Source organism: Polyodon spathula, chromosome 4, assembly GCF_017654505.1.
Source record: "Polyodon spathula isolate WHYD16114869_AA chromosome 4, ASM1765450v1, whole genome shotgun sequence".
NCBI lineage: Eukaryota > Metazoa > Chordata > Actinopteri > Acipenseriformes > Polyodontidae > Polyodon > Polyodon spathula.
The window spans coordinates 74,505,603-74,790,581 of record NC_054537.1 but is presented as its reverse complement, the minus strand read 5'-3'; the positions used below and the strand labels follow the sequence as shown (position 1 = coordinate 74,790,581).

Below are 284,979 nucleotides of genomic sequence, written 5' to 3'. Positions count from 1 at the left end.
CACCCTACGCTCTACATTCGATTGTTAAACAAAATAAAACACACACACACACACACACACACACACACACACAGGTAATTTTTGTCTGTCCAGCTTCTTAATTTCAAGTCTTCACGTCTGTTTTTTTTTTTTTTTTTTTTTTTTTTTTTTTTTTGTTTTGTTTTGTTTTTTGTTTTTTCTTATTTACTGCTATTTGTTCTTCAGGGTGGATACGACTGATCTAAATGTACTGAAACTAACAAGAGACCGAATACGTTTGTTACTCATTATATCACAAGTGAACGCCTAGCTTATATGACAACACAAGAAAGATTAAAAATACAAAAGGGACGCATGGAAACATTGAGTTCCATCTGTGGTAAACGATATGCACTAATTTAAATAGAAATTCCTGCTAAAGGTCGCTGCATGTTTCTGCCTAACTGGGTGAGTGGGATAGGAAGGGAGCAAAATGCACATTTTCACTGTTTATATATAGAGTGAATATAAAGCCCGTGTTTGCTGTGCAGCTGTTCAAATGTCATTGTCAAGGTTTAGTTCTTACCCTAAATTATTTTCTTACAAAAGAAAATCTCACTTGTGTGTGGAAGGAACCTTCAGGACTAACATGATTAATTCGTGTTTGTGGAGAAGCAGGGCACCAATGCCGGTGATTTTGAAGGAAGGCATCCCTTTTAACATAAATAGATCCTTCCGTGTATGCTATACGCACTATATGGATTTTTTTTTTTTTTTTTTTTTTTACAGTTGCATACAAGAATAACATATCTCCAGTGCTTACACTAAACAGGCTGTAAGTTTTAGCACAGAATGGCCAGCTATGGTGGCAAAATATGTTCTGGTAATGTATTATAATGTATACTGTATTTCTAAGTAAATGGCCTCAGGTTATGATAATTCATTACACAACATATTTCATATTTCCCAGTCCCTAAATTAATACTTTATTTGATTAAATTCACTTCTGTTTTGCATTGAATGAAAACTCAGTGACATCTTATTCTTTAATTTTAATATAACCTTCTGAATAATAAATGTTTTTTTTTCTTCCATGGTGGATCCAAATGCTGCCAGTTCAAGCACATTTTAGAAATTAGTGGCATATGCATAGTAAAAATGGATAAATATCTATTATTTGATTAAGATAATACATGAAAAATGCAAATGCAAAAAATTACTTTGCTTTGGTGCTTCCTATAGTTCAGACTTGATTTACAGTCTGGTTTGTTTACATTCAAGCTTAAGAAGAGCTAGCCTTTTTTGTAATAGAAAAACATTTATACATTTAAGCACCAAGTAAAGCTGCTATTATAACAGTGTTGCAAGCTAACAGACTTCTATTGTGTGCAGAGCTTTAATTCTACCCGTAATGCATTATTTTAAATTTTAATGATAGTTGTTTTTTTTTTCTGTTTCTGTGTTCATCAGCTAAATTCAATTTAGTGAAGCAGATAAATACACCCATATGCTTTGGTAATGGGGGTGGAAGAGGACATTATCAAGACAGCCATTTTCTCAGTCAAGTTTGTTTTTCAATTACATTTGATGAAATTCTCTGTTGAGATAAACAATACAATTAAGTTTTATTAGGAAATAATTACTATTTCAGGGACATGCAGTTCTGTTTTTCAACTCCAGAGTTGGCAGTTTCTGAGTCGGAATCATGGCAGCTTGCACCATTTCTCCACTGGTCTTTGCCATGGCAATTTAAGTCACTACTAGAGCTTCGTAATGGATAGTGGGTGGAGAATGGCTGGCTTCTGGCATTTGACTGCCACCACTTAGAGTATAAATGGATGACATTACCACCATGACTACAATGGTAGCCTAATATCAGATGAGCAGGTATGCAGTTCAAGCCAGCCAAGTCGAAGAGCATCTCCATAATGATAAGGTGATAAGGATAAGGTGTTCCATATTAATGGTGAGGCCATTCCAACAGTGCCAGAAAAGCCCTAAAGTCTTGGGAGGAAGTACCTTGGGGATTTAAAGGACACAGTCCAAGTGGGAGAGGTAGACAACAGGCAGTGCAAGAGCTGAAGAGGAGCGACAGTTGTGCACTGCACAGTTTGGTCTCCTTCCAAGGTTGCTGTGGCCACTTACTCTGTATGAGGTTTCCCTGTAAAGAGTAGACTGAAGGCCTTGATTAATTCATACATAAGGAAATACCTGGCAAGTTCCATGATGCCTTAGCAGGGTAGCACGGCCCATAGGAGGGGTCATATGCAAAAAAACACTCATTATCATATAACAGACGTACCCCACCCCCCCCCAACTCAACACAACACGACCCTCATGACAGTAAAAATATATATAATGAAGCGTTCTTACCTTTGTATAAGTAAGTGATCAGCAGATGTGTCAGCCAAACGAAGAGCACAGCGTGTGGTTTTCACTAACTCTACTGTGCAGAATAAATGATTTTTTTTCTATGGGTAAATATCGGGACTTTCTTCCTATGCATCGGGATGCAGGACATTTGCTAGGAAATCGGGACTGTCCCGACCATATCTTGAAAAGCAGGGAACTACAGCCTATTACACAGCAATCTAACATGGCATGCTTTTTTTTTTTTTTTTTAATAGCGATTCAGCTGTAAATCCTAGCAAAGAAAATTCTTCATAATATGTACAGTATATATTCAAGAAACACAACTCAAAGCACGTCAGTCATTAGGGCAAGCAGCTGGTTACTGACCAGAAAGAAGGCTTTCAAGGAGTTGGGACAATTTCGCTCTCTAGGTAAACCTAGGAAGTGCAGGACATATGTGTCAGATGTATGGAATTATTTCATAAGCTATAACCCCCTGTATGGGTAGTTAAAAAGTTTTAAAAAATGGTACAGTAAGTATTGCTTTTGGCTATTCACACTACCTTATATTGCCGAAATGCCATGATTTTATGCTTTTAGCTGTAGCTATGAGTGTTCACTTTTGGTAGTCAATAATCTGATATTTTGATATTTTCCTCTTGGATGAAACAATCCGCAGTTGGTTGGTAGCTTAATATAATATACCTGATGTTTGTTCTTGTTCCTATTATTGTTATTAACAGAATGAGCAATTCTGATATGGGGTACAGCTATAATCAAGCAAAGCTCATTTTAATATAGGAACTGGTGAATGTTAAGTAAATATAGACACATTTTACTAATAGATACAGTATGATTGAATCAGTAATGAACATGTAAACACTTAACTAGTCTTACAAAAAAGACCCCTACCAAGGGTCCACAAAAAAGGAGCCTTTCTGTACAGAAAATCATCCTAATAGTCTTGTCATCAATACTGTGACCTGCTGTTACACAAACTCACGGCTGATTGACTCACTCCAAACTAAAAACCGCCATACAGTCATAATATTCTACTAAGTAGTGTCGTGCCTTCTGTTAAAATACTGTAAAGTTAGTAGGTAGCCACTGTAGTGTTGCTTCAGACACAGCAAATGCACTTCTAATCCAGGGTAATTAAATAATCCCTGAACAATGACAATCAATAATACTCCAGCTGTAATATGCTTCCGTGACCAGTTAACCAAGATCAGACTGATGAGGGGAAGGCAGGCATCTGAAATACTGTGAACCTGGGCTACATTTCTTAAATATTTATGAAACATTAACTTACTCTCTTGAAAAACTGTCAGATAAACCCTTTTTCTATACCCTATATCTTCTTTTTTGTTAATCAAATTGTGTTCACTGAGGTCTTTTACTATTGATGCACCCAGACAGCCTGTCATTTTAGATGTGTCCTCACTGTTCTAAATACAGTTGATATCTTGTCTTTATAAGGCAATAATATGGAATAGAAACCACATTGCAACATTTTTTTTTTTTTTTTTAGCAGTAGTCTATGGTCTTGATAATAATAATAATAATAATAATAATAATAATAATAATAATAATAATAATAATAATCTTTATTTATATAGCGCAATTCATACAGCACATCTCAAAGCGCTTTACAGTTTAAAACAATACACAGTGATATTAAAAATGGACACGAAGCAGGTTACACATTAAAACAAGGACACACAACAAGTTTAGCCCAGAAGCAAAGGACACACAGCACCAGTACTGTACAACACATAAACAGCCAGCCCTACACAGACTCAAATGCCATTTAGTTGCTTTTTAAAAATATCAGCAGTATTTGAATCTTTTATTTTCTGTGGGAGAGCATTCCAGAGCTTGGGTGTATAGCAACTGAAGGCCCTCTCCCATAGACCGAAGCCTAGATTATGGCACTGTTAAGAGCCCAGCATCTGCAGATTTCAGGTTTCACACAGGAGAATATATAGTTAACAAATCAGAGATATAACTAGGAGCCAAACCATTCAAGGCTTTATATGTTAACAGTAGTAATTTAAACTCAATCATGAACTTAACAGGAAGCCAATGTAGAGATGCCAGGACAGGTGTAATATGTACAAAATATTTAGACCTAGATAGGACTCAAGTAACCGAGCTCTGAATATATTGTAGCCTATTAATAACAAGTTTAGAGGCTCCAGCAAACAATGCATTACAATAGTTGAGTTGGGAGGTGATGAAGTTTCTCTGCATCAGGTAAAGAGAGAAGAGGTTTTAAGCAGGCTATGTTACGCAGATGGAAAAAAGACACCATTGTAACATTTCGATTTGTAATTGTGTTGATGCAAGTGCAGCATTACAAATCATAGTTGGATTTATTCCATCCATAAATATCTAATATATGAATAACAACTACTACCCATAGATAAACAAAAAAACAAGCATATCATTTTTCAGGTGTCAGCATCAATAGTTTACTGAAAGCCTCCACTAGTGTTTTCTACTATTACAACAACCTTGACTTGCATGAAGAAGGAAATAGCTCACATCACTCCATTTTCAAAGTGTGGTATCTGAAGCACAATCAACAACTACAGAAAAAGATCATCTGTAATTGACAAACCCAGGACTGGAAGACCCAAAAAGGTGTCTAACAAGGAAGAACAATACTCGAAGATAATATCCTTAAGGAACAGAAAGAAGACAAGCGTTGAATTGAAAACAGAACTGGCAGGGGGCACAGGTGTCATTGGCCATCAAATCAACAGTAGTAATTTGTAGTGGTCATGTTCTTCTAAATTATATGATGCGTGTGCAACCAAGACATCTCTGGACTGATGAGTCAAAATTTGAAATATTTAGCTGTAGCAGAAGGCAGTTTGTTCGCTGCAGGGCTGGAGAGTGGTACATGAATGAGTGTCTGCAGGCAACAGTGAAGCATGGTGGTGGTTCCTTGCAAGTTTGGGGCTGCATTTCTGCAAATGGAGTTGGGGATTTGGTCAGAATTAATGGTCTCCTCAATGCTGAGAAGTACAGGCAGATACTTATCCATCATGCAATACCATCAGGGAGGCATTTGATTGACCCCAAATTTATTCTGCAGCCTGACAATGACCCCAAACACACAGTGAAAGTCATTAAGAACTATCTTCAGCATAAAGAAGAACAAGGAGTCCTGGAAGTGGCCCCCACAGAGCCCTGATCTCAACATCATCGAGTCTGTTTGGGATTATATTAAGACAGAGAAGCAACTGAAGCTGCCTAAAACCACAGAGGAACTGTGGTTAGTTCTCCAAGATGTTTGGGCCAACCTACCTGTCGAGTTCCTTCAAAAACTGTGTGCAAGTGTGCCTAGAAGAATTGATGCTGTTTTGAAGGCAAAGGGTGGTCACGCCAAATATTGATCGATGTAGATTTTTCTTCTGTTCACTCACTTTGCATTTGCTTAATTGATAATTATAAACTATTAACATGTCTATTTTTGAAAGCATTCTTACGTTACAGCATTTTTTCACACCCGCCTAAAACTATATATATACACACACACACACACACAGTGCCTATAGAAAGCCTACACCACATTGAACTTTTTCACATTTTGTTGTGTCAGTGCCTCAGAGTTTCATGTATTTAAATGATGATTTTTTTCCACTTATTTACACACCATACTCCACACTGTTAAGGGGAAAAAAAAAATTGTTATGGAAATTCTAATAAAAGGCAGAGAGACTATGAGTTCCAAACACACAAGCCTTTATTTCTTAAGTATGCAAACTGAAAACACTCTCAACACACAGGGTGCTAGATAATCAAGTAGTGTTCCAACATATAGAGTTAGATCAGTTTCTTATATACCTTAAAACTGTCAACAAGGCAGTGGGTTAGCCAATGTTGATTCAGACATTAGCATATAAGGGAAACAATTTATAACTATGCACATGTGGCATACAGCTAAGCAAGCAGATAACAGAAAGGCTGCTTTGCGTGTATGTGCAAAGAGACACGTCTGGCTCATCCTATTATCCATTGTCTCACAGCTGCAGCTGCAGTGTAGGCAAAACTTTTTATCTTAAGCAAAGCATACAAGGTTATGTGAGCAAGGTTATAGGAGTGCAAGATGCCAGTACTTTTCCATGTCGAGCAAATCCTATTTTCTATAACATTTCTATTACAATATATATATATATATATATATATATATATATATATTAAAAATACAAAACTGAAAGATCATAAATAGATAAGTCTCCACCCCCCTGAGTTAATACTTTGTGGAAGCCCTTTGGCAGCACGTCTGTTGGGATAGGACTCTACCAACTTTGCATACCTAGATTTGGCAATATTTGACCATCTTCTTTACAAAACTGTTCAAGTTCTGTTAAGTTTCTTGGGGAGCATTGATGGACAACAATCTTCAAGTCATGCCATAAATATTCGATTGGATTTAGATCGGGTCTCTGACTGGGCCACGCAAGGACATTTACATTTTCGTTCCTTAGCCACTCCAGTGTAGTTTTGGCTGTGCACTTTGGGTCATTCTAATGCAGAAAGGTGAACCTCCTTTCCAGTTTCAGGTTTTGTGCAGAGGGCAGCAGGTTTTCCTCAAGGACTTCTCTGTACTTTGCTCCATTCATTTTCCCTTCTATTCGACAAGTGCTCCAGTCCCTGCTGATGAGAAACATCCCCATAACCTAATGCTTCCACCACCATGCTTCACAGTAGGGATGGTGTTCTTTTGGTGATGCGCTCTGCTGGATTTGCACCAAACATAACACTTTGCATTTAGGCCAAAAAGTTCCATTTTAGTTTCATCAGCCACAAAACCTTTTGCCACATGGCTACAGAATCTCCTGAGTGTTTTTTTGCGTACTTCAAATGGGATTCAAGGTGGCCTTTCTTGAATAATGGCTTCCTTCTTGCCACCGTACCATACAGGCCAGATTATTGGAGTGCTTGGGATATTGTTGTCACTTTGATCAGTCTTGGCCATAAAAGCCTGTAGCACTTGCAAAATTGCCATTGGACTCTTAGTAGCCTCTCTGATTAGTCTCCTTCTTGCTCTGTCATCCAGTTTGGAGGGACAGCCTGATCTAGGCAGGGTCTTGATGGTGCCATAGACCTTTCACTTTTTAATCAATGTCTTAACCATGCTTCAAGGGATATTCAAGGCCTTTGATATTTTTTAATACCCATCCCCTGATCTGGGCCTTTCAACAACTTTGTCTTTTGAAAGCATCTTGGTGCTCATGGTTGAGTCTTTACTTTGAAATGCACTACCCAGCATATATATATATATATATATATATATATATATATATATATATATATATATACATACACAGTGCCTTGCAAAAGTATTCAGACCCCTGACCAATTCTTTCATATTACCGAATTACAAATGGTACATTGAAATTTCGTTCTGTTTGATATTTTATTTTTAAACACTGAAACTAAGAATCAATTATTGTAAGGTGACATTGGTTTTATGTTGGGAAATATTTTTAAGAAAAATAAAAAACTGAAATATCTTACTTGCATAAGTATTCAACCCCCACACATTAATATTTGGTAGAGCCACCTTCCACTGCAATAACAGCTTTAAGTCTATTGGGGTAAGTATGTACCAGCTTTGCACACAGTGTCGGAGTGATTTTGGCCCATTCTTCAAAGTCAACACCCCCTTTCATAATTTTAACCTTTTGTTGCCTTATACCCTGGAATTAAAATGCATTATTTTTTTTTTTCATTTATATACACATCCTACCCCACAACTTCAAGTGAAGAAAATATTCTAGAAATGTGTAGATATTTAATTAAAAATAAAAACTGAAATAGCTTGGTTAGACAAGTGTCCACCCACCTTGTAACAGCAATCCTAAATTAGTTCATATGTAACCGATCTCCTTCAAAATCATACACCAAGTTAAGTGGCCTCCACCTCTGTTAAATTGTAGCGATTCACATGATTTCATGATAAATCTGTTCCCTCTGTTGGGTAGTGCATTTCAAAACAAAGACTCAACCATGAGCACCAAGGCGTTTTCAAAAGAACTCCGGGACAAAGTTGTTGAAAGGCACAGATAAAAAAATATCCTTTTATCCCCTTAAGGCCTTGAATACCCCTGGGAGCACGTTCAAGATGATTATTAAGAAGTGAAAGGTGTATGGCACCACCAAGACCCTGCCTAGATCAGGCCGTCCCTCCAAACTGGATGACCGAGCAAGAATGAGACTGATCAGAGACACTACCAAGAGGCCAATTGCAACTTTGTAAGAGCTGCAGGCTTTAATGACCAAGACTGGTCAAAGTGTGCATGTGACAACAATAATATAAGCTGAAACTGGTACTGAAGTTCACCTTTCAGCATGACAATGACCCAAAGCCTACAGCCAAAGCTACACAGGAGTGGCTAAGGAACAAAAAGGTTAATGTCCTTGAGTGGCCCAGTCAGAGCCCCGACCTAAATCCAATCAAAAATTTGTGGCATGACTTGAAGATTGCTGTCCATCAATGCTCCCCAAGGAACTTGACAATGCTTGAACAGTTTTGTAAAAAAGAATGGTCAAATATTACCAATCTAGGTGTGTAAACTTTGTAGAGATCTATCCCAACAGACTCACAGCTGTAACTGCTGCCAAAGGTGCTTCCACCAAGTATTAACTCGAGGGGGGGTGGGGGGGTGGAGACTTATCCAATTATGTTCTTTCAGCTTTGTATTTTTTTTTTTTCAATAAAAACTTTTTTCCCTTAACAATGGAGTGAAATGAAAAAAAAAAATCCTCATTTAAATGCATGAAACTCTGAGGCACTGACACAACAAAATGTGTAAAAAGTTCAAGGTGGTGTAGACTTTCTATAGGCACCGTGTGTGTATATATGTGTGTGTGTGTATATATATATATATATATATATATATATCAATTTTGAATGAGCTATATATATTATATATATATATATATATATATATATATATGATACACCTATTTGTAAATGTACATTCTATTTCATTTTAACTGCAATTTATTTTAAACAGCAGGCTGAACAATGCAGTTCTTATACAAATATCCTGTTTTTAAACCCTTAGGCAGGAAGTGAGCTCTGTGAGCTGTTAAATACAGTAGGTTAATGTTACCAATATGTAGACGCTTTTATTATTTTCTCCTTGAAATCTGTCAAAAACAGGGGTTATTTCAATTTATATAAAATATAGCCTTATATAAACATAAAAATAGCATTATGGTAACAATTAAGTTTATTAGTTTGCCTGTGATAAAGGGGAAGGAGCTTCAGCAGCTGTAGGCAAAAACTAATCTACAGACTTTCTGTAACATGTCAAGTTAAAGCACAGTAACTGTTCACCAGTGGAGAGGAAGCTGTTTTGGTTTCTGCTTTTGGTTTTGGATGCGAAACAACAAGGATTAATTCATTAAAAGTGTTAAAATTACTTTTGAGCCATTAAGGACATTTTCTGTATCACAATAAAATGGTCTGTGTTAAACATACATTAAGCATGAATGGTTGCTTAAAACAGGTGGGGTAATATTTGCAAAACATTTACTTCAATTTGTAAATTAAATAAATGTGTTATGTTACAAATAGTTTGGAAATGCATGAAATGCATTTATTTGTATTAAGTAGCTGTTGTAGTTTTAGTTTTGTAAATCAAACAACAAAAAAAAAAAAAAAAAAAACCAAAAAACATTTTCCTTTAAAAAAAAGAAACATGAATTTCACAGATGTTTATTCAAGGTACCTCTGTATGTAATTTATTTTGTATTAAACAAAAGAAATATGTTTTGAATTTGCTGTGACCATTTTCGTTTCTAAAAGTAGAGAAACACAAAGCTAAAAATGTAATGTAAACTTTGTAGTGACAGCTTAAAAACCAACCCATTTTTTTTTTAAATTTTGTTTTGTTTTTTACCTGTAGTTGTTTAAATAACTCAGATGATCATTTTCAGTATAAAGAAAGCAGAGGTACAACTGATTTCTAAAGGCTTGGATCCATAGATATTTTTTTCTGTATTCAATTATCATACTCTAAAAAGAAGAGTCATCTAGTTTAATGATACAGTGTCCCGATCAGGTTGAAATTAACCCTATTGTTGTTAGTTATGTGCACTCAATTTGAAAAAGGAAAGAGTATGCACAGGAACTATTCATGTTACAGAATTAATTGCAAACTAGACACAGTTCTATATATTTTAACAGCACAAAAATCGATATTACCATATTTGGGAACCAAAAATATTTCAAGACCATAAAGAAATATTTTCAGAGCATTAAAATATTTCAAGAGCACAAAATTATTTCCACAGCTTTAAAAAAATACTTTGCAACCACAAAAAATATCCTGTGACCATATTTTTTATTGCAGATAAAAAAGTTGCAGATGTTCCCATAACCCTTTACAGTGGATGAATCAATAACCTGTAGCTTCTTATTCTTTGGTCAGCTGCTGATTTGTGTCATTTTCAGCATACTTTAAAGTGTTTTTCTATGGAAGAAAGACCCCCTTTAAAATATGTCTGATTCATTACTATTGAGTATGAATTTGCAAAGGATACTACGTTCCTGGTGAGGGTAATCGATCAACACACATGCTTCATGAATCAAGTGGAATGACATATTTCAATATACCTCTGTGTTATAATAACATAAACGCTGACCGTCATGAACACTTCCATTAATGTACGCACACCGATTCTGTGATGTTAACTGAAGTCAATTTCTTGGTGCAAGACATGGTATGAATTAAAATCTCCACTTGACCTACGTACTCTTCATTGCTAAAACGTGAATTTGCTTATTAATAAATTACATTCATTCACTGCTAAATTACATTAACTCGCTGTACCAGGTTTGCAAGCTGCTAATAAATGTCTCTGGTCTGTTAAAATATACTTTAACTTATAAGAGATTGAAGTTCTGATTAAGGTGCTGGTAGTCCTATCGGAAATTACTATGAAACTGCTGGCAAATATGTTTTAAAAATATTTTTTCATGGCTCCATGTGACAGAAAGATAATGAGTTCTGGTGATAAATCTCCCTCCCGACCTGTGAGGCGCTAAAGAACAGGAGGAGAAGTATATGGAAGGGCTGGCCTGACAGTTTGTTTCCGGGACCGGGAAGTCGGTCAGCCTGGAAAGAAGCGAGACTCTGTTATAAGACCGTATTGACCTGAAAGGTAAATGAGGGGCAGCTGCAAGTAATAAGGCAGCTGCAACCGTTTACCTAGATGTCATGCGGGATTACATATAGGGGCCAGGGTAACGCTGATCTTTTCCTTCGCTTGGGTAAACGTTTGGAGAGAGAAGGATCGAGAGATGAGCTCTTGTTGTGAAAAGAATTACGTGTTGTGTATTGTTGTGTCTATATTGTTAATTGTCTGTGTTTTCACTTCTAGACAGTTAAAGCACACCTCCGGAGCTGTCGCCAAAGGTCAGCACTGTCCGGAGCACCACTGCACATCACGCTACCTGTGTTTGCACTGACCACCAGCACGACTGCACTCGCCCAGGACTGGTGACCGTGTGTTTGTTTTTGTTCGGGACTGTGCCCTGTTTTTGTTATCCTTGCGTTTTACACATTGTTGTTTATTGCCGGGGATTTATTATTTTATGGTTACCAGACCTGGAGTATAAATATAATACTTTTTTCACTGGATGACCATTGTCTGCCTGTCATTCCTGCATCGCATCACCGCTAAACCTGTTCCCCTTCACCAGCCACTTTGCCACACTCCAAAATAGATTTTTTTTACGCTGCCTCAACATTTTTTTCAAGTAAAAGATATTAAATATGTTTTGCTCTTCTCATGGCAGTCTTACTAAATACAGTATGTATGCTCCTATTATTAATGAAATCATAAACTTATTTTGTATCTGAGTGAGCGAAACACTGAGGGGGGGGACCCATGTCTTCAAATAAGATGCCATTTAGATTGTATGGTTCCATTAATCTTACCACCTAACAACACCAATACTGTTGCATAGTCATTATTAAACAAGCTGGTTAATGATTCGCATTGCAGTTCCACGGTGTGTCCACTCAAGTCTGTTAATATCTAAAGCGAAACCAATTTTATAATTTTACAGTTACCATATAAAAAAAAAGCTACAATATAATCATTTGAATCACTTTTCCTGTGTTATGACTGATTCACATATTTTCTTCTGTGGTTAAGAAAGTGTGTCACTGTTCTTTTGTAAATCATCAAAGAACAAAGTATACCTGTATTTCAACGAGTTTAGTTACAAACCAGACCCAGAATGCAAATGCAAAGCAAGCTGCTCAATTACACTGTTCCTCAGAAATGTTTTCTGTTTGGGTATTTGTAGTTCAAATTAAACTGGCAAAAAAAAACGTATCTCCCTTTAATATGTTGGCATAAATGTTTGTGTTGAGAAATACTTGTACTGTTGTGTTTGCTTCTTATGAAAATGTATTGGATACCGTTCTGTAATTTCCACTTATTTTAAATCTACTAAAAAAATAAAAATGTCCCTCATTCTAACACTGCCATGGGACTATGGTACTGCAGCAATATTGGGATCAAATGACAAAACTTATGAGGGTTTAGTAGTCAAGAAAATGTTCTAGACCGGCAGTAGACAACCTTTGGCACTTCCAATCCATTCCATTGCAGGACTATATTTCAAACAGTTTCTAAATTATTTAATTTGCACTTTTATTGTTAGCTTTTATTAACACTAGCAACATTTCCTTTATTTTGCATTAAGTTCTTTGTACTTCAATTTAGAATGCTGGTATGCAGTTATTTCAAAGACAACAAACACCACATGATGCTGTTGCTTTCCTACTATCTAATTCACTTCATTTTGCTGTAGTTCCTACTCACTAGTTTAGTCTAGTGACCTAAGTCTAGACAACCTTGTACTTGGCTTGATTCATGCGTCCTTCACAAAGACAAATCTGCCCGATTCCAGCCTTGCCGAAGCACCCCCAGATGAGTCCAGTTTTCAGCTTTGCCCAACACCTGGTCGTCTAATGGTTAGACGGAGACCTGGAGAGGCCTACAAACCACAGTGTCTCGCACCCACTGTGAAATGTGGTGGAGGATCGGTGATGATCTGGGGGTGCTTCAGCAAGGCTGGAATCGGGCAGCTTTGGCATGAATCAAGCCAAGTACAAGGTTGTCCTGGAAGAAAACTTGCTTCCTTCTGCTCTGACAATGTTCCCCAACTCTGAGGATTGGTTTCTTCAGCAGGACAATGCTCCATGCCACACAGCCAGGTCAGTCAATGTGTGGATGGAGGACCACCAGATCAAGACCCTGTCATGGCCAGGCCAATCTCCAGACCTGAACCCCATTGAAAACCTCTGGAATGTGATCAAGAGGAAGATGGATGGTCACAAGCCATCAAACAAAGCCGAGCTGCTTGAATTTTTGCGCCAGGAGTGGCCTAAAGTCACCCAACATCAATGTGAAAGACTGGTGGAGAGCATGCCAAGACGCATGAAAGCTGTGATTGAAAATCAGGGTTATTCCACCAAATATTGATTTCTGAGCTCTTCCTAAGTTAAAACATTAGTATTGTGTTGTTCAAAAATGAATCTGAACTTATTTTCTTTGCATTATTTGAGGTCTGATAACACTGCACCTTTTTTGTTATTTTGACCAGTTGTCATTTTCTGCAAATAAATGCTCTAAATGACAATATTTTAATTTGGAATTTGGGAGAAATGTTGTCAGTAGTTTATAGAATAAAACAAAAATGTTCATTTTACCCAAACACATACCTATAAATAGTAAAACCAGAGAAACTGATAATTTTGCAGTGGTCTTAATTTTTTCCAGAGCTGTATATATTTGTGTGTGTGTGTGTAACACTATGTGTTTTTGTTGTTTCCCTCACTATTTTATTTGTTTGGTTCCATGTTTTAATATTCATTTGGTCATTTTCATTTTGGAGGAGAATTTCTCTCCCTAAATGAAAACTACCTGTAAACCCATATTTCCCAAAAGGTACTGCTACCAAAATAGATTGACAGAAAACCTGAGAACTTTTTTTGTTCTTTGCATGTAAACCAACCCTATGATATGATGGTAAAGTGCACTTCTGAATGGCAGGAATATTGTTTGTACAAAAAGTTTCCACCCTTAGGAGATCTACAATGAGTCCCATTTTAACTTTAACACAGTTCAAGTGCTATTACTGCTAGTGCAGCTGTTCTACTTCTGCTACATGGTTTAATGAATGTAACACATGATGTAGTCTCTGTTAGGAGGGCTATGAACTTTTCCACTTATGTTATTACATTTTCCAGCTCATGTTAAAGATGTTGACTTTGTTGCTATTTTCTGTATGTGTGTGTATATATATATATATATATATATATATATATATATATATATATATATATATATATATATATATATATATATATATATATTATATACAACAAAGCCTTGTGACTTGACAAACAAATGTGTCAGATACATGTCCATATTAAATCATTACAAGCTTGTGTTTCCTTTTGTGAACCACAAACTGCAATGCATTCTGGACCGGTGGTTTATTGTTGTTGATGGCAGCAAACTGAGTGGGAGTGGATTTGTGTGTGTACATTTAGTTTGAAAGGAAATATTTGACAACAAACAATCTATTAGACAAATTGCTGACGCTGCATTTGGCAATTGGAATGACATGTTAGTGGGAATGTGCCTTTTTAATTCAGACTGCTATTGTCAGGGTTGTGTAATAATTATCATTTTGGATTCAAAAGCCTTCATTGGGAGAGTACACAGTATTAGGAGTATAGAGAAAAGGGACAGTGCAGCTGTTTAATCTTCCTTAAAAGCCTCAGTCACATTTCTCTCTCTCACTTTCTGTGTACCCTTTATAAAGGTCAATACGTAAAGCCTACAATTTAAGTATGTAGTCACCACATTTTAAACAAAGTGTAACTAATACAAACAACTCTTTCAAGGGGGTGGAAGCCTGTGTTCCTGCAACTAAAATTACCTTGAGGGAATATTACACTGGACTGCTTAAATTCCAGATGAAGTTAAGTTACAAAATATGCTACATTGTGCAATAGTATACTGACACTACATATTTCAGTGCAAAACTTAACATGGTTGTGCGACACTGTACGTTGCAGTGCCTATAGTTGAGTAAAAAAGAAGAAAAAAAAGGTGACACATGATGTATTTATTCCATTAGCATTTCTGCGTAAAGGTTTTTAATTCCACATGGTCTAGTTTGTAAATATGCATGATCATGCTGTTTAATGAACGCTTCAGTTTTACAAATGTGTCTCTAAAAGAACTGTAACCCTATTCCCTAATCTCCAGTTACTCCTCTGTAACTATAATCCCCCAGTTACTTAGACTAAATCCATTGTGTTGTTGTATAAACTGTATTTTTTTTATTTACTGGAAGCAAATATGTGTTTATTTGTATATCTATACCTTAACAGTATACAATGTTTAAAGGATACATATTCAAATATACATACACAAAAAATACTGTGCGTGCAAATATACACACACTCCAAATAGGAATGACACAGTATTGGGACACAATATTGAAGGATAGTGTACACACTTACAGTAAACACATTTTATAGTGTCGTTTTATCTTGGGAGTCCCTTTCTGCTGACTGATATTTATTTATGTGTGTGTGTGTGTGTGTGACAGTCTTGCCCCAATGTTTGTTATTCTTTTGAACAAATTGAGTGAATATATAATTTAGTAGATTCTAAACTGCCCTATGAGAATTTCAGACATGCAGATACATACATACATATACAGTACATCTAAATACTCAATCATAAGACATATTGGGCCATATTTTCAAAGTGTTATCTCCAGTCTTTAATTAACTCCTATTTGTTTAAAGGTGAAAAAATCATGTAAATGTTACAAAATGATAAACAAATACCTGGAAAGTGTTTAAGAGAACTTGGATTTTATTACTTATTTGTTTGGTTTTAAGTTTGTTAAATTAACAGGTGTTTTGCCTCTTTAAAAAATATGGTTCATAGAAGTACTTTAAAAGAATTAATCATACATAAGTACAACCAACACAGTTAAACAAAAACAAGTGTGTGGTTAGTTTAACACATATTCTCTGCTGTGTCGCGAACAAAACACAATATGTGTGAAACATACAAGAAAAAGTTTATGTCTCCAGAGCCGGTAAAGGTGATTTCCCAACTAGTAGGATATTACGTAACAGTGACATGAGCAGGAAGGAGTGCTGATGTCTCCAGAGCCGGAAGGAGAAGCAGCACTGTCTCCAGAGCTGGAAGGAGAAGCAGCACTGTCTCCAGAGCTGGAAGGAGAAGCAGCACTGTCTCCAGAGCAGGAAGGAGTGCTGATGTCTCCAGAGCTGGAAGGAGAAGCAGCACTGTCTCCAGAGCTGGAAGGAGAAGCAGCACTGTCTCCAGAGCAGGAAGGAGTCTCCAGAGCGGAAGATGTCTCCAGAGCCGGAAGGAGAAGCAGCACTGTCTCCAGAGCCGGAAGGAGAAGCACCACTATCTCCAGAGCACAAGGGAGAAGTGCTGCTTTCCTCACAGCAAGGAAAAAAGGAGCCACCAGCTACAGAGAAGGGGAGGAGGTGAAGAGACCACCTTAACCACAGCCCCGACCACCGCCCTTGTGCCACAGTCTGGCGGCGGTAGGTAAGGCCCCTTGTCCCGTGTTCCTAGACATCCTGCCATGGTGTCTGGACCTCGTGTCGCTGGGCATAGTTACAGGTCGATGCACCATCAGGCACAGTCTTTCACCTGGTCACCTACTTTACTCTCTCTGATGCCCCAGATGTCACTGATGTTCCCCCTGCCTCCTTCTCTCTTCCCAATGGTGAATCAGACGTTGCTGCGCCAGATCCAGGGCTCTCACCTGTGCCTGCTGTTGCACCCGCCCAGTCGCCGGCCTGTGCTGTAGTCTCCCCTGGCACCCTGTTTGGGTCCCCTGTCTCCGGTTCTCTGTCCCTTCCCGGATGCAGCAGAATGTGGACCAACCCGCCCTTCAACTTGCACGCAAGAAGGCTAAGGCTGGAAAATTTGGGACTTGTGGGGAAGGGAGGGAGGGAATTGGTAGTATGTGCTGCGCACAGGGGTATGGATATGTGGCAGAGTGGGAGGAGGAAAGATGTAGTCCAGGGGTTTGTTGCAGGATTACATCTCCCAGAATGCAACAGGGTTGTAGTAGATTCAGAAGTGGAAGCAGACAGTCATTATTTAATTTAATTCAATTAAGTACAATCTAGTGCAAGCCAACAGACAGTAACATACTCTCTTAGCCTGGCAGACTGAATATGAAGAGCAGTTATGACAATTAAAGACCAAGATCAGTGACATTTTTAAACCAGTTCTCTCTGCCTCTGAACAAAGCTGATTACGTACAGTATATATTTGACTGTTGCTGGGACATTATATTATATTTTATTTGTATTATTGCATTTTTCGAGTTTTAAATTAATAGCGCAGGGATTTCCCGAACATTAAACTTTATTTCGGATAATCTGTGTTTTTCACTAATTCAGGCTCATGTCGGTCCGAATCTGCACAGATTAACGGGGGTCTACTGTACTTGAAAAATATGTACATTGCAGACAAAAGTATTTGGGCAGTTTAAAAAAATTAGAAAAATCACAAAGTGATTTCTACAATTTCTAATTTTTCTAACTCTACTGCATTTTGAGCCTAACAACGCACCAAGAAGTGACAATATACAGCATAACCTATGCCCTCTCGTGCCTTATTGCTTAATTATAGAATAAATAAATACATAATCATCAAGCGCTGAAATAAATGGGAAATTTGTGATTAAAAAAAGCAATAAAATGGTTAAAACTAAAGAGTACAGCAACGACCTACAAATGGCAGGAATACAACTAAACAAAAAAGGAGAAACTACCAGAAAAATAGCAGAAAGACGGTATACCAAAAAGCACTGTGTGGGCTATTACTGACAAACACAGGAGAACAGCAAAAGATTTGACACAATAATTGAGAGAAGATGGTCAAGAAATTCACGAGCGAACAATTCAACAATACTTTAACTAGAAGATTGTCCGTGGGTGAAAACCAAGATGCAAACCTTTGTTAAAAACAATACACAAAAAAAATTACTGGATGATGATTTCTTCACCTAAATTTTATGGTCAGACGAATCCAAAATTTTTCACCAAGAAAGCAAAAATATGTTTGGAGGATGAGAGGACAAGAATTTAAAGAAAAGTTAATCAGTGTTAAACATGGTGGAGGTTCTGTGATGGTATAGGCTTGTTTTTCTTCCTCAGGCACTGGTAACCTTTGTGTTGTAGAAGGATCAATAAATGCTGCAAAATATCAAGACATTTTGCACTCATTTGTTGCCAAGTGCTAGAAGGCTTATTGGACGGAAGTCTGATTCCAGCAGGATAATGACCCCAAGCATTCTGAGAAGTGTACAAAGAAATTTCTAAAAGAAAAAAGGAAGATCTCAGTTCCCAGACTTGAATCCCATCAGATTTTGTAGATTGACTTCAATGCTGCTTTTTGCAAAAACTAAACCAAAGTCAATTGCAGAACTCAAAGCTGTATTTGTTGAAGAATGGGCCAAAAAATATCTCTGGAAAGATGCCAGGAACTGGTTTCAAAATACTAAAAACACTGCAAGCTGTAAAGGAAGTTGTGCATGCTATGTTTCATTTTGTACATGTTATGTAATAACTTGTTTTATTATAAAGCTGAATCTCTACTATAATTTATATCTTTCAATAGAAGAATTAGAAATGATAGAAATCACTTTCTTTGTGGTTTTTCTCTTTTTTTCTCTTTAACTGCCCAACTACTTTTGTCTCCGACTGTATGTGTTTTGGTACTGGTAAACGGCATAGCTGTCTAGTTTATAGTTAAGGACTTACAAAGTTTAGTTTAGCACTCCTGGAAGGAGTTAGGCTTTTGTTTTGTTTTTGCGTATAAATAAAAATACAGGGCTGCCCTGTGTTTAAACACTATCTGTGGTCCAGTGTTTCTGTTTAAACAAGAAGGCAAGTGTGAAAGGTCATGAAAAGTGGCAAGACAAACTCTACTTTTCCACATAAGATATTGGTCATATGGGATTAATTTTCCACTGCATGATACTTTTGCATTTGTAAATTAAAGAGTTAAATTAAATGTTATTATTATTATTATTATTATTATTATTATTATTATTATTATTATTATTATTATTATAATAATAATAATAATAATAATAATAATAATAGCTTGTGTGTGAACTGTTTTCCTTCTTGCTGTTTTAATAATTTTGCTGTTCACAGCAACACAAAAGGGAAAATCAATTACTATCACACAGAGCCACCTTTGCACAGTCATTTGTGTACAATATTTGTATGCAAGTGTTAAAATGGTTGCTCAGCAGAGCTATTCCACTACAGTAATGGTTGGGGTTGAAGGAATAGAATTTGAAGGTTTGGAATTGTGTAATGAGTTAATCATTGGCTTTTTTTTTTTTCTTCATGGTTGGAAATGGCTCAACTCCTTTCACAAGGAATTAGCAGATCCCAGCATTTAAACCCTTTAATGAAAGATGAGGCTCAGCAGGAAGTCCTATTACAAACTACAACCATGGACAAAGACTGGTTTGTTTGTTTTGTTAGGCGACATTTTGGCCAACTACTGCCTTTATCAGTTTAAATGTAGAGCAATTACACCTCAACAGGAAACACCAAGAAATAAAAATAAAATCCTTAATATTCAGTATTAAAAAATGCATTTGAGGAATTATATAGACACTAAACAAAAATATAAATGCAACATTTAAAGTGTTGGTCCCACGTTTCATGAGCTGAAATAAGATCCCAGAAATTTTCCATATGCACAGAAAGCTTATTTTTTGCCAAGATAATCAATTGCCAAGATAATCCATCCACCTGACAGGTGTGGCATATCAAGAAGTTGATTAACAGCATGATCATTACACAGGTGCACCTTGTGCTGGGGATAATAAAAGGCCACTCTAAAATGTGCTGTTTTGTCACACACCACAATGCCACAGATGTCTCAAGTTTTGAGGGAGTGTGCAATTGGCATGCTGACTGCAGGAATGTCCACCAGAGCTGTTGCCAGAGAATTGAATGTTCATTGCTCTACCATAAGCCGCCTCCAACATTGTTTTAGAGAATTTGGCAGTATGTCCAACTGGCCTCAAAACCGCAGACCACATATAACCATGCCAGCTCAGGACCTCCACATCCGGCTTCTTCACCTGCGGGAACGTCTGAGACTAGCTGCTCGGACAGTTGATGAAACTGTGGGTTTGCACAACCGAAGAATTTCTGCACAAACCTTCAGAAACTGTCTCAGGTAAGCTCATCTGCGTGCTCGTCGTCCTCACCAGGGTTTTGACCTGACTGCATTTCGGCGTCGTAACTGACTTCAGTGGGCAAATGCTCACCTTCGATGGCCACTGGCACGCTGGAGAAGTGTGCTCTTCACGGATGAATCCCGGTTTCAACTGTACCAGATAGATTGCAGATAGCACGTATGGTGTCGTGTGGGCGAGCAGTTTGCTGATGTCAATGTTGTGAACAGAGTGCCCCATGGTGGCGATGGGGTTATGGTATGGGCAGGCATAAGCTACGGACAACGAACACAATTGCGTTTTATCGATGGCAATTTAAATACACAGAGATACCGTGACAAGATCCTGAGGCCCATTGTCGTGCCATTCATCCGCCGCCATCACCTCATGTTTCAGCATGATAATGCACGGCCCCATGTCGCAAGGATCTGTACACAATTCCTGGAAGCTGAAAATGTCCCAGTTCTTCCATGGCCTGCATACTCACCAGACATGTCACCCACTGAGCATGTTTGGGATGCTCTGGATCGACGTGTACGACAGCGTGTTCCAGTTCCTGCCAATATCCAGCAACTTCGCACAGCCATTGAAGAGGAGTGGGACAACTTTCCACAGGCCACAATCAACAGCCTGATCAATGCTATGCGAATGAGATGTGTCGCACTGCATGGGGCAAATGGTGGTCACACCAGATACTGACTGGTTTTCTGATCCACGCCCCTACTTTTTTTTTTTAAGGTATCTGTGACCAACAAATGCATATCTGTATTCCCAGTCATGTGAAATCCATAGATTAGGGCCTAATGAATTTATTTAAATTGACTGATTTCCTTATATGAACTGTAACTCAGTAAAATCTTTGAAATTGTTGCATGTTTTGTTTATATTTTTGTTCAGTGTATATATAAAATGTATGGATGAAGGCTATATTTGCATCCTGAGCCATTCTATAAAAAAGGCATAATAACACAGTAGCGACGTCAAAAAGTGATAATTCCTCTAGAGGAAAATATACTTGAACTTTGTCCCATTCGATTCCTCGAGACCATCACTTTCAATTCAAACATAAAATGTCTTGTTTTCAATCACTCGACAACACCCATAGTACAGAAATGTTCATTAATGATCAACAAAATGAGAATAAGTTTAAAAAAAAAAAAAAAAAAAAATGTAAAGCTGGTACATTCGTATCTCAGAGAAACTGGAAAAACAGATAACGACAGAACATCTGTACAGCACTGAAACACTAAGTTTAAAAAAAAATCAAACTACTGCTGAACCTCGTCTTCTTTAATATTAATATCACAAGGGTATCCATATATTATAAAAAAAAAATAATAGATGGGCCTCTTCAGTGAGTTACAGGAAAACAATTCCATCTCGGGTTTCTGTGACAGTTTATAAATTACTTGTAATTTATGATGTCACAGAAACCCTAGATGGAATTATTTACCTGTAACTCACTGAAGCCCATATATATATATATATATATATATATATATATATATATATATATATATATATATATATATATATATATATATATATATATGTGCCATTTTTAAATTCTTAACTACTGGCTGCACATCATTATAGACCAATTTACAGAAAATTATTTAGTTTTGATAGTCTGCCAAAAGGTATGAACAAAACATGTATAAATATCACACTACGCAGTTAGTTGAAACCAACCAGGCCTGGCTGTTGAATTTCTATTTATAGGAAAGCCACTCCAGTTTAAAACAGGATTAGAGATCAGCTTTGAGTGTGCAAATTAAGCATTCTCCCTCCCTCTCTATCTCTCTCTTTAGAAGAACCTAATTTTATACAAAATGGATTAATAAAGCAGGAAGCGCAAGAGGTATTCATTTGTAACCATTAGACATCATCACTTTATAATGACAAAATGGCACCTTTTTATATGTACACTGAAACATTTCTCAACTTAATATGATCCAGAAGATATGTCCACTATAATTGCAATGTGCTTTTTAGTAACACAAAGAACAATACATTTGTGATACAGGTATTTTATTTGGCTATTTTAAAATAGGTGTTTACAAGTTTACCATGGCAAAAAGCATTGCACCGTTAAGAAACCAGCTTGGAAAACCACAGAACAGTATGGTAATGAATAGTAAAAAACATCTGTAAACTATGCAGTGCATAAGCACGATTAAACTGCATTATTACAGTGCAAATGTACCATGCTAACTAAAATAGTAGTCAAACAAAAAATGTATAGATAGGTGTGAAATTAGTCATTAATAGATGTTATTGCTTAGGGACTCTTGAGTGAACAAATAACACAACATTTCATGACTTATTTCATTTATTAAAGAAAGTTATGCAACACCCAATGCTCCCTTAGACTCAATAACTGGTTACATCACCTTTTAGCAGCAATAACTGCAACCAAACATGTAGTTATTGCAGCGTCATGGAGGAATTTTGGCCCACTCCTTCATGCAGAACTGCTTCAACTCAGTGACGTTTGTGGGTTTTCGAGCATAAACTGCTCATTTCAGGTCCCGCATCACATCTCAATGGGGTTTAGGTCTGGGCTTTGACTAGGCCATTCCAAAACTTTAAATTTCTTGTTCTTCAACCATTCTGATGTAGACTTGATTGTTGTTTCGGATCATTGTCTTGCTGCATGATCCAGCTGTGCTTCAGCTTCAGCTCACGGACGGATGGCCTGACATTCTCCTGTAGAATTCTCTGATACAGAGCAGAATTCATGGTTCCATCAATGATGGCAAGTCGTCCAGGTCCTGATGCAGCAAAGCATCCCCAAATCTTGACACTACTACCACCATGCTTGACCGTTGGTATGAGGTTCTTACTGTGGAATTCAGTGTTTGGTTTTTACCAGACATAACGGGGCCCATGTTGGCCAAAAAGTTCCACTTTCGACTCATCTGTCCATAGAACATTGTTCCAGAACTCTTGAGGATCATCCAGGTGCTTTTTGGCAAACTTGAGATGAGAATTCATATTCTTCTTAGTGAGCAGTGGTTTCCACCTTGCTACTCTGCCATGAATCCCATTTTTGCCCAGTGTCTTTCTGATGGTGGAGTCATGAACACTGACCTTAGCTGAGGCGAGAGAGGCCTGCAGATCCCTGAATGTTGTTCTAGGGTTCTTTGCGACTCCTGGACGATTTTACGCCTTGCTCTTAAAGCGATTTTGGCAGGACGGCCACTCCTGGGAAGAGTCACTACTGACCCAAACTTTCTCCATTTGGACAATATGGCTCTGACTGTGGTTTGGTGGATTCCCAGAGCCTTAGAAATGGCTTTGTAACCCTTTCCAGACTGATAGGCATCAACAACTTTTTTTCCCGGAGGTCTTCAGGAATTTCTTTTAATCGTGGCATGATGTGCCTCTGGAACCCGTGTGCTGACAACTTGACTCTGATGGTAAGGGCCAAAGTTAGTCCGATTTATATTGGGCATGTCTGGCCCAAATCAGGCCTGATTGGGGGGCGGGGGGGCAATAACTTACTCACACCTGAAGATTGCATGTTTGATTACTTTGCACACCAAACAGATGAAAGAAGCACTAAACTTTGGTGTCATTTTTTTCTCTCAGACTACCTCCTATATACTAATACAATCCACAAAAAGATCTGATCAAATTCATATGTGAAAAATGTGCAAAAAGCTCACAGCCAACTGAGACCTCCAGGCTGGACTTAAAGGTGAGTCTAAAAGCGCAGTCCTGAATTTTAATTGAACTCTGTGGTTGCTTTTAAAATTTTTCTTATTCCTTATTTTGCAGGTTTCCAAAGGCGGCCGCCAGGGGAGTGCCACTGCATCGAGACACACCCAGGTGAGTAACTGTAATTCCAGCAAGAGAGAGGAACATACAAGGTCGAAACAAGTTGTTCTACACTTCTTAAAACAAATGGATATAAAGATTGGTTTTAATGGGATACCAAGTGCTTCACCTCATTGAACTGTTCATAATTTAAAGGACCTACAGGAGTGTGCTGCCATACCGGTTTCTGTTACCGGGGACAAGTGGATATACAACCAGCTTTAGTAAACAATTCTTTCAGTTCTGGTTACCTTGCTACAAAAAGGATATTGCTTCTCTAGAAAGAGTGCAAAGAAGAGCAACCAGAAGTATTCAAGGTCATATGCAGACAGACAAAGAATTTAATCTATTCAGTCTTGAACAAAGACTACGCAGCAACCTAATTCAAGCATTCAAAATTCTAAAAGGTATTGACAATGTCGACCCAAGGGACTTTTTCGAACTGAAAAAAGAAACAAGGTCACAAATGGAGATTTAACAAAGGGGCATTCAGAACAGAAAATAGGAGGCACTTTTTTACACAGAGAATCGTGAGGGTCTGGAATCAATTCCCCAGTAATGTTGTTGAAGCTGACACCCTGGGATCCTTCAAGAAGCTGCTTGATGAGATTCTGGGATCAGTAAGCTACTAACAACCAAACGAGCGAGATGGGCCGAATGGCCTCCTCTCATTTGTAAACTTTCTTATATATATATATATATATATATATATATATATATATATATATATATATATATATATATATATATATATATATATATATATTAGTGATAAGGCAGGGAGGGGATTAAAATCCTCCCTGCCAAAATATATTTGTTTATTGTTTAATTACATTTGTTAATTGTTTTATTAGTTAAGTATCACCTGCACCTGGCTACTACTGTAAATTAGAGCCAGGTGCAGGGTGTATAAGAAAGGAAGTAGTCTGCTTGAGGTTGCTGTGTGGATAAGCCCGGCTGTGTGTGTGTGTGTGTACAGCCGTAGTGAAAAGAAAGTGCAAAACCTTTTGATTTGTGAAAAATTGTGTGTTTTTGTTTGTTTGTTTTGTTAAACAGGTAAACAGCTTAGATGTCCTGTTTTCTAGTTTAGGTTCCTGCTCTTGTGTTTGAGTTATTGCTCGAGTAGTGTTTGTTTTAATTTTAATTTTTATTTTGTATTATTAAAAAATAGTGCGTCCGTGCTTTCAAAACTTGAAGTTCAATGTCTGGGTCTGCTTTTAAAAGGACAAAGAACCACGGAAAGGAAGCTCCGGTTCACAATATATAAATATTGAGGGTTTTGTGTGTAAATATTGTAAATATTGTTGTGTAAAATGTGTGTACATTTATTGTAATTATTTTATTGTAAGTAATTAATGGAGTACCTGACGCTCATGGGAGAGCCTGCCTGGCACAGTGTCTATCCAGGTGTGGAATCTAATCAGCAGGTAGGTGTGTTCCAGCCACAGACGTATATAGAACTAGACCCGCCAACAGCTGACTTCTCGGTGCAGTCGAACAAGATTTCGGTCTGCCATCTTGGATGCTTACAGGTCTGCCACTGAGAGCGATGTAACCAATGTGAACAGGCAGATAAGTGCAGCGTTTTTAGGGGTTTAATTTATTTAGCTTCAATAAAATTGTATTTTTAAACTTTGATTTTAAACTATGAAATTATTCACCAGCTCTCGCAATGTCTAATTAATTTATCTATTTAGTTGCAAAAGCAAAAATCAAGATATACACATAGCCTACAAGACATAGCCCCCCCCCCCCCCCCCCCCACACACCTCTCGCACTAAAGCATAGCGCTGATACTGCTGTACAAAAGAGCTGGCTCCTTTGCAAGGAGTGTTGCATCGGTGTGACAGGGTCTTCCTCGGGTCACACGCGTGGGTAGCCGCAGTTCAAGCATACAGAGAGACAGAGGTTGGTGTTGAAACGCCGGCACAAGCGCGCAGGATTTATTAACAACAAAACAGAAAACAAAAGTAAAATAAAGGCGGTCATGTGACGTTACCAGCGATGGTAACGCACAGAGGACAAATACAGAAAACCGTACAAAAAGTGCAAAATAAAACACAATACCCCAAACTATAACTCAAAAGGTGCCGTGAAAACGGCAGGCCTTGCAGCAGCCCCGAGCAATCTCCCGCAGATGTTTTTAAACTGACGGACACTCGGTCGAGACCCGCCCACCTGCTGATTGAGGACCAGCACAGCCAATCACTTGCTGCCCTTCCCTCAATCAAGCATAGCAGGCAGCAAGTCTCAATCGAGCGCCCGTCTGTAAACAATAATACAATCAAACTAATCAAGTACCAAAACGTCACAAAATAAACCCATTCCCACATATAAACCACACCAACACTAATTTACCACTGTGCAGGGCAATCGCACTGCCACAATCGGGCTTATGTCTTTGTATGTGATTACATTATCTACCAGCCCTGCTGCTGCCTTCCCCCGTGCATGCTATACTATTATATAATATACATAACATATATAATACAAATACTGTAATACATCATATATTTTGTTGTCAAATATCCGCGATTTCCGTCTTCCCCCTCACAGCAGGGCCCTGATAGGGCAGCTTTTGTATATTTGCTCAGAGATTGACAGTCAGAGAGGCTCTTTCCCATTCTGTAATGGTTGTCATTCGAATTGAAAGGGAACCTGTTTGTCTGCGGGGTGTATCAACTATAACCTTAGTCTCAATCTCCTGCCTGTAACTCTGCAGCGAATGTACACCTGTCACAGGCATCAATATCGATATGATAATTATATTGTTTGATATTGATAGGAAATTTCCATATTGCGATATTGTGGGATTTTAAAAATATTTGTTTCATCAAGAATTTTTTCAATGAAACATGAGAGCTTTTGATGAAACACAGTGTATCTAAACATCAGTTTTCTTGAAGTTTTAACAATGATATCAATTTGTTATCTGCTATAATGGATTTATTTTTAAATAGAAGACCAGGTTCATTTTTCAGCATAGCTTAACCGGAAATATCATTCATTGCACAGACTCTCCACAAAGAGATGTACAGAAATCTCACAGATATACTTTTTATTGCTACTGCTAACATACAAATGCAGTGTAATCAAGTTTAGTTTATACTGAGATACACTAAACCCTATAAAAAACCAATCACTGTCAGCCTTGTTCGCAAATAAACACCACACACTACAGTATTGTATTTAAGCATTGTATTTAATTGATTAGCATTTAGGTAACAAACACTATTTGCATTCTGTGTTTTGGAAAAATGTGATATTATCAATATCAAAACACATGGACGATATTGATGTCAAATTTTTAAATCATTACCCACTGCTGGACAAGCATAGATTGGCCGAATTGCCTCTCGTTTGTAAATGTTCTTATGTTCTTACATGCTTATATGAATTTAATAAGAATTCAATAGGAAATGATGATACATAGAACATTTGACTTGCAGGCACTATTATTGTTATCTGACTTGCTTTTGGTGTCGAAGGCGTGATTTAAAAGAAATGACCATGAACATTGGTAACAGAATAATTTGTCTTTGCGGTGGGAAAAAAAGAACAATAAGGCTTTCTTTTGTCTGTCAGGCTTTTTATTTGAAAGCTGGTTGTCTGCTGCCATGCAAATTAAAACCTGGTTTGGAAATGTTTTGTAATTGAGAGTGTATTTAAAAAGGATAAAACATTTGTGATAACTGAAATACATATACAACAGGCGTAGCTGTTTCAGGAAACAAACTCATTAACCATTTTGAAAACAATGAAGACAATTTACTGAAAAATAAAGCATTACAAATATTTATTAAAAACATAGAACATTTAATGACAACATTATTACAGTAAGCTCCTTGAACAACACAAGCTGAAACTAAAAAACAAAAAAACCTTAGCACTGTGGTGCTTTGTTAATATTTCTCCAATACTCTATCTCCCTTAACAATCTATTTCAAAATGGCTTCCGGGGGGGGGGGGGGGGGGGGGGGGGGTAGTCTTTTGTTTTGTTAATACCATGTAAAACTTGAAAGAGAATCTCTGCGATTCTCCCACAGCCCCTGTGAAGGTCTATTGTTTGGATATGCTCTGGGAAATCACAGCTAACAAAACTTTTTTTTTTTTTTTTTTTTTTTAAAGAGCAAAAACAATTATATTTTATGAATAGTGGGCATTATATAATTAAATAATGAATGCCATTTATAGTTTTGCTACTAGTACAGTGTCATTTTAAAAGCACTGTAACGACTGATTGTTTGAGAGACAGGTATTTTCGCTTGAGTCACAGTGTGGTGAGGAAGGGCACCCAAAGGTCAAATTGTTGTTTTTCAGTATTGTATGCTTAAGACAGTGTAATTTGAATGAATTAGCATAAAACACTGACAGACTTATTTTTCCAATCTCAGGAGATTTAAATGTTACAGACAGGTGTCACAGTTACTATATATAGCTAGGCACAATAGTAATAAAAAAAGGCTTACTGTCAGTCATGAAACGACCAGATGCTATTAAGTACAAGATTAGGTAGCATTTCAGTTCCTTAATATGTGGCCTGCATTGAAATGTTTCCATATGTTACTTTCAGAGCACTTAATCCAGTCATCCTGGAACAGACTGGCTTGTGCTTGTCTGCATGGACTTCCCCTAATGATTCAAAAACAGCTTTGAGCAGCGTCAATATTTTTGATTGCCTTGTTTCTTATAGCTTTACACCTAACTTAACAACATTTTAAAACAATAGTGGACTAAATAAACTTAGCTTCATAACTTTCATTTTTTTTATTGCTTAATCATAAGTGCAAATACAATAGATCAGTTATCTCCTATTTCTATATTCCAATCTAATCGCACTTAATGTCCTGTTTCAATACCACAGGTAGGCTAGCTAAAGCTACCTCCATTCTACATGCCCTACACAACATAAGGAAAACATGTATTTAGAATGGTCATGGAAATTGCTCTTGTGTATCTATATCAGAGATGGAAACTACAGAGTCTATTTGCACCTGGACTCAACTGGTGGGTCGGGCATTTTCTATTTGGAACTGTACACAGTATTCTGTTACATAGACTAATAAAAATGTACTTAGTAGTGCTAATTTAATATTTAATTAAATAACACTATGTAACACAATTTTTGTTCCTGGGCAGTAAGTGTTATTTCCTAATTGCTTATGCCTCAAAAGTATAGAAAATGGCTATTATTCCCTACAAACTTTGCTCTTGTGACTAGGACAGTGATATTTTGAAATGTACCTATTTCCAATGAGAAAACGGTCTTTTCATTCACATAGTCAGAAAAAAATAACATATGAATCCAAATTAACATGTATTTATACTAAAGTAATACAAAAATGACTACAAAAGATTTAGAAGTGAGTAGTTTTTCGAGATTTACGATTATACTGTAAATTTACACAAAAGCGACCGTTTTCTCATTGGAAATAGTGATATTTTGAAATTTACCTGTCCTGGTCACAAAAGCAAAGTTTGTGGGGAATAATAGCCATTTTCTATACTTTTGAGGCATAAGCAATTAGGAAATAACACTTACTACCCAGGAACAAAAAAAAAAATAAATAAATAAATAAATTGTTACACAGTGTAATTATCAGATCTGTTAGAACAAATGCAACACATTTAAAAACAATCTATAATGGTAAATTGTGGGTTGTGTTAGGAGACAATTCTGACGAGAATATAATTATGGCATCTTCCCAAACAACAACAAAAATAATGCATAATAGTCACTTACACATAGTAGAAGTAGAATTGAATAAAGACAATATGAGCCAATGCCCTCTGCTGCATAATAGTCTCTGTCTTAAAACCATATCATGAATTGCATAGCCAATAAGGGAAATTACTTTAATTTACCTCATTGTCTTATTTATAGGGCAGGTAATATGAGAGGTAAGTAAGTGTTGGTAGAATATGACAGGTAATACAATCAAGTAGTGTGATAAACATTATATAGAAATGCTACTTCTATAGTATATTCTGCTCCTGACATTATACTCACTTGATAGGACATTGGTATACAGAAACAAGCACCAGCTCTTTCACCTCCGGTGAAAAGAAGGAACCTTGTTGGCTATGCATTTTACTGTTGCCTGATGGGAGTGAAATAAGAGTGGACTTGCCCTATATGAAGTGAAAGTCACTTAGCCACTTGGCACTGCTACTGTGGTAAAAACAATACATGTCGCCACATAGAGCCAGTCTATGCCACATGGTGGAGAAACTACCGGCACCATGTCCTGGTAAAATATAGGAGGGAAAACTACTTCTGACACTTCAGGTACTTCAGGATTCTTAACAATTACCATTAATCTTTTCCTTTTCCTTTCAGGTTCGTCTATCTAGGTCCACACCATGGGCTTTGAACAGGCGAAACAACACAGGTATGTATCTTATAAAAACAGTATTTTTATTAAATATAAAAACAGGTAATTAGACTTTAAAAAATGGTAAAAGTGGTAAACTGTAGAGTAGGAAAGCGGTGTCAATACTAGTAGACTGGTGTTCCCAGCATACCTGCCTGGCACAAGTGCGCTGGAAGATGAAAACAACAACAACAACAACAACAACAACACCCACAGCAAAATAATCCAAAGTGTTTGTAATATAAAAAAATCCACAGTAAAATAATCCAAAAGAACCGGTCGGTGTACCACAAAAAAAAAAAAAAAATTCAAAACAAACAAAAAACCGTAAAAACAGTCACAATCCTGCAACAATAGTTCAGTCTTCTAATAACAGCACTCTTGCTGCTTTCAGGTTATCAGGTTCAATCTGCTTTCCAATAATTTAAATAGCACATCCACTTGTTCCCTGTTTTCTTCTTACCCTGTTCTTCTATTTCATTCAGTCTCTCGTTCTTTCTTTTGTTATGTTGCGTTCTGCCTTAGCTCTGTCGGGTTCTCTGCATTCCAACTCAGTCCATATCCCACTGGTCTGTCTTTCTCTCTGTCCGTTTTTTGCCTGTTGCATGCTCTCTCTGCTTCCTAATCTCCCCACTCAGACAAATTCTAATTACTTGTGTCCTGTGTCAGTACTATAGAAGGTAATAATTAGATAACAATTGAGCACACTAAATTGGGGAGAAAACGGGGGGGGGGGGACCGTGGGCCCCCCCCCGTTTTTTTTATACGCTCTACTGATTTTTTTTTAACTGTCTACCATCGGTTAAATCTAATTTACAGTGGTAGCCAGGTGCATGGGATAATTAACAATAAAACAATTAACACAAATACAATTAAATTAACCAAATTAAACAAAAGCAATTCAATTAAACAGTGTGTGCATTTTCACATGTTTTTAGGCAGGGAGGAATCTGACCCTCCCCCTGCCACCTTACTATATATATATATATATATATATTATTATATTTATTTTTTTAAGTTTGTGTGAATACAATCCGTATTTTGTTCCTGGGTATTTATTTAATCCGGCTCACATGAAAGATTGTCATAGCTCATTTGTGACTTGAACGCTTAAGAGCTTTTCCTTACTCATGGAATACATTCTCACATCCCATGGGAACCTAGTGCATATTATCTAGACATATGACTTTGGCATAGTTCTATCACCATAACATTAGGTAATGATCAGCTGTTTCTGTGGCTCTTTTCATACACTGTGTGGCGAGAACACTAATTCTCAAACAGCTTTTCAGTTTTTCTTATCCTCTGGTACAGTTTATCAAAAAAAATAAAAATAAAAAAAAGAAATGTTTGACTATTTATTTGTGGTTATGTTACCTAGAATTTAACTTTGGGAGGATTATCTGTCAAACAAACAGGAGGATTCCAAAATGTTTGCCTTTGTGCAAAGCACACCCTCATTTTCATGCGAATTATCTTTTTACTGTGCGTCATCTATCATAGGACATATCTGCTTTCATCCCAGCCCATACTCGCATGTATCTTTAATCAGATTAGAAGAATGGAATAGGAATTGTAAAACCACAAAAACATGCCATAAATTATCATTTTGTTTGCCCAACGAAAATGTGGTGAACATGCTATAGCATTTAATTGATGTATATATTTGCAGCAACTGGATAGCCAGGCAGTGTGCAGGAAAGGGAGGGAAGGCATGTTGTCAGAAGAGATAGGGGTGGCTAATTTATTTGTAGGGCAACAAGAGGCAGTTCTGACCCTACAGCAAAGCAGAAAAAAAATCATGCATTTTCACTGACTTCCAGTTATTAGCTCATTGAGCTCTTGACAATCTATTATTTATTATGCACAGTATATATACTGTACATAGACAGATATCTAGATATAAAATGGTCTATTTTAAAAATCTCAACATAATAGTGGCATCATAAGATTTATTACAGAGTTCATATTCAGATTAGTAAAACAGAGCACACAGATTTACATACATATTGTCCATACATACACAATGAGTAATATACAGTGTAATATTGAAAATAATAGATGACAGATTGGGTAGTGTAGTGCTATAAACCCATCAAGGGGCTCAAGTAAAGAAATAAATAACAACAAGAGTGTAGCTGAAATCCCCAAGACAAAATTACATTAAACACATCTTGTCATTGGTGTCATATATAACAAATCGCCTTAATTTGAACTACAGGGGGGAATTCAATAAAAAAAAAAAGCACAGCAACCATGTTATTTCCTGTTCAATAGTTACATTCAATCAAGTGTTCCAGGGGAGGTGTATATGGGTGTTAAAGTGAAGGCCTATAGAATGTTAAGCTGTGTTTTTTTTACTCTTTAAGCAAGTTCAGGGGGGGTATGTCTCAAAATGTAATTGAACAGTCTCACAAAACTGGGAAACAAAGGTGGTCATAAATCAGCATTTTACTTGATTGAATCTACCCCTAAGTAGGGAGAATTAGATGTTTGGGGTTTTATTCTTGAATTGTCTGCTGTCTGAATGTTGTTGTTTATTTATTTATTTATTTATTTATTTATTTTTAAACATAGTAAAGAGAAGGATATCAGTTATTGATATAGCTACAAAGGGTGTTACCAATACAAATTATGTAGTAGACAGCATATTATAAATACAATGATAACTGTTTACTATGCTGCACTATCCAGTAATTTGTTACCATGTCTTCTGTTCAGTTTACTTTCCCATCCTGGTTGTTCATGGTAGTTAACCACTAAAAAAGAAATTAAGGAATGGGCTGAATGTAAACACGGAATGTTAATCTTTCAGAATAATGGAATTACACACATCTATGTTTTGTTTCACAAGGGAATTATGACAGTAGTTCAGCTGAAGACTACCATTTCCTGACTTGTTGGATAAGCTTCTAAGTAGACAAACATTTCAACTTTCTTCCTTATTTAGTATAACACAATAAGCCGATTATGCAAATCAAAACAGCCTTAAACTTAAATATTGATTTATGGTTTATTGACATATTAAATTTAATTGTTATCACAGTTCATTTCTAAGGTTAAAGAGTTAAAGTTAATCATATTCCGAAACAAAGCTCCAATTATTAACAGGCTCTTTACGTGGTGTCAGTTCTTCATCCTTGAATTTTATAAAAAATGTAACCGAATTACTACACTTTCAAAAAGCTGCTTGCACTGTGTAAGTCATAGTGATTTATTGTGTGACCACTAATGGACAAAAATGTTACTAAAAGCAATCTATTGGTTCATCTTAGACTTTGCTGATTATGCTAACACTAGGCACCTTTTTTTCTGTATAGCTGTCACAAAGACGGCCGGAGTGGGTGGCGTCAGACCACAGCCAGGAAGTAAACAACAAGAGAGGTAGAGTTTGGTGGAGCTGAGCGAATGGTCTCGCTCAGAATTTAATAAGTGAACAGACAGTCAGGAAATAAAAAGGTTGCAACAAACAAAAACACAGGACACGGCACTTTAGCCAAAATAAATATGCAAACAAAACGGACTACACAGACAAACACGGTGAGCTTCTATTTTTCTTACAATTATCACAATTACCTCCATCTCCAATCCTGTTCTCCACTCACCGAACACACAACAGAGTGGGTGAAAGCATGTAGCTTTTATGCAGCTGTACCGAGACTCGATTAGCAATCAATCATTCAATAGGAGTCGCGGTACAACTGCACGTGAATTAATAAAGTGCAATTCCCCGTGCTCACATATTATTACATTTGACCTGCATGTGAAGTGCTGTGCAATCCTCGTGCCTAAATACAAATATACATTTTAAACACTTGTGTTACACAGCCCCGTTTATATCCCGTGTACCAATGACTGTACACCAACATTAACACAAAACATATTAATACACACAGGGTCGGGCACTTTGCCACAATAGTTAACAGCTTTTGTGCTTTTTTGTAATAGGATTACATAGGGTGCTTTAGTTTCAGATTACTTTTACGTTAATGCCAGAAGTAAATGGTTAATGTTTAAAAATGATCAAGAAACAACCTTAGCATAAACATGTGTGGTTGGTTCACAGACCCTGATTAGCAGTGTTACTACTGTTACCACGGGTAGGTTGTCCATGAATCCAGCCCTCAGAATTTTTTACTTCTAGCTCTGGGTTTGTTGTGGGTTTGTGCAGGGGCTCCAGACTGGGAGGAAGAACAGCTGCCTTGATGTCCTGGAGGCCTCTGCCAGCCTTACCGTCTCTTCCAGGGTTTTTCGGCTGGTGACGATGTGCCCATTGCTGCAGTTCAGTGACACTGAGCTCGGTGGCTTCATAAACTGTGTGGTGTTAGATATCCACCAGCGGTGGCACAGTCTGGGCTGCCACCCTAGGGTCAGTTTCCAGGTGGTATCTGGTTGCCCGGAAATGCAGGCGGTACATTTCTGGGGAAATCTCTAGGCGATGTAAAATGGCCAACTTTACCTGGTCATAATCCTTTACACTGGTGGCATCCAAGGCACATTAGGCTGCCTAAGCCTGCCAGCCATGCATGGAGCAAACTTAGTGGTCCAATGCTCCTTAGGCCACTACGGTTTTGGCCACACATTTAAACAAGACCATGTAAGCCTCGGGATCATCCTCTGCAGTCAACTTGATTAGCTTCTGCTGTACTGCAAAAATCCTGGCTACTGTTGCTTCTGGGGTTTGAGGGGTGGTCACTTTAATCAGCAGCCAGACGTAGCATAAGCTGGTTCCTCATGTAAATCCACCCACCCCTCACAGGCCCCCTTGTTACAAGGAGAAACAATCATCCTTTAGCCCCTGGTCACAGAGAGAAATAAATCAATGTCCATATAAAGGTTAGTGTTACTTCTTCTGGCTGTGTGCTCACTCTCTCGCATTCCCCAACAGAACTAACTTCCCCTCCTCTCACAGTCCCCTATATGCTATAGGCCCTGTCCTGTCAATCCAGCAATAGCCAATCATGATCTGATTGGATTATTGCTTAATCCCTGTATTGATAAAGTGGAACCATGATAACCTGTGTGGCTGCCCTTATCAAGATGTTCACCGCAACCCAGCCCTAGACTTGTGTCCGATCCACCTTGGTAAGGGGAGGGAAATTAGTCTCAATAGCACCACTTCTGTCAGGAGGTCAGACTTCACTCCTAATAACCCTCACCCTGCCACATTAATATACCATGCTATATTTACATTATTCTATGTAGCCAGTAGCTCGCTTTCCAAGGGCCATACTGGTTTTATACTTCAAGTGAAAGTCTTTTAAAAATGGCATTCACTTGTCATTATCCCCTTTTCTTGTTTCTGGCTACAAAATGTGTCTTTTAATGTGGTCCTTGGAATGCTTACCATCTGCATAGACTACATAACAAAGCCTTACCAAATATGTATATTCATTTCTGTGTTAAGGATTATCAATAACATATAGCAGCTTTACAAGTATTCCACCCTAGCTCTAATATCTAATAACTACTATAGGGTCGCTAACTATATTTCTCTGATGTAAAAGCTTTGTAAACACTCCAGGAATAGAGTTAGCTACATTGCAGTAGTTATTCAGTTGAGCTGGGGTGGGATGAGATTAAGGCTGTCACATGCTATTGATTAGTTTTCCTGTACTGCCTTCCATTTTGCCGTCCCATGTGTCTTCAGACATCTGTGAGTGTTCAGCTGTAACGGCAAACTTCCTTTAAGACAAAACAACTACCCAAGTCAAAATTCGTTTTACAGTATTATTTCATTATTTCACAATTCAACAATTCTTAAATGTGGTTAATTCACTAAAAAGTCTAGTATATTACCGTATATTATATTGTACTATACTTTATAGTGTAAGGGCCTTTCACAAATTCACTGACCTATATTTTAGACACTTTTAGCACTAATACAGGATACTGTTAACGTATTATTAATAAAATGAAGACATAGGTAAATAATATGAAGACGCAGATAAATTGTACAGTAATGGAAATTACAATACAACATGAATCTAGTGGTGTGTGATTAACACACATTATAATAAACAAGTAACCTTTGTTACTAATAGTCAACACATGTTTATAGATTTTTAAAAAAAGTAGATAATCTCATTGGAAACTATTACAAACTATTGAACCACATACATATATTAGTTTCAAAATATTTTAAAGGTTGTATAATGTAGGTTTTCATTTTTGAGCCCACATTATTTGAGTGTTTATAGTGAGTGCCCCACACAAGCTTACAATAGTATAGCTACGGCCCTGTACATTTTGTACAATACACATGTGATAAGAAAATGCCACTTACACATTGATCTTGAACAAATCCATTGCAAATCCGGCTATGCAGGATGTAAAAAACTGATCCCTAAAAGTAATTAAGTCTTATTAGTCAGAGAAGGAATGTTCTTTATTCGTTACAGTATATTATACGTGCACTCATGTGTCAAGGCAATGCAAATGACAATGCCTGAAGCATTCTGTACTGCAAATATACTTTACTTTTATCAAGGTGAAAGGGCTATGAAATATATACAGTGCCTTGCAAAAGTATTCAGACCCCTGACCAAGTCTCTAATATTACTGAATTACAAATGGTACATTGAAATTTCGTTCTGTTCGATATATATATATATTTTTTTTAAAAACACTTAAACTGAAAATCAATTATTGTAAGGTGACATTGGTTTTATGATGGGAAATATTTTTAAGAAAAATAAACTGAAATATCTTGCTTGCATAAGTATTCAACCCCCACACATTAATATTTGGTAGAGCCACCTTTCGTTGCTATAACAGCATTAAGTCTTTTGGGGTAAGTATGTACCAGCTTTGCACGCAGTGTGGGAGTAATTTTGGCCCATTCTTGGCAGATTTGCTCCAGGTTGTTCATGTTGGTTGGACGACGCTTGTGGACCGCAATTTTCAAATAGTGCCAGAGATTCTCAGTGGGATTGAGATCAGGACTTTGACTGGGCCACTGTAGGACATTCACCTTTTTGTTCTTGAGCCACTCCAATGTTGCTTTGGCCTTGTGCTTGGGATCATTGTCCTGCTGAAAGGTGAATTTCCTCCCAAGCTTCAGTTTTTTAGCGGACTGAAGCAGATTCTCTTGCAGTATTTTCCTGTATTTTGCTCCATCCATTCTTCCTTTAATTGTAACAAGATGCCCAGTCCCTGCTGATGAGAAGCATCCCACAGCATGATGCTGCCACCACCATACTTCACTGTAGGGATGGTGTGTCTTGAGGCATGGGCACATGCGCCACACATAGCGCTTTGAGTTTTGGCCAAAAAGCTCTATCTTGGTCTCACCTGACCACAAAACCTTTTCCCACATTGCAGCTGGATCACTCTCATGCTTTCTGGCAAACTCCAGCCGTGCTTTCAGATGGTACTTTTTGAGTAATGGCTTCTTTCTTGCCACCCTCCCATACAGGCCACTGTTATGCAGAGCTCTTTATATGGTTGACTGGTGCACCATTACTCCACTCCCAGCCACTGAACTCTGTAGCTCCTTCAAAGTGATTGTTGGCCTCTCTGTAGCTTCTCTCACAAGTCTCCTTCTTGTTTGAGCGTTGAGTTTTGAGGGACAGCCTTTTCTTGGCAGTGCCTGGGTGGTGTGATGCAGCTTTCACTTCCTGATTATTGATCCAAACACTTGGATATTATTTTGTACCCTTTCCCTAATCTATACATTTGTATTGCTTTATCTCTAACTTCTGTATAATGCTCTTTGATCTTCATTTTCCTTCAGATTCATAGCCTTACCAATGATCCTTCAACAGTGGGGTTTTTATCCAGAAAATGTGACAGGAACTTTAATGGTTCACAGGTGGAGGCCAATGGTAAGGTAATTGTGTCCTCGTTAGGGCAATTTCTTTCATCGGTGCAAACTGGGAGCTTCCACAGCACAGGGGTTGAATACTTATGCAAGCAAGGCTTGGCCACGCAAGGGGTTGCATACTTCCCATGTGCAATAGATATTCAGTGCTTGTGTTATATTTTTCTTAACAATATTCTGCAACAAATGTCAGAACAAATTGTTTTAAAGTTACATGTAAACAGTGAAGTCATTCAGTATACTGAGTAAATTAGTCACAATCCCCAGACTTATGAAAGGTCACAGTGTCCCCTGAACACATATAGTATGATGATATCAACTATATATATATATATATATACTATATAATATATATATATATACTATAATATAACTTATATATATTATAATATCAAAGCCTCAATATGAATAATAATTATATACACTTTGGTGTGGCAATACTGGTAAATATGAATTATATGTGAATAATTATATATAATTGTGGCAATGTGGTTTGCAGTATGCAGGTGTAGAGGTGCTGCAGTGCTCAACATAAAGGACAAACAACAAAGTACTGGTGAAATGATGGTTTATTTTGTAATCCCAAGTCTGATGACATTACGGGTAGTGGTTGTACTCAGCTGCCCCGTGATACTGGAGCGGCGGTGAGTAGGCAGGTCCTGGCGGAGACCAGGGAGTCTTCAGATTCCTTGACCAGTTTCACGGAAGCTTCCAGATTGTGGCCCCCCTATCCACGCTTGAGTTTCGGCGCTGACCACATGGCAAAATTGTTCAACCACCATCACCTGCTGGGCTGTAGGCTCGTCGTCTTGGTGGGGTTCAGCCAGTGTACCATGTGGTCATACAACTTCTACACGGCCATCCTGGGGTGTGCATCCGGAGAGCTTTGGTACTCCCTGAACCGTATGCAATGTGTTTCCCCTGTGATGTTGAGACGGCGGAGGAAAGTTAGCTTTACCAGGTCGTACTGTGCAGCTTCGTGACTGTCATGGCCTGGTATGCTGCTTGAGCCTCCCGGATCAGGCAGGCTCCCAACTGGCTTGCCCAGAACTCCTGTGGCCCTGACACGGTGGTAGCCAGCCGCTCAAAAGTGACTTGGTAAGCTTCCTGGTCATCCTCTGCCATCATTTTGCCAGACTGACCCTCTTGATCAGTGCCGTGTACCTTTCCTCTCTTCTTGTCACTCCTCGATCTTCCGTCTGCCATACAGCACTGACAATGAAGTTTGATCCATCCCACTGTGTCACCACATGTGGCAAAGTTGTTTGCAGTGCTCAACACAAAGGACAAACAACAAAGTGCTGGTGAAATGATGGTTTATTTTGTAATCCCAAGTCTGATGGCAACAGTAAACAATAATGTTAACAGGCAATACAGCATTGCTTATTGCTCCATTTAATCCATGGGTTGGTCCCTAAATAGTCCCAATATTTTAAACACCCACACATAACCAAAGATGATCACAAGTCCACAGTGAGTGTTATAGTACTTCTGATGCAAATATAGTTAATCACGACACAAGTGCAATGTTGTTCGGATTTGGTGCTGGTCTTTAGCGATAACTCTGGATCATGTTAGCAATCTAATAACAAACAAGTATATATTTAGATACGACAAAACAAAGAAAACACGGTTCTCCTTCTGGTTCAGCATTAACCAAAGCAAAGGAACAGATCATCTCGCTACGTTCCCTTATATACCGTCAATCACGCTCCCTTTGTTACCGATTGCAACCGCTCCAATCCACGGCTACTACATTGTTTCCCTTCCGGGTCAATGATTTAGTGTACCGTAACTCCCCCCTTTTTAGATGGCTGACTTCTGCCTAGCCCTGGAATAAATTGTCTGGCCATCCAGTCCAGGGCGCTCTGTTCCCTTTACACAGCGCCCTCACAGGTCAGGAGGGAGAATAATTTTGTATATGTCACAATTATATTGTCACAAACAAATATACAGTGCCTTGCAAAAGTATTCAGACCCCTGACCAATTCTTTCATATTACTGAATTACAAATGGTACATTGAAATTTTGTTCTGTTCGATATTTTATTTTAAAACATGTAAACTCAAAATCACACATACACACACACACACACACACTATAGCACGATAAATGCCATGTTAAACTACACAGACAGGTTTTACTACGGTACTAAAATGACTGGTTGTAACAAATAACAAAGTATATCATATAGTAGCCAAAAGCACAGCTGGTACTGTGGGTGTGTTCACTAAAAAAAAAAAAAAAAACAACGTTAAAAAGATGAACAAAGACTAAATGAACAGAAGAGGTGCCACACCAATCAGCTTTGTGAATACAGAATAACAGTGGAATAACTGTTGAATTGTCATTCCAGAAGAATTGTAACACCCGGTCGTAGCCCTGTTATGGTATTTCTATTGGTGTTTCAGCAAGTCTTTTTCAGTGTTGCTGAAAACACAAATCATTAGTTTGTTCTGTGCATAATGAAATAAAGTATACTTAATATTCAACACATGCTCGCATCTAAATAAATTGCGTTGTGGGATTCCTCTTTGTCTAATACACATGCATACTCTATTTACATGAAAACAACAATATGGACATTTGTTTTGTTCCATTCTTTCTGTTTTAGTAATTTTATTTCCTGTCAAGAACAACAAAAAAAACCTATTAAAAACAAAGGTAGCTAATGCATCTTAGAGAGGGTCAATATATTTTTTGTAGTTGATGGTTTTGCTTATCCCTAGTGACTGATTTGGCCAGCCAAGTAATGCATTTAATCTGTTTCCAGGAGCTGTGTGAATGCCTTATTTTACATGTTACCTGCCAAAAACCTCACTGTCATATTTGACTTTTTAAATCTGTATAACAATCACTATTAAAAGGTGATTTTGTGACAGGATTGGGTAAAAGAGCTGCAATTAAAGGTTTTCATGATAGGAGTTCCTGGCATCTTACAGGTTTGTGGTGAAAGAATACAGTACATTGTTATATTCTATTAGCTTTACACTTTAGATTTGTGTTCACAAGGATAGCTAACATTTTCATGATGGTTTCAGGGTTCAGAGAGTACACAATCAACTGCCCAAAGACAACACCAACATTAAAAAGTTTACCACTGCATATTTGCATTGTTATATTTTGTGCACTTACGGTAGTTTACCATAGTTGACCAAAGTTTTTCTCTTTTATCATACTTAAATCTCTATGAGTCACCATGAATACCTATGCTTTGTCAGACTTTCACTATGGTTTTACAATGCTTTACTACACTTTGATTTTACTGTAGTTTACCTCATTAAAGTGACTAAAATATTAAACCTATCAAAAATAATATGATTGTGGATAATAACAGATGTATTAGCAGGTTTAATCACTGAAGTTCCTTGAAGTAAATAATCATTTTTAATAACTTAGTGTGGTTAGTGTATGAAAATGTGGAAAGCAGTCATCTTGCTACCCAAAAATTAAGAGCATACAGTATAATTACAGTTGACAGAAAACAAAAGAAATATCTATTTATAGTAAACTAAACTAGTGGTATCTCTATTACATTAATGGATTCTGCCACATCATGTTTTAATTTGCTATATTTTAAAAAAAGACCAGACACTAAATTGTTTGTATTTATGCTGTGCAGTCTCTTCAAGCTTCTCAAATCCATGTCTGTTCTTTTAAAATAGCCATCACACCATGCTGGAAATTCCAACAACTACTTGATAGCCAGTAATGAAGTTGGTAATTGAAACACACATTTTTAGACATGGTGCCTTCCCCAGAAAAAGGGTTATGTTTAAGTGTGCTCCTCCCTCACAAGATTCTTTTTCATGAAAAACAAGTTAGTGATAAAGCATATTGTAGTGTTGCGGTATGTCTCAAATTGAGTTCCCCTTTTACGTTTTGTTAATAATGATCAGATAACTATTTCTCAGTTAACGCTCTGAGAGCTTTCTATTGCTGTAATAATAACACAGGGTCCCTATGGGCTGAGATCACCCCATAACACACCTTTATCTTAGTTATCTCCCTATGCACAGTCTTGCCCTTCCCTCTCACTCTGCTTTACTGTCCGCCACTCGAAGTCCTGCAACCCGGCACTATCAAGCTATCAGTCTTAAACCTCAGAATTGTACACACACACAGCACATTGTGTTTCCACTCCTAACGTAAAACTCTCCTCCATCACGTGAACCCCCCCACCCCCCCTTGCTTTTATATGCCAACCGGTGGGGTCCACCCCCCCACTCTCTACCCCAATCAGCTGCCCGCTGTCTTTTCCACTGTCACCCTATCCTTGGTGGGTGTGGACCCACTTCTACCCCAGAAGGGTGACCTAGTTACAAGCAAAACTATGTAGATGTATCCTCCCCCCCCCACTTGTTCCTCACACACACACACACTTCACTGCCGCTGTGCTCTGCTCTGCACTCCCGCTACCCCTCACACCCTTCCCCTACCATAACTCCCCACTCCCTATTCCTTTCTCCCCACGCCTGAAAGCCCCCTGACGTGGTATCCTTCCCTTACAACACATGCACCTATTAACGGACAAACTCATAACAGACAACAGATAAACAGACTAAGGCAATGCCGCCCTCCACAGGCCCCAGGTCGCTACAATATGTTTTCACTCTTTTACGTTTACGCCAATGTTGATTTAGTTTTAAAATGACATCTATAATAAATAGAATTACAATTTCCACATAATAGCATTAATTAACTCAAGGCAATCAATGGACATATTGACCATTTGTAAAAGCAAAAACTTTATAAACAAAGGAAGCTGTAGTCTGAACAATATATATGATAGGATGGTTTTTACCAGGAAGCAAATACCTAGAATTGCACATATATGGGTGTAGGGGATGCCACATGCATCTTTCCTGTCAGATGGCATCTTATAGGCCTGGAATAGTCATTGGGGCTGCTCACTATACCCACTTGTGGTAATTTCTGGTATTTGCTTCCCACAGTGTCATCACATGAATATGTTTGATACTACTGCTTGAGGAGCTGCCCGAACCTTTTTATTTATTACTCCATACATCTAAATATTATGTGCTGAGTACAAAGAATAAATGAGCACTTGTTTTCCACAGTTACATTTCTGACAACCAGTCTGAACAGTGACGGTGCTGTTAAAGACATCCATAATATAGCAAATAAATACAAACATATAACAATGACTATATTGTATTGGTTATGAAATAATAAGTGTTATTTCACTTTTTGAAACTCAATGTAAAGTAGAGTAAAACCTTCTTTCATTTTTTAATCTCAATCTGCTATTTAAGAAGCCACTCCAAGATCGCTGTTGTTAAGATAATGAACCTTGCAGAGCCCAATGTGTTATAAAGGTGAATTACTTGACTGTTGAAGCTATTTTGATCTTACCTGGCAGCACTCATTCTTTACTTCCTTCCATGACTTCCATTTTATTCATGAGTACCCTCTGCTGTCAGATTTGCCTTAGTGCTCTCAAAGAGCACCACTGCCAAAAAATAAATCACGCTCCAGTTAAAACCATCCTTAAGTTTAATTCATTCAGACTGAAACTAAGCCTGCAACTCTAACTGAAGATAACGTTAGGTTACGGATATAACCCTGGTTCCCACCAACAATACTTTTGGGATACGCCTGCCACAGGTCAGGTATGAACTAAGCATTTTATGTCAGCTGCTGCTAGGCCTCTCCAGGGAGTGACGTCCTCGGTCCCGCCTCCCGAGGGAACAAACAGTCACTCCACAGAGCTCACTTCCTCTTTTGCATCGAAACTGCGAAGGCGACCGATGCGAGGTTGGTGGTCGTCTTCTCTTTTAGGGAACCAGGGTTACATCCGTAACCTAACTTTGCCTTTCAATTTGAAGACAACCACCAACAATACTTCTGGGAAAAGTATACCAAAGCTGTCGTGAGGGAGCGTGAGTTGAGACAGCAGACGGGGGACATCTCAAGACTGTAAAACCTATGGTTAGCGGTGTGAGCGTGCAACCTCATGGACCCTTGTACCTCATGAAGGCATAGAGGGATTTACCACATTAAGTCAGTAGAACCTGGTGAAAGTATGCAGGGTAGCCCAGCTAGCCGCAGTACATATGTCGGATAGTGAGACTCCTCTAAAGAGGGCCCACGATGTAGCCACCCCTCCAGTTCGGGGTAGGCCAGCATTAGTATATGCAGTCGTAATGTGTCCACAATCCAGTAAGACAGCCGCTGCTTTAAGAGGGCCTGACCCAGGGTCCTTCTACCATGACAGACAAAGAGCTGGTCACAGTGACGCAGAGCTCTGGCTCTGCCAACATAACATCTCAATGCCCGAATCAGGCAGAAGGAGTTTAGTCTTCAGTCCCCCTCCGAAGAAAAAGGAGGGGGATGGAAAGCCTCTAGTTCCACTGACTTGTTTGAGTGGAAAGCTGTAGCCACCTTAGAGAGGAAAGTAGGGTTTGTACGTAACAATACCATTTCCGTCATCCCAAACGCGCATTCAGGAACTGTGCATCAACAGAGCCTGCACATATCTACAGAGAAGGTGATGGCTAACAAAAAGGCTGTCTTTATAGAGAGGTATTTCAACTCTATTGAATGTAAAGCTCAAATGGGACCTTAGTGAGAGTCTCCAATAACATGTCTAGACTACACTCAGGGAGGACGTCCCTTTCTAAGAGGTGTAACTACCGAGCGCCCTTTAGAAAACGGGTCGCCAGGAAATGAGCTCCTGGGGAAACCAAGACATTTCCGTTCAGGGGTTAGATCCATAGTTGGAGTCTGCCCGGTTCTGAGTGTCAGAGAGTGCCTCTCATTTGACTGTGGAGATCCAGGCGTAGCAGATTCTCCCAGGGATGGCCTTGCTATAGCTGGCAAATGGTTGAAAACCAGATTCTCCTGGGCCATCTGGGGACCACCAGAAGAACTGTCGCCTTCTATCTCCGGACCTTCTCTAAGAAGGCTGGGAGCAACAGTATTGGCAGGAATGTGTATAAGAGTGTCCTGGGCAAGGACATCAACCCCTAGTGGACCATCACCGTGGTGGAGGGAGAACCATAGGATGCAGCGAGTCGTCTCCACCGTGGCGAAGAGATTGACTCGGGCCTTCTTAAAACGTTCCCAAATGGCCATTCTGATAGATGAGTATCCTCCCTCAAGAGGAGGTCTGCCACCCGATTCACCATTCCGGGAAGATGAACAGCCTGGAGGGATAACAAGTTTCATTGTGCCAAAGTTAGTAATCTGAATGCTATGTGATGTAACCCCAGGGATTGAAGTCCTCCCTGACGGTTGACATATGCCACTACCAACATGTTTATGTTGTGGCAGGCAAAAATCCTGCCTATCCCTTTAAAAAAATAAAGTAAAAACTTAGCATAAAAGGTGCATTTACCAGTCGGCCAACATATTGCTTAGGTGGGGACACGCAGAATTTAAAGACGAAAAGAATTCCAAACTTACTTACCTGCCTGGAGTTATAAACAAACTTGCAAAGAAGGAAAAGGCACTGAAGGACTACAGAAACAATATCAGATAATTCTGTTGTTTAAGTTTGTGTTGCTTTGATCCCAAGTTAGTTTTGTGTTTGGTGGGACATTGTAAGTGAATCCAGCTGGAGTCCTGAGAAAAACGTATTTTGTACCGGAAATTTTGGCATCTTTGAGGGTGACCCTCCACAGATGCTCCATCACTATTGCCGTGTGGGCCACTGCTCCTTCCTGTGACTGGGAACAGATCAACCAGTCATCCAGGTAGTTCAACGCCCTGATCCCTTGCAGCTGCAAGGGGGCCAGGATGGGATCCACGCACTTTGAGAACGTATGAGGGGCTAAGGAGAGGCTGAATGGCAGTACAGAAAACTAGAAAATGTTTCTCTGAAAAGTGAAGCAGATATTTTCTGTGCGTGGGATGAATAGGGACGTGAAAATACGTGTCCTTTAAGTACACAGTAGTAAACCAGAGAATGTGACAGTGTGTGACAATTTGGAACCTCCTCTCCCTCAAGAACCAGTTGAGGTGTCTAAATGGGGTGAAGGCCGCCATCCTTTTTCGGCATCAGAAAGTACCTCAAGTAGAACCCCTCCTCTTGGAAGGTGGTTTCTATGAGGCGGATGGCTTGCTTGAGAAGTAATGCAGCTACTTGTTTGAGGACCGAGACCTGGAGAGGGTTGCTCACGGATGTAACCATGATCCCTCAAAAGTGAGGAGGACCTGCGTGGAACTGAAGCACGTAACCTGTGTGTACAGTGGTGTTACCCTGCATTGACCATTAGGGCATGCAGGATCTTTAGGTAAACTCCTGCACCAGTGCCGCAATGGTCGAGTCCACTGGTGGGAATTCCGCCAGGCCCAGCACCTCTGTGCCTTTTAACCCTTAGCAGTCCATTTATTCAGCGCTTGTCAGGTTCGTCAGGTCCAATTTATTTTCACACGTGCTGTTAATTTTACATATGCTGTTTATTTATTTTTTCTGTGTAAAACAGTTTTAAAAGGCCCTACATAGCAAAATGATATCAGTACTGCATCTCCAGCCAAGCCCCACCCCTTGTTCACTGTATTTTTCACATACCTCTTTATAGACGTGTATACTGATAAATCCTCTCCTGATCACTCGTTTTATCACCAAACACCTCAAAAATGCAATCAAAGTCATTATTTTATTACTCTAACATCTCAAAAAGCTCTGCAAATGTCTGTAATATTCTTTGAGAGTTGGATGCAGAAGCAGCTAGCTCCTTTGTTTGTGTCTGTGTTATCTTTGTAGTTCAGGGGCTATCTGTATTGTTCAGATATGCCCCCCCACCCACCCACCCACCCCTTTTTTGGCTTGATTCGGCTCCTATCAGTCTCACTCTGCCATTGAAAGGTTTTCTCGGCTTTTTCCAGAGAAAAAAATGACTAGAGACCTGTGGTTTAAGTCTTTTTGATGATGTCAGGGTCCGACAGACTGGAAAGAGAAAATTGTAGGACCGCAAAGGGTTAAGGAAGCCAGTGGGGTTGCTCGTTTTAGAATACTCGTTGCTGAGGGCCGGGTGGTTCCAAGTGGACCATACCTCTTCCAAGAAGTCGGAACACTGGGAAGGGCTTGGGGGGGGGGGGAACAGTAGCCTATATCTTAAAGACAGATCTCAGTGGTTCGTGCGCTGCCATCATAGGTACCTGTATGAACTTGGAGGCCCACTCCATAAGCGCCGTGATCGAGCTTGGGAGAGGGAAAAGTCCAGCGTCCGAGGTTATCTCAGCGCTGGGACCCATCCCAAAAGTCAGCTCCTGGACCTGTCCCTCCTCCTCTTCCTGATGGAAGGAGCCACCTTCCCAGGAGGCCAAGATTGAGAAAGCATCCTTGTCCTCCTCAGCTATAATGATGTCTGGCTCTAAAACATCCTGGGTGACCACCAGTGATGGCGGGATCAGCTCAGGGCCAGGTGTTATTGGTGGAGCCGGGGCCGGAGCAGGGGTTTGAGCCTGCTGCTTGGACAAATACTCTAGGACTTGGGCCATTTGGTCCTTTAAGTCTGAGATGTCCTGTGCCTGTCTCGAATGCTTGGCCCTCTTAGCAATCCTGAATGCAGGAAATGCTCTGCGACGGGCTCAGTGACAGAATGAGAAGGAGGGAGGTCGGGGCTCCCAGTGCCACGGACAGCTCAACTGAGCTAGCTGGACAAGATGCACCTGTAAACTTGAGGAGTCTGCTGGGTAGAACCCGTGGTTGGAACTCTCGCAGAACGTCTCGTCTCCTAAGGCAGAGGAGGCGTGCTGCATGACTAGGTACCAGATGCAGAGGTGCTTGTCCCCTGGAAGAAGCTTCCCTCTGCAGGACATGCAAGAATGAAACTTAGACATGCTTATTGTCTCTAAGGCCCCGGGGGCATTGAAAACACTGGAGGGCATTAACCAGTGGAGCACTGGGGTATCAAGGTGCCGAAGCAGCAAGGGCACAGAAGCACTGAGGGTGACTAAACCCTGGAGCACTCAGGTACCAAGGGTGCAGAAGCACAGAGGACACTGAGTGCAGGTAGGCTGCAAGGCTCCAAAAGGGAAGAAGCACCAAGGAATGTCTCGAAGCATCGATGCACTGAAGTATCAGGAGCACAGAGTATGCCAAGGCTTCGAGTCGCTGAGGGAGCTGAAGCACTGAAGGCGCCTAAACTCTGGAGCGCTGAAGCACCTAGGGCACTGCATGCATCGAGGCTCTGAGGCCCCGAGGACACACGTAGCACAGAAGGCCGACGAGCACAGAGTGCGCTTAAACTCTGGAGCACCGGGGCACCGAGGCACAGAGCATCTAAGCACCGAGGGCGCTGAAGCACTGAGGACAGGTAACCTAGCCTTAACCGTGTGTAGTCAACACAGCCCTAAATAAAGCAGTACAGGGAAGTGCACGGCGATAGCCTGGCCTGGACCGCATGCAGTCACTCAAGCGGGGCAGTGTGTAGCATACACCGAAATGGAGCACAGGCTCAAGAGCTGTGGTAGGAGCGGGCTGAACTGCTAATTTATAAAGTTTTTTTTAGCAATAGCAGGAGAAAAAACAAAAAACAGCAGACAGCCCTTAGTCACCCAGTCTCAGCTGAATCGCTACTTCCATTTATTCCCCCAACACCCCCACTCAAGCCCCAGTTCCCTCCAGCACAAGTAAAATGTGAGATGGTCAAATATGTGGGCTGGTCTCTCTGTAGCATCCGTACTAGATGGTGGCTTAGCAACACTGTACTTAACTGAAGGGGGGAGCAGGGTCAGCCTTGTTGGGGTCAGCCTGGGTGGTGCTGATCTCCACTGTTCAGGCTTCCCTTCTTTCTCTTTCTCCTCCTCCTCTGGCTGGTTTCCCTCTGTCCTAGGGACTCTGCTGTCAGGAGGGTGTAGGATCCCCCACTGCCTATCACAAAGTGCAATCAAGAGAACATCAGGCGTTAATATTTCCTCGGTGTCTCCAATGATATTAATGGTGTATTTCACTAAAAGCATTCCTAAAAATAGTTTTCCTTCCCTGTAAAATACTCAGATCTCTCCCTCAGATCTCCTTGCTGTATCATTCCTCAGTCTTCTCATTCCTTTGGCCTGTGGCCTGTTCTTCCTCCCAGTAACTGCCTTTCTTTTAGGTTCCTAGCAGTTCTTATAGTCCAGGTTTGATGTCAAGGCAAATAGGTGGCAGGTGTGTAATCAACACGCTGCTGCAAAATAATTATGGGCTCATTGGAATGGATGACCTCATTCTTTCCAATAAATCTCCTAGTGACAAAAGTAATTATACTAAACACACCAAACCATACTGATACAAATTCAAGTGTACCACTACTACTAATAATAACAATGACAAAAACAATAATCCTGTGAAGTACTTAACAGATTAATTATACACAATTAACAAAGTGACTTGTGACACCTACTGCACAAACTAGAGCGGTAAGGTAAGGCTTTACTTGGTGCACAGTGTTAATTGGGGAATGACTACATGTATATAATTGATTTTAAAATCCTTTGTTTGCAGAAGAGGAGTTTAGGGGAGTTTGTGTACTATGAACTATTTTAGAATTATATAGTGAAGGTGAATGCCCAGCCTGTTTTGTTTGAGTTGTTTATTTTGGCCCCTGTCCATTTGTTTTTGTGTCTTGTTTAATAAAATGTGTGCAACAGGGCTTTTACTGCAGTTTAAGCATCCTGATGCTATCCTGCTACAGTATATTTTTGCATTAATTCTGTTTTTGTAAAGGTTGTTATTGTCATTCCCCACAAGGCTAAAAAATAAATAGCCTATTAAATGTCAGAAGCAAAATAGAAGTCGCATTACCTCACGTTTACCAAAATTCATCATTGGCCAATGTTTATCATATTAACACTTAAACAGACAATGATTACAGCAATGCAATATTCATATGTCAGTATTTCATTTGTTTATGTAGCTATTAATATTTAAAGTGACCTCACAGTACACAAAGCCTAGCCATGACTAATGCTTCAGATATAAGGCACTGTTTAATGACTACTTGTATTGCGGGTAACTGGTGTATGTTGTAGAAAACAGACCATGATTAGCACTTCTTGGACTACCTAATCTTAAGTAAGATAGTCCAACATTACATCATATTTTCTGGTTTCATAACACACACATGCATATAAACCTAAATCTACTTTAACGAGCAATCTCATTTTACCCCTTTCCTCTCGTCTTACAGGGGAGCAGGATCTGAGCTAATACTTACCCAAGCACCTGTTGTCTTCAACTGAGCTGAACTGCACAGCTAATCCAGAATAAATCAAAAGGCACGTTTACCATAATTCAGTTTGTAACCATAAACCACACTGTAGTCAGTAAGGCCTGAAACACCTCAGGCAATTAAGTATCTGGGTCAGACACATACAAAAGGAGACCATTCACATATAAAGAGTTTGTATTCTGTTGGACCATACATTATACCGCTGATTTGTGGGTTGGATCGAATTGCAACCGCAAGAGGCTCAATAGCCAGAGCGAACAGGAGTGGGGAGAGGAGGCACCCCTGCCTTGTGCCCCTTGCCTGGTAAAAAAGGTTCAGAGATAATACCATTTGTTAGATTTGGGCTTTGGTGGCAGCTATGCAGAGCTTTAATATCCTGAATAAAGGTTTGGCCAAAATTTCATTCCTGCTTTCTAAATAATGTTATTAACTTATTAATGTACATAACATTCTCACAACTGTTGTGCAAGTGGGGCTACAAATACACAGAACATGATCTGTTTCCTAATGATAAGTTTGGCAATATGGTTTTGATGTTTTTTGTTCTAGATTGTGTAAAATCAATGTTTGAAGTTTTCTACGCACTGGTGCCTCACTGCCCATTTATAAAGATGCACCCCTTCCCTCAAGAACCTCTACACTGTCACATACCTATACTTTATAGTGAAAATGTATGTATAATGGGTCCCGCTTTTCTTTTTTTTTTTTTTTTTTTTTGCAAGTGGCCCCAAAAATTTTAACATTCATAACGATACAAAAAGGCTTTTCTAAATTGGAGCGAGACTCGGTAGGCCTGCATACGTTATCAATAATTGCAGCTCTTATTTACATACAGTCACACAGTTTTTGAGCAAGATACTGTAAGTGCGCACTGCGTACTAGAAGCTATTCTCATCTGTTCACACTAGATGTCTCTCTCTTCTACTAGTGCAACTGAACCTCATGGCCTCGTTTCTAACTAAGCACCGTCTCCGCCGACAATGCTCTGGGAGGCCGCCATTTTGAAATACAAGTCGTTCACAGTACACCCGCCCCAAAACCTGGAACTATGCCGCGGGGCCGACCTCGCAAACAGAGGAACAAAATCAACGCCGAAACAGGTAAACAGTACCAAACTGCCTCGAATAAATAAAGCGCTGTATAATCACTTAAACCACGTTAGCATGGCTCTGACAAGTGGCGAGTTTCCGAGAAACAAATATTTAAATGTTGTGTATATAGTCCCCGGATACACCAGTACTGTCGGTGGCCATTTCTTTTGTGCTCCCAAGTAATGATTGAGGCGGAATGATATTAATAACGTTTATCTGGCTCTACTTATTCATTCTTATGTACACCCTTCGCCAAATGTCCCTTTAAAACTGACTTGATGAGTGCAAATAAGCTGATTGTAAACGGTCAAACTAGTATTTAAAATTATTTATATGTTCAATGTCGTGCGGGGCTGCTGCTTACGTTATCTCAGATCTGTTGTTTTGTGTATGTGCAGATGTTTTGCAGAAGTATATGGTACGATACTGCAAGATTTAGTTAAACTTGGGGTTGGATTTCTTTTTTTTAAGTGAATTTATTACTGGAATTTAAGTAGATTATTTCATATTTTTAATATGAAACGACGTAACTACTGTGTGTACATAAATATAGAAATTGGAACGAGCTGATGATACAGTATGTTTTGTGTTCGAAAAAAAAAGCCATGCATTTTAGAAACAACCATAAGGCAAAATATTAAGTTACTATACTCCGTAGTCCAGAAAAAAAGTGATTTTGCAAAGTGAATCAATCGGAAGCAGTTTGCATAAGCGGTACTACGATTTGTTTCTATATTTTCTATTTTGAATGGTTTCTGACGAGATTAACGTAGTAATAAAATAACGACAAAGGCAGTACTGTAATGTGTAGTAGCTTGTTTTTATTAATTGAAATATTGTGTTTGTCAGCAACCTTATCATGTGTGAGTGTCTCTTTTTAATGACAAACCACATCTGTCACAAATTTAAATGCACATTTTACCTTAATTTCCCTTCATTCCACGTCGTTTCCAATAAATAATTAACCTATAAAGAATTTTAGGAAGTTATCAACATACCTTGTAAGCTGTACAGTATAATACAAATCATAATAAAAACATATCCCCACACCCACCCTTATTTAACTTTCACCCAAACGCCATAATTTTAATAATTATATAATAATAAAAATAAGCTGCTTGACTGACTACATTTGAATCCAAACTACCTTGTGAAAGTGAATTGCAGAAAACCCACTGGTCTTATAAATAAAGTGATAAGAGGGCACAAGACATTTGTCTGATGTCAGATGCATCCGATTAAACCAGTGGTCTTTTAATTATTTTTTATTTTTTAATATATAAAAAAAAAAAAAAAAAAAAATCAGTTACATGTCTACTGCAGACTAAGTTTGACTTCAATTTAATCAGTGCTTCTGCCACAGTTTATTACTGTATGCTACTGTATGCTGTCCATGGAAGCCTTTATGTTGTCTCTCATGTATTAAAAGTAAAATTTTACTTCATGTTTACAGACCATTTGATCTGATATTAGGCCATTCCCCTTAGATTATGCAATCTGATGTTTTGGAGTTGTTCACAACAGCTCACAATTCTATTGAGTTGTCTTTTTAAAAGTTTAATAAATAAATACAACAATCAATAAATAAACCCGAATTTTCAATAAGTTTAGGCTATATTAGAAATGTTTTTACTGTGACCACTTTAAAAGTGTTGAAATAAACCACAGCTCCCAACGCCACTCAAATCAAAGTGTTTTTCGTCACCAATTTAACACGTACTGTTTGCCTTCTACATTAAACTCTTCCACATACACTTATTGCTATTTCACATACACAATACTGAATGTTGCTTACTTCCTTTGGCAAGGTGAGAACAAGGTATTTCTAATCTTTCATGCCAAATTTCAGATTTTCCTCCCATTATCCAAAGCTTCTGCTAGTCGTATTATAAACAGCAGTTCATAAACTCTTCCTAACTTATTTTAAACAGTTTCACTTAAATGTTTTGATAAATACCCTCTAAATAACAATTAAAAAAAAAAAAAAAAAATCATATGTTGGACCATTATTGTAAGCTATGGTTAATACAATTATAAAGATGTTGTTCACCAATGCTTAAACTACTGCATATTTCTACAGACGTGTTTGTTGTTACAACCTTCCAGAAAAAGGTGTTGGTAGATTTTGTTTATTAAATGCAACACAGGTATGTTATAATAATAATAATAATAATAATAATAATAATAATAATAATAATAATAATAATAATAATAATAATAATAATAATACATATAGGCTTACTTGCTCCCACATTGATGTTATGAGGTGTCAAACATTTAACAGTACAAATGTTCCACACTTTCCAAATTAAATATAATATATGCATTTCATTTTTAATATTTTAGGATAGTACATTATATACTACCCATCTCATTAATGTATGACTTGATTGCTAGCCCTTTAATGTAATAATAATGATTTCTGATCTCCATTTTCCACAGGTGGACAACAAGAGCCAGATGCAGAAAACTCTGGTTACAGCAACGTGGAGCCCAAAGACTTCAAGTGTTTGGTGTGCTCTCAGACTTTCACCAAAGATAGCCTGCTGCAGCGCCATCTGCGGGATCATGGGCAAAATGACAAGGTTAGTACACAGTGAAGAAACTGAGTGCAATGTAAGGGTATTTACGGTGTCTTGTTTTAAATGATCATTTAAAATGTTTTTGTTGATTAGCAAGCTATACACATATAGGACATTGCTAACATTGTGTTTATTCAAATGCATTCTCTGTACATCAAAAAAAAAAAAAAGTTGCGCTCCAACTTTAAAGACTTATAAATCACAAGTTTAGAAATAAAGATAAAACCTTCAGCTAATGCCTTCACCAGTGCATAATAGTTGAGAAAGTTAAACCCACCCTAAGTTTTACAAATCCAGGTATAGTAATAAAACTATGTGCAGTGTAAAAACGTGTTTTTTTTTTTCCTGGATATATTTGCTCAGACATGTTAAAAAGACCAGAAAAGACAATTCGGACAATCATCTTTTAAGGCAAGTTTTAAAAGACACAAGTTTCTGCGGGGGCAATTTACTTTTCTTTCTTGGTGTAGTAAGTTTAATTACAGTATATTAAATGGCGCCACCTGCTGGTCAGCACTAAAATAAGGTTCATTCTACCTAGTTTTTTCAACACTGTGTTTAAGATAACAACTTCCTATTATTTTGAAAACAGCCGCACCGGTGTGACCTGTGTCCAAAGTCTTTCAACGTGGAATTCAACATGACCCTCCACAGGTCTACACATGCTTCAGTGGACCCCACCTGTCCAGTGTGTCACAAGAAGTTTTCAAGAGTGGCCAGTCTGAAAGCTCACATCATGCTGCATGAAAAAGAGGAGGTGAGAAACCAGCGCTGTGGTTGTGAGTTAATCTTTCACATGGGAGTTGTTTGTACTCTGCATATTCCAGATTAGGAGACCAGTGCCTCTACGTAGTACTATGATAAGCCACAAGTGCAGTGGTACCCCAACTATGATCCTCTTACTACCTCTTACTGTAGAATGACTGTGTAGGACATTTTATCTTGATTTTACCTGCAATAATAGGTTTTTGTCTAAGGACTGCCAAGAAAACACTACATTGAATGTTTTACCACTTGGCAGTCACCACTCAGTGATTTATCCCACACATAGTGATGTCTTCTGCTGTGTTGTCATTTGTGTTGAAATGACTGGCAACAGGAGGTGTAGGGTTTTAATTCTTATATTTTGTAGATGTTCCACAAAGCGATCAGCAAAACGCCCTTTTGTTTCTCCAATATACAGTTTGTTACACTCAGTGCAGTATACTTTTAATTTGCAGGGGAAAGTAAAAGTCTCGTGAATAGTAAATGGAGATTTTGCCCCTTTGATTACTGCCTTGTTGTGGATTAATTTAAAGGTAGTGCAGTGCGACCTGTTGCAGGTTTCCATGCAACAGGTAGTTTAAAAAAAAACAAAAAACAAAAACAAACACTTTTTATTTTTTTATGAAAACCCAGACTTGTTGTTCACATGTTTCTGGCAGTTCCCAGCCAGGCTACAACTAGGTGTCCTGGCATCATTATGAGCCATTCCCTACCTACCACATGCAATATATTCACAATTGACCATTGAGAGGCCGGGAACCATCAAAGTACAAGAAGCTTGATAACATGTAATGTGCAGCAAACTTGCTATACATATTCTTTATGCATTACATTTAAATATCAAACATAATAAATATTTTTTTTTCAACACCCAGGATTCTTTTTCTCTGGAGCGATGTGTGTAACTATGTGGTAAATGAAAATTCTTCATCCACAAAAGCAAAACTTTTGCTACAAAATATATTTCTTGTAATTATCTGTTTTCGAGAAATTTCTAGAAATGATACATTTCCATTGGGGTATGTAAACTTTTGACAGTGATAGTCAGTGGTTAGAAACCCCATCACAGGAGCAAAAATAGATTGAACTATTGCCTTAACATCCTTACACTCCATCTGTCTTGTGACTGGTTCACATCACTCAGTCCTGGATTATGCAGCAGTCGCAAACCAGACGGAGAAAAACTTTTCTAACATTTTCTGTTATTTATGTTATTTATTTATGCTGTATCAGCTATATTTAAACAAATTAGATGTCAATATATATTTACGTATGCAGTATCCGCTTTATTTAAACAAAATATACAATGTATTTACTATCCAACCTTGCCTCTTTATTTTCATGATTGATTCATATGTTAAAGGTGTACTGCAGACTCGGCCATAGTGGAAAATTAAATGCCCCTCAGCATGCGGCTTCGGGCATTATAGCCCAATGTCGGTAACAATAGTCTTCCCTCGGGTCAATAATGTTCTACTATAGCCCTCCTCTCCAGTCCATGTGGGTCAGAATATATTACCACACAATAATATGTCCTTAGTTAGTTTTGAGCCAAATGCACAAGTAGCCAAAACTCAGTTTATCTAAATACCGTATCTAAATAGTCATACTTTAAAACAAAATGACTGACAAAAGCTGTATCTCTAATAGTGTCTCTTCAATGTATTTTTGTCTTAAAATGTAAAATCTCAGGTTTTGTCCGAATTTAATATTTAAACAGTGGTGATGTTTAGATCAGTACAATAAACAACTTTTCACTTTTGATATAACAAAACTTTTTGATAATAATAATTAATAATAATAATAATAATAATAATAATAATAATAATAATAATAATAATAATAATCTTTATTTTTATATAGCACTTTTCATAGTGGACCACCATCACAAAGCGCTTTACAAGATACAAGACTAGGGTGTGTGAACTGTGCATCAGTTGCAGAGTCACAACAATGTTTCACCTGAAAGATGGAGCACAAGGACGTTAAGTGACTTGCTCAGGGTCACACAATGAGTCAGTGGCTAAGCTGGGATTTGAACCGTGGACCTCCTGGTTACAAGCCTGTTTCTATAATCCTATGTGAATATTCAGCCTTTAACAAAATTAATTTAAACAGACTTAAAGTAATGTTAAATAACAGTTACAGCTTTGCGAATATAAGCACAGCTCGGGTATCTATTGAATAGGCTTTCTTTTATGCAATAAATATTTCAGATTATCTTTCCTTTGATGTAGTTTGATAGAAATACTGAACCAGGAATAATTGAAGTTGTCGGAATGTTTCCTTTTTTTTTTTTTTTTTTAAATATACAGAATCTCATCTGCTCAGAGTGTGGAGACGAGTTCATACTGCAGAGCCAACTGTCCATGCACTTGGAAGACCACAGAAAGGAGTTGTCAGGAAGTAAGGCCTATGACTGCAAACTGTGCCACAAGGAGTTTAAGCTGTCTTCCCTTCTAAAGGAACACACGAAATTGCATTACAAGATGAGGTAAATACCAGGGAAACCCCACTCTCCTTACAAGGGAGCAGCTGATACATAGAAGTAGGGGCAACTGAATAACTGGCACAAACAGTTTTTCTCATGCTGCAAGTTTGTAATGGAAATTCATTCACCTTGACAAACAGAATTGTTTGCGTAACCAGACAGATTCTGATGTAGTTCTTGCCGCAAAGTAATTACTGGGGTTCTCAAGGCCCATTCCATTGCAGACTTTATAGATTATCATTAAACATAAACTGATTTAAGACCTGGATAGAGGTGAAATTTGGTATGGCGGAAATAAATTGCTGGATCAATGTGTTTTCCCCTCTCACACTCAAACCTGTCATGAAATTTGTGTCTTTAGTGTCCAAACCTAATATTACACAGTTTTAAGACTTCATCCATTCATTTTGAGGTTGAGGTGAATTGGTCGAGACAGTCATTCATACATACAACTTTCTTTGAGCAAAAGGTGTACAAATGTGGTCTGGGGGATTAACATTAAATAATAAACTGATTATGACCTTGGAAGCAGGTTAAATTGGTTCAGTATTTTTGGGCTTAGTTGGAATCATGACCAGGAGGGCTCTTAACATTGGAAGACTAGATCTCTTATTGAGTGGATCAGAATCTGGCGATATAACAATGCGCTTCCTGTCTGCCTGTTTGTTTGTTTCTACGTGAGTACATTCTTTGCTTACTTACAAACTTCCTCAAACAGTGTACATCGTGTCACAAGCATTGGAGCATAGAACAACATTTCACAGTGCTGAAATAAAGAAACAAATGAATTTTCACTGTTTTTGCTTTAACTTTAGGCCAGTTATCGGGAGTACAAGAAATTACAAGAGAAGCATTGATAGGAGTGGGTTCACAAACAGATGCCAACACTGTGAAAAGACATTCAAAAAACCTAGTCAGCTTGTGCGTCACATTAGGATACATACAGGTAAGTAACAAAACAATATTACCGGTATATAGTGCAAATGAACTACATCATATGCCTTAAACAATTAATACAATTATTTTTGGAAATTATAATTCTGGGATATTTGATGCATTTGTTTGTTTTTATTTCCATGTGAATCTAGCATGGATAGATATCCTAGAGTGGTTTAGTATTTGTTTTCTATTTGTCTTTGCCACAGTGTTTAGTGTTAAGGTAATGTTTACTAAAAGTAAAACAACAGAAAGTGAACAAATGTGCTAGAGTTTAGGAAATACAGTTTTACTTAATTCATTTTGTCCATCCATCGTACAAATAGCAAGATTACATTTTTTCAATTGTGAATGAAATGTTTTTTTTGTAATTATTTAACTATTTAAATATCAACGTTGTGGTAAGATAAACAGTTTTTGAGAAAGACAGCATTATTACTGCTGTATGGAGCACCAAAATCAACATTTGGAAGAGTTGTATTGCTTTTTTTTTTGTAAGTAAAGTTTAGGAACTTCAGAATCATTAAGAATATAGCTGACATTAAAAGGTTTGAGGTTGAGTAGTACAACATTTAGATATATTTTTGGTATATTAAAATGTAATTATTATTATTATTATTATTATTATTATTATTATTATTATTATTATTATATTAGGAACCGGGAAACATCCATAACTATTTTCATAAAATTCCTGGCTATTTTCATGAGATGTTACCGGGAAAGCAAACACTTCTATTCTGTCTTCTGTTTCTATGTCGAAGACAAGCAAATTAGCAGTTCATTGATTGGCTGCTTGAGACTAGGTGGATTTAATTGGCTATCTCTGTTACCAGTTACTGTTCTGCAAGTTTCAGTGACGACAAGAATGGTATCAACGTGTCATTAAACAAAAAATGAGAATGGTGTGCTTTTTTTTTTTTTTTAAACCCTGTTTAATTTGGAGTATTTTAATATAGCTAATGGTGCATCATGTAAAATGCTGACTTTTTACAACTAAACTATTTGGTACCTGCATTTTGATACTGGTAGCTATGTACACAATCTGTAAATGTAGGGCTGAGGGGTTTTGATTTAAAATATATATATTTTTTTACAACTTTAACAAAAAAAAAAAAAAATGATTGAGTAAAATCTGCACATTAAAGAACATTTAAAACTGCAATTTCTAGATTCCCCTCACGTCTGAAATGGTTTTGCTGATCTGCGGTACAGAACACCTCCACACACATACTTCCTGTACAATGGCAATAACACAGGAATATTTACTGTGAGACAGACATATGCTGAAAATAAATTAACAGATTAGTTAAATGTGGTGTTGTGAGCAATTGCTACAGTCCCTGGGATGGTTGCAGTGAGATCAGCATTTAAAAAGAATATTTTATTTGAATGAAGTGTAAGAAAAAAATATTTATCGTTGGTTTTCTTCATCATACAACACTGGTTCACACTCATTTTGGTGGTGCTGCTGCATGCATTATATACAGAACTGAATCAGCAGGGAGGGACTATAGCTAAGGCTGTATTTTTTTCAGGATTTATCACGGATTTCACGATATGTAGCCAATGCTTTGGTTCTTCACCTTTTCATTAGCCTTAAATTCGTAAGCACCAATATTGTTGGACGAGAATTTGTCTGCAAATTCAACATCCAGCAATGTGAGAAAAATATTAAAATCAGTTTACTTGAACAGTTGGTTAGAGATGGTTGTTATAAAAGTACAGTCTAAATTTACAGGAAGTACATTCAACAAAATGCAAGCATGCCTGTAAAATCTAAACAACAGTACTGTATGGCAAGATAGGAGGGGTCAAAACACTCACAGAACAGCACATTAATTGCACAACACTCACAGTTAAGGTGCTTCATTCCTGATTGTCTGAAGCTAATTTATTGCATAGACATTGATGAAAATTTGATTGAAAATTAACGGTTATTTACCCCAGTGATCTTGTTTCAAGGAAAGGTTCCCTGTAACCACCTTGATAAACATAGACTGATTTAAAATCAAGGCAGTAATTTGCAGGGTACAATCTTATGTTACTGTCTTTTATTTCAGGTGAAAGACCGTATAAATGCACACACTGTGGGAAAGCTTTTAACCAGAAGGTGGTGCTGCAGACCCATATGATTCGGCACACAGGAGAAAAGCCCCACTTCTGCAGTTTCTGCCCAGCATCGTTTTCACAGAAGGGAAACCTTCATTCTCACATACAAAGGGTCCATTCAGAGGTAGGTTTAAACTTCTGTTTACCAACTGGAATCAGTCTTAATGTTAAAGTGTTACTGTGATTTAGAATGTGTGTAGGGGTAATTAAGGAGTGTGTTGGTGTAATTAAGTATATGGTGTGTATAATCAATACTATTATATATATATACGATATATATATATATATTAATATATAAATATACACCAAATATATATAAAATATATTTCATTTAAGCAAATGTGGTAAATATATATTAGTAAAGACCTAGCCTTCTAGAGCAGGACTCAGTGCTCAGTTATTACATAACTCCAGCGCTGCCATCATTGCCCCAATTCCAAATACACATACAAAACTGATGTTATAAAACTAATGTCATTTTACAAGTACTGTAATCATATTGTATTCTAATGGTACACAAACAATGCTTCGAAAGGTCATATTGCCTTTATTAACAATACAGAAGCTAGATTGAAACTATAAATTCAGTGACACTGACTCGTCTCCTGACCGAAGGTTTCCATTATGAAGGTAATTTATTCAGGAACCAGGCGAAGTTGTGAACGTGTATACGGGTTAGCTCATCAGAACTAGTACCTAATGTTTGTTTGGTTATTTTTTGTTTTGTTATGCTGTACGAATAAATCATTATTGTTTAGACAAAATTTGAATAGACCCCATTGTAATCTTGCTTCAATATCAATCTCATGCCAGAACTTAAATCAGAACTATTTATTATATAGCATAGAAATTTGGTGTTATTATTTATTTTCAAAGGATGACATCACAAAGGATTTATGTACTGTAATGAATGCTAATTGTTCATTTCCTTAATAATTAGAATATACATACATCTTAATTACATTTAGATTTGCAGAAACAGTTAAGTTATCCAACCTTAAGTGAAAATAATTTTAAGGTGGTTGACTGAATTTGTGAATAGTAAGAGGATGTCACCTGCTGGGCCTAAAACAAATTATTTAATAAACCGCTGGGCTTTTATAAATGTCCCCAGTGTCTAAACTGGTGGCACTGTCAGACAGTATATTAACAGATTAAAGCGCAAGATTAGGCAGTGACCTATTGGGCTGTTGTAACACATTTCCATTGTCACAGAAATGTGTTATAGAAAGGCCAAATGTTGGTAATAGAGAAGCTTCCAAATGTCACTTTATAAAACATCCCGTTTATTACTGTAATGGAAACATGCATTCAGCATTGTTGGTGTGGGTTGCAACCTAGCTGCACAAGGTGTTGCTCCCGTATACTGTTTATGGTTTCTACATATTTATGTGCACTCGATTGTAGGGAATGTTGGGCTATATCCTCAAAGCTAATTACTTCAGCCCTCAACACAATTTTATGAGAAACAAAAAAATCTTACATCTATTGTTATTGCTGGGGTTCTTCTTCTTCTTCTTCTTCTTCTTCTTCTTCTTCTTCTTCTTCTTCTTCTTCTTCTTCTTCTTCTTCCTGCCAAAAGTTGCTTGAAAACTGATGAAATTCTGTAGGATGGTAAATACTTATGGAAAGTTATTAAATGTTAATTGAACATATGTCGTAGGTCACATGGTTTGGGCAACATATTGGATTGAAAAAAACATTTTGCCTAAATGTAAAAGTACGTCTTTCGAAAACCACTTATTGCAGAGTGCTGAAGGCTGGTAAACTTGTTGAGGGACAGTCCAAGATTAACTGATGTTCATAAGAAGCTGAGGTAGTGTGGTATGGCGGCAATGCTACATGACATCAAAATCACACTGTACAGACGTCATAATCACAAACTGCTAGACCGATTGAACCAAAAATTGGCACACATGATCGTAGTGTGGTCGTCTTTAAACATTGTTCAAGAGAAGTTGCGACAATAAAAAACATGGCAGCCACATTGCATGACATCATCAACTTCCAAAATTGGCTAATAACTCCTTGTAGAGAGCAGATAGGGCCATGATTACTGTGGAACACATATAGTAACCCATATATGCGCTATAAAAAAAAAATGACAAAAGATTGTCATTAAAAATGCACTCTGCTAAACATTTTGACTGGGTATTTTTACATCATAAACGAAAGTGCTGGATTTTAGCATATATTTGTGTATAATATGTATATAAATATATATGCAGTGAAAGGGTGTGTAGCAAATATTACATGGTATTTGTTGGCCAAGTAAAGCTGCAGGATATCAGTAGTTGCGCAAGGCCAAATCAGAAACACTGAAAGAAACATTTAAATATACCCTCCCATATTTTAATATTAATTAGGTAATTTCAATTTTGAAGGAGAATTTCTCTTCTAAAAGAAAACTAAATGTAAACCCAAATTGGCTGAAAGGTACTAACAAAATAGCATGACAAAATGGTGGGAATTTTTTTCTGTATGTAAACCAAGCCAATGTATGCTTCTTTTTATCGGTAACGTTAATACTGATACTAATACTGTTTTTGATATTCTTCTTTTTAAAGTTAAAGGGAGTTCCATTGTTCCGATGCTCTGATTGCAGCTGTGTGTTCAAGAAACTTGGCAGCCTAAATGCACACATAAGCAAAATGCACATCTCCCTCATAGACCCTCCACAAAATTGTCAGGTAATTTTAACTTCATATACTGAATCATATTTCTGTGTCTGAGGGTTCTCTTTTAACTGTATATACACACACACACACACACACACACACACACACACACGCAGTGCCTGTAGGAAGTATTCATCCCCCTTGGACGTTTTCACACTTTGTTGTGTTACAACCTGAACCAGATGCATTTAAATGGGATTTTTTTCCTTTGACTTGCACAACCTAGACAACACTTTTAATGTGTGAAAAAATGGTGGGGTGAAAAAACAACTCAATGAAAAATAAACTTGAAAAGTCTTCATTAGAGAAGTATTCACCCCCTTTGCTATGACAGTCTAAAACAATAAAAGTGGTTCACATGATTTCAGATTAAATACACCTGTGTCTGTAAGGTCCCACAGTTTGGTAGAGCATTCAAAGCAAAGATATTGCCATGAAGAGTAAGGTGCTTTCAAAACAAATCTAGAATAAAGTTGTGGAAAGGCACAGATCAGGGGAGGGGTATAGAAAGATTTCAGAGGCATTGAATGTCCCTTGGAGTACAGTCAAGTCGATCATTAAGAAGTGGAAGGTATACGGCACCACCCAGAATCTGCTTAGAGCAGGCCATCCTCCCAACCTGAGCAGCTGGGTAAGAAAGTCATTGTTCAGAGAAGCCACCAAGAGGCCAATGACAACTCTGAAAGACCTACAGTGTTCCATGGCTAGGATGGGAGAAACTATCCATGTGTCAACAATAGCTGAGGTACTCCACAAATCTGGCCTGTATGGCAGAGTGGCAAGAAGGAAGCTATTTCTGAAAAAAGCCCATGTAAAATCATGCTTGGAATTTGCAAAAAGGCATGTGGGAGACTCTGAAAAGATGTGGCAAAAGATTCCATGTTCCGATTAAACAAAAATTGAAATTCTGTGGTCAGATGAAACAAAAATTGAAGTATTTTGCCTAAATGCAAAGCGTTATGTCTAGCGCAAACCCAACACAGCACATCACCCAGGTAACACCATCCCTACTGTGAAACATGTTGGTGGCAGCATTATACTATGGGGATGCTTTTCATCGGCAGGGACTGGGAAGCTTGTCAGGGTAGAGGGCAAAATGGATAGAGCTAAATACAGGCAAATCCTTGAGGAAAACCTGCTTCAGTCTGCAAAAGACCTAAGACTGGGACAGAGATTTATGACAGTGACAATGACCCCAAGCACACAGCCAAAGCGACGCTGGAATGGCTTAAAAACAAGAAAGCTAATGTCCTAGAGTGGCAGAGTCAAAGCCCAGACTTGAATCCGATTGAGAATCTGTGGCAAGACTTGAAGATTGCTGTCCACCAACGATCCCCATCCAACTTGACAGAGCTTGAACAATTATGCCAAGAAGAATGGGTGAATATTGCACGATCCAGATGTGCAAACCTGGTAGAGACTTACCCCAAAAGACTCACAGCTGTAATTGCTGCCAAAGGTGGTTCTACCAAGTATTGACTCAGGGGGGTGAATACTTATCTAACCAAGACATCAGTTTTGTTTGTTTTTTTTTTGTTTCTTTTCATTAACTGTTGTCTCACAATAAAAATTATCTTGCCTCATCAAAGTGTTGAGTAGGTTGTGAAAATCAATGGAAAAAAAACTGAAATACATCAAGATTTCAGGTTGAAACACAACAAACTGTGAAAATGTGTGTGTGTGTGTGTGTGTGAATACTTCCTATAGGCACTGTGTGTAATATATATATATATATATATATATATATAGTATATATATATATAGTATAGATATATATATTTTTAAAAGTCAGTTAACCCAAATGTTATGAATATGTTAAGAGATTTTTATTTCAAAGCAGCAAAGGTTTGATATCAGATTAACAATTTTCATTTAAGGGTACTGAGAAAAGGCGTTTGAACTGTAGAAATTGACAGCTATCTCTGATCTATAGTTTGCAGTTTCAAAGAAGAATAAACATGAGGCAGTGTTAAAGAGATAGTCAGGAGCTTTTTTGTGCAAATTGATGCAGTTTCATTCTCACACTTCTAGATTTTGCTGTTAGAACACCCAGATTCTTACTACTTTGTTTCTGTTTCTGCAGCAACAGCAGGATGGGGTGGTCGCTGGGCACCCGACTCCTGGTGTGGAGGGTTCTGAAGCTGTGACAGATGTCATCCAGCAGCTGCTCGAGTTGTCAGAGCAGGTGACAGGGGAGAACACCCAGACTCAGCAACCTGTGCAGTCCATTAGCATGGAGACCGGGATTAATCAGGACATCCTACAGGTGGGGCAAATTATTCTACTAAATTACTTTAAATGATCTTTATTACAAGCTTGCTGTTTTCAACCTTAATCCTTTACAGCCAAACTTTTGTTGTCATAACCCTGACCCTAACCCCCACAACCAAGCAGACAACTGTGAAAAATAACATGCAACTATAGCCTAATTAATACAATAAACATGGTACATAGATTCACTGCTATCTTTGGAGTTTTTTTTATTGCAGTCAGGATAATATTGAATGTATTACTCTTGTCTAATTACTTTATCTTTTGTGATTAGGTTATCTCTTCTGATGTCCTATTCGTATCAAAATCAGTAAAGCTAATAAAAACTTCATAAAACAACACACTCTTTGACTTTAGTTTTCTGCTGAATACGTCGAAATGTGTGCATATTTTATGAAGTTTTTACTGGTTCAAGCACTTAACTTTTCTTGAGTGTTCTAAGTTACGGGTACTGAAGCAACTTTTTAAATATCTGAGTATCTGATAATTATTATTATTACTATTATTAATAATATAGCTGCTAGTGTAAGGATTATTGCCCACATTGCCAAACAGGTAACACAGCAGTAACGACCCACGATGTCCTACTGAACACAAAAGGCAGAACAATTGTAGTATTTTTTTGTTGTTGTTTGTTTTTCTAATTGGTCTTCCAGTAGAGATCAGAGAACACACTGCAGATCTTAAACCCAAGTGCACTAGCGCTGACAAGTTTAAAAAGTTGGATGTTAACAATGAAAAAAGAATAATGACAGGCACGTTATTTAAACAATTATAGCAACACATGGCAACATGACACTATATTCTTCGGGACCTTGCTACTTACTCTTTAAGTTGCACAAAAATGAACAGCTGATTGCAGGAGTTTTTTCCATCTACTGCAGGAGATGGCAACTCCAGTCCTAGAGACACTTCACTGCAGGTTTAATATGAATAATTAAATGATGTATTTTAGGGCCTTGTTTGTGTTCCTGATTATATTTAAAAAGTAAGGATTTGAAGGGCCAATATTGACTTCCCGTACAAAAACAGAACAGATATTTTATTTAGTAGCCTTTAAAAATATGCAAGAGATTTTTGTAACTGATCTCCAACAGGTGCTGTGGTACCCCAGACATGGTCCATTTACTGCCAATGCAGAATGACTGGGATGACATTTTCTCTTTACCCTCAAAAATAGGTTTCTGGCTAAGGCCTGCCAAGGACAACAGTACATTGAATAATGTACCAGTCTTGGTAGTCATCCCCCAGGAAAATAATTTAAAATACAGAACAAAAGTTCCACCCAGTCATTCAGCATCGTTGGTACATTAATCATATTTCGAGTACCACTGAACCTGTTTCTCATTTAAATCCTTAGCATATTTTTAAAGAGGAGACAATGATCTATTCAGGAATACCAAGATATTTAGTAATCAAGCAGTCTGAGTGAAATCAGTAAACTCCCTATCCCCAGTTTTACTTCTTTTCTAGAAAAAGGAGAATATTCGGACATACCATTCTGCTGTGATATGTCTTGCTCATAAAAATATTTAGCATATTTTTAAAGAAGAGGTGATTATCTATTCAGGGATACAAAGGTATTTGATAAGTAAAGGGTCCAAGGAATATTTTAATAATTATAAAATAGTACGTTTTCAGGTTATCAATTACTTCTTTAATTTCTAATGATTGCTGAGCATCCTATTGCACCCTAATTCTCATTGGATATATAGCTGTTTGTACTTTAATTCTCTCTGTCTGTCTATCTATATCTATCTAATCTGTCTATATTTATCCATATGTCTGTCTGTCTATATCAGTATTTATATATAAACTGGTTAGTCATATAAAGATCTAAATAAAAATAAAAAAAATATGCACATATAGCTGAACTCTTTTTGTACACGGCGAATACAGTAATATTTACTAGAACTATTACAAATACCTTGATGATTTAAAATCATGTTTACTCACCATTAAAATATGATACAGTAATTATTCTTCTTTCTTATTTTATCTGTTAGATTTACTGTAAAAGACCCTATGTGTTCCCAAAGTGCTACTATAGATAAAATGAGACAAGGTTACAAATGAAAGTTATTTCATAAATATTTTCTGTTTGTTTGAAGTTGGATACACAGACAGAGAATGTGGCTATAAAATGTATCTGATATAAATAAATAAATAAATAAACTAAAACGTGAAATTGTCTTGTGAACACATATTGGATTTTACCACAGATTTTTCTGCTGCGTTGACTGATGCTACATGAAATGGAAGCCAAAAAGTTAAATTTAATGTGTGAAGGCAAATTAAATCTAGCATCCTGATGGCATGCTTGATATCTACATTTGATACCGGACTCTCTCTAATTATGTCAGGGATTTTCAAATGAAAGAGGTTGACCGCACACCTTCACTGGGCACCAACATCAAAACAGAAACTAATTTCAAGCCTTGTTAGATAAAATAAATAAAAAAAAAACACCTTTGTGTTGAAATGAGTTTTGATAAAATTCTACATGCATGGTTTATTGTTTTATGAACCTTCTCGGTTATCAAATGAGTCTGTTTGATTTAGGGAAACCAAAATGTCTTTTATGAAATAGGTTTGCTCAATAATGAGGAAAGATTAAGAAGCAAACAGCATGGGTTAAGAAAAACAAATATTTTTCTCTATATTTACAAAGGTTGAATATTAAATCTTTCAATCATCCCTGTTGGATTTATGGGGCTTGGGGTGCCACATGCTACCTGTTTTACCTTGTTTATTGCCCTTGTTTACTGAATATCATGGTGTCCCTGAGTTGATAATCATCTGCTCTACTAGTATCTGCAAAGGATTTTAATCAGCAAGCCTTCTTATTAAAATGTTATCCAAATTCTAGGAATGACAAATGACTTGTGATGTGATGATGATTAACCCAACTCAGACTTATTTTGGTATCCCTGAACAGACTATCTTAAAGATTATTCAAAAATATAGGCACAAGTGGCTTACCTAGTAAAAGTATGGCCATGTGGTGCACTGTGTGAATCATACATTCAAGGGAGCACAGGTTGGCTCAGGTTGGTGATCTTTCTAGCTGTTCTATAGGGAGTATTGCATTAGCTTTTGTGGGGTAGGAAGCCAGAATCGTCTTGGTCTGTTTCTCTTCATCTTGCTACAGTGGACCCTGCTGGCCAGGTATTCAGTGAGTTAAAAGCAGACAGCTGCAGGTCAGGTCTTTGTCCTCAAGGACAAAGCTTGCCAACACTGGCTATCGAGCTCCTGGGTGTAAAGAGTTGATTGTCTGGTTGTGTGATGGCACCCTCCGTTCTCCTGAACTGCTGTGGGAATTAGTACGATGAAGGAACTGGACATTCTAAATTAGGAAGAAAAACATGCTTAAATTAATCGTGAATGCACAAGCAAGATTCGTATTTATGGGTAACTTGCTCTTACAAGGAAATTGGTTAATAAAACAAACTTGAGGACGGTGAAATAAGACTAAATTCGTATCTGAAATCTGGCATTTGATCATAGTTTTTACTTGAACTTCTGTATTGTGTTTTTGGTTTCTTTTTTGTCACAACAGGTCTGTTTCAGGCTATACCTGTTAATGGTCTTGTATATTTTTTGATATAGCAAGCTTTGGAGAACAGTGGTCTGAGTGCTATACCAGTACAGTCCCATCCCCAAAACAGCACTGGGGCAAGGACTCTGGGGTCCCAGAGCCAATCCCAGGATGCTGCCACCTTCCCAGTACCAGCTGACCGGCTGGACCCAGACAAAGAATCCAGCTCAGAGAAAGTCCCTAGGAAAGAAAGGAAAGGGGTTTATAAAAAGCCCATGCAAATGCCAGGTAATATACACATTAATGCCTTTAATGTGACAAAGGAAATCAGCATTCAGAGTAACAACTACAAAAAGGTTTTCACCATATATCTGCTAGCCCAAAAAGCTGCACCCTTAGTTTCTAACTTCATGGTAAATTGCCAGATCTGAACAATATCTTAATATATTAATAATCAAGATATATTGTATGATTTTACAACACAGCAACATTGATAAAATTGCAAGTTTATAACACTTTTGAGAATTAATATTTAAATTAGCGAAAGCTGTTAGCTGTAGTTTAATAGTGGTTCGATGTAATAGTGCTTTCATTTGTGTTTATGTTCCATATAAAATTTAAATGCAATTTAAGGTGCATTTAATTTCGTTGCTAGTGTGTGACCTGACAAGGTTATAAACAAGCATCAGATATTGTAACTATATAACCCAGAGCAGATATACTGTTTGTGTGAAGTTCCAAAAACAAAGAAAATCAAGTTTTTAGAGTTTAAATACCACCTGAGCTTGTTACCTGTACACTGTGGCTAATCAAATTTGTATTAAAACGTGGAATAGGTGAAGCCGATATGCAATTCCATTCCTGAGTCATCAGCTAGCTAGTTTTGTGTTCACTTGTTTTACTTGACTTGTATCCTAGGTTCTATCCGAGAGGAAAACGGCGTCCGATGGCACGTGTGTCCTTACTGCTCCAAAGAATTTAAGAAGCCCAGTGACCTGGTGCGGCACATCCGCATCCACACACATGAGAAGCCATTCAAGTGCAAGCAGTGCTTCCGTGCCTTCGCAGTCAAGAGCACACTCACAGCTCACATGAAGACACACACTGGCATTAAAGCGTTTAAGTGCCAATTCTGCATGAAGTGCTTTTCCACATCGGGGAGCATGAAGGTCCACATGCGCCTGCATACAGGTACAAACCATTCAGAATCGTATTCAGTCCCATTATTATGAAGTAAAGAGATAAGTTAAAACTTTCCCCAAAGGCAGTTTAACTGTGGTGACACAGGCCATCCCCTTCTCCACCTTTGCTTTGATACCTGTCTTACACTGTTTCACTGTAAATAAATTAAGCAGTGCCGCTTGCAAACAAAATACCTACTTAACATTATAGTATTCTGGTAGAGATACTGCTCTCTGATTGGTCAATCACACATTCCACCCATTGAAAATGTTCACAATATAAACCATAATTGGAACCGCATCATAAAATATTAATAATGAAATATGAATCCGCTAACAGGTAAACAAAAACAAAAAGGATATCAGGAAATTCAAGAAAAATTCTCAAGTAAAATTAAAATCTAATAAAAATACACATGGGATTAATAGTTATTTCTGTTTGTAAAACAATAAATATAGTGTGTCACACACACACACGTACACACACACACACAACACCTCTCCTGCACATAATACTTTTAAACAGCCAAGTTCAGCCTTGACTTTTAATCAGTCAAGATCATTATGAAGAGTACCTAATTAGTATTTTAGTAAGAACAGTTGATAAATGCTGTTTTATAATCAAATGATGGTACTCCAGGGTGTTGTGATATGCTGAAATATCACAGGGGTCTGGGTGGGATAGAGACTCCGCCTACAAGGGTGCGGGTGGGTTAGAAACTCTGCCTGTAAGGGTGTGGGTGGGATAGAGACTCTGCCTACAAGGGTGTGGGTGGGTTAAAGACTTCCCTTGCGGCATCGCGCCTCATAACGCCCAGAGCCATTGGGATATTTCAGCATATCCCAACATCCTGTCAATCCATAAGTCTTAATGGTTTACTATAGTATATTGTAGTATTATATTTATTATGTTGTTGAAAACTGTAGTGTTTTGCCTACTACTATAGCGTCGCCCAAGACATCTGCCATGTTGCACTTCATCTTGATATAATTTTCTGTAAAAGTCTTTGACTCTCTTCAAAATCAATTTTCAGTTCTTGATGACAGTCCCATTCTCTTGTTTGATTGCTAAAATCTGTTTTTTCTTGACGATTAGTGTTTGTTTTGCTTTCTTCATGCTTCAGTTGTTTTTAATAGTTTTCTCTACCAATCTAAGGTTGAATGACCTTAATGTGCTTTCTTACTACCTTACAGAGCTCAATGTATTCAATCTTTGACTTCAGAGCTGCTGTTTGTTTAATTTCCCTTGTTTTCTTCATGAGGTCTTTTGTCTTTTTCCTGATCTTCTGGTCGCGTTTTGTACGCTGTGTCCCATTTAAAGAACGTCTTATCCGCCCTCTCGATCTTCCTTTTGTGCAAATGCCCTTTTAATTTATTTGTGTACAAAATGTATTTATTAAGAAAAAGCAAATAAAAACTGTGGAAAAGTTTTCCATCATAACTGAACAAAAAATAATTTAAACAGTGCTTTTTAATATATAAACATTCAACAGTAACATCACTTTATTTAAACAAGTTTGTAAATTATGAAAAACAAAACATTTCCAGTGTCTGGGAAATTAAGTACTAGAAAATACATTCTGTAATATCAATGCGAAATCAGCAAGTTGCTCACATCACAGCACAACTGTGCTTCCAGATTGACTTCACTAAGTCTGCTCCTAAGCTTTTATTTGAGAAGTTTCACTGTTGAAAACGTGGCTTCGCAAAGGTAAATAATTCAGCATCATCCTCCAGCAAAAACTCTCGAAACTGACGGTGATTGAGCACTTTAGAGCTAATGAAATTAACTATTTTCACTACTTTATCCATGAAGTCTGCGCACACAGACTTTCCTGGTGGACAATGCAGTGGAAAGCATTCAGCCGATTGCCTATGTGTAACAAATCCAGTAGGTGCTATCGCAGCAAAGGTGAGAATCTGACAGCAGAGCCTGACATTGCTGCAGCACCATCAGGCATCCATAATGTCTTTACCTCTGTTGTGATCTTTCAGCGGATATAAGCCAAGCATTCTTTCACGATGTCTGTGTCGCTGAGTGCCTTCTTCCCTCTCACAAGAATCCAACTCACTTTATTACTAGCCATCATCCCCAATTCACAGTCAATCAAATAACATTTCAAAGATCTCTTGTTGCTGTAAACTTACTTCAGCCTTAGAATCATCACTAGCACTCGTTTCTGCCGTCGGAGCTGAAGCTTTACCTCGAATTACAAATTTATCCATAGTTATGTTTTTCTTCTCTTAAATTCTTGCCACGTTAACCAATTGTAAACTGCTTTGATGCATTTGTCAGCTACCTGAGCACGTGCATACTGCTGTGACGCGTTAATCAGCTACCTGAGCACGTGCATACTGCTGTAATACGTTCATCAGCTACCTGAGCACGTGCATACTGCTGTAATACGTTCATCAGCTACCTGAGCACGTGCATACTGCTGTAATGCGTTCATCAGCTACCTGAGCACGTGCATACTGCTGTGATGCGTTCATCAGCTACCTGAGCACGTGCATACTGCTGTGATGCGTTCATCGGCTACCTGAGCACGTGCATACTGCTGTAATGTGTTCATCAGCTACCTGAGCATGTGCATACTGCTGTGACGCGTTAATCAGTTACCTGAGCATGTGCATACTGATGTGACACGTTTGTCGGCTAGCAGCTGCGCAAGTGTATACTGCTGCCTAGCAAGTAGTGACTCATTCATGCTTGCTGTGAAAAATCTGCCCAGCAAGAAGTGGGTCAGGACGACCCGAGTGCCGGAACAACAGAAATAAATATTTGATAAAATTCTAAATAAAGCGAATTAACAATGTTCCTGGGCCGCACAACAAAGCCTGAACGGCGGTTCCCAACGCCTGAACTAAAGCATGGAAAGTTGTTCCTGTGAGACTAATTCAGAGCTGTGCACTGAAAATTCCAGTGCATGCACTGCCTGCTGTGTGGATGAACAGGAGTTCAGGCTCCAGTGCTGTAAATTTTGCCCCTTTCATGAGTACCACATTCCTTAAAGATGTCTTTATTTGATGATTGGATACAAGTTGTGTCCATAATGGTGCCAAGAGTTGCCAAAAAATCTAACTCATTCTATACCTTGTGGGTAACATTTAGAGAAGATTTAGAGAAGCCAGCATTTCATTTACAATGTTTTATTGAAAATGAAGACTTGCAACGTATAATATCTCTCCTGTTTGTATGCTAGGAGTACAGATTAAATGGTTACATTTATGCTCCATATTGTTGCATAAGCTATGAAGTACAAACAATAGCAGTTTGTTTTGAATTTATATTTAATTGTAATCCATTTAAATTAATACAGGTTTGCAGATAGAACACTAAATAGAATCCACAGTTCCGTTAAAGAATAACACTACCATGAGTACCTTTGCTATTCAGAACATGACTGTTTATCAATTATGTTACCACATAAAGCACTGTGAGCTTATTAGTATGGTTTTCTATTCATGGAGTGAGTATTTATTTTTCAAGCTTTTTTTATTTCGGAAAATCAGCACAACACACACATGCATTCAAATTTAAATTTGATTATTTTTAAACTTAGCAGAAAATGGAACTGTTGATAAGACAAGATGACATAGTAATTAACTCACATACATAAATATATCCTGTATATGGAAGCACTGGAGATTAAAGCAACCTTTATACAGAGAGCAGGGGCTAGCAGTGACCTTGTGACTGACCTATACTAGCTTTTCTAATTGCATAGTGACATTTATCCTGGATTGTTTGGTGTTCTTTGGACTACTGTCAAACTCTTAGACTACCAAACTCTTTCCAGACTATTATTTTATAGTGCATGTTACTGACAAAGTACTAGAGTTGTTCTATTACTGTTAAAATGTTCATAAATCAAAATAAGACTGTACTAATATTTAGTCGGCAGACTTATTTTAATTTGGCAACGTACCTTTATACAGCATGCTCGCCAGTAAATATAGAGGAATATGTTAGTTCTCAATATTTTATTTTAGGTTGAAGGACTATGTTGAAACCCGGTCAAGACTGCACACTCGACATCGCTTGATTTTGCTATTTAATTTGCAGCAGAGAAAAAAAAAAAAGAATTTCAAACTGATTCAATTGTTTACTGACTTATTATTTTAGTTATAGTTCAATTTTCTTGCGGTCACTGTGTGTGTGTGTGTGTGTGTGTGTGTGTGTTTGTATATATATATATATATATATATATATATATATATATATATATATATTATATATATATATGACTATATATGAGGGATATAATATGTGAACTGACTTAGTGAACTGAACAAAGTTGGAAGGTCAATACGCTATGAGTGTTGATACACTGTCTGGAATGGCTTTATTGCTATTCTGTTGCAAAATCCAACTCTAATTGTTTATGTTCAAAACAAAGCAGTGTTAACTTAAATTAGCATTTACAGTGTCATGGCATGCAGCAAACATAACTGACACTGGATTAAAGCTCCTCAGCAGTCTGTATTTTTATTTATGTTTTTTACTCACTTAGAGGTGTAACTGCACTGAAGTCACAATATGCAACATTGTACATGTTATGGTCCTGGTTGTGAGAACCAGTGTTGTTAAAAGGGAACAATGATTTAGAGAGCAAGCATTTATACCATCTATAAAATCTATTTCAATCATCATACAAGTCGCTATATTCTGCCTTTTGAATGTGTCATGATACACACATCTCTATTACAAGTATATCATGTAAAGGACTCCTACTGAGGACTGCATCATAGTGGAGAGAGCAGCTGCTAGGTGATAAATGCTAAATGTAAATGCCTTCTTAACATGTCAGATCATTCAGTAGTGTCATAAAACAGAAACGTGAAAGAAAAATCATATTCAATTGTTATTTCAGATTTAAATTTAGAGATTTTAGCTAAGTTTTAATCATTTTTTTAAATTTATTTAGTTACATTATTCCCTATAATCCATGTCTTATTTATTTCATAGTCAGGTTTATTTTTCTGGTAATGAGCCTTTACCACAGAATGAGTTTCTGTATGTCCATGCATTTTAAAACTTGTAACTTTGAAACTGGGAATGTTCAGGCTAACTCCTTTTTCATTTTGAGAGTTTCAGAAGATTAGTTGCTCACAGCGAGGCAGTCACAGGAATATATACAGTACTGTGCAAAAGTTTTAGGCAGATGTGAAAAAATGCTGTAAAGTAGGAGTGCTTTCAAAAATAGACATGTTAATAGTTTATATTTATCAATTAACTAAATGCAAAGTGAGTCAACAGAAGAAAAATCTAAATCAAATCAATATTTGGTGTGACCACCCTTTGTCTTCAAAACAGCATCAATTCTTCTAGGTACACTTGCACAAAGTCAGGGATTTTGTAGGCTTATAGTCAGGTGTATGATTAAACAATTATACCAAACAGGTGCTAATGATCATCAATTCAATATGTAGTGTAACAAAGATTGCGCAACTCTCACGGTTCGTTGCCCCTTTCAGAAGTAGACCCAGGAAACAGAAATGGATTTTTATGGTGCTTGCGCACATTTTTAATAAACACGAATCAAATAAACAAAACGGAAGCAAAACCTAACTCAGTTTTGGAGCTCTGACTATACACCAACAGGTCCCTGACTAACATGCAGGACGGCTAAGCCGTTTACCTGTTACCAAACACAAAAACCACACAGGTTTCACACAGCACTTCACATTGACTGCTCGGAAGCAGACCACACCTTCTGCCTCCCTCCACTCAACAGCCCTGAACAGACTGGCTGTATCCTTTAAATAACCTGCACCTGGCTCCAATTTACAATTAGCACCAGGTGCAGGGGATTACTAAACAATAAACTAATACAATTAAGACACATTGCATTCTCACATGTTTTAGCAGGGAAGGATTTTATCCCCCTCCCTGCTATCTTACAGTAGGTTGAAACACAATCATTAACTGAAACAGAAAAAGCTGTGTAGGAGGAATAAAACTGGGTGAGGAACAGCCAAACAGTTTACTGTCAAAAGTCATACACCATGGCAAGACTGAGCACAGCAACAAGACACAAGATAGTTATACTGCATCAGCAAGGTCTCTCCCAGGCAGAAATTTCAAGGCAGACAGGGGTTTCCAGATGTGCTGTCCAAGCTCTTTTGAAGAAGCACAAAGAAAGAAACGGGCAACGCTGAGGACCATAGACGCAGTGGTCGGCCAAGGAAACTTACTGCAGCAGATGAAAAACACATCATGCTTACTTCCCTTCGCAATCGGAAGATGTCCAGTAGTGCCATCAGCTCAGAATTGGCAGAAAACAGTGGGACCCTGGTACACCCGTCTACTTTGCGGAGAAGTCTGGTCAGAAGTGGCCTTCATGGAAGACTTGCGGCCAAAAAGCCATACCTCCGACGTGGAAACAAGGCCAAGTGACTCAACTATGCATGAAAACACAGGAACTGGGGTGCAGAAAAATGGCAGCAGGTGCTCTGGACTGATGAGTCAAAATTTGAAATATTTGGCTGTAGCAGAAGGCAGTTTTTTTGCCGAAGTGCTGGAGAGCGGTACACGAATGAGTGTCTGCAGGCAACAGTGAAGCATGGTGGAGGTTCCTTGCAAGTTTGGGGCTGCATTTCTGCAAATGGAGTTGGGGATTTGGTCAGAATTAATGGTCTCCTCAATGCTGAGAAGTACAGGCAGATACTTATCCACCATGTAATACCATCAGGGAGGCATCTGATTGGCCCCAAATTTATTCTGCAGCATGACAACGACCCCAAACATACAGTGAAAGTCATTAAGAACTATCTTCAGCGTAAAGAAGAACAAGGAGTCCTGGAAGTGATGGTATGGCCCCCACAGAGCCCTGATCTCAACATCATCGAGTCTGTCTGGGATTACATGAAGAGAGAGAAGCAACTGATGCTGCCTAAATCCACAGAAGAACTATGGTTAGTTCTCCAAGGTGTTTGGGCCAACCTACCTGCCGAGTTCCTTCAAAAACTGTGTGCAAGTGTACCTAGAAGAATTGATGCTGTTTTGAAGGCAAAGGGTGGTCACACCAAATATTGATTTGATGTAGATTTTTCTTCTGTTCACTCACTTTGCATTTTGTTAATTAATAAATATAAACTATTAACATGTCTATTTTTGAAAGCATTCTTACTTTAAAGCACTTTTTCACACCTGCCTAAAACTTTTGCACAGTACTGTGTGTGTGTGTGTGTGTGTGTGTGTGTGTGTATGTGTGTGTGTGTGTGTGTGTGTGTGTGTATATGTATGTATGTGTGTGTGTGTGTATATATATATATATATATATATATATATGTAATAATATATAATATGTATATATAGTAAATAGATATATTATATCTTATATTTTTCTAAACGCAGATTGCGTAAGTACATGGACACTTAAGTAACACAAGAGGCATCATGTTCTTAAGTCACTTTATAACTGAATAATTCTGTGACATTTTAAATTCCATTTTTGTTTGTAGATTAGCATTTTCTACAGTAATTAAGATGAGTGTTTTTAGTTTGTAATTCAGCAATGAAGCAACACTTCAAACACAAAATAACACAAAATAAACAAAACAAGTCTTGATCTCAGGGGACCCTCACCCTGTCAATGCCCCTTTTAATATAATTGTGCTGAAGATCTTTTTCTACCTTGTTTGTTTTCTGAATTCTTGCTTTCTGGTACCCTATCACTTCATGTGCAGCAGCTTCACTGACATGTGTGCAGTACAAGAGTGTGAGGAGTTTATCTTGCACAACCTCATGAGAATTGCACCTTTCTTGCAATCTTTTATCTTGCAGAGGGTTTCTAAAAGCCTAGGGAACACACAATGGTCCCTGCTACTTTGTTCCCTCCTGTACCCTTTGAAGGATATGTGTAAATAGAAGTGTATTTTAAACTGGAAGAAATATGTTAGAAGTGCATCTCAAAGTGAACTTTTCCCTCTAGTGAAAGTGCTTCTTGCTTCACAGTTTGTGCAGTTGTGCTTCATCAGTAGAGCTGTCTTGTTTCTTACTTTATTCCTATTTTTTGCGTAACATTCAAAGCCACCTGTTTTACTTTATGATTCTGATATTGTGTACCTAGTTACCCTTTTGTTTTTTTCTTCATTTTCCAAGGTGTGAGACCATTCCCATGTCCTCACTGCGAGAAGATTTTCCGTACCTCAGGGCACAGGAAAACCCACATTGCTTCCCACTTTAAGAATATTATGGCGAAGAAACAGAAATACCCCCGGAAGCCTCAGAAAGTACGAGTGGTGAAGAACAATCTCCCAGTACCAGATGTTCCTCTTCAGGAACCCATCCTCATCACTGACTTGGGTATGTGTGCTGTATGTTGAGATTAGTCCTAACAGGGAGGTTTTTTTTTTTTCCCCCTCTGATCTGTTCCTAGACTTTGATGCTTTTTTATTCTTTCTATAAATAGAATAATTTAAAGCTTTAAGACACACTTTTATTGTTGCTTCTGTTGTCGATACAGCAGAATATACAATGCTTCAGGTTGACACTTCATAGCTGTCCTTTACAGCCTGAAGATATCTAAACATGCAGTCAAAACAGTGGTAGATCACAAAGTCCCGCATAAAAGATTAATTCTCAAACTGAACGCAGTAGGGATTCAAGGAAATGCATGCACATGGATTAGGGAGTGGTTAACATGTAGATAACAGAAATTACTGATTAGCGGAGAAACCTCAAAATGGAGCAGGGTAACCAGTGGAGTACCAAAGGGATCGGATCACAAAAATAGGAGGAGTGGCAAACACTGTTGCTGCAGTAAAGGTCATTCAAAATGATCTAGACAGCATTCAGAACTGGGCAGACACATGGCAAATTACATTTAATAGAGAAAATTGTAAGGTACTGCACACTGGAAGACACTAAAATTGAAGAAGGAATCTATGAAAAAGACCTAGGCGTTTATTTTGACTCAGAAATGTCATCTAGACAATGTGAGGAAGCTATAAAAAAGGCCAACAGGATGCTCAGATATATTGTGAAAAGTGTTGAATTTAAATCAAGGGAGGTAATGTTAAGACTTGATAATGCATTAGTAAGACCTCATCTAGAATATGTGTTCAGTTGTGGTCACCTTGTTACATAAAGGGTATCGCTGCTGTAGAAAGAGTACAAAGAAGAGCAACCAGAATTATTCTGGGTTTAAAAGGCATGTCATATGCAGACAGGCTAAAAGAATTGAATCTATTCAGCCTTAACAAAGACGACTATGCTGCAATCTGATTCAAGCATTCAAATTCTAAAAGGTATTGACAGTGTCGACCCAAGGGACTTTTTCGACATGAAAAAAGAAACAAGGACCAGGGGTCACAAGTAGAGATTAGATAAAGGGGCATTCAGAACAGAAAATAGGAAACCCTTTTTACACAGAGAATCATGGGAACCTGGAACCAACTCCCCAGTAATGTTGTTGAAGCCGACACCCAGGGATTCTTCAAGAAGCTGCTTGATGACATTCTGGGATCAATAAACTACTAACAACCAAACGAGCAAGATGGGCCGAATGGCCTCCTCTCGTTTGTAAACTTTCTTATGTTCTTACTCGAGATATTACCACATTATTGCAGATTTGCAGGACATTATCTCCTGTGACAGAGATGTTAATTAAGATGCACCCTTATATATGGGACCACATATCCAAGCTCTGTGTGCAGATAGTACAGTAGTCCATTCTGACAGGTTACATCTTCCCACAAAATGTGGCGTCCGACGTATAGCACACTGGTCTTAGCATGGAGATGCATTTCTGAAAAAATGCTTGCTTCTGCCAGAATAAACCTTTAAAAGGTCATATGTTGATATATTGATATGTATGGGATCTTGAAATGTAACTCTCTCCTTTTTTTTTTTAAATCAAACACTTTCTAATAAATAAAGTTCATATGTACTATAAATATACTTAACTACAACAAGTATTGAACAATCTTGCATGGAAATATCTTTTTTCATGTTCAATGCTCCTGAGTGAATAAAATACAATCTACCTTGCATTTATTCGAATCCAACGAAAGACTACCTGGGCTTATCACGCTGTTCCAAATGATTCTGTGTTACTAAGAAGATGTGGCACTTGATCGAGTTCTGCTGTTATGCATAGGTGTCATCATTTTATACTGTGTACTTGTTATATAAAAATAACACTCCATTAACGTTCATGGAGTGCTTTGTTTATTTAAGGATTGCAATAATAAACCCACTCTTCCTTTTAGAGGGCTCATCATTATTCTGCCATCCTCATTTGTGGAATAACTAGTACTCCATTAAAATTCAATGATTATCCTCTATATGACTAAGGCTCAATCCAGACACTGTTCTCAAGGGGCAAGGTTTTCTTTTGAGGAGCTTTAGAAATTCATACCATAGATTCATACAATAGATTTAAGGTGACCTTTGATTTCAGTCTTCTTTGTCACAATATCAGTCATTTAGTATGCATGTTGCTGAGGTGAGTTTGTTTGAAAAATACAGGCGGTTCCATTCTGTAACATGGAAACCTGACCTAAAACGATAAAAGGGCCAACAATGTTTTGTTTCTTTTTTCCACAGGTCTTCTACAAAACCAAAACCCTCGTAACCATTTTACTTTCCCGTATTATTCAAACATAGTTGACAGTGAAAGGCCTTATAAATGCCCTTACTGCAACAAAGCATATAAGAAGTCCAGTCATCTCAAGCAACATGTCAGGTAAGATAACCGCAATAAGGGAGAAATAGCAAAAAAGACTGAAGAAATGGGGTGTATCCTTAGATCTGGTTACTCTCCTTAGAATAATGCAATCATAGCAATATAAAAAAGCAGTTATATTACTTTTATTTTATTGTATCTGTAGAAAAGCCTAGGCAAGTAAAATATTGATTTACAGCCATTTCAGGTCATATTGGAATTACTATTTTTATTTTATTTTCTGTGTGTCTAAGTTTACAGTGCATTATCTAACACTGGAAAATGGCTTGCAGATGTAGTGTGCAAGGTATCTTTGTATTTGGACTAGTTTAAATTGTAATAATAAAATACCTTGTTTTGAATTCAAGTCATGTAGAACCTGACCTTTATTGGAATAGTCAGACTAGACAACATTTCTAGTGGATACAAAGGAACAGTTTTATTAAAAATAAAACAAAATAAAGGAAAAATTAAAGGTGCAACAACTAAACTAAGATAATACAGAAAGGAAGAATTAAATAAAATTCTTCCTTTCCTTTTCAAACATGACATCCCCGGGGGGGGGGGGGCGGGCGATTACTGATTCAACGCTAAGCGATTAGTGATTCAACGCAGTCTATGGGAGTTTCCCTTAAGTTTACAACTTCATTCCTAACAGCTTTTTAAGACAAAGGTTAGTCTTAACAGGGGCATCGTTAGTAACAAATCAGAAATATTTACTTTCGTCAATATATGTAGTTTTAGTTCAGAAGGCAATTCTCTTGCGAGATGGACGCTCTTTGCGTCCAGACAACCTATCGATAATTCTGTTATCAAGACAGCTAAATTTGGATTTTAGCTTCTATGTAGAATGATAATTGCCTTATCAAACTCACATCAATTTGTATAAATCACAAACAAACAAATACTATAGTGTTCATTAACTCGAAGCATGATTTGAAGGCAATAATACATTTATTGCATTCCACTTAAAAACAACACACATGAATTTTACTTTAAGGTCTGCTTATTCTCGAGTTCATAAGAGGATTAAAACACTGCTCCTTGAATACTTAACGGACTTGCGCTGCCTCCTCCAGCCGTTCTGTGTCTTCAACAATACAGGCGCTCGAAGGCTGTCCTGCTGGCAAGGACAGGTCCAAGTTCCGGGGTCTGCCTTCCTCGTGTTTCATCTTCACTTTAGGGTACGAAAGAAATGTCTTTGCAAAGAACTACAGTCATTTAACTATTTAGATATTCCACTGAAATAGCAATTCCTCCACAAATATGTGCATTGTTCATCCAGTTATGTCTGGGATATTCCACCGCAGACTCCGGCACTGCTAGTTCAATATATTAAATATCGACTTCAAATGTTCATCCAACTCTTTCTCCGGTGATCAATCAGGGCTAAATTACAGATTTGATTACAAGTACTTTCAGGATTTTAGACGTCTTACACAGCGGACTCCCACACCAAGGCAAGCACTAGAGTAGTTATCTCATATTAGAGTGTCGGAAAATGGTATCTCTGTTCCAGCTGGTTGCAGGCTGGATCTCCAGATGGTCACAGTTCAAAGACTGGTTTGTGTATCAGAACCTTGGATTTCGTGTCGGGAGCCCTGTTTGAGTGTCGTGCTCATACTTTTGTAATGTTCTCTTTACCCCCTGTGATTGGACAGTTTGGATATTTTGGGCGGTGCCTGAGCCTACGTGTAGTGTTTTCATTGGTTGTTCTCGTTCTGACGCAGCCCCTTGTTTTCCATCGGTCCGCTATTCCACCCCCTGTAGCCTGGATTTATGTGATGGACCGGTTCCTGTCTAGGTGTCAAAGCACCCAGTGACCCAGAACTGTCTGGCTTGTGCGTCGAAAGAGTCATTCAGAAATCGTGAAGATAAGCCATGTGTCAATGTTTAGTTTACAACTCTTTTTAAAAGCATTCTTTGTCAGTGGGGGAGTTTGTGACCAGAAACCAAGTAGACACAAAGAGTGGCTTAAAATCCACCTCTATATATTTCAGTTTTGTTACTTTCATACACAGAATGATATTATGACCCAATCTGACGCTACACAGATGTCCTTTAATTTGATTGGTAAATATGAAGCCCCTATTCTCTGGCAAATGACCTCAAATGTTATCTTTCAAACTATGTTTTCATAATTCAAATTAATCTGCTGGAAACTATGCACTGGTATATACAATATTAATTTATGTAAATTATTGTTTTTCTGCTTGATGAAAGAAAATCTCTGTTTTGGTAAACGCCCTCTGAATATTGTCTTTCAGTGTAGACTATAGTAAAGTGCTTGTTTGCAATCCTATATATTCAGTCTATCTTTTTAAAATGTATAATAAAGTTTAAAAAAATTGAGAATAGTGTTTGGTGTCAGCGGCAATACAGTAACCATAATAGCAACAGACTCCAGTTTGAAAAACAAGTTGTGGAAATCAGACAACTGGATGCAGACTGATTACATACAGAAACTTTATTTCAGCACCATAATAACTTCTCTATAGTGCAGAGTGGCTTTGAATAAACTTTATGAACACATGGTGAACAAGTTTTCTGTGTAAGCCCACATAATAAATAAGTACATTTAAAAATAATAGAGTAGTCAGTGGACTTGCCAACTTTCTTTTTCAACCATTCTGTCCTGACTCTGGAATAGATGGATGATATCACCACAAGCTACAAAGTACAAAACTCTTTTTTTTATAGATAAGAAATGCAGTTAATATATTTGTTCTGAAACAAGAACAATTGCAGTATTCAACCATTGCTGTGCACCACATTAAAGGTGCAAGCTGTTTGTCAACAATACCAGTACATTTAAAAAGCAAGTCACATGCAAGCAGTTTTAGTGAACCCTAATGAAATGTAATTATTGAAAGAAGTCTTATGCAAGACTCAAGTTAGGCAGGTAAGCAATTCTACCTTAAGGATATAACTAGTAGCTATACTGCATATTTAATTTATCAGTAACTTTTCCACCTCTTTCACTTAAATAAGGATGTCACTCAAATAATTTCTTTGTCAGGTTAGGGATTTATAATAGGCAGAAGATGGATTGCTTTTGAGTTCTGTTTAATTTATTTTGTGTAGACTTGTTTAAAAAAAAAAAAAGTTCTATCTTTGTGAATTTTATATTTCCATTACGTAGTGTTTTCATAACAGCAATATATATATACAGCAATATATATATATATATATATATATATATATATATATATATATATATATATATATATTGGGAAATATTTTTAAGAAAAATAAAAAACTGAAATATCTTGCTTGCATAATTATTCAACCCCCACACATTAATATTTGGTAGAGCCACCTTTCGCTGCAATAACAGCTTTAAGTCTTTTGGGGCAAGTATGTACCAGCTTTGCACACAGTGTCGGAGTGATTTGCTCCAGGTTGTTCAGGTTGGTTGGACGACGCTTTTCAAATAGTGCCACAGATTCTCAATGGGATTGAGATCAGGACTTTGACTGGGCCACTGTAGGACATTCACCTTTTTGTTCTTGAGCCACTCCAGTGTTGCTTTGGCCTTGTGCTTGGGATCATTGTCCTGCTGAAAGGTGAATTTCCTCCCAAGCTTCAGTTTTTTAGCGGACTGAAGCAGATTCTCTTGTAGTATTTTCCTGTATTTTGCATTTACACTTAATATGTCATTATATGATATATGTACTCATATAAGCTGATAATCATAAGTGAATTGCATTCAGAAATTTTATTTTTAAATGAAAATGTAAATCTTGTCAATTTCAATTAAATGATCACCCAAAGCAAGGGGATTTCAGTCTGAAGCCCAAGTCAGTTAAAAGTCTGAAATGTGTATAACACTGTGTTAGAACACTGGCCTAAATTAAAAAGTGTCTTCGTTAGATGTTCCCAGAGTTAACTAGCATGTTACCTAATTAACCTTTTGTCAACAATTATTATTAACAGGTGACGCTCCATGATTACTATAAATATAGGTAGCATAGGCACAAGTTTGTCATTCCTGAATATAAGGGAGCAGAAAATGGCAAAATACGCTCAGTTGAGCAAAGAAAAAAGACTGTAATTACTTTAAGAAATGAAGGCCAATCTAAGACAAATCGCAAGACCTTTGCAAGTGTCTGTAACTGCTGTGGCCAAGATCATCAAACGATTTGAAGAAACTGGTACTCATGAGGACCAAACAAGGTCAGGCAGGCCAAGGGTGACCTCAGAATCAGAGAACAAGTTAATTTGAGTCACAAGTCTGCGAAACCAGCCATTAACTGCCACTAAAATACAAGCTCAGCTAGATGCTACTAGAAGTACAGATGTTTCAACATCAACTGTTCAGAGGAGATTGCGTGAAGCTGGCCTAACTGGAAGAATTGCTGCAAAGAAACCATTATTAAGAGTGCAGAAGACGAGGAAGAGAGTTGCCTGGGCCAAAAAACACAGAAACTGGACGTTTGAGGAGTGGAAGTTGGTCTTATGAACGTCAAAATTTGAAATATTTGGGTCCAACCGCCGAGTATTTGTTAGACGCAGATAGGGTGAGCGCATGAGTTCAGCATGTGTGGTTCTCACTGTCAAGCATGGAGGAGGCAGTGTATGGTCTGGGGTTGCTTTGCTGGTGACAGAGTTGATGATCTTTACCAAATCCATGGCAAGCTCAACCAGCATGGCTATCATAGCATACTTCAGAGACATGCCATTCCATCAGCATTACGGCTAGTTGGGCAGTCTTTCATTCTTTAGCAAGATAATGACCCGAAACACACCTCAAAGTTGTGCAAGAACTATCTGGCGAAGAAGGAAGTGAAGGACAACTCAATCTAATGACCTGGCCTGACCTCAGTCCCATAGATCTGGCCTGACCTCAGTTACATAGAACTTGTATGGGACGAACTGGACAGAAGAGTCAAAGCAAAGCTACCCACAAGTGCCCTACATCTCTGGGAATTGATGCAGAAGAGCTGGGAAGACATGTCGGGTGATTTCCTGCTGAAATTTGTTAACCGAATGCCTCGTGTTTGTGAGGCTGTTATTAAGGCAAAGGGTGGCTATTTTGAAGAATCCAAGATTTAGAGACAATTTTCAATTTTGATACTCCTTATGTTTTGTGTGTGTGTGTGTGTGTAAAATCTCGAGAATGATTTGTAATTTGCAGAACTATAGTGATCCCAAGAATGGACATTTTATCCAAGCCATCATCGCACAACTAGAAAATTTGAGTTTTTAAGCATTTTCCATTTGTTTTGCAAAACACCCATATTGCTGCCAAAATCAACCGTGTTTTGCTGGTGTAAAGTGGGACTTTAGCAGTCACTAAAAATGTGGCATATGTAAAGAATGGTTTTCACCTGCCGTTTTGCACCCACTATCAAATAATCAGTTTGCCATCATTAATCCATTTAATCTATATTGAAAGGTATCTGGAATACTATGCGGGTGCATTCATGTAATGAAATATAAGGATTTTTCATCACCTGGTTGACTGTTCTCCTGGTAATTGACATTCTCCACTATAGAGGACCATATGGCCACTTTGTTTGGCTGAGGCTTTTCCAGATAACTCAATTACATTCTGAGTGATCTCAGCATAAAAAGACTCTTTGGTGCCCTTACATATTTTTTGTATGGTTTGATTTTCATACTCCACAAATCTCATACAGCGCATACTAGCTCGATGCACAGGCGGTGCTCATTGCAACCTTTATTATCATGATTGCAGCTCATTATTTGTGCATTTTGAGTAATGTGCATTGCTCTTAAGCTTACATAAGCTGCAGTGCAAAATTATTAATTGCCTGGCCGCTAGGCAATTTGGATTTTGCAGCCGCAATTGTTTGCACTGCGCCTAGCCTTACATCAGCCCCATAATGCACGTCACACTCACATAGCCACGAGTAATTTTGCAATTAAAGAGACAATTTGTCCATTCAACGTGATGCTTGTAATTCCAGAAATACATGCTGATATCAGAACATAAATACAAAAGTGTAAAAAATCCCAAAAACTAACAAACTAAGAATTGCACACTGTCTGGAGAGGCATTTTTGGGGAAATGAAAAAAAAGTATTGTGTTTTTTGTCTGGATATTGCATATGTTATATTAAGCTCTGGGGGACTGATCTTGCAATAGTAAAAACAAAAATTGAAAAGCAAGATAAAGCTTGTATTAATCTCTGATGCATGATTGAACATGTTAAGCATAATCATTGAACAAAACTAAACAACAGGTTTGCATTCCTTTGAGACACTAGTTAAGACAGCACACCTTACCACAAGATTGAGGTGCGTGAATGCTACATTGTGGAAAACACTATTTACTCTTTCTGTCTTTCTCCAGATCCCATACAGGAGAACGGCCATTTAAATGTCTCCAGTGCAGTAAAGGTTTTGCATCTTCAGGGGTGCTTAAAGCTCACATTCGGACACATTCCGGACTCAAGGCCTATAAATGTTTGATTTGTGACAGCACTTTCACCACCAGTGGCAGTTTAAGGCGTCACATGGCAACCCACAGTGACCTACGACCCTACATGTGTCCTTACTGTCAAAAGACTTTTAAATCCTCCCCAAATTGTAGAAAACACATGAAAACACATAGGTAGGTGGTCATCATCGGCTATTTTAAATTAACTAAAGATTAAATTAAGTAAAATTGTATAAATTCCTGTATAACTACCCAACACTTACCTCTATGTGATTAACTGTATTAACTTTTTTTGTTTTTATTTATTTTATTTTTTTTTCTATTTTAAACCTTTAAGTTGTTGGGTCTTCGATTTAAATTTCAGTTACTATTAAGTTTCTGTTTAAGTTTTAAGTCTATTGAAAACATGATTGCCATGAAACTAGACTGGCACATTTTGTCGTATAAAAGGTTTTAGGAAACTACATACTAAGGTTTCTGTTTCTGCTCCTTTTTGAGAAATAATCTCATAGGAACTGAAAACCGGATAAGACCTTAAATATTTCCTCCAAATAGTTCCCTGATAGAATATTAACCTGAAGAGAAAAGTGCCCCAATAAAGCTATCTGTGGGAGTGTCTTGACCAATCCACATACTGCTTCCCTATTGTGATCAGAATACAACACGAATTTAATCTTAACCATGTGCTATATATCAATTTATTTGTCTTACCATCCAGATGTCAAATGACCGTATACTCAATGTATTTGTCTTCTTATATGGCTTACAAAAATGCATTTACAAATATTAAAGAACAAAAACCTTTTTTGCCATTTTTATTTTCTCCAGTCGTTGTTTTATATTAGAATTGATGTGGGTCTTTTCGTAGGAGCAGATATGGCGGGATGTGTCAACCTCAGTAACATCTTCATTTGTTCTTGCAAAACAGGTACGAACTTGTGCAACAGCTCCAGCAGCAGCAGCAGCAGACCTCCCTGGACAATTCCATGGTGCAGCAGGCTGTCACTTCTGAGATGCAGGTTGAGATCGAGGGTGATGAACTGCAACAGCCGACTTCTGTCAGTACTGAGCAGCAGGCGATGCTAGGCCTGAGTCAGCAGCAAGTAGTTGGTACCCAACAAGCTGAGCTGGAACAGCAGCTAAATGATCAACCACTGGTGCAGGATGAAGGTAATCAGGAATCCTAAAAGTCACATTAGATAATGCATCATTTAGTTATAAAAATGACCTAATGAGAGACACAAATCAGAGGCATGTATTGTAAAATCTGTACAAGCGGCAATATGCATTTGGTCTAGAAGGTGGTGTGACCAAGGAAAAATGTATTTTATTTTTTTAATGAATACAGTGTATTTAATTGATCTAAACAGTGGCCGATCTAAATAGTGTCACTGGCACAGTGAATGTTTGTGTTATGAAAATCTAACGTCTAAAATGTTGAATGCCAATTTATTTTTTAATTTTAATTTAATGATGGTGGTATTTAAATCTACCACCATTTAGATCACTTGAAGTGACCCCAATATATTTCCAGATACTCAGTATCTTGACTTGGTTTTAGCCATTGATTTATAAACCTAACTTAAAAGGTAACCACCTTGGATGGTCTGAAGGGCAACTCTGACATAAATGTCTGAGACTTCAAAATTAAATACAGTAATGCATTTAAGTAGCCTAGATTTTTTAATGTTGAGGTCTGTGTACTAGAAGATGTGCTCAGAATTATTTCACTTCTTTTTTGTACCAGTTAGAGAGAAATGGCTTTCAGTCACCTGGCCCTAAGTGTATTTAAATTGAATAAAATCCAGTACAGAAAGGTCATTGCCTTGAGCAGGGGACAGATACATTGACCAGTGCTTGCTGCAGGATGAAGAAGCAATAAAATGCTGACATGTTAATTTGCTGTTCTTTGACTGAGCCAGCAGGGGGGAATAGGAATCCAACAAAAACATTATGAATCTTGCTGTTGCATAACACAAGGCGGCAGATTTAGCTATTCACAATACCTGTTTCTCTTCCTGCAGAATAGTTTCGCTAGTCAACAATATAGTTGAAAATATAGCTGCCAAAATTATTTAAAAAAAAAAAAAAAAAAACTGAAAAGCAGACTCAGAAATTGAAAGTAACAACTACTTTCTTTTTTTTCTTAAAAAACAAGTTTGTTTTAAAAGGTTTTGAAAGAAGATCACAAATAAGTCCACATAGTTTCTAACCCTCAGATGTTTTTTGGTGCAGTATGGTAAGTAGGGATGGGTCGGTATACCTGTTTTTCGGCTACATTACGGTATTAATACCGTTCCTTTTATTCTATACCACAATTATCGTAATTCCTTCTTCTAAATCGTAACACGCTTTTTCTAAATCAAGTGATGGTACTTACAGCCTTAGCAAAGTGTCTGTGGAAGATCTTTTTGTGAACTGATACTGTATTTTGATAATGGTTTTGAAGGAAACTGTCAACGACACAGAATACACGTTTCAATTGCTGCGTTCTGTTACCCAGAGCTTGCGTGCAAATCATACCGTACAAATATTATACCGTCCCATTCCTAATGGTAAGAAATATTACATATGTGTATATTTGCTAGATTGAAAATGATTATAGCCAGCATAAAAATAAATTAATTAATTTTGCTGCATTCTGCATGTACTTAGCCAATTGTGTGAAAAACAAAACAAAACAAAAAAAAAAAAACATTATTACAAGTTCAAATTAAGCTCTGCCATTGGCCTAGTCTTCCAGGCGAGTTAACATACAACACAAAACATGAACACAACTACACAGGACGTTGTGTGGATACTTTTATTTTTTACTGTTTTTTAATTAATCTATATTTGAAAAGGTATGCATGTTAGCCAAGGTAACATTTGAATATTGCACTTGTTGATTCAGAGTGAAAGGTACTCAATATTTACAGTACTCATATATTTACACAAAAGTTATATAGTAGTCAAATTTTAGTGACATCCAAGCCTTGAACATATGATTGTCACTATGTCGGCTACTTCACACATTAGTTTCTGCAGTGTAAACATTACTGGTACAGATCTGGAACAGTTATTTTTTTTTCATTTCCTATTGTCCAAACACTGTAATACTATACTGGTAACACTTTGACTTATCAAACACTAGCAACGTTGAGCAGAATGTTCCCATATGCATCTATTATTACTGAAACACAACAGACATCACCACCCCATAGCATGTTACCATAGCAAAATGATAGCAAAGTGTAGTAAAGCATAGTGAAAGCATGGTAAAGCTTAGGTAAGCATTATAAAGAATAGTGAGGATTGGTAAAGCATGGCATATCAGGGTAAAGTATGGTAAATGCATCGTATAACTGTGATAAGCGTGGTTAAACTACTAGCAAAACTACTATGATAAAATTCTGTGGTAAACTTTTAGAAGGTCAGATAATTTTTTAAAAATATTGTTAAAGTCACTTTCTAAACCCAGTGTGATATGCTGGATACATCAACTACATTTTAAGATGTTACAACAGTGGAGAAATACAAATAAACAATGACACATTTAATTGAAAAACTGGGTCTTAGTTTGATTACCATGTCGTCATATATAGCCTTTTAATATGAGTTTATAAGCAAACTATCTTCTATGTAACAAAAAAAAATGTTTACCATATACTTATGTGGTTATATATTCCCCCTCTCATTATGAATTAGGACTATTATCAGGTTTAACAAGTCTAACATTATCTGCTTCTTTCCCCTCCCTCCCCCCCTCTGGCATGCATGGCTAGATACCTTTGTGCCACCCCAGCATGCTCTTCCACAGAATATGAGCCAGTTTGAACAGCAGGCCATAACCCAGCATTCCTTTGACCAGCAGGGACTAACACAAGGTAACTTATGCACCTTCAACCTCATTGCACATTGTCACATAAGACCTTTACCGTCTGTGTTCTCACACAGGCTGCATTAGTCATTTGTTTGGTAAAAAAAAAAAAAAAAAAAAAAAATTATATATATATATATATATATATATATATATATATATATATATATATATATATATACACACATATATACACACACACACACACACACACGCGCGCGCACTGTACCAGTCAAAAGTTTGAGTACACTTGCTGGAAACTAGGTTTTTTTCATAATTGACAATGTTTTACATCGTATACGTTTCTGTAAATACTTGAAAATGAAAACACATGTTACAGTATACAAAACAAAACATAAGGAGTATCAAAGCAATGTTCAAGAAAATTGTCTCTAAATCTTGGATTCCTCAAAATAGCCACCCTTTGCCTTAACAGCCTCACAAACACGAGGCATTCGGTTAACAAGTTTCAGCAGGAAATCACCTGACATGTCTTCCCAGCTCTTCTGCAGCAATTCCCAGAGATGTAGGGCACTTGTGGGTAGCTTTGCTTTGACTCTTCTGTCCAGTTCATCCCATACAGATTCTAAGGGACAGAGGTCTGGAGACTGGGCAGGCCAGTTCATTAGATTGAGTTGTCCTTCACTTCCTTCTTCGCCAGATAGTTCTTGCACAACTTTGAGGTGTGTTTCAGGTCATTATCTTGCTGAAGAATGAAGGACTGCCCAACTAGCCATAATCCTGATGGAATGGCATGCCTCTGAAGTATGCTATGATAGCCATGCTGGTTGAGCTTGCCATGGACTTGGTAAAGATCACCAACTCTGTCACCAGCAAAGCAACCCCAGACCATGACGCTGCCTCCTCCACGCTTGACAGTGGGAACCACACATGCAGAACTCATGTGCTAACCCTCTCTGCGTCTGACAAATACTGTGCGGTTGGACCCAAATATTTCAACTTTTGACTCATCGGTCCATAAGACCAACTTCCACTCCTCAGATGTCCAGTTTCTGTGTTTTTTGGCCCAGGCAAGTCTCTTCCTCTTATCCTGCACACTTAACAACTGATTATTTGCAGCAGTTCTTCCAGTTAGGCCAGCTTCACGCAATCTCCTCTGAACAGCTGATGTTGAAACATCTGTACTTGTAGTAGCATTTAGCTGAGCTTTTATTTCAGGGGCAGTTAATGGCTGGTTTCTCAGACTTATGACTCAAATTAACTTGTTCTCTGATTCTGAGGTCACCCTTGGCCTGCCTCATGAGTACCAGTTTCTTCAAATCGTTTGATGATCTTGGCCACAGCAGTTACAGACACTTGCAAAGGTCTTGCGATTTGTCTTAGATTGGCCTTCATTTCTTAAAGTAATTACAGTCTTTTTTCTTTGCTCAACTGAGCGTATTTTGCCATTTTCTGCTCCCTTATATTCAGGAATGACAAACTTGTGCCTATGCTACCTATATTTATAGTAATCATGGAGCGTCACCTGTTAATAATAATTGTTGACAAAAGGTTAATTAGGTAACATGCTAGTTAACTCTGGGAACATCTAACAAAGACACTTTTTAATTTAGGCCAGTGTTCTAACACAGTGTTATACACATTTCAGACTTTTAACTGACTTGGGCTTCAGACTGAAATCCCCTTGCTTTGGGTGATCATTTAATTGAAATTGACAAGATTTACATTTTCATTTAAAAATAAAATTTCTGAATGCAATTCACTTATGATTATCAGCTTATATGAGTACATATATCATATAATGAAATATTACGTGTTTATAGACAAGTTTATACAGTTAAAAGCATAGATAATCATGAAAAACCTGGTTTCAAGCAGGTGTACTCAAACTTTTGACTGGTACTGGGTGTATGTGTGTGTGTGTGTGTGTGTGATATATATATATATATATATATATATATATATATATATATATATATATAGATATATTATATATCGATAATATATATATAGGCTACTATACCATGATACCATTTACATAAGCATTGTCACTTGCTCTCACATAAATGTGTTTATTTTTAAGAAAATTTCATTTTATTTAAATAAAAAAAGCAATCACTAAAGAATCCAGCTGTACAGTATTAAATTTGAAGAATTTATACTGTTTATTAGATTAACAATGAAATCACTAGCTTTCAGGACCTCCAAAGTATTTTATTTAGATCATGTGGCCCTTTTTGTGGTTTGGATACATTCATATTACTTCAGTAGCTCAGGAATAAAAGTAGAATTACTAGCTAATAGGATTGTGTACTTCCATTTGTTATTATAAGTCTTGAGTGTACAGTTTTGAATGAAACCCATACCATAGTAAACGTGTGTTTTTATTTCAAATATGATATGTGCTGCTACACTTGGTTTAAGACATCTTTGTTTACAAGCCCTGCTTTCAATTTGAGTTGCACTTGTTTGGTCATTTCACCTGGAGGGTGAAATTGTCCCGTCCCATTAATGGCTTCTTTCCTGTCATTAACCAACCAGCTGCTTTCCCTGTTCACTGTCAGTAACTTGTTATAATCCATAAACCACTTTCAGAGGTGAAATGGCTGAGGAAGTGCAAATGCAAACAGATAACTCAAGAATAAGGCATTTAAACAGTGTCCTTTAACCCAAGTAAAATCAGATAGCATATTTTACAAAGACAGTACTGGAGTGCTGTAACATATGTTTCTTTCAAAACTGTACATCTGAGCTCTCTTTAGCTAATGGAAGTGCAACACAGGTAGGATTTATGATTTTCTTTTGTTTAAAATGGTGACTGGAGTAGACAGACTGAGGATTTTGCATTGTCAAAAAGGCTTCCATTGACAGGTTTGAAGATGCCTAGCGACATAGTTGTCTAATATGATTAGCTGCAGGTTGACGCACGTGACATTTGCTTTCTAATCTGGAAATGCTTATGCTTAGGGGTTGAATACTTATGCAAGCAAGATATTTCAGTTTTTTATTTTTCTTAAAAATGTTTCCCAACATAAAACCAATGTCACCTTACAATAATTGATTCTGAGTTTCAGTGTTTAAAAATAAAATATCAAACAGAACGAAATTTCAATGTACCATTTGTAATTCAGTAATATGAGAGAATTGGTCAGGGGTCTGAATACTTTTGCAAGTCACTGTGTGTGTGTGTGTGTGTGTGTGTGTGTGTCATATATATATATATACACACACACACACACACACACACACACACACACACACACACACACACACACACACACACACACACACACACACACACACACTGTATATCAAAATTATTGCAATATTTTCATTCAAACTTTTTTTCTGTCATCTGCTTTTATATTTGATGGAAACTTTTAATTAACACCCACAGGTGGACATGTCTCTTTTCAGTTTCAATTCATAATTGATTTCATCCTATTACTGGCACTGTGCATCTCATGGGATTGAAAGCATTGTATTGTGCTGCATGCACTTGAGGTGGTAATTCGGATGTTATTATGTATTAATTAATATCACAAGTAGAGCCTGACGAATGAAAGGGTTCTTTCTCTGACTTGTTTTTCTGAAAAGTAGTTTCCACTTCTGATATTAGAAAACAGTTTTCACCACCAAGACCTGTAAGTAAACCTTTGAATAAAAAGCAGATGAATTGAAAAAAGTTCTCCATTAACGTAATAAAGCATACCCCTCTGCTTTCCATCTTCGTTCTTAGTTTTAGCACATTAGCAGCATTGATTAGAATTGCCAAACATAGGTCTGATGTACAATTACACAATTAATTTAACTACTACTTTCAATATGCAATGGATTGCATTACTGAATATTATCACATTATAAAATGGGTATTTTAAAAACTCTATCCTGATTGGTCAAAACAGGTCACATGGGGGTGTTGATATTACAGCATATCACCATGGGTTGGTACTTTTTTCAGAAACGGGCAAATCACTGGCAGATATTCATACACTAGAATTTAAAAACAAAAATGGCAGACTTATTGGAATTTATAGCTATAAATATGACCGACGATATTTATGTAACTTTTTTATGTTGAACTTTGTGGAAACCGAAGTGTACATGAGATAGTGAATGAATCTGAATCAGACACCAATGATTAATTAAAGTAGTGAAAAAAAAAGCAAAAGTATTCAAATAAATTCAAAACTTGCCATTCTGATCGCTCTGTTCCTTCTCCCTGAACTACGGCGTTTCCCTATCCCATTTTGAAAATAAATAGTTTAAAAAATATCTCTTAAACTTTCAGCTTTTCACAAAATATTTGGGTCCCTCTTAAAAGAGACTTTGGGGTCAAAAGATGTTTTGTTGCCGTTGCTCCCGCTGTCCGTTCTTCGGTCTGCCTGTTTGCTTGCTGCCACTGGACCCACACCCTGCGCAGCTGTGTGATCTGATGCTGAACATTTATAAATTCATCTCGACAGTTCCTGCCATACCTTTTAAATGTGTCCAGGTACGATGGTATGATGTTTTCTGCTGTGCCCTGCATTGTTTAAAATTGTTTCTTAACACTGGTCCACGTTACCAAGCTGTAAATTGCAGTCGGTTTGATAAGGAACGGGTATTCCATGCAAATAACATCTTTATCGCCACTGTGAAGTTGTAGCACAAATCTGTTATGGATACCTCCTGTTACTACCCCGGATAACAAAGGATTATTAAAAAACAAAAACGTATCTCACCTGATACTATTGCAGGTCTTGTGAGGACGGGTCTGCGTGATTTAAAATAAAGGCAGTCTTAATTGTGCAGCGTGATTTAAAGGCAGACTCATTTGTACTGTGTTATGAAGAAAATGGGCAGTAATATTTTACTTTAAAATGTATTGAATAAACCAAGAATCAAAACTGTACTTTCAATGGCAATGTTCAATTCAACATCTGAAATTATTTTTTAATTAATGCATTTTTGGTTTTATTTTTTTTATGTTTTAAGGGACTATTTTTTCTAAGTTCAGGCAGAGGTGGAAGAAAAAAAAAAAAAATACTTTTTTGTTAATTTAAAACAAGTTTTTATTTATTTATTTTTTATTTTTTTGTAATGTTGGTTGATCCATTTTATAAGCGCAATAAGGCACTTCAGGGTGTGGGGTATACTCTAATATCCACACGCCCCGGGCGGTTAAAGCCACCCGGGCATGTGGATTTTAGAGTATATCCCACACCCTGTCATGCATTATTGCTTATGTATTATTGATCATTGCGGATTGTTTATTGTTTGCGACTGTACTCAGAATATGTCACACTTTGAGTTGTATAGAGAGCCACTTGTCCAGTTGTGATGAAACTTGTTCGCTGTCTGCCAGTATCAGTTATACATTCCTCTAAAGCAGTGGTTGTCAAACTGGGGTACGCGAGTACAGTCCTGTAATTACGGACAGCGTAATTTTTATTTATTTGTTTTATTTTTTTTACCACATTGTAGTACTTTGCGACTTAGCAATCGAATTTCTGTTGAGTGTTGCGTGCACACATGGCTACTTTACATATTTACATATTTTCGGTGGTTACTGCAGTCTGTGGACTAAATAAATACATTCTCAAATAAAGATAGTCATTGTATGATGTTGTTAAAAATGTGTAGTATTTACTAGGTATGTTTACTTTCTGGAGTTTATCTCCTGGGATTTGGAAAAGTATCTTGAATTGGATTCCCTACTCCAGACCTATTGAATGTGTTCATATCATACAGCGAGTGCCCATCAACAAGCTTTATAATTGTCTTACAGTTGATTAACATGACCAGAATATTAACAGAGTATCTCCTTTCTACTTTCAACAAATTAGCTTTTGGAAATATTCACTTCAAAACAATGTTATTGGATTCACTAAGGCACAGGACACACATAGCATTTTACATTGTCTCAGCTCCAGTGTTCAACGATAACATTCCAGTTCAATTTAAAAAAAAATAAAAATAAAAAAATAAATCTGTTTTCTGTACACTTCTACATTTGTTGTAAGAAATGCATGACTTTTGTTGAATTGCTTTTTGATTTTGTTTTAAATTGGAACCTTAGTTATGTTTTTCAGAAGCATAACCTTTTTTGTGGACTTTAGTTGGTGCTTTTGTACTGTGGTTAACTAGTTATATTTTATTTTGTTTGTTTTTAACAGCAGTTTTCCATTTACAGTACTTAATCTAGTAATTAGAAAAGACCATGCTTTCCTGTTTTCATAGGTATATTATGGCCTTATCTCAGATGGGGGTACGCAGTAGACTAGATTATTTGGAAAGGGGTACAGGGCCTAAAAAGTTTGAAAACCACTGATCTAAAGAACTGCTTGTCCTATTGGGTTGAATCTTGCAAAAGACGTTCCTTTGTCTGTGTGTGTATTTTTTTCATGTGCATACAGTGGATGTACAGTAGGTCATGGATATCTTGTTTTTACATGTTTGTTATGGCTCTAATTTGCCACTTACAGCTGTAGCAGAGAATGCAGAGTGATCAGAGAAAAAAAAGGGACAAAGAATTAGGCTACTAACTACTGAGAAAATTACAATTAATGGGACAATACATTTGTAAGCAATAACCAAACAGAAAATTGGCAGATTAACTTATCTTGGTTAAATATAACACTATGTAACACCATTTTTGTTCCTGGGTAATAAGTGTTATTTCCTAATTGCTTATGCCTCAAAAGTATAGAAAATGGCTATTATTCCCCACAGACTTTGTTTTTGTGACCAGGACAGTGATATTTCAAAATATCACTATTTCCAATGGGAAAACGTGCAAATTTGTGTCTTTTCGTTCACATAAAGTCAGAAAAAAACAACATATGAATCCAAATTAACATGTATTTATACTAAAGTAATACAAAGATGACTACAAAAGATTTGGAAGTGAGTAGTTTTTCGAGATTTATAATTATACTGTAAATACTATATATATGTAAATAATATAATGTATTTACAGTATAATTGTAAATCTCAAAAAACTACTCACTTCTAAATCTTTTGTAGTCATCTTTGTATTACTTTAGTATAAATACATGTTAATTTGGATTCATATGTTGTTTTTTTCTGACTTTATGTGAATGAAAAGACACACATTTGCCCATTTTCCCATTGGAAATACTGATATTTTGAAATATCACTGTCCTGGTCACAAAAGCAAAGTTTGTGGGAAATAATAGCCATGTTCTATACTTTTGAGGCATAAGCAATTAGGAAATAACACTTACTACCCAGGAACAAAAAAAAAAATATTTGGTTATACAGTGTAATGCTAATGTTATTTATTTATTTATTTTTTATGCGATGTAGTTCACATTTAAAGCTTGGTAACAACTTCTGTCTACATTTCACTTACAGTATGATAAGACACTGTGCCTCCTAAATGTTTGTGTAGTTGGTTGTTGACTTTCCACAGGATTAATCAGACTTCCCGTTCAACGTTCAAGTTTCTTGACAGGTTGACTCCAGGGGCACATACACTGCAAGATCTGTAAGAATACATCTGTATGAGTGTCAGGGCCAGATACATGATCTTTTTTTTAATATAATAAGTGTTTGTGACGTTTGGAGGTGACATTTGACAGTGTTAATCAAACTTCACGTTTCTGTTAAAGTTTCTTGACAGTCTGACTTTATGGGTACATGACCTGCAGTAATACGTCTGTATGGGTAGCAGTGCCAGATACATGACTTTGAGTTTGAATTTTACCAAGCCTACATTTCACCATGCCTAGCAAATCTGGATTGTTGATAGCTTTTACATATACAATTATATGTATGCCTTTTCTATGACTACAGATTAAATTGAAATGTTCAGTCACATTTGCAGCAGCTTATAAGATACATATGGTAAATTAAAATTAGTTTACTGTTCTTTTGGAAACAGAGCAAGGCTGTCAATTTCTGTCCTTCCCAGGTTTTACAATAACTGATGGCTATAATCAGCAATCACAGTTTTCAACAGTACAGCAGTTACAGGACTCAAGCACACTGGAATCTCAGGCCCTGTCTTCCAGTTTCCATCAACAGAATTTGCTTCATGTATCCAGTGCTGAGGTGGTAAGTAAAATGAACAGAAGTCACTTTAACAACATATACACAATATATTAAAATCTTTTCCTACTAATGTATTATATATATATATATATATATATATATATATATATATATATATATATATATATATATATATATATATATATATATATATATATATATATAATTGTTTTAAATTGTTTGAGTCTTTGTTAAGGTGCTTTGATTGTAGTTCATGCTAAACCTGACAGACAGTCTTTATATTAGTAAACAATATCATTTATTTAAATTCATTGTTTCGCAGACAAGTCGCCTTCTTCAAGAGCCATCCCAGAGTGACCTTCATCTCGAGACAGAACAGACAGACTTCCAGGAGGAAAGCGATGAAAACAGCCGACGTGCATACAGGTCAGTGCAGAGTAGCTCTGTGTTGTAACCTTTACTATTATAAGCTCTTTCATTTGTTAATAAAAGTAGCTTTTGTGTTGCAATTCTGCTGACACTTTAATTTGGGGTTGATATGCTCTTAACAATATTTTTTACATTTAAAAATGTCAGTAGTATCCACATGCTTAGGTTTACAAAATAACAGCAATTAAATATCAAAATTATCGTTCACAGCAAGCCATTTTACTCATGGCTGTGAATCATTCTTGTTGTAACTTTCATTGTTTGTGAAAGTTACAAACTTTTGGTGGAAACAAGAGTCGTTTTAAAATGGTCTGTGTAACAGGCAGCTATAATTGATTTTTTTAAAACAACCTTGAATGACATATTCAGCAAGATTTTTGAGTTTTGTAAACCTTTAAAACGTATGTTGACACATTCATTACAATGACTGCGTAATTCCCATAGACTGTTTTGTTGCCTTTAATACCAAAATATTAAACACGGGAGTAATGTTAACTGCAAACCTGAAATGACAAAACCAAAGCTTTTATGCTTTTCTTAATAAAACAAATTAGAAATTATTTTTTATGAAGTTTTAAAACCACAGATACTGTCAAATTATTAGTAAATTATATAACATTATATATATATATATATATATATATATATATATATATATATATATATATATATATATTATATATAGATATATCTATATAGATACACAATATATATAGTGAGTGTGGAGACTGGAGGCAGACACACAATTGAAATCAATGCCATTCTCCACAAGTATCTTAATGATATCCTGACCTACTACTGTTGTGTGGTTAGAGTCAATATGCAGTGTATTTACTAAGTAAGCAGTAATTCCTAATTCGTGTAAAGCTCTGTGGGATGAATATAATGTACAAAACACAGTTGCCTTGATCATCAGTGGCCTCATCGCATACAACGCAACAGATAAAGATTCTTTGTGTGCTGCATGCACTTTAGGGAGATACTCTCTTCTGAGTGTGTTACTGTTAGGCACGGCTCCGCAGTTCAGGATTTTTTTCATTAAAAAACATTGTAATATTTTATCGACCAGCCATTGTTTTGGTGTGTTCGCTGCACAAAAGCTTCCACTAATTCAAAAGTGTTGCCATTGTGTGTTTCTCCACTTTCTGTGCTCTTTAAACAGTCATGTGTGACCTGCTTGCTCACTAATTGTTTAACCATGAACTTCAAGTTTGATTTTCTTGTTTTGTGTACTGCGCTGTCAATATGCTTGTCAATAGTACCTTTTCTTAGGTGATTTTTGCTAATATTTTTGCTTAATTACTATGTTTGGAATTTGGTACTTGAAGTTCAAAAACTAAACAGAACAAAACACATGACGCGACATTATACGAACAGTATCACTCCGATTATTCAAATACCATCCTATTTGCCATAGCGAAAGTCTTAAAAACATAGTGCATATATAGGATCAATCGGTGCCTACAGGATGAAACTAGCTATATATATATATATATATATATATATATATATATATATATATATATATATATATATATATATATATATCTTATATATATATATATATATATATATATATTGGCTATATTATATATATATATATATTTATAGAAAAAAACCCCATAACCTCTGCTTGGCTATAATGTCTAAATAAATACATTTATATTTTACTTGAAATTTGAGAGTTTCAGTATAAACAAAAAGGTGAGTTTATTAAGATTGGGCTAGTAAACAAATTTAAAGGATGATTGATAACCAAATTCAATGCAAGGTGTACATTTAGGTCAAATTTAACATTCTGCTATCTTTTCACACAATTAGTGACTGTCTTCTGGATATTGTGAATTTAACATGCTAACAGCTTCCTGTTGCAATGTGTATTAAGTATTATTCATGGAGTAAAAATAACAAGCTTTTGTAATGTGATAAAAGTAACTATCTGCAAATACAGAGTGGAACAGTGAAACAGATTGGACAATATTAGGAACTACATGAGGATGTGGCAGTAGAAGTTATGTGAGGTATCCATAGAAGTTTTTAATATGCTTTATTAATAGAAAGAAGTGGGAGTTAAACAGTACAAGTTGTGCTGGGGAGGTGATTATGAATCAGCTATAACAACCCCCTCACTGACACATACCCTTTTTCTCTTCCTTAGCCTGAAATGACAAGCCACTTAGACTCTTGAATCCTTAAATAGTCATTCTGAGTTGACAGTTTAATTTGTTTTCATATTTTTTTGAACTTCAGAGTAACCCCCTTTATAAACCTTGTCCAATGTTCTATAATGCTAACACTTTTTATGATTGTTTTCATAGATGCGTGTATTGCAACAAAGGTTTCAAGAAGTCCAGCCACTTAAAACAGCACGTTCGCTCACACACAGGAGAAAAGCCCTTCAAATGTAACTTGTGTGGTCGAAGCTTTGTTTCCGCTGGAGTGTTGAAATCACACTTAAAGACACATACAGGTATAAAGTCTTAGGTGAAAGGATAAACTCTTGAACTTATATCTTGAGTTTAAAAAAAAAAACATTTCCAACCTACAATTCCCTTTTCTTAGTGTAGTTAAACTATTTAATAGGTTTACTTTTCACACATATGAAATACAGAAACAATTTGAAACCCTTTGTATATTGATTTTCATTATAGACGTTTCCCATAGAATAGTGAATGCATGGCTAAGCATACAGCTATGGCCCAAAGTTTTGCATCACCCTATAGAATTGTATCTAATTTGCCTGCTGAATAATGTTACGTTAACATATTGAATTACTAACTGCTTTGTAGTTTGTGATTTGACTGAAAGTTTCAGGAATATTAACTTCTTTCTTTCCTTCCTTTTCTCTCCATATTACTTTAGGTGTCAAGGCTTTCAAGTGTAATGTATGTGATGCTTCCTTCACCACCAATGGCAGCCTTAATAGGCACATGATAATACATATGAATATGAAACCCTACAAGTGCCAAATTTGTGAGGAGACCTTTCGGACAATGCTTCTGTGCAGGAAGCACATGAAGAAGGATCATTTTATAGGAACAAGGGGTATGCATTTTCTGAAGATATTACCAAGAACACCCAACATTTCATACATAAATTCTCAAGTTTCAAACACTACTAATGTGAGCAAGTGTTGTATCTTCATTTTTTTTTAATCAAGTCTCATAGACAATTAATAATTGTCAGAATAAATTGCCCCAGACAATTTACAGGCAAGAATAATTTAAGTTGGCTTAAAGTGCCACTGTTGTTAACCATTTTGCCCTTTTTGGCTTATAATGGTGCTATAAGTGCTTTGTATATATATATATATAAAATGAAATGTGTTTCCTGAGAGTGAACAAGTTATTGGTACCGTAAACACTGCTCTAGAATTGGATACCATGATACATGTTGTCTACCATTTAAGAAGCTTTGGTTATTTGAGATGATACATGTGTAATACCTGAATTATTGTTATTTACACTAATTGGTATCTCCTAAATACTGCATTTTGCCTATTCAGAGAAGTTTAACATTTCAAAGACAAATTCAATTAACAGTAACCAGTAAAAACCATAAGAATAATTGAGTAATTGTCATGAAATAGTAATAGTGTGATAAGTTTACATCCTCCTGGTTTTTCTTTCTTTTTTTCTGTCATCATAACTTAAGCCTGTTTTGATTTTTAATTATTTGCAACTGGATCTGCAGTAATGCCTTTAGAAGAAGACGACAATTCAGAAAGAGCTCTGCTTAGAAAGAATCGAACAGGGATTGTCACTTTCACAGAGGAACAGGCAGCTGAACTTGCCAAGAACGAGCCCCGAGATGATGCCACTGTTTCCGAAAAGGTCCTGGCCCAGTCGGCGGCTGAGAGGGACCGCATTAGTGAGATAAAAGACAAAGCTGTTGAACTGGAAACAGAACCCAAGCATGCGAACCTTTGTAACTTCTGTCCAAAGAGCTTTAAAAAGCCCAGTGATCTGGTGAGGTAAGAAAAGTTAACTGTTCCTATTTGCTTTATTTGTTCAGGATTGCAACTGGTCCCCATGCTTTACCCGATGCCTTATGAAGGCAGATGCTCATTGTTGTATCCTGTTGGATTATAGTAGCTATGTATCCATGTGGGATGTAGTTCCATTCCTCAATGATTACAGTCTCAAGTTCAGCAGCATTTATAGGCTTAGGAACATAAGAACATAAGAAAGTTTACAAACGGGAGGAGGTCATTCGGCCCATCTTGCTCGTTTGGTTGTTAGTAGCTTATTGATCCCAGAATCTCATCAAGCAGCTTCTTGAAGGATCTCAGGGTGTCAGCTTCAACAACATTACTGGAAAGTTGATTCCAGACCATCACGATTCTCTGTGTAAAAAAGTGCCTCCTATTTTCTGTTTTGAATGCCCCTTTGTTAAATCTCCATTTGTGACCCCTGATCCTTGTTTCTTTTTTCAGGTCGAAAAAGTTCCTTGGGTCGACATTGTCAATACCTTTTAGAATTTTGAATGCTTGAATTAGGTTGCCGCGTAGTCTTCTTTGTTCAAGACTGAATAGATTAAATTATTGTAGCCTGTCTGCATATGACATGCCTTTTAAACCCGGAATAATTCTGGTCGCTCTTCTTTGCACTCTTTCTAGAGCAGCAATATCCATTTTGTAGCGAAGTGACCAGGACTGAACACAATATTCAACATGAGGTCTTACTAATGCATTGTACAATTTTAACATTACTTCCCTTGATTTAAATTCAACACTTTTCACAGTGTATCCGAGCATCTTGTTGGCCTTTTTTATAGCTTCCCTACATTGTCTAGATGAAGATATTTCTGAGTCAACAAAAACTCTTTTTCATAGATTCCTTCTCCAATTTCAGTATCTCCCATATGATATTTGTAATGTACATTTTTTATTTCCTGCATGCAGTACTTTACGCTTTTCTCTATTAAATGTCATTTGCCATGTGTCTGCCCAGTTCTCAATTTTGTCTAGATCATTTTGAATGACCTTTGCTGCTGCAACAGTGTTTGCCACTCCTCCTGTTTTTGTGTCGTCTACGAATTTAACAAGTTTGCTTACTATACCAGAATCTAAATCCTTAATGTAGATTAGGAGTAGCAGAGGACCTAGTACCCATCCCTGTGGTACTCCATTGGTTACCACACTCGATTCTGAGGTTTCTCCTCTAATCAGTACTTTCTGTTTTCTACATGTTAACCACTCCCTAATCCATGTACATGTGTTTCCTTGAATCCCTACTGCGTTCAGTTTGAGAATTAATCTTTTGTGCAGGACTTTGTCAAAAGCTTTCTGGAAATCTAAATAAACCATGTCATATGCTTTGCAATTATCCATTATCGATGTTGCATCCTTAAAAAAATCATGCAGGTTAGTTAGACACGATCTCCCTTTCCTAAAACCATGTCGACTGTCTCCCAGGATACTGTTACCATATAGGTAATTTTCCATTTTGGATCTTATTATAGTTTCCATAAGTTTGCATAGAAGTCAGGCTTATTGGTCTGTAGTTACCTGGTTCAGTTTTGTTTCCCTTTTTGTAGATTGGTATTACATTTGCAATTTTCCAGTCTGTCGGTACAACCCCTGTGTCAAGAGACTGTTGCGTGATCTTGGTTAGCGGTTTGTAAATAACTTCTTTCATTTCTTTGAGTACTATTGGGAGGATCTCATCCGGCCCAGGGGATTTGTTTATTTTAAGAGCTCCTAGTCCCTTTAACAGTTCTGCCTTGGTTATGCTAAAGTTATTTAAAACTGGATAGGAACTGGATGACATGTGGGGCATGTTGTCCGTATCCTCCTTTGTAAAAACTTGTGAAAAGTAATCATTTAATATATTTGCTATGTTTTTTCTTCATCTATGATTTTACCATTTGTATCTCTTAGACATTTAACCTCCTCTTTGAATGTTGCTGTTGTAATATTGGAAAAACATTTTGGAATTGGTTTTAGCCCCCTTAGCAATGTTCATTTCTATTTCTGTCTTGGCCTTTCTAACTTCCTTTTTGACTTGCGTTTGCAGTTCCGTGTACTCTTTCTGTGTACTTTGTTTTTGGTCCCTTTTTAACGCTCTGTAAAGTGCCTTTTTTCGCTGAATATATATTTTAAATTGATCTATTAAACCATTTTGACAATTTAGTTTTACATTTAGATTTGTCTACTTTAGGGATGTAATTGTTTTGCGCCTCTAGTACTATATTTATGAAGAACAGCCATCCTTTTTCTGTGGATATTTTCTCTATTTTACTCCAATCTACTTCTGTTAGTCTCTGTTTCATACCTTCATAGTTTGCTTTTCTAAAATTGTAAACCTTAGCTTTAGTCATTACTTTTGGGGTTTTAAAAAGCACTTCAAATGAGACCATGTTGTGGTCTGAGTTTGCTAGTAGTTCTCTGACCTCTGTAAACGTTTGGGCAATCACTTTGCTGACGGAAATACTATCTACAGAAGGTATGAACATGACTTCCGCACAAAACAAGCCAGGTTTTTTCGCCTTGAAATCATAAAAATACAATCAAGTTGATAGAACTGTGTGGCAAGCAATCGAAAGACACGTCAATAATCACACTGGACATTTCCATCAGTGCATTCCATGTAAGTTTACCAACTAAAGCATCACCATTTTCTATCAGTTATTTACGATTAAGATTGTCGGCATTAGGCAGTGTTTTAGCCTATGGACAAATAGTACTGTCACACAAAGTCACAGAGACATACCTCTGTAATAAACAGTGCAGCAAAGCACGGCGCCCTGAGAAACTCACTAACACAGTTGTTCTGTGCTCTCTTTTTATTAAAGCATATGTAAAAGCCACATAAATGGATTGCTTGTCTCTCAGTTCACTTTCGTGTTTTAGTTTGTGTTGCTTATTTTTCAGTATGTACTTTTATTGTCAGTGTGAACATGTACCTCAATGCAGCAGTATTTGCAGCGCTGTGCATCCTCTGCCTCATCTGGCCCACTTCTGCTTTTTTTGCTTTTTGTGTGCTTCAAAACAGTTGTTTACTTTACATTTTCTCCCCATTCCTCATCCACTAAAAATATAATGTTTTCGTGTAAGTATTTCAATTTAGTTTTTGATCAAGCTAGTAGTTACTATGCCCAGCAATTTCCACAATAACCAGACTTTAATTGGCCAATATAATCAGGTGATAGTGTGTTTGTGAAGTGACAGAGAACCACAGTTGAACGTTATTTGATCTTCTGACATCTAAACATCTGCTGTATCCTAGGATACAGTCTGGGGCTGCTTATTTTAATCAGCATTTTAATCAAATTGTGTGTTTCCTAGAAAATAGTACCGGATAATATTGAATAGACAAAAATCTGGTATAAATCAGTAAAAAAAAAAAAAAAAAAAAAATCCTTTAATTTTTCAGTAAAATTCGGAATATACTGGAAACGCGAAATACTATGTAATGTACAGATTTAGATTTTTACATAATGTAATGTGTACAGAGAACATATTAATGTTATTTCAGTGCAGTGATTTATACAGTAAAGTAAACTGAGCACTGTAAATGTGAATAATGTAGTGTAATAGTAAAACTAAAAAATTCAAGAGATTTTGATTTCTTATGAGAAGCTACAAAGTATACAAATAAATTACCTCTGCTTCTATGGAATGAAATCAATACAATTGTATTATTTTTTTAATAGCATAGTAGTATCATGGTGTTAAATTAAAACACATCTGTTTGTTACTCTTTTTATATATCTGTGTAAGTAAGAACAAGGTTTGCAACATCACCTGCTCACAAGCATCTCACCACATGTTCCATGGTTGTCTGATGCAGACTACAAATTGTAAGGTGTAGTATATAAGCAGAAATCCTTCCCATTGTATTCTACATGAAAAATACTATTTGGCCTCCAGTAACCTGTAGTAAGCTATACATTCATGGTCCAGTGTATGCTGGCTTTAACCCAAATCACTGCACGCTTGTCTTTTCTACAGTATGTTGTTTATAATAATCATTGAATAACACATCCCATGCACAGGTAAACAAAATACTGTTTGAAAAATAATTTTTTGTGGTTGTGATTGTTTCGAAACAAATATTGAATCAATTCCCGTAGCCAAAATGCAGTTTTTTTTAATTAAAAAACATACGCCTTTTGATGGTTGAAATTGAGGGAAACTATACAGTGGAACAAAGGATTAGTAAATCTGGTCCTTTGTGGTTTGGATGAAAGGGAGTATTTTCTGTTTATTATGCAGTGCATTGCAGTTAGACCAGGTAACAAAATCCACTTATACCGTTGCATGAATACAGCAGCTTCAAAAACAAGTGTTTATCAAAAATAAAACACATAGACAGGGTTACTGCCTCAGCAAGACTGCTCAAGTAGAATCACAAGGATTCGGCTCTGCCATGTAATCAGATACATGTTGGCGCAGTAGCAGATGCACTTAATAAAATCATCTATTTAAAAACAAAACAATTCTACACAAGTGACCACAAAAACCCAAAAATGTATTTGAGAGTATACCATACTGCATATTTTAACTTCAGTTACTTTATTAAAATGTCATGTTGATGGGTTAGGCACATGTGAATGCTGTGAAATATCCCAAAATAAGTTTGCATTCAATATTGTGTATGGAAAGCAAATTCTGATACTTTTAATATCCTGTGCTGAACTATGTGACATGCGGAACAGACTAACAAAAAGGTCCTTCTATATAACCCCAGATAATGTTACACTCCGTGTCTTACTCATGGCAAATTTTAAAAATATGACAGCCAGGTCGGACAGACGTACAATCTTCATATACCTCAGATTATCAGATATTTAATATTTTTTGCAAAAGAAGGTCCTTAGCAAGTTTTGTGAAAAAACTTAAAATGATTAGCATACCTGAATCTACCTGAAACTTATTACATGTTCTTGGAACGTTTTGCTGTAGCTGGCTTCTAGAATGAGGTTCTTTCCACTTTGCAGGAACAGGAGTTTCTCTTAAGTGGTCTTACTGATTCTAAAAACATTATTTTGCAGTCATGTATCTTTCCATTGACAAAGGTATGGTAATCATACCAAACAATTGGGAAGTTGGCTGTTTTGAGCAAAAACATTTATGTATTTATAGATACCGTTTTTTTGTAGATTGAATGATAGATAGGTTGAATCAGTCGTTTTTGATTTTGTGATTATTGTTTTATTTGTTTTTATTTTGTTTATTTTACTTGTCTACTTTAACTTGCATTGAGCTCTGATATTTTGAGGTCATGTAAGATTTTATGCAAATTAAAAGATTTATCACAAATAAAAACAATTGTCCATTGGTGTTTCGACCTCAGAATGTCTGATACCTGCAGGTTGCAGTCAACTCTGTAATGGTTCTTAAAGGCTTAAAAAAAAAAAACAAAACAGGAAAATACAGTGCTGACTACATTTCTTTCCCAAAATGAATCAGTTTGGCTGATTTAAATAGATGTAACAGTCATTTTGTTTAAAGCACTCATTACTTAACAGGTCAATTTATTGAAAACAAACCGTGGCATATACAAGCCATGACTAATCTTTAATTGCTTGTCCCCAACTTATTTATATCCTTGTTTTTTTGGAACAAGGTAACATTATTTTCTGCTTGTTTTCTTACTTGCAAGGTTATTTTTCTGTGTGTTCTGGGTCACTTGAGAATAACATGAAGTACGATTACATCAATGACCTCAAGTGAAATTAAAATCAACAACAGCACTCTAAGACCCCTCAAAAGCACTTTGTACAAGGTCAGTATCATTCTAAGTGATTTTTGCGTTAAAAATAAATCTAAACAAAATCAAGTAGTGGGATTTCAACTAGTAACCGTACTTCCATAATCGTAGTAGCAGCACAACAAAATAATAATAATAATTAAAAAAAAAAAAAAAAAACAATACAATTCCATAAGTGACACTGTCAACATGATTTTCAAAGTTATGTCCTTAAAATACAGGCATTTTCCGAAGCTTAGGCTACTGTCTGAATGACAGCTAAACTTACTAATGGTGAATGATGGAAATCTGCAACAACAATCAACCAACAATACCATATATATATATATATATATATATATATATATATATATATATATATATATATATATATATATATATATATATATATAAAAAGAGCTTCTTAAAATCGATGTATAGAGAAATTCTTAAATACAATTCTTGTATGTGTCATATTCATTTCTGCAGTGTGTTGTTGTTTTTAATAAATATAAAAATAATATTGTTTGTTGAATTTTCAGTTGGATTTCGTGCAAAGCCTTGAATAAGATTGCACTGTAGAGAGTACAAATATCTTAAGAACTGTCTGATATTACGTCTATATTGTTTGTCCTTGTGGAATAGACAGCGGGTTCAAAAGTCTTATCCAGTTTGATTTTTGGTTTGCAAACAAGCTTCTTAATAAAATGCTAAGAGCCTCTTTAATTAACATATTTTTGTACTGCATCACAGCCTATTAATTGTACATGATCCATGTGACATATTGAACCATTTCCATAAAAGAAAATCTATGTTTTCATTAGCGGTGTCAATTTTGTGGTGCCACATTTTTAATATCATAGGTCATGTTGCATTTAAAAACATTGAAAGTGTATGTGTGTTTGTTTCTCTGTAGCAAATGTATTGCATGTACAATAGTGAAGTGAATTATGTAAATGCAGTACTTTGGAACAATCTATTATAATTACCATACAAATCCTGTCCCCATCATAAGCTCTAAACCCTTGCAAAACATATTTGGCTTTTTTTTTTTTTTTTAGTTTAGTGAAATTAACAGTTGGTTTTAGAGTAATTTCTTCATCTTGGATTTGTATTCTTTTTTAACCACATATAATTAGTAGTCTACTTAAATCGAGGTAAATTTAAGTATTTTTCATGGGTAGATTGCGGAACAAAAAAAAGGATTTTGCAGACATTTCGCTGCACTGTTTAAACATTAAATAAACCTAAGTGGAAAATATTTGAGAACACTATAAAGCCTAAAAATAGTGGTGCTTGCTTCCTTACTAAAATAGAGTGCTGTCCTTTGTTAAAGGCCAGCATGCAGCATCCCCCTGCAGTTGACTTGCCCATATATCGAGACTGCACGTTCTGCATCCACTGAATTGGTTGGAAGTTAAGGCAAAACTTTGCAAAGTTATACAGATGTGGAAATCGATTAGAAACAGTCCCAAAACCTGTTTACCCAAGGGCATCTGGCAAAAGTTAATGTATGCAGCATGTTCGTTGTCATATTATTCGTCCCATCCAATAATTTATTTTATTAATACTGAGTCAAAACATAGAGAACGTGGCTATTCAGGTCTAAAATTCCAACTGTGAAAAAATAAGCAGCAGGTTGAGGCAAGGTGGCTGTGCTAGATCATTAGTACTGATTTAACTTCCACTGATTAAAACTTTGTTGTCATTTGAATAGTAAACAACAACGTTAACCGCTTTGGAGAATATTTTTTGTAAATGTTATTTGTGGACATTTTTTGTTTGTTTGTTTTTTGCTTATGTGCAGTGCACATAGGACGAAGGAATAAAAAAAGCCTATCTACAGAAGGAAGATGCATAGTTTGCGTCACTTGCATTGTGCAGTAGTTCATTTAAACAAGGTTTCTTTTTTTTAACTCTCCGTACTTGTTTGTATGCATTGGCCCGTAAAAGAGCTGAATTTCGAGGTGACCCCTCAATTTCACGATTTTCGCGATTTAGGTAGACCTCTACATATAATGTATCTAATCATCAAAACTTACTGAGTCATTAACTATATGTTAACTTTAAAGTGGGGTTCGGGGGCGGGAGCTGGAGCTGCTCTCCTCTTATTTTCTCCTGCATATCAAAGCTATCTGCCTATTTAAGCCACGTCGCAATCTATGTTCCTTCTCTTGCGTTTTTGCTTTTTCCTCCTCCTCCTCTGTATTTCAATTGCGGCATTCCCTCTGAGCCAGTCTCCTCTGTGGGGGTTAGTGAATCACTTCCCCGGCCTCGAGTTAGCTGCAGCTATTCATGCCTTCGTTGAAAGGGGTGTCCTCTCCGCAGCGTGTCGGAGGGGACCACCGGCCACACTGTTCTTTTGCATCTCATGCGCTATTTCTGTCTCACCCAGCGACTCTCTTGTTTCTCCCTCACTGTACCAGTGAGAGCACTGGTCATCAACAATTCTTAAGTACTAAAACCAAATACTAAAAAAACACTCTTTCAGATACCCCTGCGGGCGCACTGCAATGTTTGGCCTTGGAGGACTTGCCTCACCTCTTTGAGGGCAGCTCCTGGAGACAGGGATTCTCTTTCCTTTCTTCTTTCCAGGTTTTGACCCTTTCCATCCTCTGAGGGCAATCCAAGGATTCTCCGCAGAGTCAGAGGATTTCTATATTTTCAGGGGGTCCCAGGGGCCTATGGGGCCGACCTCCGCAGTACGAAGCACTTGAGGTATAAAGTCCGGACCTCGTCCTTTGCCCTGGCCCTCAGGCCACTAACAGTTCAAAACAAGCTCTCCTGGCCGGTAGGCCATCATGACAAGCTCTCCTGGCCTGCAGGTCATCATCACAAGCTCTCCTGGCCCGCAGGCGATCATCACTCGAGGCTAAGCCTTTAAATACTAACCCATATTCTTCACACAGCCTTAGCTCCCGCCCGTGAAATGATAGAGTTAAAGGAAAAGAAACAGAGAACCTCTAGTCCAATTGGAGAATAGTTCAATCTCACTTTTACATGAAGTGGTGAAATGCTTTAGTAAAGTGAATATTCTGCACCTCGATGCACGACACAATTTCAGGTATCTAAAAGCCGCTGGGGCTTTTATCACCAAGCTGATGGGGTCGTATTTCAGCTTGGGATACTAACATACAATTTTTTTAAATTGTATAACCTTTGTGAAATTTGCAATTAATGTGGTTCATACACACAATGTGTTTCACTGTTGAAATAAAACTTTTACTGTGCAAATTTTATATTATTGATTAGTTTGTTAACTTTAATTATACAGGAAGATTTCATAGAATGCACAATATTGTCAGAGCATCGCAAAAGCTGCATCGTTTATGGATCATATCTTATATGTACAGTGTCAGATACTTTTTCCTTTGCAAAACATTTTTGGAGCAGGTGTTGGAGCGGGTGAGGTGCCAGAGGCTTTTCACGCTCATGCTTCGCTCAGGCACTTTACCTGATCCACTCCACGCTCCTAGCAAAATGGTCCCGCTCCGCTCCACTTACAGGCTGGGGTGGAAATAAGCAAGTTTATTTCTGCAGCTATACCCTAAAAGGTAGGTCCATTAAAGGTGCAACAACTTCTGTCGTAAATATTTCATTTTGTGACATCACTTGTTGGCAAAATTCTCATTTTATAGACCCTTGAGCTTTGTATACTGATGGGAGAATAAGATTGTTAAAGGAAAGAATTCTATGAACCCCCCAAAATTCTACACATGTAATAACAGACAACCTTTTTAGACCTGTCAAAAGTTGGAATTGTGGTTTCATTCTTAAGTATCAAATTATTTTTCTGGCTGTTTTTATTTAAATTGTTTACATTGGATAAGGATTTAATAGGTAAATCATTATGCTAGTTTGCAGTTATTTACCCCCTGTCGCTGGGATGTAATGAGATTCTAAATACAGTAATGTCTTATTAATTCATATGTGTAATATACATAGGGCACTATGTGAGATAGAAATAGGACCTAATGACTTCTACCTCAGTTACATTAATGATATTTAAACGGTAACAGTATACCGGGCTAGAAAATTCCTACTGGAAGCCATTTCATTAAATTGGGTACACCTGTAATAACACTGACATTAAATTGTTGCTCCATGGGCAGCACTGCTTTGAGGTGACACATCTGAAATAATTTTAATCGGCAAAGTTATTAGTGGAAATCAGCAGTAAAGCCTGTTCTCCAGAATGACCCATAGATTCAGTTTCTTAATGAACTGCATCAGGGAAGTACAACCTTTATATAATACAGAATACATACCATTGTGGTGATGATATTCCCATAACAATTGTGCGAGGGACAACCAAAAAATAAGTGCTGCAGAGAATTAAAGTATTTCTTTTTTTTTTTTTTTTTTTTTTTTTTTTGTTCACCAACCCCTACATGTAGGCAAAACCATTCTGTACACGCACACATATTTATTGTCAGGATACAGGGTGCAATTTGACTTATTAAACTGTTGTGCTCAGAAAGGTGACCAGGATGTTCTAAGAAACGTAAGACTAGCTCATTTTGATGCAATACATGCTTCTCTTTAGATCTTTATTTTGCTTTCTGTCCCTTGCAGACACATTCGTATACACACTGGTGAAAAGCCCTTTAAATGTGATGAATGTGGGAAACGGTTTACAGTAAAATCCACTCTGGACTGTCATGTCAAGACACACACAGGTCAGTGAACACCCATCTTCCTCTTGCTTACACCATTATCCATCACACCATTCAAGAATACACAATGTATTTTGCAAGTCATGTTCTCATGTTTACAGTTAGCATCTGCAGTGCAAAATCAAGTTAATGCTGCCTTCTCGGCTTCTCAGATTGTGTCTGGTGCCATAGATTGTACTTCACACATATTATTGTATGTTACCAGTCTGGCAGTCCCATTTTTTTTTTTTAAGAGATTTACTAGTTAATAATTTAATATCAATAAGAGGCATTTATATTTTCATAAGTGATGTTTTCTTTTAAATTGCTGCAGAAATGTCACTTATGCTTTTATTTGTTACTGAATTTCCCTCAGTTTGCAAATACCTGCAAAATTCATTCAAATACAGTAACATCTCAAATCTGTTTCTCATACAGTACAATTTAAAAAAAATATTAAAAAAAAAAATTCTATATGAACATAATTTACCGGTACATCTTTTATTTAACATCATATAGTTAAAGAAACTACAAAATGATATTGCACAAGTCTACCAGAAGCCATAATAGTAGTACAGTATTTCATGTTAGATTTCAAAATGTCACATTGTTCAGTTTGTCAGTTATTTGTTAAGTATATGGAAAACTATAAAGGGGTATGTAATTTACTTTGTTAACGTAACATTATTCAGCATGTTTTATTCGACTTTGTGAAGCAAAATTTGTTCATTCAATTGGGCACAGCTGTAAATGCTAAACACACATATGTGTTGGGGGTCGTAATGAAATATAATTTACTTTAAAATGACTTAAGCTGCTTCTATCAATAGATGGAATGCTGTGAAAAATATGTAAAGCTAAGTAGCCTATCCAAGGACACTACCTGCCTTAACAAGCAGTGCTGGGACTCTGAGGTGATCCTCAAGAGAGCCTATTCAGCCAGTGCGTTCACCGCACGGCTAGGGAACTACAACACCATTCTGGTAGCCTACCAGTGTCATCTCTGAAAACCACAGGCCCTCTCCACAACAGCTGGATGAGCTGCTCCTGGTTAACAGAAACCTGTTCCATGTGTCTAAGAAATGAGACAGAATACCTGTCGTGCACTTCAATTTGGTATGTAGGTCTCAAACATGCAGTTTTGAGAGAAACACATTATAGCAAACATGCATGTTAATTTTATAACATGTTACTGCCTTTTTTATGAACTTTTAAATGGTAGTGCATGTTTACTATAGCATGCGTTGTTTTCAAAGCTGCATGTTTGAGACCTACATACCAAATGGAAGTGCATGACAGGTAAGATTTTAGGGAATTATTTTGTTAGCTTCGACCACTTTAAGACAGTGTTTACATAGTGTTTACTAACAAAAACAAGCAAGATATGCACAATTGAGTTCACCAGTATACTGTACACAGACTTACTTAATGACCTGAAAAAAAATGCTGCATACTGAGTGCTGGTGGTCTAGTCTGCAATAACTCTTTCTCCAGCAAAATACATCAAATAATAATTCACATAATCATTAAAATAAAAATAAAAAAAAAAAGTTAAAAAGGCCAAGAGAAATAAAAAAAAAAATAATTCCATTGTTAATGTTATTATGGTGAGAGTCAAATACAACAACATTTTAGTGTGTGTGCTTTCTTTTCTTGCCCTTTTTTTTGTCATTTCACAAATTTGTAACACATTTTCAGTATGACATTAGTAGTTCCCAATCTAATCTTTTGGTTCTAGGTCAGAAGCTCTTTAATTGCCACATGTGCAACACATCCTTCTCAACAAAGGGCAGTTTGAAAGTGCACATGCGACTGCACACAGGATCCAAGCCGTTCAAGTGCCCCTTCTGTGAATTGCGCTTCCGAACATCTGGCCACAGAAAGACCCACATACAGTGCCATTACAAGCCAACATCGGACTCCAAGAAGAATAAAAAGCCTTGTGACCGCCAGAGCACAGAAGCTCTCCCACCAGTCAACCTGCTTAACACTTCACCCAGTGACCCCAATGTCTACATCACCAACAACTCTGTCCTCACCAGCCAATTTGAGCAGAACCTGCTACAACAAGGGCTTGTTGGACAAGCCATTCTTCCAGCTTCAATGTCAGGTAAAAGCTCACTGAGACTAACTCCAGCAAAGTGTTTACAGCAGGTTTTCTTAAAGCTGTTTACAAGATTAATGGCAAAGGCATTTAGATATGTTATATACAAAATATTGGTGAGAAAAAACAGTTGTCTTGCCTTTATAAGCTCCAACTTAAACAATATTAAACAATACTTAAACAATATTGGCACAAAGTGTGCACTGTAATTAATAAATGTATTTTGTTCTGACAAATTTTGCTGTAGTACAGGGATATTATTAAAAAAAAAAAACTTGTTTGTAATGTTAAACACTTCTTAATTTGGTTTCACAAACAGGAAGGTTTCAGTATGAGGGTTGTAGTAGTAACCTGAAAATATGTTTCATTTTAGGTAATTATAAAACAAAAAAAGTTGTATTCACTACAAGAGTTTTTTTCTCCCTCAACTCCACTGCTGTTCAAGCTTAATACATATAATCTGCTATGGGAAGCAATTTACTATCTAGGATTTATGAAGGATAAAAGTGTGCTGCAGAGGCTGACATATTTTCTAAGATCACTGGAGTGATTGTGTAGTAACTTGTATCAACCTTTTTGCTTATGAAAGCCCAATATAATCACTGGCCACAGATACAAAAGGATACTGCCAAGAGGATAAATACTCCAGGAAATATGACTTGTCTGCGAAGACCCAGTATATTTTTCTCCAACTGTACCTGGCATAGTTTTTTCTCCTGTTTCATGTCACCAGTCTTAGTGCGTAAACGTAGATAATACACCATTGTATATATTTTAAACGTATCACATACACATACCTCGTTAGTTGCAGAAATGGTAAGATGTTGAGGCATGTTTAATTTGGAATTTACTGTACTCAACCATCTGCCTTTAAGTTGATTGAAAGGGGGTATTGATTTTACCCTTTTTTATGTATTCTTTATTTATGCTCACTCTCCTTTACAAAAATAACACAGTTAAAACCCAAATTAACCTTTGCCCAATAACGGTTGATGTGATATTGTATAAGCCTCAAGGGCATTTGGAGGTTGCTTGATGATAGACAAATCAGTCTGAATGCACTTTATAGCTGGCATATAGAACACATACATCATATTTCATGATAAATGCAACCATTCAGTATAGATAATAAATAAAATATATTAAATGGAGTTTACATAGATTCAGTTTGTTCTGAAGGTAAGCAATTAAGAGAGATAGTGGTCTGTTTAATTAATCTAAACTGCAGCGTATCTAAATAGCATCAGAAGTGTTTTTTTTTTTGTTTGTTTGTTTATTTTGTTTTCCTGAACTACTAAAAGTAATTTCCAATGAATGTATTTGCATGATTTTAATAACAAAAATGTCACTGACTTGTACCCTCCTACAATTGCTTTAAGTAATGGAGCATGAAAGTTATCTAAATTTCTCAACTCCCTCTTTTCCTTTGTGGCAGGGGGTGATCTCACCGTGTCTCTTACGGAAGCTGGCTTAGCGACCCTAGAGGGTATACAGCTACAGCTTTCTACCACTAACCTAGTGGGACCAAATGTCCAGATCTCAGGCATTGACACCACTAATATTAACAACATAACACTACAGGTAAGCGAAATACTGATTTTGTTTAAAATAAAGACTTTTTTGTTTTAGTGGCAAAACAGCATTAAAAAAAAAAAAAAAAAGCATACCTATGGAGATTTGTTTATGTTTAATAAATTGTGTGTCCTCTTTATGTATGTGTGGAGGCAAGTACCTTCTTCAGTGCCAGTGTTTTCTTCATTACTAGCTTAAACCCTTGTCTAATTTATAATAGTTTTACCCAGTATTGAGTGTTTTGAAGGTATGGATGAATAATAAAATAATTAAAATAGAATAGAATAAAATGTAACATTCTTATGTGTCAGACTTAGAGAATGTTTCCTTCCTCCCTTTAAAAAAGATAGATCCAAGTATTTTGCAACAGACCCTGCAGCAAGGCAGTATCCTGACCCATCACCTAACAGGAGACTCCAGCCATACCCAGCAAGCTGGCGGCCATCTCCAAACAGGGGATGCCACAGTGCCTGCTAATGTAGTGGTCCAGCCACTCACAGGTCTTTCCTTGCAACCAAATATGGGATCAGCCAATATTACCATAGGAACTCTGACGGAACAAGACTCTGTTCTGACTGCAAGTAACAGCGGTAGGTAGTCATTGTTTAAGTTTTTTTTTAGTTTTTAGAAGACCTTCATGTTAATAAAATCACTGCTTCCATTCCAAGGTGCTCTGACTTTTGAGTTAAGGGGGTATGTTCCCACCATTATGTTCATAAGGTGTATTAGGTAAGGTCACATCTGTCTCAGTGCTCACATTTTAGGTGTTTTAATGCTGCACAGCAACTGTAAAGGCAGCAGAATTAGGTGTTTTTTTTTTTTTTTTTTTTTTTTAAAGCTGTGCCTGGATATAATCTCCAATTAGCTAGGGTCATTGTGTCAGCAATTTAACTTTTGAACAAAAAGGTAATTTCAGGTACATTACATTCAGCTTGGATGAGTAACAAAGTAGTTTTGAGAAAACACTCCCAATAAAATATATGGAAGCCAGTGGTGTGGTAAAATCCATTACTGTTCTGCTTTTACAATCTGGCCTTTTCTACAGAGTTCACAAGCAAGACACTGAATTAAATGCAGCCTAATACACATAGAGATGGCTTTATGAGTTACATTTATTATCCCCACTGGGATACATCCCTGGCAATGGGGATATAGTGAAGACAGGCATAAATACTTTTGTCTGTGTGTCACATCGCTTGTCTAGTTCACATCTAATGCCCTTACTAACAGTATGTACCATCATACAACAAAAGATGGTGATTGTAAGGCTAACAAAGTTTCATATTTCTGTGAATTCTCGTATTTGTCAAGATACCTGATGGCATGGGAGACTGTTTGCCATGAACTTTGGGGAACCCCTGATCTATAGAGCAGTATTATGATGAAAGCATCATGAGAGAATCTGTCAGTATTTAGTGTCACTCTGTCTGTCTGTCTGTCTGTTTGTATGTTGCATATTCATTTTTACATAAATGTAGAGACGCTCTTGTTCAGTGGTGATTTACAGTTGTTCTGGTTAATTCTCTGGGATTATTGCAAAGTCTCCTGTTTCCATGTATGAAAGTCTTTTAAAAATACTTTAAAGGGCACATAAGGACCTTTTTTTATTTTATTGTGTTATATGTTCTCATATGTTGCTGTACAGTGGTTTGCAGAAGTATCCCCCCCGCCTGAGGTTTTTACATTTTGTTGGCACCTGAAAGTACTCCATGACGCTTTCAAATTAGACTTTACATGTAGAATCTACACAAACTACTCCACGTTGATAAAGTGGAGTTAAAGTAGAGATAAAGTGATAAAGAATATAAATAAGTAAGATTTACAGAGAAAAACAGGTTAATCTCATTATTCAACCCCTTTGCTACTGCAGCCCTAAATCAGCTCAGGTGCAAATGATTTGTTTGAGAGGTCAACAAAGTAGTGAAATGGTTTCAGCCTGTGTGTACTCAAAGTGGTTTAACTTTTAGATAATTTCCCTCGGGTATATAAAGACTTATATAAGCTGCAACTCACATAGTGATCTAACAAAGCAACCATGAAGACCAAGGAATTTTCTAAACAAGTCATGGATAAAGTGTTAGAGAGGCACAGAGCAGGAGAAGGGTACAAGAACATTTCAAAAATGCTAATTATCCGTCTCAGCACAGTGAAGTCCATCATTAAGAAGTGGAAGTTGTATCATACCACCCAGACACTACCCAGATCAGGTCGCCCTCCCAAACTGAGCAGCCGGGCAAGCAGGAAACTGGTTTGTGATGTCACTCTGAAGCCAGTAATGACCTTGAGAGATCTGCAAAGTTCAGTGTCTGAGATGGCTGTCAGTGTTCCCAAGACTCTGAAACTGGGGAAGAAATTCACATTTCAGCAGAACAGTGACTCAAAGCACAAAGCCAAAACCAAACTGGAGTGGTTGAACAAGAAGATAATTAATGTTATTGAGTGGCCCAGTCAAAGTCCTGACTTGAATCCAATCGAAAATTTATGGCGAGACTTGAAGAACTGGAGCAATTTTCCCATGAGAATGGGCAAAAATGTCACCTTCCTGCTGTGTAAAGCGAGTAGAGACCTATCCAAAAAGACTCATAGCAGTAATTGCTGCAACAGGTGCTTCTACCAAATACTGACTTAAACAGCACTATATTGAAAAAAACAAAAAAAGAAAAAAAATAGAGTTTAGAGTGAAGGCTACTAAGTCATATTTACTATACTGTATATTTCAAGGCTTTTATTAATAAACCATGCTGGAACAATGCAACATGTAAGTTTGCATGGACAACCGTTTCAGTTAACCCTAAAAGTCTATTCTACTGTCTAACATTACTAAATATTTTAGCCTGTTAAAGCCTCTAGCTGTTTGTTCCCTGACAGTGCTGTATTTGTGCTTTCTACTTAGGTACACATGATCTCACACAGGTCATGACTTCCCAGGGTTTGGTGACATCTTCCAACAACCAGCATGAGATTACATTAACGATCAATAACTCCAGTCTCAGTCAAGTCCTTGCACAGGCAACTGGCTCTAACTCCACTAATTCATCAACGGCTCCGCAAGAGATTACACTGACCATTTCAGGTAATGAAAATGCAATAGATAACAGGTGTTTGAGAAAATATGCGAACTGGGGCAGTCCCAAAGCCTTTGGATATTTTTTTTGAAATACTACTAGTAAAAAAAAAAAAAGGCATTGATAGATGAAATGGTAGTCGTATTAGTTCAGAGACGACAGACAAAGAGGAGATTTTATATATTGTATTGTACTAACTAAATAATACTTATTGTTTAGTTAGTCCAGTGAAAGGTATCACATCTCTTTCTCTTTGTCTATTATTTTTTTTACAACAAGTACAGGCACCTAATAACCCAGAATTACTACCTTGCATTTTTTCCTTATAATTTCTGGGGGATGCACAGTATTGGATGCAGGTGTATTTCACACTTAAATTTGTTTATTAATATAGAGACCCCATTGTCAGATTCTGATGAAACTTAACTGGGACATTCTTTATCACAAGTAATTGAATATCGTAATCCTGGTGTATATAGAGGCACATACAGTGGAAAGTGCATAATTAAGCGATAGAGCCTGTCGATGCAGGCTCTACCATGTGGTAGATGACCACGACTGGAGTTATGCGTTCCGAGCCATAGTGGAAGGTGCTAACGAGATTCAAGGTCATCTACCACATGGTAGAGCCAGCATTTAGTGGGCTCTATCGCTATTAGAAAACAATTTATTTCTTTATTTTCTCTCTAAAAAAAAAAAAAAAAAAAAAAAAACTTTAAAATCTATATTTACCTTGCACTTCTGATATTTCGCAAGGTAACATTCCACTGAGGAAAATAGTCCCTAACATAATTAGAATATAAAAACGACATACACGTAGAGAATGTTATTATTATTAAAATTATTATTACTGCTAACATATTTATTTATTGGGTTCTTACTCTTTCTTATTATAATTTATCTGGACATGTACAATTGTTGAATAGTGTTGTTCAACAATAGTATTGAGTCTGACTTGAAACTTGTTGTTGGAGGCGGGGCATCATTCAAGCAGGCAGGGAGTGGATTGGCTGTTACGGAAAGAACTGAAACAGGGTTGGGAGTTTGACTGGCTGGTTTTTTGAGGGAGGATGTCGTTTGGATCCAGCCGATGACAGAATTGTGGACCAATTGTGTCTACCCTGTTGATTTGCTGTCCACTACCTGCGAATTGAGCCTTCATTACGGTGTCCTGTCACAGACATGATTTCGCTTGTCTCTAGACCAGCGTCAAAAAGTATGTTTAAGTAGTTCTTTATGTTATCAGATTAGTTGTAGATTAGAATGTTAAGGGAAGTAAACGGTTAATGTGCGGGTTGATTTTAAAATGTATTTCACAGTTAAGCACTTCAGTGTTCCAGCAGGCATCTATGCAAAATAGAAGCCCGCTAGATCTGGAAGCTGATTGGCTGTTAGCACTCAATTGTTTTCTAATACATGATAGTAGCAAATACATGAAATAGTACATTAAATAGTGTGGAAATTGCGTAATACATGATAGTAACATAATACGTGAAATAGTAGCAGCAACACAGCAGACTTAAAGAGCATGGAAAGCTAATTTAAAGTGAGCGACAGGGGGAAGGTCATGCGCCAAAGCTGGGAGAGAGTTCCAAAGAGTCAGAGCCATGAAGCTAAACAAGCGTTCTCCAAATGTGGTGCACTTTTGCTTCGAGATAGCAATCAGTCCAGAGTCGGAGGACATCAGCTTGCGGGCAGGGACATAGAGGGTAAGGAGGTTGAGGAGGTGCTCGGGACCTGTGTGATGAAGGGCATTGTAGGTGAGCAGGAGAGTTTTGAAAATAATCCTGAACTTTAGTGCAGCTGGGCAAGACGGGGGGGGTGATGTGATCACGTTTTTTACATCTGGTAAGGATCCTGGCAGCGGCATTCTGAACTAGCTCCAGTCAGTTTATGGTGCGTGCCGGGAGACCACGATATGGAAAGTTGCAGTAGTCAAGTCGAGAGGAGACAAATGCATGACAGAGTATCTCCGCATCTGGGAGGGAAAGGTAGGGATGGACTTTGGAGATGTTTTGAAGATGGTAGAAGGAAGATTTGACCACGGAGGAGATGTGGGCATCAAATGAGAGGTTGCTGTCAAGAAGTACACCAAGGCTTTTTACTGTGGGGGAAGGCAGCAGCAGACAGTTTCCGAGGTTCAGGGCGTCTGTATATAGATTCTTAAGTTGAGTTTTAGATCCTATTAGAAGGAGTTCAGATTTGTTAGTGTTCAGCTGAAAAAAATTGGCAGACATCCAGGCCTCAATGTCTTGAATGCATGCCAAGAGTGGGACCATGGCAGAGGGGCTACCAGGGTCGAGTTTTCAGTAGAGCTGGGTGCATAGGAGTGGTTCATTTCTACAATTCACACAGAAATAACAGTTTTTTTTTTAAAAGATCTAAATGTGTGGTTTTAGGAAAAAATAAAGAGCATAACATGTATTTTGCAAAATTGGAAAAGCCTTTTATTAGAACTGGTAATGGGGTCACACTGTACGAAAACATGAACAACCTGAAGGTTAATGCTATACTGAAGTGCTGTTTAAAAATGCATCCTGGTATTTATTGTAATCAATATTTTTGTACCTTCCTGTTTACCTAGCCTTGCAGAATGTTTGGCAGAAGGTTCGGGGGAGACATGTGATTGTCCATACAGACAATACAACAGTGGTGGCTTACATCAACCACTAGGGCGGCCTTAGGTCACCCTTGAGGTGGTGAACCTTGTTTGGGAGAGCAGAGATAGATCTCTTTGCATCCCAGGAATCAAGCCACTGTCCCTTCTGGTAGCTGAAGCAACTGTTATATGCCTTGCCACCTCTGAGATTATGCTGAGATCTGTGCGCACAGTCCTTTTGTACCCTCGGGAGCAGGCATGACTGCATCACAGGCTCGGCTGAGCAGCTTTGGTATATAATATTCAGGTTTCGGGGTCTTCAGGAGGTAAGCAGCGATTAGGTAATAGTTATATTTCTATTTCAGGGAACCAGGGAAACATTATATTTCTACAGCTCGAACTGTATTAATGTACAATACATATCCAATAAAACATCTAGCTTGTATGGCATGCAATGGATAATGCACTAAGTCCTCTGACTCAAAATGCCTAATATACAGTACAACCATACAGTGTGAGGTAGTGGTTAGTCCAACAGGGTAAATTATCTGCATAGTCTCTGCTGCCTGCTTTGTGTCGCCACATATTAAAGGGATCATTTATACAGTACCATCTATATTTTCAGAATATTCAATGACTTATTTGGATATCTGTCATTTTCTTGTGTTGCTTCTGCTTAGGTAATTATTTCCCATGATTAAACTGTCCCCATAAAGAAGCCCTTTTTCTGAAGTTACCTGCTTTTAGAAATGGCCACTAGAGGTGTGCAACCGTAATTTCTGTTAGATAGAACACAGATAGATGTTAAGATATTAAACGTGTAAAAAATAATACAGCTAAGAATAATGTTTTCAGTGGACTTTAACTCATCCAACATTGTATTAAGCTGTATTATATTTAATTTGCAAGTTTTTCTTCAGTTTGCTTATTGCTATAAAATGTCGGAAAACGTTAATTTCCTTTATTTATTTTTACTTTTCTGCGTGGTTTGATCAGCCATATTTTCATACCCTACATGGGTGAAAAAGAAGACAACTCAACAACAGTCCATCTCCAAAATGTTATGAGTGACTTACTCATACGTTGTTACTCATACGACCAAAGTATGTGGCCAGAGAAAATAACAGATATCGAGATGCAAAATATTATCACATGCTGTCTAACAAGCATAGTCCTGTAGTGCCACACCATTAGAATATTCATAGAAGTGTCACATTCGTCTCTTAGTAGGGCCAGTGGCACGGGAACTAGTGATACTGGGGATGCAGTAGCTTGAAGTACATGGGAGCTGTGCACTGGCTGGTGCAATGATACATCTTGCTAGTTTTGTGACTCTTATGAGCTATGTGTGCAGAGCAGTTCACCTTTTTTAATTGCTTTTGATAAAAGACCAATCAGCACTGACTGTCACAATAAGGGGTGGGATGTTTTATAAATTGTGCGGTTGCAGTCTCATGAGAGTCGGTTAGTAGTTGGAACTCTTTAGAATCTTGTATACAGAACAGTTATTGAAGATGTTTCAAAAAAGAATATCAGATTTTTTTTGTTGATTCTCAGTGGCACCACATGCTAAAAATCAGCTTGTCACAACTGCTATTAACTGCAGGTACTGCTTTTTGGAGCAATATTAAAAACACTTACATAGTGACATTTTGGACATGCTAGATGTCCATTCCCTCATGAAAAAAATAATCAGCGTGACACCGGAACACAAGTCAACCTTTGGAGCCTCTGACTGTCTGTCTACAACAACTTTTGTAAATAACATACAAATGTTTTAAACTGTTTTTACAAGTAAACATTTCTAAATTGCAGTATTTAAGTGGATCATAACAGTATACGCTACTTTTCGATTTGTTTGCTCTAAACATTTAATGGTAAGCAAGTTGTACAAACCATAGCAAGGACTGTGGTTAAACTTTTTTTTTACCTTTAATAGATGAACAGGTGTTGATGCTGGCTTCGGTTTATAAGTATGCAATAAGACCCGACAGTGTGTCCGCATACGTCGAATATACGGACGCCTCGGGCGTTGTGCAGCACGAGATGATGTTGAGTGTCTCCAACCCTGGAGAAATCTGTATAGTTGATGTATACGGACACCCTGAAGGGCGTTATTGCATTTATTATCCAGGGCAAATGGTGGATTTAAAAAAAAATAAAATCCTTATGCCAATAAAGGGACCATAAAAGTAGTCCCATTTATGACTTTGAAGTACAACCTAAGTTAAGCTGAGTAAATTGATTTAATTTAAACAAGCAAAAGTAAGTATTTATTTTTTGATGGGTTGAATTGCCATTGAAAAGATCCGCCAGGAGGCGAAGTTGAGACGGCACTGAATTCATTTTTTTCTGAGCAAAACAGGAGTTTTGTGTTTTTCTGTAGTGTTTACAAACCGCTAAAAATAAATTTTGTGAGTGAGTATACATTTTTTGGTATTTTTTGTTTTGATTTTGTTATCTTCCAGTTCATTTAATTGTTTTTCATCCAAATCAGAATGTCTTCTTACTACTTGTGGTATTTTGTTGCTGGTAATTGGTCACTCATTTTTAAAGTTACTATACACCTGTGACTGGAAACAAAATGGCTACCGGTACTTTAAAGTGCAGTGATTTCAAATATGTGACAAGGCTCCAACTGTCCATATCTACTGAGTAGACCCGTTTTCAAAAATAATTTTGAAACCAACCAGCAGTATAACAGCATTTATTCTTAACAAAAACTTTGTCCAACTGCAGTGAAGTTCTTCAGCGTGACTTGAATTCTCGTGTGGTCTCTGGGTAACTTTAGTTATGAGAGATTTATTGAAGATTAAAACAAATACACGGTGAATGTACATGCTAAGAATCGGTTAATAAACAACACATAACTTTTCAGTGACAGCTAGATTTGTGTATTCGTTTGTTAGTATAACTAGGTAATTGCTATAACAGCAGTTCACCCCTGTACCCTAGCAATAGCACCCAGTTCAGCTTTTGAACATGATAATCTACAATCGTAGTGAAGAAAAGATGCATAATTACATCTAATTGAAAAACTATTGATATAATTATTGATTAGAATGTTTGCATGGAGAGAGCTTAATTTGATCTTGAATCAGAAAATATTAACTACCACTGGGCAAGACATGTAATGATTTCAGATACAAGAGTAAGAGGATTCAGACAGTTGTTGTTTTTTGTTTGTTTGTTTTTTACAGAAAAATAAGTCAATAAAGTATGGTGCGTGGTAACCCTAAGGGAGAATATAGAGGTACTGTTCTTGTTAGACTTGTCCTTGCCTACAACAGGCCTTTAGCACCAAGAAGATCAAACAGTGTTGGAACTTGATGTGAAGTCTGTTCTAATGTTTGAAATTCTGTACCATTTGTAACAAAAATAACTGCAGATACTTAAGAATGTAATAAGTAAAGCGCAAACTAAACGGTGATCACAAATACAGTGTTACTCTCTTCACCCTTTAAGCCAAGATAAAATTTACTCTGCCCCATCAAGTCATTCCTCAATAAGAACAAACTTTTAACACTAATTTTAACACCCAATTTACATCTTTACAACATAACATATACATAATTTAGCAGTGTTGTTTCCTTACAGTCAGGATAGTGAGGTGGGTCAGTCATCTGAATGATCTGCTTTTCACATGTTTGACCATTGCCAAATAACCAGGCCTGAAGAGAGTGCTGTCATTCTCATAATATTTTACAGAGTGTGATTAACACGTTGTCAGACTTGGGCTGAAATATAATTGTGTTGAATCAGTGATGTCCCACACATTTCTGACAGTGTTATGACATTGCTTCTTGCTTTCCCCTCTTTAGGTCAAGATATTATCCATCAACATAACAGTTCTGGAAGTTCTGAGTTGAATGGGAGCATTAGGTTGACAGCACCTATGAATAACCAACCTAATGGAGCAACTTTGACAATAGGCAATGACCAGCTTGTATCTCAGAGTCCAACCAGTGCTGGAATTATAGGTACAATATTGGGTTTAGCTAAAAAGCATATGTGTAAAATGTTACTGCATAGAAGATACATTCAGAGCAGTTTATTTGTTGTCTGGGTAACACATGTTGACAGTGTGATGCTTTTGTTTTGTCCGTAGGCTGAGCAAAACCATGAATAACATATTGAATGAGAAACTATACTACGTAAAGTTACACTTCTCTAGTTCAAGTAAAGCATATTATAACTATTGCTGATATTGAATTTCTGATCATTTCACTTTATTCTATATTATTATTTCTAAGGTTTGATAAAATTAATATATTGAAACATATTACAAAATTTGACATTTTGTACTGCATTTTTTCTCCTCAACAGCTAATAGCCTTCCACCTACAGCATCACTTTCCCAAGCTCCAGTTGCATCTCAGAACCTTGTAATGTCTTCCGCTGGAATGGGAAGTGATGGCACTGTTACACTGACGCTGGCAGACACCCAGAGCATGCTGTCCGGAAGCCTCGACACAGTGACACTAAACATTGCTCCGCAGGTAAGAACCGCATTGCTTCAACTGTTTTCGAAGTAGTTTGGTGTTATTACTGGAAGCAACCTCACTGTAATCCCTCCATATCTTTAAGAAAACTAAAACAGTAGTTCAATAACATTGTGGGCAATCTCATTCACAAGCATTTAAGTTGTAATAAAGTATGGGTATTTGCTTTGGTCTAGTTTTTATGCCATTCAAATTTGTTATGCCGTTTCCTTCTGCATGAATGGAAAAATGATTTTCTTACATAGTTTTTCAATATACATGTATGAGTTGCATAAAATGTATAATGTAAAATAAAGTATATATACATAACAGATTGTACCAAGAAAGAAGGAGGTTATGCCTGCAATTCACTTTTTAATAGGGGCAGCAATTCCCTGCAATTATTGGGGATTCAGGTCTCCAAGGGCAACCCGGAACTGCTCCACAGCAAGTAATACTGGTCAGCCACCCGACCCATGGTACTGCAGGAACTCTAGATGACACAAATGTCTATCGGGTAATGCCTAGTTGTATTACCATTTTTCTTCTTTCCAATGGTTATCAGAAGCCTTCTCAAATGTATATGACTATTAGTAATAGGACACCATGTTAATTTTTTTAAGTTCTTAAGAAAGTTTAAAGTGCATTTTAAATATATGTGTATGGTTTTAAACAAAGGGCTAAGAACTGTTAGAGGTAAATAAATTGCTATTTCTACTAAGTGTGAAAGAATCAGGAAGATCAAACAGCATAATCTCAAAGTTACAAGAAACTTGCTTAAAATTTCCAATGTTTGATTGCAGGTCACAGAGGTTACCAGGGACCTCACGAAGGACAGTGAAGTTGAACAGTCTGGCCAGCTGAACCAGTGCTTCTACTGTAACCAGGTGTTTCTAACCGGCATCATGCTGAGACGCCACTGCGAGCAGGCCCATGGAAAAGAGAGGTGCCATGTATGTCGAATCTGCAACAAAGCTTTCAAAAGGGCTACGCATCTCAAGGTAAACTGAACAAGAGGTACAGATAATAGATTAATTACATGAATTCTGCCTGTCGTGCAGTCATATTCAGGATCTTGATGTCCTATATACAGTTTTGAAGAGAAAACCTGTTATAGCAAACATTTATTTTAATTTTGTAAAGTGATACTGGCACAATACATTTGCGTAGTCTGTGACACTGAGACAGGTTGGCCAAGTGATGTTACCAAACCAGAAAGCTGACAGAGAGACACACAGGCAGGTACTACGGGTGAAAGAGCGCCCTTGTGCGTAAATAGAAAGGTTTTACACAAAACACTGCTCACAGAGCAAAAATAAATATTTAAACAAAAAGTCTTGCACACTAATCCCACAAACAAATGCTGTGCTGGTCTACCCATCACCAGTAGCTTTCTTACTGTTTTATTTTCTCTCTCTCTCTCGCACACACGTTCCTCCTCTTGAACACCCACCCCGACCAGCAAAAGCTGCTGGTTTTTATACCAGTGACCATCTCCAGATAGCAATAAATGAATCAATTAATTAATCTGGAGACAGGCACCTTCTGCACAGAGTTTTTTCTTGCTGAGATGAGCTGCTAACACCACCTCTGCCAGACCACATGTAAACCAATCAATAACAAACCAAAAAAAATATTCTAAATAAGCACAAAATACATTTAAATCATACAATAACAACATCATCTGCTCCCAACAATACATTTCCTTTTAAATAATAATACAGTACACCACAATATGTTTGAAATCATAACAATACATTCTAAATCTTAATACAATAAATGCAACTTATTTCATCTACATGCAGAGCTTAACCCTGCCCCCTCTAATCAAGCTATTGGCTTGAAGGTGGAATCTATTGACACCCACTGACCTTCAATTCTCCTAAGATGTTGTGGGGAGTTGCCAGGAATATTATTGAACACTCTAAATTGGTGGAAAAAATGGGGGTAGAATATTAAAAAGTACAAACTGAGAGCTTACTTTTTAAAGGAGCACAGGGGTAGGCAACCTTGGCTCTTCCAGTCCAGTCCATAGTAAGACTTTGTTCTAACATGGACCTTAGTTATTTAATTGAAATTCAGCAGGGCCAGTTAAATATTGAAGGAACTGGTTGAAACAAAGTCCTGCAATGGAGTGGACTGTTAGCCAAATTACCTGCCCCAATAATAGTTGAAAGTAAGCCCTCAGTTTTTACTTTTTAACTTTTTTGTATTCTACCTCCATTTCAGCATAGTACCTAATACAGTACTGTTTTCCATACCATATGCTTCTTTCAAAACTAAAATACTTTATCGATGTTGCTTCCAAAACTGCACGTGTGAGACCAATGTAGGGAATGGAAGTGCATGACAGGTAAGATTCATGGAATTATTTTGTTAGCTATAAGAGAGTATGTGACAGAAAATGAAGTATAGTCTTTCAAAACTGTGTAATTCATTGAGGTGTCTTTTTTTTGACCAAAGCTAATCCTTGTATGTGGCCAATGGATTGATTTAAACCCCAGTTTAAAAGATAGCGACTGTGTCTAAGGAGATGTCACTGTTTTTGTCTTTTAAATTATGATCATTACTTTGTTATTTAACTAAATTGTTTAAGGACACTGCCAAATGATTTACATCAAAATAGCATTCATTAAGCCACTACAGTTTAATTACTATGCTTCATGAATTTAGTGCTTATGACATGATTGAGTATTCATTTTACAGTAGTCAGGAAGCATTGTTTTGTTAAAGAGATTCAATGGGTTTTGCATTGCATTGGGTGATGTACTTCCCTGCTCAGATTCGACGACTAGTGCATGAGATTCTCATTACGTTTTTGTGTATTTCCAGTCTTCCTCATCATTGATGTAGTACTTCTAGTACTGTGCAAGGGGATCTGAATTTAGACACTGCTGCTCTAAAAAATATATATAAGTAAAATCTCAATTTTAAAATAATTAAAACAGGGAATATAAAATTCATCGGATACAAATGAAATACAAAAATCAAGTAAAATAGACTTAAGATACTGTGATGCAGGTGATTCCTATGCAGCAGGATCAATCAGGTGATGCTGACAGTAATGTATAGCAAGCAGGGAATAGCTGAATATGTTCAGTGTTAAAATAAATAGTTTAAATACTAGTTTACTTGTTTATTGCTTTATAATTGACTAGGCCTAAACGTTTTTTTGTTGATTTCACAACCTTGGAATCCCTGGTAGTGGTTTGTGATATTAACTATACTATGGAATCCAGATGCATTGGTCTGTGATTCTTGAGAAATGTATATGGTGGTTAATACGTCTCAATTTAAGGAAGATTTTATTTGCCAAAAGTGTTCTTTTACACATACTGTATTGTAAAAGGTTGCTGGACTTGAAAAACAAATAGAAATAATTAGAATCATAAATAAAAAATGAGCAGTTGAAATTAGTTTTATATCAAATTAATAACACTTGGTTAGGCTGCAAATTATTTTTTTGCTTTGTTTATTGTTTTTTTACAAATTAACTATGACAAACAAATATTTGTTACACTAAATTATAATAGAAGACAGAAGGAAAGAGAGGGAGAGAAAGAAGGAGAGAGAAAGGGAGTATCACACTTGGTTTCTTCAAAGGAAAATTACGAGAGAGTTCGTCAACATGGGAAAGAAAGGATTGCCGTATTTTATAAAATGTTTCAGTACATCCCCTTAGTGTGAACTTGATTTTTTCCCAATGTAAGGGAATGCATAAGATCCCTGATCCAATGAACATAAGAGGGTGGGGCTGCTTACTTCCATCCAAACAAAATGAGGTGTCTAGCCAGAAGGGTTGCAAAGCCCACAGTGTCTGACTGTAGCCTAGATTGGGGAACAATTTTAGGTACCACACCAGAAAGTGCAATGTGGGGGTAGGGTCAATGGGCACTTGTTAGGTTTGAGAGAGGGTCTCAAAGACAGGTCCAGAATGGAGCCATCCTGGGACAAGACCAGAACATATGGATTAGAGAAACAGGAGCTAGTTTGCATCTGTCACAGGTTTAATCCAGTTCAGGGTCAATTCTGGCCAGTTTGACCTTTGACAAGTGGAGGCAATGTAAAATTTTAAATTGAATGAGCCCATATCGAGTGCAAACTGAAGAAGAATGCACACGGGCACAATGGATGTGAGGTTGAATGCTAAATCCTGTTTCCACATGGTTTTCAGTGTAGACAGTGAATGGCAATGCAGAGACAATATAATGTTATACATTTTAGATATAATATCCATACAGTCAGGGTTGAATTCTAGTATAGAATCAATAGTGGATTTTGGAGGCAGCATAGGAAATTGAGCCACTTTATTTTGCACAAAGTTCCAAATTTACATGTAACAAAAAGTGCGTTTGTGGTAGGTTAAATTTTAGGGAAAGTTGGTGAAATGATGCAAAAGTATTATCAATGTATACATCTTTAACTGACTTAATACCACCTTTGTACCATATACTAAAAGCAGAGTCTTATGACATAGTGTGAGAACAGGGGGAGAACATTGACAGGGGCAGTCATGGACATGAACTGCAGACCAAACCACAGCCTAAACTGAGCCCAAATCTGGAGGGAGTGACACCAGTGTGTTAACACTAAACTGAGATGTAGATAAGGGAAGGGAGGCGCATAACAGGGCGCGTAGAAAAGTGGTCCTACAAAAAGCGGCCTCCATGACCACCCACACAGCCCCGTCTAGCTGGAGGTGAGATCGTGACCAATGGAATAGATTTTGAATGTTAGCTGACCAATAGTAAAATTGAAAGGTAAGTAGAGCAATACCCCCCATTGGTTTTATTCTTTGGAGAAATTATTTGCGGATTCTAGGAGACTTCTTGTTCCAGATAAACAAAGAAACTATTCGATCTAGGTTGTTAAAAAACTTTTTGGTAATAAAAACAGGGATACATTGAAAAAGATAGGGTAACTTAGGGAGTGTGTTTATCTTGACAGTTAATGCAACCTGCTAGGAAAAGAGGTAGAACAAAGAAAGCCTTGTTTAATGTGCTCTACCAGGGGAGTGAATTTAGATTTAAAAAGCTTGTACGAGCGTGTAACTGAGATTCCCAGATAAGTGAAACTATGGACACAGTTTTGAAAGTGAAATTATCAAGGGGACATCAGAGGGCAGCTGAATTGATAGGGAAGAGTTCGCTCTTGTGTAGGGTGAGTTAATATCAACAAAATCTGCTAAATTGCTCTAATAAAGCTAAGGCATGGGTGAAGAAAGGATATAATCAGAAATATATAAAAGAAGGTCATCAGCATTGAGAGAGCATTCTGCTCTCAACTTCCCCGAATTACCCCCTTCATCTTGATTTTCATTCAGGGATATCTAAAGAGGTTCAGTGGCAGTTGTAAAAAGGAGGGGAGGCCAACCTTGTCTTGTACCACAGTGGAGAGGGAAATATTTAGATTGCATGTTATTTGTGTTGGGGGGGGGGGGTATATAAAAGCTTGATCCATATAATAAGATTGGGACCAAAGCCAAACTGATGTAGAGTAGCAAATAGGTAATCCCACTCGACATGGTCAAACGCCTTTTCCGTATCAAGTGAATCAATAACCTCAGGCAAGGGAGAAGAAGGCGTATATATGATATTGAAGAGATGGTGAAGTTTAATTCAAGTTTCTTCCCTGCACAAACCTACTGGTCAGAGGAGATTATGCAAGGGAGAATTAATTCCAGGTGGTGGGCTAGGGTTTTATTAAGGATTTTAAAGTGTGTTAAGAAGCAATATCGAGCAGTGCGATCCACAGTCAAGAATATCCTTATTCTGTTTCAATAAAAGTGATATAGAAGCTTGGCTCGGTGTTGAGGGTAAGGAAATTATTTTGATTTTAACCTTATGAATGTGCCAGCTCCATGCAACGTTTCAGAGTTGCAACAAAATAGTGGAAGTGAATGTGTAGAGGGACTTAAAGAGTAGGGACTGGGTGACTGTTAGAAAAAGCAGGAAGGGGAGGCTGAGGTCGAGCAGTCGATATACAAATTAGATTGATCTGTCGAATAGATTTCAGGAATTGATCAATGATGACTGCTTGGTGGATGAAAACAAGGGTGAGGTGCTAAACAGGGATGTTACTTGCCTCACTGGAGCCAAAGTAATAAACATTAAATCAAGAATGCACAGATTATTAAATGATTATAAAAAAAAAGAGCAAGGAGTCATTGTACATGTTGGTACATAAGAGATGGAAAATCTGAGCTATTGAAAGAGAATTTTAAGTCATTAACAAGGAAGTTGAAAGAGCTAGGGTGCTTTTTTGTCTGTTTTATTATCTGTTATTGATAGATGGGATGAACAGTTCACTAGAATTAGGTCTATAAATACTTGGCTGGCTGGTGTGTGCAAGAAGGGTTGAGATTCATAAATAACTGGGACTGCTTTTGGGGAACTGCATATTACAAGAAAATGGACTGCACCTAAATAAGTCAGGGGGAAGTAGGCTAGATGCAAATATTGAAAAACTCTTAAATTACACTTAACACTTAAACAGTAAATTATTTAAACTAGGAACTGGGGTGGGGAGGGAATCTAAAGAGGTGTGCACTGAGCTGAAAGAGGGAAAAAATAAGTTAGTGTCTTGCCACTTCCGCTACTCGTTGACATTTAGTAATCCGATTGGTGACCCTAACCCTAATCGTCTTCATATTTCTATTACCTCTGTTCAATCAAATGTTCTTGATTGAATCCCGTCTGCCTTTTTTTTGGTTAGATCTCTGTCTAATAAAGCTCCTGTAATTGATGATTTTATTATGGATTATAATCTTGATATTTTCTCTAACTAAAACTTGGCTTGATTTCCATTACATGACAGTAGATGTTAAAACTTCATGCTGATTTGAACTCAGCTCTCGCCAAGGTAAACACCAACTAAGATGTAGCTTTACAGTAAACTAATGTGATCCATCTGCATCTCCATCCATTTGCGTTGCTTTCCATCTGTTGATGTAGATATCCTTCTGCCTGGTGTTAATGGCTGAAGTGTAATGCTGGCTCCAGGGATCACCTTATTTTGCCTCCCCAGCGCATCAGCACACACAACGGCTGCGATGCAAGCTCTGGGGATCAACCACAGTGCAGTCTCCCTAGCGCATCAGCATGACAACTGTCTGGATTGAGCTAAGTAGGGTACATGTCTGGGGTCTTCAAGTGGGCACCTTCTATCCACGGTGTTTCGTCAACTAACCCACGACACCTCAAGAGGACTCAACAGTGATTCTGGTGCTCAGCATTACCCACCTCTGTCCCCCACTCAACTCAGCCCAGCTTTTTTACCCGTACATTGCTTTCTTTTTATTGTGCTTGAGATCCCCATACAGAATCTTTCCATCTCAAGCACAGCCAGTTGCTGCTCCTTTCTGCTGCTTCAGATAAGTTCTTCACTGTGCAACGCAACTCTTGGCCGCTGAACCCGACATCTCTGAGAAACCAGGTTGTAGAGTGTGCCACAAATCCTCGGCAACCCACCTCCACTGGGTAAACTCGGACTCCGTTCTCGTTCTTCCGCTTCAGCAGCTAGTTCGGCATACCAAAGTTTCTTCTATTCGTATGCCTCATCCACAGCATCCTCCTATGGCATTGTTAACTCAGATGAACAAGGCATGCTGATCCAGACCACAAGACAACGTCTAGTCAAAGGTTAGTGGTGGCAATCTCAGGTGGAAAAGTAAGCCGTTGACCAACATCTGCCAGCATCTTCAAGTCTCTAGCAGCTTCCAGTTGTCCTGGGCGAGGCTTGGTTTTAACATCTTTTCTTGGTGGTTGCTCTCCTGGACGGAGGAACGGTGCTCTCCTGGACGGTATGTAATGCTTTGATGGAACTGGTGGCAACTTATTGGTCAGGTTACTCTTGTCTTCCAGTGCTAAGGCCAAACATTGCAGCACCTGATCGTGGCACCAAATAAACCGTCCTTTGCTAAGACCCACCTTACATCCTGTCAAAATGTGCCTTAATGTTGCAGGTAATGAACACAAAGGACATGAAGGATCCTCACCCAACCAGAGGTTTAGGTTCTGTGGTGATGGGAGAACATCATATGTTGATCTGATGAGGAAACTGATCCTGCTCTGTTCCATTGTCCGTAGGTCTTGCCAGCTGATCTTGCATTGTTCCATGCTCTCCCATCTCATCCATTCTCCCTGCTTGGCCTAGGAACACCTGATCCTCTCCTCCTGCTTTTGCACGTGGGGTTGCCTTGTGCCATGCAGGAGGAGCTGAACTGAGACCATGACCTCCTCTTTCATGCTGAACTTGCCCCATAATAATTTGTTAATAATCTACTAATGTCATTTCCAGTCGGACTTTGGCGCACTTAAACTCCTCGGAGCAGAGACTGGTAGCTGCAGTATTCCTTTACCATAAAGTTCCACTCTGCTGAGGCAGCGTGGAACTCCCACCCATTTCCTGATGTATGAACTGATTAAAGCTTACAGCTTCTCAAGGAACCTTGAACACAGTCAGTGGCCACAGCAGTCTTGGCAGTAAACCAAAATGAAAGCACCAGAGTTTCAATTTGCCCAGTAAAGCACTGCTGTCTATGCTCTTCAACCCTTCCACTACTTGTTGTCTAACTTCTCCCACACAAACTGTGTCCTTTAGATCCCTGTACCATCTTCCTAGACTTTTCACTGGCTTCTCGGACACTGTTGGTATTGCCTCACCATTAATGTAGAACCTTTTATCTGCTACTTTACCTTTAATTATAGAGATGCTCCTTGATTTAGTGGGCTTGAATTGCATTCGTGCCCATTCAATGTTATTGGTTAATTTGCCCAATAACCGATTAGTGCAGGCTACTGTTGTAGTCATTGTTGTCATATCATCCATGTTTGCTCGAGTTGGTGGTAGTCGCATTCCAGAAGCCAATCGCTCTCCACCCATTTTGATGCCCTAATAATTACTTCCATTACCATGGTAAAAGCCAGTGGAGAAATGGTACATCCTGCCATTATTCCAACTTTTAGGCATTGCCATGTAGTGCTGAATTATGAAGTTGAAAAACTAAATTGCAAATCTCCAAAGTAGGCTTTCACTAAATTTGTAATTGTCATCGGTACGCTGAAAAAATCTAAGTAATTCATGTTTCATTGAACCATATGCATTAACTAAATCCAGGAATGTCACATGGAGGTCCTTCCTCCCATTTTTAGCTGATTGAATTTGTTGCCAGATTATGCTGATGTGTTCTAAGCATCGTAGGAAACCTGGAATGTCCGCTTTTTGTACTGAAGTGTCAATGAAGCAGTTCTTTAATAGGTAGGTTGAGAATCTCTGAGCAATAATGCTGAAGAAAATCTTGCCTTCTACGTTTAATAGGGAAACAGGGCGAGACTGACTGAGGCTTGTAGAATTATTAGTATAAAAACTCCACCTGCTCTGCGCCATTTGTAGAACTCCAGAAGCACTCTTGTACACTCTGGCTGGAACTCAGTTAGGCCCTGGAGATGATGACGCCCTTGTTTTTTTCACAGCTTGCTCTACTTCTTTCCACTTAGGTGCACAGTCCTCCATTTGGTATTCTGGTAGATTGATAGGTGGGATGTCTGAAGGAATTGACATAGGCTCCTGCCTTTTTGAATCTGTATGTGTTTCCTCCAAATATCTCTCCAGCTCAAACTTAGATGCTTTTAGTGTGCAATTTTTCTCTCTGGTGAGTATCTTCTTTACAAATTTGAATGGATCTCTATAAAAGTTAGTTCTCGCACGCTACTTCTTTTTGTAGCTTTTCCGTAGGCACTCAGCTCTGCGCAATGTTGCAAGCTTATCTTTTATGACCCTTTATAATAGATTGAGTCCCTCCTTCTGACTTTGTTCTGCTCTTCTCCATTGCTTCCTCAGCTGCCTCCTTTCTCTAACTCCTTTCTTCAATCTCCTGCTGCTGTCTAGACTTTCCAGGAATAGTTTGTACTTTTTCCTTCTTTTTTTTTTTTTTTTTTTTTAACTCCAGACCTCTCGCTTCCATATGCATATGTGACAGGATAGCGTTGCGGGCCCAGGTAGTATCGGCAGGCAAGGAGACTCAGAGACAAGGAAACTGCAGTTAAAGCGCTGCTGCACTGTTTAATAAACAAAAGTAAATCAAAAAGTTGAACCAAACACTGCTCACAGAGCAAAATAAAGGGTTAACAAAAACAAGTCACAAACACAATAATCAGAAACAAAAATAAGCAGCCCAAGGGCCAAAACAAAAGTTTTAAACAGAACTGTTCAGACTGGGCAGGGCCTTCACTGAATCTTAACCAAAACACAGCGTAACAAAACTTTTTCACTCCCAAATTCCCTAAACCAAACAAAGGATTTTCTCCTTTTTATAGCATGTGGCTGGAGCCTAATTATCAATTACTCAATTAGCTCCAGCCACATTCTCACATGTATTTTGGCAGGGATAGGAAAGTAACACCATCCCTGTCAACCACCACCAAATCACCACACAACAATATTATTATTTACAGACAGGGCCCTGCCCTGCCACAGCATAGATGATATCCCCATATTTATCCAGCTTCTTTTCAAGTGTTCCATTTAACTTTTCCAAAGTAAAACAGAGATCTGTAGCTAATCACAATGTTTTCTTGATTGAGGCTTCTCCTCCAAATTATATATTTTTTTTTTCCAGAAAGCATGCTATATAGGGCATGGAGTCACTATCTTCCACACTGAACATAGTGAATCTAACTGGATTTAGATACTGTAGTACTTAAAAGTAGCATACCATGGTTTAATGATATGACTTGAAATTGAAACGTGAATCTATCTAAACTGCAGGTTCATTACTTTGTACAGAAAGCCATCAGGTAAAGGAAGGCTCTGGCGTTGGCTAGATCGACATATTATTTTAATTTAATCAAAACTAATAAAAACAATCCCAGATTTCTTTTCTTTTTGCTTCCCATCCCTCCCCCTGCCCCCCATACGCCCACCCTTGACACTGGCTCCTCTTAGAGCTGCAATTAGTTTTTTAAATTATTTTAGCTAGTCCTGCATCTGAGACCCACTGCATGTGTTCTTGATCCCATTCCTACTAAACTATTAAAATATGTATTTTATGTTATTAATACTCACATTTTAAAAATTATAAATGGATAATTTTCCTCCGGTGTAGTTCTCTTAGCACAATTGCTCAAGAAAACTAAATTGGCCCCCCAAAGTCCTCAATAATTATAGGACAATCCCCTATCTGTCATTTTTGGCTAAGGTTCTAGAGAGAATTGCTGCCAATCAATTGCACACATTTCAATAGCATATATTAAAAATGTCATTCTGGATTTCATGCTCCACATAACACTGAGACAACACTTGTTAGAACAGTAAATTGTATGTTGATAAGCGCTGAATCTGTCTTTCCCTCAATTTTAATTTTCCTAGATATAAGTGCTGCTTTTGATACTGTGGACCACTTCATTTTATTGAATCGTTTTGAAAGCTCAGAGGGATTGTCAGAGTTGTCCACTGTATATTGGTTCAGGTCTTATCGTTCTGATAGGTTTCCGTTCTTCTCTGGTGGGGAGACGAAATAAGCATTGTCAGAAGTTGTCTGTGGCGTTCCCATAGGGTTCTATGAGATCCTTTGTTATTTGTGTTATATATGTTACCATTAGGTGACATTATACACAGACATAGACTGAACTTTCATTGTTACACTGATGATACTCAGCTATATTTGTCTTTAAAGCCAGGAAGTACTGCTGCTTTCCTTGCTGACATCAAGTGTTGGATGTCTCAGAACTTTTTAATGTTGAATTCTGATCAAACAGAGGTTATTCTAGTAGGTTCTCTGAACCCACTAAAAAATGTCGATTTACTTGAGTTAGACTTTAGCAGTCTTTCATAAGAACTAAAACTAGAAATTAGAAATTTGGGGGTCATCTTTGACCCTGATCTATTATTCAAGACTCATATTCGGAAAGTTGCTAATGTATCTTTTTATCATTTGAGAAATATAACTGCTAAGAAGACTAATGCATGCCTTTGTTTCAGATAAAATTGATTATTGTAATGCACTTTTCTCTGGTATCCCAAAATGTGTGGTGCCTCGTTTACAGATTGTTCAGAATCCAGAATAAAACCAGAACAACTGAACATAGTACCCTTGTTTTGGTCTCTTTGCACTGGCAGTTTAGAATTAATTTCAAGATTTTGCGTTCAATTTACTAGAAAAACAAGATTAACTAGGCAGCTTTCTTTTCGGACCCTCTGTCATCTACAGCTACTGGGGAAAACTGGTGAAGACATTAGCCAAAACAATATATTACATACACAGTATTTCCTGCTTCAATCAGTTCTTCTCCAGTGAAAAGTACAATGTTTGAGTTTAATAGATATGTGTTCTACACCACAAATTGTTTTACATTTATACATTTTATATATATATATATATTATATATATATATATATATATATATATATATATATATATATATATATACTCAAACATTGTACTTTTCACTGGAGAAGAATTGATTGAAGCAGGAAATACTCGTTCATTAACAACCGCATCGACTCAATTTCAAAACATTAACAGATTAATTTTATTAACAAATTGAGTTTGAAAATCACTTGCTACTAAAGCTGTCGTTACCGTGAGTTCTATACAATAACACTAGTTTTTGAAAATCCTGCCCGGAGCCTCTTGAAAATTAGAATCTTGCAGTTGAACCTGTCTTACACTGTGAGTAGACGATTCGTGATAGCACAAGCGAAAATACATTATTTCCTTTTAACAGTGTAGTATTAAAGACTGAAGACTACATGTACAGTTTACTTTGGTGCTCACCATGTTAGTGTGTATGTAGACTGTTAATGTCAGTACCTTAAAATAAGGCCTGAGAGATAACCTTGATTCTGTAGCTGAGTGAAATGTTACTTGTCTTTTAAGTATTTTCAATTGCAACAGCTGTGTAGAAATTAGATTTGCTATCCTGATGGCAGAGGTGACAGTAATTTCTCCCTATAGCAGTTTTTTTGTCCTTTCTAAGATAACCCTTCCAATGTGTAGCGTGGACACATACCCTTTGTCTAACATGTTCAATTGAGTTAAGAGAAAGAATCTTCTGAGTTTAGGTGAACTCTGTACTGTACAACAAAACTGTTTGGCCAAGTTGAAGAGATTTGTATTTTATTTTTTTACTCTGGATATTTAACTTAGCTTTTTAAACAGCATTGACTTGCAGGTAAGGCACAAGCACAGGGAAAATGCCTGTACACACAACACCCATCTATTTAATCTATCTTCAGATAAAACGCTAGATTTAATTTACTGTCTATCCACATTTTATATCTGGTCTTTCTGGTTTTTACCAGTTGTTTTGATATACTGTATGCTTAAAGGCTGCAGTTCTGATTTAATAAATACAGATGCTTCTCATGTTCACCATTTATTGTAGCTCTATAAGCGTGGGTTTATATAAATCTTGTTTCAAAATGTATATATCAAATCTGCTTTACTGCATCTGCCCAAAAAATCTGGATCACCTAAACAAAGAAAAAATGATCTTAAATAATCTATTCTTTTTGTAACTTTGATTCACTTTTGCTATCCATGTTCTGCTTCAGTCATCTCATTGTGGTTTAAAGCACATCTTTGGGTGCTTTATATTTCTGATTCTTAAAAGTAGCCTGAATGTGATGATTAAAACAAAAAAATATACAACGTGAACATAAAAACAAGAAATGTAGTTACTCATACCCATATCAACTTTTTTCTTTAAGAGAAAAAAACAGTAAATGCATTATAGGAAAAATATGTAACACACATACTGTAATGTATAAGTAGGGGGAAAAAAAGACTAAAGCCATATTGTGTTTGCATTTTCACAAACTCATCAAAAGGATATTTTATAGTGAAGAGATGTATTTAGAACTAAACATGCCAGCTTTTTTACTGAAAAGGGATTATTGGAACAAAAGGTTTAAATCTATATTGCCATAATTAATTTGTAGCACCAATAGCTATTGCATTTACATTATGGCAAAAATGTGTGCCTGAATTTTGAGAACCTTTTTTTTTATTATTTTGTATTTGTTTATGTGTTTTCATTAGGAGCATGAACATATTCACCAAGATGGGCCCTCACTCAGCTCCCAGAGACCCAAGATTTTCAAGTGTCCCTACTGCGAAAAGGCATTTGCTAAACCCAGCCAACTGGAGAGGCACAATCGAACTCACACAGGTAAATAAAATTCTGTTATTTATAGACCACATCAAATTAGGCTGACAGCAGGTAATGGGTTTGAATAAATGGCCTTTAAGGCTACATTTCCTACCCTTTGAACTGTCTTTTTATGTATGCATGCATGTACTGTATAACATACACCCCTTGCCATGGCTTAGAAATTAGAGCTATCAGTACGATGAAAAAGTCGATGACCATGAAATATATCAACTTTTACAGAATAGTATATAATAAGATATTGCATTGAAATGGTTAATAATTGCTTGATAAATAAAACTGTAAATGTCACATACAGACAGACAGACACCTCCATATATCCGCAGAATCGGATACTCTCAATAACTTAAACTAAAGTTTCATTATAGTTGGATAAGCAGATCTCCCGATATAGGCAACAGTGTTAAGTATGACAAACATACTTATTTCCACCTCCACTATATCCCTTTCACAGGGGATTTCATTTCTAGTGAGAGGTAATAATGGTAACAACCCCTAAATTCACCTTAACTCTATGGTTGACTTCTTTAAAAGTCTTAAAAAAATTCATTACTTAAAGTTTTGTGAATAGGGTCCAGTTTGGTTGTATTTTATATTAAACGTATAGTTTGGGCAGTTTGGTTTTCTTAAAATGGCTTATCTGTTGTTGCAGGTGAACGGCCATTTCAGTGTTCTCAGTGTGATAAAGCCTTTAACCAGAAGAGTGCACTTCAGGTGCACATGGTCAAACACACAGGGGAGAAGCCGTACAAATGTGAAATCTGTGGTATTGGGTTCACTCAGAAAAGCAATATGAAGCTACACATGAAAAGGTCTCATGGATATTCTGGTGAGTGTATAAGTGTTCCCATCCCTCCCTCCCTTTAAATAGCACCCTCTAGTGAAAACATTGCAAGTTTTTTGTATTATATTTTTGTTTACTTTCCAGTTGCACCATGTGGTGTTGGTTCTGCTGAGTTGACCAGATAGGACACATTGAAGGCTGACAGAATATAGCTTTTGTCAACCTACAAAATAGAAGGATTTTGGGTCCACTGGCACATTTTTAACAAAGCCATTTTCAAGAGTAGCAATTTAATCTGCCACTTTTCAAAATCGGTCAGCATACTCTTCTATCATGATGCACAGCGTGAATCACATTGCCTACCTATACACGTTTTTCCACTCTCAATGAGCATAATACCATTACAGTTAAGTGTTGCAAAACATTTTCGTTTTGTAATGTTAAATATTTGAAAAGGGGATTTATTTACTAGCTTTTACCATTAATTATGTTTTTTTTTTATACCATTACTGAGAAGAATGACCTTATAAGCCACTTTGAGAACATGAATGTCTTGAAATTAATTATTTAGCAAACCATATATTAAATGCATTGCTTTTTTAATATTGTTCTCTCGGATTCTCGTAGTAAATTGCCCAGAAAATGAATTTGTGAAAAAACTTGGCATTGATCCCAGTTTGACAAACTTTTAAAAATATTTTAAATATCAGTACAGTATATAACAGTTGTCGCTCTTTCAAATACAGCTGAGCTGTGTATCAAATTTTAAGGCATCTGAAAGTTTTTTGTGTCTATGGCTCGATCCATGTTATCCATGGAACATTTTGACTTATTGCTGCTAGAAAAGAAATCGGCTTTTAATTTGGTACACATACTGTATTCTATGATTCCTTTGGCAACATTATTTACCATAAATTTAAAAGTTGAGAATAGCCAGCTGTCATGCAATATTGGTTTCTGGACCAAGAAGCTTTCAGATATAGGCTGTACTACAATGTGCCGAAGGGAAGTGTTAATATTGATTTTAGCTAGTGGTTTAACATTCTATTTTGCTTGTTATTATATTTAACTAAATTTACTGTTTTACTTTTTGTAGGCAGCGGACAAGAAATTACTATTGATCAGGAACAAGAAGAGGAAAATGACAGTCGTGAGCTGGACTTGGAGGATGTGGTCCAGGATTCTTCAAATGACTGGCAGTGTGGGATATCAAATGTGTTTCGATAGATTCCTGGCAAATCCAAACTTACATTGTTAGAGGAAAACACAAAACACATACATTTAAAAAAGAGTGAAATTCTGAACATACATGCAACTGTCCACTTATTTTTAAAATATTATATAGAAGTGACTTGTTAGGTGATTGAAGGAGGATGTATAGCCTATGAATTTTAATCATAACATGGTTGACAATATTTTCTGGCAGCAGTCATTGTGTGTGTGTGCGTGCGTGTGTGCGTGCATGGAAAAAAAGCTGCAAATAGACATAAATAAAATCTTGTTGTATCCAGTAATAACACAACTGTGTGTTCACTGTACCCGTGACATCTTGTGTAATTGTGTTTCCAACCTGCTCTAAATATTATGAAAATGTAAGATTTTATTTTTGTTTCCGCTGAAATGAGCAAACAAGCTATATCTTTTCAACATATTAATTTGTACTGTTGTATGCCATAAAAATCCCAGAACTGGATGGCATTCTTATTATCTTTTGCAGTTTAAAGGACTACTTTATACCCTCTGAATTTGCATACTCATTTTCAACACACAATACTGTGTGTGTGTTTAATTTGACTGCTGACTGCTACAGCTTCCTAATATACTGGCCTCATTATAGAAAGAACATCCTGGTGACTTTATATTACATGCCAAATGTCCATGAGCTGTGAAACAACAACTCATAAACAGATATTACATTAAACATTAGCAAATTCAAAGCTATGTAGCCTAGTATTTATTAAATAATATGTTTTAATTAATCAGTCAGATGCTTAATTCTGGGATATGTTATTAGTCTTTGTCCCAGTATGTATTTTTTTCAGTTATTTAGCAGTACTTTGTATTATTTTAGATGTACTTGTGTGATGGCAAAACTCAATACAGCTTTACTGTAAAAACATACTGTAACCTCTAAAAGAAGTGATATACAAAACACTTTATTTTAATGTAAATATTGTACAGTTTGGATATATATTTCAGAAATTCTTTACAGGACAGTGTTGGGAATGGCATTTAAACTGATGTTTTCTTTATTTAAACACTTGCTGTCTGTGTACAGTTCATAAGTTGTATAGTTTGTGACAAGACGTTATTTTGTTATGTTAAAGTATTAACGTGAAAATAAATTCTGTACTTTTTACAAAACCAAACAAATTTTCTATTCCTTTTTGTTTTGCTGTATGATTAGTACCGGATACATTATTATTAATTATAGTTTCCTTCTGAAGACTTTCTGAACATATTTCAATCAGCTTTAGCTCTTCCCTTAATTTATAACCCTTTTATATTGCTTTCGAATAGCTGGTCTTTACACCTCTTAGCTTTGTTGCTTTCTCATTTTTATCCACTCCATGTTCAATGCATTGCCAACATTAATACATTGTTTTTCTATTATTTAAAATTTTGTTTGCACCATTTTCCTCTGTTTCTGAGGAGGAGCTAAGAGTCTGTATGGTCACTCAGCATGAAATTGTTATTTGGAAAAGCCTCTGCCAACATCAGTTATGCCACTAAAGAGGCCATATGGTCCTGTATAGTAGAGAAAGTCAGTGGCGTCTGGGTTACCAGGAGGACAATCACCAGGTGATGACCTGCGAGGGACGATAACGCCTTACCACTTTACAGCCGCTAAATACAGTTTGCGAGTGCAAAACGCTGATTTGGGTGTTGCAAATCACTGCACATATTCTTGCATCAGCCCCTGAATGAGGTACCAAACAGCATTAGCAGGGGGTTATTACTTTCTGCCTACTTTTCAATGATATATGTGTTTGAAATATGCGCTATATCTAGCCTCAAACAACTCATGTAATTTTGAAATACGTATTTACAGATTATACGTATTGTCACAACGCTCCCTTGATCTGGAAGAAAGAAGGTTATTTTACCAAGAACAAGTAGAAGAATTGCGGGGAAGGTTAATAACAGTCCGAGATTGACTGCCAAAGATATTCAAAGTGAATTGGCTGAAAGTGGGACTGGGGTTTCCATTTCAACCACAGGGCGAGTATTGCATGGTGAAGGTCTCAGCGGTTGCAGGCCAAAAAAAAAGCTATTTAGGAAAACATCACTAGGACAATCACTTAAAGTTTGCAAAATGGCATTTGAATGATAGATGGTCACAAGTTTTGTGGAGCGATGAAACAAAAATCGAGCTATTTAGTCATAAGAATATAAGAACATAAGAAAGTTTACAAATGAGAGGAGGCTATTTGGCCCATCTTGCTCGTTTGGTTGTTAGCAGCTTATTATTGGGGAGTTGGTTCCAGACTCCCACAATTCTCTGTGTAAAAAAGTTCTGTTCTGAATGCCCCTTTATCTAATCTCCATTTGTGACCCCTGGTCCTTGTTTCTTTTTTCAGGTCAAATAAAGTTTCAACAAGTTTGCTTACTTACTTTGTTATTCATGGTATTCTTCATGAAAATTGAAGGCGAGTGAGTAGCCAAAAGGAAAGTGAAAGATCTGACAGCTGTCCAATCATTCATGAGCAGAGGTGGGGTGTTACTATGTTAGTAAGCATTGAATTTCGCCAACTGTTATTGAGAAAAATAACACATTTCAGTATTTAGAGTTTAATTTTCTATTGATATATTTTTTATTTCACCAGACAAGGGAAACACCATAGTATATTTAGTTACAAATCCACTTTCTGTGAATAATTGTACTGGAGATAAGTGATCTTTAAAACAGAGTAGTGTTGCCAAATTTGTCAAATTGAAACAAAGCTAGACGCTATCTACACTTTTTTTTATTTTAGTTTATTAATGGTTATTTGTGTAAACATGCTATTTAAAAATATTTGCATTGCGTATTTTATATAAATTAGTTAAAGAATAAGTGCAGCATGCACAATTACTACCTGAGACTTGGCCTTATCAGAGTGAGAATGACATATTGAATATGTTGTGAGAAGGCACTGTGTAAGATAAGAACCTATGAAATAGTCAGAGTGCCCGCAAACAACCAAGTCTGGTCTAGACAATGTGGGGAAGCTATACTGAGCATCACAAGAAACATATCACTGATATTTGAGCATAAAAAGAAACTTAACACTTACATTTGGATAAAATTCACTAAATGTGATCGAAAAATGACAAACTCTGTTTTAGAGTAGGTGCAGACATTTTATTGTGCTGATTAACAATTGACATTTTAAGGTGAATTTAAAAGCTTCACAGAACTTTATGCATTCAATTCACGCATGTAAGTATTTGTAGAGTTTTGGACACTTTTTCGTTGTGCTTCTTTATGGCATTTTGGTCAGAAAAGCCGAACAGCAATATTTACTCTCCCTAACATACCTAGATGCATTTCACGTGTCTTATGAACTCTTAAGTTCGCATGTTTTTTTTTTTGTTTGTTTTTTTATTCAGAGGAGAGATGTTGCAGGTCTGTAACTCCAATTCTTGACCATGCTGCATCTGTGTCACCCTGAGCCTTAGCAAAAAGGAGTCAAGGAAAGCAAAACAGTGGATTGTTGTTTTTACTTGCACAAGCCCATGGCCTAAGCTTATACCACAACTCGTTAAAGGTTCGAGTGTATGCCCATCCTCTGTCACTATTCACCTGCACTCATTTTATTGGAGGTCTGCTAGGCCCCAACTTTTTGAACTGCAGTGTCTGCACTTCCTCCATTGTGGCAAAATTATTAGCAAGCAAAAATTCTACTGTATGCATGTCTTATTTTTTTGATTAACTTAGAATATTAAAACCTGGCAATATACCAACAAATAAAAAATAAATAAATAAAAAGATAAAGAAAACTAAAACACACTGAATGTGCTCACATTTAAATTAGTATTTATTTAAATTTAAGTTGTTAATTTAATTATTATTTTCAGGAACCAGCAGATATAATTTATATAGACCTAATAAAATCTATTTTTCTATCGATAAAAGTATAACAAAAAGTAGAAGAAATTTTAATTTAAAATTCTTAGGAAAAAAAACGTTTTTTTGCACCGCTAGATTAATTAATTTTAATATATATATATATATATATAGATATATATAGAGTACAAATATATTTTATATCTATATATATATATATAAACATTTGTTTGAGGTAGAGAGGTGGGCCCCTGATTGGACGAGGGGCGGTTGGAGGCGGAGGCTGCTGATAGGTGTCCTCCAAACGGATTCTCTGGAGTGAGAGGGGGCCGGTCAGTATAAAAGGGCTGCAGTCTGGCTACGAGGAGTAGAAGGAATTAACAGGCAAATGAATAAGCAACGACAGTAACACAGAGGAAGGACCAACCAGAATCCTATGATTACAGTTGGCCGCGACATAGGCCTTTTACCCTACGTGGTGCGAATTCCCCCTGAGACCATTCTGAGGGAAGCAAGAGGGGAGAGGACGGACGTCTATTTGGCTGAGGGAGCGATTGAGAGAGAGAAGGGAAGCAGGACGGGAGTCGAGAGACGGGTCCTGAGGTGCTGCGGCTGCAGTTCAGTGTGTCTGTGTGTCTCGGTCCTTCCTCCCATCTTTCTGCCTACCTTGTGCTCTTTACCCCTCTATTTCTATTCTAAATAAACACAGGCTGTCACCTCCATTTTCTACAATCATTGCATCCGTCTGATTCCATAAGGGTGCTACTTGTAATGTTGCAATATGATATAAATAATATTAAAATAATACAAATATACTGTACAGTATATTTAATAACTGATTACCCCAAACAGGCAGTAGTGGTCAGTAAATTATCAAAAAAAGAAAGAAAGAAAAATTGTTAAACACAGCAAGATATTACTGAGCTTAAGTTAAAGCACTGATGAAGAGCAGCAGCTTCGGGGGAAAAAAGGACAGACGGTTCAAAATAAAAGCAGATTAAAACTGAAAAGAACAAATAGGCGGTTGCCAAAATCTCATATTGTGTTAAAAAAAAAAAAGAAAGGTACATTTTCAATAAATTGATACATCGTTAGATGTTATATTAATGTGTTGAAATATACAAACTTTACATCAATAAGCTTACACATAAAAATGAAAACAGACCTTAAATAGAGGGCCTCGTTCCTATGCGAAGCTGTTCAAACAGGTTTTTTGTTTAGGTGATTAATTCAAATGAACCAATCACATGCCACTTTTTGTTAATTCGACTGCGCAGTCCGCACATCAAAATAATAAACAAACATGGCAGATTTCACAGGAGATTCCTTACTGCAGCCTTTGTACTTTTCAATTCATGTTGTTTCCGCAATACGAGGTTAAGCCTCTTACAGAAAATCTTTAGCAAGTATCAAATAAGTTGTCGGTTTATGGCAGGAGTTAGATGAGGTTGAGGCAGATATTGCAAAGGAGTGGCACCAGTTTGAAACTCGGGAGCTACCTGCTAATGCAGGGTGTCATCGATCGCTTTACAATAGATTTACTAATAAAACCATCATCGAAAGTGCTCAGAAATGTAAAGCCCAGGATCAAGACTGCAACCACTGTTTGCCCGTCAAGAAAATACTTCGTGAAAAAGGGTGTGTGAAAGTTTCTCACAGGAACCTTTTTTCAAATAAATGTGTTTTCTGTGCGAAGTCAAAATGGAGGCGTGAAAGAAGTGGTAAAAGAAACGCATTGCAACTACATTGCTGTCAAACTTCTCGAGATCGCAGAGGCTAAAAGCGATGAAAATATACTGAGGAAGATTTGTGGAGGGGATATAATTGCATCAGAGCTTTGGTACCACAAGTTCTGCTATGATAAGTACACAAAGTAGGCTATAGCTATTGTTTTGTTGTACAGTAATTGCAATGAATGAGTGTTCAATATAATAATTGGTAAATAAGTATAGTTTCATAAATAATATTTATTAAACTAAATAAATTAGTGAATAATTGTTTCAAATGAAGGGTGCCGACACTTTAGTCTGTGACTGTATTTATAAATCCATATATATTTAGTAAAATGCATCTTAACCTGCAGATTAAATGTGTTTTTTTATTCCACTTAATAGGTTTAAAACTGATGACCAGCCTAAAGTTCAGTTGCCTTCCAGCCCAATACAATGCCGCACAGAAGAGTCTGAAAATGACAAGTTCATATATTCCCACAACTCATGACACAAGTAAAATACTATTTGAAGCTGCGTAAAAAATCACAAAGCTCTGTACAAAAAAAAAAGGCACCGCAAACCAAATAATGCAAAGCATGTTAAAGCCTTATAAGGAATGTCAGGTAAAAAACAAAAAAACAAAAACAAAAACACAGAAAATATATTGTTAACTTGCCTGTTATTTGCTGAAGAAATACTGTATAAGCTATGATAAAATATTCACGACTACTGTAGTCAATAACATGATTCATTTATATGTATAAAAATATGTTATGGTTATTTTTATTACCAAATTGTAAAAACTATACTATTTTAGATTTATTTTGTGACTGTTTTTAGTGCATGTGTTAATTTTGATTGTGTATTTTTTCATAATGCATGTCTCAAATATGTCCAGTTTAATTGTTGTGTTTCATGTTATTCTACATGCAGTTTTTTTTTTTTTTTAAAGTGTATTTTTTCATGTTTTCTTGTTCTGATTTTTAAGCAATGGGAGTTGATGTGCCCCTTGAAATCGATGTCTACAGTGAAACCCTTCAGTTAAGTAGACTACAGGATATTACATTTGCACTTGCAAAGTTACCTGTCTGGACTACCTGGGTGGACTGGTTTTAATTGTCTTCTCACAGACCAGGTACTACCAGATCCAATATTCATTCTTTCCCAGTAATAGATGCTGCCCCTACTGAGTTTGTAACTGTCAAAGAAATTCTTCAACGCTCTGTTTCAACAACAAATGTACTTCAACTCGATGCTGTTCCAGTTGTATTTGATCAGGCAATTTATGCCAAAGCACAGGTGATCTATTGGTTAGATGAACAACTAAAGAAAAAAACTGGGGCAGTTCCATACCGCAATGACATACTTGACAGTGCTCGGAAAACGATATATATGAATATGAGTCGATTCTGATTGAGTCTGAGGTTATTGCTGAAGGTTCCATTAAAGGAGTGATGACAGGACACTACTACAATTGTAGCATGCAGGCCCACAAATTATTATATGAAGCAATGCAGCATCTCCAGTTTCAAGCATTCTTGGATCAAGATGAAGACAAAGATATTCACTACAACTTGCTGCATTGCATGAAGGAGATCTTTTCAAATGAACATGGACTCCCCCCCCCAAACGAGGACACATTACTTTTACAAATGAAACGTGCAAACTATCATGCAGCAATTTACAGCCAGAGCCTTCTCCCACAAATTAAAGCTCCACCCCCTCCTGGCTATGGTTGGAAGGTGAAAGGTGGGGAACTGACCATCCACTGGATGGAAGGAAAGCTAGCTTGTGAGAATATTTTCGAAATAGTCCACTGTGGATGTAAAAAATCAGCATGTGATAGCAAGAACAGGTATTCTTGTAGGAGGCAGAATTGTCCATGCACAGACCTGTGTGGTTGCACAAACTGTACAGATTTACCAACACAGAGAAAAGCAGTGGCAGAGAGTGGAAGTGACAGTGATGAAGATTAATATTGCATGTTTTTTTTTATTTTTATTTTTTTTAATCAGCAGTTATTCTTTCCCCCATTTTTATACCCAATTATTATTCAACCGATTTCACCACTGCAACCCCCCCAGTAACTATATATAAAATATTTTAAGTTTGCAAATTGAAAACTATTGTAAATGATCACAAACAGGGTGATTTTCAAAGCAGTTAAAATCGCAGTCGCAAAGTGATTTTTAAAGCAAGATTTCTGTAACCAAATCACTATATTTCTACATTTAAAAGTTGAACAAGTTGATACGTGACTCGTTTTATATAAGCTCATTGAAACCTATGCACTCAAATCTGGTTTTAAAAATCACTTTGTGACCTGGTTCTTATTTTGCACCTTTTGAAAATCAGCCTGTAAAGTGTCAAAATCTCATCCCTTGTATCTAATTAATGTGCAACCTTTTCGTAAAACCAAAATAAGTAAAAAATTATTTTAGGCACCTAAACAGAAAAAAAAAACAGTAGCAAAAATGTATGCACCTGATTTATTTAAAAAGTACAATTTCTAGGCCCTTTTTGAGATTTTGGCAACCACCTAAAAGTTGAACAAATCGCAGTTTAAATGTTTTCTGTCTTTCCACAAGGTAACACACCATGCAAGACTGAGAAGAGACAAAGTCGTGTTGCTCATATTTATAGCCTTTGTTGAATCGGCACATGCGCGCTGGTTACCTGATCACAGTGTTTGCTAACCAGCTACGTGACACCCAGACATTTTTAAGCCAATCATTGCCAGTCTTGGCTGACGGCTGGCTGCTACTGTGCATGATGGAATTGGGAGCTCACATTTTTGAACAAGCACAGCCTGGCTTCAGCCCATTATACAGATTGGACGAACGGCATTGTTGATGTGCCAGTGTCACGTGAGAGGGGGGAAATGAAATCACATCACCCAGAAGAAGGGAAGCGCAGTTCATTAATAAGAGTCTGGGGGTTCGGTGAGCAAGTGAACACTGTTAACCAGCCGCCTCTGATTTACATTTTAATCTATTTTTTAATTTTCAAAAATCAAGTGGGAAAGATAAGAGAATACTGACCAGCTTTCCTGATTCAATTGTTATCCATTATAATTGTTATTTATCAACCTTCAGAAATGACATGCTGGCACTGGAATAAAGACCTTAAGCTATTTTGTTATGTTAAAAGACAAGTATTTTATTTTTTGACATTCACAATAGTATTTCAAAGCTTTAATTTACACTCATTCACAGAAGCTACATGCAAAGGGGGTCCACTGGTCTGTTACACATTATTAGAACCTGGTTTTACATGCAGAGAAGTTTGGGAAAGTATCTGTGATAAAGCAGCTGAGTTGACATGATAGCAATTTAATACAGTGTTTTTTTTTTCTTTTCACGATTTTCAATTTTCATTCATATCCATTGCATGCTCCATGTTTGATGTCCCTTCATTGGCTTGGTTACTCTACAGGTAATAATTGGGTACATTTCCGTAGGCAGTTACATGTGGGCCTGCATTAGTATTATGTACAAACACATCACCATCTCTACAGCACACTTTTTTTTGTACAAAATGCTGTGTCAGCCAGCTGTTCTGTAGTCCTCGCATAAACTGAAGCAGATTAAATAACACAATAGGAAAATCAACAGGGGTTTAGAGGACTGAATTCATTTCAGTGATAAAACAGTGCAATTCAGAAGAGCTTTCATTCTTTTTTTTTATATATATGGCTGGAAAAACCCAACACCGTACCCATTAAGAGTTTAGTACCTAAAGTAATTCATTCAACATATATAATGTATTAGCATATTACAGTATATACTGTAATTACAAAACAACAGTTAAACAGTCACAGTTTAGAGGCACATGTCTGTTAAGCAACAGTGGAATACTGAGATGTACACTCTGGAATAGAAGCCTATTAGTGAGATAGACAAGTGGTCAACTCATCAGGCCGGTTAAAATAGTTGAATACAAATGATCTTGTTAACTATACCAAAAGTATTTATGTCAAATGAGCTGTCAAGCAATAACAAAAACTGCGGTGCAAAACTGCTTTGAGGAAAGAAGAAACAAAACACCAGTGAACATGTCAAAACCAATGGGTTGAGCATCCTTCTGTAAACAAACAGGTCACTGTATAAATACAACAGTTCTCATTGAACACTACTGCATGTATATCTCAGCAGGCAAAATGTTAAACATTGCGTTGCTATGTAGAAAACGTTACATGAATGTGTTTTAGAAAGGGGTAAGAGTTATATTATGAAGCAGAGATTATTTTTTGATAACCTCTTTTTTTTTTTTTTTTTTTTTTTTTTTTTTTTTAAGGATCCTCAGCGTTTAGAAGGTGAACCGGATCGACTGTCTTTTCCTCCCTGTAAAAAAGAAAAAAATGTAATTCGAATGGGTTTACAAAGCTTACATGCAATTATAATAGGTTTACAAAGCTTGTAAATACAATTGTAATATGTTTACAAAGCTTGTAAATGCTTAATGCTGTTGTTTGCCTTTCTTCGTTACCAAACATTTTAAGACTGAAGAGGAAGGGCAAAGGTGTTGCATGCATTATTTATTATGACATTCTTATGAAAAGTCCTTCAGATGTTAAAGTGGCTGGCTGCTAATTTCACTTCAAAGACCTATTGAGTCTGCTGTTTTCTTGCTGTAATGGTTATGTAGTTATGCAGCATTTGATCAACAACGGTTCACGTAATAACATCTCTAAATTTCTGTTCTTATTTGTAACAACCGCACTCCTTTTCAAATTCAGTATAGCGCTACTGGTGACTTCATTTCTTCATAATTCCCTCTACAAAACTGTCTTAATTCAGTACAGGAACAGAGTTTAGGCTCTGTTATCAAATATATTTGATTCATTTGCAGCTTTAATACAGCAGTTGGTACTGCTGTGTTATCAGTGCTGCAATTCAAGGGATCCACATTAAAAGATTAAAAAGGTTACTATGTATCAGAAAGCCCTGATGAACCACATTCACTTATGTTATGCAGACAGGAAGCTTGGTTAAATCATTTAAAAACAATTTCTGTACATTTATAAAATCTTAATACAATATAAGTTACCCATAGTACATTTGTACAGTCATTTTCAAGTTGCCCAAGTCTGACTTGGTTTTTCACACTGTTTTCTGTACTTTCTACTACTTTTATCAACCATACAACTTTATTATACGTAAGCAAAAATGCTGTTTAATATGTAGTATACTACAGGACTTGTGTAAAGACTGTGGAGTGTTATTACACTTATAAAATGAATATGAGATGACAGTGCAGTTACATGGGTCTTGGACAATCAGCCTGTCCAAGCATTTTATCAAAGCAGACATACAGAGAAAAACACAGTTGCTCAACGTTTACAGCTGTACACTTGATCATCAGAGGCATAATATAACCTTGACTGACATTCTGACCATGTAGATTAACAGTTTTCAAACCAAAAAACTTTCAACAGATAGAAACTAAGTTACTGCTATACTCTCTAACCTTTTTGTAATGCCTTATGAATTATTTCTTGTTGAACAGCAATCTGTAGTCAGATGACCAATTTTGACATATAGCAAAAATCTGTATTGAAATAATGTTGCCGCCATACAAAGCACCTGAGCCAATGTGAAAGCTCTTATATCACATGTTGCATATTAGATTGATTTTATTATTAAAATGACATGTGGAACCAAAGGGGCAGTCTTGAAATGAAAAATACTCAAAAGGGTTTGAGTTTATATTGAATTCATTTAGAATTGTATAGAGAACAAGGTCAAATATCTGCTCCACCTGAAATAAAAACATGAAGCAACAATGAAATAAATACAACAACAATACAAGCAAACAACAATCTTGACACAAATAAAAACTCTTCAGATGTCCAACATAACATGGAAGCCCAAAAGAAATAATAATAATACATATTAATATGTATGGCTAACAAACCCTTTTAAAGTATCTGAGGCCTGTTTCAAGAACTCTTCAACCTAGAGATTTTTTTTTGGTTTTGTTTTGTTTTTGTGACCAAACAACAACAACACAAAAAAATACAGAGAACATCTTCAGAGGAGAAACATTAGACAGTTATGTGTTTCTGGCTGACAGAAAAACGAGTTATGCAACATGCAGTACACCTTGTTTTCTGTGAGCCAACTATTTTTGGATCACAATTTAATAAAAGGAAAAGGGCAGAAGTACAAGGCTGCTTTTGTCTTATCTAATTTAAAAAAAAAAGAAATGCAGACAGGATGGTTTGGGGCTGAGATCCATAGACAACTGGAGCACCGTCTGGGTTAAAAGCAAGCTGTGCAGGAGGAAAAATATTGCTTATACATGCCCTGGAGGAGTCTTGAAATATTTTAAACAAGGGAATGACGTCATGTTGGGGTAAAAGCTGTCAGATTTAATGTATTACAAATAAACTGTTGGAGCTGGACGCACCCATGTCCAATGGTGCCGTTGGAATTTAAAGATATTTAGTTTAGCCCTGATGATGAAGGAGAATTCCACATACAGGGGTGTAAGCTATAAAGAGATGGTAGAAGTGAAAGGAGGATTTTGGTCAATTTAGGCCAAGCTGGAAGATTAAAACACAAAAGGGCTGTAAATTAGCGAATGTTACAGACCCCAAGGGCAGATGCGAAATGATGATAAATTACTGTAGTGACAGGAATACTGTAGTTAAGGGTATACGCAGGTAAACAGTGTTTACTCACTTTTAATTGGGGCAATACCTACTTCTTATGTAAGAGATACAGATTTGACTCACTTCTACTCTCCTGTCATGCTCAAATTCTGGGTTAAAGACAAGATATTTTAACTGTGAGCATTTGTGTTGTGTTATGTTGCTGCTCGCGAGACTCACAGCTGAGAGCTCTCAGTTAGAATCACTGCATGAGCAGGTGGATGTGGCCTCTGGACTGCATGTTCTGTTTGTGTGTATGTATATGTGTGTGTGTGTGTGTGTGAGTGCTCTGGGACTGGTTGTGTATGTTCTGTTCACACTGGACCTACAGGGCGGTGCTAATAGCCTTCATCCTACCCTGAAAGTACGCTGAGAGAAATGTTCAACTCCACCAAATGGGAGTTTACCCACTTGTTTAATTTACCACTACACCACTGTCTGTAGGGTATTTCAAACTGGGAAAGTTATGAAGGATGTGGTATAGTGTCAGAACCCAACAAGAGAAAGAGGACGTTTAGATCCAGTGTTCACCAACAACACGGACACTATAAAAATTAGCATACTCATACATTTCATGAGGTTGGACTTTGATCTGAGAAAAATAAAGTGGTTGAGAGAAATGGAAGAAAAATCTAATTGCTTTAATTCAAAACATGCCACATAAATATAAAATGTACATAACATTTAAAAGACCACATTTAATAGATCAATGGATCTATTATTAAGCTTTACAGAAAAGAGAGAAGTGCAGAAATTGGGAAGAATATTGGAATAAACGCCACTGCTGAAGAGAAATTTAAAGGAGGAATCTATTAATGAGGTTGATGAAGATTGTAACCCTTGTCATGTATTAAACAAAGATTTATTTTTTTATGATTTCACTACGGAGGAAACAAACAGTAAGCCACTAAATCCAGAAAATGTACACACAGTTCTGGATGATCTCAGGCTCAGTGAAGCAGAGACATCAAAAGCTACAGGAACTAAAATATAATAAATCACCTGGTCCATATAAGTTAATACTACAGGGTAATATTAAACAACCGTCATATTTTAACTTGGATACACAACTTGCAGGTAATAGAACCGCAAGGGTTAAGTGACCATAATATGATAAAGTTTGTGGCAAATAAATCAAGGGCAGTACGCAAATCAAAGACAATGGTATACAATTTCAGGAGATCGTATTACAAAGGAATGCAACAGGAGTTTTTAAACATAAAACTGGGATAGGATACTAATAGATAATGAAGCTGGAAATAATTGGATGAAATTTAGAGATATAATGTTAGAAATACAGGATAAATTTATCCCAAAAATGAGAAATGCTAAACTTCAATTAAAAATCAATTGATTAAGCTGGGTATTAAACATAAGAGAAAATTATACATTTATCTTAAATCAAAGGGAGCAGCTTCACAAATAGAATACAGGGAGGCCTGTAGAGACCTTAAAAAGTCAGTTAATTACAATTAGAGGCCAGGCATCAAACTGGTGTAACGTAACAAGTGGGGTACCACAGGTATCAGTACTGGGACCATTGCTACTCTTAATCTATATGAAAGACTTGGACCAAAACATAATCAGTAAACTATGCAAATTTGCAGATGACACAAAACTGGGAGGGGTAGGCAATTCCCAGTCAGCAACTTTAAGTATACAAAGAGATTTAGGTCAGTCAAGCTTGTGCTGACACATGGCAGATGAAGTTTAATGTGAATAAATGCAAAGTCTTGCACATAGGGTGCAAAAACATCAGAGGCAAGTACAGCATGAATAGTAATGAATTAGAGGAGGCTATGTATGAAAAGGACTTGGGGGTAGTAGTGGAGGAATCTCATAAGACAACTAGACAGTGCGGAGAAGCAATAAAAAAGGCAACTAGAATGTTAGGTTATATAACCAAAACAGTGAAATTAAAAATCAAGAGAAGTTATATTAAAATTATACAATGCACTGGTACAACCACACCTAAAATATTATGTCCAGTTCTGGTCCCCATATCATAGGAAAGATATTGAGGCATTGGAGAGAGTACAGAGGAGAGCAACATGATTCATTCCAGGATTGAAGGGTATTTATCATATGAAGATCTGTATAGCATAGAAAGGAGAGCCAGAGACAACTTAATAGAGGTATTTAAAATTATCAAGAGGTTTAACAAAGTACCTGCTGAGAATTATTTTCACAAGTCACAAAGAACAGAACCAGGGGCCACAGGTGAACCAATGGAACAGGCTGCCGGACCGAGTTGTTGTAGTAGAGACCATCGGATCCTTCAAGAATAGACTGGATGCTGTCATGAACAATAACCCTCTCTGTGATCATAATAAGACTTTAGCTAGCCGTCTGGAGGAAGGGAGGTCCTCTTAGCCACTAATTCCCAGAGGTTTAATTTCCCCTAATAACTAAATGGTTGTGTGTTAACGGACCATGCTTGCCTTAAGCGAATGAGCATAGGTGGGCCGAATGGCCTTTTCTCATTCTAGAATTTCTTTTGAGATAAATTATTTGTCTGTGTACAGGTTCTTTGTTATGACATTGTAAAACAACCTCATAGGTCCTCCAATTTAAACAGCCCTCAGTTTAAACTGACAGTAACATTCTACAATGACACTGACAAGAACCAGAATCACCTACAGCAAACTTTGAGACAAATACAGTGTCAAACTGAATTTAACCGAGAACAAAATAATAGTCAATTTCTGAAAAGGAACTACATTGCTGGTTATAAACAAAACAGTATTATAGTGTTTAAAGCTGGCATAGCTCTTACAACAACACCTGTCAGAACTACAGCAACCAGCATGTCAACTTCCTATGTAACATACAAATGATTGATGTCTGACTGGCTGAGCCAGTGAAGGCTATATCTACAGTACAGAACAGTACAGTACATACAGAAGCCTTTTGTATGGTTTTGATGAGACAACACATTGATATGCATGCCATTATACATGTTGTGACTATGAGAAAACTACCTGGTCTGGTAAAATACCAAAGTACATTTACTTTGGTAAATTTGTATCTTGTTTTCTTATCAGTACCAGTTCCATGTTTTCCTATTTTTTTTTTTTTTTTTTTTTTTTTTATATTTATAATTCCTTTAAAACTTGAATTGCTCAGAAAGATACCTTTGTGTGAGCTTCTAAAATACAAAAAATATCTCTCACTGTCACATACCCGCATCTCTCTAAATAATGTTTGAAATTCTCCCTTTTGGGTTTATCGGCTGGTTGAGAGGATGTCGCTTTTGATCTTTTTAATCCTCTTGTCTGGAGGTACAAACTCAACACATCTACTACTTAAATGTGAATGTATCCAATTACGCAACTGCAGTTTGTATTTAAAGTATTGTATTTATATGAACAACAGCTGTGACCACTTTGCACAGTCAAAAGGGCTGCAACACGATGCATTCTGTACATCAAATAGCGAAGCTGCACAGTTTAGCAGTCTGCACCTGATGTATTGCATTAACCTGCAACAGAAATGCTGTATGAACCAGGCTTTAATAGTTTTCTACGATTCTGAAACAAACAGCATGTTGTAAAGAAAGCCTCTGTAAATTAGTAAACTTCTGTTCTCTCATGCATTTGTTCTTCTGTCTTTACAGGAAACAACAATTTTTTTTTGCATTTTAGCTGTCACCGATATACACGCTTGCTCACTCAATTATCTCTTTCGCTGACCCATATAGCTACACGTAAATGCTGCATGAAACAATTTAAATGAAATAAAGGAAGAGCCTAATCAAGTGTTTTTACATCTATTTCCAAGATTTCAATGACTTTTTTCAAATTCACGTTTTTCACGATTTCCGTGACCTCCTTGACAAAACCATAGCCTTAATTATGGTTAATAAAATGAAAACTGCCGCCACATATTTACATATGAACTGTCCTTGAATATAGTGTGTTTTTAAATCTCTTTAATCCGCTCAATTGTATTTTATAGAAAGTGTTTGCTTTATCTCCAAGATGAACAAAAGGCTACTGAAACTGTTGTCCTTCCCAGACAAATACACTCTCTCACTATGATGCACGAACAGCCTTTGATTTTGTCATGAGTGACCCTAAAACCCTTTCTCCCTTGTACAAGGTGCAAGCACCTTTTTAAGTGAAAGTTGTATTTGGCAGAGATGTATGGCTCTTCGATAGAACCAGCTTAATTTCTTTGGAGTTTCTCCACTGATGATGGAGATGAGAATGCAAAGATGGAAGCCAGGCTAACCAGGGTTAAGTTTTTGCAGGTATCAGGCCCTAAAGACTCACCCACAGTTGTGATGTGCAGAAATGGATAAAGGATCCTATAGTGGCTTTAACAGTCCCACTAAGAGCAGAGCCTGATCAAGACTGTCACTCCTGCTGAAAGCAGGCTGATCTTTGGGATACAAATTGGACATTTGCAGAATGTAATTACAAAGACTGTGTGAAACTATAACAATATTAGAATATTCTAATAATTCTGTACTGTGTTTTACAGGACATAAAGCCAACAGAAAAACTATTGCAGCAAAATGAAGACCAAGCAATGACCTAATGTTAGAAAAAAGATTGTCTGTGTGCCTTTGTTTTCGGAATGAATATAACAATTCAATGCAAGCTATAACTTAATTTAATAACCTTGGAAGCTACAAGTTTGTATTAGCATATAGTAAAACTAATTGGAAAGGGCCTCTCGCCTTTGCCTGCTTGAGCGAAGCAGCACTAGACATTCAAAAATAAGGGGAATAGGCTTTGGCATCTAAACTGTATTTATTGGTCAGCAGCGGTCCAATTTTCAAGGTCCTTTTACCATGTATAATATTTTATATTAACTAACGAGAAGTACCTCATGGTACTAGAAAACAGAGTTAATGGTCTTATGTCCATTACCTCATTATGTTATCTATAAAATGAATGACAGCTTGGTAGTACAAATTAGGATGTAGGCATCTTCTCTTATCTGTAGAAGATACCGTTATGAGCAGTCTCTTGAATCTAGCAAAAGTATGACTTCATGCAATGGATTTAGGAATGTGCTTACAGTCGAGTTTCTTATTAATTAAAAGTAACTCCAATTGGATGGGGGGGCCTCTTGAATCCTTATCTATAAGTAGCCAAGGACTGCCAAGGAAAGGAATTTTTAGCTAACAAAGCCAAGTTTGTTGAACACGCTTATAAATGAAAAGAAAGAAATTTATTAAATACACACTGAAAAGTAAGTTTCTACTGTTGAGAAGGAACACCAAGGCTAGACCAATTAACGGAGCTGGTGTTATATATTAGAAAACATCTTTCTGTATATAATTGTATCTTAATACGTGATACTTACTTTATTGTACTGGAAAATATGTTATCAGTTTGAGGATTACCTCGTGTATTTTAGAGATTTGAAAGGTAGAGAGCATGAGATCATATCCAATCCAATAAATTTTAAAAGAGTTGCCGAGACTTTATAAATATATTATTCACTTAAAGATAGAGCTGCCAAACAAACCAAAAGTCTGCTGATGCATGAAATGGATGAAAAGTTCTATAAAAGTTGAGGTAAGACTCCAGTCAAGTATCATTCAACTTGTTAACACAAGCTGTTTGGTCCATGCTCTGAAGATCTCTGAAAAGTTGTTTGCTGTGTGGTCGTATTCAGAAGCCTCTGCCTTTGAAGACAGTTTTTACTTATACTCTACAAAAACACTTCCATATAGTGGGAGGTAAGCATAATCTTGAGTTTATATCTAACTTATACTGAAGCATTGCCATATGAATAGGAATTGTATTTTAGCTTTAGAGAGTGTTTTATTGGATGCTTTAGGATTTAGTGGTGGGCATTTTAGCATTTTGCATGTCTGGCCCAAGGGCAAAAGTGTTAACACTGGCAAGTTTGTAAAGGCACTGGACCACCGAGATTGCCTATTAGCTGGGATCCAACATGGTCTGTAACCACTCAATCAATCATTAAAACTTCAAATGTAATTGCTGTGTGTTAGCTTTCATTTGATTACTTAAAAGTTGTCTGGATATACTAATATCTGCAAATCAGTGCACAAACAATACACTTACAGGAGTCCAAAACATCTCTGTTATCTCCTTAAACATCTCCCCTGAGTTTAAGAGTGTACTCAGAGCATGAATAGAAAAAAAAGTAGGATGAATCTGAGAACTTGGTGCCTGAATATGAAACCAAATGAGGGCTATGTATAGCAATCCTGAATATACCAGACACCATTAAATAAATTCCCCTGATTTGTGCAAACATGTCTCTAGCACTTTAGAGCGCTGAGATGTAGCTGAGGCTGAAGCTTGTGATAGTCAGGATAGTTCATTCATTCACTGACTATCTACTGTACCCTAAACAAAACAACCCCCCCTCCCCCTCCCCCGTCAAATTATATTAAATACATACAGTAACAGGCAATCTTCCAGGATGCAAGGGTTGAATAATATACTTGTTTAAGAACCTTTGTGTACAATAGTACTGTGGTCTAATTAAAAAAAAGAAAGAAAAATAAATTATGTTAATGTCAACAATTCTTTCCTGGTTATTGCTTTCTCTTTGTACCCTAATTTACTGTATGTACCCTATTTTGTATCTGTTAATATGAATTGAGTTTGCTGTTAGACTTTTAAAGGTCCAGAAATAAAACAGCTACTCTTAACAGAACATAAAACATATTCAGATACTTCCTGTCTATTACCTTGTTTCACATCCTTAATTATGTAAACCGTCAATATTGGTAAATCTCCCCTGGTAGTTGTCTGGAGAATTACATTTTTTTAAATCAGTAATGAGACTTCTCTCCCTTAAGAAAATTGTTATTTTGAGTATGTATGGATGACCTAAACAATAAACACCAAAAGGATTGTGAAATATACAGCTTTTCTGCGATGATGCTTAATTCTACTTGCATTTGGGGTTTCCTTTGACTTATTTTAATTTAACCTGGGGCTTAATTAAATAACTTGGAATTCCACTTTTTTAAAGTCACCAGAAAATAAAGACCAGGATTCCAGAACTAGTACAGTGGCCACACAGACCGCTACACTGTAGCAAACACCTACGATAAAATGTATTCCTACAGGTCCAAAAATAAACCCACAAATTTACCTTCAAACGTTTAACAAAACCTAATTGTCAGTGCAGTGAGTGTTAATTCAAAATGTGTTGGTCGTGCATAACTTGGGTGGTGCGGATAGAGTAAAGATGTCCAGTTGAGTTTCCACCTACTTGAACACATTTTGGTACTGGAAATACTTTTTACTTATCAAGTACTGCAATAAAAGTCCAGTTTCCAACCAAGGAAAGGCTGCTGTTATAAAAACTAAAATGAAGAGTAAACTGTATTGCACAGCTCACTTGACAAAATAACTAGCTGCCAAGCATACATATCCTTATACAGAGTTTGAAACTGTAAAGTAATTACTTTTTTTGTATACTTTTTTGTTAAACCCTGTTGATTTTCTTTAAATCACCAGAGATGATTAAAATACGGCAGTTCTGAGTTTCAATCTGGTGTCTCAGTACTGAGTCCCTTCTGTATCACTGGTATATTACTTTTTATAGATTCTCACTTTGGTGTGCACAATGAGTAGTATTTTTTTTTTGTATTATTATCAGGTGTGTCCTAAGATACATGTGTTGTTTAACATGATGCTACAGTACATACTAGTGTGTTCGATGAATAGCAAGGGTCTTTTAAACCAAAAATAAAATACCCAAATTAAGATGTTTTGGTGTCCTTCCACTTAAAATATCTCAAAGTAAACAAAACTACAGCTGCAAAACAACCTCAACCCAAAGCCCTCAAAAAGACACTGCACATCAATATAGTACTGCACATGGGTTAAACAAAACAGCTGAAATAAGCAATCATTAAAGTCTTGCGGTTCTTTTTTTAAAATGCTGTCTTAGCACGTGATTTCCAATTAGGGTTGTTAGGCCTGCACAAACAAAATCTTTGAGTATAATGACATGTATATAATTGCAGCTTCTGACTGGAGATGGAACAGAAACAACTGGACTTGGGTTACAAGCCATAGATAGAACACGTTGTGCTACAAAACAGCCTCTGCTATGGTAGGGTTAGACAGGAAAAAGGATATTCTGCAGATGAGACAACAAACTGCATACTGTATAAACACAGGTAACATGCACATACATACACCTTTATCTGATTTTCCAGTTTTTGTTTTGCTTATACATGTTTCAAACAAAGGTTAACTCTCTTAAGTTTACTGTAAAAAACTAATTGGTCCATTCAAACTTTTAATTACACCTTCTGAGATAAAACTATAAGCTGACAAATTGTTAAGTATCTAACACTGATAAGAGCATTAGCTTGTCTATTAGTATATATTTCCTGTAAAAAGTTATTTTAACAAAGCTGGCATTTGGAAAAATAAATACTTTTGCTGTGTTCATTTACATTTCTGTTTTTCTACCCTACACAATAGGTATAATTTACACAGGGGATGTGGGGAGACATGTCCATCTCACCTTTTCAATGATGGGAAAATGTCCCTCTCACATTGCCCGAGAACTAAAACTTGTATTTCACAATAATGTATTGGTACTAGTCAGTATAAAAGTCAATGGAAATAAACCTGGGATCAGATCCAGATCATGAGATGGTGTTTTACTACTAGGATCTGGTTCAGGCTCCAGTGATCCGTAATACTGATCCTATCCTGGAGCTGCACACACCTTAACTAGGGAAATTGACCAATGAGAAGTAAACATATGTGGTGCATTATTATCATTGATACTATCGTTGATACACTGCGGTTTGAGGTTCAAGCTACATCTGCATATTTTAAGTAGATGGAAGCTGAAAATACTTTTTAAAAACACCCTTTTCTTATACCAATATAGTACTAGCATACTTGTAACATCAAAACTGTATTTAACTTAAGTATTTCAATTGTGGGGAAACCTCAACGGTTCTAGAAATATATTTCACAGACAATTCTTATACCTCTCATTAAATTTGCATTGTGCCACACTGCTCTAGCACTCAATGCTGCCTCAGGGGCTGGCTGTACTAAAGCATGGGTTGCCAATCATGGTCCTGGAGGGCTATTCCACTCCAGGTTTAACAGGTAAAATGAGATAGATAGATAACTACTTTAGGGTATGGATGGAGGTAGAATTGGTTCAATTAAACAATCTAGAATTGGGTTGGAACAAAGACATAGTGTGGAAGAAATTTTTCTGATCTGAGTGAAGTTTCAGTGCTCTTCAAAGACCAAAGTCATGGCTTTGTAATTCCATGACAGAAGTGACTGAAAAATAGAACTATTTGCCACGCATCACTCATGACAACACTGTGCCAACAATTTATTGTTCTGAATGATTGCTGCAGACATACAAGGGATGCAATGTTTTGTTATACTTGTTTGTAACATATATTGTTATTTTAGATTGAATAATCATCATGCATGCCCCAACTACAGAAACTGTCCCACCCCCCCACTTTTGAAACCAAAGTTCACCACTACCCTAGGCAAAGGAGGAATTTGCAGAAGATAGTAGCAGTCAGGCTGACATTCTGCAGTATTTATCTTTTTTATTTAGTTTATACATTGACATAATGGCAAGTGCACTACTTCAAGGAGGGAGGTGAGAATCTGAAAAAACAATTTGTTTATAGCAGTCATCTCACCATTTGTTATACTCCAGGAAGTGAGCCAATAAAGTGTATGCTTGCTGTTTGCTGGCAGTGTACACACAGAACAACATAAGTAAAGTTGTGAACGAGAGGAGGCCATTCTGTCCATACATACTTGTCCAGTCTCAAATAGCTAACTGATCCCAGAAAGGCTTTGAACAAGCCTAATGAATCAGCAGCAACAACAACATGTCCTGGAAACCCATTCCATATACCTACTACTTGTGTGAAGATGTTCTCACTGCCACTTTGTCCTAATGCTATATCCACTCAATTTCCAAGTCTGGTCATGTTTTTTTTTTTTTTAAATGGACTTTGTTAACTCCTTTTAGGATTTTAAAAACATCTTCCCTTACCCTTCGATTTTCTAGGCTAAATATGTTATTCCCGTAATCTATCCTCATAACACATACCCTACATACCTGTAAATAGTTACTTGAGTCATTCCTGGGTTCTTTCCAAAGCTGAAATGTCTTTTTTGTAGTGTAGTTGTATAGTGAAGACTAAAAATGAACAGTGTTCAAAGTGTAGTCTTACCAAGACATTATACAACCCCATTCTTAACCTCCCCTCATGTTTCATGGGCATACTTGTGCATGATAGATGATCTTGGATAAGTGTTTACCATTTTAAAAATTTTAGAAAGGGTTCCTTGGCCATCTCCCCTTGCATCCTTGTGCCCTTTGTGAGCTGCTCTTGTGGTCTCTTGTGATCTTGCCTGCACAGGCTGCTTTTGCCCATCGGTTCCCTGAAAGCAGAACCGCAGTCGTTAGTCAATTGCAAGAACAACGTGACAAGCAAGCATTTTTTCTTACACAATTATGGTGTATAAGCATACAATACAATTCACTGCGACTTTGAAAAATTTCACTATGTAACACAATTTTTGTTCCTGGGTAGTAAGTGTTATTTCCTAATTGCTTATTCCTCAAAAGTATAGAAAATGGCTATTATTCCTCACAAACTTTGCTTTTGTGACCAGGACAGTGATATTTCAAAATATCACTATTTCCAATGGGAAAACGAGCAAATGTGTGTCTTTTCGTTCACATAAAGTCATAAAAAAACAACATATGAATCCAAATTAACATGTGTTTATACTAAAGTAATACAAAAATGACTACAAAAGATTTGGAAGTGAGTAGTTTTTCGAGATTTACAATTATACTGTAAATACTTTAGTACTGTAAGTACTTTTGAGGCATAAGCAACTAGGAAATAACACTTACTACCCAGGAACAACAAAAAAAAAAAAAAAAAAAAAAAATTGTTACACGGTGTTATCACTGACCCACCTTTAATTGTGTTGAAAATCTCTTCATTGTTTTTTTGCTAATTTTACTTCAAAGCTAGTGTTACAATTTTTCAAATATAGCCCTTTATTAAAAGTTTAAATAGCTGCCTCCAGTTATCCTACAATGAAGACTGGATTCTTTCCATTGCGGTATATCTTTAAATAAACATGGGAAGAAACTTAAAATATCTTCAGAAAAACAGAATGGGGGACAGTGCATTTGTTAATAAGATATGAGAGGCTTTGGTTATTTACATGTCTGCCTATAATGTTGGTGGCTCGTTCATATTTAATGTGACATCATTAGCTATATGACATAAACAAAATAAAGCAGAGCCACTAGAGTGTATTTTAATAACAATGCTATAACCTACTATTACAATATAAAGATATTTTAAAAACACGTTTGTATTTTAAAAGTACAGTATTTTCAAAACTGTAACAATAAAACACAACTACAGAGGAAAGTAGAAGTAGGCAAAAGTAATGTATGTAAACTAATATGGCTTGTTATCTAGATTTAATCTGTTTTTAAATCCTATAAAGGTTGTTCTGTTTTTATATCTTGTGAGCTAATTTTACTACTTATGGTTGGATTTATTTTAAACCATTTCGATTTATTTTAATCAAAGCTTTTTACTTGAAGATACAACTTTGAAATGATGATCAAATCCACATGTTTGTAACTTGCTAATTGTACTCAGGAGTTATTATGCTTTTTATAAATCAACCCCTACCTTTGTTAACATGAGTCGTAAAATTCATATAAGGCCAATCCAATGATGTTAAAAAATAAAATACAAATTCAAATAAAAAAAACTAGAGCAATTGGTTACAATTTAGCATATGTAAGGTGAAAAAAACAAAACAGTGCCAAATATATTGCCTATAGACATACCCATACCCATCTCTTTTTAATTGAATTTCTCTTTTATAGCCAATAGTGTTCATTAACATTTACACATTTCAAGAAAAAAGTGCCTTCTAATGTATGTCTTTTTTAAAACTTCATATAAAGGAAGCCGACGAGCCTTGTATTGCATTTACCGGTAGGTAGGATAGAGCTATCCCAACATGTGTCACATTGCAGAGTGCAGCAGCAGTGTACAATTAGTGCACTCCTGATGATAAAGAAAATGCCAAAAGAGTCGAACAATAATAAAACAAAGTATGTTGTTATCACATGTCTTCCAGGGTTAATGAGTTGTCCCTGTATGAAGTAGAGCTGTCATTTGTTCCCATAATATGTAAAGGACACCTATTATTCACAAGACTCAATGTGATATATTCACAGTACCCTTTTCCCCTCCTGCTGAGAGGAAAGTGGGGATACAAATTTAGACATGTAATGTCTCAATATGGTTAATTGAAAATAACATGTAAAACATGACCAGTCTCGATTATACTGTAGGCCTCCAAAAGCCTGTCATCAATAACACACACTTATTGTTTATACATATATAGGTATTTCGTCACAGTCAGAAAGCAAATATCATTGCCTTTACTCTATGTAATTGCCTCCCTCTACACACTGTGTCTGCCTCTTGTGTGTTTCAAATTTCTCTACTAACAAAATTGTGATAAAAACATTCTCACTGCTATTTTTGGAACAGAGCAAACACTGTATCACCACAGCTGGGAGCTAATTTTATTTCAACAGAAGCTTGGTGAAGGGTCAATGCTAGATACCACCAGTTTATTTAATTGTTTAAAAGGTGGTCTTACAATATGTTTAAATGCTTTTTAAATCATTAAACAATACATCCTGCATCAAATCCGACCCAGAAATATTGCAGAAATGTTGCAAAAATATTGCATAAAAATGAGGAAAGTTTGCAAAGCAACATAAAAAATAATGATATCAAAATGTTGCCCTATTTAAGCAGAGCTGCAGAATAAATATAACACAAAGTATAGCGCTCACTACTGGGCCATGATTGCCACTGTCTACCCTGATCTTGGTCATTCATGTCTTATGATTTCCAGCAACTAGTGAGTACAAAGGTAAGTTATCTGAGCATCAAGAATGAAGTTTCTAACATTTTCATAGCTGTACAGTATGCATTGTGATTAAAAGTGTGATATAAAAATAAATAGTCGTTGCAATAGATTCAGGAGTGTGATTCACTCTGTTGATGGAAATCCTTTGTTTCTGCTTGTTTTTTTTATTTTCATTCTACAAGATTAAAGTTATACTGAGGTTCAAGTGTAAAATATTAACAAAAACACAAAAAAACACAAAAAGCTCAGATTAAATCTGAACTGGCCTCTCCATCTCAAACAAAAACACAGAAAAAAATAAAATAATGTCCTATATTACCCTATATTATCTCTTTCTGAAACAGATCCTGCAGAACGTGATGTCCCTGCACAATGGATGAATAACTGAATCAGTCATTAAAATCTATAAACAGTAAAAGTAGCAGCTACTGAAATTAATGAAACCAGTGAGGCAAAGGGGGGGAAAAAACATTGTAAAAGAAAATCACATTGCAGAAGAAAATATGTCAAAATTTAAAACAAAGTTGCAAATGATGAATTCTTGAGAAGGTTTGAGAAAGGATGGCTATGCAGTTGTGGTTGACCTGGTTACCGAGATGGCTGTGAATAAATGCATTTATCACCTACCCAGCCTAATCTCCCGAGGGATAATCCTCTCCCCTGGACATGCAAGAGACAGAGACAGTGTCATGACGTTTCATCTCCAAGAAACAATGGTGGTATAAAATCAAAATATGGTTGAAAATGTTACACAGTAGTTCGAGTTGGTCAGAAAAAAATAAGTTAAGAGCACAGACAAAAGGCTTGGTTCTAGTGGAAAATAATCAATTTTAGGTGTTCAGGTACAGTAGAAATAACTCTGGGAGTTTTTGTACCTAGATTAATTACACGTGTTAAACCACTGATGTCCACCTTTGGATGAGCTGTGTTTCATATTTCAAGCCCATTACAGTGTGCTAATTCTCAAATATTAGAATATAACAAAAGTGCAATAGAATGAGCCTTTCTCACCTTTGTTGGTGGAGGTGGGGTCCTTGGGGATACCTGAAAGACAGATAAGAATAGTTATGATGATGATAATGATGATGAGCTACTTTCAGAATGAAATGAAACTATTGATCTGTACCTACTTATATTGGTCTGTCAGTCTTTTGATCATATTTTAAAATTATATTTCTGTCTTATCGTGCATATAAGTACTGATCTTTCTCCCTCCCACACAATATTAATCTCCGACCGTATAACCTGCGCATCCAAGTTTCTCTTGTGAAAACTGAGTAGAGCATGTCATTGAGCCATGAGTGCTTATTGTAATCACACACACACACTTTCAATAATGTCTAAATGAGTAGTGTTCTCCCCTTTTGTACTCTGTAGTTAAGAGCTGTTCTTAGGAAGCCATGTCAGTTTTGTTCTGACTTATAATGAAAATGTAAGTGGTAGGATCACAGCATGGTATCATATAGCAAATGGGAGCCATGGCCATACTGCATCAACACAAGTTCCTTCAAACCAATGAGTGTCATAAAACATCAAATATTAATTGACAGTATTAAAGTATTTACAATGGTTTTGAAGAAGCTCACTACGGGGTTGTCATCTCCTGGTCTGGCATGGGCACCAGATTGCTGAGGAGTCTTCTGTGGTGAGGCTGCTAACTGGCTGGATCTCATTGCAGATACCCCCTGAAACAACAGCACATCTACTCATACACCTGCCAACATTGTAAAGCAGTCCAAACTTGGCCATTTGTCCATGTATCATGGCAAATGTACATGAAAACCATATATTCCAAAAGGATGTTGGAGTACATGATTTTAAAAGTACATTCCAGCAATTATTTTTACACCATTTTAAAGTGACCTTGATTGTTGTTATACTGTTGATCTAACTAACTAACTAACATAACAAACCTCTATTTCATTTCAAATACACCAAGAAGCATGACCCTGTATGAGATACTGTATTGTACAAATAAGGTTGCCGATTGTGTGATGGCTCTTGTCTATGGCCAGATTATATTACCAGTTGGTGCATATAAAGCGTGTTTATCAGTCACTTAACTTTCTTTAGCTTTGGAAAATGTAATTTCTTTTACGGTGATACACAGTGCAAATTGGAACTATATTTGTCTGGATGAAATCAAACACTCAGTATATCCACTTTTCCAAGAAAGGCATGAATAATCTCATATTTGTGATAAAATAATTGTGTATATCTTTTTTGTTGGCACTTTTACCCTTTTATATATCATATATTAAAGGAATAATGCACGACAGGGTGTGTGTTGTGCTGGGATAACATCGCTCCTTGGGTGATTTGGCATGAGGCCGCAGGCCACTTGTGTCGAACATCCATGAAGTGATGTTATCCCGGCACAACACACAACCTGGAGTACATTATTCTTATTATGCTATGGCTCACACTGTACAAAATTGAAAATAAGACTGATTTCATATTTTTAAAAGTGATTTTAAATTAGACAAATGTGGAAATAACATTCTGTCTCATAAAATAATTCTTGTTTACCATTTAAAACTGTAGTAAAGTATTAACTATGACATTCTAATAGATATACTACCGTTATTTCTGTTTAAAATTAGTTAATAACAATAGGACTTTATCGTGACAGTTTTCAAATCTATATTTGTGTTATGCTCATTCAGCCAGTCATAAAAAACTTTGACTGCCCAGTTGGTTTGACGTTTGTGGATGCTTCTTTTCTGTCAGAGTCAATCTCCAAGTGTCTTTTTTATGTTTTTTTTCCTCTCATTGAGAGGTGCTGTATGTTGTTAAGGTCAGTTCACTTCAAGAATTGTGTAATTTATTCTGTATTATTGACAGCTGTGGCGGATTGATAGGTCTGTCTAGGTTCTCAGTGAGGCGGTTGCAGGTAATAGAATCAGAATATATATAGAGGGATCTGTCTATATAATAATTGTTTTCACTTGATCTAAACTATTCAAAGGACACTGGCAAAGCCAACATCTGTATGTTTATACATTTCTTTAATGTATTTTTGTCTTTAAATGCCCGGTTTGGTCCTAATTTAATATTTAAACCGTGGAATTTTTTCGATCCATCACTAGATCAACAGTATGACATTACAGTGGACTGCATACAACAGAAAACTCTTTTTTATTATTATTTTTTTTTAATTTAGTCGTAATTACTGTTATTATTTTCTCTCAATTTAGAATATATTTTTATGCTCAGCTCACCACTACCACCCCTACGCTGACTTAGGAGAATGAAATCGAACACACACTGTCCTCCGAAGTGTGTGCCATCAGCCGACCGCTTCTTTTCACACTGCAGACTCACCATGCAGCCACCTTGGAGCTACAGCACTGGAGAACAACACAGCTCTGGTCAGCTTACAGGCAAGCCCGCAGGCACCAAGCCAGACTAAGGGGTCGCTGGTGCATGGTGAGCCGCTCGGCCAATTGTGCATGTTGTATAGATACAGTGCATCAAATACAATAATGAATGTGTATCTGAATATTAAACATTTAACAGATATCTTAAATGATCATGTCTTAAATCAGATAATGGCTTTTCACTTCCTCAGATGTTATTTTTTATTTAATTTTTTTGTAATAATTGAAAATAATTCCAGTATTGTTTATATATTGCATAATCCCTGGTAAACTGCACCTGACCACTTAACTCTAAACTGGAAGTAATATCCCTAAGCATCTAAAGGAGAAATAAGGGAAAAAGGAAATTCATTTTTGAGAAAAAATCATGCTCTTACATGTTACCCCTTTCACACTGCAATCCTACCCAGGTCCTGGCCCTGGTTCTGGCTAACTTGGTCACAATCCTGCGCAGCTTGAAACGACGTACCTGGGTCGTACCCGAGTTGACTCGTGTCCCAGCGACCCACCTCATGATGTGGGTCGACACGCTTGGACCCGGGTTGAGCAAGACAAAATGCATGATGGCTGTTCTTAAGCCAATGACATAACAAACAGCCACGCCTGCGTGAAGGTTTCACTTTTGCAAGGAACTCTTCTCTTTATTCTGTTTAGCCATATTTGTTGGTTTAGACACACCATGAGCCAGATTGTAGTATGTATGAAGAAACATTTGCTCAAGTCAACATTTGGGCAGATGGTTCAATCCAGAGAAGCTTGGATGGAAGCATCCGTAACAAGCTGCTTCCGGGGCATTAATACGCGGATTGTGCACTTGTGTCTGTCACCCAGGACAACCCTGCTTTAACAAAAGCAGAAGGTTCTGACCTGGGTTGAGCATGCCAGTGTGAAAGAAACTCTAGATTAACAAGAAAACATTGGAAGTATGTAGTTGTTTTAAATGATTGTGAGGTTTAACACCGTGAAGTTTTCTAAACATTCCAATTCTCCCTGACAGCACTAATGTCATAAAAATCTAATACAAGGTCAATTATATTGCTGACTGGGCCTGTCAGGTTTCTGGAACTGTAACTAATTGGAAGAGACAAGAAAAAGCCACACAGGAGATATCTATGGCACATTTTCATGTCTAGGAACAGTAATCTGTGTGCATCAAATTGGTTAGTTATATCCTGTACTTACTGGGATACATACAAAACAGGAGCCCTGTATCTCTTTATACTGTTTACTTACTAAACAGATCAACACCAAATGATTTGTTGTGCACTATTACAACTTTGCAAAAGAAAGACACATTTCTTGAAAACATTAAATGAAACCTTCATACACATACACACACACAAACATATACATGAATTATTGCAGGGCTGTCCAAATGATGCTACTTCTGAGCATAGTGTTAACATGTTTCTCTCTCTGAAAAACTGCCTATGCACTTGCTTCAAAAGCCTATGAAATAGTAATAGCTAGCTGAGAGACTGGTGTTATTTTTTTAAATACTGTTGCTGAACCCTATTTTACTGTCTTTGGTATAATATAAAATTAACGTTTCTATTTATATTGTGAATACCATTATATAACAATACAATTTTAAACGATAATATGCCTACTTTTCCTCTGTGCTGTGATGTTAAGGTAAGACTTATCAGTTGAGTAAGGTGAAATAATACTTTTTAATCACATTTCCTTTAATTACACCCTTTGCTTAAATTATTTGTATGCCCCTTAATCAGGCGATATTTAACCTTTTCAACACAACTTATTGAAAAGTGGAATGTATTTATGTTTCAGTATTTGCAGAAATGCAAAAAAAAAAAAATCATGATAAAAGAATATAACATTATGTCTTCATAAGTGTTGTAAACTCTATGTATTTGAATCCCTAGATTTTACAAATAAAATGCATTGTATTGAGATAGTCAATGCATCCTCGTGAAGAATGACCACTGTAAAGCAAATAGATCTTTACAATGTATCCTAGAAAGTCTCGAGGGTAATCAGTTAGACTTTCAACACATTATATTGGTTCATACGGCATTCTATGTAACAGTTCCATGTTGCTATGGGAGGTTTTTGCCCTTATTTAGGCTGCCCCAGGATTTTTGTTTAGGTTGTTAAGTTTATTGCCTTCATCCATATCATACAGCACAATGGAGCTGGGTTTCATTTTAATGCTTCTTAGCTATAGAATATCTCTTTTTAACCTGATAGCACATCTCCTCTTTCTGTGCTTGGATGTGAATACATTTCAGCTTTAGACTATTTCTAACCCTAATGCTGTTGTAAAATTGAGTGTAGGTGGCTGTACTCACGTTCAACGAGTCATCTGCACATGTGGAAAGAATCATTGGTTGTATATAGGGATGCTATGACAACAGCCAGATCTAGATATTTTTTAAATATTATTGAGAATTATCTAAGTAATCCCAGATAGCTGTTTTCTACCATTGTTCGGTATAAAACTGAAAAAAAGATCGGTAGCTGAACTGTTCCATTACTTTACCAGCTTCACATCAGCTATGCAACAGTTTATTTCAATATTTTAAAACCAAGATTGACAACATTCGCCAGCACATTCTCACCTCCTCTCATTCTTATGCTTCTGTAGTCTTTTAGTTTGCCTGGTTTTGTTGGGTCCTCTCTTTCTTGTTTCACACTGCTTACCAATGTCAATGTCTTGTACCAATGGTGGGCACCTGGAATTCAGAGGGTGAAGGCACTGGTCCTAGCCAGGACCCACTTACTCTGGTAAAGTCCCAACACATTTTACTAGTGGGTGGCATTAATGAGAGTTATGTTTTCACGTCTTCAGATTTGCAACCCACTCTATGTGGGAGTAGAGCTTCAACAGTGTAGTGATTTGTTTATAAATGTTTTAATTTGACAACATTTCACTAAACTTAGGGATGGGCAAAATGTTTATAAAATCATTTACATACTGGTTCCACAGAAATATGTAAAGGCATTGAGAATATGCACGTAATCCTCATGACTAATGCTCATGATGAGGTTATCTTAAATCTTGTGAGATATTCTTCACACATCATGAATCATGGAATCTCAATCACTTTGATCTTTGAGGGCTCCACTGTGAGCATCTCATGGGAAAAGCATCTTCAAAACCACACACTGTTTTATGATGAACAAGAAACAACATTTGTCAACCTTTATATACAAAGTACAGCGCATTTTTATGCTCTGAATTTCTACTCCTGAAAATAGTTTACTGGTGACTATTCTTAAAGTATGTAGAACAAAAATAAATAATTCCTGTAGTCTAATATGTACTACCATCACTTTGCAGATATCACATTTCTTACATGAAAAATTAGACAATGACTTTACTTGAGTGAAATATATATATATATATATATATATATATATATATATATATATATATATATATATATATATATATATATACACACACACACACACACACACACACACCCATACAAGTGCCCCTGTCCCTGCCGATAAGAAACATCCCAATAACATGATGCTTCCACCACCATGCTTCACAGTAGGGATGATGTTCTTTGGGTGATGTGCTGTGTTGGGTTTGCGCAAAACATAACGCTTTGCCACATGGCTACAGAATCTCCTGAGTGTGTTTTTTTTTTTTTTTTTTTTTTTTGCATACTTCTAACGGGATTCAAGGTGGGCTTTCTTGAGTAATGGCTTCCTTCTTGCCACCCTACCATACAGGCCAGATTTGTGGAGTGCTTGGGATATTGTTGTCACATGCACACTTTGACCAGTCTTTGCCATAAAAGCCTGCAACTCTTGCAAAGTTGCCAATGGCCTCTTGGTAGCCTCTGTGATCAGTCTCCTTCTTGCTCGGTCATCCAGTTTGGAGGGACGCCCTGTTCTAGGCAGGGTCTTGGTGGTTCCATACACCTTCCACTTCTTAATAATTGCCTTGATCGTGCTCCACGGGATATTCAAGGCCTTTGATACCCATTCCCTGATCTGTACCTTTCAACAACCTTGTCCCAGAGTTCTTTTGAAAGCACCTTGGTGCTCATGGTTGAGTCTTTGCTTTGAAATGCACTACCCAGCAGAGGGAACCTACAGAAACTGCTGAATTCATCCTGAAATCATGTGAATCACTACAATTTAACACAGGTAGAGGCTACTTGACTTGGTGCGTGATTTTGAAGGTGATTAGTTACACCCAAGCTAATTTAGGATTGGTATTACAAGGAGGGTGGACACTTATCCAACCAATCAGTTTTTATTTTTAATTAATTTTCTACAAATATCTAGAATATTTTTTTCATTTGGAAGTTGCAGGGTAGGATGTATAGATAAATGGAAAAAAAGCATTTTAATTCCAGGCTATAAGGCAACAAAAGGTGAAAATTTTGAAAGGGGGTGTAGACTTTCTATAGACACTGTATACATTAGGTAAGATTTAGTGGGATTATTTTGTTAGCACCATGTACTTTAATGGTCTGTTATGAATTGGGTGAAAACACTATACCTCATTAAGCCCACATGTTTGACAACCAATTCTTTACAACTATCTACCAAATAGCATGTGAAATTGATGCCAATTTCCTGAATTGCATGGAAAATGTCTGGGAAAAGTAAAGGTTTGAAACAGTTTCATACAATCAGTGCACATCACATTCTAAACAAATTCTGGGCTATCTTGCTGAACAGAACTAACTGATGAAGATCAGAACTAAGCAGTGCTGAACAGTATTGAATGAACTAATCTATTCATTTAGACTGATCGGTCAAGAGGATATTATAGTACGTTACCTACCTGTAAACAGATGCCCACTTTGGACAATGCACCATCCTGCATCAGCATTGGACTGAATGAATTGCTCACTGCTGAAAGTCCAAGTTGTCAGGAATGGTTGGTAAATTTGGACTAATATAAGCATTTCATGATTAAATAACCAATGCTGTTGTTGGATACAAACAAATCTACCTTTTTTAATACCACTGTAATGGTTTGATTCCTTTCAGAAAATGTTATTTTATCTTGTATTCATTGCTAACTTGGTACCTTCAAGAAATACTTGTTTGCGATTGAATCAGTTATGCATGATTTACTTCCATTTTTTTTTGTAAGTTAACTGCAGAAATTCATATTGTACCATTTCAATTTAGACATCTACTAATTGTGACTACATTCTAAGAAATACAAGACAGACTAACTTTAAATAGCATTCAACTACACTGAAGTATGACACATCTGCCGTCATGACAATTTTTAACCTTTAAATCTGAAAAATAGTACTAGCAAGATGACAAAGACTTTAAAAGACCCTTTAAAACACTCATAAAGAACTATGACTGTCACAGATGCACATTTACACTTAATATTTTTTAAAATGACAAATATGCTACGAAGCAGAATGTTACAAAGAACATTTTCTAAAGTTTGAATAGGTTACAGGTGTCAAAGTTCCATGGATAAGTTTAGTGATTTACTCTTGGAATCACAGATATTGCTAATTGTAACTTATCAGAGATAAAAAGAGATTTTAGAAACACATTTCTTGTCAAGGACATCTCATGGCTAGATAACCAATGCTGTTGTTGGATACAAACAAATCTAATTCATAAAGCCAGGTCAACATTATAGCAATTGTGTACACACTTACGTTATCATTTACAACATGATGTGGAAAAACATAGCACTCCCACTGTCAAAACAATTACCAAACAAACTAAGTCATAGATATGATTTTTAATTTACCTCACTTTACAAAGCTCAGTTAGCAACACATTATTGTTAAAAAAAATTAGTGGATTAATACATTATGTTCATAATGAAAGGATTGTGGGGAACATTTTATCTTTTTTTTTTTTTTGTATATTACAAAATCTGCACACTTACTGTAGAGTTGAAAATATTATTTGTAGGACCTTACATACCCACAGTACAACATATCTGCTTTAGAATGGACTGTTTTTATGACTGTTTGGAAAAGCCTTGAATACATTTTCATGTGTTTATAGCAAAAGTTATTCAGAATTGTCTAGTGCCTCATAATATGTCAGCATTATTTGGGGGCTGGTTTTCTGTTACTGAAATGTTCAAGCAGCAATGTTAAACAAGAAGCACAAAGCACACATGCAAATCAGTTGACAGTGTTTCTTTAAAGAGTTTTAATACAGGATTGTAAGCTCAAGCAATCACCCAAAAGCAAGAATAACAATCAGGTTTGGAGTTACAGTCAAAAATGGAACACTAGTAATACATACGTTTTTTTTTTTTTTTTTTTTTTTTTTTTTTTTGTTGTTGTTGTTGTTTGTTATTTTAAAAGCATGGCTTTTATACAAAAATGCAAAAAAAAAAAAAAAAAAAAAAAGGTTCATTGACATCTGTATTAGTAAACTACAGCAAAGTGCATCATGAATTTAACTGAACACAAAAGTGCAACAGATACATTATTGAGCACTGTAGAATTATGAATTATAGGGCAATTAGTAGGTACATAATTGTGGTTATAAAAATATTAAAAGGAATTAGTATTACCAACAGGGATATACTGGGAGGGAACCATATAGAAATGTGTGCCCAATTTATCAGTATCAGCTGCACCCCTGGATTCTGATATTTATAACTAATGGTTTTACACAATGAAAAAGTACCTGTATACAAGATAATAGTAACCAATTCACAAAGGAAATACTTTTAAGCAATTGTGGTTCATTATAACACAATATAAAGTCCCACATCTTTACCACTTGAATACTTTAAAAAAAACACCCTTAACTAAAAAGAAAATGAAGACAGTAGCTTAATACTTTTGAAAAACTTAACAGCAGCAAGTTTTGCTCATACATTTAAATGGTAATGATAATTTGGCAGGTGATACTGAAACAAAAATACTGCCAAAATCAACTGGTACAATTTTAGACAAAAAAATTGAAAAGTATAAAAAGTGCTAACCACCCCCTTTAAACGTCAGTTTCTACACAAACTTACTTAGACATGACAAAGCAGAATGTTCGACCAAGCTAAAAGATTTCTTAAGACAAATAACAACCAAAGGATTTGTAAGTCACAAACTGGAACAGGTCTTTCTGATTTGTATACTGAGCTGACAGTTTTACTTGCTACAGAAATACACAATATTAGTATCTCTGCATTCAATACCACCAATGTAACACCTTTCACTGCAGACCACTTGAAATAAGGAAAGGTCAATGGTATACACTGTACAGAAAATGTTGCTGTTCCATAATCCCTATTGTCTCATAAGGACTTGCAGGAAGCACAAACAACAAGAAGTTGTTATTTCATTAGCTTTCACCATCAGAGGGAAAAGAAGATGCTTCTGTGTAAAATGTTCAAAGTACTCTTTATCTTAACGTCAACTCTAACTTTGAGCCGTACAAAGGGAATGTTATTTAGCTTTTTTCTAATTAGAGAGTGTGGGCAGCTTAGATGGGCTTAATGTGATCTTGGGAGAACAGTTGACAAAAGAAAGGAATTACAGTGATTTGCAGTACCAGGCACTCCACAGATGAAGCAGTGTTACATTAAAAAGTAACCCATGAGAGTCAACCTCCAAGTTAAAGCTATATAGCCCTCTACACTAAAGTGCAAACTAAAATCATCTTAGCAGAACACTCATTTCAGAATTACTTCCCATTATATAACCCCGAATGCATTTTAAATTAATTTATTAAGAGATTGCTTGGAAAAATGGCTGGTAATACAGTTCTAATTGGAGCCACTGGTGCAAGTATAATTGAGTATTGTGAGTAAGTTGCTTATACAGCAGATAAAGAACTTTTTAATGTATCAAGGTTTCAAGGCTTCATTTTCTTTCCAGAAGTATTTATGGTACCTCGACAGATCGACAAACACAGCTTACAATACATTACAAAAACAGGTTACAAAAAAGTGAGACCTATCAAGCACTTGCACTGTTTCAATGGTGACTGAATCACATTCCGTACTTTCAACTTTCAGCACCATTCAGTAATTGCAAAACTAAAGCTTAAATGAGACCTGGTTCAGCAGAAGAGTGATATATAATATAAACTGCATTTCATTAAATGGTGCTGCTATGACACAGAAGAAAACACATTTGTCCTTAGACTTGCTGTCAGTCTCTTATTAACAACTATTTAAAAATAAAAAATGACAAAATGTGACTTTGTTTTTATTACAATTAAATACATTCTTCTCACCCACTAGAAAAACTTAGTAAACAAAGGAGTTTGCAAAATTCCCTGTAATTCCCAGTAATATCCGAGCACTTATTGGTTGCACTTATTTGTACTGTGTCTCAGCAAATCAAACTACTTTATTAATTAAAGAAACAGCTGATGCATTTAATGATTCTTTAAGCAAACATACAAAAGAAACCCCAAAAACTTTGTATCGTGTTGTCATTATCTACAGATAAAGAATACAGTCCAGTTTGACAGCTTTCATTGACAATTATAATTGTAGATTCTGAATTTTTTTTTTTTCCTGATACCTCAGTTGTTTAATAGTTTATGATTATTCATTATTTGCAAACTGTATAATTTGGCTACATCAATAGGTCATTTTGTTTGCCAGTCCAGTTCTGAAACCACACCCATACCATTTCTCAAGTGACTGTATACAAGAATGTTTCATGTTTTCTTGTATTGTAAATATGATACCCTTTGATAAATGAACTTTAAAAAAAAAAAAAAAAAAACTAAAGTTTACAGAGATTCTGGCTATGCCTCAATAAAAATGTGTTAAAACTATCCTTAAAAAAATAGATTGTGTCCTTGTGTTCTCAAAGCTCACCTTTTTTGATCCCTTCCTGGATCCTTCTTTTTCACCTCCAAAGAATTTTCCCAGCTGGTCTAGTAGACCAGTGTCCCTTTGTCCCCTGGATTTGCCTCCGTGTTTCGCCTGGTCCGTGGAGCTTGTAGATGCCATTTGTGGTGTTCAGTGGCCCTCAGGGAACTCTTCTGGCTAGTTTTCAGTAATATCCGAGCTATCGGAAGCTGGTCCACTGTCCTCCTGGATGGTCTGAAGCTCATCTGACTCCGATGGGCGATCTTTGAAGGTGTTGTCTTTGCGGCCTGGTGCATCCCGGGAAAAGAGGCGGACCAAGTGTGGGCGACTTGCAGCGTGGTCAGCTGTGTGGGCCTCGTTCCAGGCATTCTCTGTGTCTGCTGCACCCTTGGAGTCTGTCACCGCTGTCTTCTCAGAGGAGGTCCTATTGTTCTGGTTCACATCTGCCTCTACATGTCCTGCAAACAACAAGGGATCTATGAATGTTGGCCTATGAAAAACAGCAGGAGAACAATTAGACCCTTTTTATTCACTTCTTGAGGCAAAAGACCCAAAGATAAGTTATTTTATAGAAAATGCATAGAGGATTGGGAGTTTTTAAAGACACAGCATCCTTAATCATTACCAAAAATCCTATAAAAAGTATTAACAATCTAGCAACATGCAGACTTTACATATTTCTTCCATTCTGACACTGAATTAATTAATTCTATTTTTCTTTTATAACTGATTCCAAACAGAGTGGGAACAAAGTAATGTTACAAGTGAATAGCTGCCTAAATGTGAATTTAAAAAGCAATGTATTGTGAATATCACATACATTACAGTTTTATAAATTCCTCTTTCCTCTTATGTCTTGTAGAAGCTTTACAGTAAAAATGTCCGTACTAATCTGGCACTAAGGAAGGAGGCAAGCAGATTTAGTTAAATCAAGAAGGGTGGAATTTGTTTAAGTACAATCTGGAACACCAGGGTGTATTTAGTTATTACAAAAGGCACAAATGAAACCTTAATATTGAGGGAGAAAATAAAATTTTTGCAACATTTGCCTTGATTCTCCAGACAGAGGGTAAATGCAGCTAAGGGCAATACACAGCAATTGATGATACAGAAAAAGAGTACGAACCTAATAGCTTAGTGTGATTTTAAAATGTTTGAATGTTTAAGCAGTGATAACAGTGATAATGTATAAAGTTGCAGAATTTCAGGTTTGGTCTCAATTCACAAAATGCATGAACAATGTTGATACTGTACTAAGATAGATGCAGTAACAAAGCACCAGAGACTCTGCATACTAATATTTTCACAACAGTTGTTCTTTGTGTTGCTGCATACAGTTATTTATGGCAAACAAAGGATGCTGTATCATAAAAAAACAACTTTAGCTATTTGTTTAATACAAACGGAAAAACATAACTCCTGGGGATTTAGAACCTACTCCACAAGTGTGACATTTTCAAAATCCACTAATTAGAAGAGTTGATTTGTTTAAGCAAACTTATATAGCACACAGTCCAAGAGAATTTACTGAAATAAAGGAAGCCACCTTCCCAACTGGGGTATATCCATCTGTAGGGAAACTTACGCCTTCCACTTCTTTGGAAATTGATTCCTAGGTTTTTTTGCAGGGCTTTAAAAATGTATTAGGAAAAATTATTATTGAATTGGAAAATGTCATAATTATTTGTAACTGGATCTTCTTCCAGGTCGAGATGAACTCCACACATCAATCTTTGATCTCGTTGCTGAGTGTTAATCTTGGCCCGGAAGAAATCAATTACCAGCAATTATGGCATGCTTAGCAATTCTGATGAACTCCACATTCAGAAAAATGTTCTGTTATTTATGTATGCTATTTATTTATTCACTTATGCTGTATCACTTATAGTTAAACAAAATACATCAATCTTTACTTATGTATGCTGTATCAACTATATGTAAAACTCTAGCTGCCCGCGGCGACTAAAGTCACCCACCCACTGAGCATTTTTATACTGCCTGCGGCGACTTTTAGTCGCCAAAAACGCATTAATGTTTTTTTTTTTTTTTTTTTTTTTTTTAATTTTGGTCCAATCAAATGCTCGTTGCTAGGTATAAAATGTTGCACATTCATAAAAATAATAATAATAAAAAAAAAATCAAAGTAATTTTTTAATCGTTTGTATTTTGTTTGGACAGCATACATCGCAATGTCATGATCTGAAAGATGAGAGTTGTAGGCGATTGGAAAATGGAAAGAGACCGAGATATAAGAGAGAGCTCAGATTTGTTTTTGTTTAAGTGCGATAGCGACAGGAATTTGAGGGATTTACTGAGGAAGATGTAGCAGGGCCGGAAGATGTAAACGAGGGTGAGGAAATGAAAAGATCAGACTCAGAGGAGTTAGTGACAGTGAGGGAGGAGACAGCCAGGTTGACACTGACAGGAGAAGGGGCGCATTAAGGGGAGTGGCACGAAATGACAGGCAGGGAGAGAGAGAGTGCTGGGTGGTCAAACCTACTGAAAACAGCAGGGAAGGAATAAATGAGTTCAGTCCGTCATAATCTGAGCCAACACGAGTATGGAGTAGTGCTGACCCATATGATTATTTTATTAGTATGTTCACTCCTGATTTGATTGAGTTGATGGTGGCAGAAACAAACCAGTATGCTGAGGCAATTCATATTAGCGGTACTCTAGCCCCTCATTCCCGCTTTCACGATTGGAAACCTACCAATCGACAGGAAATGGAAATATTTATAGGGCTCCAAATTGCAATGGGTCTAGTCGTAAAGCCACATATTTCCAATGACTTGAGTACTAATGTCCAGTTACCTGGACACCTAATTTTTCAAAAGTGTTGTCCAGAAAACACTATCAGATTTTAAGTTCTGTTCTGCATTTCACTGACAACAGTCTGAGAACTGAGAGGTCTCAAGCAGGATACGACCCCGTTTAAAGTTTGCCCTCTTCTGGATAAATTAATTGAAATTTTCCAAAGAGAGTATTATCCCTCCCAAGATTTGGCTGTGGATGAGTCAATGATATCTTTCTGTGGACGACTCTCTTTTCGGCAGTTCGTTCCAAACAAACGTCACAGTTTTGGAATAAAAAATGTTGTCCTTGCTGACTTGCATACAAACTACACTTATGCACAGGATGTGTACACTGGTGGAGCATATTACTATGATAAAGATGTGGGAATTGGTTACAGTCTAGTCATGCATCTGCTGAACACCACAAAACTGCTAGGAAAGTGTACTGCTCGTAGTGCACACCCGACAACTTTTACACTTCCCCTGCTCTCTTTGAGACACTGCACAAAAAAAACACACTGGAGCTTGTGGCACTGTTAAAGTAAATCAAAAAGGAATACCATAGGAATTCAAAAATAATAAAATGAAGCTGGGATATCCCCCGTTGTTTTTGGAGAAAGGGCTTCTTTTAGCTACAAGTTTCAAAGATGCGGGAACAGTTACTTTGCTTTCTACCATACACGACACATCAATGATTTCAAAGAGAATCCACAGCAAGGGGACCAGAAGGGTTTCGAGTAATCCGAAAACCAAAGAGCATTGAGGATTATAATCGATACATGGGAGGTATAGACAGAGCTGACCAACTGTGCTCTTATTACAGCTTTCAGCACTGCTCGGTCAAATGGTACCACTGCGTATATCACCATGCAAAGAAGGTAGCGTTAGTGAATGTGTTCATCATTTTTAAAAAAAGCACAAACACAAATACAACGGCTGTTGAGCTCAGAGAGAGGATTGTGCAAACGCTCCTGAACAAGGTTACAGCAAGAAACTCAGTATCAGCCCCAGTGACGGAAATGCCAGCAGTGCCAGCTAGACTATTAGGGAGACATTTCCAGGGGCAGCATGAATGATTTTGATTACATGAGAGTAGATGTTAAAAACTTCATGCTGATTTGAACCCGACTCGCGCCAAGATAAGCACCAACTAAGACGTAGCTTTACAGTAAACTAATGTGATCCATCTCTATCTCCATCCATTTGCGTTGCTTTCCATCTGTTGATGTAGATATCCTTCTGCCTGGTGTTAATGGCTGAAGTGTAATGCTGACTCCAGGGATCTGCTTATTTTGCCTCCCCAGCGCATCAGCACTCACAACGACTATGATGCTCGCCCCGGGGATCAACCACAGTGCGGTCTCCCCAGCGCATCAGCATGACAACTGTCTGGATTGAGCTAAGTAGGGTACATCTCTTGGGTCTTCAAGTGGGCACCTTATGTCCTCGGTGTTTCGTCCACTAGCCCACGATACCTCAAGAGGGCTCAACAGTGACTCTGGTGTCCCAGCATCATCCCCCTCTGTCTCCCACTCAACTCAGCCCAGCTTACTTACCCATACTTCAGCGTTGCTGAACCAGACATCTCTGAGAAACCAGGTTGTAGAGTGTGCCACAAATCCTCGACAACCCACCTGCACTGGGTAAATTTGGACTCTCCATCCTCACCATTCCGCTTCTGCAGCTAGTTGAGCATACCGAAGTTTCTTCCTCTCATACGACTCATCCACAGGCACTGTTAACTCTACCAGATAAACAAGGTGTGCTGATCCAGATCACAAGACAATGTCTGGTCGAAGGTTAGTGGTGGCAATCTCAGATGGAAAAATAAGCCGTTGACTAACATCTGCCAGCATCTTCCAGTCTCTAGCAGCTTCCAGTTATCCTGGGCGAAGCTTGGTTTTAATACCTTTTCTTGGTGGTTGCTCTCCTGGGCGGAGGAATATTGTCTTTTGTGTGTAATGCTTTGATGGAACTGGTGGCAACTTATTGATCAGGTTACACCAAACATGGTGCCAACTAAACCGTCCTTGGCTAAGACCCACCTTACATCCTGTCAAAATGTGCCTTAATGTTGCAGGTGATGAACACAAAGCACATGAGGGATCCTTACCCGCCCAGAGGTTTAGGTTCTATGGTGATGGCATTACATCATTTGTTGATCTGATAAGGAAACTGATCCTGCTCTGTTCCATTGTCCATAGGTCTTGCCAGCCGATCTTGCATTGTTCCACACTCTCCCATCTCATCCATTCTCCCTGCTTGGCCTGGGAAATGGCCTTTACACACCTGATCCTCTCCTCCTGCTTTTGCACGTTGTTGACTACCAGCTTCCTCCATCGAGCTGGGGTTGCCTTGTGCCATGTAGGATGAGCTGAACTGAGACCAAGACCATGCTGAACTTGCCCCATAATATCACAGATTCGAAGGGCAGCCTTAGCATCTTCCACAGCTTTCTTTGCCACCCATTTTCTTCCAGTTTTCAACACAGGTGCTGCCTCCCTTACGGATTTGTTGCGTGAATCTACTAATGTAATTTCCAGTTGGAGCTTGACGCACTTAAACTCCTCGGTTAGAGCAGAGACTGGTAGCTGCAGTATTCCTTTACCATAAAGTCCCACTCTACTGAGGCAGCAACCCTTCCACTGCTTGTTGTCTAACTTCTCCCACACGAAATGTGTCCTTTAGTTCCCCGTCGTACCATCTCCCTAGACTCTTCACTGGCTTCTCGGACACTAGTGATATTGCCTCATTATTAACATAGAACCTTTTATCTCCAACGTTACAGATTGACTGTAAAGTCTGCACTGGCAGAAAAAGAGGATGTTCAGATATTCTGACAGGGAGAAGACAGGAAAGGAAGAGAGGTGCTTTTTTTTGGAGGTAGGACTCTTTTAGAATGTTGGTGGCCATCTTGGTTGGGCAGGCTGGCAGCACAGTGTTCCAAAGCAGAAAGTATGTGAAAGAACTAAACAAAATATATAAAAGTAATATTTACTATCCAACCTTGCCTCACTTATTTTATTGACGGATTCATATATTAAAAATGTACTGCAGACTCAGCCACAGTGGAAAATAAAAAATGCCCCCTCGGGAAGACTATTGTTGCCTCCAGGGTGTGGCTTCGGGCATTACAGCTCCCTGTCGGAAGCAATGGTCTTCTCTCGGGTCAATAAATTTCTACTATTCTACTCCTCTCCAGTCCATATTTAAGTTTAAAATAAAGCACCTTAAAATATCAAATAAACCAAAACAAAATGCATTTCTTGCCATTATTGTTTAATTTAGACTATTAATAAATACATTTTTTGTGGTTTATTTTATATTTGAAGATGCTTTATTTTAAAATAACTAGAAGCCTATACACGTTTAAACAGGAAGTTTCACATATGAATAGCTCTATGCCATTGAGAGGCATGAGTAAAATAACAGACACAAACCAGAGTTGTAAATCAGGAAAAAAATGATAACACATCAAGGGTAAGCGCGAAACTTTGATATTATAATAAGATTTGTACATTTGCATACGAAAGTACTTTGAAACTAACAGTCGTAACTAAGCTACCGCAGCAGGGATGAAACTAAGTTAAGGGACTAAAAATGTATTTTAATAGATCGCGGGTAGGTTTATGGAGTCACAAAAAACTATGAAAAGTCAAGATACGAAAAAAAAATCTATGATACATAGAGCCCTTATTGTTCAAATTCAGAATTGTTAGGAAAGAGCAGAATACCGCTATGTAATGTTGGATGATGCGGGCAAAGCACTCTAGACAGTGGAGCCATCAGGCAGTAATCAAGCGCACACAGTAAAATGGACTGTCATTAATGTTTAAGATGTAGGTGATTTAAGTTAAAAACAATTCTTGATGAACAAGTTGATTACTTCAAAAATTAAGAATTAAATGTCTTAATTGTCCAATGTCTTACATACCAGTTGGGTAACTTAATTAGGATATGTTTTTACTTTGTGAGAAATTTGGCTGATTTAAAAGAATATACTATAATAGGCTCCTATTTCTTTAAGTACACACCTGCCCTCAACACATCACAGTGTAGAAGTAGTTTTCCAGCACACCTTGACACATTGGTGGGATGGCTTCCAGGGATATACCAGGGTAAATTCTGACAGAGTAATTAATCATTTACAGATAAGGGCACAGGGAAGCAGGAATTATAACCCATGTGCGCAGCATCTTCTACCGCTCTATAAACATCTTGCATATATGACATGCTTAAAGAGCTTCTTAATAATCAAACTCTGCTTTAATTAATCCAGAATAATGAAATTCACCAAATACTTTGGAAAGGCACCTTACTGCTTTTCAGAGTCTGTTTAACAAGGCAAATGGAAAGGAAGCATGGCATACATTACCCTGAACAATAACATTATTGCTGTATTTAACATATTACTGGAAGAGATTGGATTTTAACAGGGGAGTAAGTGATGAAGATATGTGTCAATTGAAGCAGGCATGTAGAGGCTTAATAGTCTCATTTAATAAATAAACTGAAGGGTTCAAAAGCCAATTACAAATACATAAATTACATCTAAATGTTAGTGATGTGAAAGTCTTGGTCTTTACAGGGCAATTAGAAATGGCTGAGGGAATGAGGATAATGTAAACTAGGAGCACAAACTGTAGAATTTCAGAAGAGCTGGAGTATGCGCACCTGTAACACAGACAGGAATGACATTGAATCATAGAGCCAAAGTGAATCCAGCGATTAGGGTTATATCCCAAATGTTTCTGAAGAAAAGACAGTGATGTTTAGTACTGACTAATATTTTAAACAGAGCATTAGAAATGTCTTTCTGACTAAAGCAAAGGATGAAGATTAAAGCTAGGAAGTGTAGGTCTTCAATGGGATGTTAATATGATTTTAGAAGGCTTGTTGACATTACCATTATATTGACGTTTGGCAGTGTATCCCTAAGCAGCGGTTTGACTTGAACACATTAAAAGTACAGGGAGACACTTACTGAAATTGCACTGCACCTTACTATTTTTCTTTTTATTGCATTTGTTTATTTATTTTCAGTAATGCAGTTTTCATAATGCATTTAAATGTACAAGGCTGTATTGGAGGTTTTGTGATTGAGAATTTCATAACAGTCAAACCTGTATTAACAGACCACTCAAGGGACAGTCAAATAGTGACAACAGGTGGTCTCCTAAAAGAGGGCTTTTATCTTTTATACCCTATACTTAAATCCTTAAACACTTAAGGCCCTGATACATGTATTTTCATTGCATCCTGAAATGAATGCCAGAATAAGTAAAGTTGTTTTAAACACTTTAAAAACAATTTAAACTTGTCTGTCATCATATATTATTTGTGTCATTAAAAATATTAATATATATATATATATATATATATATATATATATATATATATATATATATATATATATATATATATATATCTCTTATATGGAAGGTTTGCTTATTTTGTGTTATGGGGAAAATAAGTCCATAGGTAAATAATTTATATCATGCTTACAATATTTACCACAGCAGATGAAGCAATCACCACTGAAACTCTCCTAGACATCTTATTATATATACAAATTAAGTCCTGAGAAAAACTTTCAGTCAACTTCCAATTTCTGCACACATTACATTTTGAAAAACAGTTGATCAAAAAATACCTTCCAACATGAGTTGCAGTTCTTGGGCAGGGGTAGAATCGGTACCTTTTGTGCGAGAAAAGGGTAAAACAAATTTACGTGAATGAGAATCTGATGGATTTGAAAACAGTTTAGGACAGCGGAAGATGGAATGTGAAACAAACACATTGTTATATGTTTTAAATCTTAAGTGAGAGAAACTTAATTTGTGGGATAAAATATTATGCTTAAAGGTTAAAATGCATTTTACTGTACAGCTCTCATGGCTATAGATTATCAAAGTACACATGATTTCTGCATGCACACATTCTGGGTGTTTTCTATGGTTTTGGTTTCATTATTGCTTACCAAGCTCATCAGAAGCTAGTGTACAAACTGCATTTTGGCTGCTGTACTGTCACCCTTGACACTATGCACACTCCTGTGGCTGTCACTTTCTGTCGGACACTGAAGCCGATGGTCTCTATAAATGTAATGGAATCTCAGATACACAAAAATCATAGGTATTAAACACTGCTGACCAAAGCAAGGGCTTACAAAACGTTACACAATCAATATATTTAAATATTTTTAGGATGTTTTAAAATGTAGCCTTTAAACACTGTTGGTGCTGCATGCAGTATGAGGTCATGTACAATCTGCCTATTTACATGTAAGGAGTGGCACAGCACCCACACTGGCAGCACAGAGTAAAAGAATGCAGCGAGTGGGACTGCTTCACAACATGTCTTTCTTGTTTCGAAAATACTTTTGGCATTCTGACCGTTCACCGAGGATCAGAAGGTACTTGAAGGAAAACAAAAAAGCCCATGGATAAAGCTAGTGGGACTAAAAATGGGCGAAATTCTATAACCATGAGAAATATGTGGCAAAATTCCAAGCAACCCACTGAGGCTAAAAATCTCAACTAACAGCAGCAAGTTTCTAAAGCACCCACCAGCTTGACAAATAATGTTTCTTTTTGTTTATAAGCTGCATATATTTTATTTATAATTAACATACAATGCTTTTTTTTTCTGGAACATACAGCACAGTTTACTTTTTTCAATGTTGCCTGATTCTTGACTTGCCGAGCTCATGTTCTTTCCTTCACGGTTTAGTTTAACTGACGTGGTTTTGGGTTTATTTTCGTAAGCGTACTATTTAGGACAATGTTTTTGATAAAAACCCTCTATGCGTTTGGCTGCATACAAGCCAAATTGCAGCCATCGATTACCATGACATTAATAACATAGTATTATGATCGCTTTGCTGCTAGAGATTTTGAAAAATATCAATAGAAACATGCCAACTCAGGTATGTTAATCCTTTATCCCCTGAGCACTTTCTTTGGATGGAAGGCCTGACACTTTAGAAATGAACCCAATAGATGCCCATTTCTTGAGGAAAGGGTGATGCAAGCACTGATGCAAAATTGGGTCTTTTAGGCCATTAAAGTTTTCTTTTTTTCAGTGAAAGATATTTGTTCAGTTTTGGGTAAAGAAGCCTTGCCAACTTAGGGGTAGGTGTACTAAGATGGGCCAGTCGCAGCACACACCCCAATTAGCATTTTTGTTGCGACACTTAAAGCAAAGTATTCATTTTGTCGTATGCACAAAGAGAAAATCTGTTAATAAAAGAGCCACAATATACCAATTTAAATATTTGTTGCGTCACCTCAGCAAGCTCTCTATTGCTAGAGCTGTGCAATATTGCTCAAATAAATAGGGGGAGTTGAGTTGTGGTTTGCTGCAGCAGAGGGTGCCCAAAGGATAGTGTCTATACATGCAGGGGTGCAAGAATCAAAATAAAATTGTTATGCATTCTGTTCTGTCTTCATTTTACCTATTTTAATACTGTTAAATATATAAATCATTACACTTAAATAACACTAATGTGTTTTGGGTAGGCTACACATTATATTATGAAGAAACATATAAATCTATACAGTACACTATACAATATACAGTACAGTAGTAAAATCAAAATGAACACCTAGAGCACTTTCTTTTTACTTTAGCTTGTAGGCTACCAGTATGGTAACACAAAAATAAATCATGCTGCTGCTTTGCACACATTGGTGTACGATGCAAATAAACTGTTATTTTAAACTGAAACTAAATTATTTTAGCACTGTTTATTATTATTATTATTATTATTATTATTATTATTATTATTATTATTATTATTATTATTATTATTATTATTATTATTATAAATATTAATAATAATAATAATAATAATAATAATAATAATAATAATAATAATAATAGAGAGAGAGAGAATACATGCATGTCTCCAGTCATGTGGTTTTCACGAGCATGTCGCCTTTAAACCAAAATTGTAGGTATTAGTACTGCCCATAGCCTTATATTTCTTCGCCTATTGATTTGTCCCATTGCTGCTGTACGTTATGCATCCTGGGCAGGTCAAACATCAGGAAAAACTTGCAGATTGTGAGTCCCATTTTGCGATTTCATCGGTCAGTGTGTGATGCTTGCTCACAAAGATTTTTCTGCGATCGCATTGGGCAGTGTGTTCCGGGCTTTAAGGACTGCAGACCTGTATTGCACTCAATCTACTAATCTTACAGCCAAGAGTTTTATCTGCCACCTAATGCCCAGTTCAGTGTTCAAGGTTAGATCATGTGAGGTAAAGCTATTTATTCATTACCAGGTAAAATAACACTTTTTTTATACATCTTGTTTAACAGTTTTTTGGGTAATGAGCTCCTTCAACAAGCTAACCCTTGGGTCAAAAACTGACAGTTAATATTTTGTCTTCCACAATGAAATCCCTATGGTCACGGGCAAATTCTTCTGGGGGTTTTGTGTGTAGGCATTTTTGTACATTTTGCCAGAATTCAGTTTTAAATCCTTCATATCTTTACTATAATACAGTTTTAAATCCCGCTAACAAGCCTCCACCCTGATTGTAATATCATTTTAAATCTCGTAAGCGAAGTCTCCAATAGAAATGTAGGAATGTCTTGCACCACCACTGTGTAAAATAAAACTGGAAAACACTGAAGTTTACAGGAAAATTACTGTTTACTATGTATAATAATAATACTACTAATAAAAATAATAGAAATGAACAACAAAGTTTGGTATATAAAATCCCAGAATAGATACCCAGTTGTTATGTAAAATCCCAGCAAAGATTTTCTGTAATTATATTTATGTAGGCAATAACCACTTGACTTTTGTAAAGGGACTAAGAGTTTTTAAGTTTTTATTTTTTCCTTGAACCAGTGTTAGTCTCGTGCATGATCAGTATAAAACTGTTAGTGCTGATTATTACAGCTTTAATTACTTCTTGTAAATGGAAACTACTACTAAATTGATTAAGAGATGTAATCTTTGTTTTTTTTTTTTTTTTTTTTTTTTTTTAATGAGTACTGAGTTTTACTGAAATATACCTTAAAAACAACCCCCTAAAAAGTGAAATGTAATTAGCTAAGTAGGCTAGTTTTACTTTAAGGGGCTAGGATAGAGTCTGAGGAGAAAAGTCTATATTCCCTGAAGCCACGAAACCTATTGCACTGGGAGTGACTTAATGTATTTCCAAGAACAATGGTGTCAAACTGTAGCAAACAGCAGCAGTGATAGATGACCCCTGCAACAATATCTGCCTTTGAGCTGCAACTCTAGTGATTAGCTTAAACAGTACCAGTGCTTGTACCAGTTAGTGGTAGCTACTGCCAGAAAATGTAATGCAAGAGGCGTTTCATAAAAACTTTTAATACAGTAAGGGGAGCTAGATTTCTCTAAAGCCACTCAATGCAGACTCCTTCAACAAAAGTAATTGATGAATTACACAAGGAGTATCACTTACCTATTCCTGAAGCTGCAAGATTAATTAGTGTAATTAAGAAAACAAATGTGCAACATTATTCTTACTCCAACACAATGAACTTACACAGTTGAGATAGAAAGCCCCTTTACCCCAGGCTTTACTGCATTGCTCTCAGCCAGTCTGGTTTTCTACCAGAATGATTTCCAATTAAACAGAGCCAGCAAGCTCATTGAGCGATAAATAGACCAGACTGGTTTCAGACATGAATGAATGCACACTTCTCTTTTTTGTGTGAAATAATCACCACAGATGACACCTGTTATTATCAGTAAAATATAAGGACGGTGACATTTCTGGGCCAGCACTCCAGGAGCCAGATAGTAAAGGCAGTTAATTTGGCTTATTACTGGTGTTTTTGCTGAAGAAACCTTTGCAGAACCATTAGCAGGCTAATGAGAATTATAAACATTCATAAACACTGGCGTATACCTTTACTTTTGTAAAGAAGTCAAGATGTGTGTGTGTTATCCCTTATGGAAAAAAAACATATATTTTTTATATATGGCAGAAAAGTATGACCCTTGTATTTTTCATATATAGAAATTGCCCCCTTTATTTATTATATATATATATATATATATATATATATATATATATATATATATATATATATATATATATATATATATACTGGATATATATTTAAAACTTTATATATTTTAGTCTATAATCCATATATTTATTTTATATGTTGAAAATATATGGTGCATCATATATTTTCATTAGTCTATAATCCATATAAAATAAATATATGGATTACAGACTTAAATACATTTTAAATATATCCCATATATTTAAAATACATAAAAAGGGCCAATTTCTATATATGAAAAGTATAAGGATCATACTTTTCTACCATATATTAAAAATATGTGCTTGTTCCATCAGGGATATCATTATTACCCTTTGGCACTTTACAGAATCACTACAGTAAGGTACTCCATTTTTGTATAGGTATATCCACAGATTCTGAAACCCTCAATAACATGAGAAAAATAATGTCCCTACCAAGTTTCATCACAATTGGATCAGCTATATTTTAAAAAAACTTGAAAGTGTGACATATGGATGTAGAGGTGCCTCACTATATCCTTAGCAAAGGATAATAATATATGGTTGGTATGTTCATGGACACTGGTGGTATTTCAGCCCTTTTTTGCAAGTACTTCTTGACATGATAAAATAATTACTTAGTGCAGTTAAGGTGAAGTGTGCCACGATAGTGCAGCAGTTTATAAGCTTAACCCATGCTTTGCAACTTTTTCGTGTTTATTTCCAAGCTAATACATTGAAACAAAAATTAACTAATCTATTCTGGGTAAATACATTCTAAAGAGGCCACATTTCTTTAGCTTTATGGAAAATGTAATTCCATGGCTTTTTAGGAAGCTCTTTTTGGGAAGAAGAAAAAAAAAATAAAATAAATATAAATAATAATATATAAAAAATAAATATAAATATAAATATATATATATATGAAAACAACTTTCGGGCTACAAACAAGTGCCACACCCACAAAATGTGCAGCTCCATTTAAAATGGCTTCGATATTAAAAAAAATGAAAAACAAACAATCGGATACAACTTAATATATTTTTATTTATGAACATGATACATAACATTGTCAAAGCAGAAACACCGTAATTACAGTGAAAATTTAACTTATTGTTTTTACAAAAAGAACACATATTCATAAACATGAAAAACTGTAATAAAATAAACTTTACGCAATAAATTAGGTGTAGAATGCTGTATGCACACATACAATTATAAAACATAAATAACTAGTTATAAAAATAGCATAAAACAAAAATATAACTTCTGCAACGTGAAAGCGCTTTTAGTGAAACAAAGGTCAAAGGCTGTCTGTTTGTTCAGAGTTCTATTACAGCTTTCTAAGTACAATCTATGCAGAAAACACGTTTTTCAACTGTACCAGTGCATTTGCCACATGATTGCCTTTTCACAACGAGCACAGACATCAAAAGTTCTGTTTTTAATGCATTTAGCAACCTTTATTCCGTGTGCCAGTGGGCGCAGCACTGGTTGAAGGCGAGGGGCATTTGCCAGCCGGCTTTTGTGTCTCAAAATGTTTCTGCCGTAGCAAAGGGGCCAGCTGTAAAATGAAGTCCCTCCGAATGATTGTGTTGCCGGTGCACTGCTTTTACAAAACCAAAGCGTTGATGGCTGCCAGGTCCAAAGCATTATAAAAAACAGCCACAGGCCACCTGCGAGTACCGCCTTTGACAGAATACAGCCGTGCCATTTCATCCAGTATATCAACACCGTACTTCGTTGCTTTGTAAAATGCAACAGTTTCTGGTTTTCGTTTTGCATCAGTTCTGATGGTTACTGATCTGTATATTACATTGATTTCAAAATGCCGCATAAATTGCGGGTTTGGCGGTTGAAGTAGTAAGTGCTTATAACTAATTCATTTTTATGATTCTGCAGCTGAAACATCATATGCGTATTCAAATACGCAGTAACACTTAAGAACGGACATGCACGAGATATTCACATACGCAGGGATATTTAAATTTGAACAGCAAAAGCAGTTTAAAAAACGGCTATGTCAGTGCTAGTGTTAAAATAATCTGATTAACACATTAAAAAGAAAATGTTAGGATTAAATCCCTTTATATATTGTATCTCAACAGAAGTGAAATAATGTACATGGCTCGTATATGCGTTCTATGTTCCACAAAGGGTACACTGTGTTGTAGTTTGTGATTTTAAAAGGTAAATTAAAAGCAAATTCATGTAAAAAAAGTTAAATAGTGACTATCTTTCTACACCACTTAACTGTGAAAAGAGTATTTAAAATAATTTTATTATTCAGGTAGCCCCTTTTCAAGTATGTTCTGTTTCCATTAGGGCTGGCAATTAATTGCAGTTAACCTCTGTGATTAATGTGTTAATTCTCTGGGAGACACATTTTTTAACACACGTTTATCACACTCCTTTGTCTCCTCTTAATGTAATGTAATTCATTTTCTGCAACAACAAATTAAACCCACCAGTTTCGACAGAGTACTTTTAAAAATTCAGGATTGCTGCAAACACATGAATCAATACTTACAACACAGTGCTCTTGCAAAGTCGACAGCTACCAACTGAGGCCCTGTAAAACACTGTAGCTTTGTTTTATTTCAATAACCACATTTATTTTAAACAATATTATTTACAGTTATGAAGGATGTAACCGTTACTCAGTGAATGGTTTGTTTTATTAATGCACTACCAGCATGCCCCTACCCCCTCAAGGAAGTGTGCATGCACAAGTGACTAATCAAGACGTATGCAAAGCTGAGACTGAGAATTCTAAGGTGGACAGCTTTTATCCAGAATATGCTCATAAAAGATGTAAAAAGCTATTAACCTGTCTACGTTACAACTGTGAAACATTAGTAATATCATAGATACTGTAACAAGTTGGGGCTTCACTGTACTAACTAGGTGCTGCACTCCTGATGAACTCTAGTGACACTCCCTGATTGATGAGATCCGGGAGCCTGCTGGTGGAGCAAGGGATGATGGAATGAAGTACTCCAGAGAATGAAAAATGACAAAGAAAGCAGCATTTAAAGAGAACAGGAAGTAAAACTGCTGTTGTTTTGATGTATCTGTCACTCTGATACTATTGTATATAACACCTCTAATGCTTTTTGCCAAGGACAATAAAACAAAAAACAAGCAAAAAATTAGTTGTATGTTTTCCCATGCCCCACACTGTTAGGGAATTGATAAATGATCCAGTAGGTCTAATGAGAAGTTATATATAAATGCGAATTTCTTGTCTGTTTATTCCAGAATGTCTACACTGTGGGGGTACAGCATTTAGCAGTGGTTAAAGACATGGCATGTAACCAAGAGGCCCCCGGTTCAAATCCCAGCCACTGACTCATAGTGTGTCCCTGAGCAAGACTTAACCTCCTTATACTTCGTCTTTCGGGAGAGACGTAAGTGACTCTGCAGCTGATGCATAGTTCATGCACCCAAGTCTCGTATCTTGTAAAGCATTTTATGATGGTGGTCCACTATGAAAGGTGCTATATAAAAATAAAGATTATTATTATTATTATTCCCCATGCACAGTGTCACCTTGCATGTACTTCTGGAATATCTTATTTCCTCTTGTCTAACTTTCAAAGCAAAATTGTTAATATTGTGGCAAACTAATATAGCAACAATGGCTAGTCCACATAATTTCTGTTCTGACCAAGTCATCACTTGCAAAATAACATATTTTCTAGATTGTTGTGCAAGGGTAGGGGCTTACCCTCTCATAAATAAATACATACAATTATATATTTAACTACCCATACAAAGCTAACCACTAGTTAACCCCAATTCCCCTTGTTTCAGTTTCATATAACCTGCAAGTCCGTACAGAAAGGTTTCAAATATACCACTTGGGTATAATACCATTAAACTTCATCAGAACCATTAGCACACAGAATTATCAGCAATGGTAACAGGCTGAATGGTCAAGTTTTTTCTAAGACATATTGCATGGTGACACTGATACAGAAGCACACTGGTACATATCTGGTACCATGGCAATCTGATCATTAAATTAAGAGTATGGGTTAAAACCATTGCTATGTAAAAATACTACAGTACCATTCTACCCAACCATTCCAGCCTTTTGCAAGTTCCATCAGCATTATTGTAACATTAGGTTAAGAAAGGTTACGTGATTTGAAATGAGTTAATGAACAATACTTTATAAATCAATGAGTAGGGACCAAGCCTTTGTGTTTCATCTCCTGCTACAGTAAGAAAGCTTGGGTATCTGACCTCTCACTTGACTAACAACCAGAGAATCATACCACCTAGCATTCAATCAGCAATCTGGTCTGCTGTCTGGCCCTGCACTGTCAAACACCCACAATTCACTCTGCCCAGCGTGACAAACTGCTCTTCAGCAGTCATGTTCACCTCAACGTGTACTTAATTTGAACTAATGTCTTCCCTAGACACCTGGGGGATAGGAGCATAGACAAACAGCTAGATAAATGGCTGCATTCCAAATGAGCCACTCAAGATGGAGTGACAGAAAACCTAAAAAACATCTTTTAAATTAATCTCACAGTTGACAGACTGCAGCAACATATGGTAGGATGAGAATTCTCAGCAATTACTGCCAATTTGTGCCACTGCTACCATTAGAAAGAAAGCCAAACCTCTTAACTATGAACATGAAGGGACTGCCAGGTCAAGGTCTGATTGTCAGAGGCTGTTGTATTTTTACTGTATTCCAACAAACACTTTTGTATTCAATTCAGTTATTTTTTTATTTAACCAGGATACGAACTTGGGCTAGATTCTTAAAGCTATTTACTCCAAATCATCTTTACATGTTTTTTTGTCTGATTCTGTTTTGCTGAAATGTTACTGATGGAAAATCACAGTGTTTCCAACAGCCAATGCAATTTTGTGTTGACATAAACTTGTCCCATTCTGCCAACAGAGCTGACAGTATGGCAAACAAAGCCAAAATTCTCCACTCAACAATGTAATATTCTTAGAGAAAGGTTGTGGCAAATAAAAAGAAGAAAAAAAGTAGGCAGAGATTATGAAACACATCAATGCTGTCTTATGTAATAATATGTGTCTTGGATTGCAAAAGAGGTGGCAGGATGAAAGATGGGAGGTTAAAGAAAGCAGCACATCTTCAAAGAAAAGCTGTTTGCACTGGTGGTGGCTATTCCACTGGTGCTTTATCACTAGCAGAGGAGGTTGTACTTAGTACAATTGATCTGAAACAAGTATAGGATTAGGACACATCTGCCAAATCCATGCAACATCATGGCACATACAAGGGCACTGGTCATTTTTACAAGAATGGGTGTTGCATAACTACACAAGGTTTCTCTCTTTAATTCCCCTTTCATGGGGTGGGAGCCAGGCTACCTATAATGTCGTCTGACTTCTCGGAGAGCTGCCCACAGTTAGGACCAAGCCCTCGGCAGGACAAGGTCCTTGTCGTGGTGAAGTCATCGCCACAGTTAGGTGAGATTGCGTCGTGGTGAGGCAACTTCTAAGACTGGTTGCATGGCACCCTCAGGGACTTGAGTTAGTAAAGATTGAATACATATAGTTTAGGGTCCCCGTCTCTTGGAGGACCCAAGATACAGAAGAGGTCCCCATCTCTTGGGGGATCCGACATACAAAAGAGGGGTCCCCATTTCTTGGGGGGCCCCGTACATAAATAGAGGCGTGAGAACCTGAAAGCAAGGAAGAAAAGTGAACTCTGGATCGGAGAGCTGCCCCCTCGATGATGTGAATTATAGACTTCCAAAGCTGGGATAGAGATGCACCCCCAAAAAAAACTGAAACAAGAAGAGAGCCTCATTTTACGAAGGGAGAGCTCCTACAGCAAGGTTTAGCAAGAACAAGCTTAGCTCGTCAGATTGCGAGGGTAGTGATAGCTCGAGGTGATAAAAGGCTGGGTTTGGCTGGGTGTCCATGTAGAACCCTCCTCACGGAGGTAAAGGAAGCGGAGCTTAACCAAGGGTTGGAGAAAGTGAGATCCCTCACCTCCCAAAGGATGGGCACCCCACTCCCCACTAAAGATTCCTACAAGTGCATACAAACAAAACAACCGCCAATGCATATACAAAGAAAGAAAACATTTTACACAACAAAGAAGGTTAGTGACTGGCTCCCTACTAACTATGTGAGACCCTCCGCTCACTGGAAAGAAAATAAAAAAAACTTTATTTTTTAGTGGGATACCTTTGGTGGTCCCAACGGAAGGGTCATCCCCACTCCGGACATATTAGCAATACACTGTTGTGCAGAAGGTAACTCGATGGGGAAGAATGTATGTATGATTCAACTGCTGATGAGGTCCAGTGCCCAATATTTTTTATTAGATGCTGGTTAATCTTTGCACTTGCTGCTGATGTGACTGCCCCGATTCTGAATGAATAAGGAGTATAGAATTCAGGGGGAAGTCCTGCACTGAAAACCAATGTGGACATATGGAATGTGAACCAATGTCTGGATATAATAGTCCCATTCGAATCAATGAACAGGGAGTCAGAATTTGAAATTGGTTTGCGTTCTGCGATATATTTCTGCATGGAAGCATATGTGCATAGAGGAGAGCCAATTTTTGCTAGCTGAGTAAATTGACCTTGCCGAAGCTGATCTGTTTTGGAAATGTGCAGAAAGAGGATGAAGTAGGAATCTAAGATGAGCCTGAGATCACGGCAGTGAATACCCAGCACATAAAAGGTCCAATTTATTTACATGTGCTGTTTAAAATAATTTTTACAGGTTGAAAAGGCACTGAATCGCAAAAGCACATTCAGTACTGCATCTCCAGCCAAGCCCCACCCCTTGTTCACTATATTTTTCACATACCTCTTTATAGATGTGCATACTGATAAATCCTTGCCTGATCACTCGTTTTATCACCAAACTCCTCAACAGTGCGATCCGAGACATTATTTTATTACCATAACATCTTAAAATGCTCTGCAAATGTCTGTGATATTCTTTGAGCATTGGATGCGGAAGCAGCTACCTTGTTTTTTTTTTATGTGCGTTAGATCTATGGTGCCTCTGTGTATTGCTCAGATCGGCGCACCCCACCCCCCCTTTTTCTTGGCTTCCCTCCTCTCCTATTGTTCTGTCTCGGCCATTAAAAGGTTTTCTCTGCTTTTTCCTGGAGAAAAAACAACTAGAGACCTGTACTTGACGTCTTTTTGATGATGTAAGACAGGGTTCCGACATCAGACCAGAAAGGGAAAATTGTAATGTCGGACCTGGTCCGACATAGGACCGCAAAGGGTTAAACCATCTGTAACAGGGGACACCTGCGCTGACTCTCCAGGCGCATTCATAGTGCTGCAGGAAGAGGGCAGCAGCCCTACAATATCTGCCTTTCAGACATGGCATTGACACGGAGAGGTGGGAAAGAGGGTGTGTGGGTTTTCCCCCTCCAAGTGGCTGAGGTGCGGGTTTTGTGGGGTTGCTGAACTGATAAAATGACTCTCTGGGGTTCCCTTGGGTCTGCCCCCTCAGAGATGAAATGAGCCAGCCAGCTGGCGGAAGCTCTACCATCGGACCAAGCACGGCCGGATGAAAGAAATACAGCAAAACAAATCATTAATTAAAAAAAGGAAAAAAAAAGAGAAAGAAAAAATGGAATCCATTCAGTCTTGAACAAAGAAGACTATGCGGCGACCTAATTCAAGCCTTCAGAATTCTAAAAGGTATTGACAATGTCGACCCAAGGGACTTTTTCGACCTGAAAAAAGAAACAAGGACCAGGGGTCACAAATGGAGATTAGACAAAGGGGCATTCAGAACAGAAAATAGGAGGTACTTTTTTACACAGAGAATTGTGAGGGTCTGGAACCTACTCCCCAGTAATGTTGTTGAAGCTGACACCCTGGGATCCTTCAAGAAGCTGCTTGATGAGATTCTGGGATCAATAAGCTACTAACAACCAAATGAGCAAGATAGGCCGAATGGCCTCCTCTCGTTTGTAAACTTTATGTTCTTATGTTCTAAGAAAAGATTTTTGATTTAATCATAGCAAGCCTAGTACACACCGATGATTGTACCCATGTTTGGAGAGAAAACATGTGTTCTGCTTCCAGCCATGTTTAGTGAGTGTGGCTCAACAAATCGTTTTCTACGATTATCGAATAATTAAAAAATGTTAACGATACTATTATCACGAATATTTGTAATCACAATATATCGTACTATCGAAAAATCATTTCATCCCTAGTTTAAATATCAAAAGTTTGGAAGTTTTTGCAGTTTAAAACTATTTAATACCACACAATATTGACAAAAAAAGCTAGTTTAAACTAGTTTAAGGAAAATACTCATAAACGATCACATAAATAATTAGAAAAAAAAACAACTTTATTAATCAAATAACTTGTCATAGCTGTTTATAGTTTAACTGGACAGGGCCATATATCTGAATTGGAAAACTAATGCAGCTTAAATTCTAACAGCTCCGTGTCTTTTTCTCATCACAAACTGAAACTCACAGCAGCTGATTAAAATTCAGCACTGATCTGAAACAAGGGGAAGGGGCGGAGCTACAAGCACAACAGAACACAGCAAAGCGAGGTGGTTCTTCCAGTGACAGGGTGGGAGCAATATCATGTGAGAAGTGCATCGTTTTAAAAGTGCAGAGCAGTTTTAAAGCAGTTTGACAGCTACAGAAACTAAACTTAAACTTATTAAATAAATAAATAAATTAAATAATAACAACATGGCTTTCAAGCCAGTAGTCTGTGACACCTGCATGATGTGGGAAATCCAAGAAAACCGAGCAGAACTAAACCAAGCGTGTCTAAAATGCCGCACGATCCGACGAAGCTGTGGTACCATTCATTCAAAATGTAAAGGGTACTTTAGCTGAAAACTCCCGACAGAAGGGGTACAGTTTCAAAAAAAGAGTTAAGAAAAGCAAAGTGTTACCTAGCAATAGCCAATCGAGTGCATTTGAAAACATGCACTGCCCACCCACTGATCTTTCAGAGTGTGAGGAGATGGCGCCTGCATTTATTTATTTATTGATTTATTTATTGATTTATTGATTTATTCTATTTTGTATTCTATAACAAAGGAAAGAAGAAATGTTAAGGTGGGTATGACACTGTTGCAAAGTTAAGTGGCATCTAGGGGACTATTTTTTTTTTTTTTAATGATATACAATGGTATTAATTTTTGAATACATAAAACCAAAATCCCTACAACACTATACACTCGAGGAGACGGCAACATCTACAATACTGTTTAAAATAAAACAAACTAATACAAATGTCTGTAGCATCTTAGACTTAGTTATATAGTAGTAAATATAGAGTTTTTAATTATGTGCACTGGGGTGTGCTTATTGAGTTTCTCTTGACCGATACGACAGATAATAGATACTGTTACTTCTTTGGTTTGGTAAATTAATAGGAACGCAGTGGTGAAAAGGTACAGTGCCTTGTTCTTGCTGATATTTGAGTATTTGTGTTTCATTTACTGACAATCATGTTTGCTAGCAATCATTGTTTAGTAGGGAGGTTTATATTAAATATGACGTCACTTATTTAATAGCCTTCTTGGATAATCTCATGCATGGCAGTTTTCAGAACTTGAGATGTCTGTTCATTAGTTAGTTCTAATGAACACAGTGGCTCACCGATGGACAAACTGTGAATAAAAGAACACACCCATATCACCTTAAACCACGTGAACTCGGTAATCATGGTGTAGAAAAATAGTTGCGGTTTCAAAACAGTGGCAGTTTATACCACGGTTTACCATAAAACCGATATACCGTGACATCTCTACAAATCACTGCTTCCTAACACAATTTGTCAAGGCACCGACTAAAGGGGAGGCATGCCTTGATTTAGACTTTTCAAATAACTAAAAGACAGAATAACTAAAACAGAGGTCAGAGAACCATTGGCAAACTCAACATGATCTCATTTTAAGTGCCTTTTAAACCCCCCAAAGTTATGACTAAAGCTAAAGTTTACAATTTTAGCAAGGCAAACTATGAAGGAATGAAACAGAGACTAACAGAAATAGTTTGGAGTAAAATAGAAATAATATCAAATTCCAAAAAGTTTTTCCATTATTATAACAGCAAGAGAACATTTAAAGAGGAGGTAAAATGTCTAAGAGATACACATGGTAAAATCATAGATGAAGAGAAAATAAATAGCAAATATATAAAATTATTATTTTTCACGAGTTTTTACAAAGGAGGATACGGGCAACATGCCCCACATGTCAACCTGTTCCTGTCCAGTTTTAAATAACTTTAGTATAACAGAGGCAGGAGCTCTTAAAATAAACAAATCCCCTGGGCCAGATGAGATCCTCCCAATTTTACTCAAAGAAATTAAGGAAGTTATATACAAACCACTAACCAAGATCATGCAACAGTCTCTTGACACGGGTTGTCCAACAGACTGGAGAATTGCAAACGTAATACCGATCCACAAAAAAGGGAGACAAAACAGACCAATAAGCCTGACTTCTATTACATGTAAACTTATGGAAACTATAATAAGATCCAAAATGGAAAATTACCTATATGGTAACAGTATCCTGGGAAACAGTCAGCATTGTTTTAGGATAGGGAAATCATGTCTAACTAACCTGCTTGATAATTTTGAGGATGCAACATCGACAATGGACACCTGCAAAGCATATGCCATGGTTTATTTATATTTCCAGAAAGCTTTTGTCAAAGTCCCGCATAAAAGATTAATTCTCAAAATGAACACAGTAGGGATTCAAGGAAATGCATGCACATGGATTAGGGAGTGGTTAACATGTAGAAAACAGAAAATACTGATTAGAGGAGAAACCTCAAAATGGAGCGAGGTAACCAGTGGAGTACCACAGCAATCAATATTAGGTTGTCTGCTATTCCTAATCTATATTAATGACTTAGATTTTGGTATAGTAAGACACTTCCCAATCCAGGAGTCAGGGATTGACTAATATTATTATTTTTATTTTTTAAATATGCATTTTTGTAATAATAATATTAATACCGTGCCATTTGCTTTTATTAGCCTAATAATTAGTGGCATACATGCATAGGCTAATGCAATTACTCAACAAAGGAGTTCTTCAACGAATTAGTCAAAAAACACATAAAGCATTGCAAATAAAGATAACAAAGTCGTGTACGCTCCAGCTCCAGCGCAGTGATTTCACTGTCTAAGTAGGGCGGCACAGCTGCCTGCTAAACTCAACAATACTGTTATTTAAAAACATAAACTTGGATAAAACGCACTGAACCGATTAAACTAAAACTACAAACACTGAACATTTAAACTCCAGAAAGCAAACGTACCTAGTAAATACTACACATTTTTAAAAGAAGCAACATCATACAATATTTTTTTTTCTTTTCTTTTTAGCCTACAGACTGCAGAATCACCGCCCTGCTATATGTAATTTAGCCATGTGTGCACTCCACGCCCACTCACTGTCAGCAGCCGGTTGGGTGTTTATAGTTAACCTTGCCCAACATAAAGGAAACGTACACCAGTACGGCTGTGGTTTTATTTGAAAGGAGATTCAACATTGTTAATTTGATTGCTAAATTGCAAAGTACTACAATGTGGTAAAATAAATAAATAAACAAATCAGTTGTCCACCATTACAGGATTTTTCTTGCATACCCCCCGAGGAGAGCTCGAGTACCCCCACGGGTGTGCGTACCCCAGTTTGAAAACCACTGATCTAACCAATGTGGGCGAGCTACAAAAAAGGCCAACAAAATGCTCAAATATATAATTTAAAGTGTTGAATTTAAGTCAAGGTAAGTAATGTTAAAATTTTACAATGCATTAGTAAGACCTCATCTAGAATATTGTGTTCAGTTCTGGCCACCTTGCTACAAAAAGGATATTGCTGCTTTCAGAGGCATTCAGAACAGAAAATATGAGGCACTTTTTTACACATAGAATTGTGAGGGTCTGGAACCAACTTCCCTGTAATGTTGTTGAGTGACACCCTGGGATCCTCCAAGAAGCTGCTTGAGTGATTCTGGGATCAATAAGCTACTAACAACCAAACAAGCAAGATGGGCCAAATGGTCTCCTCTCGTTTGTAAACTTTCTTATGTTCTTATGAATAGAGTAATAATACTGAATTTTCCAATGTCACTGCTCCATCAGTTTGTTGTTGATGAAAGATGCTGAGCTCAAGCGGAGCTGATAGGTTGTGATTGGCTGATTTGGCAGTTGCGGATACAGGAATGATTGCTTTTGTTAGTGCAAAGTATTGATTGGCTGGTTTTGGTGGATAACATCACACATTTGGACCAGCTGTGTCTTTATTTAGTATCTGCTGTCCAATAGATATGAACAGAGCTTTCATTAAAGCAAGTCAAAATCAAAAAGCCAGCACTTGTGCAGACTGATTTTAAGTTTGATTCACACAGTTGATGCTGTGACAACCCAACAGGAATCTGATAGAAGCCTGCTAGAGCTGGAAATTGATTGACTGATGGTATTGATCAAGTTTCACTGCAAGAGAGTAAGGCCGTCAATTTCAGTTTTAAAAAAAAGAAAAAACATTATAACACAGAGACAGTACTTGGTTACAGTATGTAGCTGCCAACTGAAATGCTAACGACTAGAACAGATGCAAATAACTCTGTGATGAGGCCTGGCACTGCACAGAAGGACCTGTCGCTGGGCCTGTCACTGCACAGAAAGACATAGGATAATCAAAGAGAATTTAAACTAAGGCTTGGGGGAAAAAAAAAAAACTGATAAAATAAAATGAAACAAAAAAAAATAAATTGGCACACTGATTGAAGGAGGCTAAAAATAAAGTGAGAGGCCAGTTCTTTATTTTCTTAATTAACCCTGCACTAAAATGCAGTTTTATCAAGAGATATATTAAACTAACAAAGAAAAGTACAGCAAAAACTCCATTATACAACACTAAATTAACTGTTGCTTTGTGAATCTTGGGTGAGTGGTTCTGGCTACCTAAACCGAAATAAATTGTGTTAGAACAAGCTGCCACCATCTTTAAATAAATAAATGCCTCAAGCTTCCTAACAAGCCTTTGTTTCAAGAAATCTGCCTCATCAAAGCAGTGTGACAATTATACAATGATACACTATACAAATAACCCATTAATTAGCTTCAACACAAAAGTCAAATAACTATCAAATTCCATAAACTACTATTTCAGCAATCTTCCATTTCCCAGCAATGTATAGCATGTTAAACCTGTATAATTCATTAAGCAACAATACAGCCCAAACCAAATCTCAATTTAACCGTTTTTTTTTTCCCAGATGAATTGTACAGCCAAAAAACTAAAACAAAAAAATATCTACTTCCATCACGATGGATTTTAACTAAATATGAAATAATAAAACCATGTACCTGCTTTTAAATAAAATCTGACCAGTTGAAATGAAATCAACAAAAATTAGTGCAGCTTTAGTTATTCAAAATTGTTATTCAATTAACTGAAGTGCCCTTCAGTGGTAAAAACAAGTACATTTTATTTTTTTAATGTATGCATTTATTTTAAGATTAAAAGACATACATGACACATATTATTGTAATAATCATACAATGGTGAACTTAAAAACACACTCAGTTCTGAGCTACCACTCCTCTTAATAATAAATCACAGAAACAAGTACCAGGATGAAAATGTTTTTTTCCACAAGAGGGTGTAGGATTCGTGCCATGTAAATAACAAATGTGCATATCCTTTGTTAAAATAAAAATGTACGCTGATAGATTACTAAGATTACTAAGAGTCATGGTTACCTCGGCCCTGAACTGAGGTCTGTGTGACCTACAAAAAGCTCACTGGCCTTCACCAAACCGGCTTAATGTGCTTTGACTCTCTTTATTTCTTTCTTCACAAGAATCTAAATTCACTTCCTTTGTATATAATACTCCATTACTTGAGACGGTTTCGAGTGTTCAGCTGTACTGATTATGCAGGCAGTCAGGTTGGCATTATGAACCTGAGTGTCTGCAACTGAAAAATAATTTGAGATCTGAGAAAAAAATGGCCCAAAGGATTATAATAAATTTGGACTCCAGAGATACAGGTCCGTGGTTTCAAATTATTCTATAAGCAACTACTATAGCATAGCTAAGCAGCATTGCAGAGCAGGTGTCCTACAGGTAAGAAGAAATGCAGGTCAGAGCTTTTATTGCTGGTTGGTACAAAATGAATACCAAATTAGCCCTAGCAGTTAATCAACCAAACTAACTAACTGACAAAGGCTTTGTGCAAATGGCAAATTTGCATGCCCCTTGTTACGAATACAAAGGTGCAGTGATAGATTGCAAGGGCGAGTCTTACATGGTTAACCTTGAACTAGACACAGCTGGTGCTAACTTTTTAAAAAGTAGCGAACACATGGAGGTCCAAATTAGTCACAATTGTGTCTTGTTTAATTTGTCTATTTCAAGATCACACCTTTATAAATCTGATCCTTTTTTGTAGATGCCTTTTTTAAAATAACTTTTTATAGCTGTTTCTTGGAGTTATCCTATTTATGGCTGATCTTTTTATTCCTATTGTTTTTGTCAACTGTTCAGGTCAGAACAATGTACTTGCAAGAAATAACTTATACCGTGATTTTATTTTCACACCATGAATCCGGGCATTTAATTGCCATATATAAATGTCACCTATCTCCGATATTTTCCCCATAGATTAATAATTCACAGTCCTCTGTCTAAATTGTTATTTTTTCTGTAATTCATAATTTAAAACCTAGCACTAATGTCATTTGCTTATTAGGTGACTACAGCCATCACAGCGACTGGGACAGAGCACATTCTCTCAGTATGTATTCAAATCGATTTGTTAATACTAGGTTTCAAAGTGCTTTCAACAATTAATTAGTTACAATTAGGGGCTATTTCTTTCTAGTGGTATACCATAAAAATGTTATTCAGTGTTGCACTTGCTTTCAAATAAATGTTTCCACTAGAATTGAGTGTTTGTAGTTATAGATGAGTACCCCCTAAAGCTCACTACAGTACCAGATCACATACAAAAAACATCCATGTTTACAATAATGCAGTTTATTGATAGTAAAGTTCCTATATTTATGCTTTGGTAAGGATTCGCAGGGCAATGTAATATCGGTATCAGTTTCTAAAGCATAATTGACTTACCAAACACTTCATTATCATCAGCTGATTCTGGTTCAGATGCTTGGCTTGGTCCTGGTTCTTCTGATTCAACCTGAATAAAAGGGCAAGAGTTAGGAAGAATTATAAACATTGACTAATAATAATGTACAGTTCCACTATGTTTTAAGTAATCTGTTATGAGCAAATAAAATTAAAAAAAAACAAAAACATGATAAATGTATTGAAACTTCATTACTGCTCAATTTGTGAATGGCGTGCAATCTATCGTTCCTTTCTCAGTAATAACAAGAAGCTCAGACTCCACAGACTGCTCGCTTAACCAGCTGCTTGACGTTTGAATTCATTTACAATGTACGGCCGAAAACTTAAAAGCAAATAAAGTTAAAAGGCTACTTAAAATAATAATAATAATAATAATAATAATAATAATAATAATAATAATAATAATAATAATACATTTCCTTTCTTGCAATATAAATAATGTTTGTGGTTTGCATATGATTTTTAAGGGTACTTAACAAACAAAGATAGAAATAACAACAATAAAAAAACAAAAAAAAAACAAAAACAAAAAACAGAGCTAGGTTAATCCAGTCATAATAAATAAATAAAACCAGCAGCTCCCTCTCGCCTGTGGCTCGGGGCACATAAATACTAACAGTTACTACCAGATGGTAGAAAAGTCATCCACAGGCACTATCAATTATTTAAAAGGTTCTGGAATTCTTAAGGAATAGACAAAGTTAGTTAGGTAAAGAAACAGAGCAAGAGTGCAAGTCAGAAATAGGTCAGCAGAATCCAGGGAAGGGAACCAGGCTGTTATAGAAGAATATTATACATCTGTGTGGACTAATACTGAAAGAAACAGAACTGTGAAACAGCTTGGCACTGGGTTGTTCCAAAGATACAACCTCCATTTTATCTGCCCACATTTCATGTGTTTGTACACTGCAGTTAATCCAAAGCTATGTATTTCTCCATTTCACCAGCAGAGGATTTTCCATACCTGAACTCCTCTATTTTCATTTAGATATGAAAAGATGAAACATCAGTGCCCAATTTCATACACATTAATAATATACTTTACTGAAAGATATATAGCTAACACTGATGTCTCCCACTGTGTTTCTGAAGCCCTACTGGCTTAAGGCCAGCTAAAGCATCTTTAGGCCTCACCTACTGCACATAGCAACCAGCAGTCTTAATACTGTGAGTTACAGTAACCATGGATACATTTCTACTAGCTAGCAGTCAGTGTTATCATGTGGGGTTTCCAGTAAAAACCTGATAAAATCCTGGATTTTCAAAAACATTAAAGCAATATTATATTAAATATTTACTTGCTAGTCCTCTTACCCACAAAAAAAGGTCATATATTTTGTTTTCTTGCTACTTGTCATTTTTCCAGCTGGTACAGTTGGACCATTTTTTTTTTCTCTGACCAACCAGGACTAACCAGTTCCCCATCATGGTCAGTATACCATTTCTCCATCTAACGACATACGCTGTCTTTTTTTTCACACTGCAGACTCACCATGCAGCCAACTCAGAGCCACAGCATCAGAGGACAACGCAGCTCTGGGCAACTTACAGGCAAGCCCGCAGGCGCCCAGCCAGACTACAGGGGTCGCTGGTGCGCAGGGACACCCTGGCTGACCTGACCCCCCACTGTGCGCCGCCCCCTCAGAGCTCCCGGCTACGGTCGGCAATAGAATAGCCTGGACTCGAACAGGTGACCTCTAGGCTATAGGGAGCATCCTTCACTCCACTCAGGAGCCCCACGTCAATCTATTCGAACTACAATGCTTTGTGTCTGGTTTGGTCCAGATCACTTTGACATACACACGACCACCATTGTATCCCTACATTGTTTTTCAAAAATACATAGCATCTCTCAAAAGCAGTGCCAACTGTATCCCCAAGTACCTTGTTGGCAGTAAAATGCACACTGAGAGCACGTGCAGTAGTTAACACAGTGCCTGTCAGATATTAACATTTCAGAAATAGGATGTTGTCAAAATGTCAACAAAAACTGAGTTTCTAACAAGAGGTACAAGGGCTCTGGAAAACTGAAGAGGGTGGTTAAAAAGCAGGGGTCTGCACCATGTCGAGTGGTGACGGACATTTAAAAAACAAAATGGAAGTTACAGTATATACAATTCGGTGTGTTAAACGTAGTCACTGCCGCAGACACTGATAACTCTTGCCACGGACATGCTTGTCCATGTACGGACAAGTTGCCGACCCCTGTTAAAAAGTAATGAATAGATAAAAGCAAACTCCAGTGATTTAAAAGTGATTTGCTCAGATAGAACGTCAGAACTGCTAAAATCAGAAGCCAAGGTTGGATCCTTTCAAACAGTGATACTTTTTTAGAGTGGGAACACATTAATTAAACATCTATAAATAATTAGCTATGCTACAAAGTGTGTATCTGGAGATAATGAATTATTTTTCCCTTTTTAATGAAGTCTTCTTCCCTTGATGGCTGCACTTTGACAGCTCCCAGAAACTGTACAGTTCAAAAATTCATACACAGGGCCACAAATTCATATTGAAGCACTGGGCTCTGGCTTAAATATGAATTTGTTCTTGTAAGCACTGATAAATGTGATTAGCTGCAAAAGTTGTTTTTTTCATTTTTTGGGGGGGGGGGGGGGGGGGGGGCAGCAGCATTTAAGAAGAGACAGTTGACAGCAGCAGCACTCTTTCCTATACATAGCTAAATTGTTTACTGCCTCTTACACAGTTACACAGGATTTTGAATACGCTTGGATTTAGAATAAAACATCAATATACAGGTACTTACATTTTCTTTTAACCACTAGGTATTATTTTGTATTATTATTATATTTTTTTTAAGATAAGCAAAGCTTTATATAAGAGAGTGAGACAAAATGCATATAAGTGTGCCTCGTGCTGAATGCATGATTATATTTCAGTTAATTACAAAAATGACTACAAAAGATTTAGAAGTGAGTAGTTTTTCGAGATTTACGATTATACTGTAAATACAGTATAATCGTAAGTCTCGAAAAACTACTCACTTCTAAATCTTTTGTAGTCATTTCTGTATTACTTTAGTATAAATACATGTTAATTTGGATTCATATGTTGTTTTTTTCTGACTTTATGTGAACGAAAAGACACACATTTGCCCGTTTTCCCATTGGAAATAGTGATATTTTGAAATATCACTGTCCTGGTCACAAAAGCAAAGTTTGTGGGGAATAATAGCCATTTTCTATACTTTTGAGGCATAAGCAATTGGGAAATAAAACTTACTACCCAGGAATTGTGTTACATAGTGTTATCCATGTACAAATGGTAGCTCAGGCTTAGGAGGGGAAAAACCACATCCACACAATTCTCTCAGTGGTCTGAAACTATGGGAGGCAGCCAGGTGGCTCAATCTGAAAGTCCTTCCCTGTGTACACTCTGAACTGATGAGTGTACCCAGTGGAGCTCTCACAGAGTTTATACAGTTTAATCCCATAATGGGCATGTTTCATGGGAATATGCAGTTTAAAAATTAGCCTCCTCCTTAACAGAAGAAGGGACTCATCCGCAGAAATATTTTGGCCAGGTGTATACATTTCTTCAAATTTCTTTTATATAAGTGGCTGTAATTTGAAAAGCCTGTCACATTGGGGATGATACCTCGGGAGAGCCTTAGAATTATCATTGTAATATTATTGACAGACTCGGGTGTTTTGTCACTGTTCTTTCTGGTCCTGAACACAGTCTGACAGAAACCAACAGTATTTTGTTTTAACCCTTTGCAGTCCATTTATTCAGCGCTTGTCAGGTCCAATTTATTTTCACACACACTGTTTATTTTACACGCGGTTAATTCTTGTACGTCACCAACTCAGTCGGCTACTCTGGATAAGCTGGCAATTGTGAGATTGTTTATCAATATGTTTATTAGCGCCATTATATATTTATTAAATACACAATTCCATACCCATTTACAAAAGATTCGGCGTCTTTGAATTTATAATTACATTGATAATAGTATCTCCGTGCAAGACAAATTTGGACAGTGGGAGCGGCCATTTTGGTTTTGCTGCAGTTCACCGACTCAGCGAATCCACTGCTTCAGCGGTGATGCACAGGTGAATTTATTAACAGTTCGCTGAGCAACTCCTGGTGAATTTAACAATGGTTTGGTGGAATCCACTTTATATCGGTGCATGCAGTGGTGAATTTAACAACACACCCTTCATTTTTGGACTGTAGGTACTACACAATATATTGTCTGTAAATGCTGACATGAAGTTTAGATATTAAAATGTTTCGCCTACCTACTGTGTTCTGAAAGTACAGGGGTAGATTCACGCGAAACAAGAGCTTTTATGACAGTATGTGATGGAAAATAAAGTCTCTTAAAATGGTACGTGTTTCTAAAATGGTGCTGCTAAATAACCAAATCTCCTTATTAGAAAGATGTATGTTGAGACTTGCATTAATTACAGGGCTGTTACTTTTTAAATCTAATCAGTAGACACTGACTTACACTGCCTGTCACAAACTTTTCATAATTGCTAATAGGATGGGTTAGATCAGTAGAGAAGCCAAGTCATTAAACACACCTCCCACACTGGCTTGATTTTACATCAGCCTTCATCAAACTTGTATCATACACTCTCCGATTGGATTTGGTTATATTTCCATACACACACAGTTTCATACAAATAACTTAAACCTCTACATTCACTTTTTCACACGCGTTACTGAATGTGCCTGTACAAGTTATTGTCACTCAAGATAAATTTCCTGGTGCTAACAAGTTTGGGTTTACAAATGAAAGGTAATAGGGTGGTTCTTTCAGAGTAGGACTGAGGCAATTAATTATTAACACACTATACGTAATTAGGGGTAAATAACCATTAAAAGGCTTTGTTTCTGGAGATAAATGGACAAAAAAAAATATTAGATTCATAGATGAACATTTTCAGTTCTAAAAAAAAAAAAAAGACTGCTTTTACATTGGCAAATAACCTTTATTATTTTTTACAAAGCACACAATCTGCAGCAATTGGTTATATGTTACAGGCAGTGTCAACCTCTAAGCTGAAGAACATGATTGTGTATATTTTTTTTTTTTAGCACTGCCTTGTATATCACTTGAAATATATTGCATTTCTCACATGAGTCAGTGATTTATGTATTTATTTCAGAAATACTGTATACCAATGCATGATTCAGTAATATCTAAAAGCCTCAAATACCTCTCCATTACAACAACTGCAGATTAAGGCATCAAGTTTTCTAGTTTGAAATGCAATACTGGAAGTGTCATGATATACAGTGCAATCTAAAATCAAGGAAGTGGTGGCCACTATCTTTTCTCCAAACCACTAAGGTTAGATTTGACAAACAGTATCCTGCAATTGATCAAAGGCTTATTGCCTCTTGAAATGTAATGGAAAATGAATCAATTATTGCTGATACTATGGTTTATATGCTGTTTTTATATACATTCTTGGACAAATAGAAAAATATATAAACAACGGCAACAAAATTTGGAAAAAATATAAACTAACAACAACAACAATAATAATAATAATAATAATAAGATGTACAGTTGTGGATCGTACTGAAGAATACAGTCTTGACAACAGAGCACGGTTCAATAGTTGGCAGGCTCTTTATTTGCAGCAGCAGGTTCACAGCAAGTAACACAGCTCACAGCACAAGATTCTGCACTCTCTGAATCCTCACACACCTGATGCACCCTCTTTAATCCCCCCAGACACAGACACAAAAACACAAAGCTACAAGTTAAGTGAGACTCTGCCAATCTGTGCCTACTGACCTTTAACTAACAATGTAAGAGATTATCACTTTCCCCACCCAAAATCAGAGTCCTGCCACATGGGGTTCACGTGAACAGCCCCCGGTGACCCCCGTGTAGACACCAAGTCCCAGCACCTTGCCGCATGGTGCAAGCAAGTTAACAGTTCCAGAACCACTGGAATATACCGGGGTTATATACGGCTATTTAGCATTGTATGGTATCAGAAGGGTCCAGCTCCCTGCAGTACCCTGAATCAGTGTCGCTGTTTCATTGAATTACAGTGAACAGTATCTGTGTCCGTCGGATTTTCTGTTCAATTTGTTTGTACCAAAATGACTAATAAAAATAAGGATACAGGATAGCCTTAGAAATAATATTAAAAAAATAAAACAGTTATACAGCTTTTATTGCAGTGCACATAGGCACTAATGAAAGTGCCACTATTGTTTTTACATGCTGCTGTTGTCATTCATGTTGCTGTCGTGGGTCCACCTTTGAAACAGTCTATTTTATTTTTTTAACTAACCCCCTACTTCACAGGGAATTAGTATGATCAGTCACGGAACTATGGTAAGCAAAGTGAACCCGCAGGCCATGAGATGGCTCACTATTACAAATGCTCATTGCTCTACTGCTACATGCACCCGCTCACTGTACATTTATCAGGGTAGCAAAATATAGAAAGGTACAACGCACTGAAGCAAATACTCACCATCCTGATAATAGTAAATGCGGCCCTAAGTCTCTTAATGCAGTGTTTTGTAAAGAAAAATAACATTGTGCAGCCCTGCCCTCTAGTGGTTTCCTGTCAAGGCAGCGCCAGTTGTATGGTGGTCTTCTTGCTGGGCTGGTTTCTGCACAGGTGGGTACTTAATCCAGGAGACCCGTCATTTTTTTGATCAATCATGCGGTTTAGTGTTTCCTCTCCGATTTAATATATACTGATCTGTTATACTATGTTTAGAAAAAAAAAAAAAGTTTTAGAAAACAAAAAAAGAACCGGTAGAAAAAAAAAAAGCCATATTTTGCTAAAATTGTAAGTTGTTTTTAAAATCAAAACTTCCATTTGCGAAACCAAACTCATCTACAAACTTATAGCAATGTTTTGTACATGAAATTTAACTTAATAATGCACTGTACAAGAAATGAACACATAAACAACCCTCCGGAGCTTTACAATTTTTTTTTGTTTGTTTTACATTCCCGTAGCCTACAGTCACTATAGCACACATGATGTAACAATGTAGCTGCTGCATGTTCATCTTTGTTTTTCATAATTCCTGAATTGAGTTAATCAGCTCTCTGTGCTTGATTATTTAATTCATCAGGATTAGCATCCTGAACAGACTTCAAAAAAAAAAATGAAAAATGGGCAGACCAACACGGCATGATTTTGGGAACAGGCACAATCAACATTGCCAGATGAAAGGAGGTTGACAGTGGAACTCTATTGTTTTCAATTTTTAAAAAGTATTGTGTATTTTGTCATAGTGTTACAAAAAAAAAAAAGTTTGTATTTTGCACGTGTTTATGAAACAGCAGCTATAATACCAGTCTTTTAGGTTAGTAGGGTTATTCAAAATACAATTGACCTCTTCATATTACTGTACGTTTGCACATTTTAACTACATTGATTATTTTATTTTGACAAACAACTGGGATTTTATTGTGCTGAGTATAGGTGGTGCGAGTCAGACCAGGGAAATGAAGCCAAAACAAATCAGTAATGGTGGGGCTCAGTGCTTTATTAAATAATAAAGCAAAAGACGTAAACAAAATACAAAACACCTTTTCTGTTGAGAAAAGGTGAAAAACACAAATTATAAATAAGTGGTTAAATGCATTCTTTTGTTTTGTGGTAAACATTACTGTACATCCAACCCAATTGAGCATAGGTAAAAAGGCCTCTGTACGGTCAATATATCTCAATTTTGTATTTAATTGAAATGTTTATAGTTGTAGATTGCTTACCTCCTGTAAAATTAATCTGATAAAACTGTCTCGAACTGTCAGAACTAATGACTTCTATAGACTCGAGCCAGATAGGTGACTCAACTTGGAATGTCAAAGACTTGACTCGAGTATTACCACCCAATGATTAAATTTGACTCAAGTCCCATTTTTGTTTCCAACTTGCATCTGAGTAATTAAATATTTCACAGTTGTCATTTTCTTTTGCTAAAAGTGCAATTTTTGTTAAATGCATTTCATTTGTCTGTTTCTTAGACCAAATAAATGACCCATGGGTAGTACTTAATTAACTTTTGTTGGTGGATTGTTGTTACCGGTTAAAGAAAGGTCTAGGCTAACATGGGACTGTATCTTACTGGAACCTACAAGTTTGATTACTGGAAGCATAGTAACTTGACCCCCCCCCCCCCCCCCATATAACATCTGTTTGTGTGTTGTTTTCAGACCCCAGAGAATTTGGTTTCTGTTAACATGACCTAATATTAAGGCTTGTTCTCTATCTGTATGGAATATTGATTTCACCACTGCTGCATGGGAGATCTGGAAAGTAACAGGGTACTTAGTGACACACTGTACCAGTAATTCCTATAATAGCTCCATTCATCTGGGTACCAAGGAAATTGGATGACTTCACATTAGTATCTGTATGTTTTTTAATTTATTTTTTTTAAACACTAGAACTACCAGGCGTACATACATACCTAGAACTACCGCAGCAGTCTTTTTTTTACATTCTATTAAAATGCTTATACTACTGCAGCGTCGCACGCTACAAAACTGTTCTGTGTTAAAGCCAGTCAAAACAGTGTGTTTATTTTAACATACCAAACAGTGCTTACCTCTAATTCTGATTTCCTCACTTGTATTTTCCCAGAATTTCTTTATAACATCAGATGTTTTTATGTTATTGTTTGTTTTCCTTCAGGATATTGTCTGTGTCAAGTTTTTGCACCTTGCTTGTTACCACGCAAGGGAAACCTGTTACAACAAGAGCACTTAAACGAGACACAGGGGTGGTGTTCGAAGGGTTTTATGATTGCAAATGCTGGGCTATAAAACAAGAGTGGTTTTAACAGCTCAAAGACGACTTCTGACATGCAGCGGGAGCTTACTACACAGCGCATCAGTACACACAGCGGCTGCGATGCTGGCTCCGGGGATCAACCACAGTGCGGTCTCCCCAGCACATCAGCATGACAACCGTCTGGATTGAGCTAAGTAGGGTACATCTCTTGGGTCTTCAAGTGGACACCTTCTGTCCTCGGTGTTTTGTCCACTAGCCCACAACACCTTAAAAGGGCTCAACAGTGACACTGGTGTCACCCCCCTCCGTCCCCCACTCAACTCAGCCCAGCTTACTTACCCGTACTTCAGCATTGCTTTCTTTCTATTGTGCTTGAGATCCCCTTCCACAATCTTTCCGTCTCAACCAAAGCCAGCTGCTGCTCCTTCAGATAAGTTCTTCACTGTGCGACGCAACTCTTGGCCACTGAACCTGACATCTCTGAGAAATCAGGTTGTAGAATGTGCCACAAATTTTCAACAACCCATCTCCAATGGGTAAACTCTGACTCTCCATCCTCGCTGTTTCGCATCTGCAGCAAGTTGAGCATACCTAACTTTCTTCCTCTCATAAGCCTCGTCCACAGCATCCTCCCAGGGCACATAACTCTACCAGATGAACAAGGCATACTGATCAAAACCACAAGACAATGTCTGGTTGAAAAATAAGCCGTTCCAACATCTGCCGGCATCTTCCAGTTGTCCTGGGTGAGGCTTGGTTTTAACATCTTTTCTTGGTGGTTGCTCTCCTGGACAGAGGAATATTGTCTTTTGTGTGTAATGCTTTGATGGAACTGGTGGCAACTTATTGGTCAGTTTAAGCTTGTCTTCCAATGCTAAGGCCAAACATCGCAGCACCTGGTCATGGTGCCAAGTAAACAGTCCTTGGCTAAGACCCACCTTACATCCTGTCAAAATGTGCCTTAACGTTGCAGGTGATGAACACAAAGGACATGAAGAATCCTCACCCACCCAAAGGTTTAGGTTCTGTGGTGATGGGAGAATATCATATGTTGATCCGATGAGGAAACTGATCCTGCTCTGTTCCATTGTCCATAGGTCTTGCCGGCCTATCTTGCGTTGTTTCACACTCTCCCATCTCATTCATTCTCCCTGCTTGGCCTGGAAAACTGCCTTTATACACCTGATCCTCTCCTCCTGCTTTTGCGCCTCGTTGACTACCAGCTTCCTCCATTGAGCTGGGGTTGCCTTGTGCCTTGTTGGAGGAGCTGAACCGAGACCAAGACCCCCTCTTCCATGCTGAACCTGCCCTATAATATCACCGATTCGAAGGGCATCCTTAGCATCTTCCACAGCTTTCTTTGCCGCCCATTTTCTTCCAGTTTTCAACACAGGTGCTGCCTAACTTACACACATTTTAATGGAGGTACTGCATTTGAAATAGGTTTGAATCTGAGTGAGGACTGGTGATTGTGACTCTACTAATGGCAGTACTGCAGCTACAAAACTTTTGTAACACACACACACACACAAAAAAACACTGTGTGTGTGAGATAGTGTGATTTTTCTGGGTTGCTCAATCCCCAACATACAGAAAACAAACACCAGCACAAGTTATCATCTGTTTTATTTGGTACCTTATGATGCACTATCTACTATTCTTATATCTATGTTAGCCAAGAGAAATAATGTGATTAGTTATGTGTTGTTTTGGGAAGCTAACTATTCTAAATGTGGATGCCAATTTGCAGAAATGTTTTGTATTTCTTAATAAATTGTATAATACATAGCTGGTTCTCTGTTATTCTATGGTGTCTTTTAATTTATGTGTCATTGACAACCTCTTTTCAAACCACAGTACTTCAATACCCTTTTTTGTGTCTCATATACTAATTAGAGATACTGTGATAGAAATATAATGTTTCAATTCAAATCGCTGTTGTCGCTGTTTAATAATCCTTAATAATCCAATGTTTTTTTCAGGGTATTTTAAAAAAGTTGAAAGAAAAACACACCACCTGGTGGTTCTTGAGGGGATTTTTCACAAATGTAGTTGACACGTTTTAAAAAAAAGTTTCCACAGTAACTGACTGGTAACCCTCTGTGTACTGTGGTATCAGTAACTGTGCCTACTTTGGGACCCATTGTACTAAGGTTGGGACAGTGTATCAATCCTTTCATGCATTCAATTGTTTTAATTACTATCGATGGTCAATCCTATGCACGTTTTTTTTTTTTTCTACAGCAATGGAGAGCTGCAGTGTTGAAGCTGATTTAAAAATAAATCTGAACACAAATGGCTTTTTGATCTGTCGCATCGTGGACGCAAACCGAACATCAGATTATCTCCACAACCCTTGAATGTAAGAGGACAAACTGTCCTCTGCTATTTATATTGTGTTGCTCAGTGTCATTTTAATACATTTAGTAGTTTTCAACCGTGTACTAGTACTATTAATATGGACTATTCCACATCTCCGAATGTACCGTTAATTCTTGGTGTTAATTTTGGTGAAAATTGTTTTGATGCATCAGCTGTTATAAAAAATGAAGCATTAGTGGTAAAAAAGGAAGCACCAGTCTATATTGTAAAACACTGTTCTTATTAAAACCTGTTAAACCCCCAGCCCCCCACAAGCAATTTCAGCATGGAGGGCTGTGGCCTTAAATAAATCACATTATCTTCCAAAGTATACAGAGCACAGGCAAGGTTCAGGGCTTGAATTCAAGGTAACCCCTTGGGCATCAGGACTAAAAGTCTTACTCAGTGCCACACTGGAGGGAGATATTCAGAAAAATACATACAAAAAACAACAAACGGTTTTCATTTGTTTATATTCTATAGTCATTTGTTCAACTTGTAGCACATGAAAAGAGCCAGATATTTTTCCAGTGCTTCCACAACATGTCTACTACACTGGTTAACATTTTGAAACTGATTGAACAAAGGGATCAAATTCTACACAAGTTTTTAAAAAAACTAGGCCCAAGGGTCCCCAAACCTCTCCAAAAATGAATATTGTGTAAATCTTTATGGCCAGTCATACACCAGTTTCTTGAGCAAGTTCTAAAAGGGATGTTACCTTCTGGCACCTCACATGCTATACATTGCCACATGAATTAGATTTTGTAATCCTCTTTTTTATTTTCTGTTCAATATTTCATTCAAAAGGTGGCCTTTTTGGAGAGCTTTGGGGTGGCCAAAATGTATCCATGATGCGTATGCATGACAAATACTCTCAATTCATATGCCACAACTGTCAGGCACATTGCTCTCACATAACTGTGTGTTTGTGAAGGAGAATGTTGCTACTGAGACTTTTTTGTAACCTGAATTTTCAGTACCTGACTTTTTTTTTTTACTCACTTGCTTGAAAGTATCTATATGTCAAAATAAACTGTTTACTTCAAATCAAATATTTTCCTTTTCAAACAATGAATAAAACTGAACAAAAACCCAACACAAACTGTACAAAATGAACAACTGAACTATTTACATCCCTAAAGTGCTCGATGTATTATTATTATTATTATTATTATTATTATTATTATTATTATTATTATTAAATGTAGAATTCTGTATTATTATAAATGTAGTGTGGATCCATTATACTTACAAATCCTGAAGAGGATCCAATCCATCTTCAAATGCTGCTTCAGAAACTGAATCAGCGCTCTCCAACCCAGAAAGCAGATCATTTACAATGTCACTTTCACACCTATCCATCTCCTCCAAAACTTCTAAAAAGACTGAATCGACTTTTTTGGGGATGCGTTGGAACACTGCTTGACATTTCGTTTGATTTACAAATATTATGATTTGAAAAATGATCAGAAAGTTCTCCTTGCAATACAGATGGTGTATTTACTTGCGCACATCGATTACTCTTCAATGGATTAGGCTACAAACAAAGTCAAGGTATGATTGGACAGCTTGTGACCTCCTCTACAACGTGTTCAGGAAGATTTCACCATCAACAGATAATTTTAAGGCCAGAGCAGCCAAACGCAGACCTAGTCAATCAGAGTTGTTTTTGAACCATAACGTACCAGACACATTGCGAAGGGAATATTTCAGCGGTGAAATAGCGAATTCGGAAAATTCCTTCGCTGTTTGACGGTAGGAAAACAATGTTTTTGATATTGAGTCAGCTCTTTTTTGCTCTTTTCCTTTTGTAATAATATTACAAATGATTTATATGTAATGTGTAATTGCACTATCACGTTCCACCTGCGGGACAGGGTGGCATAAGAGGAAAAGAAGCCTTCTGTAAATCCCAGCAATATCTAACACTTGTCTAGTCAAAGCCAGTTGGTTTTCAGTTAGTCATGCTGGTTCAGACAGTGTCATTCTTGTAAAAGAGCTGGTGAAAGAAAAAAAAAGACTGAAAGTGATTGTTATGTTCAATTAACTCTTGCCAGTCATCAGCTCGCTAAAAGATGTCAATCAGGATTAAGACCAAAGATAACAAAATACTAGGAAAAAAAAGATATAAAAAAAAAAAAAAAAAAAAAACACCAGTGACCAAAGCAATGATAAAATCATTCAGTTTTAACATTCTTTTATTTTGAAAGATATTTAAAAAGGTGTACGTGGTGTAGGTGACTTTTGTAAGGTGGTGGAGGCTAGGGATGTGTGCATCCTATGGTAAGCCGCTTTAGAAGAGACTATGCAAAAGCATGAGGCAGAAGGGTGCTTTGAAACTAAAACAGTGTTTGCAGGCACTTGAGGTGGCAAGTTTTGTTTTACAGATTAACACCTGCTACACATCTTGGCTAAACACCTGCTTCTGCAAAATGTAACCACCACCTCTTCAAAACAGACCTTGAACACCATGACTTGCAAAACCAATTACATGTTTACAAAAACAAATTCAATTGGCAGCCATACTTATTTAAAAATGAACCAAACTATTGAAACAAGGTTGCACATTAAAATAACTTTAATACATTCTTTGCATCATGTGGTAATTCTCTAAGAGTTTGTTTGTGTACTGATATCACATCTTTCTTCCCTTAATGACTCTCTTCATCATTAAACATGGATAACATTTTCAATTTAGAAGCTGCTGCAACCGTGAGACTTCCTTTCACAGATAAATGACAAGGTGCTTTGTTAATTTATCAGAATCCCAACATGTGTGAGGGCTTATCAAATTGAAAAAAATATGGTACAGTCATCTCCGCGTACAGGAACACCTCCTAAGAGAACATTTTGACTAAGAGAACACCCTTGTGGTGAAAAAAATTTTCCACATCGTAAATGCTCTGCCTAAAGGAACTTCGCTTAAAATAACACCTTTTTGGCACTGCTAGCGATTCGTTCATAACTGATACAGTAACGTTTTGTAACATAACTCATCATCAAACTTAAATTCAAATTGTATTCAGTCTTTTCAAATCTGACTTATCGCGACAATGCCTTGAAGAGTACCGATTGGTTTATTCAAATCTTTCCACAACCACCATCATATCATTGCCTCGTTTTTTCTTCTGATTTCCACAAGTGCAGCTCATTGCTACAAAATGACATGTAAACAAACAGTAAAATGCACTGCTGTTTCTCTTGCTATAAAGAGTTGGAAATTGTTAGCTCTTGAAATAAACAGAAAATCAGATGCAAGTCACGGAGCAATTTGGCGTTTTCTGTTCTGGCAAGTTAAATAATTTTGTGCATGTCTTGAATATTACTCCTGTACAGGTATTCATAATTAACCTAGCACGGCTGCTGTTCTCTGAAGCGTGTGCCATCAGCCGACCGCTTCTTTTCACACTGCAACTCACCATGCAGCCACCTCAGAGCTACAGCGTCGCAGCAGAAAACTTTGGGCAGCTTACAGGCAAGTCCGCAGGCACCCAGCCAGACTACAGGGGTCGCTGGTGCACGGTCAGCCAAGGACACCCTGGCCGACCTAACCCACCCTCCCCCACGCGAAGCTCGGCCAGTTGTGCGACAGCCCCTGGGAGCTCCCGTCCTCGGTCGGCAAAGGAATACCCTGGACTCGAACCGGCGACGTCCAGGCTATGGGGGGCATCCTGCACTCTACGCAAGTGATATTACTGGATGCGCTTCCCGAGGGGTGTTCTCTTTACTGGACACTACTGTAAAACATGATACATTTTTGACGAGGGTTGGTGCAAAATCAAGGCAGTTATTTTTACCATGTAAAGTGTGACAGCTGCATAGAAGGACAAAGATGCGGACCAAGCAATCTGCATTGTTTTTAATTATTCCATCTACTTTGAAAAGTGTTTTTATGCTTCAGGTTTTACCTGTATTGTGTAAAGTGTAGGCGTTTTCTACAAAAATTAGTAACACATATTAATGGATTCGGGAGGGACTGCAGTTCACTTCTTGATCGTTTTTTTTTTTCTTCTTCAGAGAGGTATTTATCATCTAAAAGGGCAGAGACAGTTTACAGCAGCCCGGCAGAGACAAACTCGGAAAGAAAACATCACAGGAACTTGTTTAGAGATAATAAAAATGTTGCTAATAAAAAACTTGAATGCTCAAACTGAAGACTTCAAGGACTTGTTACTTGAGTCAACACAAATTGTAGCAATGTGTTGCCAGCGACGTCACCACGGGGGATTTGACCTGTTACACGATACAACGAACAGGCAACCCATTCAATACAAACTGCCTTTAATCCAAGCAATATCCAATCATATTTAAGAACTATGTCATGTGTTTCTGGAATTAACAGTAAATTAACAGTTTGAAATGGCAGCCATTAAACAAGAAGGGCCATAAGTGCGGTTCTATTAATTAATTTTTTAGAAGCTGAAGAAAAACACCTAAATGCCAGGAAAAAGGCTGCTTTCACAGTTTATTGAATGAGCTTCAAAGCGACAATACAACCAGTTACAAGTAAGGCTAATATTATTTATAACTGACAGTTGTAGAAAATATCATATTACAGTGAAGCACAATACAGTTGAGAACAAGTACAATATACAGTAACACAATATATTTTATTTATTGGCAGATGCCATTTATCCATTTTTATATATATTTATCCATATATAAAAAAGATAGTGGACAAAAAAATGGAAGTCACTTAATAGGGCGTTGGGCCACCACGTGCGTTCTATATGCACCGTGGCATAGAGTCTACCAGCCTCTGGAATTCTGCAGGAGGGATCCAGCACCATTCTTCCACGAGAAAGTCAATCAACTGACGCCTGGTTGATGGAGAAGGAAACCGCTGTCTCAGGTGTCGTTACAGAATATCCCATAAATGCTCGACTGGGTTCAGATCTGGTGTCATGCTCATCAAACCACTGGGCGACCACACGTGCTCTGTGGATGGGGGCATTGTCATCCTGGAAGACCCCCCCCCCCCCCCCGACAAGAAAGAAATGCTGCAACATGGGGTGAAGATGATCACTCACTACCATTAAGTAGCGATTAGCATAACATTGCCTTCCAATGGAATGAGTGCTCCCAAACCATGTCAGGAAAATGCTTCCCACAACATTATGGAACCACCAGAACCTTTCACTGTTGGAACCAAGAACTGAAGGCTGTACAGTTCTTTAGGTTGGCGCCACACGTGCACTCGTCCATTTGTCAAAAATATGGTGAAGGATGATTCATCTGACCATATCACATTTCTCCACAGCTTGGTAGTTCATTGCCTGTGCAATTTACACCACCGGATTTGCAAACACGCATTGCCAGGCATGAGGAGCGGTTTGTGTGCTGCAACCCGACTATGGTATCCTGCTCTGTGGAGTTCTCGGCGGACCGTTTTTGATGAAACTGGCTGCTCGCGCCCCAGGTTGAAATTCGCAGTCAACTGAGCTGCAGTTGCTCACCTGTTTCGCCTTGAACTAAGAATTAATGCACAGACATCACAATCCTGGAGTCTGTGCTTCTGCCCACTGTTGTCCTCTGCTGACGAAGTCTTTCCCACGGAGTTGCATGCTGTCATCACCTTAGACACCGTTGCTCGTGAAACATCAACAAGTTGAACTGTCTTGGTCACTGAAGCTCCTGCCAAACACACCCCAACAATCACCCCTCTTTCAAAGTCACTGAGGTCTCCTCTTGCAGCCATGATAGCCTCAACTATAGGTAACCAGGCCTGTCCAGCATATTTATACATGACCCTAAGTATGCTGGGATGTTATTTGCTTAATTAACACATGAGCCACACCTGTGTCAAAGCTCTTGCTTTCAATATACTTGGTGTCCCTCATTTACCCAGGTGTATCCATTTTTTGTCCATTACACACACACACACACACACACACACACACATATATATATATATATATATATATATATATATATATATATATATATATATATATATTTTTTTTTTGTGACATGCTATGTGTATACACATTAAACAAGGATGTACAAAAAGAGATTTTTTTTTCTTTTGTCAGTCATAATAAAAAATGGCCTTTCATGGTCATAGTTCTGCGGAGTAACAGTTTCAAAAAAGGTAACTAAATAAAAAACGATATCAGGTTTAGCAGAGTTACAGCAGCTACATTTTTATTCCCCTATAGGTTAACGATAGGTGGACCAAAGATTTTAAGTAGTTTTAAAAACTTGTTACAAGTAACTCTTCCAGCATTGGTTGTTATCAAATACTACCAAATTAAAAGGATGTGTTGACCAACCTTCACAAAACTCTATCAGAAGTATTTTTGTCCTGAGTCCAGGTAATTGTGGATTTCGTGTCCATTTTAACTATCATTTTCACTGTAGCAGTCAGAATCACGTAACACACACCACTGTTCTGATTGGATATTGCCTGGAACCTGTTGCCTGTAGTAGGATTGCTATCCACTTAAGCAATCGTGTTGCCAGGCAGTTGCCAGAACGTTGGGGCTGTTACACGGGGCAATCCTCACTGGATTTGGTCGCAGGCGATAAAAGTTGCTAGTAAATTGACTCATGTAACAAGGGATTTAGGGTAAGATAAGCTACAGTAAATGTCAGCAAAAACTAAAAGAAAAAAACTGAAATAAGCTGATTGCATATGTATTCAGACACATCAACTCACTAATTTAGTGAAAGAACCTTTGGCAGCAATTACAGTCTTTTTGGCAAGTCTACACCAACTTTGCACACCTGCTTGGTGCAATTTGTGCCCAGTCTTCTTGGCAGATTTGCTCAAGCTCTCTCAGGTTGCTTGGGGATCGCTTATGGACAGCAGTTTTCAAGTCTTTCCACAGATTCTCAACAGGATTCAAGTCAGGACTTTGACTGGGCCACTCAAGGACATTCACTTTCTTATTCTTCCAGTTTAGCTTTGGCCTTGTGCTCTGGATCATTGTCCTGCTGAAAGGTGAATTTTTGCCCCAGTTTTAAGTCTTTAGCAGACTGAAACAGACTTTCTTCTAGTATTTGCCTGCACTTTGCTCCATCCATTTTTCCTTCAATCCTAACAAGCTTTCCAGTCCCTGCTGAGGAGATGCATCCCCATAGTATGATATTGCCACCACCATGCTTGACTGAAGGGGTGATGTCGACTGGGAGATGTGCTGTGGGGTCTGCGCCAAACGTAATGCTTTGCATTTAGACCAGAAAGTTCCAGTTTGGTCTCGTCTCACCATAACACCATTTGCCACAAGTGTTCTGGATATTGTTGACTGATGCACATTTTCTCCCATCTAGTCATTGAACTCTGTAGCTCTTTCAAAGTTGTCGTTGGCCTCATAGTGGGATCCCTCACTAGTTTCCTCCTTGCCCGGCTGCTCAGTTTGGAAGGACGGCCTGATCTAGGCAGTGTCTTGGTGGTACAATGCACCTTCCATTTCTTGATGATTGTGTAGACTGTGCTCACAGGGATATTCAGAGACTTCGATATTTTTTTGTACCCTTCTCCTTATCTTTGCTTTTCAACGACTTTATTGCTTTGAAAGCTCCTTGGTCTTCATGGTTACGTCTTTGCTTGAAATTCACTACCTGACCAAGGAACCTCAGAGAGACAGGTGTTTTTATTCTGAAATCATGAGATCCACTAATATTTCACACAGACAGAGGCCATTCAACTAACTGTGTGGCTCGTTAAGGTCATTTTGTGCAACTGAATTAATTTAGGTTTGCCACAGCAAAGGGTTTAAACACTTATGCAATCATAACTCTTCCAATATTCTATTCTATTTACTTCTTTTTGTTTTTGCTTTGAATGTGTGGAGTAGGTTGTGCACGTAACACATATTAATTCCTACTTCAAAGTGTCATGACTGCAAGCTGTAAAGCTAAATACATAAGAAAAAAAAAATCACTGTATGGTTTCTGAAGTACTTTATAATGTTCCCCAGTGTTCTGAAAAAAATGGACACCATTTCAAAAACACTGTAAAAAAATAAATTTTTAGTTAATTTGTATAAGTCAACTACAGCCAGAAAACACCTGGTCCTGGGGGAGAATCCCACTGAAAAATGTTTGATCCTGAAAGGTTACGTTTGTAAAAAGCCATTCTAAATATTAGTTCAAAGTTCTCAATTCTCAATAATGGTTTCTATAATAATAGCAATATTGGGTGAATTACAGCTATTCTTACACCGCACACCCTAGCATATTTTTGTCCTGCTTCTGTTCACTAATGATTGGATAGCTGCAAAACCAGGGCAGACCTCTGACCTTCCCATTGGTTAAAATCACAAGATCTTCAACTGAAACAGAGACGTAATGAAACATGGATCGCGAACAAAAATACATAAAGTACAGTATATATAAATGATGCGATCATCAGATTAAAAAAAGCAATAAGTTCTTACCTTTTCAGACACTTCATTTTCTGCTTCAGGTTTTCCTACATGACTACCCATTCTGCAGAATAAGGCTGCAAAAAAAAAAAAAAATACAGTTTCTTGATAAAGAAGTTTGTACATTTAAATGTTAAGTGCCTTTACCAAACCTTATGTAAAAGATGGACTGCCTTATAAAAGAAAAAGAAAATAAATAAATATGGTAGTGGAGTGGTAATGTTTACCTTTACACTGCTCTCCTGTAACACTCACAGTAAGAACACTTTGACCAAGGGATGAAGCAGTGCTTTTAAAAAGGGAGGGGCACTTCTTTTAAAGGATACTGCACTTCTGTCTTATTCGAAGGTGTCTAGATTTTTTTTTCTTGTTTTGACCCCTTTACTTATCACCTGAGATGCTTTTAATCTTGTTGCTGCTACCTATGTGTGGACTTTGTTTCCTTGAAAGAAAAAAAAAAGCATAAATGAATAAATCCAACAAATAATATGTTTATTTTATTAGAATAGCCTTTTGTGTCCTAGAACATTGTGATTTAATACTGGAGTTTGTATATCCTTGTGAAGTCTGATTGGCTGTGCTAACAGGGCCCCCCTGGTGTCAAAGTAATGGAATACCTAACCCTCTGTCGGATGTTCTAACAACAGTAGATCCAATATGAATAAACATTTATCAGTAGGTACAAATTTGGTTCCTACTAATTAAGACTAGTCATGCACCCATTGTTTATTAATATTATTGAAATGATCTAGCGATCAGGCCCCTGCTAAATATAATCTTAATATGATTGCACTTATCACAGAATGAATAAGTAGGCTTCCTAGTTGGACATGCAGTAATTTGCCATTTATTGCCAAAAATCCTCCATCCTGATCATTTAAACAATATACCTTTATTAGGGTTATTTCTAAGACCCATGACTGGGTGCAGGCCTAGTGTGAATTCGCAAACATGGTTAAACTAATGTAGGTCATTCCTGCTATACTTTGCAAAGCACAATGCAGATGCGATGATGTGTTATGGTACCTATGTAAGGGCTGCAGATACCCGTATGCACTATTACGGTCCATATTAAGAATTGTAGCACAGTTTGTCTACACATTACTAATACATTTTTTTTTTTTTTTAATTTATTGATTAGCTGGAGCTCTTAAACGCAGATCATTTTACATCAGAAATTAACCTCTCATAACAGTATGATATTTTTGGTTCCAAAAAAATGCTGTTGTTAACTTAAAATATGGTGTAATGTACAGTAGTTTGGCAAGAGTGCTGTATATGGTATAAGCATTTGTATGGCCTATATGTTTATTTGTTCCAAATTAACTTTCCAAAACATTTTTATCCCCAACTAAAAATATTAAATTAACTGGTCTCTAAGGAACTGAAATCTCATTATATCATTACAAGGCATAAATATTTACAATTCTACAGTTCAAATGATCTCCCAAAAGAATGTGAAATACCCTGGTCTCCGTGTATAGGAACAATGTCCAAGGGAACACCATGTGGCAAAAACATTTTTCCATTGCAAATGCTCCTGCTAAAAGAACATGATTAAAACTTTGTTTTAAAGAACACCTTATTGGCACCGATAGCAACTGATAACACCAATTTTGTAACCCAATAACTCAAACTTAAATTATGGTTTATTCAGAATTTTGAAAAATGTCATCGTGAGAGTGTCTTGGGGGACACTGATTGGTTTATTAAATCTTTCCAGAACCACCGTCATATCATTGACTCGTTTTGTATTATGATTTCCACAAGTGCACAAGTAAACAAACAGAGAAATGCGCTGCTGTTTCTTTTGCTACAATAAGTGGAAATTGTTCGAGCTCTTGAAAAAAACCTGAAATCAGACACAAGTCAAAATGCAATCTGGTGTTTCCCATTCTAGTGAGTTGCATCACCATTCTGTTCAATAATGTGCATATCTTGTATGTTGCCTCTGCATTTTTTAACATGTGTAGGGGTGATGTGAGAATTTTGTTTGACAGTTAGCTTATTCACATTAGTTTGTCTATTACTTTATTATTCTAGTTTATTAACATACACTTGCCTATTGCTTTTTTTACTTATTCAGTTCATGTCATATGTTGATGCGTGTGCGCCATGACAAGTAATATATATTTACTTATTGATTGATTCATATTGTGTCTGGTGGCTAACTCAGTCTTAGAGAACGGTTTGGCTATAAGAACACTTTGCTTGCTTCCCAAGGGGTATTCTCTTAGCTGGAGACTACTGTATAGTAATTACAGTCCCATGCTATTGACTGAAGCACTCTCGCTTTGAACTACCACTTATAGAGCAACCATAATCTATAGTAATTCTTAAACAATGATGTGTCTAAGGGAAGATACATTGGCTAAAAGATGATAAAATAAAAGACACCAAAGTTAATAAGTCACTGCAGATGCCGTTAATTCTTCAAAGAACATTATTGTTTGCCTCTTACATAAGTTTTAAATATTCCATTGGGATACCAGCAGTCACATGATCACTGGTTGCCTACCAGTCTATAAGTAACAGCGCTGATTTCCTAGGGGAAACATCTCAAAAGTCCCATCCCACATACAGAGTATAAGTAACAGCAGTATTGATTGTATCACTGTATTTGCACCCTTGTTCTATTTTGGAGGCATACCAGAAAAGTGATTAAAGTAGATGGCGAAGGAATCAAATCATGCAACCTTTTACAACCAGATATAGACAAACCTCTAAAACAATCTCTGTCTCTCTTTTGAAGATGTTAGGCTGCTGTTTGACAGGAAGTTGCTTAAGAAGTACCTCTTTGACTCATTACAAGAGTTTCCTTTATCTTGGGTGAAGCACTAGTGTTATGCATAAAGAGTAATTGTCTATATGGTGGAGGAAAAAAAAATGACAATCCACAAAAACATAAACAGCTTAAGACGACTGGCAAGCCACTACTTTGTCATTTGTGGAGCCTATTTAACTGGCATCTACCTGTAGTTTAAATAGTATCTAACTATATTGTTAAGAGAACATACTCCAATTGCTTTAACCGCAAAATGTAATGTACAAAATTACATAAATACAGCTTGTGTACTGATTTTTTCCAAAAGAAAATGTAATGCTGTACTTCGTGGGTAAATTACTTGTTTATTTGAGGTTTGTTTATTGTGTGCCTTTTTCCTTTCTGAAACAATTCTTCTATGTAGCGAACAGCTTTTGGAATCTAGACCACTGTGTCCACACAACAACTCTGTTAGTTACATTAAATGGGGCCAATGCTGGGTATGTCAAAGTACATACAGCTAAAATATTTCCAGTGAATTTTATGATGTAGTGTAATCATTTTGTAGGTCTCCTAATTACCTATTTAATGAGTCATACAGTATGGTAAACAGGCATGGGATAAATAGAGATTTTATTTAATTATTTCAAATGTATTTTATAAATAATGTTGCCATTATGTATAAATATTAAAATATATGTATACATGTTTTACAACACATTCAGTTTTATATGAACGTCTACTTAGTATTATCGCACTCATATTTATACTAAATATTATCCAGTATGCAGCATGCGTATTTGCGGTTTCAAAACTTGAATCTTAATGCAATTTAACTACACATTAAAATGTCATCTGCTATGTTCAGTATGGCCTACTATTGTCCACTGTTTTAAAAGACCCTCAAGAATGTTTTGGCTCTAAGTGCATAACAAACACTTCCCCTGCGATGAACAAGGAGGGTTAAAGTAGATTTCACTAAGAGATGCCAACTTGTTATTTACAAGTGGCTTGAATTTATCCAAGGCACTGTTTAGTATAATGAAATGCAAAGCAGCCCTTATTTAGCCCTACCATGTTTTCAGGATGATGTGCTTGTTAGGCTTGCGCCAAACATAGCGCTTAGCGTTGAGGCCAAAAAGCTCTATTTTGGTCTCATCAGACCACAGAATCTTCTTCCACTTGGTCTCAGAGTTTCCCACATGCCTTCTGGCAAACTCTAGCCCGAGATTCGATGCAAGTTCCCCCCCGAAGGAATACGATATACTGATGTTAATGCTAGCCAATAGCCGCTAACAGAAACAGAAGCAGCATGAGGAATCAGAATGCAAGCAGCATGAGCTGTGCTCAGTGAAAACTGGATAGCGATGCCAATTAAGGTAACGTCTGATTAGAGAGGAGTTGCTGGGGGGGCTACAAGGGTGCTGCTGTGGCCACAGAAATTAATTAATGCAAACTGTACAATACAAAGGACAACTAATTAGAGAAAAAAAATAACCCAGTAAAACCCCCCGAACCCAGGCGTCGATTGGATTACACCCTGACTGGATAAGACGGATAGCTTTTTTTTTTTTTTTTTTTTTTTTTTTTTTTAAACTGTCATTGATAATGGTAAAGGATCGAGTCACTTGATTGTTCACATTTACCATTTGTACCCAATTAAAGCCAAGGCCATCTCATAACTGCTAGAATTACAGTGGACATGTTACTGTCAAGCTCAGTCAATGCAGCAATGAATCACTGGTGTAGGGAAGCTGCTTTGAAGGACAATGACCCCCACTGTAAAAGTAATCAGCAGTTATTTTCCTTCCAGGAATCAGAAGTAACTAGAGAATTACTCCAGGCACTTTCCTATCCAGTAAATGAGCAAAGTATAGAAAGTGGCAGGCACTCTTCAGTGAGTGCTGTTATTTATAGCATATATTTAATGTCTAAGTTAACAATGCAGAAGATTTTTTCATTTTATAAAGTCTTTTCAGTATTGAACTTACTCCATCTGGACAGGTGCAGTACCTGCTTATACAAAACTCACCTGGGTATATGCATTTTCCATTTTAAGGAAATCATCGTTTACCCATTCGGAGAAAATTATCTTTCAATCTTAGAAAGAATGTTCTATTCCAAAAACAATCTAAAATAAAGCAAATGTACAGATCTCTTCAAAAATATATGCTTTGGATCTCAAATGTACTGTGGCACAAGGTGCCTCTGAAATGCTGAAACCAAACTTTACTAAGCCAGTCTTTTTGTTGTGTTTTTTTTTTTTTTTTTTTTTTTTTTTTTTAATGTATTAAGATAAAACATTGGCATTGGAAGATTTTATAGAGCCTTCAGTGTCCACCAAGACTCTCTCTACCAGCGAGCTAAGTGGCTAAAGTCACAGACACTACAGCACTTTTATTGCCAAATGACAAGTGTATACCTCATTGCAGATTTGGATTTAACCAACATTCAGATAGCTGTACAGCACAGTAATGATGTGGTTAATATTTTATGAATCCCTTGGTCACAACTTGGAATACAGAATTCAAGGTTATTAAAACCACACTAAAAGCACAGGTATGCTTCTGCAAAAATGGAACTTACTGCCAGTAGGAGGAGGTGCCACAAGGAAACATGACACTTCAGCTGAAGACAACATTGCACCTGAGGGGGTCTTCCATTCTTTTACAGGATTGGCATGTTTCCTACAAACTTTTTTTTCAAAACTTCCTAGCAGCTGCCTCACAGTGCAAATAGAAAACAGTAATGCAACACACATGCCATTCCTCAAACCAAACACTGTGTCCGTAAATAATTTCGCTGAAATGTTGTTTATTTTTGTATCGGATATTGCACCTGAAAACAATAGTTGCAGCTCCCTCTCAGGCCTGCCTCAGGTAAACTAAGCAGTGAGTGAGCTGAATCAGCATGAACTACAGTTATAAAATATGCTAAAATAAACAAAAATAAATAATAGTTACACTGGCTTTACTCACACTATTGCACAAATATTGGATTGGTTTAACAAGAACCACTTACTGGTTTTAGACACATTTTACATGTACTATGACAATGTACTGTATATCCAATTGACAAATTGCCTTTAATGTGAGCATTTGTCTTGAATTATCTAATCTATGGGTTGATTTGATCAAATTTAGACCCTGCCAGGATAAGCAACAGCTCTTTTTTTTTTTGGAGAAATTGACTGTAAGAGCAGATCCCCTTAGATTACATTAACCATATATCTGGTGTTATCACAAGATTCACCTAAAATATGGTGGTTGATACAATCCAGGCTATATTCCAGGTTGTAAAAGGTGTGTTTTTTTTTTTTTTTTTTTTTTCATTTTCATTGTAATGTTTAATAATAAAAAAATAAAAAGCATATACACTTTAAGACACCTTTTAAAAAACATTTTAGTTGGAAAGTATCCAAAACAAACAACTAATAGTAACAAGATAAAGATATTTCTAATAGAAGGCCTCAGGAATAGTTGGAGAAAGAGAGAATGCTGTTGTGCTGCACCAGGAAGTAAATCAACTTTACTGATCAGCAGCCTGCCTCCCATAGATCGGAGTTCAATCACCTGTGTTTGGCAATTAAATCTTGTGACTTTCCAAAAAAAAAAATGTATTAATGCAAGTTGTACAGTACAAAGCTGACCTGAGGAGAGCAAAAAAAAACAAAACAGTAAAACCTTCCAAACCAAGGGGTCCATTGGATCCTACCCTGCCTAGATAAGCCACCTCTGGTGGTTTAAGACTGTTAGACTTTTTTTTTTTTTTTTAAACCCAAGTGATAATGGTGGAAGTCTAGGGTCACTCGATTGTATGACGTTTACCATCTGTACCCAATTAAAGTCAAGGCCATCTTATAACTGCTAGAATTAAATTGGATATGTTATTGTCAAGCTCAGTCAATGCAGCAATGAATCACTGGTGTAGGGAAGCTGCTTTGAAGGACAATGACCCCCCACTGTAAAAGTAATCAGCAGTTATTTTCCTTCCAGGAGGAAGTAACTAGAGAATTATTCCAGGCACTTTTCCTGTTCAGTAAACCAGTGAGGTATACTGGAGCAATGGCACACTCTTCAGTAAGCGCTCTTATTTTTAGCATATATTTAAAGTCCTAAGTTAACAATGCACAAAATTTTTATTTCATTTTTTTAAAACCATTACAGTACAGAATTTACTCCATCCAAACAGGTACAGTACCTGCTTACACAGAATCCACCTGGGTATATGCATTTTTTTTATTTTAAGGAAATCATCTTTTACCTATTTGGAGAATATTATCTTTCAATCTCAGAAACAATATTCTACTCAAAAAAAAAAAAACATTGGCATGTGAAGGTTGTTTTACAGAGCAATATACTCTGTAACAAGTACCAATATACCTTATGACAAGTTTACTTTTCCAACAAAGTAACATAACAAGCTTGCTGCAAAATGTGAACAAAGTTTTTTTTTTTTTTTTTTTTTTTTTTTTGTAAGATTTCAAAAACCCTAGTCAAAGTTGACTTATGCAACAATTTATACCAAACATTAAACATTCTCATATGCACAGTGGAAATGTCTATTTTATATATAACTACATTTAACCTAGTTGTAAACTTCACAACAGATCTGGGTTCATCCACACTTAAACTGCTGATTTACTGTGCATATCGTCTGTATTTCTAATATTAAATATACTTGTGTACAGTAATTGTGGTTAATATTTTATGAATCCCTTGGTCACTGCTTCGAATACAGAATTTAAGGTTGTCAGAACCACCCTCAGTATGTACTGTATGCTTTTGCTGAACTGGAACTTGCAACCAGTAGAAGACTTCTTAGCTGCTGCCTCACGGTGTAAACAGAAAACAGTAATACAACCAGAGTAAACATGTATGGGACACTTGAGAGCCATAGTTACAGCTCCCTCGCTGACCTGCAAGTAAGCTATGCACCGCGTGAGGTGAATCAGCGTGTACTAGTTATAAAAATGTTAAAAACAATTAGTTACATAATTGCACAAATTAAGCATTATACTCAACATAGCCTACGCCACGACATCAAACCGGAAGCTGCTGTTGTATATTCTCTTCACTTGCCACTTTATATTTCTTGTGTACGTTAAATAACATAATTTATGTATTTCCAAATACAATAAAATAAATAAAATGGTAGTCACATCATAATACACACGTTACAAGGAAGTGAAACCTGGCTGCTGGCGTTGGTGACACAACAGAAGGTTTGAAACTGACAACATGCTACCGCTAGTTTTTTTTTTTTTTTTCCCCATCTTTGACACTGCAATAAGTGTTATAAAAACAAAATTATACCAGTTTTAGAAAAGTCAAAAACACCACAAAACATATATTATTTCAACACAGCTTGTTATTACATTGGCAATCACTGCACACCGTTGTAATATATGTTTTGTTGTGTACAGAACTGTACCTGAAAAATAAAACACGACGAGTTAGTGAACCTAGCTAAACTCAAAATGCACGTTTTAGAGTAAACGAATACACATAAATCACTGTGTTCATGCTAAGCAAGCTAATAACTTCAGCATTTGCCATACACAGGATACATTTAGCAACATAAGCGAAGCTTTTCCTCGTACATTCGATCTGATTGGTACCTACCCAGCTTATTTTCGATCGAATCAAGGAATGCATCAACCAGAAAAGGCGATAATTTAGATTTCTTCTTTGCCTGTCACTTCAGCAACGTCTTCAATTTAAAGCCTGCAAATATAAATACTTATATCTGTCGCTTTACCAGTTGTAGTTTCGCCTGTCTATTACCGTGCCTCCCAGCTTCCTGTTTTTTTAAGGTATAGGGAGGGTTTGACTTGAGTAGGGTGGGGCTGAACGTAGAAAGAGAAAGAGAAATAGTGTGTGGAGATGTCAGGGCAAATCCTCCCCCTAGAAATATGTTAACAAACTTTATTAATACGCGTCAAAATACCTAACACTATTGGTGTGTTTGTATGTGACAAAATGAGTTCAAATATATTCAAATTAGGTTCGGGGTTTTCAATATATTACAAATAATTGGGTTACGCGTAAATACATGCACACACGATTCTCTATGGTTTAACAGGGGTGTAATTCTCAAAAAAAAACTACAGGTACTGATATACACCGCCGGGTGTAAACATTTTAAAAACTGAGTTAATTTGAGTGCCAATGAATAAATAGTTTACAAATGTATACATAATTGGTTCTAACTGATCAATTAGAACCAATTCACCATAGACAAAGAAGCTGAAAATACAAAAAGCTTTGCACTCTTTGCATGTATCACCCAGTCATGACACGACACTTAAGTTAAACCTTAAATGACAAGCATTAAGAAATATTACACAATGCAGCAGCTGCTGTAGATAGAGACTTTTGTTTCAAGATATCTCTAAAAAAATGGATGATGTTATAAAAAAAATTGTATACAAAAAAAAAAAAAATGTTATGAATGATACAAAAAGGTCTAAGTCAAACAATGCACAATAGGGGCTAAAATACCCCTCACATGTATTATGTAACAGGCACTACTTTAATCTCCATAGTATTCTCTGAAATCATACCCATACTTTCCAGACCAGGGTACTCACCTACAAGACCTGGCCATGCTACAAGATGATTTCCATTACATGAGAGTGTTAAAACTTCATGCTGAAATTGGACTTTTACTGTAAACTAATGTGATCCATCTGTGTTTCCTTCCATCTTATGATGTAGATATCCTTCTTCTTGGTATTGATGGCTGAAGTGTAATGGTGGCTCCAGGAATCAGCCTATTTTGCCATCCTGGTGCATCAGCACAAACAACGGCTGCGATGCTGGCTCTGCGGATCAACCCAGTACGGTCTCCCCAGCGAATCAGCATGACATCACTCTGGATTGAGCTAAGTAGGGTATATCTCTGGGATCTTCAAGTGGGCACCTTCCATCCTTGGTGTTTTGTCGACTAGCACACGACACCTTAAGAGGGCTCAACAGTGATTCTGGCGAACCAGCTTCATCGCCTTCCACCCCCACTCGGCTAAGCCCAGCTTTTTTTTTTTTTTTTTTTTTACTGTGCTTAAGGTCTCCACCATTATCTTTTTATCTCAACCAGAGACAGTTGCTGCTCCTCTGTTGCTTCAGGTAAGTTCTTCACTGTGTGTCGCAACTCTTGACCACTGAATCCGATGTCTCTGAGAAACCGGGTTGTGGAGTGTGCCACAAATCCTCAACAACCCACCTCAACTGGGTTTCTTCCTTTCATATGTCTCATCAACATCCTCCTCCCATGGTACTGTTAACAAGACGTGCTGATCCAGACCACAAGACAATATCAGGCCGAAGGTTAGTGGTGGTAACTGCAGGTGGGAAAATATGTCGTTCTCCAACATCTGCCAGCATTTTCCTGTCTCAGCTTCCAGTTATGCTGGACGAGTTTTGGTTTTAATACCTTTTCTTGTAGGTTGCTGGACAGAGGAATGTTGTTCTTCATGTGTCATACAGTATATTGATGGAATTTGTGGCAACACGTTGGTCATGCTGTGCTTGTCTTCCAATGCTAAGGCCAAACATCACAGCACCTGGTCATGGCGCCAAGTAAACTGTCCGTGGCTAAATCCCACCTTACATCCTGTCAAAATGTGTCTTAATGTAGCTGGCGATGAACACAAAGGACACCACAGATCCTCTCCTACCCATAGATTATGGTTCTGTGGTGATGGGAAAACATCATACGTTGACATGATGAGAAAAACTGATTTTGCTCTGTTCCATTGTCCACAGATCTCGCCAGCCAATCTCGTGTTGTTCCAACATCTGCCGGCATCTTCCAGTTGTCCTGGGTGAGGCTTGGTTTTAACATCTTTTCTTGGTGGTTGCTCTCCTGGACAGAGGAATATTGTCTTTTGTGTGTAATGCTTTGATGGAACTGGTGGCAACTTATTGGTCAGTTTAAGCTTGTCTTCCAATGCTAAGGGAAAATGTGCCTTAACGTTGCAGGTGATGAACACAAAGGACATGAAGAATCCTCACCCACCCAAAGGTTTAGGTTCTGTGGTGATGGGAGAATATCATATGTTGATCCGATGAGGAAACTGATCCTGCTCTGTTCCATTGTCCATAGGCCTTGCCGGCCTATCTTGCGTTGTTTCACACTTTCTCATCTCGTCCATTTTCCCTGCTTGGCCTGGGAAACTGCCTTTACACACCTCATCCTTTCCTCCAGCTTTTGTACCTTGCTGACTACCAGCTTCCTCCGTTGAGCTGGGGCTGCTTTGTGCCATGTAGAAGGAGCTGAACCGAGACCAAGGCCTTCTCTTCCATGCTATACTTGCCCCATGATATCACTGATACGAAGGGCAGCCTTTGCATCTTCCACATATTCATTTACCACCCGCTTTCTTCCAGTTTTCAACACAGGTGCTGCCTCCCTCATACATTTATCATGTGATTACCAATGTAATTTCCAATCGAACCTTGGCGCACTTAACCTCTTCGGTTAGAGCTGAGACTGGCAGCTGCAGTGTCCCTTCACTATACAGTACTTCACTATACACTCCTAACCATTTCTTGACTTATGAACTGATAATAGCTTTGGATTAGAACATATATAACTGTTTCTTCTTTATTTAATACTTATTACTTATCTTAAAACATCTATGTTGTGTTTCTGTGTAGATTATTTACCATGATCTATTCCAGAAAAAGATTTCAGGCAGAAACCTTATAAAAGCCAAGTCTTTTTTTTTTTTTTTTTTTTTTTTTTTTTATTCCTGGTATTGTGGTTTCTGCACAAGAAACAGTGGCAAAATACACATTTTCATAAAGTAATATCAATTCTGCCTTTTACGCAAATAAAAACTCACATATAACCAATATAATTGTAACAAGAAAAAACACCTAATTGTCTTGGTTTTCGTTTATTACAGTCTTCATAACAGAAAATACTAGGATCACAACAAAACCAAACAAAACATTGATCATTATGCTTAACATGTACTTTGCAAGTTGGGCCAGTGTTTGAACAACGTGAAGCACACCTCTGTCTGTATCCTGAATCTGACTCGCTTACCAAAATCTGAAGCTGCACTTTGAACCTGTTTTTTATGTTATTGTTAATCCTTACTGTCCCACACATCACTTGCCATTTTAGAAAATGTTGCTCAAATTCTCGCAATGTGGTAAATTGGTACAAGGCAAAACCTGTATGATAATTATTTATAATATTTATCAACAGTGCAATTCATTGCAAACACAGACATGGATTTTTGCCTTCAGATTCATGTGCAGCAATGTTCGTTTTGAATATTTCAGATAGTTTCTCCGCCACACTAAAGAAAATAATTATTACTTCATAATAATGATAATTACTCCATAAAACTGTTTTCACGTTGCACTGCTAAAGTCTTCTCTTGTTTATCAACGAATGAGCACTGACACAAAGCGAAATGGGCGGAATGAAAGGTCGGCCAATCAACATGCAGTGATTATACTGATGTTAATAGAGACCAGTAGCCCCTAACAAAAACAGAAGTATGAGGAAACATAATGCAAGTAGTACAAATTGTGCAGAAGGGACTAAATGTATGTGTACTTGTCACACAGACGGCCGAAGTGGGCGGTGTCAGAACCAGGAAATGAATACAGAAAACAGGACGGATGAAATGAAATGGTGAAGACGCCTGCTGGCACCGGTTTATTACAAAATAAAAGTATTAAACAAACAGAAAACAACAGGACACGGCACTCTACGCCAAAATAAATAGACATAAACAAAACGAACTACACAGACAAAACATGGTGAGTTTTTAAATAAACAAGTATCGTGCTGGTCCCAAATAGCAAATATTAAATTCTTTATCCTCTCTCTCTCTCTCTCTCTCTCTCTCTCTCTCTCTCTCTCTCTCTCTCTCGTGGAGGATTGTGGGAAGGGCTTGCAGAGAGGTGGAACGCCGGTGTGGTAGGACCAGGAAATTTAAAACTTTATTTATTTATTTATTTATTTATTTATTTATTTATTTTGTTTTGATAGTTACTTAGTTGTTCTTTTTGGGTGTTTGTTTGTTCGTAGGTTAGTGGTGTGTGTGTGTTTGTTTGTTTGTTTGTAGGGTGGTGGTGTGTGTTTGGAGATCCCGTTATGGGGTCTCGTTCAGGAGGGCTGGGGGCTCTCACCCGCAGACACGGGGTCCGTTGCCTGCCTGACCCCGGGGTTTCGGTGGAGGAGTGCCTGCTGGCGGTAAGAGAGGTGGTGGGGTTTGAGAATAGTATGTCGGCATCAAGAATGAATAAAGTGCTGGTAATATTTTTAGTGGAGGTGTCTCTGATACACAAGCTGGTAGAGGAAGGATTTACAGTGAAAGGTGAATTTGTTCAGGTTTCCCCTCTAGTAACCCCGGTTACGAAAGTTATTATTTCTAATGTGCCTCAGTTTTTAAAAAAATGAGCAATTAGAAAATAATTTAACTCAGTTTGGTAAACTGGTGTCCCCCGATTAAGGGAATCCCGCTGGGGTGCAAAAATAACAGTGTTAGGCACGTCATGTCGTTTAGAAGGCAGGCGTTTGTCTTATTAAATGATCCTAGTCAAGTCATTAATGTTGTCTGGAATTTTAACATGGAAGGGATGAATTGCGTGGTGTTCGTCAGTTCAGAGACGATGAGGTCTTTTTACTGTGGAGAACAGGGACACCAGAGGAAAGCCTGCCCGAGAAAGGAGGCTAGAGCAGAAACAGGGCAGGATCAGGGCGATGCTAGTGGGGAGGAAGTCGGGGGTGTTGGGGGTGAGCGGGTGGAAGAGTCGGCTCCTGCACCGCAGCCACAGAGCGAGCCCGTGCTGACCGAGGAGGAGGCGATCCAGAAGGAAACCGGAGCAGCTGTGTTTCTGGAACACAGCTGCTCCGGGTTCTGAGAGAGAGCCTCAGCCACAAGGAACTGCCTCTTAGCTGCCGTAGGGCAGTGGTTACACTGCTGCCCAAGAAGGGAGACCTTTGCCGTGTTTGTGAGTGGGGATGCAGATGTCCAAGCACTGCAGCAGACTCTAAATGAGTCCAGTTCCAGAGAGCAGCTTCTGGGCAAAATGTGACACCTTCCTGTCAGGCAGCTGGGATGAGGGCACCCCTCCTTTCCTGCCTGAGGGGCTGAAATGGAACAGAACAGGCATTAAAGTGCTGGGGGTGCACCTCGGAACAGAAAACTACATGAAAAAGAACTGGGAGGGTTTGTTGGACAGGGTGAGGGGGCGGCTGCAGAGGTGGAAGGGACTGCTGGCTCAACTGTCCTTCAGGGGCCGGGTGCTTGTTATTAATAATCTGGTGGCCTCTAGCTTGTGGCACAAGCTGGTATGCCTGGACCCACCCCAGGGCCTGGTGAAGGAGATCCAGAGAGTGCTGCTGGAGTTCTTTTGGAGTGGGAGACACAGTTTGAGGCCGGCAGTCCTCTACCTTCCTAGTGATGAGGGGTGGCAGGGGCTAGTCAGCATTTTCAGCAGGGTGGCAGCCTTCAGACTGCAGGTGGTTCAGAGACTCCTGTACACTGAGGGGGAGGCTCATTGGAAGAGGCTGGCCTGTTTCCTTCTCAATAGAGTTGGGGGGCTGGGGTTAGGAAAACACCTGTTTTTAATTGAGATCACCAGATTTAGTAAAGCAGGACTTCCTCCTTTTTATCAAAGTATTTTAAAAGCCTGGCAGCTGGTGAGGGTGGAAAGGGTTGTGGAGTCCTTGACAGGGCAGGGCCTGTTTGAGGAGCCCCTATTTTTTAATCCACTCTTTCCAGTTAAGTTCCTCCAGTCGATGACGCTCTGTGCCAGTTTTTTAAAAGCAGGTGTAACCAGGATGGTCCACCTGTTAAACCTTGAGCTCTCCTGCTGGCTAACTGCCTCCCAGCTAACTGCACAGCTAGGCTGGCACTCAGAGAGGCTTGCATAGGGAGGCAGTCCTGAGGGAGGAGTTGTCCAGAGGCACAGAGCAGAGACAGCTTTCCTTGTTTCCAGGGATGATTGTGTCACCAGCAGTAGGTGAGGAAGGTGAGGGGGGTGGAGAGAATGGAGGGACTTTGCTTAAATTGCAGAATGTGGAGGAAATTATCTTTCACACAATGAATGGAAAACATATATACAAATTGTGTGTTAAAGCCACAGAGTATAGTAGGCTAAGGGGTCTGGTAGACTCTAAGTGGCGAGCTTACTTGGCTGTAGAGGAGGGGCACAGGCCGGTGTGGAGGGTGCTGTACAAGCCGCCTCTCACCAAGAGAGTGGGGGACCTGCAGTGGAAGATTCTGCACTGCATTGTGTCCACAGGCAGGTTTCTCCATAGAGTGGACCCCAGCATCAGTGAGCAGTGCGCTTTTTGCTCAGCAGAGGAAACTCTCTTTCATGCCTACAGTGAGTGTGAGAGGCTGCGGCCACTTTTTAATTTACTGCAGGGAATCCTGAATAATTTAGGAGTTGTTTTTAGTAAGGAGCTTTTTATTTTGGGGGTTCTATACAGTTTTAAAATAAAAAACAGGTGTGTTCTTATTAATTTTTTAATTGGACAGGCAAAATTGGCTATTTTAAAGACAAGGAAAAATCAACTCTCTGGTTCTGGACTGACCAGTTTAGTGGTTCAGTTCAGGGTGCTCGTGGTCAGCCAGATCAGAGTAGAGTTTGAGTATTTTAAACTGGTCAGTAACCTGGAGGACTTTCAGGAGAGGTGGTGTGTGGGAGACGCCTTGTGTGTTGTTAGTGGGGTGGGGGAGCTCCAGTTTTTGTTCTAATTTTATTTAATTTTTGTTTTACAGTGTTTTATTTTGGCTTTAATCTGTTTTCAAAAAAGAAAAAAAAAACACTGTTTAATATTGATTTTTTAATAATCCTTTTATTTTGTTTAAAATCTGTTTTTAAGGAGAACAAGATGTATTTTAGTATTTTTTTAAATTCTGCTGAGGCAGTAGGAATCTTAACTTTGTTGTGTTTTACCTTTATTTGAATTTTAATGGATTTTATTTGGAATATTTAAATAAAGGATCTTAAAAGTAAAAAGTCTCAGGTCTGTATGCATGGGATGCCACCTCCGCTGTGAAGTCAACTCTTTTGTCTTAATAAATAATAAGCGCTGTGTAACTATGCCTCCGAAACGAAAATAATTTTATGTAGGAACAAAGCTGGAAACTACATAGATCGTTTGAAAAAAACAGTAAAGCAGGCATATCTGTCATGAATGTAAGTTGTCAAAATGTACTATGTTTTATTGGCTTGTTCAGCAACCATGAGATAAAGCAAAATTGATAAAGAAACAACAACAAACCTTTTGTATCATACTTTTCATGTCGGGTTGATTTTTATTAAAAGCTCAGTTTGGGATTCTTGCATGTTGGATTAAGATTTGGTGCACTTTGAAACGATTCATGTCAGATTGATTTTGAATAAATGTTCAGCTTCAAGGTCCTGATTTTTGCTTTTTGTACTGAGTTTTAATTCTTTAAGAAATAGGATAAAGCAAAGGCAGAATACTACATACATGAGACGAACAGTCTCATCTCATTAACGCATTCCAACAGTTTATCGTTCATTTTGATTGTCCTTTCGCTATAATGAACACCTCGATATAACAAAAGGCTTGGACCCCAACAGGTTTGTTATAGTGAGGGTGTACGTGTGTGTGTGTGTGTGTGTGTGTGTGTGTGTGTATATATATATATATATATATATAGCTGTGCAAAAGCCTTAGACATGTTGCATTTTTCTACTCTGATGCGTTATGAGTATCAACAATTTACTCGAAGCTTCCACTAATGTTTTCTACTAATTAACTACCTTGACTTGCATAAGGAAGGAAAGACATTGAGTGAAATAGCTTGCATCACTTGATTTTCAAGGTGTGGTATCTGTAGCATAATCAACAAGTACAGAGAAACATCATCTGTAATTGACAAACCCAGGACTGGAAGACCAAAAAAGCTGTTTAACAAGGATGAGCAATACTTGAAGATAATATCCTTATGTTTTACACTTTTATTAAGTCTGTAATACAATGATGCATTTATGAGATTGTGCTTCAGTTCATTTGATTTCAGATCATGTATTTTTTATCTTTTCTCTTTTACACAAAAACACAATGTTTATGTATTTCCCAGTGGCGTCTGGTCGTCAAAATTTTTAGGTGTTCACATCTCAGATGCAGATGAGGTGGTGGGGTCCAGGGTGCCAACCTCAGTGGTAGCACTTAACCAATTACCTTAAACAGGCAGTAGTGGTCGTTAAATTAACCACAAAAAAAAAGAAACATTTCCAAACACAGCCAGATATTATTGAGATATTGCTGAAGAGCAGCAGCCTCGGGAGAAAAAGGAACAGACGGCGCAAAATAAAGGCAGATTTAAGCTGTGAAAAGAACGACATTGAACAATTAAGACAAATAACATTAATTTAAAGTTAGACAAAGATAATTGCACTTGTGAATTTTATTTTAATATTTAATGTTTTTCTGCAAAGTAAAACACCATGCAAACATGAGAAGAGCCAAAATCGTGCTGCTCATATTTATAGCTTTTGTTGTCTTGGCATATGCACGCTGTTCGCCTGATAACCACGTTCATTAACCGGCTATGCTCCATCCAGACATTTTTAAGCCAATCATAGCCAGTCCTGGCTGATGGCTGGTTGCTATAGTGGGGCAAGATGGTGGCCACTGCTCACGTTGAGCAATGCATCTGTTAAAAACCTTTTTGTTTGTTTTTTCAATTAGTTATAAATATGCAGTAACTGCTAGATAATAATGTAAACCATACTATAAGTCAAAAGCAGTGGTTAAACTTGAAAACAGTGTAAGCTAAAGTTTGAATTAAATGTCGAGACCCAGAGACTCAATGTACAAGAAAGAAGGCAAGAGAAAAAAGGAAAATCTATATTGTATTCCTCTTCGAAGACAGACAAGATAAGTGATCCAGCCTGGATGCCTGAGTTGGGTGCAAATATTGTGCTTGTTGATAAGGCAGGAGAAGAAAAAGAAATGCAAAATGTAGACGGAATTGTAATCAATACTATGACACCGATAAATAGCTCTGCGCCAAAACCCCCCAAAAAGATCTGCCTTTACTAGAAATGCAGTCAAATATCATTGAGGCTCTCGCTATGAAAATTAATGAAAGATCTGATAATTTGGAACTAATAATAAATTCTTCCAGTATCGAGGATCTGAAAAAATCACTAAACTTTGTCATTGACGAAATCCAAGACATAAAAAATGAGAAAGACATTTTGACACAGAAATGCAACACGCAGGAGAAAATCATTGCTGCTGTGGAGGAGAGAGAGGCAGAACCAGAACGATACAGAAGAAAACTGGGCCTTCGCTTACATGGAATTCCAGAACAATAAAATGAAAACGTCAAAAATAAAGTAAATGAACAACTGGTTCCAGATTTGAAACATTAACTTGAGGATGCTATCGACATCATTTACCATCTGGGCAAGATAGATGGCTTCAGATCGAGAGCCGTCATTATGCAATTTGCATTTCGTTCAGTAAGGGATGTCATCTGGAAAACCGCCAAAAACAGTGATTTAAGAGAAAATAAAGATTTGGAGAAGATTTAACAGAAATGGACAAAGATGCGTGGAAGAAACTGTGGCCAGAGGTGGATAAAACATGCCAAGAAGGGAAAAAAGCTTACTTCATTGGACCTAGAGCCTACATCAATGGAAAATAAATTTGGATAGATGGTATATAGTGTTACTAGAGTAGAAACTAAACTGCTGCAGAATAACTCATTCATGGTTTTTTCAATACTAAACAACCTTATGTGAACTCTAGAATAGCTTTATGCCTACTTTTATTTATTTTAACATTCTTATTATTTAATATATTGTTATTTATTATTTTATTCCCTTAATTGTATATGATAGCTTTTTGGTCAGTTTTATTAATCTGATTATACTGTTGATACAAAGTGTTAAATAATAGAGAAAACAGAAAATTGAGACACTTAGGGTAGCTGTAAGTATATTGTTATGGAGTTAATGTTAATTTCTGTTAATGCCAGAGGGTTGTGCAATATGGTAAAAAGAAAGGCTTTCTTTTTGTTTTGTAAGGAAGGTAATCCAGATTTCGTTTTTGTTCAGGAAACACATTGATGCTCAGTTGATGTTAACTTTTGTAAAAATCAGTGGGGTAGTGAAATATGGCTAGCACATGGTAATAATCATTCTGCTGAAGTTGCAATTCTTAGAGGGAATTCAAAGGTAAAATTCTTCTATCACAAGGTTACATCAAAGGTCATTGGGTTTTGTTATTAATTGACACTGAGGGTAGTCTGTTCTTAATATGCAACGTGTATGGTTAGAGTTAACTGTTTGAGAAAATTGAAAAGCAAATTAGGATAATTTTAGATGAATCCCCTTCAGCCAAACTTATTATTGGTGGAGATTTTAATACTGCTCCAGATGAAAGTATTGATAGATGGCCTTCTAAACATGAGATGGTATTAAGAATATTCCATTTTATTTGTCAAAGTATGGATATTCTAGACATCTGGAGAGAACCCTAAAGAAAAGCAGCACACTTGGAGCAATCAAACATATTGCTTGCAATCCAGAACTGATCTGTGTTTAATTTCAAGTGATTTAGAAACAATTTTAGTGAAGTTGAAATTGAACCTGATATCTTAACAGACCATAAAGTTATAATGCTTAAGTTAAACTTGTCTAATAATATGTCCAAAAAATATAGTATTGGTTATTGGAAACTTAATTTATTGAACAATGAAGAATTTACGGAAATTATACAAAAACTAATGGATGAACACTGGAAACAGGCTACTAGTAGCAATGCTTTTGGGAAATATTGGGAATTATTAAAATTTAACTTCAAAGTACTTCTTAAGGAAAAGAACAAGCTAAAAAAAAGAAAAACTAGAGTTGCCAGCAACTATAAGGCTTCCAAGCTATCAGCTTCGAAAATAACACAGAACACTATTTTTTGTTTATTACAAGTTAGGTGTTTCAGTATTTAGACACTCCCATGCTGGGACTCTGGAAGCAAGTTTTGCATATTGCATGGTGTAATGTGGTACAGTTGTCAATTTAAATTATTTTACTTTAACAAACATTTCATTTTAATTACACTAAAACATTAAATAAGATATTTAAGTAAGATATTTTAAACAATTTTAGTAATAATAAAAAAACGAAATGAAAAAAAGAAAACAATTTGACAAGGCCCCATGCTGGATTCGGACCATGTACGTGAAAGAGAATTTGCATAAAGGAGTAGGGCATTGTGGGCTTAATTTTACCCACCGCTATGGAAAATCTACGCTTAGATAGATTGCCCCCCAGCCCTGGCAAACATTAAGTCATGGAACAATCTGGGATCACTAGTTCTAGTGATGTGCAACTTCTTTCTTAACTTTTGAAGTCCCTGCCTCCCTAGTTCTGCTTTCTTAATATCTCTGACACAGTACTCTGCGCTCTTTCTTGATATTGTCAACACAACCAATAAGAAGCTTGATTTGAGTATTGCTAAGGCTATTTTAAACAAATGAGCATTGCATTTATAAAGCTTGCTTTGTTTAATTCAAATGCATTTAGAAGCTACAAAAACAAGTTGCCAGTGTCGGCAAATGTGCGCACTATCATATAAACACATTGCATAAAAAAGAGTAAAACACTTTAACTGGTGTATTGAATTGTCACTGCTACACAGCTTGCCTTTTTTAAAGGGGAACACACCAAAAGCTGATTGCTACAACGCTTGCTTTCTGTTTCCATTGCAGGTGCTGCAATTGTTGCCAATGTCATTGTTCTCATAGCCTACTTTTAATATTTATTTATTTAGCGAGGTGGTTAATTGATCAGATTGGATAAGTGGCTTACATATGTCTTACATAGTAACAATGACCCTATCTGTAAGGAGTTATAAGCAAGATTGGTCCATGTCGGCCATCTTGGATTGACGAAAACTCGCCATTTTAATAACTTTTGATGCTTCTATGTTTAATAAGATCCCTGGAAAGTTTCAGCTGAATCGGTCCAGCAGTTCTGGAGGAGTTGCATTTTAAAGGTAAAATGCAGAATCCAGTCATGTGATATGTGTAATTACACAACCCTCCTCAACATATGTGAGAAGTTTGAGGGCAATAGCAGCAATGGTTTTTGTTGTTTTAGTGTCTTCAAAATGAGTTACTAAAAATCCAATATGGCTGCCAAGCCATGTGACCTATTCGCTCCATTTTCAGAGTCAACCAGCCATAGTCACGTAAATTTGAAAAAAAAAAAGTTTGTGTTACTGATGAATATATTTGATTCTACAAATCTTACATTTTGTTATACAATTTAATTTTATCTGCAGTACTGCATTAAGTTTCATGTTTTATTGGATTTACATAATGAGAAAGCATTAGTCCCGTGTACAAATGTCACCTATCTAAAAACACCTGAAGAAAAGCTCCCTTCCTTTTATTTGTTTTTGTTGTGAAGTTATACAGTGCTTGACGATATATAAACCTCATATTGCTGCCATTAGTAGCAGGAGTTTGCATATGGTTGGAATTTGACCAGAATGGATGGAAGGAAAAAGATGGAGGGCCCTATTTCATTATATGATTGAACAAGCTGCAGAATTTAGATCTGCCACTGTTTAGAACAGGGATGTAACCAAGGCCTATATTGTAATTTGGCTTTTTATAATTAAGTCAAGTAGGCAAACATGGGTTTTATAAGTTTTGCACAGGCCAGTCACTCAAGGTTGCCGTGATAATGTGCAGGAATGGAATGCTGGGCTACTGGGGACACTTGGTCCATGGACAGGGCTCTGTTCATTATCCTTGCCGTATCATGTTATGGAGTGCATTTTTTGTGCATTGCACTAGTCTGGTTCACCCATGTTACCCCACCTGATTAATACATTGTGTATTCTATACCTTTGTGTCCTCTACAACCTCTCCTTGCCATGTCACAGCAGGGATTGTGAAGATCTCTATGGAAACTAAACATGATCTTTAAAATTTGGAAGTGCTAGTGCATGGCAATTAGACTGTTAGTTACCTGGCAACCTGCTGATTTCCTGACCTCATATTTAATCAAAGTAATTAAGTTGAATTGCAACGGGTGAAAATAAGAGCAGAACGGTCTGAGTGCAAGGAAGTCTCTGGAAATCAGCTATCTTGTAAAGGAGAAGGGAGGATATCCTGAAATAACAGACTCATGGCTAACAAACTAAGCCAAACTCACTTGTCTTGGCATGTTTAAAACAATGTACTTTTTAATGTGATTTTTTTTTTTTTAATTTGAAAATTTAGTGAATCATAAGGCAAATACAATTATCTGTATTAACTGAAATATGTGGTATAACTTTTTTTACATGAACAATTATAACATTAAGTAGTGGTGGGGAATGATATAAAAATTGTATATCAATATCGTGCCTCTATTTCGATATCAATAATGTCGACGTCTTCCAAAACAAAGAAATTGAAGCACAAAATTGCAATATATATATATATATATATATATATATATATATATATATGCACACACATAGTAAGGAAAGGGTAGTTACGCCTTTAAGGAATGGCGGCGCTTTGGAAGAAATTACATAACCCAGAGAACCTGCTGCCAATTAATCAAGTGGGTTTCTGGGTTTAAGAGGAAGCAGGGCAGAGCCATAGGGGGGTTGGTTGTTCGGGAGAAAACACGGGCTGTTGGCTTCTACAAGAAGGTAGTGTGATAATTTCAGTGTTGTGATAAAACATCATAAAGTAAAGCTATACCGGGTTATGTTAAAAATACCATTAGTATTAAGTTTTATGAAAAACGTAATTTTCCCTCCTGGTGAGGTAGTCTTTTGTTTTATTGCGGAAGTGTATTTATTTTCTTTGTAACGGAGTACTATTGGAGGAGCAGTACTCTATATCAGTTTGAAGTAAAGCTCGCAGTGCTCAACGTTGTGCTGGATTACTCTGACATCACAGCAGTGTGAGTTTGTGTTTATAACCCGGAGCGGTATTTGTTACTTTCGTTTTGAAATTACTTTTAAATAATAACCCGAAAGAATAGACTGGAGACTAGATGTACAGGCATTGTTATACAGACACATGACGTGGAAGCTTGAAAGAATACAAGTGCATCTTCGGACAATCGGGAGTTGGCTGCCGGAGTTCCATCTCCACAGCCTGGATATAATTTGTGCTATCTTTGTTCATTCTTAGAACGTTCAGGACATTGTCACTACAATCCTGGAGTTGGTCTACAAAGCAGATATATTCTGCATACACCAGTTTTCCCAGGACAATTCAAACAGAGGGAGCCTATCCTGATACTTACCTGTGTTACAGGTCCCTTCCAGCAGAGGGAGCCTGATCTATATTTGCCTGTGTTACAGATCACTTCCAGCAGAGGGAGCTTGTTCTGTACTTGCCTGTGTTACAGATCACTTCCAGCAGAGGGAGCTTGTTCTGTACTTGCCTGTGTTACAGGACTCTTCCAGCAGAGGGAGACCATCCTGTATTTACCTGTAACTGGAGACCGCTATATGGAAAAGAGAGTTGTCCTGTCCTACCCGCGGACTAACTCACTTCATTGGGGAACACTGGAACTGTGTTTCAGTCTCCAGGACTTGAAATAGCTTAGTTAGGGATTGAAGAAGTGAGTTAGTCAGTGACCTGTACAGGGCGAGAGCTTTGAGAGAAACTGATCTTTGATGTAAATAAAACACCCTTACCTGCAAACGTGTTGAGTCTGTGCCAGTTGCTTAAAGGGAAAGGCAGTGGTGCAAGAGTGTCTAGCTAGTGGATCTTATATATATATATATATATATATATATATATATATATATATATATATATATATATATATATATATATATAATCTCCACCTCAAAACCAAAATTAGAACAGTTCTGCTTTCTTAAAACTTACCTGGATGATGCCGTGCTCAAGACAAGGACAAACAACAAAGTACTGGTGTGTGGCAAAGTGGGTAAGTGAGTGCAGGTGAAGGCAATACAGCAGTGCAGAAGAAACAGACAGACAACAATATCCAGGTACAAGGGTTTTTTTTTTCAATTAACAATGTCCAGAGCCTAATGGCAAACACCTGTAAATAATGTTGTAAAGTGATACAGCGGCGTGCATCACTTTATTTGTGACCTGCAACCAAAAGTCCTGTAATGTTACACCGAGACGCAACACAAAACAGACACAGGTACTACGGTGAATGAATTAGTACTTGTGCTGCAAAGACATTCTCCGTGGGGGGGAAAAAAAGGGAAGTGCTGGTGTCCGGTTTGGTGCTGGCCTTCGGCTACAGCTCCGGATCATGTTAGTAGTCTAAGTAACAAACAACAGTTTTTGCTAGACAAACACAACACTCACTTTTCTTGTAACACAGGGTCTCCTTCTAGGTTGTTTCTAACCATTTACAAAAGAACAGATTACTTTCACTACGACCCCTATTTATACCCTCCCTTGTGACCACTGGGTTAATGACCGCATCCAATCCTCGAATGCCACGCTGTTTCCCGTCCAGGCCATTGAGTTTGGGTACCGTAGCTCTGCCTCTTTTCTATATGGCTGACTTCCACCTAACCCTGGGAATAAATTGTCATGCCATTTAGTCCAGGGTACTCTGTTCCCTTTACACAATTACCTCACAGGTCAAGAGGGAGATCTAATGCCAAAAATCATTCGATCTCTGTCACATGGTGAAATGAGGGTTAATTTTGTAATCCAAAGTCTGATGACAATAATGATAACAGGCAATATACAGTGTGGTGTTTTGCTCCGTTTAATCAATTTATCATGCATTTGGTACAAAGCTGTGCTGATACTGCTATCCGTATATCTTGTTTCTATGTAAAACTCCTTCCCCAGTTGTGGATAAGCTAAACAGGGGGCGCTACACAATCTTTTAGTTCCTGCACCGCTATCCCCCACTTCCAGGGTTTCTCTTTGTTTAGCAACTGATACAAAGGGCATGCGATCCTGGAATAACCCTCTATGAACAGTCAAGAGTAATTACACGCCTCAAGAAAAATACGCAGCTCCGTCAGGCTCGCTGGGTCTCTTATTGCTTGTATGGTTTTTATCCTATCTGACTGAGGGATGGAGGCCATCCGGACCCACTTTTAAGCCTATGTTTCCTTTATCTGCCTAAGCGATTCCCTGAGTTCTTTAATCTCTGCTTTAGCCTTGGGTTTCTCTTCCTGATACAAAGTGTTTTTAAACTTACCCCCATCATTTCTATTTTTATGGCGTTTTCTCTTATTATCCCAGTGCTGGCTAGCTTCGTTCCTGCCAGCTGAACTGTTACTGTAATTATTCTCGGACTGCTGACATCTTGCCTCCTTTGCCTGGTACTGTTGTTTATTTGTTTTAGCGGCTGGCTGTTCTGATCCCTCTATCTGCAGGGACGGCTCCTTGCTTGCTACTGCATAAAGCATATCTAAAAGGATAAAAGTACAACAGTGTCTGACCTTAAATAAAATTGAATGCTGAATAAAAAAGATTGTGTTTATTCAAGAAATGAGTTTCAACTCATTGAAATCTTCCCATTGTACTGAAGCCAAAGCGAAATGAGGATTTTCTTCAAACAGTATTATTTCCACTCAAACAAACTACTACTCAACCATATGAGGATTGATTCCTTTTCTGTGCCACTCAAAAGCATTATCAGCACTTAACTCCATTTTCTCAATGTGAAGATAATGTTGTTATTGTCAAGGGTAACACAACAGTGTCAAAAGTAGTAGGTCGTATGGGATATTAGGTTCTATTCCAGAAAGTCATTGGTGGATTCATATACATATTGGTATTAAATGCCCAGTCCTCCCTGTACTGTTAAGTACCAGACAAGGAGAAAACTGTCCATATAGTAATGGTCACAGTAAAAGCTTATTCTAATATGAAATTGTTAATGTACTTAATTTCCACATTACTTTTCCAAATTTGGTATTATTGCCACTAGCTCATTTAAAATTCGGGACAGTATTCAACATAGTAATACTGATATATCACATCTACATGAAGTGAATAGTTAGGTAGAAAGTTAAGATTCACATCAGTCCTTTTTTAATTCACAAAATGTTTTCTATGAATTGTGAGTGATTTAGTGGTCTCCAGAGTCAGCTCTGTCATTACTTGCAATGCAACAGAGAGAACAATAATTCACCTCGCTTATTGTGTCTATTTTTTGCATTTATACAAGGAAAAAATAATGAAACAGTAAAGTAGTCATTGAACAACACACATAACATTGATCAAACAAAAGTACAAAGAAAGGCAAAACAAAGAAAAATATCACAAAATGAGAAGAGGCATCTATGAGAAGAAAAGTGTCCAAATGGATGGACTTTTAAGTTGGCTTGCTTTATAGAATGTATAGTGGATCTACAAAGCACATTTTATTTGTTTTAGCATATGAAATTGCATAAAGCCACAGTGGTGTATGGTTTGAATCTCTTCCAGCTAATATTGAGATCATATTCAATGTTTGCAGTATCCTGTTTAGACTATTGTAGTGCCTTGATAACCGGTTTCTACTCTTGTATATCTGACAAATGGCAGCTTGATCAAAATCTGAACTTGTACTGGGCTTGTCAGTTTGAGCACATAACCCTGTACTATATAGTTTTTGATTATATAATAATATAATAATATAATAACTTATAATGATTTACAACGAGCTCCAGGTGTCTATCCTAAAGGACTCTATATACCAGACACGACGTGACAAGCAATTGTGTCAGATGACACGCTGCACCACGACAAAAAAAAGAAAACATGTATTCTTGATACAAGACATTCACACTGCCTGCAATGCGATGGGCGACACTGAAGTGATGCTTCATGCATCAAAAAACATAAATGGCATTTATTTTTGTGATTTTGTCTTGCAGCAGCTAGGGAACTGACCAACGAAGAACAGTGTCCCTCGCGTGCCTTCAGTTTTATGTATAACAGGACTAACGTGTGTGATTTTTTTCTAGCTGATGATACAATCAGAGAAGAGTCGCCTATCACATCCTGCGTGTCTACAAACAGAGTAAAAACTAAAATATATTTGTGTGTTATTTATTAGTATTTAATCGTAATGTTGATACTTTTCTTGCTTTTGTTATACTTTTGAACTTAGAAGGCTTCAGCTTGTTCAGAATGCAGCTGCCAGACTGCTTTCTCATACTTGTCGTTCTCAACACATTACTCCAGTGTTTAGGTCCTTACATTGGTTACAAGTGAGTTACAGAAGTTGCTGCAATAATTTATAAGGCCCTTCATGGATTAGGGCCATCCTAGCCCCAAGAACTACTAACTGTATATTCCTAGTCGTTCTCTGAGATCAGAAAATGCAGAACTTTTACTTGTTCCAAAAAGATATCTTAAAACAGCAACACTCTATTCCGATTACCATTAGGCAGGTTGAAATAGTGGATTATTTTAAATCTAATGTGCTTTTAAGTAATTGGTTGTAACTAGAGTGTACGCATGAGCTATTTTGTTTTAGTTTACTTTGTACAGCGCTCTGAGATGCCATGGCGTAAAGGGTGTTATATAAAAATGTATTTGTACTGTATTGTGTTGTATAACCTTTACAATAAAACAAATTAAACATAAAATATGGTTTAATTACTATATATATATATATATATATATATATATATATATATATATATATATATATATATATATAATTAAACCATAGATATGCATGTGTGTGTTTATATTTATGTGTAACTGATTTATTATTTGCAATATTATATTGAAAAGTCTGAAACTAATTTGAATACATGTTAACAAATTTTGTCTCATACAGACACCAATAGTGCTGGTTGTTTTGATGTGCATTAATAACATTTGTTAATATATTTTTATGGAGTGGGGGTAGGGGGGCAATTTGCCATGACATCGCCACTGGTGTGAAAGGTAGTGTCGCAGTGAAAATACCATTTTATCGCCGGACAAATCGCATTGCGTCCAGTGTGTGGAGACCTTAACTACAAACTACACCCAGCTGAGTATGACTGCTGTTTTGCTTGATGCTTAGCCTGAGGCTTTTGCCTTTGTGTTTGACAGTGGAACTTATTGGCCCTTTGCACAGCCATGGGTCGATTGTGAAAACCTCCTCTGGCCTTAGCTGGAGCCAGCTGAGTCGGTTTCTACGGCTGCTGGAACCTTGGCCACCAGTTTGGAGCTGGTCTACGTACTGGAGCAGAAGCAGGCGAACCAGTTTGAGAAGCTTGAGAAGCAGGCGCACCAGTTATAGACTCTTGTGCCTGGTGAGAGCTTGGCGGGACCAAAAGTGTGTACTGGAGCAATGGGAGCATCCAGCAATGGTGCCTTGTCCCCATCCGCTATTCATGTTTGGGACAGCCAGAGTTGCCATCTTGCGGCTATTAACATAGCAAGGTTCATGTCCACAGTCTGCCCATTAAATTTTGATATACGGAGCAGGTTCTTATTCACCAGCCACAGTTCCTCAAGCTGCTGTGGTGTGGCTCTGTGGCTCTGTGAAAGAGGCTTTAGCAAATAGCCCTGGTGCCTTGTCCCCATCTGCTATTCATGTTTGGGACAGCCACAGTTGCCATCTTCTGGCTATTAACACAGCAAGCTTCATGTCCACAGTCTGCCCATTAAATTTTGATATACGGAGCAGGTTCTTATTCACCAGCCACAGTTCCTCAAGCTGCTGTCCAAGGCAGGCTTTTATTTTATTTTTGTGATCATTTTTTTTTTATTCTGTTACAAAGGCTTTTGAATACTCTCACATGGCAAAATGCACTTATGTTCATATTGTGCAATGCGATTTGTATGACACATTTTCCTAGTAACTTATAAAAATAAAATATACAATGTTTTTTGTGGGGTTTTTTTTATGTTTGAGCTAACCAAAGCTGTGCTTGTGGGAGTGAGATAACATGCAAATGAGTAAGTCTCACATTGAGTGTGTGAGACTTGACATGGCTGGATGAGATCATTCATTTTTGGTCTCCCCTCTATTGAACAGTAGTAGTACTTTGTGACAGAGATCGAATGACGCTTGGTGTTAGATCTCCTTCCCTACCGGTGAGGGCACTAGAAAGAAGGAACAGAGTAACCTTAAACAAATGGGAAGACAATTTATTCCGAAGGGTAGGTGGAAGTCGGCCATTTAGGAAAGGGGTGGAGCTACGGCACCCAAGCTCACTGACCCGGACGGTAAACGACGTGGCATCTGAGGATTGGAGAAGTGGATGCACTCATTAACCTAGGGGTCATGGGCGAGGGTATAAATAGGGGGGCATGTCTTTGTGATCTGTTCCTTTGCATATGATTAAGCCAAATAACCAAGAAGGAGCCCATCTTGTTTATACGAAAAACCGTGAGTGTTCTGCTTGTCTGTGTATTAACACTGTTTGTCTTGTGTGCCATTTCTCACCAAGAATACTGAGCACGATCCGGAGCTGCAGCCGCAGGCCAGCGTAAAACCCGGATATCACCACTCACCATTTCCACTACAGGAACTGTCTTTTGCACCACGAGCACTAAAATCATGCACTGTTGGAATTGTGTCTGTATTTTGTGTTTTGTGTTGGTGAAAGGACTGGACTTTGGGTTACAGGTCAAACCCGTGGGATTATAATCAGAAGTGATACATGCCGCTGTACCACTTCCAACATTATTATTATTTGCAGGTTTGCTATAAGGCTCTGGACATTGAATTAATTTAATAAACACCCTTGCACCTGTACATCATCGTCTGTGTCACTTATCCACTCTGCACTGCACTCACCTGCACGTATTCACCACTTTGCCACACGTGGCTGTCAGAAGTAGGATGGACTACGCAGCACTGTCGGTGCTGCTGGAGCAGCTGGATAGCAGACGGGAGGCAGAGGAGAGAAGGAGAGAGGAGAGGAGAGGAGAGGTACACCGCGCTGATCGAGAGGGTAGGGCTGGCGATACCTCCCCCCGCATCGGCAGAACTAAAAGTGACAGCGCCATTCTCCGCCGTCTGAATATCACAGAGGAAACTCACCGTGTGAGGTTCAGGGAGTATAAAAGGTCCCCGGATATACGCCCCAGGGTGGTCGCGCAGAAACTCTGTGACCATATGGTACACTGGCTCACCCCGGTGCTAAAAACAAGCACACAGATGGGTGAGGCCATTGTGATCGAGCAGTTTTGCCATGCGGTCGGCGCCAAGACCCAAGCGTGGATACGACGCCACAACCCCGACACCCTGGACCAGGCAATAAAACTCGCCAAGGACTTTGAAGACTCCCTAGTATCAGTCCAGACTGGGCTACTGATGACACCAGGCCAACAGACCGTCCGAGCCCCAACTCCTCTCTCTGCTCCACCAGCTCTATCACCAGGACCGGGACAACGACCTCCTAGAGCGCCGGCCCGAATGGGCAACCTTGCCTCTCCCCCATGGAGACCAAGGTTGGCCCCCAGCTGGGGTAGAGGTGCTGCCCCCGCCCCGTTGCCATACCAGCAGCGGGACAGATCATTAACCTCTGTGCCCTCCTTTCCCCCTACCTGTTTTAGGTGCCACCAGCCGGGTCATCAGGCCAGGTCATGCCCATTTGCGATGGAGTGCGACGTGGCCATATGCAATCTGGCATCTGAAGCGGGTAAGCGAGAAGAAAATGGTTGGAAGGGGCCTTGTATTGTTAATGTGGTTTTGGGCAATGTGAAAACCCATGCATTAGTGGACACAGGGTGTGGTCAGACCTTAATTAGAGCATCTCTCCTAGGCGGTGTGTTGTGGCAGCCACAAGGTCAGGTGGCGATCTCTTGTATCCATGGAGACACGGCAACATACCCACAGTTAAAGCATATTTATCGGTTGGTCCGATTAAACGTCACCTGGTAGTGGGGGTGGCGGAAAGGCTACCACATCCAGTTATTCTGGGTCGAGACTGGCCAAACTACAAAGATTTGCTGAAATTAATGGCAGTCCCATGTAAAAGTGGCAGATAAAGCCGAAAAGGAAACAATTGGTAGCGTGTTTCCTTTTCAAACGGAAATGTTCTCTCCCCTATTCTGGCCGAGAAAAACAAATAAAGAGAGAAGGTTGCAAAAATGGGAGGGAGCATTAATGAGACAAGGCTGGGGGCTGGTGGGAGCCTGCTATAACGGTGAAAAACGCCAGTCAAAGGGGGTCAGAATGCAGTGTGACCGAGAGGGCGAGGTTACTGGGCCATTAAGGGCAGATGCTACTTCCGCCCCTCTCAATATACCGGACATGTGGTACTCAAATGTGGACATAGAGTGGGGCCAGAAAAACGACCCCTCCCTGGTGCACATTTGGGGATAAGTCCGGTCTATTGAAGGTAAGGATGTTGAAGGCGCTGGGGCACTAGTATTTCCACACTTCATTATCAAGGGGCAATTACTATATAGGGTAAACCTGGCCGCGGGCACAGGACAGCCTGTAACACAATTACTGGTTCCCTCGTTCTGCCGGCCGGAGGTCATGAGGCTGGCGCATGATATCCCTTTTGCGGGGCACCTCGAAGCCGACAAGACAAGGGAACGAATATTGGCTTGGTTTTTTTGGCTAGGACTTTATAGAGATGTGTCGAAATATGTAGCCACATGCCCAGACTGCCAGCGAGTAGCGTCGGGTCGAGTGCGCCACGCCCCTTTGGTTCCACTGCCGATTATTTCCACCCCCTTTGAGTGCATCGCAATGGACATAGTCGGCCCTTTGCTACCTTCTGACTCCGGGTATACGCATATATTAGTGGTGGTAGGTTACGCAACACGATACCCGGAGGTAGTTCTATTGAGGTCCACTAGTGCCGCGGCGATAGCCAAAGAACTAGTGCAGATTATGGCAAGAGTAGGGATCCCCAAGGAGATATTGACTGATCATGGAACTAATTTCTTGTCGAACACGTTACAGCAGGTATATAAAATACTAAAAATACGTCCCATCAGAACGTCGGTTTATCATCCACAGACGGACGGTTTGGTGGAACGTTTTAATCAGACCTTGAAGGCGATGCTGAGACGGTTTGTCAATCAAGAGCAAAAACATTGGGCATCGCTGCTTCCCTACCTCCTTTTCACAATGAGAGAGGTGCCGCAGAGTTCGACAGGGTTCTCCCCCTTCGAACTCTTGTACGGCCGACAGCCTCGCAGCATTCTCGATCTGTTGAGAGAGGGATGGGAGGAGCACAAAGGCTTGACTAAAAATGTAGTGCAGCATGTGCTCCTACTCAGAGATCGCCTAGATTTGGTCGGTCGTTTGGCCCAAGACAATCTCAAAGCGGCTCAGAACTGACCACAGTAGTATTGCAATCAAAATGCATTGATTCGAACCTTTCAACCTGGAGAAAAGGTAATGCTGCTGCTTCCCTCAACAGAATCCAAAGTATGTGCTAAATGACAGGGGCCATACGAAGTGATTCGGGCAATAGGAAAAGTGAATTATGAAATTAGACAGCCCGATCGCCGAAATGAAAAATAAATTTATCATATAAATTTATTAAAGCATGGCAGGCAAGAGAGGTCTTATTTATAGCCCCAGCAATGTAGAGGATGATTTGGGCCTGAGTTAGAAACCTCTAGCACAAAGGACATTTCAATGGGGGAACAATTACTTCCAGATCAGCAACGTGAGCTGCGCATGTTAATTGAGGAATTTAGTGATGTTTTTTCTAACGTGCCCGGTAGAACTAACCTTGCTGAATATGACATTACCACTCTGCCAGGTGTCACGGTGAGAGAGAGACCATACCGGATCCCAGCAAGTTGACGAAATGGCGTTCGCAAAGAGGTATGGGACATGCTCAAACTTGGGGTGATTGAACCTTCCAGGTGCGAGTGGTGCAGTCCGATTGTCATAGTGAGCAAAAAGGATGGCACCAACCGTTTCTGTGTGGACTTTCGTAAGGTAAACGCCATTGCGAAGTTTGATGCATATCCCATGCCTTGGGTCGACGAACTACTCAATAGACTGGGGAAGGCAGGGTTTATTTCCACCCTAGACCTGACGAAAGGATACTGGCAGATCCCGTTAACTTGTAGATCCAGAGAGAAAACGACATTTTCAACGCCAGAAGGGCTGTTCCATTTCACAACCATGCCGTTTGGGCTTCATAATTCGCCTGCTGCCTTTCAAAGACTTATGGACCAGGTTTTACATCCACATCGTGAATATGCGGAAGCGTATATTGATGATGTGGTCATTTACAGCTCCACCTGGCGAGAGCATTTGGCTAGAATCACAGCCGTCCTTAAATCTCTAAGGGCAGCCCGGCCAACAGCCAATCTGCGGAAATGTGCATTTGCAAAAAAAAAGGCACAAAATTTGGGCTTTATAATGGGGAATGGGAAGGCGAACCCCGTTGTCAGCAAGGTCCAGGCCTTGATGAACGCGGCAATCCCCAAAACCAAGGCTCAGGTGAGGTCGCTGTTGGGGTTGGCCGGTTATTACCGCCGCTTTATCCCCGAGTATGCCGCAGTGGTCAATCCCTTAATTGACCTCACCAGAAAGAGCGCACCAAATTTAATTAAGTGGTCAGTAGAATGTCAGGGGGCATTTGATACTGTTAAGCAGAAACTATGCCAGGCCCCCCGCTCTCATTACTCCAGACTTCACCAAGCGATTCTTCCTTCACACCGATGCATCAGATATGGGTTTGGGTGCAGCCCTGTCCCAAAGGGTAAACGGAGTAGAACATCCCATACTGTACATTAGTAAAAAAAATGCTCCCTCAGGAGCGCAACTACTCAGTCGTCGAAAAGGAGTGTTTGGCCATTAAATAGGCTACTCACTCCTTAAGATATTACCTGCTGGGGCACTCATTTGATCTCGTCCCTGACCATGCCCCACTCACGTGGTTAAGCACAATGAAGGACAGCAATGCCCGAATAACTCGGTGGTATCTGGCATTGCAGCCCTTCATGTACCACATGGTACACCGTGCAGGGAAAGACCACCAAAATGCGGATTATTTTTCCCGGGAGGGGGGAGCAATGGGTAAGGTAGATTTAGCTGAGTGTTCCTTCGGCTCCACTGTGAGTGGTGGCGGTGAGGGCACTAGAAAGAAGGAACAGAGTAACCTTAAACAAATGGCAAGACAGTTTATTCCAAAGGGTAGGTGGTAGTCGGCCATTTAGGAAAGGGGTGGAGCTACGGCCCCCAAACTCACTGACCCGGACGGTAAACGGCGTGGCATCTGAGGATTGGAGGAGCGGATGCACTCATTAACCTAGGGGTCATGGGCAAGGGTATAAATAGGGGGGCATGGCTTTGTGATCTGTTCCTTTGCATATGGTTAAGCCAAATAACCAAGAAGGAGCCCGTCTTGTTTATACGAAAAACCGTGAGTGTTCTGCTTGTCTGTGTATTAACACTGTTTGTCTTGTGTGTCATTTCTCACCAAGAATACTGAGCACGATCCGGAACTGCAGCCGCAGGCCAGCGTAAAACCCGGATATCACCACTCACCGTTTCCACTACAGGAACTGTCTTTTGCAACACGAGCACTAAAATCACACACTGTCGGAATTGTGTCTGTGTTTTGTGTTGTGTTTTGTGTTTTGTGTTGGTGAAAGGACTGGACTTTGGGTTACGGGTCAAACCCGTGGGATTATAATCAGAAGTGATACACGCTGCTGTACCACTTCCAACGTTATTATTATTTGCAGGTTTGCTATAAGGCTCTGGACATTGAATTAATTTAATAAACACCCTTGCACCTGTACATCATCGTCTGTGTCATTTATCCACTCTGCACTGCACTCACCTGCATGTATTCACCACTTTGCCACATACTTGCTCAACTGTGCTGGCCTAAAAATGCATTAAGAAATTGAATTGCCTGTCTGACAAAAAGTATTTCATTGTCACAATAACTTTACACCTTATGCATTAAGATTATTACAACTTAATGATATCTTTGTATGTGGGTGTCACTTTGCTGCTCTTACAAAGATTAAACGGCTGTTCTCTCCTAATCCTCAGAGGTGCCATGACCTTACAAGAAAAGGTATTGCAATAAAGGGATATTTGGAAAAAATGTGCCATCATTTTTAATACAGAAAATCGATTTACAGTAATTTTCCATTAGACAGAGAGATATATTAATGTTTAACCAACAGGTCTCTTGCTAAAAATGCTAATAATAAAGAATTGTTGGAGCCAGAGGAACACAAAACTATAATTATATGAGATTTCATTCCCCAGACTAAGGGTCCTATTAACGAAAAATAGCTTGACAAGGAAGCATGTTTTAACACTCATGTTCTAATGACTTATTACATTAGTTACTTGGAAAGTTTTTTTTCTTTTGAGTTGTATTTCTGTTACTTTCAAGCAACAGTAATGTGAAATGTATTACATTCTATGTATGATTTTCTGTCGTTTGTTTAGTGAGAATAAAAATATTACTATTTATTTCCTTGCGTGTTGAGGCAGAGAAACAATCCCTGTTTTATTTAAAGTGATTACAATTCCACACTACAAGTTATATAATTAGTTATGTATACTAAAACAGGGAGTGGGTGAAAGCTGGACCAAGACAAAACGGCCCCAAAACCATCTTGAAAACTATACCACACAATGATTGTCTTTTCATATATTTTTTAATAAATGAAAATGCTTATGGACCAAGACAAAACTGCCCAGACGAGGTACTAAAAAACTGATATAATGATAATTGCTAGAGTAATTGTGTGGTATATTTTTCAAGACGTTTCACATTGTTTTAGTGCTCTGTTTTGTCTTGGTCCAGCTTTCAGCACTTAAAGTAAAACATGCAAGCTGCTGAAGCCGAATTGCATTTAGCGAAATAAATAATATTTTTTAAGATAAAGGAACAAAACACGGCCAATCAAGGAAAAATAATTTGGAAATCAGTATTGCAGAAAATAAATGCTGTCAGTCAAACAAAAAGAACTGCGAGTAAACTGAAAAAAAAGATGGATGGCAACGAACAAAACTGAAGAAAAATTAGCATTGGCAAAAAAGTCTGACAGGGTGGTTTGAACCTTGGGGAGAGGGGATTGTAAATAGGGGGTGATGTGTTAGGTTGAGGGGGGAAGTGGTCAGTTATGTTGTTGTGTTTCATAGGGAGTGGGAAGTGTGCAAGTAGTGGTTGAGTCCTGGGGTGCGTGAGTGGGTGTCTGGGAGAGTCTTAGTAGATGGATGTTTGGCCGCAAAAATGGGGCTTAAGTAGGGGCAGGCCTGAGGCTAGAAGGCTGGGCTGCTGTCGGAGTATTTATTTATATTTATTTATTTCATTTATGTAGCGCTTTTTATACAAAAGTATGTCAAAGCACTGTACAGTACACAGCAGAAAAAAAGAACCACAATACATTTGTTTATCATGCCACACATACAATTGCCTCAATCAGACCATTTAAATAACAGTATACACATAATACAAAAGCAGCAATTTTAAAGTTACATTAAGACCCACTAAGATAAGAAAGCCATTTTATAAAAGTGCATTTTTAGTCTTGACTTGAAAACTTTAACGGTCCCAGCTTCCCTGACAAACGAAGGCAGTGCATTCCATATTTTAGGAGCTGTACAAGAAAAAGCCCTCCCTCCCGTGTTGCTTTTGTTGCTTTACAATAACCAATTCTAGATGAAACATAGGCATGCATTAGTCTCTCAGCATCAGATACAGAAATAATTGGTCTAAGTTTAGCTATATTTCTCAAATGGTAAAAATATACTTCAGTAACTTCCCTAATATGGGTCTCAAATGATAGATCAGGATCAAAGATGACCCCCAAACTCTTAATTTCTAGTTTAAGTTTTGATGAGAGACTGCAAGAGTTGAGCTCATGTAATCTCACATTTCCTTTTAGTTGATTCTGTGATCCCACTAGCATAACGTTTTATCTGAATTCAACATTAGAAAAGTCTGTGACATCCAATTCTTGATGTCTGTAAGGCAAGTAGCTAATAACACCCATGCAGAAGAAATTCCTGGATTTAGGGACAAATATAAATTTCACTAAAGCCAGGAAATTGGACTATAGTTATTGCGGACTTTAGGGTCCAGATTGTGTTTCTGAAGCATAGGCTTTACCACAGCTACCTTAAGTGCTGAGGGATCTATACCAGAGAAAAGTGAACCATTTATAATTTTTAAAATGTAGGTATTAATAACACCAAGAACATATATAGCAGGGCAGGAGCCCTGCACATGAAGAGTGGGTTTTGTGTGTGTATATTGTAAATGGTCTTGCTTAAATGTGTGTAATTTGTGATTGAATAATGAATCACCTGATGCTCATGAGAGCCTGCCTGCTGTGTCTGATTGCCAGCTGTGGATAATCAGCAGGTAGGTGTGTTTGAGCACTGTGTCAGGTATAAATAGGTCCTGTTTGTTCACCTCTGGGTTGGTGCAAAGCCAAGAACAATAGATTGAAGACCATCCATGCTACCCGAACTTAGAGACCAAAATATGTTGCTGAAATCCTCAAATTGCCGAGATGGTGATCGGAGCCAAAAGAAGAATCCAAAACCACCGACGGCCAGAGTCAGGGTTTGTGTTAATACATAAAGATTAGTTCGGGAATGGTAGATCCTTGTAAAGTATAGTGAGGTGAGCAAGCAGGACCTCCATGCATTAGGGAGTAGGGCACACCATTTTTATTTGATATTTTTTTTAATTGTGTTTATTTTGTTTCTTGTACACTGGCCGTATGTCCTCAGTGAGCTACCATGGTTGGTAGTGTCACGTGAGCTGTTGTGCGTGTGTGTGTGTAAATAAACCTGCGTATCTGTGGGCCGTGTCAACTTCAACCTGTCTCAATCTCCTGCCTGTCACTCAGCAGTGAATGCAAGTACCCTGTTACAACATCTTTTAATAGTTTTGTAGGAATAGGATCAAGAGAGCATGTAGTAGCTTTCATATGTTGAACTAGCTCTGTCAGTTCCTGTAATCAAAGAAAAAAACAAAACAAAACATAGTAGTCTTAATAGGTCTAGTTTGTAAAATTCTGCTGGAGTCCCCCTTAATAGGTGTCCTCGGAATCTCATTTCTGATGTCTAGTATTTTATTTTTTAAAGAAATGTAAGAAGTCATTGCAGCTGTGAGAAGAGCCAATGTCAATGGTAGGGCTATTAGGGAAATGATTGATTAATTTATCTAGGGTAGCAAAAAGAAATCTAGGATTATTTTTTTATTTGTTTTAATTAAATTAGAATAATATGATGATCTAGCGAATGCCAGAGCCTTCCTATATTTAACCAGGTGGCCCTTCCATGCGATGTAATGCATGTGCTGTTTAGATTGCTGTCCTCATACTTCATCTTATGAGTTGTATCATTAAACCCTGGTGAGCTTTTTTTTTAAAGACATTCTCTGAGTTTTGATTGGTGCTACAGAATCTAAGTTATAGGTATTAATCAGCTCATCTACTGATGATGACTTAGAGAGTGCTGATGAGCTCAATACATCAGAAAGCATGACAGCATTTGAAGAATTCATTACCCAGGATTTCAAAAAAAAGTCTTTGTAGATACTGGCAGATTCACCTCAAAAAAGAATGGTAAAATGATCAGAAATAGTAAGATCTAGGGTTATAATGTTCTTAACAGCTAAATCACAAGAATCAGAGTTAGAATCAGGAGTAGTCTGTGAGAGCAAAAGCACTGCTGGGGTTGCCAGCGGGTATTTGTGTATTTAGGAGAAAAAGGAGAATCGGTTATTTTATCGTAGTTATCCATCCCTTGCTTTTGTATATTACTTAATTGTAAATTGCCTTTTGAAATTACGTCTGCTTCAGTCTCCATCTTTCTGAACCCAAAAATACTACAATATGTATTTTTTTACACATGTAGCCTACTTAACAGGCTAATCAGCCAAATGTGTTTGGTCACTGATTCAAACATTGGCAAAGTAATCTCTCACTAAACATAAACAATGATTTATATGACAGGCCGTCTGTCTGCAGGACTCCTATGGGATATTCTTCTATAGTAATGTGTAGTATGCACAGGAACCACTTCATTTTTCTTAAAAAAACAAGACCAGGTATTTATTCTCTAGTAACATTTGATTTCACTTGGACCTCAATGGAGCCCTTCACTCCTGCACTTTTCCTTTTTTCCCACCTGGGAATGGCAACCCTCATGATACAGTCTGCGTCAGAGAAAGAATGTTAGCTACTTAAGTTATTTTTACCTTTTGAAATTTTACATCACATTCTTTACATTATACCATTATAATGTTAATTGTGCTGATATTGTCTTGTGGCTCATATATATTGTAGATATTATATATATATATATATATATATATATATATATATATGTGTGTGTATGTGTGTGTTTGATACTGTGGAATATAAATAAAATACAATATCAATCCTGTTCGTAAAACATTTTGCCATGTATTATACCAAGGAACTTAAAAGAAAGATGCTACGAAATTAATTACAGAACCTAAAAACAAAAATGCAAACAGTTATTGAAAGTTAAAGCTGTTTTCTCTGGCTGAATACCTCCTGACTGGGTTGCTGGATGATACAGTGGTTTATTTAATCAACTACCAGGAGCCTCTGGTGAGATCACTGAGGTGATGTGTTGTTTTTGCTTGCCTTTTTTGGAGAATTGGAACCTGCTGCGTTTTCTAGGGCCCATGTCTATGGGTTGTGCCTGGTGCCTGTTTTGTATTAGAGGGGCTGCTGTATGGGAGGTCTGGGGCTGCTGCCTGTGTACTCTGTTGCCAGTGACTGGAGGAGCAGAACTTTTTTGCTGCTGCCCATGGTCTGTGGCCAATGTCTGGGGGAGTTGCTGCCTGGGGACACTGGTGTCTATGTCATCAATGGCTAAAGATCTGGAAAACCTGTTCATCTTGACTAATTAAGACAATAACTGGTGCAATTAAGTAACTGAGAGCTTGGCTGAAATGAAAACCAGAAGACTCTGTAGCTCTCCAGGACCAGATCCCTGCCTTAAGCAAAGTGTTCTCTTAGGAGATGTTCCTATACATGGAGACTACTGCACTAAAAATAATGAATCTGCTAGCACAGGTGATCTTATTTTTTTTTACCAATAATCCCTTTTACTATGGCTCCACAGGGGTAATTGCAAATTTGTTGAGTGATCATTGTATTCATTTTAGTATTAGGAAGGTACCTAGAGTAAAACTACCACCAAGGACTAAAAGATACAGATCCTTTAAAAATGCCCATATTCAGGCATTCCTAGCTGACCTTCTTCAGGTTGATTGGGCTTGTCTGGATCTGATTCCTACAGTTGAGGATAGGTGGTACTTTTTTGTACATCATTTTAATGCTGTCTGTGAACACCCATGCTCCTCTGAAATCTAGAAGATTAAATGGATCATCTCTCACTGGTATATTTCTGATATTGCAGTTTTATGTAAACTTATAGATAGTACATGGGATAAAGCTAAATTATCCTATTGTTCATCAGACTGGACTGAATATATAAAACTTAGAAATCAGTGCACAATACATAAATCTATGGCATGTTATTATCTAAATCTTACTATTGAGAATTTACAAAATCCTCAGAATTTTTTGGAAACATTATAAAAATCTTCAAGGTGCCCAGAAACATGAATTTCCAAAATAAGTTCTTACAAATGGTATTAAGTGTGATGATAAGGACAACATTGTAAACCATTTTAATCAGCATTTTATTTAAGTCATTTTTCTTTTGAACACCTTTTCTCTGAAAGCATGTTATCACCTGTAGTTTGGACTCTGACAGGTAAATAAAACTGCAATAAGGAATTTCTCGTTTAGGTTGTTTTCTCCTAATAATGTCAAAATGCAACTAATGCTTATTAGTAATTCAAAGGTAGGTTCCAGAGATGACTGCAATATGCTTCTATTGAAATATGGAATTGACATTCTTAAATTCCCCTTAACGAGCAGTTTTAATGCTACTTTACTGAGTAGTCCATTTCAGGATAGATGGAAACAAGCAGATGTTAAAAGTTACTGCCATGACCAGTGTACTAAATGATATATTGTCTGCAATGGATAAGGGTCTTTATACTGCAGTTATCTTTATTGATCTAAAAAAAAAAAAGCTTTTGATATGGTTGATCATGAAATTATGATTATTAAACTGCAGAATACTGGCTTTGAAAAAATAAAAAATGACTTACAAGATCAGACTCAAAATGACCTGGTCATAATCAAAAATGGGATGCCTCAAAGTTCAATTCTTGGTCCATTTGCTTTTTTGCATTTGTATGTAATTGACATGTGTAATATTCTTAAATATTCCACATTTAATTTATATGTGGATGATACATACATCAGTGTAAAAATGTTGCAGTGTATGCTTGGCTATTGTCGTGAAAACACATAGCCCACCTGCTTCTTTTTTCTGTTATGAGTCAGACTTTCTTTTCCTTGCAAAAAGCAATTCAAGATTTCAAATTCAGACTGTATTTTTGTAGTCCACATCTTACATTTTAAACCACTGGAGTCCATCAGTATTTCTGACCATTCAATTGCAACTTAGTCTAAACTCTGTAGAGTAGTTTATATGCATTCTTTTAATCTTAGTTTTACAGATTTAGTAAGCTACTTGTACCAGTTCTTACATTTATTTCCATCCAGTCTTTGGTGTCAGTATAACAGCCATTTTTTTCAATGTTTCTCTTGGGATCATACGATTCACAGTGACCTAGTGTCACACTAAAATGACTATTATTGGTGTGTCCAGCACATCTGAATTTACAGCATAACGGTATCTGTATTAACAAGGGATTACTGTACTACTACAGTAGAGGACAGAGAACCATTGGCAAACTCAGATCACAACATGGTCTCATCTGAAGTGCTTGTTAAAACCCCCAAAGTAACGACTAAAGCTTTACAATTTCAAAAAGGCAAACAATGAAGAAATGAAACAGAGACAAACAGAGTAGATTGGAGTAAAATAGAGAAAACATCCGCAACAACTGATGGCTATTTTTCAGAAATGTAGTACTAGAGGCGCAAAACAATTGCATCCCAAAAGTAGGCAAATCTAAATCTAATACAAAATGGCCAAAATGGTTTAATAGATCAATAAAAAAATATTCAGAGAAAAAAGGCACTTTACAGAGCATTTAAAAGGGACCAAGAACAAAGTACACAGGAAGAGTACTTGGAACTGCAAACTCAAAAAGGAAGTTGGAAAGGCCAAGAGAGAGATAGAAATGAGCATTGCTAAGGGAGCTCAAACCAATTCCAAAATGTTTTTCCAGTATTATAACAGCAAGAGAACATTCAAAGAGGAGGTAAAATGTCTAAAGGTGCTTTCACACAGAGGAGTTATGATGCTTCAGAACCGTCACTGAAGTGGCTTATCAGTCTGTGTGAATTGCCTATACCTCCACAAAACCATCATATTTTATGCCGCCTCTGAACCACCAGCATGGTTTTAGGAAAGGGAGACTGTCTAACTAACCTGCTTGATTTGTTTGGAGGATGAAACATCAACAATGGACAATTGCAAAGCATATGACATGGTTTACTTAGATTTCCAGAAAGCTTTTGACAAAGTCCCGCATAAAAGATGAATTCTCAAACTGAATGCAATAGGGATTCAAGGAAATGCTTGCACATGGATTAGGGAGTGGTTAACATGTAGAAAACAGAAAGTACTGATTAGGGAAGAAACCTCAAAATGGAGCGAGGTAACCAGTGGAGTACCACAGGGATCAGTATTAGGTCCTTTGCTCTTCTTAATCAACATTAATGACTTTGATTCTGGTATAGTAAGCAAACTTGTTAAATTTGCAGATGGCACAAAAATAGAAGTGGCAAACACTGTTGCAACAGCAAAGATTATTCAAAATGATCCAAACAGCATTCAAAACTGGGGAGACAGATGGCAAATGCCATTTAATAGATAAAATTGTAAGGTACTGCACGCTGGCAGTACAAAGGTGCATTATAAATACCATATGGGAGTGTGGCAAAGTGGTTTGTAGTGCGCAGGTGTAGTGATGTTGTGATTGTGAAACAGAAGACAGACAACAAAGTTCACAATCCAAACAGGTTTTATTTTTATAATCCTGGTCTGGCGACCACAAAGAATAATCCCAGGCAATACACAGCAATGTGCACTGAACTGTTCCAAAACAACGGGTTGCAGTCCCGAAAATAATAAGACACAGTTCGTAATTAATAAACACAGATGAACACACACAGACACACATTCACAAGTCCAAAGTAACTGTTATTACGCTCGTGTTGTAATACAATTGATCTGTGTACAATGGTGCAGTGTTGTCAGGGTTTAGTGCTGGACTGTAACGACAGCTCTGGATCGTGTTAACCATCTAATAATAACAAACAAATTGATTATTAGACACAACAAAACACTTACGACAATTCAATAGTACTCCTTCTGGTTCAGCTCAACTATAATAAAGGAATGCATCACCTCACTACCTACTCTTTTGTACAGACAGTCACGCCCCCTTGGTTAGCGAGTGCAACCATTTCTCCACCAATCCGCGGTTGCCACATCACTTCCCTTCTGAGTCGATGACTAGCTTCTAGATGGCCCCGCTAATCCCTGCCCAGGAGTTAAGGACACCCCACCCCCAGAACACGCTTCAATATATTTCCTTATAACAAAATATTCAGCATGTAAGCTAATACTGGATTTGAGAAACAATTTGCTTTATCAAAAGAAGTCAGAAGTGACCAGTCTTTGTTGGTGTTATGTTATTTAGTTATACTTTAAATGTGTATCAGTTATTCTTGATTCCTCTTTAAACTCAGGAAACTTGTATGGTTTAACAGTTTCCTAAGCTTTTCAAAATTCCTTTATAAATTTACTGTCAACAGAAACACACAGCCAAATCATCTCCTCATTCATTTGGAACACCACACTGAATACTGCATTTAATCTCTTAAATGAGAGTAGTCATTGACAATGGTTTTGTATAATTTGCAAGGTTCCCTCAGATCTAATTCCCACTGAACACAGTTTCTTGGTTACAGTGTTTCAAGATTTAGCTGGGACATTTGCCTGACAAGAATGGCAGTTCTCTTTCTTTCCACTTGAATCCTCTGCTGGTGTAAGTCACAGCTAGGTATCTTTTGAGCATTTTACAGCACTGGGATTGAATCAACCACCTATCCATGGTTATTCCAGAATTACCCCTGAAAATAAGTGGTTGATCCAATCTAGGGAATTTGTGAAAAATTATCCCCAAAAATACAGCCGACGCATATCCCAGCGGGATAGACATGGAACAAATTAACACCTTAGTTACCTTCTCCTTGTCCTTCTCATTGATTGTTCCAACCATCCTTTAATTTATTATAAAGTAAACAATCCCCAACAGTGTTTGTGTCAGCTTCCCTCTGCTGTTGGCTGTTGGCTTTCTGTGTTGGGGCAATCCAAGGGGGTATTCAATTGCAAAAGACAAGATAAAATATTGCCATGGTTAAATACATTATAAATAAAGTTACAGTAGTCACCACGTATAGGAACTCCTCCTAAGAGAACACTTTGCCTGTGTATCTGAAGCAGCATGTAGTTTCTAATCTTTTAATTTATTTTTCTAGTTGTTTTTCCATTTTTAGTTTCTTTTCTTTTCCTTGCAGCATACTAAATAATTCTGCCTTTTATAAAAGCCTTAATGATTTTTCATTTATTTTTCCATATATTCCTTAATTTCTTTTTCAATAAATGTTTTAAAATCCAAATCATTCAAAAGCATTGGATCAAACCTCCACCTAAGATTCCTATGTGTAGTTACATCTATATTTATGTGACTCCCTTATCCCACACGCACTGTTTAAAATTAACACTGCACAGGCAGTCACACACATACGACAGACAGTAAAAAAGATGAGGCAGGCTGTTGAAGAAAGCAGAAGAAGTTAGATTTTAGAGCCGCTGATTCCGCGAATGCGGCAAGCCAGCTTTCATCACGAATGTAGGGGAACTGCAGTCGACTCGGAAAAGCTCTTTCAAATACGCTCAGTTGTCTAACACAGAGGTCTTACCTTACCATCGGTGAGAAGCAAAAAGAGAACATGGCCTCTGTGGGTTGACTGTTTAATCCCTTGGTAGGCAGGACTGAGGACTTGACCCCAGGAAGGGGCCTATTGGCAGCTCTGATATAAGGAGCTCAGTGAATACTTATCTGGCAGGCATATCCCATAAGTATGTTTTGGTGGTTGTCTTCGAATTGAAAGGGAACTCTCTCTCTCTATCTGATGTTACAGAATTAAAGGATGTGATCTATGGCCTCTCAAAGAAACTGTAGGGGCTGCATGATTCACATTAAAAATATAATTATAGCAGAACTATGGAAGCTATGCACCATGCGATTATCTTTGCACTTTAAAAAAGTTGTTTAAAAATTAACTGTGAAGAGTAAAGACTGAACTTTTGTCTTTATAATGTTATTTTGCTATAAAACTTCAGAGAATATACAACCTTAATATAACACATATAATGAAATCTATAATTAAAGTTCAGGAGGAGGGTCAGACCCCAATCTCTGTGTCACCAAATTGAATCATTCAATTTAAACATTAGCTAACTGAGATTGTTAGCACTATATATAGCCTCTTCACTTACTTCTCAGTTGCATTTTGATTTAATCGTAAAAGTACGCATCATGGTCAATATTCTGGATTATTCCGTTTCGTCAGATGATAATCAGTTTGCAGTTTCCCCGGAGCCGAGATCCACTCAACTAGTTCAACCAGCCCTTCTCGGGCCAGCTCCATGACAACTTTGGTCGATGGTATTTACCACTCCGAACTTCTCTGCCCAGATGTCTGCTTCTCCTGTCTGCCTACCTCCCGCCTGACCACTCCTTCCTCCGCAAATCCTGACATCACAGACTGAACGATCCTCAGGCTCTAGCATTGGCATCCCTTTCAAATCTGCAGCACGTAAGGAAAATTTGTTTACTTTATTTCTCTCCACTCTGCAGCATCCTTCCCGTTACAGGCATTATAACGTCAGCACAGATAGTTGCTTTACAGCTCGCTCCCAGTGTTGCCAAGTCTCACGACAAAACAAGCCCAATCCATGTCAGTATGGGTGTTTCTACAAATTCCAAACCGCGCCTCTCATGAAACAAGCCCAAATCCGCTTATTATAAGCGGACTTGAAACATTTCGCTCCGCACCGACTGCATCTCCACGAAACTCAGAAGGTGGGACCACAGCGCCTGTTAATCAAAGGCTTATTCAGCAGTTACTGATCATTCTGGCTCCAACTATAACCTTTCAGGTTACCTCCCCTCACTACAGGCATACAGAAGGCCCTTGCAGGGACTTCGCTGGCCACTATGGGCGTCCAGCAGGCCTCCATAGTGGTCCCTTCTCCTCCAACTATAACCTTTCAGGTTACCTCCCTTCACTGCAGGTGACCAGCAGGCCCCTGCAGTGACCTCTCTGGCCACTGAGTGTCCAGCGACCCTCATAGTGTTCCCTTCTCTGTCAAACTGTTTTCTTCCAGCTGCAGGCTTCAACAGGGCCCCGCAGCCCTCTTCCATTCCTTACCTCAAACGGTTGCCCAGCAGGGACCCACTTTTCTGTTCACTCTTCTGCCCTTCCCAGCGGTCCTCCAAACGTAATCTTTAGGTTATTTTCCCCTCACGGCAGGCGTGCAGCAAGGCCATCCCTGGCCATTATGAGCGTCCAGCAGGCCCACATAGTGGCCCCTTCTCTGCGAGATGCTTTTCTTCTTTCAGCTCATTACCATTTCCGAGTTCTTTCTAGCTCTCAGCCATTTCAAGGACATCATATGCGAGTACTATCCCAACCGTCGACGGTAGTTGGATAATTGTATGGCAATCATTTTAGACTTCTCAGTTAGATTTGAAGGTTCCCATTTCTTTGAATACCACAAATCATTCTCTGCCAAAGCCGCTGCCCACCTCCAACAATGAAACCAGAACATCTACTGGTGCACACTGGACCAATACATATTCTTCTGTTTTTTCACAGGTCTTTGGCTTCTAGTATGCTCGGCATGCGATTCCACTGCTCACCTCTCCATCCTGTCCCCTCATGTCTGTCCCTCACAATCCTCCTCATCTTTTCATCCCCTCCAGATCAAAAGATGGTCAGGGACACAATACTGCATACTCTGGAGGCCTCCAGATTTGTAATAATTTCATATGAAGGAACCTGTCCTATTTTAGTTTCGTCTGACCACAAAACTTTTTGCCACATAGCTACAGAATCTCCTGAGTGTTTTTTTGCATGCTTCAAAAGGGATTCAAGATGGCCTTTCTTCAGTAATGACTTCCTTCTTGCCACCCTACCATACAGGCCAGATTTATGGAGTGTTTGGGATATTGTTGTCACATGCACACTTTGACCAGTCTTAGCCATAAAAGCCTGTAGCGCTTGCAAAGTTGCCATTGGCCTCTTGGTAGCCTCTGTGATCAGTCTCCTTCTTGCTCGGTCATCCAGTTTGCCATACACTTACAACTTCTTAATAATCGTCTTGACCATGCTCCAAGGGATATTCAAGGCCTTTGATATTTTTTTTATACCCATCCCCTGATCTGTGCCTTTCAACAACTTTGTCCTGGAGTTCTTTTGAAAGCACCTTGGTGCTCATGGTGAGTCTTTGCTTTGAAATGCACTACCCAGCAGAGGGAACCTACAGGAACTGCTGAATTTATCCTGGAAGCATGTGAATCACTACAATTTAACACAGCTGGAGGCCGCTTACCTTGGTGTGTGATTTTGAAGGCGATTGGTTACACCTGGGCTAATTCTAGGCTAGAAGGCAAAAAAGGGTGAAAATGTGTGAATATATATATATATATATATATATATATATATATATATATATATATATATATATATATATATATATATATTAAGTGCTGTTCGATACAAGCTAATATCCACTTTGAGTGGCTGCCTGGTCGTACTGATCTTGTGTTTGTGAAAATCAGCTATACTGTAGCTTTTTTAAATTTATTTTTTTATAACATATACTTAAATAAGACTAATTAAACAGCACACAATATCTTAATGTCACCATCTGATACAAATTGTCAGATAAAAAGACATTTCAGATGGCTGTATCACATCAATCTAAGGCTCTGCAATATATTTAGTGTTCCGCATTTTCAGTTTGTAACATAGTTTATTATTTACTATTATTGGGTGTAGGTCACGTCAGTAGTAGGCACATACTATTGTCCAGTCTTTCCTGAGGCTCACTTTAACACCTTATTCGGAATACTTGCATTTGCCTATACCCACGTATGTCTGTGACTTCCGCAAAGAATCTTGGGTTAATGCTTTTGTTTTCAAAGTGCAGACAGAAAGATACGTAAAAGTACTTTTGAAGTACTTTTGGGCCAAAGAGGAGACATCATTTCTTTTAAGTGTTTTAAAAGAACCTGACATAATGCGTCAACTTGATGGGAGAAAGCAATGCAATGGGGACGTTTTTTAAAAGTGGTTGTGGAAAGGATGTAGGAAGCCGGACTCAGAAGAAAGGTTGAACAAGTAAGGCATAGATGGAAGGTTTTGAAAACATAACCCTAACTTATGCACCGTAGATTTGTGAACCCCAAATTGATTACCAACTACACAATACTTGGCATAACTTCCGAGTTTATACAGCACAATTGCAACTCGCATCACGAGTGGGACAGGATCACGCACAGTTACATTTTGTGGAGTTAAAATGTCTTTCATCATGTTGCACAACCTGTTGAATGCACCGCGAGTCATCCGAAAATTTTCCTTCCATTCTGCATCAGAAAACTCCTTCTAACTACTCTATCCCACCAATCCTTGCTCCTGATTTTCATCCATAGTCGTCTTGTTAACAGGCGGCATACCAGGTACTGCTACATATGTAATGGTAGAAGATGACAGCTCAATTTCTAATTGCTCTCTTCAATTCAAGAAAAAAAGTCAACATACTTTGTACTTGTCTGATTTGCACAAGTACAAAAAGTAATGCTGCGTACAACATTAACATCTTCAACCTAGTTTATTTACGTAAAACCTACTTCAACTAATGTCAGATTGTTTCTAATAAACATGTTCAAAAATAGCAGTATTCTGAATACACCTGTTTACATGTAAACCGTGAATATTAGTGGAATATTGAATTTAACTTGCATGTAAACAGCTTATTCAGAATGCTCATTCGGAATTCTCATATTTGGAATACTTAAGTATTCTGAATACGTCTTGCACATAAATGTGGTGATTGATTTGGGACTGAGCACCATTCCACTGAGCCTAGGTAGGACGCACTGTCATTGAATACAATACTACAGAGATAACTATAATACACACAAGCTTGATTACCTCATTCTATAAATCATTTAGCATATATGGGAAGACCTTGCTATCCATTTTGTATGCAATGTGATTGTTTAAAATAAAAACAGTAACCATAACTTATCCTGAAGATCTTTTGTGTTGAGCTAGCGAAACTTTAACAAAAAGTGTGGTTACAGGTTTTTATCTTCATAAAAAATGTACTGAGAATTTTACAAATATAAAGATCGGTTAAAAAAAAAAGTAAATTGAAACATTGGTAAAAATCAGGGAAAAATATTTTCAGTATACACACTTTTCTGATTAAGTTTAATGTCCCTGACATGTAGGATGAAGCAGAATTTGTGCAAGTCGAGGCCACATTTTCCCAAGTTAGCTGATACTTTGCGAACGTTTGGGCAATTGTTGTGTTGATGGAAATAGAATCTGCAGAAGGTATGAACATGACATGAGCACAAAACAAGCCAGGTTTATTCATCTTGAAATCATAAAAAGAAAATAAAATTTGTTGCTTACTTTCAGTGCGTTCATTTATTCTGTCAGCGTAAACATGTACCTCAATGCAGCAGTATTTGCAGCGCTGTGCATCCTCTTTCTCATCTGTTCCACTTCTGTTACTTGGCTTTTTGTACTGTAAACCTTCCTTTTCTTTTGAATATTAATAAACGGATTTACTTTCTCCCCATTCCTCTTCCACTCAAAATATTATATTTTTGTGTAAGTATTTACATTTTTTTTTTTTTTTTTTTTTTAAAACAAGCTAGTTACTACATCCAGCACTTGCCACAATAATCAATTGGCCAACAGAATCAGGTAATCATATGTTTGTGAACAGAGAACGAATGTATGACGTTTGAACATTATTTGATCCTGTGACGTCTGAACGTACCTGCTGTATACTAGGATGCAATATAGGGCTGTTTATTACAATGTCGGAGTCAAATTAAAACAGCATTTTAATCAAAATATTGTGTAGTTCCTAGAAAATAGTACCGAAAGTATTGAATAGTAGACAAAAAATCGGGTATAAATCAGTAAAAACCGAAATTCAATTCGTAATAAACCAGAAAACACTAAATATATTTCAGTAGTTTGGGACAAACACCAATCATGAAATGTTTTAGTACAACTATTTATTGTGGAGAATGTGGAATATGCGATTTTACAGATAATTATGTTAATGATGATTTAGATTCTGGTATAGTAAGCAAACTTGTTATTTGCAGACGACACAAAAATAGGAGGAGTGGCAACTGGGCAGACACATGGCAAATGACATTTAACAGAAAAAAGTGTAAGGTACTGCATGCAGGAAATAAAAATGTGCATTATAAATATCATATGGGAGATACTGAAATTTAAGAAGGAATCTATGAAAAAGACCTAGGAGTTTTTGTTGACTCAGAAATGTCTTCATCTAGACAATGTGGGGAAGCAATAAAAAAGGCCAACAAGATGCTCGGATACATTGTGAAAAGTGTTGAATTTAAATCAAGAAGTAATGTTAAAATTGTACAATGCATTTGTGATGAGTCAAAGGGGTTTCGGTCTGCAATTCAGCCTCCCAACAGTAGAAGGCATCAAACCAACTCGGGACTTCCCTTACCAAGATCTTGTGATCATGACAAAAGTCATCTTTTTCAAGGGCGGTACCTTGGTGAGGGGCGGAAGTACGAGTATGTAAATTCCAGCCACTGGAGTCAAGTGAAGTTAAGGATACCTGTCAGTCTGGGATTGGTGATCCACTGACTACCGGGGAGGGGTTTGCATACTAAAGATAACGTGCTACTGTGTTCGGGGTTGGTCCTGAGGAATAGAGGCGGGGAAAAAAAGGCTGGAGGGAAGTACGTGCGGGGTGGACTGTGTTATTTACTTTTAATTACGGACAGAGGCCTTACTAACGTTGCTCTTTTCTATTTTTATTCCTTTTTGTTTCATTTTTGGATTGAGCAGATCACGAAGAGGATTAAGAGGCTTCCGTTCCTTTATTTTTGATTACTCCAGCACTCCCTCCCTCACATCCTTCTTTATTGTTTTTTTTTTTCTTTTCCGTGTAATATTACATAAAATGTTTATTTATTTTACACGTAAATCGCTGTCTGGAAAATCCATTTTTACTTGCACGCCTCACAGCATTATTAAGACCTCATGTTGAATATTGTGTTCAGTTCTGGTCACCTCACTACAAAAAAGATATTGCTGCTGTAGAAAGAGTGCAAAGCAGCGCGACCAGAATTATTCCTGGTTTAAAAAGGCATGTCATATGCAGACAGGCTAAAATAATTGAATCTATTCAGTCCTGAACAAAGAAGACTACGCGGCGACCTAATTCAAGCATTCAAAATTCTAAAAGGTATTGACAATGTTGAACCAAGGGACTTTTTTGACCTGAAAAAAGAAACAAGGACCAGGGGTCACAAATAGAGATTAGACAATGGGGCATTCAAAACAGAAAATAGGAGGTACTTTTTTACACAGAGAATTGTGAGGGCCTGGAACCAATTCCCCAGTAATGTTGAAGCTGACACCCTGGGATTCTTCAAGAAGCTGCTTGATGAGCTTCTGGGATCAATAAGCTACTAACAACCAAACGAGCAAGATGGGCTGAATGACCTCCTCCTCATTTAACGGCCATCTCCCTCCACCCTTAAAAGACCACCCACCCTCTAGTCCCATCTCTTTGATTTTTGCCCTCTTCCACGAGCAGGCTTGAGGGTGGGTTGGTCCCTCCGGTGCTTCCAGGGAGGGACCGCAAATGGGCGACATGGGACCCCACCGGGATGACTGAAGCGACGGCTGGGGAACAGGAGGTTGCAGCAGTGGTCTTCACCTGAGGACCAGCATAGCAATGCCCGCTCACCCAGGGGGAGCAAAGCAGCGAACAGGGGGAGACCAGCGACATCTGGATGCTCAGGGAGAGCGGAGTAGGGAACAGGGGGCAGAACTGTGGCTGATGATGCAGACTCCTGGGCTCCATGTCTAGTGCAGGGAGGTCTAAGCAGACCGGCAGGGTGTCCAGGAGCAAGGGACCACACGCAGTAGCGCCGGACTGTATCACATGGGTGGTTGTTGGGGCTGTGGTGGAGGTGGGCTCCTCACCTCCTCCCCCTTCTCTGCAGCCACCGGTGATACCTCTCGTTCCGTCGACTGTACCTCTTGCTCCATTGGCTGTCCCTCTCGTTCTGGTACAGGAGACCGCGGGGCTTCTCCCAGCAGTGCTTCTCCCAGCAGTGCTTCTCACTCTTTTCGTGCCTGCTCCCACTACTGGAACAGCAGCTCCAGCTCGGTCAGCTCTGGATCTGGCAGTCCCTGTTCCTATCTCCACTTCTTATTCTGCTCCACTTGAGCAGTGGTGTTTTGGTCCTGTCAATCAACTCTTTTAAATCCATTTTCTCTGATTCATAGAGGCGCCCACACACGCTGCCACCAAATGTTACTGGCTGGCACTCGCGGTGGTTCGTTGCCCCTTTAAATGCAGACCCAGACACACAGAATTGAAGTTTTAAAGTACTTATGCGCTATTTTTAATAGACAATAACAAAAATAAAACAAAACAAAAATAAACACCTAGCTCCTTCTGAGTTCTTACTAAACATTTATGCAGGTCACGACATTTGGGGTTGCAGGGGAAGCACAGTGGGGGACCAGGCAATGATCTGTGTCTGGTGGAGCACACTCCTAGAGCAAGGGACCGTACTTCTCAGAGCCGAACTGCTTTGCAGTGGTGGAGGTTGGGGCTGTGGTGGAGGTATACTCCTCACCTCCTCTTCTTCCGACAGCTGCAGCTCCTGCTGCAGCACGGGCACTTTCGGTTCCGGACTGGACAACTCTGGTTCCTGCACAGACAATCCTGGTTCCAGTGTAGGGACCTCTGGCTCCGGTGCAGGTTCAGCTTCGAGCTGTTCTGGTTCTGGCGCATGTGCAGGAGACTCCAATTCCAGCACCTGCACTCTTTTGCAGCAGCAGCTCCAGCTTGGACACGGGGAACTCCAGTTCCCGTGTGGGCAACTCCTGCTCTTGCCTCCACTGCTGGTTGCTCTCTCGCTGCCTGCGGGCTGCTTCACGCATCCCGCCGTAGACTTTTCTACAGTCCTGATTAGCTCAGCAAAGTTCATTTTGTCTTCTGGGTCAGTTGGGGTACTCGTTACCGCTGCCACCATATGTAACCGTGCTTCACTCACTCGGGTTCATTTGCCCCTTTAAGAACATAGACCCGACACACAGAATTTAAGTTTTAGCGCTCATGCGCACTTTTAATTATATAAAATAAACAAAAACAAACACCTAGCTCTACTTGAGCAATAACTAAAACACACTTGAACCTAACTAACAACAGGACAGCTAAGCTGTTTACCTGTTAACACAAAAACTATTTTTCAGAAGGCTACACACTGTATCTTTTTTCCCCCATACGCTTGTGTACACTCTCAAGCAGGCTGTCCACACAGCAGCAGCTCTGAACAGACTGTCTGGACTCCTTTTGAACCCTGCACCTGGCTCTAATTTACAATAATAGCCAGGTGCAGGTAATAATGAACTAATAAACCAATTAAACAAAGCGTGCATACGCACATGTTTTTAGGCAAGGAGGAATTTAACCCTCTCTTTGCTCACTATATATATATATATATATATATATATATATATATATATATATATATATATATATATAACTGAAAATATTGAACAATATTGAACAACAATTTAAACAAAGTAACACATATCTGTTTGCACTTGAAACTAGTGAAAAGAGAATCATTTAGACTGCATTGGTTTTAACTCTAATGGCTGTCTAAACATCTATAATACAAACTACAAAAGTAGACTTTTATGACCATAACAACGCTAAAGTAAAAGTTGATACACTTTCAAGAACTGTAAAGACTCAGTACATTAAACAGTTGCAAACATAACAGGAAATGCAAATGCCCACTATTAAGGTCCTAAGAATCCAGCAGATTTATTATGAATACCATTAATGCAAACAGTGAAGTGTTTATTGATGAAAAATACAAGGACATTGAAACGAAACTGGTTTTCCTCAAATTTCAGATAGACTCCCACCTGCCGGGACAAGGTCAAAAACAAGTAAAAAAAAAAAAAAAAAAAAAAAAAGTCCCTAGGGGTCTACAGTATTCAATTTCTCTTTGACTTGATGTGAGACTCCCTGCAATGCACACAATTTCATGAACAGGAGAGTAAGAGGAACAAATTAATGGCCATATTCTATCGGAAAGCTCAATTTAATAAAAAAAAAAAAAAGATTTGCATACAGCCTGAGATCAAAGTAATGTTGGAGATAAATGGCAAATGGATGGACAAAGATAGAGGAGGATGCACTATGCTGCTGTATCCAAAACACAGGAAAATAGTTTAAAATTGTAATTCACCATCGCTCATGTTATGTACTAATGTCATCACACTGAGGTTTCTGTCTACTTACAGTTTAACTTTTCATTTTAAATTGAAACAGTAAACTTAAAACAGCAAAATGACCTTTGTGCCTTGTGCAAATAAGTACAGACATCGATAAAAACTAAACATAATACCAAGAACTTTTTACACAATTGTTATACCAAAGTAATCACGAAATATTATTGATTCTAAATTATTTTGTGTGTTTATATACATTGCACAGACTCTCGCATTTATCAATGTTCCAAAAACACACTCTTGGTCACATTCTACTAAACATTTTTAAACTAATAAAAAAACAATTACCATAACAAACACTATCATATTCATCATTGTCAAGTTGAATTCTTACCAGTTAATAGGAACAAGTTTAAAGTTTGAAACTTTAAGCTGGCTGGAGCTTGGTTTTTATTTACATTATCATCGATACACTGCGGTCTGAGTTTCAAGCTACCTCTGCATATTTTAAGTGGATGGAAGCTGAAAAGACTTTTTAAAAACACTATTTTCTTATACCAATCAGTACAAGCATAATTTTAATAGCACAGCTGTATTTATCTTAAGTATTTCAAATGTGGGGACACCTCAACATTTCTAGAAATATATATTTCAATGGCAATTCTCCTTAAATCTGCATTATGCCACACTCGCTCTAGCCTTCCTGCTACATTCCAAGCGCGACAGATAACGTCAGCTGACCGTGTCTTGCGTATGCTGGGAAGCCCTGCGCTAGTGGATGCAAGCCTTTCACCTGCGCAAAGATGTAAGGATGGGAGTGATTCACAGCCATCAGGTGGTGACGACAGACGCATCCAAGGTGCAGTTTGGGCAGGCAGGAGTCCACGTGTTCTGGTTGGGTTGCTGGACATCCCTTTACATAAATGCGCCGGAGCTGCAAGCGGTTCATCTCGCTCTCCAGCATTTCCTACAAGTGCTCCAGAGGAGACATTGTCAGTGGTAGCATATATAAATTGGCAAGGCCGCATCACTCGCATTCATGGGTTCTATGCAAAACAGCATTTGAGCTCCGCAGAGTGAATACTTATTCTTTCGGTAAGTGGGACCGAGGACATCACGCCACGGAGGGGCCTATCGGCAACTTTGATATAAACTGCTCAGTGCATACCTGACCTGTGGCAGGCGTATTCCAAAAGTAGGCTGGTGGTCATCTTCTCTTTCAGGGAAACAGGGTTACCATCGACGTGAAATATGTCCTTTGCAAACTCGTTCTTCCGATCTTTAGGAGTGATTGTAATTGTTTTCGCTCTGGATACTGACTGAAGTAAACTTAAGCCATTCAGCACTGAACTTGAATACCGATGTAGTGTTATAAAATGGTACACCGTCACCATCTGATACATGTACCAAAACTTATAAATATAATGTTTTATTTTGTCAGGGAAAGGTTTTAACTAAAAAATAGCAGGTAGACAATAAACAACAGGTTGGAACAACCACAACAACGTGTCCTAACAAAAAGGCTGAGAGAGAGAGAGAGAGAGAGAGAGAGAGAGAGAGAGAGAGAGAGAGAGAGAGAGAGAGAGAGAGAGAGAGAGAGATCTGGATAAACAGGTTGTGGGGGCAGAGGGAGTGAGAGTGTATAATGCTTCAGCGTATGATACGCCTTGAAGCATGGAGCAACACACAGAGCTTGGCACCGCCTCGGCTGTCACTTGATGTTGATCGTAAATATTCACTTATGTCTTCACTG

At 37.6% G+C, this 284,979-nt stretch overlaps 2 protein-coding genes across 4 annotated transcripts; one reads left to right on the top strand and one right to left on the bottom strand.

The window, feature by feature from the left end:
• The first annotated feature begins 51,018 nt into the window (after nucleotides 1-51,018).
• Nucleotides 51,019-144,278, top strand: LOC121314847 (zinc finger protein 236-like). Of its 3 annotated transcripts, XM_041248560.1 has the most exons (32): nucleotides 51,021-51,938; nucleotides 54,372-54,514; nucleotides 55,104-55,268; nucleotides 57,592-57,770; nucleotides 58,583-58,713; nucleotides 60,767-60,939; nucleotides 63,383-63,505; nucleotides 65,577-65,759; nucleotides 69,374-69,590; nucleotides 70,221-70,493; nucleotides 78,591-78,794; nucleotides 81,039-81,177; nucleotides 87,476-87,736; nucleotides 88,491-88,732; nucleotides 91,327-91,428; nucleotides 99,301-99,443; nucleotides 99,724-99,827; nucleotides 102,149-102,300; nucleotides 102,693-102,875; nucleotides 103,524-103,803; nucleotides 114,101-114,204; nucleotides 115,919-116,290; nucleotides 117,720-117,865; nucleotides 118,203-118,446; nucleotides 120,750-120,929; nucleotides 127,342-127,500; nucleotides 127,847-128,019; nucleotides 128,384-128,518; nucleotides 128,805-129,002; nucleotides 142,043-142,172; nucleotides 142,825-143,001; nucleotides 144,053-144,278. In XM_041248560.1, exons 1-32 carry the CDS (start codon nucleotides 51,887-51,889, stop codon nucleotides 144,181-144,183), a joined length of 5,598 nt encoding a protein of 1,865 aa, XP_041104494.1. In that variant the 5' UTR covers nucleotides 51,021-51,886; the 3' UTR covers nucleotides 144,184-144,278. The 3 variants fall into 3 exon arrangements, with proteins under 3 accessions (XP_041104496.1, XP_041104494.1, XP_041104495.1); XM_041248561.1 differs by lacking the exon at nucleotides 91,327-91,428; XM_041248562.1 differs by lacking the exons at nucleotides 127,342-127,500; nucleotides 127,847-128,019; nucleotides 128,384-128,518; ... (2 more) ...; nucleotides 142,825-143,001; nucleotides 144,053-144,278 and adding an exon at nucleotides 123,506-125,236 and having other exon boundaries at nucleotides 51,019-51,938.
• An 8,578-nt stretch (nucleotides 144,279-152,856) lies between these two features.
• On the bottom strand, nucleotides 152,857-237,367 carry LOC121314846 (myelin basic protein-like). The gene is given in 10 exon segments (XM_041248559.1): nucleotides 152,857-154,061; nucleotides 166,648-166,770; nucleotides 169,945-169,977; nucleotides 170,329-170,361; nucleotides 170,883-171,002; nucleotides 181,462-181,913; nucleotides 189,904-189,948; nucleotides 209,394-209,463; nucleotides 228,916-228,980; nucleotides 237,292-237,367. Coding segments are annotated over 9 exon segments (969 nt in total). The 5' UTR covers nucleotides 228,967-228,980; nucleotides 237,292-237,367; the 3' UTR covers nucleotides 152,857-154,019.
• Nucleotides 237,368-284,979: the final 47,612 nt, after the last annotated feature.

Excerpts from the sequence above, each read along its gene's own strand:
- LOC121314847 (XM_041248560.1), top strand. The coding sequence starts at position 51,887 with ATGCCGCGGGGCCGACCTCGCAAACAGAGGAACAAAATCAACGCCGAA. Across the intron at positions 65,760-69,373 it reads TTAATCAGGACATCCTACAG|CAAGCTTTGGAGAACAGTGG; the intron begins GTGGGGCAAATT and ends TTTTTGATATAG. Across the intron at positions 127,501-127,846 it reads AACCAGTGCTGGAATTATAG|CTAATAGCCTTCCACCTACA; the intron begins GTACAATATTGG and ends TCTCCTCAACAG.